This window comes from Labrus mixtus, chromosome 2 (genome assembly GCF_963584025.1).
Source record: "Labrus mixtus chromosome 2, fLabMix1.1, whole genome shotgun sequence".
Lineage (NCBI taxonomy): Eukaryota > Metazoa > Chordata > Actinopteri > Labriformes > Labridae > Labrus > Labrus mixtus.
In genome coordinates, this window is record NC_083613.1 from 6961049 (window position 1) to 7249406 (window position 288358).

At 38.4% G+C, this 288358-nt stretch overlaps 17 protein-coding genes and 1 non-coding gene across 22 annotated transcripts in view; 10 read left to right on the top strand and 8 right to left on the bottom strand.

Moving 5' to 3' along the window:
* Window positions 1–909: 909 nt before the first annotated feature.
* Window positions 910–1899, top strand: mrpl21 (mitochondrial ribosomal protein L21; the record flags this gene model as incomplete). The annotated part of the gene is made up of 1 exon (XM_061026529.1): window positions 910–1899. A coding segment is annotated over one exon (702 nt), but the record flags the coding sequence as incomplete, so codon positions are not given.
* Window positions 1900–3490: 1591 nt separating this feature from the next.
* Window positions 3491–8929, bottom strand: c2h6orf120 (chromosome 2 C6orf120 homolog). Its single transcript, XM_061049159.1, has 2 exons — window positions 8815–8929; window positions 3491–6029 (listed from the first exon to the last, which is right to left on the bottom strand). The coding sequence occupies exon 2, from the start codon at window positions 5983–5985 to the stop codon at window positions 5431–5433; it is 555 nt and encodes a 184-aa protein (XP_060905142.1). The 5' UTR covers window positions 5986–6029; window positions 8815–8929; the 3' UTR covers window positions 3491–5430.
* A 775-nt stretch (window positions 8930–9704) lies between these two features.
* npepps (aminopeptidase puromycin sensitive) lies at window positions 9705–31256 on the bottom strand. The gene is made up of 23 exons (XM_061049160.1): window positions 30905–31256; window positions 27245–27329; window positions 27031–27108; window positions 26771–26892; window positions 24852–24959; window positions 23293–23493; window positions 23101–23197; window positions 22976–23009; window positions 21461–21575; window positions 20686–20850; window positions 20253–20357; window positions 20117–20177; window positions 19922–20031; window positions 19069–19132; window positions 18790–18929; window positions 15648–15782; window positions 14696–14915; window positions 14469–14611; window positions 13722–13778; window positions 13496–13603; window positions 12815–12970; window positions 12158–12205; window positions 9705–11826 (listed from the first exon to the last, which is right to left on the bottom strand). The coding sequence occupies exons 1-23, from the start codon at window positions 31196–31198 to the stop codon at window positions 11680–11682; spliced, it is 2793 nt and encodes a 930-aa protein (XP_060905143.1). The 5' UTR covers window positions 31199–31256; the 3' UTR covers window positions 9705–11679.
* Window positions 31257–35195: 3939 nt separating this feature from the next.
* On the top strand, window positions 35196–42138 carry mrpl45 (mitochondrial ribosomal protein L45). The gene is made up of 8 exons (XM_061049161.1): window positions 35196–35337; window positions 36588–36783; window positions 37819–37936; window positions 38091–38189; window positions 39118–39166; window positions 39302–39451; window positions 39574–39747; window positions 41660–42138. Exons 1-8 carry the CDS (start codon window positions 35275–35277, stop codon window positions 41756–41758), a joined length of 948 nt encoding a protein of 315 aa, XP_060905144.1. The 5' UTR covers window positions 35196–35274; the 3' UTR covers window positions 41759–42138.
* Window positions 42139–43061: 923 nt separating this feature from the next.
* Window positions 43062–69847, bottom strand: gpr179 (G protein-coupled receptor 179). The gene is made up of 11 exons (XM_061049162.1): window positions 67806–69847; window positions 66767–66875; window positions 60016–60112; window positions 58370–58590; window positions 56155–56223; window positions 51954–52063; window positions 51254–51492; window positions 50778–50916; window positions 50538–50640; window positions 48969–49115; window positions 43062–48586 (listed from the first exon to the last, which is right to left on the bottom strand). The coding sequence occupies exons 1-11, from the start codon at window positions 68705–68707 to the stop codon at window positions 45272–45274; spliced, it is 5451 nt and encodes a 1816-aa protein (XP_060905145.1). The 5' UTR covers window positions 68708–69847; the 3' UTR covers window positions 43062–45271.
* A 5654-nt stretch (window positions 69848–75501) lies between these two features.
* Window positions 75502–97848, top strand: socs7 (suppressor of cytokine signaling 7). Of its 2 annotated transcripts, XM_061049163.1 has the most exons (10): window positions 75502–77373; window positions 78645–78724; window positions 82509–82613; window positions 85826–85960; window positions 87057–87202; window positions 88188–88356; window positions 92323–92451; window positions 94896–95031; window positions 96489–96632; window positions 97120–97848. In XM_061049163.1, the coding sequence occupies exons 1-9, from the start codon at window positions 75851–75853 to the stop codon at window positions 96607–96609; spliced, it is 2544 nt and encodes an 847-aa protein (XP_060905146.1). In that variant the 5' UTR covers window positions 75502–75850; the 3' UTR covers window positions 96610–96632; window positions 97120–97848. The 2 variants fall into 2 exon arrangements, with proteins under 2 accessions (XP_060905146.1, XP_060905147.1); XM_061049164.1 differs by lacking the exon at window positions 85826–85960.
* A 4826-nt stretch (window positions 97849–102674) lies between these two features.
* sp2 (sp2 transcription factor) lies at window positions 102675–120064 on the top strand. Its single transcript, XM_061049167.1, has 8 exons — window positions 102675–102782; window positions 109026–109102; window positions 110291–111046; window positions 111708–111926; window positions 112772–113072; window positions 113863–114040; window positions 115609–115802; window positions 116127–120064. Exons 1-8 carry the CDS (start codon window positions 102776–102778, stop codon window positions 116225–116227), a joined length of 1833 nt encoding a protein of 610 aa, XP_060905150.1. The 5' UTR covers window positions 102675–102775; the 3' UTR covers window positions 116228–120064.
* A 1344-nt stretch (window positions 120065–121408) lies between these two features.
* abcc10 (ATP-binding cassette, sub-family C (CFTR/MRP), member 10) lies at window positions 121409–146893 on the top strand. The gene is made up of 22 exons (XM_061049166.1): window positions 121409–121763; window positions 121879–122092; window positions 125518–126889; window positions 127270–127497; window positions 128665–128821; window positions 129362–129519; window positions 129917–129996; window positions 130429–130600; window positions 131611–131709; window positions 132519–132708; window positions 134145–134222; window positions 135166–135354; window positions 135921–136059; window positions 136843–137038; window positions 138678–139021; window positions 139584–139753; window positions 139851–140011; window positions 140406–140659; window positions 141967–142112; window positions 143274–143371; window positions 144712–144824; window positions 144963–146893. Exons 2-22 carry the CDS (start codon window positions 121917–121919, stop codon window positions 145102–145104), a joined length of 4662 nt encoding a protein of 1553 aa, XP_060905149.1. The 5' UTR covers window positions 121409–121763; window positions 121879–121916; the 3' UTR covers window positions 145105–146893.
* Window positions 146894–148814: 1921 nt separating this feature from the next.
* Window positions 148815–159906, top strand: si:ch211-69b7.6 (neuroblast differentiation-associated protein AHNAK). Its single transcript, XM_061049165.1, has 5 exons — window positions 148815–149350; window positions 151168–151221; window positions 151353–151473; window positions 152067–152194; window positions 152479–159906. The coding sequence occupies exons 2-5, from the start codon at window positions 151219–151221 to the stop codon at window positions 159052–159054; spliced, it is 6828 nt and encodes a 2275-aa protein (XP_060905148.1). The 5' UTR covers window positions 148815–149350; window positions 151168–151218; the 3' UTR covers window positions 159055–159906.
* Window positions 159907–161298: 1392 nt separating this feature from the next.
* Window positions 161299–161515, bottom strand: LOC132955130 (small nucleolar RNA U3). The gene has a single exon (XR_009665889.1). It is a non-coding gene; the product is annotated as a small nucleolar RNA U3 (small nucleolar RNA).
* Window positions 161516–162297: 782 nt separating this feature from the next.
* On the top strand, window positions 162298–167855 carry mrpl4 (mitochondrial ribosomal protein L4). The gene is made up of 9 exons (XM_061049170.1): window positions 162298–162497; window positions 163169–163250; window positions 163836–164007; window positions 164340–164391; window positions 164856–164973; window positions 165198–165304; window positions 166290–166399; window positions 166488–166561; window positions 166894–167855. Exons 1-9 carry the CDS (start codon window positions 162450–162452, stop codon window positions 167037–167039), a joined length of 909 nt encoding a protein of 302 aa, XP_060905153.1. The 5' UTR covers window positions 162298–162449; the 3' UTR covers window positions 167040–167855.
* On the bottom strand, window positions 167083–175877 carry hyls1 (HYLS1 centriolar and ciliogenesis associated). Its single transcript, XM_061049169.1, has 12 exons — window positions 175731–175877; window positions 174346–174483; window positions 174044–174166; window positions 173865–173938; window positions 173244–173446; window positions 172697–172752; window positions 169548–169708; window positions 169184–169229; window positions 169044–169098; window positions 168600–168681; window positions 168064–168090; window positions 167083–167323 (listed from the first exon to the last, which is right to left on the bottom strand). The coding sequence occupies exons 2-12, from the start codon at window positions 174449–174451 to the stop codon at window positions 167195–167197; spliced, it is 1062 nt and encodes a 353-aa protein (XP_060905152.1). The 5' UTR covers window positions 174452–174483; window positions 175731–175877; the 3' UTR covers window positions 167083–167194.
* A 1111-nt stretch (window positions 175878–176988) lies between these two features.
* col9a1a (collagen, type IX, alpha 1a) lies at window positions 176989–198381 on the top strand. The gene is made up of 32 exons (XM_061049172.1): window positions 176989–177208; window positions 178117–178191; window positions 179104–179142; window positions 179243–179305; window positions 183396–183449; window positions 183556–183591; window positions 183877–183900; window positions 184873–184926; window positions 185029–185082; window positions 185172–185204; window positions 185988–186044; window positions 186154–186207; window positions 186419–186472; window positions 186607–186660; window positions 187996–188049; window positions 188141–188194; window positions 188384–188437; window positions 189380–189433; window positions 189582–189635; window positions 189716–189760; window positions 189879–189932; window positions 190136–190189; window positions 190538–190591; window positions 192100–192171; window positions 192877–192912; window positions 193020–193064; window positions 194259–194291; window positions 195246–195392; window positions 195859–195913; window positions 196311–196499; window positions 196834–196911; window positions 197600–198381. The coding sequence occupies exons 1-32, from the start codon at window positions 177134–177136 to the stop codon at window positions 197803–197805; spliced, it is 2064 nt and encodes a 687-aa protein (XP_060905155.1). The 5' UTR covers window positions 176989–177133; the 3' UTR covers window positions 197806–198381.
* Window positions 198382–200780: 2399 nt separating this feature from the next.
* On the bottom strand, window positions 200781–209181 carry ptp4a1 (protein tyrosine phosphatase 4A1). Its single transcript, XM_061049173.1, has 6 exons — window positions 209055–209181; window positions 205799–206461; window positions 205575–205667; window positions 204556–204686; window positions 203212–203286; window positions 200781–201997 (listed from the first exon to the last, which is right to left on the bottom strand). The coding sequence occupies exons 2-6, from the start codon at window positions 205901–205903 to the stop codon at window positions 201880–201882; spliced, it is 522 nt and encodes a 173-aa protein (XP_060905156.1). The 5' UTR covers window positions 205904–206461; window positions 209055–209181; the 3' UTR covers window positions 200781–201879.
* Window positions 209182–213899: 4718 nt separating this feature from the next.
* lgsn (lengsin, lens protein with glutamine synthetase domain) lies at window positions 213900–218362 on the top strand. The gene is made up of 4 exons (XM_061026542.1): window positions 213900–214240; window positions 214410–215115; window positions 216435–216601; window positions 216991–218362. Exons 1-4 carry the CDS (start codon window positions 214217–214219, stop codon window positions 218182–218184), a joined length of 2091 nt encoding a protein of 696 aa, XP_060882525.1. The 5' UTR covers window positions 213900–214216; the 3' UTR covers window positions 218185–218362.
* On the bottom strand, window positions 218258–231750 carry LOC132982932 (protein FAM83B-like). Its single transcript, XM_061049174.1, has 5 exons — window positions 231659–231750; window positions 229703–230173; window positions 226455–226619; window positions 223697–223821; window positions 218258–222459 (listed from the first exon to the last, which is right to left on the bottom strand). Exons 2-5 carry the CDS (start codon window positions 230150–230152, stop codon window positions 220329–220331), a joined length of 2871 nt encoding a protein of 956 aa, XP_060905157.1. The 5' UTR covers window positions 230153–230173; window positions 231659–231750; the 3' UTR covers window positions 218258–220328.
* A 1145-nt stretch (window positions 231751–232895) lies between these two features.
* myom2a (myomesin 2a) lies at window positions 232896–266448 on the bottom strand. Of its 4 annotated transcripts, XM_061049178.1 has the most exons (37): window positions 265868–265931; window positions 263428–263556; window positions 260542–260634; window positions 260092–260227; window positions 259423–259577; window positions 259054–259146; window positions 255731–255819; window positions 255599–255637; window positions 254461–254625; window positions 254081–254242; window positions 252561–252702; window positions 250840–251039; window positions 250702–250755; window positions 249279–249406; window positions 248396–248579; window positions 246270–246444; window positions 245150–245271; window positions 244378–244565; window positions 244160–244286; window positions 243617–243795; window positions 242813–242927; window positions 241656–241815; window positions 240633–240739; window positions 240489–240533; window positions 240249–240385; window positions 239765–239909; window positions 239106–239165; window positions 238745–238812; window positions 238531–238644; window positions 237472–237559; window positions 237342–237380; window positions 236835–236940; window positions 235628–235791; window positions 235402–235438; window positions 235285–235307; window positions 234869–234924; window positions 233116–233834 (listed from the first exon to the last, which is right to left on the bottom strand). In XM_061049178.1, the coding sequence occupies exons 2-37, from the start codon at window positions 263532–263534 to the stop codon at window positions 233301–233303; spliced, it is 4536 nt and encodes a 1511-aa protein (XP_060905161.1). In that variant the 5' UTR covers window positions 263535–263556; window positions 265868–265931; the 3' UTR covers window positions 233116–233300. The 4 variants fall into 4 exon arrangements, with proteins under 4 accessions (XP_060905158.1, XP_060905160.1, XP_060905159.1 ...); XM_061049175.1 differs by lacking the exons at window positions 248396–248579; window positions 249279–249406; window positions 250702–250755 and having other exon boundaries at window positions 232896–233834; window positions 250828–251039; XM_061049177.1 differs by lacking the exons at window positions 248396–248579; window positions 249279–249406; window positions 250702–250755; window positions 263428–263556; window positions 265868–265931 and adding an exon at window positions 266340–266448 and having other exon boundaries at window positions 232896–233834; window positions 250828–251039.
* A 5551-nt stretch (window positions 266449–271999) lies between these two features.
* Window positions 272000–288358, top strand: part of LOC132982995 (hexokinase-1) — a 23144-nt gene continuing 6785 nt past the window's right edge. Inside the window, exons 1-13 of the mRNA XM_061049179.1 lie at window positions 272000–272424; window positions 275591–275753; window positions 280182–280330; window positions 281349–281468; window positions 281855–281950; window positions 282148–282247; window positions 282497–282680; window positions 283299–283454; window positions 283951–284184; window positions 285094–285398; window positions 287075–287223; window positions 287425–287544; window positions 288109–288204. Coding sequence (XP_060905162.1) covers window positions 272362–272424; window positions 275591–275753; window positions 280182–280330; window positions 281349–281468; window positions 281855–281950; window positions 282148–282247; window positions 282497–282680; window positions 283299–283454; window positions 283951–284184; window positions 285094–285398; window positions 287075–287223; window positions 287425–287544; window positions 288109–288204 — 1935 coding nt within the window. The 5' untranslated portion in view covers window positions 272000–272361. The remainder of the gene's footprint in view (window positions 272425–275590; window positions 275754–280181; window positions 280331–281348; window positions 281469–281854; window positions 281951–282147; window positions 282248–282496; window positions 282681–283298; window positions 283455–283950; window positions 284185–285093; window positions 285399–287074; window positions 287224–287424; window positions 287545–288108; window positions 288205–288358) is intronic.

The window sequence follows — 288358 nt, forward strand, 5'->3', positions numbered from 1 at the left end:
TAAAAAAAGAGACTTGAGTTAAGAACTTTGGCCTTATTGATGTGATTTTTTTTTGCTATAAAATAAAGTCCATACTCACCATCAAAACTGTGAACATCTATGAATAAATAATAATAATAATAAATAAATATTTGGAACATCTTTCCTACTCTTGACATATTTCTAAGCCAACTTTACTAATACATATGTAGTTTTCTCTGTTGGTCTAAGTTGTGTGGTATTAGCAAATCACTTATCCAGCACATAAATCAAATCTGAAAGATGGAAAATTCCAACTAGCCTACTTGTGTTTTGTTTTTTTTGTCTTTAAAAAATGAAAATATCACCACAGTTGTCTGCTACATCTAACCTGCTGTTACTATGATTCAGGTTTACTTGAGAAAGAAACACCAACTTAACTTGTTTATTCCTTCTTTATTTAAATATTTTGTCAAACAACACTCATCCATTGAAGTATCCAGACCTGGCTATACCTGGACAATCCATTTTTAAAGTTTGGCAATAAATAAATATGTGTAAGCCTATCACAATTACAAGAAGAGAAAAAAACATATAACAAAGAGATTGGGGAGATATGGGTATGTATTTAAAAAAAAAAAGCACAACACAGGTTTTACATTTTTATTAAAAATGTATAAATCCATTCTATTGTTTTAAATTCTAAGTAAAACTAATTATTTTTTAGTAATTCGTTTTTTTATGAATACACATATAATCTACAATAAACTGGTATGGATATGGTAAAGAGTCAGTTCAACGAGATATAAACCTACTAAAATTACATTTTAATTGTTATTTTTACATTCTTTCCAAATAGTAGGCCTTTGTAGCCAACCTACATTACTATGACAACAATCCTTTCCTGCTAAAAAAAAAACGTATGGCTACTACTACTTAATGTAATTTTGACCTGCCTTACTTATTTCCATCCTTTGTAATGTTTTAGAAAATCCGGTGTCCACAGCTACACATGTGTTTTGTAGCTGTCACGCCTGCGCAGTGCAAACTATTGTACTTCCTGTCAAGATGGCGCTGAGCAGAGGAGCAGGACTGTGGAGGACATACAGCAGGTTATTATCCATAAAACCTCTCCTGTCCCCGCCTGCTGTCCGAACACAGAGCACCGTTAGCGGGGACCTGTTGCCCCGGACTTCACTGTCCAGCCCGCCGTGGTCACAGCAGACGGGTTTGGTACCGGAGGAGGAGGAGCGGAGCCGACACGCCGCCGTGGTGAGCACCGTGAACCAGCGGATCCACAGGCAGGACTTCGGCCGGTTATTCGCCGTGGTGTACATCGCGGGTCGTCAGTGGAAGGTCACCGACGAGGACCTGATCCTGCTCGAGAATCACATTGAAGCGGAGTGCGGGGACAAGATTCGGATGGAGAAGGTGCTGCTGGTCGGCGCAGAGGAGTTCACCCTGATCGGAAGGCCTCTGCTGGGGAAAGATCTTGTCAGAGTTGAGGCCACAGTGATCGAAAAGACGGACTCTTGTCCCAGAATCCACATGAAGTTCTGGAAAAGACACCGGTTTCAGCGCAAGAAGATCATCATCCAGCCACAGACTGTGCTGAGGATTAACAGCATCGAGTTGGCCCCCAGACTGACATGATGAAGATTATGATGAAGATGAGGAGGAGGAGGGCTGTGATATTTCACACACAGGATGACAGTTTATTTGAATCAGTTTATTGATTATTAATACATAAACTAACACGTTAATGTCAGGGATTCTGCTCATGACTTCCAGAGTTGCTTAAATGCAGCTAGAAAAACAAGTTGACTCTCTGAACTCTGTTTCATTCTGGAGATAAAGCTTCATCTTTGCAGATGACTGACATTTAATTATTCTGTTTTACCTGAAGTTGTTTATAAATAATAAAAATCCTTAAGAGTAAAAGGCATTCATGGTCTTGAACTTGGATAAACATTGTTTTAAGAAGCGTGGGGGCTTCTGACTCTAGTGACTCTAAGTTATCATTCTGCAAACAACTGGAACACTTCTGTTTTTTATTTAAACCTCTGATTACAGTGGAACGAACTAGTCCCATGTGTCAAAGAAAATAAACATTTGAAACTTTTATTTATGTTATTACAATTGTATATAATATTCAAGTAAATCCAGTAGTCATATAAAACTACATACAAACTATACAGAAGCTACATACAGCTACATCTTTAGAAATGCTGCAGGGCTAAAAAGATACTGTTAAAGTCCTCTTGTTTGCAAATGTGTTGATCATTGTGTGGGAAAAGGCCAGATGAACATTAATTTAGGATTCAAAATACACCAAAGAGGATGGAAGACAAGATCAAATTTCAGATTTAAGCATTTTATATATTTTCCCTGTTTTTTTATGTCTGTAGTGCGTGTGTCAGGGTGGGGGGAATATTTTCCTGTCTTTTTTTCATAATTAGGCCCATTTTTTTGCAATGTTTCCACCTATGACTGGTTTGTGCAGTTCTATATTACTTGTTAAAATTTACTAAACAACTATGAAAAAAAATAATTAACTGTAAGAGAGGAACAAATTGACAAATTACTTACTTCAGAATGTATTCTCAATTATAAATACCCCAAATTGTTTGTAATATTTTGGAAAAAGCTTCCCCTAATTAAAAGTAAAAGTCATTTTCAAAAGTTGGAAGTAAAGACAGAATTTTACAGAGCTCTCTGGAGACATGGGCGAAAATTTTATAATTTGAGTCCACAAAATAATAATTTGTGGCCTCGAAATTAATATTTTGATGTTACGAAATATTATTTTGAGGCTATGAATTATTTCATGGCCACAAGTAACATTTTCATCAATGTCACCAGAGGGGCTCTGTAGAATTGTCCATAAGACAATCTTTACATTTCTCACATTCATCAGCGAGAAATACTGATGCTTCTTTAAGCTTTTCAAACTTTGATTCTGCAACTTTTCTGTTTTTAAAAAAAAATGCATTTTAGACATTGCTTTTGAAATAATTGATGTACTTAGAGATTCATCAGTTAAGCCATTACAGTTGATTCATTTTTATTTAAAGATACTTGCAAGGAAACGTTTACTGTTTTGTGTAGCCCCCATGTTTTCTCAGACCTTGAATTGAAAGATAGAACTACTCTCCAATGAATTGTAGTTTTGAGAAAAAAGCCAACCAAACATATCCTCAAAATATATTTGTAATTGTTGCAGCGTTGTGTAAAAGCTGCCATTAGGTGACATATTTAATCTTCTGCTGAAAAAAAACAAATATAAAAAGAATTAAACAGCCTGAATTATAATTGCAATGTTTATCATAGTATCATAGCCTGTTTTTTTCTTTGACATCATGACACGTTCATTTCTACACTGAATTAGAGCCGGTCTAGATAGGCTTCCCCCAGAGTTACCCCCGTCTTCTCTAAAGACTCAAACTATCGACCATCTATTTTCTTTAGGTCTCTTTTATGCTGCAGGTTACACTTTATCAAATCTGAAAGAAAGATATCCAAGAAGACAAAATATTTGATAAACAGTCTGTATGACAGCTGCTTTATTTAGAAACCTGACTGAATCGTCTCCAGAAAAACAGGACAACAGCAGAGGATTGATCAGAAGGCACTGTTGAACATTTCTGCTTAGCGGTCACGTGTTAACTCTGAACTGAACTCAAACGCAGCATCAGAAGTTTGTCCAACAGGTGAAAAGAAGAAAAAGTTGAGCCTTAAACATTGAGTTAAATGTTCCTAATAATGTTAACAGATTGATAGCAAAGTGTTTTTAATCCACAGGGCTCAGATATAAGTAAACACTGCTGTAAACGGCGAATTAAAACTTTGAACAGCAGACTCTTTGCTTTAACTTCTTAGTAAACTAAACGATCTGCTTTGGTGTAAATCACAGGTTTATCCTTCTTTTTCAGTGCTATCCTTTTCAGGCTTCATGTTTATCTATAAACCTGTCCTGTAGGAGCCTCCTGTCTGTTCAGCTCAAAACAGCTGACAATGACTGTATTGCTAACTTATTTACACCCGGACGTCTTGTCAGGCGTTGATATGCAGAGTTAAGAAAAGCAGCTCCATTCATTTGCAGGTCAAGCTCAACAATGATCCTTCTGATGCTAAATTAGATTTCAAGATTTGAAATAGAGTTAAAGGATTGGTTCAAATTCATCATAATACAACACTCACGAGCCCTTTGTAGACGGAGAGTTATTCGTTTTCTGGTAAACAAATACATTTGCCATCTTCAGGTCTGTCCTCGCACATCTTTTCATCCAGTATGGGGCCAGAGTAAAGTTCCCATGAAAAGCTATTGTATTCCTCATATTTAGGTGTTTCTTTTACAATCAGAAAGCTACAGAGGGAATTATTATTGCTATCCATACAAGGTAGCCAACACTGCCAAATAAGAAACATTCAATTGTTCATGAAATAAAACGGCTAGCATGCTCAGAAGTCCTATGTGTTACAGGAGTGTCTGGGAAGGGAGTCCAAAAATTGAAAGCATTTCATGGAATGCACAAGAAGTTAACACCTTATAGTGCAGAATGAGTTCTAATTATTATTTTGGGTTTACAAGAAATGAACAAACTAAAATTTCATTTAGACATTTTTGATGAAAAACCTGTATTGTTTAAATTAATTGGAACTCTAATCACTTTTGATACATTTTTTGTTAATAGCCAAGATTTCTGCCAATGAGTTCTTTTTTTTTTTTTAAAACAGAGTTTATCCTTTTATTACACTATTGTTGTATTTTATATTATTACTTTTTTCAAACCAGGACCTGAGTACCTAATTCAATTGAACTGTATGTACTAGCATCCTCTTAAATAACATTAAACCCCCTTCATTCGTATGAAACTGAAACATATGGAAAACGTATTCAGGTATTATTACTAAGTATGAACTTCCCAGCAAGCCTTGTACCTCATATGGAAATGAGAAATCAAAACAGTGACCAATAATTCTTGAAGGTTACAATTGATATGTGAGTGTTGTATTAAGATAACCTTGAAAGGATCTGAACATATCCATCACAACTCCAGAAATATTCCTCCCTGTGGTTGAATACGAGTTAATCTAGAAATTTATAACAGTGACCAATTTAAACCACCAATAAACATGTGCCTGCCCTTCACCTTACTAAACTTCCTTTTGCCTAATTAAAGACAAAAAAACCAATCGTGCCATCTGTGATTAATCTGGCTCACGATTCACCCTGCTAAATTAAGCCTAGTGATCTGTCAACATGTTTTAACATGAAACTCCATCATTTATCTGTACTCTTTTAATCAAAGAAGTGTGTTTGATCATAAGTAAGGAGATATTAAAAAGCCTAAATTACAAATGGAGTTTGGTGTGACACTTTTCTTATCCTTAAAAAATGAAAGAAAAATAATCATCAGAGAAAGCCAAATCTCCTCCCTCTGTCACAGCAGCAAGGCAGGAGAACCGTTTTCAAAACAAAATCTCAAGAATAATCTTCAGAAGTCCGATTAGAATTGTCCAAAATATCGACTCCTCTTCCTGAAAGTCGTCCTCTGCTGTTTGAGGGGATTTCTTTTGCTTGTGTCCGTCTTCTGAAGTGTATGAGCTCTTATCAAACGGGTCCTGGGGAACCGTCTTATCGTAAAACACCCGCATTTCAAACTCGCTCTCCTTGTGTGACGGGTGACCATAGATGCCGATGCCCACAGGCCTGGCAAAGTCCCCAGGTACAACAACCACGTCCTGTCCACAGGTTACCGACTGCAGCTTGTAGGTGTCGTAGCTCGGCCGCAGGGTTTTGTCCGACACATAGAGGTCGGCATCTCCCTTGAGGCTTTGCATGTGCAGGATAATTCTGCCATCATGGTTGAGGCGCAGGTAGCTATAGTTTCCGGCTCCAATGTGGCCCTGGACCACATGAAGCAGCACCCACTCCTCGGGGATATGGTCATCCTCTGAAGAGTTAAGGAAGCCTCTGCCCTGTGAGAGCAGGAGGGCAACTAGTAGAGCGCTGCTCAGCATCATGATGAAGGCATCTGTCAGTCACCGCCTGGACGACACCAGACAGCCTGAACGACACCAGACAGCCTGAACACAAGACGAGTGTTATAATGCACCAAAATTACAGATTTAAGATCTGAAAAGCACTGTTTCAATTCCCATCACAAACTAACTTAGATTATTATGTTGTCTTCTTTTTTTTTTTTTTAGACCAATAGGCCACAGACCAAATATAAACAGTTCACAATGATCAGGGTTGGTAGTACATCTTTTTAAAAGTGACGTTGAACCACTTTTCAAGAACTTTCAAGTAACCTAAACCAAAAAGAGATCCACTCTCTCTCAAGCTTTCTAATCACATCTTATTTCTTACTTTAAATACAATTAAAAACCACATTAGTAACATTTACACATACCTATACATTTTCAATTTTAGTCGAGTGTCTCAAAAAAATAACCTCAACTTTTTGATTGTATTTCATCAATATAGGCTACAGTATCTCATATTTTCTATCTTTGATGCTGAGACACTTTTTAATAAAGCTTTCACAAAAATAATAACCGAAACTACTGTAAAAATAAAAAACGCCAGCAACTTTAAACATCTGAAATGTGGAGCCAGCGAATTTCTGGCTCCACAAAAAGCCTCTGCATTTTCTGCATGTTGCTGGCTAAACACTGCAGCTTCCTTGTCCAAGACATCGCAACCCACATTGACTCTAGGAGGAGGAGCCAGGGGAGACAGCAGTACCCATTTTAAATGCTATGTAAGGGATGGGCAATTAATCAAATTTGTACAATGATTTTGGCTTCCCATGATCATGAAAACAAGATAATCAAGATTGAATGATTACTGTGTAGCATGCTGTGTTGCACTCGTTTTGTCAAAAAGTTTTGTCATGTGTACTAAATGTTTCAAAGTGTTTGTTGTGATATTTTGGTCACAAGAGTTCATAACCCCTACCTCAAAAACTAAGTTAATTTGATGGAACTCAGGATTTATTTATTTTAAGGAAGACTGCTGTTTAACTCCAAACTATTTCACTGTATGAACCTCAACTGACTGTGTGGGACCTTTTGGATGTGTATCAGTAAGAATCTAATAATAAACATGTATTAACATTAGATTCTTACTGATCCTGTTGATGTGTCTGGAGAGTTTAATTATAAATGAAGTAACAGCGCTGTGCGTCGTGCTTTAATGGTCATCGCAGCCCTTTTAATGGGGAGAAGCACTGATCGCTGCGATAGATAATGCAGTAGGATCACTGCAGGTTTCTAATAAACTCAAGCATATGCAATCCACACATCACCACTACACACAAACTGTTGCTATTATTAAAGAAAGCACATTAATGCGCATGCAGGTGAACGCACGAAGCAGCCTTCCCCCTAAACTGAATAAATCATTAGGGCCTTGTACAAGAAAACTAACAAAACAATAGAACATTATTTTTTTTTTAAATCAATAAGTATCTCTCTTCTGAATCCTAATGCAGTTAAAGCTTGACTTTGAGTCTAAGTCACGGGTCATGAAAATAAGAGTTAAGAACTCAAGTCTGAGTCCTCTAGGGCTTTCACACTTGCAGAAAACTTCTGAGGAGCTGTATGTCCGAACATAAACAGCCGTGTGCATTAATTGTAATTCCACTTAAGTAATATTTAGTCTAAGTAATGGTATTTTTTTATTTGAGTACAATATTCTTTCAACCCCTGCATAGGGCCCTTGGAACAGGGAAGTCTCCATTTAGCCTGTGTACAATAAAGTACACCTGATAAAGTGTTAAACATTCTACATCCACAAATCTCTGCTGCCATGTCCGCGTTTACACAGTCCAGTGAAAGCTGAGTGCAAAACAAACCAGTTAACGCTGACTGAAAGCCCCACAGCACCGCTAAAAATAACTTGCTCGATGTCATCTCTACCGGTGTTACGGTTCAACACGTGAATTTACTATCTGGTGAATTCTCAGCTGAATACGTCTGTGGTTTGTTGGAACTTAAGAGTCCTCACAAACACCTCTCCGTTAGGATGTTCAATGTGATGGCAAAGACATGATCATTTCTGTGATTAATGAAATCCAAGTAAAAGGTTTGAGTCTTTTCAACTGTAACTACGACAACCGCAGACGCATTCGGCTGAGGGTCACTAGTTAACACGGTAACTTGTTACACCGAAACACCGGTGAGTTTGACCCTTGATACCAAAGCAAAGGTAACTGATTTTTTTTTACTAAAGGATAACGTGGTATATTGTTAAATGTAAAAAAAAATCTCACACTGTCGTGGCTTATTCTTAAATAAAAAAAATAAATTAAAAGAAATGAATATCGACAATTATTACTCGTTAAAATATAATTATTGCAAGTTATTATTGTTACTATTGACGTATTAATTAATATTTTTCATTATTATTATTGTAATAGTTGTTATTATATGCTTTTGCAATATATTTACACATGCCAATAAATCTTTCTGAATAGTAGTGTAGGTAAAAACATGATAACACAATAACTCTTGATAGTTACAAATTGTAACGTTACAACTCAACAATGAAATAAACAAAGAAATGTTAAAATAAACTAACATTTTGAGATGTTGGGTAAAAATAAAAATAGCATTAACAGCAGCTAACATAAAGCTACTTACTTATTAATATACGGTGAGCTAGCTTCTTAGCACACAGTTTGCAGTCATGCAGCTAACGTTGCGGCTAGCTAGCTAATTCAATCTAAGCGCTAAAGTTTCAAGAATAAGTAATTCTTCCGATAAACTGGAAACATAATATTTCGGCAATCGGTTGATCATTAAACGACAATTTATAGAGTTAATAACTCCACTGCGTTTACTTACACAGCTGTCATATCCTCGCCAACATCTTCGGTCCAAACAGCAACCTGCTGGAAACAAAGTTCACTTCTTCACTTCCTTTTTCTTTTACTCGCTCATCACTGGGTCCAGCTCATCAGCGGCACCAACTGGTTGGACATGCGAACTGCACCCACCAGGATCCCATTAACCAATAGGTCGGAAATGCTGAAGAACTGAAAACTTTACAAAATGACTGAAAATTAGGAATTTAAGAAATATTTAGTTTGATTTAATATTATGTTTTGGATTGTATTATTCTTATACTTATTATTAAATTACATAAATAATATATATAGAATCTTTTTTTTTGCTTGCGCATAATACATTTTGGCCTCGTAGACTTTTGACTTAACATCAAGAGCAATCCTTATTGTTCGGTTTTAGTCTGTTTACATGGCCTGCTTGCTTTACTTTCTGTTGTAAAGCACTTTTTTTTTAACCTATATTGTATATTGTATTATTAATAAATAGTTATAATAAAGGAAAACCTGTCAAGAGCTTCCATCTAATGAGAACATGAGTCCATCGATTTCCCTAGATGGGGACAGTTCTGCAGTTTAGGAATATATCTTTGACTTTTCTTATGAGATTTCCTAACAGAAAACATAAGAAAATAATTAGGAAGATAATGGTGAAGGTTGCAGGCTCACTGTGTTTTTGTGCAGTGTATGCTATTTTCAGTAGACTCTTCTCAAGATGCTTAGGCATAGAAACATGGACCACATCAACTTTTCACAAAACTCGGACCTAAACCAGAATTCTAAAACAAATGACACTACAGCCCAACACTGTATTGGCACAGATTGGAAAATACTATTTTAAACATTTGCATGGTTATAAAAGGTTTGAAATATGTTGTATGACAGGTACTGTATCATCAAGTGTTACTTTATTGGACAGCATATTTACGATTGCCTTGGCATCACTGAAGTCAAGCTGTCCTGCTCGACAGCCCATTAAGAAGCACAAAAACATCCAACATGTTGAACTAAATTCAGATTCATTAGAAAAAGACAAGAAAACGTCTCAGCATGGTCGACACAAAAATCAAGCCGCCAAACGCTGCCTGAAGGTTTTCTACAGACACTTTATGAAAGCAAAAAAAGTGTAGACATTTAAACTTTCCTTCTGAAATCATCTTAGTCAATCTGTCACCATTTTTTATTCTCATTAGGTTTAACTCAGCTGTTATATTTATATTTACACATTCATCAGTTTCAGTGCTGCTTTAACCATTTGTAATCCGGTATGATCATTTCCTCGCCTGAGAAATCATACAAAATAAATTACAAATCTGTTTCCAGACATGCACACTCACACCTCAGTCATCAAAATCAACTGGTACTAATTTCACATCATTGTTTTTTTTTTATAATCCTTTATCACTTTAATGAACACCAACTGTAGTTTAAACGAAACGAAACAAAAAAACAGAAAAAGAAAAAAAACAACAACAAATGTTCCAGGACGGGGGGGGGGGGGGGGGGGGGGAGTCTTGACAACAGGTTGGATGACTTGGTCGGTATATTTTCAAAAACCACATCAAATTGTAAATTCTATAATAGATATACTCGTTCAACAAGTCTGCATAATCTGTCACATTAGATACATTTGACGGTATGTGGAAGTCACTATCACCACTTCAGTGTTTAAATATGAACTGCAAACCAGTTGACCGATTTAAGGCTTCCGAGGTTTGACAGCGTTGTCACGTCGATCTGTCATGTCCACAAAAAGTCAACTGGACTGGGCCTCCACCCTAATTGAGAGGCGTTTCCTGATGTAACTTCAGATAAAAAGGCCCCAAAAAGTAGTGTTGATCTTTTTTTTTTTCTTCTTTCCTCAGAATATAAGATTATCTCAACATTTAAATAAATCACTGCATCTGATGTCTTATAAAACACGCTGATATCTTCATTTCAGTGAGAAAGAAAACAGGGGAGTTTAAATATGTTGATTCAACTCTGAACAGAGCTCTGTGTGTGTGTGTGTGTGTGTGGTGGGGCTCTGTGGTGGAAACGGGTAACCATGAACTGTTTTGTTTAATTCGTTTAAAAGAAACATTGTCTGCAAAAAAAATGCTTGCATTTTACAGTTTACAATGTAGTACCATGCTAGCTCTGCTCGCTTCGTCCTATCCGTTTATTAGCAAATGGAGAATCAGTGCTGTTGGAAACTACGACACACACACTACTGTTTTAACCCCATTCTGCCCTGAGGCCTTCTGCTTTCACCCAATCACAACGCCCAAAAGAGAAGAAAAAGGAGGTGTGAACCCTTAATGAGAGCGAGGATGGGAAAATTAATTAAAAAAAAAAAAAAAAAATTGTTTGTACAGAAAACAAACAGAAGTCAACAAAGCAGCAAATGCAGAAAAAAATCCCACTTCATGCATTTTAAATTTGGGCAGCAGGAAAAAAAGGGGAGGATGGAGAAGATACACTTTTTTTCTCAGCAACAGAGCAGAGATGGATGAGGGAGTGCATACAGGGCAGGTGACGAAGAGTGCATTAGCAGAGTTAGCAAGAGACAGGATGTTCTGAGATGAAACATTACTTGAGGGCAGAGTGGGGCTAAAACTACATTCCTGGTCAGACTAAAATGGATCTGCTTGGTTAACATACAAAGAGTCTCTTTGTGTTTCCAACACTTTGTTAAATTCTTGGCTATGCCATCCTTCTTTCTGACAGTTTCTTTAGAGAAATGAAGCCTGCTGTAAAGTACGCTCTGGTCTCCCGCCTTGCTCCTTATTGAGAGGGGTGGCCGAGGCAGCTATGATGCTGGGAGGTCCGCGCTCGAGGGAGGGGGGATGGGGCTGGAGGAGGCGGAGCAGGGGGTGGTGGCGGCTCAGACGGGGGGAGCTTTGCGCTGCAGTAGATACTGGTTGATGTCTTCTGCGTCGCGTTTCAGCCAGGCTGCATTGAGGAGGATGTTCTCACAGCACTGCTGCACCGTACGCTCAGCTGCTGGCGCTGGGTGACTCTCAAAGAAACTCTGCTCAACACAAACACAGGGAGAGGGAACCATAACTGAGAAAGGATGTAACAAGACAATGTCATGTCTCCACTGGTAAATGATAATTTTTGAGTATCAGGCCCTCATTCTCTGAAAGCAAATAAAGGATTTTATGAAAAAGGATGAGATAGAATGTGAAAATAATCTCTCAATTTAAGTTTCCATTCAAACCATTCAAATCATTTTCAAAAGAAAATAAGAATAATCTGAAATGTTGATTAAACCAGAACGAGAAACACAACCCTTCCCTCAAAACAAACTAGTGAAAAAGCAATAATAAAGTGATCATGAGTTCTGTGAAGTATCTCACCTTCACTTCAGCAGCCATTTTATCGATAGCAAATCCGTCAACTGTGAGCTGCAGAGGACAAGAGACAAGTGTGAACAAACAAAAAAACGCACACACTGAGGTAACTCTGTAGACATAAACCACAACCTGCAGCCTTTTTAACAAATGCACTCCTGAAAATCTCGAGGCAAGTCATGATGAGAAAAGGAAAACATGGGCATGGTGGACGAAGCAACAGAATCTGACAGTTTTTAATCTTTATATCAATTCTATAATTTATCGCATGTAGTCACAGAATGAATGAATGAGTGGTTAGGGACATCCTTTCAAGCAGTACAACAGTTTCATTTCTTACATGCCGATCGCACCAGTCCCTAACTGATAGCCTGAAATAAACGCCGGCACCCTCTTCCACTTGCTCGCGGTGAATTTTCTTGAAAATGTCCTTCTGTCTTCAAACATTGGCTCAGCTCAATTTCATGTGAAATTTTTTACCAGGGAGTGGGCAGGAAAAGTCCCGATGAAGTCAGGGCGGAAGGATCGGCCGTTTGCATTCACACATACAGCTCACCCTGAAAATTGTTCTTAAATGTTTTAGGAGCAAAATAAACTGATTCTTTTCTGAGTCACTTGTGTCTATGCTGGGGTAGAGAATTTACTCATACACTGGCAAGTTACCTTGATGAGTCGTGATATGAGGAAGCCACCCTGGTAGCGGTTGTAAAGCTCCTCCCAGTTGTCTTTTACAAACTTCCAGGCGGCTTTCCGGCCTTGTTTACTGCTGCCTGCCACGCCCCCGATTACTGACACCGTGTCCTGGGGACGAACTTCTTCCTGTGGGGGGGATAAAGTCAGAGAGAGGTTAGCTGTACATTCAGTCAAGCTGTAGATGCAGTCACCTGATGCATAGTGGTGTAAATCACCAGTTTCATGAGGATATGACATTAAATCCATTCTTTGGTACTAATGTTTGAAAGTTCAGGATGACAAGCAGCTAGCTGAAAACTGAGAAATAAGCATGTAGTGGGAATTTCAAAATAAAGGACTATCTTAACGATGATGGCGTAGACTGAGGATATGACATCGGATTGATTGGATCATTGTTCAACCAATCGATGGGTCGATACAGATTGATGGATACATGTATCACATCAGCATTTTTTTATGTGGAGAAATCTACCGTAACTATTTTGACATGTAAAAAATAAACCTACTCAGGGTTTAAATAAGAACTTGGTTTGATTTTCTGTAAAAAAAAACAAAAACTGCACAATGAACAGAACTTCTTTCATTTCTGCCGTCATGCGTAAAAACAAATAGGTTAACTGTGTTACATTTAGTAAATGTGACAATGTGTACCGAGAGGGCGAAGGTGAGGACTTTCTGGATGAGATCAGGGGCAGAGATGGCGCCAAGCACTCGCTCGATACGGTTTTTCTCCTCCTGCATGTCGGCCTGTTTGTGGAGCTAAAGGAGGGAAAACGACAGATTAGATATTTAGGTAAGTCATAGTGAGGGAAAAACTATCCCAATTCGTGTAATTGTCCCTGAAGGTATCATTGTCACATTAAAGCTGCATATTTACCTTTAGCATTGTGTCCAATGTGGCACTGTCTCCATGCTTCAGCACTGTTAAGTATACCTTAAAGAAGAAGAAATGCATGGCATGTTAGTCGATGTAGCTGTAAACATGGATAGGGTGACCAGGTGCCAACAGGTCTGGAACAAGGAGTATGTTTGTGTGGGATAATGTGGGACTTGATACCGCAATGCAGAGAGGGTTTTACATATCGACAGAATGTTGGCGAGAACTTGACTTTATGTGTGGGCACCAGGCCATAATGATAGACTTCTCTTGCTTTCTACACAGCAATTAAATAAAAGCCAAGTCTCAATTTGCTGGATGTGGGACAAGTGGTGAAAATGCTGTGCTTCGTTTACTCTGTGTGTGAACCCGAGGACATTCACAAGATTTCCAGTTTTAAGAGTCAGGACTCTGGTTGTTGGTGAATGGATTCTGTTAGTGTGTGCTGTTTTGTACATGCTCTCCACACACTCTAGGAACAAATCTGTTTATCTATGATTATTTGTCGTCATATGTGGGGCCTCTGACATTTTCAAAATCTGTTAAGTTCTCAAACATATTTTAGCGTGTGCTAGGCATCAGACAGGATAAGATGGACCAAGGGAGCAACATCTTCCATGAGGCAGGAAGTGGCAAACAATTCACAGCAGAAAACAAAACAAAAAACTTGTCAAGTCTGCGGGTTGCTCACAATTAATCGCTGTGAAAAACAGTCAGAACTATTGTGTGAGTTTTATGTTCGCTCACCGGGCTCCTGAGGTCTGCAGGCAGGACCTGTTTGCCATCGACATGGTCCCTGAATCTCCTTCTGGCTTCCTCAAGTGTGGGTTTGTGTCCGGCTTTCCCCAACTTCCCCAGAACCAGCCCTCTGAGCAGGGCGTCCAGGTGACCTGCAGGACGAAGAGTTAGTAATCGTCTCAAGAGGACTGTATAGTAAGATTCTAACTCTGTGACAGTCTGTTCGTACTCCTCACCTTCCCCTGGTTTGCTGTCCCAGCCGAGTTCCAAGCCGATAGGGGTGAAGAGGTCTCTGATGAACTCTTGGATCTCCTCGTGGAAGTCGGTGTGGGACAGTAGCGAGGACAAAACTCCCAGGTTGCAGCTGAGGTCGCTCCACACTGTGTAGTTTGGCTCGTTGACAAACGCCTCCATCAGCTTCAGCACCTCCACAGTGCTGATCATACCTGCACGAGACTGAAGCCAAAAACAATACTAAGATGAAAAATGTATCAAGAATACAAGCAAAGTGCTTTAAGTAAGTTAACTTCAGTCCTATCTCTCATATGTCTCAAACTAAAGGTAATAAAGCAACCGAAGAAGTTGCTCAACAAAAAGAAACATGAGAATTTGTAAGAAATATTTCTGTATACCACATAGCAACAAACAAAACGGATGTCTAATGGAAATCCTTCTTCATTTTTACTTCTACATTTTGATTTGGTGATTTTTTTTCACAACTGATGTGAAAATAATCCTCCAGCCAACCGCATGTGCATCACTGAAGTCAGACTCATAAAATAATAAATGTGTTGAAACAGAAAGAAAGCTCAACCTTTTAAAGATATTTTTACTCTTATTTGATTAAATTGCTTTATTGAGGATGTAACATTTCAGAGCTGTGATACACCTATTAAGGCAGCAGCTACAATCCATACAGTCGATATTTCATTATAGAATTTCAATCACATATATTGGTTTCTTGAATTTCTTTTTTCTCCAAGTCACACAAATGCTTTAAAATTACCTTCCAGTTTCATTTGTGCTCAATGCTCACACTTATTAATGATTCAGGGCACCTAAACTCTTGTGGATTATTATATTTGACCCTTAAAGATAAAAAAGGAGATTTATGGTATTGTTTCATTACCAAGCATTAAGGCTGTACATGTGTTTGTTTATGAGTGTGTGTGTTTGTGTGAGTTTTACCAGGGAGAAGAGGTCGTTCTGCAGGCCGAGTCGGTCCACAGGCTGCAGGTTGAGGTCTCTGACGCCCGGCAGCAGACTCTCCAGCATGGACGAGCTGTACTGGATGCGATAGAAACCCACGGTGCCGGGGTTGATCTGTGAACAGCATGGACACAACTAGGTCAGACTGTTAGGGGAAAAAAATGTTGTTTTACCCTTTTTACCTCTCAGACAGAGTGCTTTTTATCCAACATGGCTTAGAGTGAGGGGAACAGTGTTATCCTAATGTTAGCTTCAGGGTTTAGCAAACAATGGGCTTAACGTGATGGAAACATTTCCCCAAGCCAAGCAAACACTGATTATTCGGAGTTGGAGTTAATACATATTATGAACGAAGGAGCTCACACTTGTAAGTTTATTTTTTCCCCCTCAACATCTGTAGCACTTATTTTGAAAAACAAAAAAAGATACTTGTGCCCCAATGAAAGGATGAGTGCTCACTTCTCAGTGAAGAGACCCCTCATCCCAATTATGCCCCTAGGCCCAACTACTGATTAGTTACATAACCGACCTTATGGCCCTTTGTTGCCACCGCAACCCAAAACAGCATTGCCACCGTCAACAGACACAGTACATGCAACGCTGATACTACCTACCCTACCACTTGGCCCCCAGAAACTAAATGCAACTTTTCCTGGTACCAACATTAGCACATTCTACAATTCTACAGTTCACTTAGCAGACGCTTTTACCCAAAGCGACGTACATCAGAGAGTAAGTACAACACAAGCAAGGATCTAGAAAAAAAGGGAACAATGTCAGTCAGAGCAAACGATCAGCTTTGAGTCCGATTGGACACACAGGTGCTGACAGGAAGTGACCAGAGGCAAAGCACAACATTGACGGCAGTTCTTGAGAGCTCTAATAGAGCACATAGAGAAGAATCTGTAGAGAGATCTTAGAAAGAGGACAGGGGGAGTACAGACAGGGTGAGGTGCCCAGATCGCTGGCACTCACCCCCCCTGATAATGCTGTTGCTCTACCTCCCTCCGCTCCATCATTTTTATAAGGGAAGAGAGAAGAACAAACAAGATGAATGGTTTTCTCCTACCTTTATTTTTTGCCCCAAACTGGCCTTATTCTTCCTCATACAAACCATTGACTGGTTTTAACTGCCATTACTGACATCTCCCTTCTTTTGCAAATACTGTCCCAGCTCTCCCAGTAAGAAACAGCTGACCTTGCTCCCATTTCTACTGGACAAGCCCTAACTTTCCACCCTTGCCGTTCAGCTTATGCCCCTAAATCTACATATCTACGTTTCCCTCCTTCTTCCATAGAGTCCTCACAGGGAATCAATCAGTTCTACCATATAAACTATCCACTGACTCGCAGACCATAACACCAGGTCAGCCCTCAGGGGTGAGCAAACTCTTTCCTACGTCACAAGTTTTCCTCCCAAATCTACCTGCGTCTCCCAATCATGAGTGCTCTTTAAATGGCCTGACTGGTGCCTGCTTAGAAATCCTTTGCATGTCTCTACCTCAGGGACAAACTGAACAGCCACAATCTTATCCTGATCACATCCTGTAATCACCTGTTGTCTTTTATTTTCTGCCGCTAAGCTTTTCAACACCTGGTTATGTTGCCATGTATATCAACCTTGAGACAGATTAATCTTACAACCTGAGATATTATGCCTCAAAGTAGCTATCTCTGAACACTTAAATAATGTTGGGAGCCTCATGACAAGAAGAATTTGGAGGCATTTTTTTTATAGCTCAGTCAGTATCATGTGTATGAAGCGTTAATCATTATCAGTTCTTTGTTCATACTCTTCATGTCCTGATGACTGTTGTTCAACAGCTGTGGTAAATTACACCCGAGAGATTGCGAACCAGTCGACATGTGACAACAGCAAAACGTTCACTCCCACATACTGTACCAGGAAAAAGATTGAATAACACAACTCAAACAACTGTCCCCTTTTTAGCATTCTTGAGCCTCTATATACTGTCAACTTTGTCCTGTTGATAGAGGAAGTGTGGGTAAGTCTGTGATTACCACATCCTCCTCCTCTCTTACTCTCTACTACAAAACAAAAACTGTCTCGCCTGTGAACTATTCACTTCTATCTTTGACCCTGTTTAACATGTTTTCTTGATGAATTGACATGTATGGGTTGTCAACATTTACCTTTATTACATTTATTTCAACATTTTCAACACTTCAATACACGATACAACATGTTAAAAAAACAATAAACCTTTAAAAGCTTCATAGCTTTTTTTTAAAGAAGCTTAAAAAAATAAGTTATATTATTTACCAAAGGCTGCCACTACTGAAAGAGAGAAAGAGAGAGAGAGAGAGAGAGAGAGAGAGCAGTGGTGGTCTATTCGTATTCACAGGTCAGTTCAGCTAGATTACGAGTGATATTTGAGATGGATTACTTCATAAAGGGTGTATCCTTTGATTATTACCAGTCTCGTATCACAGTTCAAAATTCTGGTATGGTGACAAACCCAGTTGGTATGTACATGACCTTTTCTCAAATATGGCCACAGCCTCGTGTGAAGACAGACTTAGCATTATGAAAAGATAGTGTTTTCAAAATGTATAAAGCAAATATGTTTTTTGATTAAAAACAAAAAGTACACTTTCAGTTAACAATATTCACTTTACATCTGTACTGGACACCTTAAACATACTGGTTTTAAAAGCTCTGCCTAATTTTTCGTATTAGTGAAAATGTCCAGAATTCAGACAGAAAGGTGTCAGCAGAGGCATGGGGGGCAGAGATGGCTCAGAACTTTAATCTACTGTATTAGAGTAATTTTCTTTTAACTTTTAATTCACTCTAATCTACCTCTCTCTCTGAATTATTGTCTCTCAGGAGGTTATTACAATAATTTCATAGGTCAGTTCTCACACATACTTATGACTCTTACTGCACCCCATTTGGAGTTTTTATTTTATATACCTTTCTAAATCTGCACTTAGTACAAAGAATAAGAGACTGCATGTGTCTGGTACCGCTGCTTAGAAGCTGGTATCAAGAAATAAAACGTAGACTTGTATAATCATCCGAGCTGCCTACTCAGCTAAATTTCCAAGATAAACTCAAATATCAGCTTGTGTTGGAAGAACTGTGACTGGAGCTCACCTTGACCCACTGGTCGGGCCCGATGCCACTGAGGGTGATGGTGGTCTCCAGTCTGTCCAGCAGAACCTTGAGCTTAGTGCATTTTGGGTCATCGCTGGTACAAATGCTAATGGGGACCATCCAGCTGGGGCAATCCTCACCTTAACAACAGACACATCAAAAAGCCAATGAGACATTAGCAAAGCAAATCTACCAAAAGGAATGGGCTACATTATTGGAAAAGGGATAGGCATCTGTAACAACCGTGGAGGACACTAAATGCCGTCTGTAAATCCTCACCGTTGTGCGGTCCACTGGCACAGAACTTCTTCTGAGACATCTTCAGGATGCGATCGTCACCTTGCTATTGAAAAACAAACAAACCTTATAATCAGTGTGAAAAAGAGAATCTTAAAACAGGATACAACATGACAACAAGTAATAAGACATACACATTCACCTCTCAAGGTGAAGAAGTTAGATTCACTTTTTACAAAAACAAAAAGGTAAAGAAGTAATAGATTTCTTTTCTTTTTCATAACGGGTAAAACGTCAATTTTTAATACCAGTTTTTTTTTTCACCTCAAATGACAAAGTTTGTTAAATGCTTCGCAAGATTGCTTCACCTGGCACTGGCTGTAATAGCTGCAATCCTTTGGGAAAAATCAAATTATAGTGCTTGTTTTTGTCACGGACACACTCAGATTGTTATCCTAAGTTTCTGACAACATAACAGAAAGGATCCCTTCAGAGATAGACTTTTTGTTAAAAAACGAATTTAAAGAAAACTAAATAAAACAACCACTACTTTGCTCTTTTAAAAGCCACCAGATTCCATTCAACAAAACAGTATTTTTTGCAGTTTCTTTTCTAAAGGTGCACTCACACTAGTCAATTTTTACCATACCCAAGCATGACTGTTCCCATAAGTCCAGTTTGTTTGACTAATGCAAATGCTCTGTACTGTGCTCAAGCACGCTACACTTCCTTGGCCATGGCACGGTTGGAAGAGGTGTGCTTCGGCAGGGTACGGTTGCACATGCATGTGCATGTAAACAGGAATGCAACGTGTACATAAATCCTTAAAAGACTCTCAAGTAGTCTATTCAACTTCCTGTGACTGATCAAACAGCTCATTTCCAGTGGAGCTCACCTGTTCCTGCTCTACTTCTATTATAGGGAAGCCCATCTGCTTGGTCCACGAGCTCATCACTGCAGCAATGGGTTTCCCACTGGCCTGTTCCAGACAGTCCCATAGGTCCTCTGTGGAAGACAGCCAGGAGTGAGAAGATTAAGAAACTGTGAAACCAATTTACACGACTGTAAATCGTTTCTGGCATGTTTGTACCTGTTGAAGCATTTTTATGTTGGAACTTCAAAAGATAGGCGTTCATTCCTTTCCTGAAATCCTGCAAGGAAAGAGTTAGAAGTCAATCTTAATGAAGGAAATGCTGGGAGAAATTTGACAGTGTTAGATAACCGACCTCGTCTCCTATGTAGTTGTGCAACATGCGGATCACAGATGCTCCTTTGCTGTAAGAGATGGCATCAAAGATTTCATCGACCTCTGATGGATGGCCCACGTTCACCTGGAGCAGAAGAAAATACACCAGAAACCTTGAGTTGAAGAGTCTGAAGGAAACTTTTGAGGTGTTACACTGATTGAATACAACCTTGTTTCCAAAACTGTTGTGATGCTGTGTTCAGAGCAAGGCAAGTTTGTTCATTAAGCACCATTCACAGATAAATATATAGAGCTCATTAAAAGATATATGACTGTGCAAAAGTAGGACAAAAATACAAAATATATTCAAATTGCCAAAATTTATCACGTTGTTGCCATGATGATGAAACATAAATTGTTAAAGACCAATGATTCAGCAGCTTGCACTATAATAAGTCTAAATCCTTCCTCACCTCTATAGGGTGGCTGCTGTCCAGTGCGTCCAGGTCCAGAGCTCGGGTGTAGTCTGCTGAGACGAACTGGGTCCAGATGTCGTACTCTGGGAAGCAGTGATCCACACACAGATACTCGATCCAGGACGCAAATCCCTCATTAAGCCACAGATGGGTCCACCATTCCTATATAAGCACACACACACACACACACACACACACACACACAAATGGAAATTACTGATTGGCAGTTCATATCTTCTCCCGTTACACCTGTCCGCCATGTGAAATGCATGGCGGCAGAAGGGTGGGGTGAGGTCGTTCCTACTATCAAAATGGTATCAAGCTTTCTATTCTGGCAGACTCACTGAACAATCAACTACTTTCTGCTGCTGGAGAGGCAATAGACTTCCACAGAAACAGGGTAATTATTCCCCCAAAAATGTTTAAACCTTTATTCTTTCATTAAGAAGGTGGAATGGCCTTTTGTGTGTGTTGCACACATAGTGCAGTTGCACTCAGATGCCTTCAGTGGGCACCAAAACACACTAAACAGAATCAGGTTCAAGGTTACTATATCTGTACCCGTGCTTTAGGTCTTTTTTTAAACAACTTCTATTTGTTATTTCATAACGTGTTCTAGCCGGTATTGCTATAGTTTTCAATAGTTCTTATTATGACTGTGGCTATCATATAGTTTTTTTTTTTTTTATATCTGCTCACAACATTTACTCATAATTGACAGTCTGAAGTTATTTTAGGTACAAATAACTGATGCAGCATTATGGCAAGTTACCATGGTGACCAAGTTCCCAAACCACTGGTGGGCGAGTTCGTGTCCGACCACCAGTGCCACCCACTGCCTGGAGGACGAGCAGGAGTTCTTGGGGTCGATGAGAAGAGCTGTCTCCCTGAAAAACAAAACAAAGAAAGAACAGAAAGTCGAGGTTAAGACTGAAGGTAGACACTTCATTTGGTGGATGAACGAGTGACTGGTAGCAGCCGGTACTGATAACTAGGGGATAAGTAAAAAGGAGAGCCTTGAAACTATAGGTTGTTTTTTTAATCATTATTATTTGCTATATTTCAACAGTTAAAAACGATTAATCAATAATTGCATGTTCGAAATTCTATTATTTTGCATTTCAAAACAGCAATTATTATGCTTAATTTTGTACTTTTCTAAGCAAAGGGTAATTTACGTCCTGTACGGATAAAAACATATTTTATTGTGAAAGAAAATAAAGAACCTACAGTAGATGAAAAGTAACAACATTGTCTTAAGGATGGAAAATGGAACTTGCTACAGATGGAAAAGTTCAGAGTAAATAAAAATAGCTAAAGGGAAGTAAAAAAGTGAAATGTTTAAAATGTCACAAGGTGTTTGTTACTTATGGCCTGTCAATTGAAATGTCAGAGTTTCTCAAAGTGAAATAAGCCAATCAAACAGGCAGCTGTGATGCTGTTTTCCATCTCTGTGGCTGAGACGCTACGGGGGCTTAACCAAGATGTGAGGAAGCAACCTTTTATAAATCCCTTATTTTACAGATAAACGGCCGCAACTAAAAGATCTTTAATCTAAAATGATGTAAAACCGAGACGAGCAACAAATCTCATGAGTTAGCTTTGAAATGTTTAGATAAAGGCACATAATTGGCAAGAGACAAATGTTTAAAACATTACAAAACTCATCTTTAGCACTTGAAAATACAAATTGATACTTACATGAATCTTTCAATGATTTCACTCAATTTGACAATATTTATTTTTTAGGCTTTTTAAATGTATACAGGACTTAATGGGGGGCAAATGACACATTGGGCTGTATTGGAAATAAACCAGTAATACATGATTATTCATTATGAAATTAAAACTACGATACATTCTTAAACACATAGACTTTGAATCCCCTAAAAGGGACAGTGAGTAACTTTAGAGTACTTAAGTGCTGCAATTAATGGTTATTATAAATGATGATTAACCTGTTGATTCTTTTCTGTGATTAATAAATGAGTCATTTGGTTGATAAATTATAGATATTTCATCATCCGATATCAAATTCAGGAGGAAAAAAAACAGAAAATATTCAAATTCAGAAAGCTAAACTCTGAGATGTTTAACTGTTTTTTTTTAATTAGATGAATTTAACATTTGACAAGTTCTTGATAAATTGTTGCAGCAGTAGAATATTTCTTAAATGTTGCCACAGTAGAGGGCATATGGTTGGTTAATTCAAAATATTATTTTTTCCACTTTTGTTTAAAAATAAAATAGTGTGTAATGGTGAAGATCTAGAGAAAGTTGAGCTAACCTGTAGGTAACAAGGCCCCAGTTTTCCATGGCACCTGAAAGGAGGAAGAAAAACATATTTAGTTTCAACATTTTAAGATGAAATATCTCATATTAGTTGATGTAGGCTGACTGACAGCAACTCACCAGCAGCAAAATCAGCAATAGCTATGAGATCAATTTTAGGCAATGGATAAGGAACATTGAAGTAGTCTTTATAGAAAGGTAAGGTCTTAGTCGCAACCTGCAAAACAGAAAAACTAACTTAATAAAAGGATCCAAACAATGAATGACATTCTAATATTTTTGTTTGATCTATTTTCTACATAACATCCTCACCTCCAGTGCAAATTTCCCTTGTTCTGCCCTCCCGACAGGTGTGTAGACGCGCACTGTTATACCGTCTGATGATTGGCTCTCCACAAAATCATATTCACCGATGACAAAAGCTACAAGGTACGTGGACATGATGGGTGTGGTGGCAAATTTCACTTCCACAAGATTTTCATCCTCTGGATATGGCTTTCGATCAATGACATTCTAGAAAAGTGAATGAGCAAAGAGGAATTCAAAGGAGCAGATTACAGACGACAAAGCATAATATTAGTAATACTGTGCTTATGCAAGACTCTTCATAGTAGATCATTACCAAAGAGTAAACTGTTATTATTTCATATCCTTATAAATCAGTCCCCACAGGATTTTGTAGGCTTTTCTGTAATTTTTGTGGCCTACAAAGACTGATTTCATGGCCACTATTATCTAATCTAATTAAAATTAGATGTTAAATTGAAACCTGAATAAAGCCTAATCTTATTATTTTCTGTCAACAATGGAGCTCTATGGAATCAGAGAGAGAGAGAGCATTTCTCAGAAGGTAGTGCAATTTTTGTTTTTGGAGTTCTAAAGGATTTGTTGAGAAAAGGAGAAAATCAGTATACAAACAGACTCATCCTTTAAATATCAATGCTGACATGTATAGCATATTTCCGCATGTGTGCTGATGTTTACACCCCGCTGTTACAACAGATGAATTAAATGCAGCGTTGTGTTGCAGTGGGCTTTAAAGGTCACACTTTACTTGCTGAGAAAATACATTTCAGCAGGTACGTGATGACAAAAGGTCAAGAGCTGGACCAGCATCGATGTGTGCAGGGCTTGGCCCTGCTGGCCGGACTAATCAAATTCATGCGCTGGATGGTCTGCAATTTGTCTGAAATGATTGATATAACTTCATAACATTATCTCAGGTTATTGAAGTGTAATATTCTGAGGTAATTTAATTGAATTTTGTTGTCCGTCTTGAGGAAAATTAATTTGGATCGGATATCTGACACAACAGGAGCAGAAAATAAAACAAACAACATTCTAAAAATGACAGACTGCATTCATGTCATCAGAATTTTTTGTTAGCTTCATCATCAACCCTCAATTGAACCCTGTTAGCCTGGAGCCTGGTCTGTGTGTGTGTGTGTGTGTGTGTGTGTGGGGGGGGGGGGGGGGGGGGGGGGGGGTTGTCTGAAATAATCTAAACCAGATGATGTTTTCTGATGCAATTAAGCTGAAAACGCCTTCACCTGAAATCACTGAGACAGGACAGAGTCTGATAAACCCAAAAAGATGTTTCTTATGACGAGCATCCTCATTTGAATTGTACAGTAGTAACACTTCACATGGAGTTAAATAGATAAAGTAAGAGAGCAGTATAATACGCAGTGACTGTCTGCCCTCTATTACGTAAGCGTCTAAGAGAAAAGAGAAGGAAGAGAGAGGAGGGGAAACACACACTCACAAACATAAACACAGACACACATTAAAGAAACTCAGCAGCAGAAAGTGACTCAGGCGGTCTTGGGTCTGCCGTTTCTCTTAGGGAGGAGTGAACGCATGACACGTACCATATTTGACAAGGCTACCCGGTCCTTGGGAACTATCAGAGCGATGTCAAAGGTGGCTTTGATAGCTGGCTCATCCCAACAGGGGAAAGCTCTGCGAGCATCTGTGGCCTGGAGGAGAGAGAGAGAGAGAGAGAGAGAGAGAGAGAGAGAGAGAGAGAGAGAGAGAGAGAGAGAGAGCGTTAGATTGAGATCAGATTGTTTAGATGAGGTAAGCTTCTGCATCTTGAAGTTCATTTTGAAATGATTTTCTGCCTGCTGTTATCACATTTCTCTTGTCCTATCGCATGACTTGTCCGATCTAGGAGACAGTGTGGCATGTAAAAAATGGCATCCAGGTACAGAGGAGCATGAAAAAGTGTTTGTTTACATAATGAATGCTACATTAAAAGAAGAAAAAAGTTTGATAACAAATTGATAGGACTCCAGAACAGAGCTGAAGCGCCAAACAACTTTGGTCGAGCAGGAGGAAGCGTGTTCAGCACTGGTGATTGTTTCTGTGTTGATATAGCTACATCATGTATAAGGATGTCAGTGTTTCCCGCGGCGCTTTATAGTTAAGGCGGCAGCTTTAACTACCCCTGTGAAAAACAAACACATTGTCATTTCAGTCTATTAAAATTATATTTACTTTAGTGATTTTAAGTCTTTCACACAGAAACATGTTAAGTGTTGTTTCTAATGCCACTTTTCTCCGTTTCATCTCACCGTGTCTGAGTGCAGGTATGAGCTGGAGGTTACGTGTGACAAGAATCTGAAACTTATCAGTAATGTGACAGCCTGCTGTAGTCTGTAGCTGCAGATTTTTTTTAAATGTTGTTACAGAGCGTTGTGTTCGCTCCGAAATCTGAAAATATAGTCCCTAAACGCATGTGCTTCCTTTGGTCTGACTTCACAGCATGTGCTGAAGCTGCACATACACACACACACATTCGCTAAATGAACGGTGCGTATGTGTTGAACACTGTCAAAGCTTATATGAGACACATAACTTGTTTCTGTTAACCACTGCAAACTTGCTATTCACAGAAACATTTATTTTTTGTTTTATTGTATAGTCGATGTCCCTGATGGAGGATGACAAATACTGTTCTTGAAATGATACAGCTGTTCACATTACAGTCAGTTGTACTTTCTAAATAAATAAGCTACCACCTAAACTGACAAAGTTTCCTGCAGGAATAACTGGATGTTTCTACAACACAAACTGTATTATGTTCTCTACAACAGCAGAAAGCAGAATGCAGACAACTGTTTGGCCATTTGTGTTTACACAAGCACCCAACTCAGACAATGTCAGGACATTTTTTTGGAGGACAGTACATGTTTAAAAGAGGCTTTTCACTGAGCTTTCTCAATCAGCACTGCTGCTACTGTCAGGATTGATGCATGCAAGAAATCCACCTGAGTGGAAAACTTAAAAGCAGTGCCCATATGAAAAAACATTGCCTTTCATTATGATTTGCAACACAACAAAAAAAAAAGTTTTTAAAAAAATAGAATAAAATATGAAAACATTTCTAATCATCTAAGCACAGCCCTAAAGGGAGACCCTCATTTCATAGCTACATTTTTTCCTGTGTGCACATACTGTGTAAACAGCAGGTGTATACCCTGCACGTGAAAAAGACTGAGTCGTTCCAACCCCCACCCCTCCCCTAATTATATACCAGACACAACTGACCTTTATCATGGCTCCACTTACCCAGAATGTTACCAATGCATGGTAAAATGTTCTAATCCAACCATATAAATAAAAGGATATCTGAGTTATTGACTCATAAAAGTTACAGTCACAACATACCAAGAAGAGTCACATGACCGTCACACCCTTCTGTGTTGCAAAACAGGCAAGAAGTGTGTTAAGCAACACACTCAACTTTCCCAAAAGAAAACATCTAATCACTCACTCACTCACTCACCTCAAACTGTGTGACAGCAGCGTAGCGGATCTCTCCAGCAGAGGTTGTATATTTACTTCTATAGAATCCCTTCATTTTGTCGTTCAACTCCCCAACGAAGTCTATCTTCAACGTGCCGGAGCCTGGGGAGGAGAGTTGCAATGTTCATTCATCCGCGATCAGAGGCTGTAAAGTCTGTTACTCTACAACAGCTTGATGATGGAATAGTGTTTTCAAAGCAGGGACTAGAGAGAGAAGAGCAAAGTGAAACCACTTCTTACCTTTCTGTAAAGCACTAGGAAATGACAGGGTGACTTTTTCATCCTCATTTTGATAGTTGAATCCTGTCGCATTAATTTCTAGAGTAAAAGAAAGAGAGGAAGCCATGGTTTAATGCTTACATCGAGATAAGAGATCTATGGGAAAATGTTCATTTTGAAAAAATGTCATTAATACAGTGAAAACGGCAGGAAACAGACACAGAGGGACCCTCACCTTCTCCTCCCTGTGGTGCAAAGGAAGCTGTGATTATGTCGATGTCGGCACAGTTCATCACAATCTGATTTGTGGCTTGTGTCACCTGTAAATATTGACGGAACACAACATTCATTATACTTTGTGCATTCAATTCAAATCCCAATCTACCTGGTTTATATGAATATTTCAAAAATAACCTCAATCACACTATCACCCTGTCTTGACTTTGAGCATGTAAAGAAGAAGAAATGTTTTGGGTGATTTTCAGATAGCAGGGACTCTAATGAATGGACTTATTGCAGGCTAAACCTTAAGAGGCTTAAAGGCAGGACTGCTCACAGATAAAGAAGTAGCTGGGGTATGAAAAAGCAGCGGCGAAAACAAAGAAAGTGATGCAAACAAGGAGAGAAGAAGACAGACTCTGAGGCTTCTGACTTGTGATGTGACAACAGCGGATGTGACTGTGAAACACAGCAGCAAAGTGGGATGCCATGCAGTTTTCAAAGAGGCCAGTAATCGTGACATTCACGGTTTGTGGCACTGCTGGTTGGACGATGTTGTTGTTTGAGAGACTTGGAGGCTGACACAGCAGCAGAGAAGCAGGAATTGTGAAACATGACAAAGATAAATGTAGATGAAATGTTTAGCACAAGAACAGAAAGTCAGATTCCATTCAAAATAGAGTGTGTCAATATTCTCCAAGTCCAGGATTCAATTTTACTTCAACTTAAAGTCAAAACTTTACTCTTGACATAAAAGTTTTTAAAGCAATTACACATACGCCAGTAAAAGACAATTATATTCCACAACTTTTCCACTATAATCATATCTATGACAATATTCCACAAACATTACTGTTAATTGACATATAATGGATGTAAAACTGAGACTAGTTTAAATATAATAACCATGATATAAAGCATGTGCAGTAAGAAAAACAGTTATTCTCAGCACTATTCAGTAGCACTTCTGATCACCAATCACAGAAATATGCCAGTTTAAACAGCTTAACATTGGCAAACTATACTTTTGGATTCTCGATTGTCGTTCGTGCAAATTATAGCTTACTTCATTTTATAGCAGTCTGCTTGGTGTTTGAGATATTACTCATGCTCTTAAATGTGTGTTATCTGAACCATTTGAACTTATCAATATAATTGAATCTGTTCTTGATAGTGAAGCAGTTTCTATACAATTATTGATTGTATAGCTAATCCATAGCTTTACACGACTATATTATATTTTATATTTTCTTCAGACAATTTTAACAGGACTTATGTGTGTCTTGTGATGGAGATGGAGTGTTAGAAACCAGGCAAAGGTGTTGGGAAAGTGAGCTAACAGGTGTCTGTTCCTTCGCAATTGAGCAATTTGTACTTGCAGGGAGCACAAAGTATCTCTCAGATATAAATGCAAAGTGGGCTGGTGTTTGCTATGTGTGATAGTTATACAGTAACTTATATCTACACTGACTTGAGGGAAAACAGCAGCATCAATACCAAATGATTCACTAACCTACTAAGGCAACTGAAGGCTAACTAATGGCAGCTTGTATTCTTCATATTTGACCAAACTACTGTTTTCAGAACAGCTGAACTTTAACGAGAGCTGCTCTGAAAGTAAGCAATTGGAAATGTTGAATCAACTTGAACTAGTTAACATGTAAAAGACAAGAACATTTAAATAATTTACAAGCACAAAATTAAACCATGAAAGTTGGTTTAACATTCTAAAAATACTGTAATGTCTTACAAAGAGGAAACCGTACCAATGTCGCCAAAGCTACCGAGATGTTTTCATTTCTTGTGGCATGAACCTGACAATTAGTTTCATCTCATGCAGACACAAAGATTTCACTTAGCACTATGACATTTAGGTCACTTTAATGATATTACCAAAGAACAATTCTAAGCTACTTTAAATATCTGTAAGCTTACTTTCTCGAATTCTGACCATAGGCATGGATTTGAAATAAAACACAGGATACTTGTGCCCTAAATCAAATTAAATGTCTTATATAGAGATGAAAAACAGACTCCAAGTCTGAACAGAGACATCTCTGCAAACATGGGTGAACGTATGATTGCTTTGGCATTTAAGTTGAAGAAGGACTGTGACAACTCCAGATTCTAATAACATCAACTTGATAAGAAGTCCTCAGCAATTGCCAAAAAATGCATGCAAACTCCTGCAGACTGTCTAAATTATACAAATGTGTGCCCCATTTCTGTACCAAAACATTGCCAATATAGTTAGATATATAGCTATATCATTGTCTCTTGCACCAGCTTTTAGTTAAAAATATGCCTAAAATGTTTTTTTTTTTTTTACTCTTTGCACTTTCCAATACCATCCATTTAATATCATCCATTACTATCATGAAACATAAATTTATTTGAATACAACAAATACATTTTGCCTGGGTTCTTGTGATGGTCGGGTTATACATGTCTGTTGGGTATCGTGCACTTTGGGTTCTTTTCTGTTGAATTGTATTTAATTATTTTTAGTATTTAGCATTTGTTTGTTCTTGCTGTTGTTTATGTTCTTCTGTGTTTGGTTTAGTTTGTTCTTGTTCTTGCTGTTTGTCAAAGCACTTTGTAAACCTGTGTTTTTAAAAGGTGCTATAGAAATAAAGTTATTATTATTATTATTATTGTTAACAATTTTGACAACCTGAATTTGAAGTACGGATATTTCAGTCTACTTTGTTACTGCAAAATGAAGGCATTGCATGTGATATTGTCTTCAACACTGTGGTGCTGCGATAAGCATTACTTGGACTAAGGACATGAAAATAATTTGCATACATTAAATGGTTAACTTAAGTTTTACCAATCATGCACCTAGTCTCAAAGGGTTTCAATAGCTTACAAAGACTATCAGTGTAAAGATTAAAAAGGACAAAATGCGCCCTCGTCTGGCTCCATTACTGACCCCAAATAAGACTATAAACTATTACCCCGTTTACCTGCATATAGTCTGATGGGTGTACCAATGAGATACAATGTTTACAATGTTTTTAAGAACTAGCCTTTGGTTCAATTTATCAAACAACTTCCCCACGAGTGATTTAAGGTCATGTTTATAACACATATCTGAATGAGTGAGTAAAGCAGGGGGTGGGAGGGGGCCACATCATGTTGCCATGATTTAGCAAACACCAGTGAGCGTTAGCGAGCCGCTAGTTTGCTGGTAAACAACTTCGGTAATCAATATCCGATTAATCGATTGTGTCTGGTGGCAATGCACCACTGCTATTAAAAGGGGTTTACCTCTGCTGGCACTCAACAAAATGCTCTTGAAACACGTCAAGAGCTCTGCTGTCAGCATGCTAACGATAATGAGACTAAGCTAAGCTAACATGAGAGTGCAAGTATGTTACTGCTGTGCTAGCTGGCTCGTTTAGCTTTGTGGCTAGCAGCAGAAATACCATGTCGTTATTTCCCCATTCATGTCCAGCCTATGAAACAAATAGCTTGTTAGCAGCAGCCAGCTAACGTTACATTAGCTCAGCTTACTTAGGTCACCACTGCCTGGCTAATGGCTAACAGTTTCCGTTTTCAGTCAACAGAGTAAATTAGCTAGCTGCTGGTTTGACGTTAGCTGGTGAGATTACATAACAAAATCCCCGCCATGCAGACAAATCCATCCAGCTACACGCTCCGGTTCACGTACCTCCACCAGCGCCTCCAGTTTGCCCTCGAAAGTGAAGTCGATGAGGTCGGGCTTCAGACATAAGCCGTAGTTGACGGGGTACACGTCAGTCGGTAACCGTACGAAGGGCCTCCTTTCGGGCATGGTTCCTGTATTTTGGCCGGTTGCGCTAACGAAGACGGTGCTGTGTGTTACTCTAGTTATGAGTTTTATTAGTACAGAGCTGAGCAGAACAGTCGACAGTGAGGATGAACAGCAGGTAGTGAGTCTGTGTACGAATGACAGCGGAACCCTGCGGCCCAGGAGCAACAACATCAACTGAAAGCCTGTCAGCACTGCCAGCTACACTTCTGTCCTCGTAGACCAAACAACTCAAGTTAAGCAGCGTCGAGCTACAGACACTATACGTCATCACGTTTCGGCGTACGTGACAATACGCGTGCAAACAGTCTATGGTGCAAACTAAATAAATAAATAAAAAACACATAAATACATGTAGAAATAAATGAATGTAGAAATAAATAAATGTGGAGATAAATAAATGTGGAAATAAATAAATGTGGAAATAAATAAATGTAGAAATAAATAAATGTGGAAATAAATAAATAAATGTGGAAATAAATAAATGTAGAAATAAATAAATGTGGAAATAAATAAATGTGGAAATAAATAAATAAATAAATATGGAAAAAATAAATAAATGTGGAAATAAATAAATGTAGAAATAAATAAATGTGGAAATAAATAAATAAATGTGGAACTAAATAAATGTGGAAATAAATAAATGTGGAAATAAATAATTGTAGAAATAAATAAATGTAGAAATAAATAAATGTGGAAATAAATAAATAAATGTGGAAATAAATAAATGTAGAAATAAATAAATGTGGAAATAAATAAATGTGGAAATAAATGAATAAATGTGGAAATAAATAAATGTAGAAATAAATAAATGTAGAAATAAATTTAAGACATTTAATTATTTATGTCCCATTTATTTACCAGTTTTTATTTATTTATTCATGCATTTAATTATTTATTTATTCATTATTTTATTTATTTATTCCAGCATTTATTTATACATTTATTTATTTATTTATTTATACTTCTGTCAGATCTCGTCCTCCATAGCAAACAAATACAATTACAATTTGCGTTTCGAGGCCTGGATTAAGACAACATGACAACACTGATGTTGAAACTGTAAATGCAAGTGTTTATTTATTTTTTATTATTTTTTTAAAATGTTTTATTAGCACACATATAAGAATACATCAAAATAGGATTAACAAAAACATAAAAGGTGTGTCAGGAGAGGTCAAGAAGCCAACAAGCTTATACAAGGGACCTCACCTCTTAAGAGACAAATAAATCAACTAAACAAATCGAATTACACAATTTCAAAACAAAATTAAATATAAACACATATACAGTAACCTATACACGTATTCATACACACACACTTAGACACATACATACAATAGAAAGACTGAGAATGTTAACCGTCTATCAGCTAAATGAAACAGGCATTGATCTATTAAAAAGGGAGTGAAATGAGTGAGTTGATGGAAAAAAAATAAAAATGAAAAGAAATATATTTTATATATGCAAAAGTTTGACCTCATGGATTAAATGTGAAGACAGTTATTTTTTATATTTATTTTATTCACATGAAAATAAAACAGGAAGAACAAGAACAATATTACATAAGTATGTGAGGGAGAAGCCCCATCGGGCTCGTAGAATGGCATTTCCCAGGCAGAATAATAAAGAAATAATTATTGCAGTGAATGTACCATTTATCCACAATACCTATACGTCTTGCAATATTTAGGACATATAAAACAAGGATAGTATGCATGATAATAATACAGTACTAGGCAGCAAGGCACCACTAAATATTTATATATTGTACAAATATATGAAATTGTGTACCTGTGCCACACACCCAGACACAACACAAACCTATTTCAATGCATTTACATGCAATCAACAGTGGTGATTACAGTCTAAAAACATACTGATGTATAGCTTAGAGCTTTCCATAAGAACAGGAAAGAAAAACAACATGAAAAATTATCAGCTTATATAGGCAGTTCGAATGGAAATATTGATTAGTGAAAATTATTGATTTCAGAGCTTTTTTAAACTCCTGTGAAGACAAGTTCAAACTATTTGAAGGGAGAGAATTCCATAGATTGGTAAATTATACTTAACTGAGATTGGGAAGTCCTGTATAAGGGGGTCTAAGAAGAGAATAATTACACCTTGAGTAGTTATGGAATTTATATGAAAAGATTTCACAGAAGGCAGGAGGAAGAGTTCTTATTAAGGAGCTATGTACAAATAAGCCAATCTGGAAGTAGTTCACCTGATCCACCCGGAGGATGCCAAGTTGGTGAAGCTTAGCCCAGTTGGTGAAACAAAGGCTGAGAGGAATGTCTCTGATCAACTTTTAACTCTTAGTGCTCGTTTCTGAAGATGGTCTGTTCAAGTTGGTCTGATGAGTAGAGGCCCAGGCTATAATACAATAACTGATATATGAATGTGCCGTTGAGTAACATAAGAAAATGGCTACTTAAGTGTTAATCAAATGACATATAATATCAATACTCTTGTCCATTTTTGTGGTAATCAGAATCAGAATCAGAAATACTTTATTTACAGTTGCTCCAAAATATACAATATAGCAGTAGAAATATAGTAATAGAAATATTACTCAAATAGAATAGGAATGTAATTAAGATATCAATAATAGGTACAAGAAGTATTTACAGGAATAAGAGCCAGATGAAATATATACACAATTTCAAGATTATTGTACTGTTTGTTTCAATATTGCACTTTGTTATCATGAACATATTATTCATTATCATTATATTGCAGTTTTAATAAATAATGAGTTATGGTGGAGGTTACAGTTTTTCAGTTTTTTTTTAATCTTTTTATGTATTTATTTATTTTTTCAGGCTGAAATAGTCCAGGTTCTGACAGAGTCTTTGTCACTCAAAGGGAGGAGTTATAAAGTTTGTTGGCCACAGGCAGGAATGACCTCCTGTGGCGTTCTGTGGTGCAAATATATAAAATATATTTATTTAAGTTTAGTAATAAATTTCCCTTTTTGATTATCAAAAGTAGGGAATTTTTAGTTCCTGATTCACACTCAATAACTGTTGATGGTAATTCACATACATGTTTTGCCAACTGCCATAAAAAACTGAAGAAGCAAATCAAATAAAACAAGAAAAAGGTGTCTGTCAAATCCTGGATCCAGTCTCAGGGAACGCAGGGTTTGGCAATGTGGTTAATCTTCAGATCCGACAGATAGTCTGCATATCGGATAATTTCTCTGTTTTTACTTCTGAACTTTTGGCTATTGTATGGGCCATATGGTGGGTCGGGAGGTTAAACCTCCAAAGACTGTCATCTGTTCTGACTCTGCAGCTGCCTTGTTGGCATTGAAAGAGGGGCCATCAGAATCTTGCCCTGATTTGCTTCAAGAGATCCAGTACTGCTTTCTTCAGGTTGAGAATTTGGGGTGTCATGTTGAGTTTTTATAGGTACCAGATCATTCAGGGATTGAGGGGAATGCAATCTCTGATAAGCTTTCAATGGAGTCTCTCTTTAAACAGTCTATTGAGATGAATGTTCCTTTGGGGAAAGGTGAATGCTACAGTATTTGCAAAGAGAAGTTAGTATTTCTGTGGCAGAGAGAATGGGATGAAGAGAGAAAGGGTATAGCATTATTTCTCTCTGCAACCATCAGTAAAAAAGGAAGAGGCTAAAAATCTTGCAGAAAGGATGATGTGGTTTCAACTAGGCAGAGGTTAGGATATTTCGGTCTGGTCAGTTATTTAAAAGTATTTGGTAAACACCCTGATTGTCTGTGTCAGTGTGGACATGTGCAGTCCAATGTTATTTTTGTGTGAAATAAATATAGGGGTGAAAAGCAATAGTTATTTAAGGAGCTGCCTAACCTGGGACTCTCGTCTTTCTCCATTACAGTAAGTCCATATTTATATTTAAGTCCACATACACACTCCATATATCAGTTACAATCTTTCAATCTGTTAGGGGCGCAGTTATGGGGTGCCGATTGTAAAAACGTTGTTATATATATATTTTAGATATATTTTCAATATTTAGTTAATATCCTTCACAATCTAAATGTAAAATCTAAATGTTAAATCTATATCTAAATGTTAAATCTAAATCTAAATGTTACATCTAAATGTTATACGCAGTACTTACTGTAGACGCTACTCCTCTGTCATATGAAATTAGTTCAGTAGTACTTACCCCTCGACTGTGGAGGGCAGCGTTACACTCTACAGTGTAAAGCCTGCCGGAATATCATTAGAAGAAGAAGAAGAAGAAGAAATCCTGGCAAGATGGCGATGCCCATGGGGAGGACGCTGGTGGCTCTTCGCAGAGCAACATGTAGCAATTTTAAGGTAATACATTATTAAATAAAAAGGACGTTTATACATTCAGAAATAACACATGATTAAGAAACAACACTATTATTTAGACTTTTTGAAACATTATTCTGGACATATCAAATGCCGGGCTAACATAGCTAAGGTTAGCTTACAGTCAGTACACTACCCTCTGCATTGATGCAGCACTGAGGCAGTCAAACAAATTCATACTCCAATGCTTTCTGAACGATAGTATCAAAAAGTAAGCTTCAAAAGAACTTCAGTCATATTTTTAACTTAGAGAGAGAGAGAGAGAGAGAGAGAGAGAGAGAGAGCACTGTCTAAACTGCACAAGAACATTGTGAATGTTTTGTATTTGTTCTGTTTTGTTTGAATTAATGTTTTGTGAAAGAGGGGCAGATATTATAAGGTTAGTCTTCTTTCTGCTCCTTTTCATTCAAAATTTGAGATTTTATGTTTGTTTGTTTTTCTTAACTTTATTGTTTGTTTGAATGAAACAAAATTTACAAAAAAATATTTATATATTTGTGCAATTTTGTATTTACGATTTTAATTTAATACTAGTATTGTAGAAGAGTTTAAAACACTGATATCAATCATTGGACTTGAGCCTATTTACGTAAGAATAACAAATTAAACTGATGACACGTAAATATTAATAAAGTACTTTCTCTCTTCTGCATTACAAGTTTAAATGAACTGAATCACAACATTGTGACTGTAAATAAGCTTCATTCTGACTACTGAATTACTTGAACCTAACAGCCAGATTTTTGACTTCATTTCTCAATATGTTGGCGATGTACTTGGCTCTATGTTGACTTTATGAGTGTCTTATATTTTCTCTACTCTTTTATAATCCACGAGGGGTCAAAATGATCTTCATTATTGTGCTATACCACAACTTAAATAAGATACGATATACCTTTTTAACCCCGAAGGAATTTCTGGTGGCAGGTTGGCAACATTACCGTACCAAAAAGAGTGATACAAAATAGCTTGAAGTGAAATAAAAAAATCATGTTACATAAACTGGTATTATAAAATCTTAAGCGGATATGGGTAAAAGTCAAGGCTGTGTCTAAGTACAATAGCAAAGGCACTGTTGTCTTGGCAGTTCAGACTGAGGCTTATACTACTGTCAGTAACTAACTTTATTGATATTCTCTATCTAAGAAAGTCAAGTCGATTAATTGAACTATTTGATCGAGATATTTTGAAACCATGAAAAATAACAACTCTTTTTGTCCTTCTTCTCTCAGAATGCTGAGGCATCGCTCGATTTGAGGCATCCTGCCCCACTTTTCCTCCAGGTCCGGACCAAGAAGCGGTACTTTATCCCTCCAGCGGTGCGGTCAAAGGGGAAGAGTGAAGAGAACACTGAGGCCAGGGCCCGAGCAGCAGGCATTGTCTCGAGACAGGAGTACTTTGAGAGGCCCATCAATATCGCCTGCTCTGGTAATGATGACTTTGTTTTGTTTCTCTGCCAAAGACTGATTCTGGTGTAATGAAACCTAGAGCCTAGTTTTGCATATTTTGGGGTCTTGTTGACGAAGAGATTCTAAAAGGTTTGTAATTATTATAGTAGATTTCTTCAGACAGCAGCCACAAAACCCCTTACAGTGGCTCAAATGTCTGGGACAAATGCTTCCAATCAAAGTAAGTTCACAAATCAAATGCATTGCTCCCTTCAAGGCTCACCAGATTCCATTGACAAAAACTGTAATATTACTTCATAGAACATGAGAATAGTCTACTTGATTAATTATTTTAGTGTTGTAATGGCTATTTTTTTTGGCTTATTTAATGAAACATCTTACCCTTCAACGATATGGTTGTCACTGTAATTTCTATAATGTTGTCAGACACTTGAACACAAAAATAATCTTGAGCATGTCAGTTGCAAAAACTAGGAATTACTTTGCAGCCATTACAGCCTGCTTCCCTGCTGCTCGCTAAGCAATCCACTGGGGAAATTCAGAAAATTTCTTTGCATATTGGTACTTGAGTACTCATCTTTGAGCTGCATATCTGATTGGAGATGCACAAAGAAGTGCATTCAGCTATTATCTTGATGTAGAAAGTGATTTTTGAGTAATAGAAATACATTTGGCCTCACTACATTCGTCCTCAACTTTTAACAATAGAGCTGTTCTCAAAATCATTGGATTGTAAATATCAAATATAGTATCATAAATATAGTATAGCAAATTGTATATAGCTATATTGTATATATAGAGAGATTATAAGGAACACAGGAACTTAATTTAATTTAATAAATATTAATTATTGAGCTGTGGAAAAGGGGTAGGATGTAATTTGCTTTTTCTTTTTTTTGTGAAATAATTTGAACATTGTTTTTTGTTTATTGTATTTTCATGCTTTTCATTTTGTTTTGTATTTTTGATATGTTTTTTTATTTGATATGTCTGAAATAAATTTAATCAATCAAAGTGTGAAGGTAAATTCTGACCGATCGTTCATGTGTTCTAGCGGGAATCTTTGACCCCTACATCCCCCCAGAGGGCGATGCTCGTCTTTCCAGTCTGTCTAAAGAAGGCCTGAAGCAACGGACTGAGCAGATACGACAGAGTGCTGCTTCACAGCTAGCGTAAGATTGTTTTCTGACTCCTAATGTTGTTCCCTTACTAAAAGAAAAGAGTTTGTTGTTGTGTCATTAAATTAAGGAAACAGCTTCACCTCTTTACTGCTGTTTCTTTGTACCAGGAAAGCTGAGTGTGTTTTTCTTACTGTGTTTGTTTCAGGATTCGAAAAATCAAAGAGCACGACTCAGAGTTCACCACAAAAGGTTTTGCCGTGAAAGCGCAAGAGATCTTCATCGAGGCTCACAACGCCCTGACACAGTAAGAAAGTGAACTCACCTCTCTCTGTCTTCTCTCAGCCAGCTGACACAGCTCAACTTAGCCTCATAGTCAGGAAGGGTTTACACTGAATATCAAAGTGAGACATTTCTTATAGAAGTGAGAGGAGGACTCATACTTCCTTTGGATCTAAGTGGAAAAAATGCTTAACTTGCAGAAAACATCTCAATCGACATTGCAGACACAAACACGGCCTTAATAATGACAACTTCAATTCAAACTTGTAATGTTTCTCAAATACAAACATTTGAATTATTATTTCTCTTTTTTCTGCCAAAGCAAAATGTCTAAAGTGTGCATGAGGGGATTTAAGCATTAAAGTCAAGGTTCATATGTTGCACTAAAAAACATAGCGCTGCTGTGATTATCTTTGGCATGAGGCTGCACGTCTGAATCACAGCAGTGCGGACATTCAGTACATCACTCCCTCTCGTGATATTGCTTTTATAAAAAATGGATATGAGCAGCAAATAGTGGTATAAATGTGTAAAAAGTAAAACTCTTCAACAGATATTTTTTTTAACTTCACTAACTTGCCAAGCAACCCAAACATTGTCCTGCACTCTTGCTCCTGTGTGTGTCCATGGTTACCACAGACCAACTACTTTGAAGTATGAACATTACTTGTAGGCCTTTGTTAAAAAAAAAAATTATGATGAAACCAGTGAAATAAAAGTCTGTTGTGTGATTCTGAGGTAGGAGAAAGAAAAAGATGATCAGTGGTAAATGTAAATTAAAAGTGTTCAGGACTCCTGGCTGAGGTGGAAGTGATGCATATTGTGAAAAGTCCCAGTGATGTTGTTCTCCCATATCGTCGCTCTTGTGATGCTTCTTGTCCAATATTCTCTTGGTTTAGTGTTGTATAATAAGTGTTAGAGGGAAAGATAAACATTTGTTGTTGTTTCTGCAGCTTCAACAAGCAGAACCTTCACTCCCTGGTGACAGAGCGATGTTATCCCGTGAGTTCTTCTTTTGAGCATAGCTGAAGTTGTTACCTATTGGGTTTCATGAGATATATATATTTTTTATATTATTATTATTAATTTTTTTTTAAATCCAATACATTTTATCCTTCCCATTCCTGTGACATTCAGGAGATGACACGGGGTAACCGTTATAAAACTATTCGTTGGAGGTTTGTAGAGTCCCTGGAGCCGCCCAAAGTAGTCCACGCCCGTTGCCCCGACATGGTCACCAAAGGAAACCTGTACGGCCAGGTGACCGTACGGATGCACTCCAAACAGGTACAACTCAAAAGTAAAAAAAATGATGTATGTTTTCAACCTGGACTCTATGGGGTTCTATTAGTGGTGGTTGAGGATTTACATGACTGTATGAAGTTAATTTACATTTACTTGAACTTTAGACACTTGCCATTTATGACCGCTTCGGGAGGCTGATGTTGGGCAGCGAGGAGAACCTGAAGGACGTTTTGGAGTACCTGGTCATTGAACGACATCTCGTCAACCCTTACAGCCGTTGGAGGTTACACGGAAAGATAGTTCCATCTTGGGCTCCCGCCAAAGACCCCATTATTCAGGTGACACGACTCTACACTGTCTCACAACAAAGTTTTTATACATCTTTTCGTGAGATAAAGGCAGAGGTCCAAGCCCCATTTTCTGTCCAAAGGAAATGAAAACACCTTTTATTAAGTGGACAGTTCATACATCACTTGATTAATATTAACATTGATAAGGTATGTTCACAGTTTTATCCATCTCAATCAATCTTTATTTGTATAGCGCCAATTCACAACAATTTTTACCTCAAGACACTTTACAAAAAGCACGTAAAATACCTTACTGTTTGTTGTCTAATATCACAAAAGAGCAGGTAAAAGACCATACTCAATGCTTTATTACAAAGAACCAACGTCTCTTTGTTACTGTGGATGCTTTTACACTCTGCTGTGTGCAACCTTTGCTTTGTCTCCTAAAACAGTTACGGTTTGGTTACAGTCCACTTGTACTGCAGTCGTTCATCATCTAGCTTTATCGACACTAATGGGGTCATGTTCTGGAAAAAAAAAACCTCCTTGAATGATGAACAAGCCAATTTAAATACTGCTAAGGTTCTCTAGTCCTCACAACATCAGATGGAAATAGAGGTTGACTGGCATTATACCAATCAGTGCGAAACACAAAATATAATCCCCTTAAATCTGTGTGTCAGCCCCTGCTGTGTCTCAGACGAACAGGACAGATGGAGCAGTAATGTGGCCTGGAAGGTTTTTCTCACTCTTCTTTAAGAAATCTTACTAAGCATTATCGTCAGTTCTCTGTTTAAGTGTTATCATAATACCTGCTGGTGTCTAATTATTCTTAATTCTTGTCAGTTGTTTAGAAATTGTAGATTGAAAAAATAAGTCGCCACTTTCTCTTTTCCTTTCTTACAATAGCACAGAAGTGAATATCAGAATATGTTTAACAACAACTTGCAGCACCTGCTAGCATAATGTAACGGATGTCTTAAAATCTCTGAGGTGTGACTCATTTTCTGCGCGGCTATTTTAGTCACCGCAACCTGTCCATTACAATCTGTCATGCCAACTGACAGATGAAGGCAGGACACCAGATGCAGTCCATCAGACTAAACAGGATTTAAGATTTCATAAAAAAGAGCTTTTAGGGTTATGGGACAGTAACCAGTAAACTTTGCTCTGTGGCTGCACAATCTATCGCAATGTCATCATTATTGCGAGCATTTGAATAAAAACATTGTTAAAGTCTGAATAAATAAATCTCAATGATTAAAATAAATATATTTGATGTCTCACTTGGCATGCAGACAGTGTACCTGTTGTTTGGTGGCCTGGGTTTTATGGCCATGCTTTTAAACCATTGGGATGCAGTCAGATGATTTCATGCTAGCTTTGGGCTAACCTCAGATTAACTCAGAAATTGTTTTTTGGATTAATTTGGCATTTTGGAGGGACATGTTGCAAACACAGGAATTGAACAGCAGATAAACACAAACTGACTTATAGCTGATATGCACTCAGTTTTCCTGCTTCCAAAGACATGCCAGCAGGGCCTTCAGGTACCAGGATACATTATGTGTGAGCATCCTCAGCCTCCATCTGCTTCATTTCTACAGCTGTAAACTCTGGCTCTAACAAATAAATACATATCAGGGTCTGTCTGCCAAAACACATTTGAAGTGCTCCTTGGTCATAATTTTCTATGCATTCATTATTTAAGTATGCATTATGGCACTAGCAGCATAGTTACAATACTCGTTTGTGGTAATAGTGAAGGCATACACAAGTAATTCCAAGCTGAAACAGAGTTCTTACATACCAAAGACTTTTCCAAATTTCAGAACGTGTTCTTTGTGTCACTAGGGAGAAGGGACAAAGGCTTTTGAATTGACTTGAGAGATTTGTGGTGATTATGTGTTGACTTCTATTTATTTTACTAAACTGTAATCTGCTCCTTTATCGCCTCCAGACTGTCATGATTCCTGGTCCAGAACTGAAGCCAGGAGAAGAGTTTGACGCCCTCAGCTATCAAGTTCCCAAACCTGAGGCTATTCAGTGGAATAAATAGACCACCAGGTGGCGCTGCTGTTTACATCAAACCACAGTAGGACTTGAAGCCGCACAGTTAACATTTTGGTTGGGGCTGGTTAGTTTGTCTTTTTTGGCAGAAAACCATGCTTCCTTTGGAGTCTCTTATTTGGTGTAAAAAGCTGCTGGCTGTGAAAACACTGGAAGCAGCAGGTGAGTTTTAGAACGAACAAACGACTGTCCATAAGCCAGTTAAGCTGTGTCTTTCACTGCAGCAGAATACAGCACATAATGGAATAATAATTACAACCACTCTTTTCATGGCTTCAGCTTATACCTTGTTTTACACATTTTTCTTTTTTCCATGAAGAATAACTTAATATTCATATAATATAAATAAAGTGTACCGATCTCCAGAAATTGTGTGGTTTATTTTCTGATGAATATGTTGCATGTTGACCTCAGGAAATACAAAAATAAATGGTCCCATCTGCTTCTCCTCACAGTAATACATCATCGTCAGTGGATTTGTCTTATCTTCTAACTCTTTTGTAGAAGACATTGCATACTCACTTTAAAATATAGGCTGTATCTTTATGTAAACCAAGAAGATCTTTTACAACAATTTCATTTTCTTTAACATGAAGACATTTTACAATACACTCATTCAAAAACACAAACATGCAACAAAGCCACAATACTAGGTCACTCAACTCACAAAATAATTGGTGCTGTGTTTTAACAGTGACATGAGATCACCTAACGAAGCAACCTAGAGTCACTGTAGCTGAAATACTTAAAGTCAGACACCTGTTTGTATAGACCGATTGCTTGCATAGAAATGTGACTTCATTACACCAATAAAGAAAACTGTTAATACTGCTGGTTAATCACAATTTCAATTAATGACACACAATAATGCTTAAAAAAGTTGCAATCTTCTTTTTCTGGCACTTAGAGTTATGGTAGATAACCTATAATAGTACCAGACACTAAAATTAAGGGGCCACATTATTAGCTTTTTACAAAAAAATATCAACTTATCCATAAATGTATTAAATTAAAAATGTCATCCACTATTTCTCTAGTAATTTGTTTAACTCCAGCCATTTTGCTCTGACATACTCAGGCTGGGAAGTAAAATTATTTTTAAATATAACTTTGCATTAAATAACTTGTACTGCTTGTAACATTAGCTGTTGTCTTATGGTAGCTACTAGGTAATTAAATATGTTGTTTTTAAAATGAAATATGGCCAGACATCCATCTGGAATTGTACTATCAATTGTTTTTTCAGTTGCTAATACAAACCTCTGTTGTGCAACCAAACAATGACACAACTTGAGTTAGAACCTAACTAGTTTCAACATAGGGTTTAATGCAGACTTTACACTGTAAATTAAGACAGAATTTACACTCAGCTGATGTAACTGGGCACAGATGCGCCAAACAGGGTCGCAGGGTGACAGGTCGAATCTGCAGGAAGGCCAGTTTATTACCCGGACTCTTGGGGACCCTGACCCCTACTATGGAGCCATGCTGTTGTAATACATCCAGAATGTGGTTTGGCATGGTCTTGCTGAAATAAGCAAGGCCTTCTCTGGAAAAGAAGTTGTCTATTTGGGAGCATGTGTTGCTCCAAAACCTGAAAATATGGTTCAGCATTAATGGTGCCTTCACATATTTGACTCTTCCGACCTCAGGACAGTTTTGTGCTTCGCCTTGGACAATCTTTAAGGAGCATTGATCCAGAGAAGGCAGCAGTGTTTCTGGATCTGGCTTTCTCTTTGCATGGTACAGTTTCAGCTAGTCTTTGTGAATGCGGAGATGAACTGCTGTCACAGATGATGGTTTTCGAAGTGTTTCTGAGCCCATGTCTGCTTTTACTGTAGGACTGACTGAGGGCCTCAGGCGGACATAGCCATCCAATATTGGTTTGAAGCTTTGTCCCCTGCATTGAGAGATTTTTTCAGATACTCTGGATGTACTTTAGACCATGAAACTCCCAGATCTTCTGATATTTTGTGTTAAAAAATTATTCTTATTATATAAGTGTTGCACTAGTTGCCGGCTCTGTCTTTCCCTCCCACTCTTCACTTCAGAAAGACGTTGTCTCTCTGGGTTGCTCTTTTTATACCCAATCATCTTACTAACCTGTTGTCATTTCACCTTGTAAACCGTGAGATTTTCCACAAGGCATTTTTAAAAAGTGTCATAACTTTTCCAGGCTGCCACTGTCCCAACTTTTTTGAAACGCTTAACATTTGACATGTTGTCTTTGTGCTATTTTCAATTAAAGTGATTCAATGTTTTGCAAATCATCACGTTCTGTTTTTGAGGGGGACCCAATTTTTAAGGAACTAGGTGCTGACTTGATTGAGACTTTATGTATATGACTCATGTCTCATTTTCACGTACGTATGAAACTGGTGTCCAAAGATCTGTAACACAAATGATGCTTCCTAGTGTTTTCTAATTGGACCTAGGGCCTCATCATAATAGCTCTCATTACAGTAAATGGAACATTTAGATAACTAAAGTTTGGGGAGGTCATGTGAGCTGCAACCCAAACAATACATTTTTTGTTATTCTTTGCAATAACCATACATTCAAAATGTTTCCAAATTTTTTTTAAATCCAAATATCCACCTAAGTGAAACTTGTGTTCACATGAAAAGACATAGATATTACTTTAAAAATTCTTAGTTATTGTAGCCTTTACCCAATTATTAGGGGCAGCACTATTAAGCTGCAAGTCAGTATATGGTGATTTCTACATTTTGGCATGTTGACATGTATGTCATTGAATCAAAAGTGAACATTTATCATTGGCCTTAAGTCAGGAAGTCACTTTGAGAGGTATGCATAGTTCAATCAGTCATTTTGGATTTGACTTCCATTGTGGCACCGATAGGACAGCTTCATACTTTCTTCAATACTTTCTTCTACTTTTAAAATATAATTTGCGCATGAGACTAACACTTGATATGTGGAGTATGCTTTTTCTTTTTCTTTTAGAGTTCCACCTCTTAAGTTTTGGGCTGTATTTTCTGATTGTGAGAACCATGGATGTTGAAGTCCAGCTTTTGCAACATGTTCACTCAAGTCAGGTCTAACATAGAGTACCTGCGTAGTGAATTGTCAACTCACATTATAAAAAGACAAACTTTTTTTGAATGAGGGGATGGACACAGGAAGAAAAGGGAGTCCATCTAAATGCCTTAGATGCCCTTCATCAGCCAAGAAATGCCTGTCTGTAGTACATTGCTGGATTAGTGGAGAACATAACCTTTCTGTCATGTGTGCTAATGTCCTCTATCTCTTTGCACAGCTTATTGTCTCCATTCAACACAGCCCGGTTTCTGTCTTTGATTAATTCAAGTAACAACCTTTCCAGCAGCATGACCCTGCACTCTGACACCCATGTGAAGGTAAGGACTCTAAAATAAAGTTTCCCTTGACCATTAACAGGGCACCAAGATAAGGTTTTATAAAATTCATATACCCCCGATTAAGTAGTAGGGCTCAAAAGTAAATGTTGGCTAGATTTATGTCACAGGTCAGGGGGGAATACAAAAGCCTCTGCAGCACATTCTGCATCGTCCTCTTCATCCTCCTCTGGAATATTCTCAGGCTCCCATGTAAAAACGTCCGAAGTATTGTCTGTGAATGAACCAGAACTGCTCCTGACCATCTCCCATGGACACAAAGCATCTCGCCGGCCCAGGGCTAAGTTTTCTTTCGATCCATCTATCTGCTCTGTGCTGGTATCTGCTGGAGTGTCTTCTATACTGAGCCTTTCCTGGTTCTCTGTGACTTTGTCTTCTTCACTAATAGTATTCCCAGCCTTGTTTTCGGTAGACGTTTGAGGATCTTTAGATTCCCAGGGACATACCTCTGCTCCAGAGCTTTCTTGCTTTTTGACCATTCCTGGTTGTTCAGTTTCCCATGGACATACATCTGCCTGAGAGCTGTCTTGCTTTTTGAGAACCTTTGGCTCATCAGTCTCCCATGGACAAACATCTGCTCGAGCGCTATCTTGCTTTTTTAAAACTTTTGGCTCATCAGTCTCCCATGGACAAACATCTGCTCGAGCGCTATCTTGCTTTTTTAAAACTTTTGAATCATCTGTCTCCCATGGACAAACGTCTTCTTGAGCACTATCTTGCTTTCTGAGAACATTTTGGTCATCTGTATCCCACGGACAAACATCTACTCGAGAGCTGTCTTGCTTTTTTAAAACTTTTGGCGCTTCAGTTTCCCATGGACAAACATCTTTGCTTAAACTCTCTTGTTTTTGTGCAACTTTGGTGTCTTCTGTCTCCCACGGACAAACATCTACCCGAGAGCTGTCTTGCTTTCTTAGAACTTTCGGCGCTTCTGTTTCCCATGGGCAAACATCTTCCTGAGAATTCTTTTGTTGCTTCTGTGTCTCTGATGTATTTAATATTTCACTTTTGACTGCCCCAGCTTCCTCTGTATCCCATGGACAAACATTCGCACGAACTGTGTCTTGCCTTACATGACTCTCTGATGATATGGGGGCCTGTGATATACCTGAGTCTGGTTGGCCACTATCCCATGGACAAACATCTGCTAGTCTTTCCTTTCCTTGTGACTGTATCTCTGTTACTGCATTTTTTTCAGGGGCTTCTGTTTCCCATGGACAGATGTTTACTTTTTGGCTGTCTTTATCTTCAGATTGTATGGAAGCAGCTTTCAAAGGCAAGATGACGTTTTGTGAGTCTTCTGGTTTGTCTTGATGTCCAGATTCCCAGGGACAAATGTCTACCTTGATGGTCACTGGTGAAGTACAGTCTGTATTCGCTGGTTCTGTGCTCTCCTCTTCCCACGGACAAATGTTTTCCAATTTAGGGGGTTCAGGGAAATCCCATGGACAACTTTCTGTTGTCTTGATTACCTCTTTACCAACATGTAGTGCAGGTGATTGTGCTTGGTATTGTTGCTCATTACTTAAAATCTCATTCAATGCACCAGGATAGACAGCAGGTTTCATAACTTCTTGTCGCAGGGGCACTACTAAGGATCCCTTGTTCATTAAAGGATTGAGGTTTTCATACACAACCTCAGTCTTGTCCTGAACTTCCCAAGGACAAACATTAGCATATTCATTATCTTGCTGTATGGAAGGTTTTGGAGCTTCAGCTGTCTCCCAGGGACATATGTCTGATGCACCTGTCAAAGACGGTTGTGTCTGTGAATCTTTGGACTTGTTAGTGTAATAAATAACGGGAATATCCTTTGATTCCCAAGGACACACGTCACCAAGACCACTTCCTTGTCTTCTAACATTCCCATGCTCTTGAGATTCCCATGGACATACATTAGAAGGTTCAGATACCTGCGTTTCCCAAGGGCAGACATCTCCTTTGATGCTCTGCTGCTTTTTTGGTCCCTCTCCAGCAGCCTCCCATGGACATACATCAGCATGGGAAACATTACGAACAGGTGTGATCCGATTACTTCCTCTTCTGTGAGTTGAAGGAGTTCTACAGCTGCTGGAAGTTTCCCAAGAACTTACACTACTACGTTTACTGTTCTGCCTTGATAAAAACACATTTTCGTAATTGCCATCTTTTTGCATATCATCCATGTCCCAAGGGTAGACAGCAGATTTCACAATCACAAGCCTTCTTGGACTTCTGTCGGAAGAATCCCCAGATGACAGTCTAATGGCATTTTGCTTGACAAGGCATGGTTTTCCGTCTCCTGTTGTCATACTTCTTTTTTGCAGGGACTTCTTTTCTGTGCTTGGACGTCTACTAGTTGTTCCTGATCTTGGTGTAGTGGAAGTACTTTCCTGGCTTTTTTGTGAGACAGAATCCTCTTTGTGTGGATCTCCATCCTTTCCAGCCTTGCTTCCAGCATCCAAAGATCCCATAATGGATTTCACAGAGAGCCACTTACTGGTGGTGGTGCGGAAAGAGAATACACGTTGATCTTTTGTGACCTTTGGTCTTGGTGAGGCTGGTGCACTTGCAGACACAGAGAGCTGTTTCTTGATGGAATCAGTCACACATTGTAATCCCTTATCCTCTGAAGGGGTCTTTTCTACAGGTGGTACGTGGTCCCAGGGGCAGATAAGTACCTCTGAAGATGCTGGCCCCTTTTCTGCACTATCTTGAGAGTTAGCGTAGGTGACATGCTTCTGGTTCTTGACTTCTGTTTCTTCTTGCTCCACCTCCCAAGGACAGACCTCAGCCTTGTCAAATGACTCTGACTGAAGAGCACTCCTTGTCTGGTCACCAATGGACATGCTCTGCCTGGATCGTGTCAGCACTGTGCTGGCTCTGTTAACCTTGGGTATGTTCTCTATAGAATGGGTTGTAGTGGAGGTTAGACTCCAGGATTTATGAAGCCTGGTGTGATCAGGATGCAGGAGATTGGTGTCAATTGTCAGATTTTGGGCACTGGCTGACTTACAAACCCCCGGGGGAATATCCAGGGAGTCGGTATCGGAACGCCGGGAAAATCTCCTCACAGAATTGTTGTCGAACATGGAGTCTCGCAATGAAGTGTTTCTATCCCTGACATAGTGGTGATCACTTTGGGATTTGTGCAAGGATGGTGATGGTGATTTAATTGAACTTCTGTAACTAATACTAGCAGTTTCTGGGGCCCTCCTGAAAGAGTCAGACTGAGTCACCTTTCTACTGTGGAAGGATCCATCTTTCTCCTCGCGGCTACACTGCCGACTCACAGTTTCTGGGATCTCAGCAATGCGTCTAATAATGGATCTCCCCAATGCACATCGAGAACTCCGCTTCTTTGATAGATGAGGGTTGTTTGCTGTCATCTTCTTGGTCTTGTTGACTTCTAACTGGGCATATAACTTCTTCAGCTCATCCTGGTTCATATGAAGAAGGGAGGGAATTGATGAAAAGATGGAGGAAATGGTAGAAGAGATGGAAAGATGGGGATAATATCAAATCACAGGAAAAGTAAGGCAGGTTTTCATTTAAAGACAGAGTTTAGGAAGAGAAAAGGATAAATGGTGGAGAGAAGATATAAAGAACAACATAATCATTTGACTGATTATTTAATTTCATTTATATTTATGATTTTAAATTATAATATGTTTAAGATTAATTTAATGGAGTCTTCATGTCTTTATTAATATAATTAAGGGACATTTATACTTCCAATTTAAATGTGACCTTTGGGACTTCATCCACCTTTTGTAAATCATGTCCCAATGAAAAGTGATAGCATCGTTCTGAGGAGTTTACCCTAAAGTCATCTGGGTCCACACTGGGTTCACTCCAAGCGGAGTGAAAGCTGCTGTTGAGGTAGGAGCCAGACCGCCGTAAGTCCACTTCATCTTCATAAACCTCTGCTGCAATCTCTGCTCTCCCAGGTTTGGACACATAAAGGAACTGTGGACACACAGGTATACCATTCATGTTATCATTTTACAAAAGGCAAACCCATAGGTAAGATGCACAATATATGATGCTCTGGGCAGTTGGTTCCAAAACTTAAGCCCAACTATTTGACCATTTAACTGCATTACCCTGTCAAATTTTATTTATCCTTCTCCTAGCCCTTTTTCTACACAAAGAAATCAAAAATCATATTTCAATATTAAACACACTGTCATATAATCATCCAAAAAAAGTGAATAAAGACTTGACTTTCCAACACCCCAACACAAGCCCACCCGCAGAAATGTTTAGGCCCCTGAAAGGTCCAAGGACCCTTCCCAAATATGAAACAAACAAAAGCACCCTTCAGGACAGGGAATTAACATTTTGTCAATGTACATACTGCATATTACTGAAGTATTGTACATCAAATATCTACTTTAGTTTTCTATACTGAGCAGAAAACTGAGAATTTGGGTTCAAAATTAAAATTGGTAATATTAAGGGTGAGTTAATTTTTGTGGCCTCCATGGCCCCCAAAAAGATTTCCACCTTACCTCGTCAACATAATAAATGTAAGCATGTTACACAAAAATGTAAACATAAACTTGTTATATGTTTGTTGACCCTTATTTATGTTATAAACGCCTCATAAATAATAAGAACAAAGAATAGAGAAAAAAATCTTTATACATTCTAGTCCACATACAACATTTGAATTCTTAGTAGATGCAAAGAAGAGGCAGTTGTTCTTTGGTAAGTTGACATGTCTGTTAATGTTGTCACCTAGAAAAATAACAAGCATAAGGACGTCTTAAAGAGCCCATATTATGCCCTTTTTGGGGTTTGTATATTTAATCTATGTACCTACTTTTGTACGTTCACAATAGCTAAAGTCTGAAAAAAGTGTCTGTTTTCATGTACTGCTCCTCCTTGCTCCCTCTACGCTCTGAGTCCGTCAGCTACGCTCTGCTGAGCCCACACTGTTAGACCCCACGTGGGCCAAGTCTGCTCTGATTGGTCTGCCGATCCGCTCTGTCGTTATTGGTCAGTTGCTCAGCACGCGTCTCGGAAATTTCAACATGAGCTGCAGGGCTTGCCACAACGAGCCAATGGGCTTAGATCAGTGATCTCACACTGACAATGACGTCGCACTGACAAATTTTTATCGAGGGGGGCTAGAACTGAGCGTTACATGCAGCTAATGCTACAGCTAACAGGAGGACGTAGGAGAAGCTGCGTTTCCGCAGACTTTGAATTTTTGCGAATAGATGTGCCTAAACATGCACAGGACACTTGGAAAACACACTAAAGGGCATATAAAACCAGAAAAAGCATAATATGGGACCTTTAACAGGAGATCAAGGTCACTCATCAGTCTCCGAATTTAACACTTGAATTTTGACTTTTTTTTCCGACTTTGATATTTAGTACCTTGGGAATGAAGAGCAGCGCAAGTGTCACAGTGATGGTCACATGGGTGTGTGTGAAAGAGAGCAGCAACATCCAATCAGGATGGAGAGAGGGAAAGGTGAACCTGAGGGAGCCAGAAAACACAAAGTCATGTCATTGCACTGTGTGTCTGTATAGAGTGTATGGAAACGCTGCTGAGACATATCTGGGTTTTTTAGTTGTCCTGTTTTAGAGATGTACAGACACATACTAGATGTTTACCTGAACAGGTGAAACATGGTGGAGAGAAGCAGCTCGTTGTGGATGGCAATGCCCATGTAGCGAGGCTCGTGGAAAGCTGAGGGGACCGGCCTGACAGCGGTCCACAGGGAGCTGCCCCAGCACAGGAACAGAAGCTCAGCTGAGGATGGGAGGAGATGCTGGTCAGTGATAACCGGTACACATCAACCATCGGTTTTGGTTCATAAATTTAGTAAAGCTATTACTTAATACCTGTTTTATACAACTTTGGCTTTATTTTTGATTGTTTGGCTCTACTGTACTGACATTTCTGGTATTCTCAATTTAATGTTATTGTATGTTATAATCACAAAATAATTAACCTCAAAAACAGTTTAAATTTCTTGTAGGCTAATTAGTTAGGCTCTAAATTAGCTGTGCTGTTTTCTCTTTTCAAGTATCTTCTAATTGTCCCCTCAAAGTGTTCAGACTAATCCTCACCAGGTTACTACACTCACCCACAGCCATCATGTAGTCCCAGCGGTCCAGGTAACACAGGTTAAACCCCTGGCCGTCTGATGTGCTTGTTGTGATGAACACCGGGATGTTCCTGTCTCGGTTCTGCAGGACACCAACTGTCCACGCACACAGGAACCAGCTGACTGCCATCAGCATCACTCCCAGAATCCTCAGTAGGTGGAGGCTGGACATGTAGGGAACTCTCTGGGCCGTGCGGGAGAGGAACACCTTCAGAACCCTGTAAGAGGCAAGAACGTATCCAATATTCGTCTACTGAACAAAAATAGAAAACTGTAACCATTTGAGAGCTTTAGTTTGGAGGTGTTAGGACCTTGAAGAGAGAATAAACATCTTTTGCTCAACATTACACCTGAAATACACGTCATTTTTCTTTTTTCAACAATGGTAGAACTGGTCAACTACAATTAATCTTAATTGAAAAACGTTTATTGATTGGCCACGAAAGAGGTCTTCTCTTTACCAGGTTTCTTTTGAAGAAGACAGAGACTGAGCTGGGACACACCTTCAAACTTAGAGCAGGTCCCCTTCAAATCCTATCAAGTAAATCTGGACAAAATTAATCGAAGATCTAAAAATGACAACATCTGACTCAAGGTTCTGCAGTTTTTCAAATTCCTAAATATTGAGGATATGTTTGTATGTTATCTAAAAATATGAGAAACAAAATCTTTAACCTACCTGTACATTTTCAGAGTGACCGTGCCATAGACGATAGAGAAGCCGAGCATTCGGACCCAGCGGAGCAGGATACACCTGAATGTACTCGGCTTGAAGTACATGATGAAAACCTGCAGGGACACAGATACTCTTACTGTGGGTCAAACCACCTCAGATGATTATATGTAAGCCATGCCACCTCTGTAACTTCAACTAGTACAACAACAGGGCCTGAAAGACATTTTTCCTCCTAGATTGTTTACATAGGGGAGAAGATTTGGAGTGAGCGACATAATTGATTCTTAAAAGTCAACAGGATGTTTGAGAAAACTACTTATGCATGAAACTTCATTACATATTTTTCCTTTCTGCAAATTAGCATAATCTATTCTATATTCTCTAGCCCATGTAACATGTCTCACATGGGCAGGTGACTTTAAGTGGTTTCACCGGTAACTTTTGAGAACTGGCTCAATAGCGTCTTCTTGAAATATAAAAAGGCTTCCCCATGGGCTTTATCCTACATGTGTGAAATTGGATATGCATATTAACCATGCCAAGACTTACATAAAATCCTCCAAAACTCAACAGGGAGTCCACCATTTAGATTTTAAGTTCAAAGGAATGCTTGATTTAAACGTTTTACAGGCTTCGTATTTGAACAAACGTACGTTAGTCGCTAACTTTGGTCAGTGTGTTGTAGACGTCTTGAAGAGCAAAAGATTTTGTGGTCATCAAAAGGGTGTGTCGGGCAGTCAAAGTTTGCTGTGTTTTTTGGTAAACTGCCCAAAAATAAACCACAATAACTCTGATATACAGCCGCCAATTATTTCCAAGTTTCTCATGTGTAACACAAGGACCAGCCTGTGCACATTCATTTTTCTATTTTTTCTTATAGTCACAGCACCACCCTCTGGAAACAGGAAGTCACTGCTCCTGAATGCAATTCTTTGTTGGCTATATCACACTTAAATTTGCTCAGGTACATCTGAACTCAGCCATGCTCCAAGTTGAAAGTCAAAAGTCTACATCGAAAGATGTGGCTATGGTGATGTTTTGTTTGCCATGAAACATGAAGTAGTTTTTTCAGGGCCTTAAAACACCTGTACAGCCATTACATTTGTTAGGAAAAAGCCCTGTGGCAAAAGGAAATGATTGTAATGAATTGTATTGGTGGGAGTGGCTTAATGACTCAGTGGCGCCCCCGATAATTAAGAAAAAAATTCAGATCGCCCAGGATTTTGAACATTGGTAGGAACAACAATAAAGCCTTTTGGACCCATATCGTGAATTCAACAGGAAGACCGTTAATCTTTATTTCCACGTATCTGTTTAGTTCTGTGAAAAGTCCTAGCATTTTTTAGCTAACTACGTTAGTGGAGTTAAGATTAATGTTACGGTTCAATTCATAGTGATGTTCCCTCCCAATTGACTTTATGGTTTTCAATGTATAAGAACACCTGTTAAGCTAACAAACTTGCCTCAGAGATCTGTGAAACTTTTGTTCAGCAGCATTAGGCTTATCTCTCTCCATTTAATGTCACTTTAGATCCACCAATCAGATTACTTCTCCGTCTATAAGCAAGACCCCGATCTGCCCTGAGTGCAGACCATCTCTGCTGATTAAAGCTGCCTGCTCTTAATGTTTACGGCACGTGGTCTCTGACTATGTTTTCACTCTGAGTACTGTAGTTTATCCTTTATGAGTGGTTTGAACACAATTATGTAAATTTGCGTTCACATTTTAGGCTTTAGCTGATGCTCTTATCTAGAGTGACAGAGAGCGACTGTCAGTGCGGACCACGCTTTAATTCCTGGATTACAGTCATCTGCTCTGCTGTAACCCACTACAGACACCAAAGCACAAACTGTTGTTCAGTGTAACAGACTGTAAGTATATACAATATAACCCATATTTAACTCAAAGGTCATGCTTTAGAAAGAGGCAGCTCATATCTTTAAATGCTGATGAGATCTGTTAAGTGTCTGGTGGAATAGAGACGGACTAAGCCATATGCAGCAATGCAGGGTCGGATTCACCATTTTATGACATTTTATGGCAGAGGTCGCATGAAGTTTGCATACACAAACAAAAGAATAAACAACATTTATTTATTTAGCTACTAACACAAAAAGGATCATATAGATGTTATATTTATGTGTATAATTTAATTGATTAACACACCTGCCTCTGACAGAGCAAATAGCCAATCATGGTTTAGGGTTTTTGAAGTGGTTCTGTTGATAAATGTAAGCTATTTGTATATAACCTGCTTTATTTGTACAATCATTGTCACTGTAGACCCAAGGACAGTTGTGGTGGGGTGGATGGGGCTGGTTTTGGGGTCTGTGTTGTGTATGTAGGATATATTATAATATGTATATATAAATTTGAAGGAATTTTTGGGGTGGTGCCAGAGGATGCCAATCAGATTTCAAGGTGGGTCCCTGCTAACCTTTGGGCAACTCAAAGGATCCTTCTCTGGTTAAATGGAAGTAAAGGTAATAACAGCACTAGTTGAAGTGGTTACAAAAGTTGTAATAGTTGGACTATACTTACATTACTTTTTAGTTACTAATACCACATCTTATAAATACTGATGGTTGACTGTTGACTGTTACTGATGGTTGAGTTCGTAAAAAAACAAAAGAATAAAATGAGCAAAGTATTCACAAAGAAATAAAAGCAAGCTGCTAATAACTGGTAACTGAAGTACTTTTCATTAAAGTACCCCAAATTTGAAAGAAAAGTACAGTGGTTGACTTAATGTACTGAGTATTACTTTATCACTATGTATTCAATTTTGACTACTTTATTTTTATACAAAATTTGCTAAAATGAAACGCATCCAAATTAGAGGTCTCTCAAGCCAATATCGTCAAACCCATGCAACATGATCTGTTTGTAGATCAAATAGACAGTCCTGATGAGAGCTATTCTTCTGGGACTTTCAAGACTACAGTCAGGTATGTGGGCTGCAATTTGTATTTTATTATACCAAACAAAGTCGCGTTTCGCCTGTAACTTCCTCAAATTCGCCCAGCATACAGTAAAGTCATTTTCAGTGTGCCACAGATTTTTTATCTATTTTTCATTGCATGTTCCTGCAACTGTACGCACCTGGGAATGTATAGGCTGTGCATGGGGTACACTGTTGGCTATTTAGATTAATGTTTATACATATTTTAGCAGAATAACTACTCAGATTTGAAATATGTTCAAACTAGATAAACAAGTTCTTTTTAATCGTACAAACTCTCTTAACCATCAAAATAGGCAACTGAGTAGACAGACATTCGGGACAGAATTATTACGGAGGGAAGGAGTTTCACAGGCACATCAAATATCACAGAGATTCACATAGAAATGAGTGGACTTCCAGTTGACTTGCCTCTGTACATATATGTAAATGTTTTTACACAGTATGTAATCTATACAATCATGTCTCTATTCCAAAACTTATTTTAGTTTATTCTACAAACGTTAAGAAATTATTTCCTTGGTTCAGGGAAAAAAGAACAAGTTTATATTGAGGAATTCATGTCAATGGAGAATAAATATATGGCTTTACAATATAAATGTTCATTTTTGAAAAATTTCATTTTTCTATCCTGAATGAAGAGATTATTTTACAATCTTTTAAAACCATTTTCTAGGTATTCACAAAATCTCATAAACATGTTCGCACATCACATGTAAAACTTAATCAATGACCTGCAATGCAGTATTAACGCACACACACACACACACACACACACACACACACACACACACACACACACTGAAACATCCAGAGTCAGCAGGAACAGTTTCAGTCGACCAACACTTTCACACAGATTGATAAAGAGTCACGTCAGACTTATGTGAACAGCTCTTTTATTTGGTAAATAATTAATGAATAATTATGTGTCTAAAGATTAATTGACAATTGTTATGAAAACTGCTTGCCCTGATCCCAACACACCCCATCCCAATTCCTCTTGAACACACAAACGCACACACACACACACACACACACAAACGCACGCACACACACACACACACACACACACACACACACACACACACACACACACACACACACACACACACACACACACACACACACACACACACACGCCCTCAACCCACTAACCCTCCCACAAATGGTCCATTATAATATAATCCTTGGCGCTGTGCTGTGCAGTGATCTGTAAAGAGATTAATCTGTCAGACTCTCACCGGGAAGTAGAGGAGCAGAGAGCCGAACAGGATCGTCTCCAGCAGCAAAAGGCCAGACGCTCGGATCCTCTAAGGGAGGGGAAAAAAACAGAATGCTTAGAAAGAAAAGATAAAAAAAATCAATTTGTTGTATTTTCACATCATGACCTGTTTACTTGTTATTCTACACATCCGTTTACTTCTAACCCCAAGACAGCCTTCACATTGCTCTCTACAAACTCACCAAAATCCACCGCAATCATGCCTTGCAGAACACAGGAGTTCCTTACTTTACACTGCCTGCATCAGTTCTTTGTGGTATGGAGTGACTTTGTTTGTTTTACATAGCTTGCTCTAATTCAAAACAATAATTCAAACAAACTATAATCTTCTACAAACACAAGTATACGTACAAGCCTTCAAATATATATATATATATATATATATATATATATATATATATGACTGCAAAGGATACTGAAGTAAGTAATATTAAATAGGTTATTATGTATCTGATGTTAATAACATTTTTCAAAATAAATGTACAGTACTTCCAGCCACTTAGTTATTGTTTTTGTCGCTAACAGTTTGAGAATGTTATTTTAACTAACAATACAGAAAGGAGCCCTACAGAGTATGACCTTTTTGGAAAAAAGTAAGCATTTTAACCAGTAGCAGCTGTTACATTGCTTTCTTCAAAGCGACCAGACAAAAAAATAAATTTAAAAAATGTTGTGTATTTCATGAACGTTTGAAAGATGACAAAGTTGATGCAAGGAATTGGGTATTTTTTCTTCTCTTCTTACCTAAAAGATGACCCAGTGTATCCTATGCTAAATGAGATGCTAAAGGAAACAACAAAGCTCCTTTCATATTAAGTGAATTCAAACAGCTCTTATGATGGCAGGCACTTAAAAACTTCTGGTCCGTTTCAGGCAGTCAGGAACCTTCCTAACCAAAAAGACAACTTAAACAGACCGTGTGCCAACACATTCTTCTTCTTCAGTCATTTAATACATCCAGCACCTGTTTCCTCTTTCTGCATAAGCTTGCTGTATAACATATTCTTTCACTTGATAGTCCAGAAAGGGAACAATTATTGCTCTTGGCAGCGCAATGTTGCCCTCTGGTTTGACAACCAGCAAGTAACAAATCCAACTCATTTTTCTCAGAGCCCTCCAGAATACTATTTATCTTAATATTGTTTCATCTTGACCTTGCTTCAAAGTAGTCGCATTTCACTTCTACTTAGCCTCTTGGTAGAGAAGAAAGGCCACTGTCTGGTCCAACTGCGTCGCTCTGTCTTCCGTCCCTCCCAACTTTTCTTCCATAACTTCTGTGAGCTGCCCTCTCCAGTTCCTTCACCTTATTTTCAAGTCTTGGCAAAGCTTTCTTGTTTTCCTTTACTGCATAAGTGTGCTCTTGTCTAAGCTGGCGCAGCTCTAATTAAAATGATCTAGTCCTGCTCGCTGTCACAGCTGGTAGCTGGTAGCTGGCATCGGCTCTCCTCATCACATCAGGACATGGAACATTCACGCTTTCCTTCTTGTTGGGTTTCCCCCTTTTCTCCAACTATCTTTACACACGTTCTTTACCAAATGTCCTTTAGTTTTGTTTGGCTTCTGCCTTTAGTTGTTCCCAATTGACCTAGTTTTGATTGGATGGTCCATCATTTTTGAGCCAATCAAAAAGGGTAGTTGTGGGAGAACAAAATGCCAGTACATATGTTACGTAATGTCCATGTCAAATAAACAAATAAATAAAAATAGTATAGGACTTCAAACGTTTTCAGATTCCTCTACTGATTACACAACATGACTGATCTACTGTTGTGTGAGGCTAACAATATAAACCATATTTGAGCTGTTTTAGGTGTTTTACGTTGTAGTTGAGGCTCATTTGACACAAACAGGGGAAGAAAAAAACAGGCTTCATTTTTGGACTTTGGGGGAATAATGTTTATGCTTACCTTTTTTGAGGAAATAATTTATGTTATCAGCCTGATGAAGGCTTCAAGAAGAAGTTTGGCTTCAGCTCCATGTGGAAATTAGTTTATTTTCTTGCTTTTATTTTTGTTGCAAGAAATTATTGATAACAATCATTTAGACTGAAGGACAGATCACGAAATGAACCAAAGAACTCTTGGCATGAGGCTCACTGTCTGAATAAGCTCTCTTTATCATCTCTCCATCCCATCTGTATGGTGGCTGTGTTGAGCCAAAGAACTCTGACTCACCCGGTTTCTCCGATGTCTGTAGGCCACCAGCATGCTGACAAAGATGAGGAGCATGAAGACCCCCTGGACGGCCAGCACAGTGGCCCTGAGGAGCCAGGCCTCCTGCACCCGGCAGGGGGTGCCGTCCTGACAGCTCCTGCAGCCCGGCCAGCACGGCAGACAGATGGGCAAGTTTGGGTAACACACACGGCTGTCTTCACTCCCGTTCACAGGGCCGCCATCTGCACGAACACCCACACAAACCCATGTGAGGGCTTCATGAACATGTGACTTAAAACCTCACATAACACATACAGCAGTAAGCTCTGTGAACAGGAAAGTCTTAATTATGCTCGTGTTAAATAATTACACCAACACAAAGAACTGTGGGCTTTTATTACCAGTTTCTTCATACATCAACGTACCTGAAAACACAACTTCCTTTATTTGTATAAGGAAAATCTGTGTGGCCTTTAACCACTTTCTTTCAAAAGGCCAGCAGGGGTTGATTCTACTGGATGCAAGAATAATTTTGATTCAAAAGATTTTTTTGAGAAAACGAGCCTACTTCTTATATCATTATGATACTTCTTCTATCATTATTACCTGAGTAAACATTTCCTAACGGGGTCATGGTCTCAATCTCTAGTTTCAAGTCCTCTTCAGCACAGCACAGGTTCTTTTAAATTATGAAATAGACTATAACACGGGGCACGTTTAAGGGCGAGGCTACCTGTGATTGATATGTTTCTACCACAGTAATGTGACAAATATTTTGACCAGCATTCAGTTTTACTAAAAACATTTTTTTCCATAGATAAGTCTCAAAATTCATGTGACTTAGTCATGCATATTGATAATCACCGGATTCACCCTCTTATCCAAATGTATGCTGTGTGCCAACATGGGGTCTGCAAGTTTTGAAGGACACATTTCAAGGATGATTGACAAATATGTCCTTTCCCAGGACTGTTGCATTGGGTCCATAGTTCGTGGCTGAACCTATCTTGAGATTCATTTGCCTGCTCTTCAGAGGAGATGACTAACTGTCAAGTAGCAATTGTAAACACTTTTAAATGTAAGTATCTGGTTTCAACTAAAACAAACTGAAGGCCAATTCAAGCTTCAAAATTGTTTTTTTAAATTTCAGGTACCAGTATCCAATTGTATTACTATAGGCCTATTATTTTGTGTTTTTAACCTGTACAGCACATTGGTCAACTGAACTTTTCCAGCAGTCAATCACAAATATTTTTTTTTCCTTTGGTCCACATGAGTGCTTTTTTCTATTCAGGTAAATGGCTATCAATAAGGTCTTAGAGGTTTTGAAAGGGGCTTTAACTAAACTCAGTTAATGTGTGTTGGCTGTGAAACCTAAATGTATTTGAAAAATAAAGGAGCTTTGAAGTTTGGTAATTTTGTAAAACAGGGGCATATTGATCAATTATGCCATCAGAGCAAACAGGTAAAGATTATTTTAGGTGAACTTGTATTTCCATCACGACATCCTCATCTCTGTGATTTACAAGAGAGCTAAATTCAGTTAGACAATTATGGGATGAGTTATGAAAAGCATACACACATTTAAAAATAATCTGATTTCTACAACAATTCCTTTATTTGACCATAGGAAATCAAAAATAATTAGAGATTAATAACTGACTTACCCAAGTCTTGAATGAGAATCTCAGGGTTGAAGTAACCTTCTCTACAGCGGCAGCAGTACTGACCCAGTTGAAAACCTCTGCCTGGGACAGGTACACACTGCAAGAGACAGAGGGATTGATCATGCTTGTATTTGTATGTTCTTTGCTGAGTAAGATTGAACGTCCTCTATTAAGTAATGATAAAAGATGATTATACATTAGATTTACTTTTAATACAGGAGAGGTCTTTTCTGTATTGACCTTTTTTTACTCTTGCTCAATGATAATTTAGTCCTATACAACTAAAATCACAAAAAATCCCTTTATAGTAACATCTTCTTTCACATTCATTAAGTTGAAAACTTTTCAGCTGCATCTGATCGTATCAGATCACTCAATAATTTTTATGATTCGTTCCTGAATTGGATCGTATAGCCGTATGGAGATTTGGTATCATCTGAAAAAGAGGTCCACACCCCTATTAATGACTTAGTATACATTTTATTCCCACTGGTTCAATTCCTAAATAAATAAAGGTTAAAACAAGAGATTGTTACTCTCACTCCGATTCTAACTTCAATTCAGCCCATCATGACACACACACAGACACACTTTGTCTGTCTGTTTGTTAATCTAAGTTAAAAGCTAAATGGACACATAATGCCTTGACCGAGAGCATTATCCTTTTCTAGAGAAATCTGGCTCCACCCTCACACACATGCGCGTGCACACACACGCACACACACACACACGCACGCACGCACGCACGCACGCACACACACACACACACACACACACACACACACACACTGTCCTCTCATATGTATACAACACCCCTCCCCCATCATAGCTCTAATGCTACAGGCTGAACATTAATGTGATATGGATTAAATAGAGGGCTCAGTTAATTCTCCTCATGGTCATAAACTATCAAAGTGAAGACGTATTAAATTGTAGTAGATCAAAGGATTCAATCATCAAACATGACAAGAGAATACATCGAAACCTGATTTACTGCTGCAGCATTTAAAGGCACTATGATGCTTGATGTTTAATTACTTAATTACCATTAATCTACCTACAACCAACTTCCAACTAACCATATACCGTATATGACATGAAGAAATTACAGTTTTTTTTTGTGGCTTTGGTAGACTTCAATTTTAACCCAAAAGGTCATTTGAGGTATAATATCTATTCTCAGATTTTACATAAAAATATAGAACACGTTGTCAGGGCCTGGATTTTTGCATTGAAAGTGTAGTTCATTTGTCATCCAACTAGAATTGGCCAATCAGGTATCAGCAGACAATGCTGTATGCAGGAAAAGCTGTCCGTATGGAGAGGAAAAGCAGACGCAAAACAATCCACCCAATTAGTAATCTTACAGGGATTTATTTCTCCCTATAATTAAATATAAGATGCAAGCGAATAATCCGTTCAAGATGAAACATTTCCACTTGAGTGACAAAACAAAACAAAACACACTGTGTCGTGAAGGCCTCAGCATCAGAAATGACCGATTCCACCTCCACCACCTGTTATTTCACCAAAGAGCTTAAATAGCCCATATTATGCCCTTTTTGGGGTTCGTATATTTAATCTATGTTCCTACTTTTGTACGTTCACAATAGCTAAAGTCAGAAAAAAGTGTCTGTTTTCATGTACTGCTCCTCCTTGCTCCCTCTGCGCTCTGAGTCCGTCAGCTACGCTCTGCTGAGCCCACACTGTTAGACCCCACGTGGGCCAAGTCTGCTCTGATTGGTCTGCCGATCCGCTCTGTCGTTATTGGTCAGTTGCTCAGCACGCTTCTCGGAAATTTCAACATGAGCTGCAGGGCTTGCCACAACGAGCCAATGGGCTTAGATCAGTGATCTCACACTGACAATGACGCCGCACTGACAAATTTTTTTCGAGGGGGGATAGAACCGAGCGTTACATGCGGCTAATGCTGCAGCTAACAGGAGGACGTAGGAGAAGCCGCGTTTCCGCGGACTTTGAATTTTTGCACATAGATGTGTCTAAACATGCACAGGACACTTGGAAAACACACTAAAGGGCATATAAAACCAGTAAAAGCATAATATGGGATCTTTAAAGAGCAAAAAGGGGTGTGGCCGGATCCGCTTGAGACAAGAGCCCCAACCATCCGCCCCCAGCAGCACAGACATATTTTGCTTCACTTTAGATCTGATCACTACACAAGTTGCTGATTGGACAGTAGACAAAAGAGTGCACAGAAAAGCCATATTTGGCTGGAAGTTGTTTGTTGCCTAACACTGGCTACACTGGAAAATCTGAAAATTTGATAGTAACCCCAAGAGGATATATGGTCATCAGACGATAGCCGAAGGGTTTTAAGATTGGAGAAAATATAACCAAGTCCTGTTTCCTTCTGGCTTGAACTTCATGATGAAGCTATGCCTTCAAACTTTCAAAATGCTTTCTAATTCTATCTCTTGATCTCTATAACAACAAGTCTCCTCTACATAATGCTGGACGTATTTGATTTTCGTTTTGTACCAAATCTGGTATATTCGAATATATCAAGGTTTCAAGGAGGATTAACTGCTAAAAACCACCAAATGCATGTTCAGTCTGTGTCCGCTCTGCCACAGCAGCTGAGCTGATAGGTTTAACTTTAGTCAATGTGTATGCTTCCACTAGCTCCACTGTGCTCTGTCCCAGCTCTGGCAGTTCTGAGCCCCTCTGCAGCAGATATGCAAGACTTCCATTTGTGCCGGAGCAGGGTGTATAAATTTTCTGCAGAGCCGATCGAGCAGGACAGGAAGTCACATACAGACACAACTTTTAAACATCCGGTTAATTTTCAGAATAAAACACTCAGTTTTGACAGTAGATAGTATTTCACTGTACTACATCAACAAAACATCATAATGCTCACTTACCAATATAGTAGAAGACACAACAATCTAAAAAAAATTGTGTTTATGAGGAAACACTCCACACATTTTCATTGTTATACAGATGATACTCAACTATTGATATTATTGTAGCCTGATGACATCAATCAGTTATGTTAACTAGTAGCATTGCTTAAGGACTTTAGGATTGGATGTCCCGACATTTTTTCCAGGTTAACTCAGACAAGACTGAAGTTAATTGCTTGGCCCGAAACACCTCAGAGAGACTTTTTCTAATGATATAACTGTCCTTAACAGCATCAGCCTGGCATCTAGCACCCTGTTAGGAATCTTGGTTTTGTATATTAGATCACTATATGTCCAACTCCTACATAAAACACTTTTCAAGGACAGCCTATTTTCACCTTTGAAATATATTTGTATTCAAGTATATCTTGTTGCAAAATGATGCAGAAAACAATTTCATGCATTTGTTACCTTCAGGTTGGATTATTGTAATTCTCTTTTATCAGGCTGCCCTGGAAAGACTCTTCAACTAGTCCAAAAAGGTGCAGCTCGTGTAATAACCAGAACTAGGAAAAGGGAACACATTACTCCTGTATTGGCTTCTCTGCACTGGCTCCCTATAAAATCTAGAATATCCTTTAAAATCCCTTTTCTCACTTACAAAGCTCTAAATGGCCAGGTGCCTTATTACCCCTAGAACATTACGCTCCCAGAATGAAGGCCTGCTTGTGGTTCCTCAACTTTTATGGGAGGTATAGCCTTCAGCTATCAGGCCCCTTCCTTTGGAATCATCTACCAGTCAGGGTTTAGAAGGCAGAATCCCTCTCTACTTTAAGAGAAGGCCTAAAACTTTGTTATGCTGCTATAGGCTTATGCTGGTGGGGGACCTGGTACATTGAGCCCTTATCTCTCCCTATCTCTCTCTCTCTCTCTCTCTCTTGCTCTCTCTCTCTCTCTTTGACACTTGCATGTCACAATCTATAAATCTCCATGTACCATGTAAGTTACTAACCATATATCTTCCTGAGAGTTTGTGAACTACCTTTTCTCCTATTTTTCTTCGGACCGCCTCTTAAAGGCAGTTTTTCCTCTTGCTAAATATTGTGTAGTGCTGTGCTCATGATGGATTAATGTTGGTTCTTTGTAGATAATAGAACAAAGAGTAAGATGTTTGACCTGCCCTTTTGTAACATAATATGATAAAGAGTCATGTATTTTACATGTTCTTTTGTAAAGTGTCTTGAGATAACATTTGTTATGAATTGTTGCTAAACAAATACATAATGATTGATTGATTGATTGATTGATTGATTGATTGATTGATTGATTGTTTGATTGATTGACATGAGCTGGGACAAGATCCGAAACAATACCCTCTTAGAAAGGAGAGAGGAATGAACCGAGCAAAACAGCAGGAAATGTGTGACCTGGTATTTGCTCTGCTCAGCCAGGTTTGAATCCTCTAAGCCAGGTAGGACAGGACAATGGGTGCCAGGTGGATTTGGAGATTTTTTAGGACCGTTCTCCTCTTGTGTTTCAGACTCCTGTACGTGAAGGCGAAGTATGTCAGCAGGCCTGGATTATCGTCATAATCCATCAGATCATCCTGCAGCATGCCACCCAGAGAAACCATCTTTAAATAGATGGCTGAGATGAGAGTTAGAGGATTGGGTCAGTACAGACACACTGGCAGGGGAAAGGGAGAAGCAGCAGACAGAAGTGCTTAAGTTTGAATGAGCAAAAGCATGAGCAAAGGATAAAAAAACAGACAACTATTTGTGTGATGTAACTAAAGCCCCTATCACACATGCACTCTTGAAAATGTTTAGAACAGTTCAGGACAGACTGCCCATGAAATCTTCTAGAGCTGCCCTTTCACACACTGGGGGGGGGGGGGGGGGGTCTCATGAGAGAAGACATGATATACAAAGGATGTTGTAAAATATTAAAAACGTATCCAAGGTGGCAAAAAAAAAGCAACAGAGCCTGACACAATGATGACAGTTTTTGTCATTATATCAAAGCTTCCAAATGAGCAGTAAAGAACATATGAAGCAGCTTTATTATGTGCACAAGGATGAATTTTCCTGAATATTTCCTGCCGCATGATCAATGATTAAAATGTTTTAGATCTTTTGAAAGTATTTTAGTGTAGGCATAAAGTGATCTCAGAGGCATTCAGTTTTTTTCTGACAATAATATATGCCCCTGGAAACAGATGCCAACTTCTTGTACTTCCATTCAGAATATTCTACTCTAGCCAGCTGTTAGCGCTAGCCAACTTTCTTTTCTGTGCGCTGCATTCTTTACAGTCCCATATAGAAGTTGAGAAGCGATCATGTGTTCAGATCAAAAGAAAAGAGAAATTCTCCCCTCCAGTTATGTCTTAGTTGAACGCTGTAATTTCCTGGTAAATGACTTCTCCTGAAGAGGGGCCTCTCAATCTGTTTTCTTGTGAGTCTCAGTTTTAATAGTGAATTACTTTTTTAAATTTAAATTTAATTAGAATATTCCCTCTGGTCTACTTCAGCAGAATGACCCACAAAATAAATTGATTTTCTTGTGTTGTATTTTCTGTGTACGGGTCTCAAGTTTGGTGAAATAAAAACATCATAATTTGTAAGAAGCTCTGTTACAGTTAGAACATGCAAGCATTGTCAGGTATGTGTTCAAGAGAGGTTGAGAGGATGTCACTGGATGGTGTCCTGCCTCCATACGGAGAGCATATACCAAAGCTTGCCGATACCTCATTGGTCAAAACTACTCAGACTACACATGTACTACAAATAGAAACCAGAACACCTACCCATGCGCAGATTCTACATTTTTACATAGAATCTGCAGAGATATGCATCATAAAGAAGCTATACTTTAATAGATATTAGGGGTGCAAAAAAAATGGGGTACAGCTGTGTTTATCCTATCCTTGATTGTCCACAGTTTTTGCCCATTTTTCTTTTGCTACGTCTTGTATGCCTTGGGAAAAATCACTTCCATAGAGGTAGACCAATTTGGACGTTGTTAAAAATAAAAACATACGTAAATCTGGTGAGAGTCAAAAAATATTTTTCTTACTTATTATAATTACAACATGAAATTATTTTGCAAGCCGAGAAAGTCGGGGGGATTTTCATTTATTTTATTCACACCAAGACTGTGGCAATGTGCATGTTGTTTAAGACCACTGTGTGTTTAGCTTCAAATCAAGCCCAGCACACATTATTATTCTTTCATCTAAATCATGAGCAAATGAAACTGATAGTGATTTAGTGTTGCACTAAAAGGGTACGTCCTGATGGCTCATTAATCTAAGGTACAGTACAGTATCTATAATATATTGGTTTATCAGCTTGTTTCCAAAACTTTCTGCCATTGTCTCTACTGCTGTGTTGACAGCCCTTCTGCCTCTGCACTGCCCCTACCATCCGTGCACATTCTGCGACTTTCTACAGCGATGCACAGCCAACACTGTGAAACAACACAGGGTATGCAGTCAGCCACTATGTGCACGCATACACATGATTTAAAGCTTGTATTCCTCGGACATTACATTACGCAGTTAAGCAACTTAGAGGTTTGTGGACTATTTTTTATAAAGCCTCAAGCCTTTCGGGTTTTAGTTGTCACCATCTTGCTATTTTTCTGAGTGACCATATTTGGCAAAAGGATATGCATTTCTACACCTCTATCCTCGTTGACAGGTCACATGGTAGCCAGAAACTAGATTAAAGAATGGAGATGCTTCCGAAAAATGGAGAGAGGTTAGAGGTAGTCCCTCCAGCTGGGCAGTTTGATGCTTAATGGACTAAATACAAAGGTGCAGAACAGTTAACTTTTTTTATTCTGAGCTCCAAAACGAATAACTACATCATTTTGTTTACCTCCATGGTGGTGCGATTGCACTGGTGAGTGTCTGCAAACCAGCCATCTCCTGTAGCACACTGGTCCAGGTCAATGTCTTGAATGTTGACGTCCACACGGACCACACCTCTGACACAGAAACGCACACACACACACACACACACACACACACACACACACACACACACACACACACACACACACACACACACACACACACAAAACCACAGGATGGGTTACAGAGGCAGATGTGTTTTAGAGAGGAGAATGAAGAAAGCCCCCCCACTGTCATTCTACTTTTTACAATAATTACTTTTTTTCTTTGCCAGCTCCTCATTTTGCTGCAGAAACCTGTGCAGACCTTGTTCAAATCTCCCTTTAGATGATGGATTTGATCCAACTGTATTGATTTAAACACATTTAATTCAAAAATGCTTTTCAAACTTTTCTCAGAGTGCTGCAGAGAAGGTCACGAAGCCAAACACTGAACTAGAAAAACAGGTAATATACGAACACATCTTTCATCCTCTCAGTGATTAAGAGCTTAAACAATATTTGTTTTTTACTCACATCTATTTTTTTTAAATGGTTCCTGGCAGTAATGCAAGATAATTTACCTTATTAATAACATTTGATCAATGTTTCTTTGATTCCAGACTGAACAAAGTCAAGAGCTTTAATGTTGTACAATCAAGAGTTTGAATGCATCATTATTAGTTAGAGTTGTTGTTTCAGTGACAGATTCAGTCAAATTCTTAGTCTATGTTACATGTAAGGACACATGATGGCTAGCAGATTGTCAAGTTGAGAAACGTTTATTTCTGAAATTCTGCACTCTACGCAAACTTTAAGAAACAGTATAGGAACCTTGCCGACTGACTGAATTAACAGTTTGGACAGTCATTGCTAACCTGCAAGAAGGTCAAGAATCTGCAGAACTTAAGTTTCAACATTTAGGATTATACGATTAAGATCTCTTAAAATTGTGTGTTTTTTTTTTTTTTCATTTCTTAGGGTTTGCATGAACGTGTGAGTTTGTTTCGGTGTGTGTGTCCTAACCTGAACTCTGGTGTGAGGTCAGGCTTTAGGCCGTAGAAGGACGTTGACAGGGTGAGCATCCAGCGGGGCACAAAGCGTCCATCCTTACAGTCCAGAAAGGGGGCGCTGGCCCAGCGGACGCCGCTGCGATTGGTCACGTAGCTGTCGCCCTGTCTCCACTTGGGCGTATCAAGGGTGCTGAGGTCATTAAGGAGCACCCGCTTTGACAGTGTTGCCATCGGCTGATTAGACTCGGGGAATTTAAAGTTTCTGAACCAGCTGTCGTCAGGGGCGGGGGAAGGTGGGTGCAGGCTCTCCCAGGCCTTGGATAAATCCTGAAGGATGATGGTTTGGACTTTAGCTGCGGGGTTTCTGGAGGCGCGGAGCACCAGCTGTGGTACTGCTGCCATCGGGTCAGCGTCAAAAGTGAGCAGGGCCCGCTGGATAAGCAGGTCGGCCTCCAGGAGTGCGCGGACCAGAGCGTGGTACCACTCCATGTCCTCCTGCACTGTGCTCTCTCTTAGGTCACTCGCCTGGAAGATCATGTTCAGGAAGTTTGCTGTGTTTGCCAGCGCGTTCAGAGCCGGTCTGAGGGGGGCGCTGAAGCTGCCGGGCAGGGAACCCGTCTGCCCCGCGGGGCTGTACGGTTTTGAGCAGCGGCCCCCCTCCAGAGTAAGGGGGTCTCCTGTGTACATGAAGGTCTCTGCTGGGGTCCAGTCGTCCTCCTGCTCTGTAGGAGCTTCTGAAGACATCACTGCAGACCCAGAGGGCTGAGGGGTTCTGAAGGAGCTGGGGGAGCTTGTGCTGTTTGTCAAAGAATCAGTGCTGTTGTCTGTAACCAGCGTGACTCCTGATGGGAGGTCTGGAGTGACCTGCGCTCTGAGAAGGGAAGGGAGCAGAAGGAGAAGCCAAACAGGATCCATCGCAAAATCACTCACAAGAGAAGAAGAGGAGGAGAATGGTTTCACACAGTCACAACACCGTCTCTTTTTTGCCAGTTAACCCTTTTGTAGATCCGCTGAGGAGAAAAGAAAGTCACATGTTGGCATAGATTTGGACTTTCTTTATCTTAACGAAGCAGCAGGTGTCCGGGAGGAGCGCGGTTCCTCGCTCAGCGGCGCTCACACTCACACACTGCGCGTAAAGCTCCATCTGTGCGCACCATCAACACGCACACGCGCGCTCCTACATTGGCTCAAAATGTCGCATGAAAATATGATGAATGCTCGGTGTCCTCTGTGGCGTGGGTATAGGTGAGGATCAGTCCCCCCGCATATCTGCGCCTTGTTTAGCCAACCTGCGATGCAAAGGCGCAGAGCCGTGCGCCAAGATCCGAAGCAAATGCGGCTAGTGCAAGAAGAAGAGGAGGCGGGGAAGAGGAGTAGGAGGGGGAAAAGGATAAAACTGGGGGAATCCCGTGCTTGCTGGGAGGAGGAGACAAGGAGGAGGAGGAGGAAAGTCGTGAGTTGCAGAGATGGATGGATGGATGGATGGAGAGAGAGAGGAGTGCAGATGTTTTTTCTCCACTCAGCTCTCTTCGTCTGTCGCTCTACTATCTGTTGCTCCGAACAGCTTCCAGCACGTCTGACGGAGACTTCTGATGCTTGTCCATCATCCTCCTCCCCCTCCTCTGTCCGATAATCATCTCCCTGTTCTCTTCACCTGTCCCTCCCTCCTCATCCTCCTTATCGACAGGAAAGCTCCATTGTTGAAAGGTGATGAGAAAGAGAGAGAGAGAGATTGTGTGTGTGTGTGTGTGTGTGTGTGTGTGTGTGTGTGTGTGTGTGTATGTGTGTGTGTGTGTGTGTGTGTGTGTGTGTGTGTGTGTGTGTGTGCGCGTGTGTGTGTGAGGAGATGATGATGCAGTCAGAGATCAGGGTTAAGTTAAGCCCTGCTGCATTTGGACCCCATCAAGGACCTGCAGGCTGGATGAATAGATTAACCCCTTTTGGACACACACTAACACGCACGCACACACACACACACACACACACACACACACACACACAGGATAAGGATGCTCTTTTACTATGCACACACACACACACACACACACACACACACACACACACACATACACACACTCACAAGATCTGAATGTTTTATTTGTAGATTTCTGCAGCGTCAGGGATTCCCCTGTTTGCATACACGGCATTGTGTGTGTGTGTGTGTGTGTGTGTGTGTGTGTGTGTGTGTGTGTGTGTGTGTGTGTGTGTGTGTGTGTGTGTGTGTGTGTGTGTGTGTGTGTGTGTGTGTGTGTGTACACTTCAAAGTCTGGCTGAGCGAAAGATACTGCATGAGAAGTGTGAGTAGAAAAAAAGGGAAGAAAGAGAGAGAGCATGCTCACAGTGAGGAGTGATGCAGCCAAGAATCCTTGTTTTGGTGACCATGGCAACCAGTTTCTGAGAATCATCCCCACCACCCTCACCTCCCAACTCCCCTTATACACACACAGATGCACACACACATTTATGTGCGCACTCCAACCTCCCACCCTGACTTCACTGCAGAGCATCAAAGGTGCTGCAGTCGAGCCGAAAGAAGACAACAAGGCAGAGAGACGGAGAGAGTGTCACTGTGTTTGTGTGAGCCCGACGCACATGTTGCCTTGTTTCATGTATTTCTCTGGTAAAACATAAAGGGAAAAAAACAAGTTTGTCAACTAGAAGATGCCATCAGTTACACACAACATGAATCATATTTTGCACTTTTTTAACATTTATTTTTTGGGGGGCTTTTTGCACCTGTTTTGAAGAAACAGGCCCGTGAGTAGAGATGGAAACTAGGTAAGTGGTAATGAGTGACATGCGAGAAAGAATCCAAAGGTCGGATTTGAACCCGGGAGAAACTAACCACTCACCCACCGTCGCCCCTACTTTGCACTTTCTAATTTGTCTTTAATCTTACCCTATCTCTTTCTCCCTCTTTCAGTCCGTCTTTGTTCCTCTTTTTGAAGTTAATGTATTGTTCAGGAGCAGAAAAAGGCCTCAATAATACCTGTAACCTGTAAATCCTATTTATACCCATACATACAACATCTTTTTTTATCTATATTCCATTCTTGGTACATTACTGGCTCAGGTGCCTCGACTCCGTAAATCTGCTTTGTCCTGAGCTTCAATAAATGTGCCCCATTCTGAGTAAACTAACAGCTTTCTCTACATTCATTCAAACTTTCAGTTCATTTTAAATTCTTCTTATACGTTGGTTCCTTTATACATTGGTTCCAGCTCCCACATTAAATGTCAAACACTCAATGTATAGTTGCAGTATTTTTTCAGACAAGAACATAACCACATTACAATACAGATTACTTTTGTCTTCAGTCCAACATTATACAATAATTTTGCCACAAAAAACATTTCATTGTTGTTCACTAAAAACTGTTTCCTTGTGACGCCACAATATAACATGGAGGTATTATTTAAGCCAGTACGATGATCGTTCCCTTAGATTCTGCATAAAAAGCAGAATTAATAGTTAAGGAATTTAATTTTTGTATTGAAAGGGTTTGGTTTCAGTTTATAGTCTGAGCATATTGTCCACAAGCATTTAAGCAGTTTGGCTGTGCGCAGAAATCAGGCCATGTGGAAAGGTAAAAAGGACAACACAACCCCCTCATAAACAAATCCTGAAGTCCTTCAATGGTGCGCTAGTGATGATTTTGCTTTGATTTATGACTTTCGCATGTCTATTCTAATTTCTTAAATTATAAATGGGATTGTAAACAGAGCTAATGCATAGAAAAGAAAAGTCTTGGTCAGGAGTACTTTGACGCTAACCGCTTACTACATCAGAAGCCCCAAACAGTCATGGCTAGTAGAGTTGCACATCTTTTCTCAGAAGGGTTGAAAGCCTTTTTTTCTTTTTAAAATTATACCAAGGAGTTTTGGTGTCATGACTTAACCATTTCATAAACAAAATGATGCTGTTGCAGTTAGCTTACAAAATTAATACCAAACCACAGACCCTTTTCAGGAAAGTAGATTTCTGTTGAACATAATCAGGTCAATCCAAAAGTAAGACACATTTTTGCACGCACTTAAATTGTACCAAATTTTCATTATAATCTTACAATGAAAATCTAATCTATGCTCACTGATTTGTGTTGCAAATCAGGACAATGTCAGACAGGATGAGAGATAAAGAACATGCCAGATGATTCATTCTGCGAAACAAAACAAACACAAAATAAAACCCTACAACACAAAACAATAAAACTGTGATGTAATGTTAATGCTGTAAACTGCTGACCCTAACCTACAGGATACAAGATAAATCACATCATCATTCAGCTGTGCAGGCAGGTCGTTAGTTTGATTAGTCTACATAAAGCTCAGGTATGAACAAACACTGACACACACACACACACACACACACACACACACAGGCACACACACACACACACACACACACACACACACACACACACACACACACACACACACACACACACACACACATGCACATACAAGCGCAGACACACACACACACACACACACACAGTTATTGTCACTTAAGAGGACATTACATTGACATTTCCCAAGAACCTTTACTTTCCTTAACATAATCAAATCATTTTGACAATTTAAGTAACTGGGCTTACATATCATCCTCAAATGACTTCTAATCCTCACAATATGAGTGTAAACACACATTTATGTCCCCACAACTATAGAGTAAAACCTTGTCACACACACACACACACACACACACACACACACACACACACACACACACACACACACACACACACACACACACACACACACACACACACAGGAATGATTGATGGCCCTTCATCCACTCACACATCATTATCTGTATTCAGCAGCAGCATCCATCATTGCATGTTGGCCTGCAGCGCCCTCTACCTGCCACACTGCAACAAAGCATCAGTCCAGTTCAGTGTTGTTACTATCAGATCACACTCGACTGGGTGTGTTCACTGGTGTCTGTGATGAAAACATCTGCTGCTTGAGATCATGCAGACGCCAAAATCTAAAGTCAGTTTTTATAGCTTTGTGCAAGAAATATGAATCTTTGTTTATCCTGCACTTTACTTACTGAAACTGAAGATGTTTTGTTTTGAGCCTTCATTTATCGCATGAGTTTTATACAGACATTCATTGCTTCCAGAGGTTGTGTTATTTTATTTTTGAGGTTGGGATTTTTAATCTTTTAAATAATAAAAAAAAACCTTTTAAATAGACAGGGAAATGACACAAAGAAACAAGGAACAAAGTAAAAACAAATGACAAAAATAAAAAAAAGTGTAATTAAAGAAAATGAACCACATGGATACAAGTGTTCAAATGTTTACTATACAAATGTTGAATAAATTGCAAGGAAGATGCAATTAACAGTGCAGAAACAAGGCAGACATTCAAGCTTCAGTTTTGTTTTCTTTGGCAGATAGGCCCCCCTCCTATCCAAATACACCTCCTATCAAGTCACTCATTTTGTTTTCTTTTAAAGGCCATTGAGATATTTTGTAGAAAAAAAAGAAAGAAAGAAAAAAAAGAAAACGTCTTATGTGTGAAGACAATATAAAATGAACAAATTGTTCACAATATGAACAAATAGTACCTAACTTTTAAATCATTTAATTCCAAATGTCACTGTATCATGTTGCAAATGAAGGAATATTAATAAGTACTAGCTACATGCTTGGCAAATGACTTCTATGTTACATGTTTCTTTGCTCTGGTTTGTTAAATCTTTTAGAGGTATTTGGTCTGTGCTCACTGATAACTCCTGACATGGTTTAATAGTCAACACCGATCATTTTCAAGTTTAACTACAGCCAAGACCCTTTAATCTGATGCACTTTATAATGTTCCACATGTGCAGCAGCCATCTTGGTTGATGTTTGCCAGAGCTTGAGCTTGCAGTCACCCTGTTCCTGACAAATGTTTTGTTTTGATTACAACTCATTAGATTCTCTTTGTTTCTTCTCCTTGTGCTATTCACTCCAATTTGTCCAACATTAACTTGAATACTGAGCATTTTAGCAAAAATATGAACGTAGAGCCAAAAGTGAAGTACATCTAAGTTCTATTGATGATGATTTGAGATTTCAAATGAACTGCATTACTGTCAAGTTTTGGAGAGCAAAAGTTTCTTTTTTTCTGACAGCAATATGAATAAAATATATACTGTACGTAAGTCCTATTGTTCAGGTTATAAACAGTTACATTGTGTCAGACAACTTGTGGTTTAAATTTATGTATGAAGTGTTAGATAGGTAAAGGAGAAGGTAGTAAACACAGAAATAATGATGAGTCAGTCAGAATCAGGGACTTTGCAGCCAAAGAAAGAGATCTTTGTGTGGACAGAGTGACAGCGCTGTGGCTGAGGACTTAATAAACTTGTTCTAAGCTCACACAGAATTCTGGGAGAAAGCCAAAGAGAAGCACTTACTCTCCCAACACCTCATTAAATGTGAGCTGTAAAATAGTTAAAGACAATTAAAGTAGTCCATGTCAAGCTGTGGTTGGTGAAGAATGCAGAGCCTTTACTTTAGTAAAGGACTTAAGACCGCACTGAACAAATACTCAACTGCATTCAGATCACCATTTAAGAAAATATATTTTAACATAAGCAAAGTGAACTCAATGTATGGAAATTAAAGTCGTAATAATAGCCTATTTTTAGAAGAAATCCAAGACCTTTTCATCTGGCTTTAAATTAGGACTTTGTTTAAAAAATAAACTTACAATTAAACAAAATGATCTTACTTTGAAGCTTAGTCCAAAGACAACTGGACCTCGAAATGTACCATGACATGGAGGACCACAGACAAAAAGTGTTTAAATCATGTGCTTTCTCTTTTATTCTTAATACAGAGATAGAGAGAGAGTGTCCTCGAAACTGGTTCACAATTTACCAAATTACCATCTCACTTTGAAAGTAGAGATTGAGAATATGAACTCATAGAAAAATGTTAAATGAGTTAATAAACAGAGCAAGAAGTTGGCTACTTTTCTCAAACAACTACTTGTCAGGCTTAATTTTGCAACAGCTCTTGCTGTCAAGAATATAGTTTTAAGGCACTTCCATTTTGACTTCAGTTTTTCAGGTCTACAGGCTGTATTTAGATAGCCTACTTATTTTTTTTTGTCTCAAGCCAAGTCCCTAACATCCCTGAGACATCCCAGTGATGACATCAGGTTAATGTTCTCCTCTTAGACTCATCATTGTTCTCCTCGTGACCTGTCAAAGCTGAAACTCTTTATCCTACTCTTATTAATGGATATCTGCTAGATTACAAATCAAATGATAGTCCTATCCAATCACCTGTAACACGATTTTAACTTTACTTGAAACATGTTCAACAATTGCTCTTGATATATTTTAAGTTGGGCTACAGTAAGAGAAGGTGTTGTTTACAAAAAATACTCGAGAATTGGCATTTAGATTGTTTCTATTGGCTATTAAAGGACTATAGCAGACAAATTAAACCAACAGATGACAACCTGCAAATACGCAGCAGAAACAAGTATATTCCTGCATAGGCTGAATATATTAAGATTATCACAAGAGTGCTTTGTTTCTGATTTATTCTGTGTCTCCTTATAAGGATTGAAAACAGAAAGCAGCTGATCAGAAGTAGAGCGGATTCAGGTATATGATATTAAAATGCCTCAGACTAATTTATAGCTCTCATGATCGGCGCTCATAAAGCGCTGTTATGGGCTGAGCGGAGGAGGAGCGGGTGGGGCCTGGCTGTGAACACAGAGGGAGGCAGACTGTGGTCACTGACCGGAGACTCTGCTGCTTTTATTCCGCTCAAATCAGACCGCATGTCTGACCCAGGGGTCCGCCTGCTGCCGGGAGCAAACTGCATTCATTCCCCCGACATTTGACAGATGGATGCTGTCCTGTGAAGGGAAGAGGATGAAAAAATCGCCTGATGTATTTGTTGGCTCCTTCGCTCATAGCCTATGTATCGGAGGCAGCGACGGCTTGGCCCTTTCTTTATTATAGGAATGAGATCTCCGCGGTTAGCTATGTGAAGAGCAGATCGCCCAATCATTTTCATTTCGCGATCCTGAGGAATAATTATGAACAACGCGCAAGATATGTCGCCCGATTTCGTGTTGATGCGCCTGGTTTCCGCGGCCGAGGATGACCGCTTGGACGCAGAAAACGGGAATCTGCCGCCGGGTGGAGTGGTGGCAGGGTTGGGGAAGGAGGTCCTGGCTCACAGTGGCGTCAAAGCGGGGTTGGATATAAGCCGAGATTCGACGGCGGGCCTCGAGCATCCTAGCACCCACCTGAACAAAGCCCAGCCGAGCGGGGAGGGCACGGCTGCACTTGACACAAGAGGGACGGAAAGCCGAGACCCTCTGTCCGCGACTCCTCCGCCGCAGAGCCCCATGGAGGCCCAGGGCTTTGACTTCGCCCCGAGCCCCGGCCTACGGCCTCAGCTGCTCGTCTTCTCTAACATAATGCGGAACGGAGAGGGGATTTTAGAATTAGATCGTCTGAACCAGAGCAGGGATGCGCTGGGTTTGGAGCAGAGCGCGGGGACCGTCTGCTCCGGCCCGACCGTCAACAACAACACCCTGAGTCCCAGAGACGTCCAGCAGAACCTGCTGGACCGGACATGGGGGGCTCATTCACCAGTGTCTCTAACCGGGGACATGCAGGGAGCAGCGGAGCTGTGCCGACGGCATCGACTCATCACTACCCCGCCCGACTGGCCCTTGTTGTCGGAGAGGTCCAACCCTCTCACCGTGATGGAATCTAAGTGGGGATGCGCGGCCAGGGACCGAGAGGGAGCCGTGTTCGAGCTGGCACGGCGATTCGGGGAACTGGGGGTCGGTGCGGTCCCAAAGATGCTGTTCAAAGCAGGCGAACTCCCGCAGTGCTCGTGTCAGGGGGCACACAGGCCTGGAGCAGGGGGGCAGCCCGGGGATGACCCCACAGAGACCAGCGACGCTCTGTTGGTCCTGGAGGGGCTGGGGAGCGGGGATGTTGCCGGCATGGGCATGGACGAGTGTCCGGAGGCAGAGACAGACGATGACAACGGACGCAGGGAGTTTTTACTAAACAGGAAACGGGAAATAGTTCAGAAAATGTCCGGGACTTTCTCCATCAGCAGCTTCCAGGCGGAGCTGAGGCGGCAGGTGGAGGTGATGGCCCCGGTGGCGGTAGAAGGCGCGCAGGTGTGCAGCCTCCACGGGAACTCATCCAGCCATCTGTCACAGGTAAGTTCCGGGGATGCTGAGGTCGTCAGCCAGGACTCAGCCATGTCACCCGCACCCACACCGGCCCAGAGCACACCTGGGGCAAACACGCCGACGCTGAGCCAAGCGTCGACGCCCAGGAGGCGGCCGGAGCGGTGCGCCAGCGCGCCACGGACTCCCACAGGCAGAGCCTCCTGTGGGGATAAAACTCTTAAAGTTCCAGGAAAGTCCAAAAAGGGTTTAAAGATTCGCTTGAGTAAACTGTTCCGAACTAAAAGCTGCAGCGGCTCCAATCACCTGCTGGACAAGAGGCCCTCAGTGACTTACTCGGTGTCGTCTGCCGGGAGTCTTATGGACATGGCGAGCAGCACGGGAGCTGAGAAGGATGCAGACAGGTGAGCAGCTCGATACGGGGCCCCAAAGATCAGCCGTAGAGTGCTATATTCTTATTTCGTAGCTTTATTTAGAAGATAAAAGAAATGGATGACCCTGATTTTCCACGTCATCCATGGATAACACATGGAATATCATCTGAGGGAGGCAATCAAGGCCAAGATCAGCAGTAAAGTAGGTAGGCTATATCAAATATATGTACAACACCATTTCCTCCAAAAGTTGGGATATTGTATAAAATGTTGGCCTACATGTAAAACAGAGTCTGATGATTTGCAAAATACCAAAACCCCATATTTGATTCAACACAAATTTGTGTAAAGTGTTTGTATTTTCTGGAAAGTTAGAGGTCATTTTGAAAGTTCATTGTTTTACTATTCATGCTTTATGGATTTCAGCTGTCCAACAGTTAAAATACACGAATCGGTTCAACATTTTACATGTTGTCTTTGTGCTATTTTCAATCAAATATGGAGTTTTTGTTTGTTTTCAAATCACAACTTTCTGTTTTTTATTTACATGTTATACATCCTAACTTCTAGGAAATGTGGTTGTAAATATATTGATATCTTTAAACGGGTTTCCTCTTTTGTTAAGGTTTTTTTTGTTATTCCATGAAACTGTATGGAACAACTTGAAAGCTCAAAAAGGGAAAAACCCAGGTCAGGAGGACATGAGGAAGTCAAGCAGAAACCCTCAGACAGACCTGATGGGCAGTACACATTCAATATTTTAAGAGCAGTGACACATTTTGAATCCAGCCACTGTTTACTCTCCTGGTAAGTGATCAATGAGACCAGACATGTTTCTTTCTTTCAATCTCTTTCTTTTCTGCTGAGACTTTAATTTTTTATTAAACCTGACAGATATTATTTCTAATGGCCTGAATTAACTCTTTCAACTGGCAGTTTAAGGCATACAAAAACTTTTTCATTCACAGTGTGAGTAGATGCAGAATTCTTTTTAAACCTTTGTTGCTTGTCACCTTCTATACCACTCACTGTTTAGTTATTATTCACAGCAGCAGGCTGAAGGAAGGCTGATTAAAAAAACATAGCTTTATAAGTCTGGACTGCCAGGACTAAGAGCATCAAACTGAAAAAGTAAAAAAAAAAAAAAAAAACCCTGCAGGACACAGAAGTGCACACGCTCACACTGAAAAGTTAATTTTCTGAACCTCTGCAGCTGCTAACAGCACTCTCACTCTTCTTCTTCTTCTTCTTTTTCTTCTTCTTCTTCTTCTTTTCTGCATGTCTTGATGTGTGTCCTGCAGCCACAGCCAGCCCAGACTGACCAGGGCCCACAGTGCCTTCTCCCCTGCATCCCTCTCTGCCTCCCTTTCTGCTTTCACGGGTAAGAGTTTCTCACTGCTTTTCTGTAACTCTGGTTCCCCTCAGGAATGCTGTCTCTGCTGGGTAAAACACCCTATCTGGCCCACATGCCACTACAGTGCCTCCAGAGGTTTTTTTTTAATTATTTGCAGAATATTCTGCAAAGTCTTAGAAAATGTGAGAAAATTATGGGGGGCTGTTGGGGACATTATTCAGAATAACCATACATAAATAGGTACTTTTCCTTTCACACACTGATATAAATTCAAACTGAAAAAGTATGTGTTGACACAAACATCTTAAAAACATCACGCTCCTGAAACTAATTGCATGTACATTTAAATGTCTATGCACCAATATTCAGTAGGAGAGGACCCTGGCTTAAAGTATTTATTAAACGTTCCCAAACCTCATTACAATATCCCATCCTGTGCGCACATAAGCCAAGCTGTGGTCCATGCACTTAAGTGGAGTACACGAGCGGTGATTGAGCACAAATAACTGCATCACCCACTGTTGCACTAACAACAGATGGATGGACCTCCCATGGCACTTAAAGCTATCTCTCACAGCGATCCCGCACTTCATCATTTGGAAGTGATCATTACGCATGTTTAAGAGGGCCATAATAACCTCCCAGAATCACATGTTTATCATACATTGTTTCTAATGGCACATCTTTTTATTTTGTATTTTATTTTATACTTTTTTTAATTTATATTTTAAAATCAGGAGATGTCATTTATTTCTGTGTTTTTCTTTTTATTTAACATTATTTGTTTTGTTGTTGTTGTTTATTATTTAATAAACTGCAGTCTGTAGCAACTATCACATAGATCTAAATAAGTTCATAACAAACTAGAGAAACCTAGAATTATAAATGCAGGACTTATTGTTCCTGTTTTCCTGTTGTGCCAAACTCATTCCGGACCGTGACCCCAAAACTGAGATACGAACTGAACTGTGAATTCTACTGTTACATCCCTGTATGCATGGTAATTCTGAATATTGTCCCTAATGACCACCCATAAAAAAATACCCAAGGGAATGTCCTCAAATAGCTTTTGTCCCCCAGTGACTCCTCCAATCCAAGCAGCCACATATATTCTTTGTCCATACCCTCTATTATAGAGCAAAGGAGAGTTCCCTCATTTATCTTTATAAGTCACACCTAAAGTCTACATCCATTCCAGACAAACCCGAGGATGGAGATACAGATTCGTAACAGTCGCAGTTTGTTGTTTGATTCCTAACACACAGGAGACCAAAGTCTGGCACCATCTCACATTTTGAAAAAGACTTGGGGCGTCCTAACTGTCAAGTCCAAACCACAGTTGCTGTGGTTTCAGATCGGACCTCTGCCTTTTGGTGCATGTCATTTTCAGCTGTCCTGTCCAATAAAGGCAAACTGGCCCTAATAAAATAGCTTAACAATAATAATACAAATGTTTTTACAAAGACAAAGCATCTTGTAGGGTCATTTGAGAAAAGAAGATAGCTTTTTCAAACATGGCGCAAACTCCTGAAAATGTCCTGTAACTTTGTGAGGTGAACTGATATGTTCAATCTTAGTTCATGTATTAAAGCTGCATTGTTTTCTGCTCCACAGTATGTTCTTTCCACTTCTCCGTTTATACTGTGGACATGTCCAATTACACACAGAAACATCCTTTTTATGTCACGGGCAAGCTGTCTTGAAACTTTTTAGAGATTTTCAGTTGTGCATGTTAAGAAAAGGCCTTTGATTCCCGTCGAGGTTTATTTCCTATCCTACAAGAAGAAAAACAATGTAGAAGCAGCTACTGGCCAAACTATTACAAGCTAGCAGGCTGCTTGGAGGCATTTTCATCCTTCAAACCTTCACTTGAGCTAAGTGCTGCTGTGCTAACACTGTGTCCTAACAGCAACAAATGTTAGGTAGAGCGTTCGTTAGGAGACGGTGAAGGCAGCCCATGCAACCTCTCATGCTTATTATATACCCAGATTGCTGCTTGGTTTAAGTTGTTGACAGTGTTTACATCATTTAAATGACCTTTTTGCTTGAGCCTAGACTCAGTGTTTAAAGTAATATACTACACGTTTGGTTTTATTTTAATGTCCAGAGGAGAAACAGAGAGCTCAGACTGAGTTTTATGACCTTCCAGCAACAAACCATCAAGATAGCTAATGTGTCTCAGCTCCAGCAGACACTCTTGTCTCTTCTGCAAAGTTGTTTGGTGTTTAAAATTTTTTTTTTGCATTGTTGCATTGGTTATTATGTCTCAACATTTGAATCTAAAATTGATAAGTTTTGACATTCAAAGTAAAGCTTTTGTGGAATAGAAGGTGTCACTCTTTTGTGAAGCTGTTTCATTTTGTTGATACTGGTCATAGTGCTCATAAATAAAGACATTTTTTAAAGTCTAAATAAAATACATACTAACAATGAAATTATTGATATTTAGCTTAGAAGATTGTCATCAATGAAATCTCCCTGCATTCACCAATGTTTGGATGATAATGGAAAAGCACTGGAAGAGAGTGATAGCTATTTACCTCGCTTCATAAAAGGGGTTTCACTTATGAAGAGTGCAAACTTAGACATTATTATTTAAGAAGTTGTTAACTTCAAAGTCGGCAGCAACCCACATACTGACAACAAACAGCTAGCTTCACCAGTGATATTATTATTTACTGCTAGCTTTGCACACTCTGCTGGCTGTAAACAAAACTGAGGTCAGTTATGAGCTTGTTAGCTTAAATGAAAATACATTTATTTAAGACAGGCTTAGAAATGAATGCACTCAAATGATTTTAAAAAAAGTTAAGATGTTGACTAACAATGCTTTCAATGTTTGGGCTAGACAAGGATAACATATCCTGGACCACTTTGTTTCATAGTTCTTGGATAGCTGTTTCCCTGTTTTCTTTAATTCCTTTAAAAAAGACTATCAATAGAATATCAGCTCAAAAATAATGAACATTTATTAAACTGCAACCTTTAACTACTTGTACCAGTCACATTAACTGATGCACCAGATACGATAAGACAGACTTTAGCAGCAAAGGCCTATGGGTAAGAAGGGAAGGGAGGTAGCAGGCAAAAATGATTTAGCTGACTTTATGAGAATCAGCCTACAACCTCTGCAGGGCTCAGGATAACATGCTGGTGCCCCACATTGCTCATAGAGCTCTTTTTGTGTGTGATAAATTTGCATCTTCAATATAGTGTTTTTTTGGTTTTTTTTGCAGTTAAATGAATTCTCTACACAGTAACCAATTAAATAGAAACATAAACGTTGGTGACTCCAAAGGCAAGAGGATGATTTGTTAGAAAACCCAGAAGTCCCACGCACAGCATGCTGGTGTGTACCACACTAGCTGGTCTGTGATGTTTCATCACCACAAAAACAAAAAAAGGAGAAGAAGAGATGATAGAAGAAGAGATCTAAAGCGGGAGAGTCCGGCGCTCACTGCTGTTCATGAGACGGTGGGGATTTGGCTCGAATGTTTGGATTTGTTTCTTTCTCTGCCAGTAACAGTCCCCAACTGCAGAATATCACTTTGGTAAACAGTGAATCTGCACAATCTCATTTAGTGGGGCTGGGATGTTCTCCTTTATTGCCTTGATTTAGGCTGATTAGCTGGGTGTAATTTTCCATAAATGTCCTGCCTTGTGCAGTTTTAATGTTTCCTCCTCACTCTGCAAGAACAAAACACAATCACAGATACACAAACCAGGAAGGCTTTCATTTTTCACTTCAATGTTTGGATCTTTATTTGACTTTCTTCTTCTTTCTCTACTCTGTTATCTTTCCGGGCTTCAGGTGAGACTGTTTCCCTGGTGGATGTGGATATTTCACGGAGAGGTGCAAACACGCCACACCCTCCCACGCCTCCCCCTCCTCCACGCCGAAGTCTCAGTTTGTTAGGTACATTTCTATCCTTCCTTTATCCATCTCTGCTTTTTTTCACTTTACATCTTGTTCCTTCTACAGACACACTTCATATCTTCAATATCATATGTTACAAAACATTTTAGTATGATACATTATGATACGTCACTATTAGCAATCTCAGTGTTAAGATTCCAAATGAACGTGTTCATTTTTAATATTGCATTTAACACTTGGTGTTTTGTCCCTTTCGGGGCACCATAGTGAAGCCACCGCAGAATTTTCCTGCAGCCACAGTGATGGATTATTTCATTGTATTTTACCTTCATTTAGCACTGCTAGTCCTGAGCAGACCTGGACAAAAATAGCACCAAAACACAGTTTCAACATTTAAACACTTAAACTCACACTCAATCATCAACTATACTATACCATAAGATATGAAACACCACAATGCAACACATGACTATATTATACAAAGCAATACTATCAGATTGGATAGGATACTAAATAATTGAAAACATGATACAATATGATACAATATATGATATGACATGACATATGATATGATACAAAAGGACACTATAGGATAGAATATGATTACAAACAATACAATAATAAAACACCATACAACATGATACCATACAATATGATAAAACATGAAACAACTTCACACAAAACAATATGATAAGTTAAGAAGCAGAAGGATATGATACAACACAATGCGATACGACACGCTACAATATATGACACGATACGATCCAACATGATAGGTCATTAAAATGATACTACCTGATCATTACAACACGGTACTACAGGAAGCCATAAGAATTAATATGATACAAACAATTTGATAAGGTAGAACTACTTATATTGTCCCCATGGGAAATTTGTCTTGGATTCAAATGGTGCGGAAAAATAAATACCTCCACAATAATATTACTAATAATAATAATAATAACAAACACAATATGTTGTAAATGATAAAGAAAGCAGTTGAATCCCAACGGTCGAGCTTAACAGAGTGCTTTACTCCAGCCTGTCTAAATTGAAATGATACAAAAGCTCTGCCTGTTTCTCTTTATACTTTATATTTCTGTCGAAGTCAAATTCTAATAAATTATGTTTTCTGTTTGAAAACGTACACGGACAAGTTTGTTTGTAATCTTCTGTAATCTGATTGGAGTAGCTTTGAAAGGTCAGCTTAAAACAACAGATTTCGTTTGAGATGACTCAATCGAAGACAAAAATAGTTTTCCTCTCTACCCAGGAAAGCAATCTGTATCTGGGTATATCTTCTGTTGTGTTACTTTTGTGCTTTCATGATGCATCGTGAGTCCTGTTGGCATTTCTTAAAATGTTTTAAAGGTAAACACACATATTTTTAACATTTACCTGAGACCTTTTTAGAAAAATGTCAAATTCAAAAGTTGTATTCCTAAATATCAGAGCATTTCTGATTTCATGCTCATTCTCTGACCTTGATTTTCTTTGCCAATGAGTCTGGTGTTATTTTCTGACCCACTTACACTACAAGCTTAAAAGAACAGATTGGCAACATTACCCACTAACGCAAGCTCTATTCACTTTTACAGACTTCCCAACTTTGTCACTGACTCTCAGCTCCAAGCCCAAAAGCCTTTTCTGATTACTGCAATCTTTAAAACAAGTTAAATGTTTTTCGGTTCCATTCAATTCCCTTAAGTAGCTTTAAAACAAGTTAAATGTTTTTCAGTTCCATTCAATTCCCTTAAGTAGCTGTTCACTGTAGTTTTGTGCAATGTTACTAAAATAAGAGGAATTAGTGTATTTGTTGGGGACTTCTTTTAGTGTCAGATTATTCTTTTTTTCTCTACTTTAATTAAAGTACCCTTACTTTAATACTGTTCAGTATGCCAGAAAACATTCAGAAGGTATGTGGATGTAAAATACCAGGATGTCAAACTACATCCACATACATTTGGCAGTATGCAGGCCAAAATGTTTTTGTGGCAATAACAACCAACCATCCTAAACATACAACACAAAAGATTTGACACATTAACTGGCGAGTTTTGGAAAATGTTGGTACGCAAGCCAAACCTTTTTTTTTTTTGGTTCTTTTTATTCAATTTTCACATTTAAATGTAGACACAAACAACACAAATAAACAAACATAATACAAAAGAACACCTTGTGGTACCTCAGCTTTCAAATAATCCTCATATAAGTCCAAACTCCTTTCATGTCTTAAGACGGCAGCGTCCTCCTCCTTTGCCAAAGTCAGTTCATTTCTCCCTCTACTTTGCGAAGGTTGCTCCTTTAAGTGCTCGATAGAAAATCCTCTTTTTCATTACAAAGATTCATTTAACTTTTCCATCCATTCCTCGAGATTTGGGGGGTTTATGCTCTTACCTTGTAGTTGATTTTTGAAAGCAGTGAACAGCCAAGGCAAACACTTGCAGAAAATACATTTTTTAAGTACTTCTTGATCTGGTCCTTTGCTTTATAGCAGAAATGTTCTTATGTTGAGTTGAGACATCCTGCTACATAAGATCCTCAGCTAAAGCCCCTTTTGGTCTCTTGAAATGAAAACTCAAATGCTAATATGATTGTATTGTAATTAAATTCTATTATTATATGATTGACCATGCATTTTGCATTCGGTGTAGCTTGACTAAAAAAAGAAGACTAAGAGAATCAGTGATCTTTTTCTTAGTAATCTAAAAAATATATTTATCTTATATATCTTACTTTTTTTACTTTATGTTATTCTGTCTTTACCTCCTTTACTGTCCTTATTTTACATCACCAGTCCTCTTTCTACTGTGTTTTTGCATATTTTGTCTTCTTTCATTTACCTTATTTTAACTAAATCTTTGTCATGTGTTTGTGTGGCCACATTGTCCAGCTTCCTGTTGTCATATTGTGCTCCGTGTGTGTTGCTTGTTTTAAAAAAATAGCATTTTTTTTCACTTTGGTCAATCATAAAAAAGTGTAGTCTTTAACCGAAGCTTTTAATCTGATGGTGTTGAGAAATATGTATCCTTCCTTCCTTCCTTCCTTCCTTCCTTCCTTCCTTCCTCGTCTCCTCTGTTGTTCAATCTTCCCTTTTTTCTTTTTCTTTTTCACCTTCTTTCTTTTTCTATGCTGACACTTGCTTTGCTTCCTTTCCTTCCCCCTTGTCTGTGACCAAACTCCTTCCTTCAATCCCTCTTCCCTCATGCTTTTACTTCCTTCCCCTCCTGTCCTTCCTCTCCTTCCTCCAGATGACATAGCCGGGCCTCAGCCTGGGCCTTTCCTAGTGAGTGTTATGGGTGCCTCCCTGCAGTCCCTTCCCCTGCCTCTCCCTCCTCCTCCTCCTCCCTCCCACGCCACCATCCAACACAGTCTCAGCCTCAATGGTAAGACGTGCCAATCATGAAGCAACTCTCCGGTTTAGAGAGTTATTCATCAATACAAAATGTACTTCCAAAATGTGAATCGAGAGGAAAGCACGGTCAGACAAAATTCTTATGTCTATTTAAAAAGGGTTAAAATGAAATGTAAGACGTAAAAATAATAAGAACAAATTTAACAACAGAATAAAGAATCATAAAATATAATAAGGATGTTTGAGGGTTAGGGCTAAATATATACATTTAAGGCAGAGCAGATATATATTGAAGGTATAGTGCACATTATTCAAACATATTGAGCTATATGTAAGCTATAAGATGCTGTCATTCTAACTGATATTAAAACATTTAGTAGGCTTGTTTATTTTTATGTGGGGTAAACTAACTAGAAAACATGACATTGTATTAGTTCTGTCTGCTATAACAGCTCTTAAAATATGAATGCTAAGAGCACCTGTTTATTTTGATGATGTTATAATGTTTTTAAAATGCTACTGGTTATTTTATCAGTGTAGTTCAGTATGTGCTGGCAGACATCCAAAAGAGCTTTGAATTCCTCTTCAAGCAAATTGGCCCGTAGCTGTTGTTGCTAATGTTGGCAAGAAAGTAAGCAAGCAAGCTAGGCTAATAAGCTTCTTCTTTCTATTGTAGAGTTCTTACTTAACTTAACATGAAAAGTCCTTCCAAATGTTGTAAAGACAAAGACTGCTTTATTTTCTTTTATTAAGACAGTTAACACATGGGACAAAAACAATTGTATAAACATCCATTGTACATAAAGTTATTATTTTATAGCCTGTTGTACGCTAGGTAAATTAAGCATCCCACTCTATATCTCAGTGACCCTATAAGGATGGTATGAAAATGTATTCCCTGCTCCTGCACACTCCTCTTACATTGTCTTATATCTCCTGGCTCCAAAAGAAAATGCCACTGCCAAAATGTCTAACAGAGTCCTCTTAACATTAGTACACAAACCAACGGTTGACATCATGGTGCTCTCGTTCACTTATTATTTACAGTCTGTGATTACACCAATTGTAAGTTCAACTTAAAACAATGATACCCCTCTAATTCCATTGGCATTCTTCTCCTTATTTAGACGCCTTCCTTCGGGCCCTCCCACATTCAAGCTCAACAACCGCTGATGCTCCACCCCCTTCCAGACAAGCCCCACCCCCTATGCTGTGTGCACTGAGGCGGTCTGAAGCAAGCAACTTTACGGCCAGTCTGAGAGAGCTGGAGAAGGTAGGAGTGACACTGAAGGGGAAAGATTGTCCAAAGTCTTCCTACATCCAACTTTGTCTTTTGTTAAAGATCAAGTTTCCATGATGTATTCATGCTGAGAACTTCCTGATCGTTCAGGAGCAACTAAACATTATTTTCATTATCCATCCATGCTGATTATTTTTCTCAACCAACTGATTTACTTTCAATAAATGAATCAGGAAAATTCTCAAGATCTCCTAAAAAGATGAATGTCTTAAATTGTATTATTTTTACCACCTGACTGTCAACTATCTCAGACAAACTGAGTAAATGGGTCTGGAGAAAAAAGAAAACAGGCTGTGCAAGCAGCAACATGGTCCCTGCTGATCATTGAACTAACATTTATTGCTTCATTGACAAAGCAGGAATTTTACATTGCAGAAAACAGAGTTGCTGGATAAATGTGGCTTTGACCAGTTTGGTTGTTTGAATTGTTGTTTAAACTTTGTTTGGTAGTTGTTTAACAAACTACAGCAAAAACCAATTACTGGTAGACCAGCAGCTTACCTGTTTTGCAGGTAATTAACTTCTTTTGTCAATAGTCTGCTGGTTTTTAAGAGAATTATGTTAAAAGCTTTTTCTTGTTACATGGAGTTTAACAAAAACCTCCATCTCTTTAGAGCTCTCCCTTATGTTGTCAGACACTTAGAATAACCACGTGAACTTTTTGTGGATGTACTTCACAAAGATTACGTTGCAGTCATCACAGCCTGTTTTGCAGCTATGGAAATCCTCTATTATGCAGCTGAAAAAAGCATCAAGGATGTTAAGTTGCATCCTCTGGGATGAGCATGATTCTGGATAATGCTTTTGTTTCTGGTGTAACTTATGTGTGTCCATGCTTGTAGTGAAGAGCATGTTAGCTCATTTTGGTGAAGGCTCATGAGAAATAGAAATCAATCAGCGAGCAGCAGTGATGTTCGTTCTTGCAGTGTAATGGAGGGTGTTGTTGGTCTCTCTTCAGTGTGGCTGGTACTGGGGTCCAATGAACTGGGAGGACGCAGAGATGAAGCTGAAGGGGAAACCAGATGGATCGTTCCTGGTCAGAGACAGTTCAGACCCCAGATATATCCTGAGCCTCAGCTTCAGGTCACAGGGAGTAACACACCACACACGCATGGAGCATTACAGAGGTGAGACTAATGTCCAGGCAATTTATACATTATCTCTTACTCCATACTTGTGTGTTCTTTCACAGACATTTCAAGTTCATATAGTCTGCAAAACCAATTTTGCCATATTCAAATGGCATTTATGTCATACAGTCTATTCTGGCTAGAGGTGTCATCATAGCTCACAATAAACCATGCCAAGTTGTTGCAAAACCTTTCCTCATAACCTATATTTGACCTGAAATAATGTACAATGTTAACCCTAAAACCTAGGACTCTAGGAATTCACTTTTCTTAACAAGTTGTTCTTAAATATTGCAAGTTTTGCAAAAGTTAAACAGTGTGCTGGGGGAGAAGCAGTTTTAATGATATCATGTTGAAATTTGTTCCTTGTCTGAAAATTGGGGAGGACGGAGGCACCAGAATAGTCGGCAGAGGCAGAGATCTAAGGGCATTTCATGAATTCTCCCTAGCTTATTTAACAAAGCCATAGCTGTGGGTAAAACATCACGCCTTTCAGGGCACATTAAGAACAGGTGGACTGTGTATGGTAGAGACAGATTCATCACTTTAAGCAAAAAGTAAATTTGATTGCAGCCACATGCCTACTGTTAGATTTAACACTTTGGAGTGGCATGTTTATCACAGTCTGATTATATATTAATGCAGAACATTTTTACTTTGTCATGGAAACACTTGAATAAGCTCTTTGCCAAATTCAAAGAAAACTGAAGTTTGTTTCCTTAATGTTACCTGACAGTGCACACTTAAGATGTTCTTTGGATTTGCATGTTTGTACCCGCTGGTCCAGGCGTTGACATTTAAGTTTGCAATCTTGCTTGGATTGTGATGGTGCCCTAAAACTCATAAAAAGGCCCTCACAGCATGGAGCTATAACAGCATAAATACACATTTCTCTTCATACTGTATATGCTTCATATGTGTGCAGATATACAAGCTTAATGCATGCTCAGAGCACACACATCATTCCTATAGGAACATGTGAATCCATACACTGGCCATCCAACTCCTCAGGCATGTAATAAGGACCACCATGAGAAGAGAGACATTTATCTCTATGTAAGTGACCACATACCAACTGCATTTAGAGAAATTGATTTTTTACCCTATTTTGTTCAAACTGTCTTCAGTTAAGTCAATGAACTTGCCTTATTTAGAAAGTTTGAGCCATGTATGGTGAAAAAATATATAATTGAATGGAAAAAAGGTCATTTTGGCTAAGAATTTATTTTAATCCTTGAACATTGTGATGCTTTAGTTTTGATGCTTTTACTGAAGAAAGACTTTGAATACAGTATTGGAATCAATAACATAGTTTTTATTTACCCTGTATTAACATTAATACCTATAATAAACTTTCTTTATATTGCAAGTTCTTTACAAAACTGGAAATGAATGCAAAATAAAATATACTAAAGAAACCTTAAAACCAGGAAAGAGTGCCATAATAACAAGATAGAAGTCAAACCAAATTAATAGAAATCACTTTTGCAAGTTTGGCAAATGATAGTGTAAATAATTATTATTTTATATTGGTAGAAAATAGATAGAATTAGAGTAAATCAAAACCCATTTGATAGAACCAAGTCAATATTTACAAGTGCATGCATAAAAATAGTCATATATTGAATAGATATATGACTATTTTACAAATTGTATATTGAATGGAATTTGTAAAATAAAGTAAAATACAACATATGGTACTGATGTGTTGCTCCTCTGCCAAAGCAAAATATCTTACTTTAGTCTTACATTCCTTTTCAGCAACTGAACAGTATTTTGTTTTGCACTGAAAGCTTGGCAAAAATCTGCTTTGTGTGTAATTATTAAAATCTAATACTTTCAATAACTTTCAAAATAGAACAAGTTTTAAATGCATCTTTATTTAGTTTTTTTTTACATTAAAAATAAGAAGTACAAACGCCACATACATATTCAAACACAACACCACACGTGCGACAACCTGACACTATGACTCATAGAATACAGATAAAAGCAGACACACAAACTCAGACACACGCATACTCAGGCAAACATACATAAACGGGGCTCCACGTTAATGAGTCACCGTTATAAAGCTATAGAGTCATGCTTCAAAACACATTCATTATTCAGACGTGCAGCCCCAAATGACACAACAAATTCACATCAACACGATCATGTGTGCATGAATGCACTGCGGCCTGACGGGAAACCAGGGCACAGAGGACTTCCGATATGAACAACCATGGAGCAGTCAACAAGAAGTCACACACAAACACTCCAGCTATTCACATGTCCATCATGTGTTCAGATAATGGGCTATTTTCAGCCACATTAGCACCATTGCTCTCAAATTTTCACCAACTCTGTACAGGCTCAAATATCTCAACAGCTACTCGATGGCTTGACATTAAATGTAAAACACATATGTTGAGGAACTTTAGATAATACATTTTATGGAGTCAGGTGATTTCCTGACTTTTCCTCTAACTTCGCCATCAGGGTTCTACCAATATCTTCACCAGAATGAACCAAATTCATCGTATTCACACGGAAACCATTTTCTTTTGACTTCTCGTTCAAATGCTGTTATCGGGTTTGTCTCAGTTCAATCCTTCGAAGCAACCTTTGAAGGACCCCGCCTTCATAGCATGCATTACCCTTTCATTTTAAAGCTTAGTCCCTGTCGCTTAGCAACCTCAACAGCTGCACTTGAACTCGCTAATGTCACAGAATTTAAAGGTACAATATGCAACTTCAGAGCAGCTATCCAGTACACATGTCTCTTTTGCACTAGTGTCTCAGACAGACACACAGCTTTTCTTTGGCCTTGCACAAAACTGTTAGCTTGGAATTCACACTTTTTCAAAGTGTATCTTGTAACCTTTAAACAACCTTTATGCTAACGTTAGCTGTTGTCTAATAGTAGATTATAATCCAAAATGTTTTTTTAATATCAATTATTAGACAGCAAAACACAGGCTCAGGTTTAGGTGACTATGCCCATCAATGCATCGCTTGCATGATCATTGCCATCATTTGTTCCCTCAACAGAAAAATCATCATGGTCACCTAAAATCGATTCTTCTTTACCGCTTAATTATATTAGATACTATTTTCAAAAGGTGAGGTGATTCATTTTTAAAATAATGTATCACTTGATGATAGCAAGTGATACATTATTTTATGCAAGTGATACACCGTCTCTATTTTTTAAGCCTGCACGGCTTAAAAAAGTGAATCAGAGTTTCCAAAATTTGAGCGATTTGTCAAAATTGACATGAGAAACCTTTGAAGTGAAATGGAAATATTTACAGAATATGATAATGTTTATTTAAATGGATAATGTTATCAGAAAGGAAAAATGTTGTCTTTACATCTCATTTGTGGTTTAAAATTACACTTTACTTGCCTACGTCCTGACAAAACCTTCAGTAAAGACTTCTTATCCTGCCAGTGACAACACTGTTTAACCCACTTCATGGAAAAAAAGACACAATTTTAAGAAATAAAACAATGTGGAATTCTTGCTGTCTCTTTTTCTTTTTAAAGCTCATTCAACACTTTAAAAGTGTTTGAAATGTTGGTCGAATTATCTACATATGCAGCATGGGCTAAACATTAAAGATGCATAATTTTCCCAGAAGGGATCATCTAGCCAGGCAGTAAAAACCAGGGTATGATGTTAAGACCTACAGCTGCAGAAGATATAGTCCAACCAATTAAGTTGCTTTTTGTGCGGCTCTACTGTTGGGGTTGTTAATGGATGTTTTGGGAACTTTGGGATTTCACTTATAAACAATCCCTTGAAAGGAAATGAAATTTCCATGCATAAACCAGGGACATAATTTAAAACTAAGAGGCTGATGCAGCTTGATAAGTCTTATGTGTATCCTGTACATATATGAATGTTTTATAATTAATGGGGATATGAATTACAGATGATAAAATGCTACATAAAGAAACACATTTCTCTGCCTCCAGGGACGTTCAGCTTGTGGTGTCACCCGAAGTTTGAGGACCGCTGCCACTCGGTGGTGGAGTTCATCGAGCGAGCCATCATGCACTCCAAGAACGGCAAATTCCTTTACTTCCTCCGCTCCCGAGTCCCAGGTAAAATATAGGTCATATACATCTGCACTTAGCCCGGACTGTTCAAAAATTGATGTGACCTGCCACTTAGTAATAAGTGGCTTAGAGACAGAGGAGAATACAAATATATACGTGACTGTCTGGCATTCGACCTATGGATGATTTGTTAATGTGAGAATGCATTAATGTGTTTGGCTTGTCCCATATGTTAGTATTTAGCTATTAGTGTTTCAAATATCTGCCTTATATTTTAAAAATATTTTTCTTCAAATTAGAGGAAGATGTCTATCCTTGTGTTTAAAATGTACACATTGGGGCACTGGTGGCCTAGTGGTTAGTTTAAACACCCCATGTACAGAAGCTGTTGACCTTGAAGTGAGCGGCCCAGGTTCGAAACAGGCCATGTCATTCCCCACGCTTTCTCTGTTTTACGACTCTATCCACAGCCCTGTTTCTTAAAAACAGGAATATAAGCCCAAAAATAAATCTTAAAATGAACGGATTATGCCCCCAAATAATGGAAACACTTTCTATTGGCTCAGTTTTTATAAATCCAGAAACGGCAACATCCAGGAAAACAGGGCACAAATCCAAAAACACTGAGACAAAACATAGGAACATCTGGAACATCTGGAACACTCACTGCTGGATACGTTTTAAATCAGGGTGAACACAATGAGAGTGAATACTTATTGCATAAAAGATAAGGTCCAAAAATGTGTTGTGATACATAATATTGAATGGTTTTCAACACAGTCAGTAATTGAGCTTAAAGTTTATTTTAGAATGTTTTATATGAACCACTTTATCCCATTTGTTTCTTCAATCACCTGGTTGATGTTCGGTAACTTGGCTGCTTACAGTTGACTTTTAAAACATCAGCAGTGAGCTAGAAGCAGTGGTTGGGATTTGGAGCTGTTGATTGTTGCTATACTGACATGTGGAAGTATATCTTCAGTTAATAATAATTTATACTTTATTGACCCCGCGAGGGGAAATTCGTTTTTACACTCTGTCTAGTTAACATGCTACACAAACATAGGCTGAAATACACACACATGCACAAACAGGATCCTATGGACGTGCACTAATGGAGAGGTCTCAGGGTGAGGGTGCTGCCCACAGCGGGCGCTCCTGAGCTGGTGGGGGGGGGGGGGGGGGGGGGGGGGGGGGTTAGGTGCCTTGCTCAAGGGCACCTCGGCAGTGCTCAGGAAGTGGACTGGCACCTCTCCAGCTACCAGACCAATTTCCGGACTTGGTCTGTGTCGGGACTTGAACCAGTGACCCTCCGATTCCCAACCCAAGTCCCTACAGACTGAGTTACTGCCGCCCAAATGTGAAATAAATCTGATTATGTTCATCTTGGATTGTCTGTGAAGGTCAGAATGTCTCCTTTCATACATTGCAGTATACTGCACTGAAATGTAAAATTACTCATATCGTTGAAGCTTAAAATAGCAACAGTAGGTTTAATTTAGTGTTTAATCTGGTGATATTATTAGAATATTATTATTATTACTCAGTCCCAAACATAATGGAAAGCCAAAAACAACAAAACATGTATCATAATCCTTCTTAGTTTTGTTTTTTAAGCCTTACATACTGTATCTTCTTCCTCTGTGCCAATTTGTACAATAACTATTAAAAGCTGTAAAAACATAACCCCGGACGTTTTCAGACTGAAGGGAACTCTTTCTTAAGAAGTAGTTATTGGCATGCTGTTGGAGCACCTTATAAGCTCATTATTATAAAGAAGGTAATCTCTCAGCACAAGTGGAATCTTTAATGTTATAATTGCAAGAGCCAATACATCACCAGTAACTGTCATGTAAAAAAACCACAAGCCTCTAACAGCTCAAAGGAGCAGTTTAGTTATAAAACAGCAAAATAAACACCTGAAAATCTGCTCTGCTGTGGACTGTGCAAACTTGAAAGATGTTTTTATTGGTAACTTGAAATTGTGTTTTGGTTCCCCGGAGGGACTGGTCGTTCCTGTGTCATCTCCAGCAGATCTCTTCTGCCCACACTCTGGCTCCAAATGTGTAATCAGCACCTGTCTCAGGATGGCTTCACTTTTGTACAATGGGAGGAGGCAAAGACATTTATCTTTGTATATACAGTCAATATTCATGACAATGACCAGAGCTGCAGTTTATTTTGTCTCAATTCCACACGTGGGTACACGCTGCCCCAAATACTCACTAGAGCACCAAATGTAGATTAATCCACTGCTGAAAATAGTCCCCAACAAATGCACGTTATCTCCTGTGTTTGATTGAAAATCTAAGGCTTGCAGCTGTGCAAGGAAAATGACAGAGACATGAACAAATTTAGGGACTTTATATCAAAAATAAAGAAATACACAAGACGTATCTTTTTTTTCTTCAAGTTAGGCTAAAAGCGCTAAATGCACTGTATGTGTGTGTGTGTGTGTGTGTGTGTGTGTGTGTGTGTGTGTCTTGCAGGGCTTCCTCCCACCCCGGTTCAGCTGCTCTATCCTGTATCTCGCTTCAGTAATGTGAAGTCTCTACAGCATCTCTGTCGATTCTGCATCCGACAAATAGTCCGCATCGACCACATCCAGGAGCTTCCACTGCCCAGGTACTCGCCTCCTACGGGATCATTTGAACATCTTGCTGGTGAATACAGTGGCTGTGCTATCAAGCATGGCACTATAAACACAAGAAGCTGAACCGTTTGAAAGCGAATGGTAACTCAGGAGTTCCACAGTGACATCTAAAGTTTGTTCAGTCATCATTAGTTTGCTCATCATTTCAGAAGTTGCAGTTTACAAAAAAAAGCTGTGCAGTTCATTTTTTAATAAAGCAAATAAAGATCACAGTTCAATTGTTCCATTATCTGAAGAAAACAAATGTTGTTAGCTGAGGTAAAATATAAATCAAACCTTTATCAAGAGCAGAAAATGGTTTCCTCTTATTACTTAAATTGTTTATTAGAGATGAGGAGTTTTATGTCAGCATGAATAGCTGGGGTCTTGACAACTATAGCCTCAGATTTTAAATATGAATGTCAGATTTATTGACCCTGAAGGATACAATCAGATCTGATCAATTTAGCCAGGCACAGATCTTTTTTAAGTTTCCTTAATTATTCTATTATTCTGTTATATGGAAAAATGGTTGTTATCTTGAGGAATCAGCCTTTAGTTTTACTGTGAGAACAACATCAATTACTCATCAACTTAAATCTGCACACAAAACTATTAACTTTGATTTAAAAAAAACTAAATCTATTGAAAAGAGCAGCAAGCATGATTGATGACGAGGAATAAGTACTTAAAAATGTTATTTTTGGTAAAATAATTGAAAATTGGCAGAGATTGTTTTTTTTTATTTGAAAAAAGAAACAAACCTACAAAGAAAGACACAGAGTGGAGAAAAAGGTCATATTTATTTAAAAAATTTTATCTAATGAAATTTTAATAAACTTAGTACATTAAGTTTACATGTCAAAAAAGGAGTGGGAAGAAGTATTCACATATTAAATCCTAACCCTATGCATTCTCTTAAACGTGTCCAAATATTTAATAATTGTTGCTTATTATCTTTGTCTTACAAGGTATTCATTTATTTATATAAAATAATGTGACTTCTCAAATTATATATTCTTCTTACTTAAAATAAAGTTTATCTCTTTATATATAAAAATATGAATTTATACACAATATTTGATTATAGTTCAAATAAATCAGTGATTAATGATTCCTGTAAAAATCTACTGGTGATTTTCAAAGCCCTTTTCATCCCAGTTCCTCTTGAAAATCCTGTCTTTATTTTTTTTTCCTTTCTCATGACAATTATATATCAAATAATTATTTGGAAAAACATTTTTTTTACCAAAAAAGTATTTTTGTCACTTTTGTCTCTCGTAAGCCTGACAGAAATCTACCTGTGTGCTGTCTCAACAATAATAATCAGTTTCTGTTCAGAGCTTTTCATTTGGCATGTTGATTTAATTGTGCAGGAAAATGACTAATTCAACAAACACAGGCTTATTGTTGATTTTTGTTATAATGGTTATCATCATCTCTTCCCCAGACCACTTATATCCTACCTGAGTAAGTTTTATTACTACGACCCCGAGGAGGAGATGTACTTGTCAATCAAGACCATCAGGAGGGTGATGGGAGCAGATCGTGAGGCAGAGTCACAGACGTAGCAGCAGAGATCTTCTGAGCTCAAGTGAGTGTGGGAATACTTTTTTTTATATGTTGTCCAACTATGTGGGAAAACAGTTCATAGTTTCCAGAAAGGGTGTGTAAAAATCTGCTCTTGATTCCACAGGGAGGGAGTAGAATATGTATACATTACATTATTGTACATATTGTATTTATAATAATATTGCAATACTACAGCATACATGATAAGGATCATTGTGCCTGACAGGCGTTTGTGCTCTAATGCTTCAAACTTTTTAGCTAATACATTTTTGTACTTTAGTTTAGAGAAACCGTAAATGTCCTTTACTGGTACTTTTATAGAGCAGCACCAGTGACACAAAACACATGTTTGGGTATACTGAGTAAGTGAAAAGTTTTATGAGACTTTACCTTTTTATTCATATAAAATGTAGATATAATTTAAATGTAATATAATATAATTTCTAACAAATTTGATATGGTTTGAATGTATTTTCTTTCAACTTTGTGTTAAACCTGTATCTATGCAGGTTTCTGTTATGAGGACTGATCTATTATGGTCTGAAGCATCATCCAATCAGAGTATCTGAAAATCTGATGTGTCAAGAAGGACTTGGATGGACCGGCCTCTCTCTTCAAATGGACTAAACTAAAGGAGGGACAAGTGTTTGCTGTGGGACAGTGAGATACCTGTCATTGCGTTCAGGGGACGTTGCCTTGTCTTCAGAGGGACTGCAGAGATGTTCTCTCGTCTGAAAAACACGTTGGTTCTGAACAAAAAGAGAGCGGCAATTATGAACTAGATTTGCAGATTTTCTGAACCTGCTGAACTGGACTTTTAAAACACAATGCACTGGTCAATTTGTACAACTGTTGTTTGCTGCCGTTTCCTTGTTTTTCCTTAATTCAATTCTGTCAAAATGAGGGTTTTGGATTAAAAGTTTCCCTTTGGCTAGATATACACACAGAGGCAGGGTAACAGAGGCAGGGTAGCAGAGGCACGTCCGCGAGCTTTCAGAGAGAGGTGTTGACAAAACCACAATGTTAGCTGCAGGGCTAAAATAATGCTAATGCTAATCAGACATATCTGACCTAAAATAACTTTGAAATTGAATTTAAAATCCTAGTTTACCGTACGTGTTTGTAATGCAGCCAGACTAATGAGACATGCTCAGCTTTTTCTATATACTTGTTTGGTTACTGAAGCATACCCCTCTTAAGCTGTGAATGTTTTAGCCTTATAAACAAACTCAAATGTGTATTTGGTTTCAATTATTTGGTCTAACATTTTGTTAGCGGATTTGTGTTTTGTAATTTGTTGTACTTCAACCAATCAGCAGTTAGCGATGTATCCTGCCCAATGATCCAGCTGATTTTAAGTTTACATGAAGGTTGCTGTACCAGTTGCTTGTAAGTTTACCTAATTATGGTCTCATGCCAAGAGAGGGAGACTTAATTTATCTATACAATTTAACTAAAGAACAACCTGAACAACTGTGTCAGTCACACAAAGTTTTAATACATTTTTTCTTTTTTATAACTTTTATGGATGTGGGAGACTTTCCTCAACGAGAATAAGGACCACACACACCTGTGTCTAAGATAGGGTTTGTTTTTAAGGGTTTCAAATCATATTCTAGCTGGTCATCAGCTGGCTTGTTTACACTGGGCTGTGTCCATGATGCACATCAGCTGCACCAGATACTTATAGCACAACACTCCCTGAAGCTGCATTGCATTCTGGTCCATTAAGGCTCAGTTGGTGGATTATTTAGAATCAGTTGATCTTAGAGCTATTAGAGAGTATTATGGCAACATATTAAAAGAGAAAGAGACAAGGAAGAGTTTTGGAAGACTAGTTCAAGACTGAAGTCAAACTCTCAGAATAAGCCACGTAAAATAAAAAAAAAGAAACAGTGAAGGACTTTCCCCTCTACATGTTCTAAATAGAAAATAAAAAAATATTACCCCACTGATTGAGATTAAGCTTGGCCCTGTCGGTCTTCTATATGACACAACATATAGCTGCTGTTTACCATTGGAAATGTATACACATTAAAAGGGAAATATACACCAAGGGAAAAATAAATCTTCAGATTGCAATTAACAACACAAACAACATCATGCTTCTTTATTCCACTGCTTCTCTTAGAAGTTAAAATTACATCATTTATTTTTGTGACTTGACAAAATGATTTTGCAGAAGTTTCTTCATCAGGAATGTGGCTCCATGTCTGACCTACTTGTGCTGAGGGCCAGCAAATAGAAATAAAACCTTGAACATTAGAGAGTTTGGACAAAAGTTTTCTAGAGTTTGCATCAGCAACAACATTTTTGTATTCATTTGGTGACTATTCTTTGACAGTTTATGAGCTGGGTTATTATATAATTCCCAGATGCCTAATTTTCCCACAATGCCCTGCCTCAAAGTGCGTATATCTGCCATGACGTCTCTCTACCTGTCCGTTTTATTTGTTGAAATGCCCTGGTGTATTTTGCTCATTCTATTTCTCAGTGCCCTGACGCTGGCTACTGGCTCAACATTTTCAGTAAAAAATAAGAAAAAAATAAACATTTGTGTGGCATCATTTTGTTTTTTATTTTATGGAACTAATTGTCTTTTTTGTCTTTATTTACTCTCAGTGAAAATATCTTACTCTGAGGCTGCTAAATGTTTTGACTGCGCAGACCAAAGTGCCAACCTGACCAAAGTCTATGTTTATGCTATTTTCTTTTGAACTTACCGGGAGCTGAATTTAGTTCTATTTTAAATTATTATTTTTCTTTTCCCAGCCAAGATTAGTTTTCTAAAGCTAGCTTCATTCAGGCCCACTATGGCAGCACCTTCTACAATCATGCCTCACACATCAAAGTAATATAATAATATATAAATTAAAGGGAGATGTTTCCTGCAGAATGAGTACTTTTTACTTTTCAGTTAACCTAACACCTTAAATAATTCTGTACTTTTACTGCAGCAACATTTCATAGGCAGAACTTTCACTTGTACTGGAATATATATTTCAAGACTCCTGGGAGGAACTCTCTGGTTGTGTTGATTATGGCGCCCCCTGTAGACGAAGCATGACAATTCATCTCTTTTCTAAACATTTCCTGTACATGTGTGAGGTGTGATTTCTGATGAAAAAAATCTCACCCTTCTTTATTTCAAATGTATAACATTCAATTTTAAATGAGTAATTATATGGAAATATGAAAAAGGCTGTCTCTGCAGCGTGCTTGTCTAAAAACTACCCTGTGGCAGAGATAATATAAAATAACTACATAATCAATCTTCTCCCTGGTAGTCTCGTTTGCTTTTGAAGCTCATAAAGAGGAATCAATATGAATCTCATTTTATTTCACTACCAGCTAACTCCTCACTGGAGCTTTAATCTCTATCTTTAACAAAAGCATGGCAACTAACTCAAAAAGTTGGAAAATGTTTTTCTTCCACCACAAGATTAATTACATTACGGATTTATTGCATCCCATTACTGCATTTAAAACAGGGACAAAATGTATGCAATTTCAAATGTGAAGCCGAAACAATCACATTTTTATAGTATGACTTAGATTACTTAGCAATTCTAGTAATTGCAGCCAATATTTTGTCAAATTGATGAATTAACTGACAAACACTATAAAGATGCTAATAAGTTTGTGTTGCAAGTTTAGAGTCATTATAAGTGTTCAATTTTCGAATGTCAAATATTCACTTTGGAAAGTTTGAGGCTGAAAAATCCACAGTAAAAACTTTGGCTAGCTCATGGAGCATGTTAAGTGACAGCAAAGTGAGATATCCAAGTTAAATTATACAGCTCTTTTTCTCTGAGGCTCTCCACAGAGGCGCCTGGGGGGAAGGTGATAGACAGCATAGCTGCATCCTCTGCTGCTAACTACAGCACACTCGAGGTGAAGAGGGAGAGGGTGCTTCAGCTAAAAGCAGGACTCTGGTTTCCTAAGCATTTAAAAAAAAACCTTGCAGTGACGCAGGGAGAGGATGCACCAGGGAGAAACCGAGACAACTGCATGTGAATAAGGTCAAGTGCAGTCTTTGGAAAAGCTTACATGAAAAGGGGCTGCATGCATTGTGGATGTGAAAAGAGTCACAGGGGGGGATCCAGTGAGAAAAAGGGACAGTCTACATGCTGGATAAAAGAGCTGGGGGGTAAATCAGAGAATGTTGACAACATATGCAACATACAGTCACGACTGGAACATTTTCTGCAGGGTCAAAGGTCTGCATGGATCATGTTGGCCTTTTTTCCCCTATAGGTTTTAATGGTCAACAGCACACAACATACTCTGTGTCTAGGTTAAAAGTCTTAGTTTAAATAATCTATACTTAAAATACAGCAACACAAAACCCTTTTAATTTGACCTAAATATGTCAAGCTCCATTCTCCGATTATGCTGTGACCAGAATTAAGAAACATACAGTCTAATAAACATGTGGATATGTTGAAAAATGTTTGTTAAAATGTCTTTGAAACAAATAACATGTTAATCAATCAACTCAACCTTAAACCTTGTTTTGTTGTTATGACCAAAATATTTCAAAAACCTGTTGTTATTGAAAATCAGATGATTTTGCAGTGGTAATAAGGTATTTTCTACTGTTTTTGAAAGTGTTTTCTAGGGGAAATTTCACACTTCTTTATACTCTATTTGTACTGAATGATATGTATTTGACATCTTAGGGTAGCAGTTCACAATTTAGCATTTAATAAACCAAATATAAAATGGAAGGACTAAGATTAAACGATAAATGATTGTGAATTCAGATGCCTGGGGGATTCAGCCAGGAAAATGTCCAGACCACAGAGGGTTTAATTTAATGTTATGAAATAAGATATAAAAAGCAAAGATTGGAGACAAGTCCATAAAAATGGATATAAAATGTGTCTTCTCTCATCTCGCATTAAGCATCTCATGACCCCTCAGATTTATCCTATATTCCTTTACAGGGACCTGGCTGCAGGGTTGGGAACCATTGGACTACAAATACCAAAAGCTATTTTTGTCAGGTTATCTCAACCCAGCTATAGAATTAGCTAATGCATTGAAGTAAGGTGTATGTGCCTTTCATTAAATTCTTGGGTCCTTTCATTATGGAACAAATTTTGACTACTTGCACTGTTGTTAATTTACTGCTCTGTGTGCCTTTGAATTGCCCCCTGGGGACAAATAAAGTTTTTTTTGAATTGAATTGAATTGAACTAGCACTTTTACATTTGCTGAATAATGTGCGATTACTTGGTTTGATTGATACAGCTACTTTTGAATATTTTTTTTTTTAATCTACCCCCCCCCCCTTTTTTATTACACAACCTACAGCCAAATACTGGGTCAATGCCTTTGTGTAATTAATTGTGCTTGATGAATTGAAAAACAATATGACTCAGCAGACAACAGCATGCAAGTTATAGGACTACATATTTAAGATAAGATAATCCTTTATTTATCCAACAACGGGGAAATTTACATTGTTACAGCAGCAAAGAGCAAAGATTGCAAACAAAAAGTAAACACAGTAAAATTTAAATAAAAAAAGGAAAATTAAGAATGTACAAAAAAAAAAGATACTAAAAAATAGATTTAATATATATATATATATTATATATAAGTCATTTTTTAACTACACTGTTATTAACTACAAGTCATCACAAGGCAAATAATGAATATTGCAGCATGCAACATTATAATCCGTTTAGAGTGTCCTAATTCTGTCTGTTTTCTCCCACATAACGGTCTGGTCCTTATAATAAAACATGGCACAGTTTAAAGAGGTCACACTGTAGTGACTCAAAGCTCATTGATCAACACGGCTGTCATTCTCGTCCAAACAGAACTGCCCCTCCATGTTCACATTGGTCGTCGGGGACGTCAGTGAAACCTTATTCCTGCCGTAATAGGGCACTAGCGTGTTAGAGGTGTATCCTTGGAAACGCCCCCGTCCGTCACATTCTCGACATCCGATTGGCCAAAACGTCATCCATCGACTAACGTACAGAATTATAGCATCAGGATTGGCTCAGTTGAATTTCAATCACACAGACAGCCGAAGCTGAGTGGTCAGCACTGCCGTCACTCAACGTTCCATTGTCCGTGGATTGGTGCAGCAGTGCGGGCGGATTCCTCCCTGGGCTCGGTCTTCAAGGGTCGCGGAGAGCGAATGTCGTCATGAGCGGTGGGTAGGAATTAAAACATTGGTGTTTATATTACATTCTACTTCGTAAAACGTATATTTGCATTGAACAGAAAAGCACTTGACTTTGAGCCGTACAAATACGTGCGTGTTAGCGGAGCTCGGGCAGTTATGTTAACCAAAATAAGCAAAGCACTTCCGGTAAAGGTTCTGCCTTTTTCTGTATCAAAGAGAGTTTGACTTGCTAGCTAAGCGTCTGCTAGCCAAATATGCCACTGTACGCGTTGTAGTTGGTCATATTACTTTTTGTTCGTCCAACTACCTTTATCTACAGTAACCTAAAGAGTTTATTTTAGATTTCGCAAGTAACGGACCCATTTTGCTTAGTAAAAACTAAGCTGCACACGTAGCAAATCAGCTTAGACTAGCTGCTAGCTGCACAGTCCCGTTTAGTCTGTATTGACCGATAGCTAGCTAGGTTAGCTGGCTGTCCAAACTAGACCCATATTTTGAGGCCGCACTGTTTTTTTTTTCTTTCGTTTTTTTCCTCTTCTGTGTGTGTACCTCGCATATCTGGAGTTGGTGGACAAATAGCTGAGGCAGTGTGATTGTTTAAAGTTACTACAGCAGCTCTGTAATCAGTCCATCATCCACGATATAATATACAAAACACTCATCTCAAGCCAAGAGTGATCACCATCCCCGTGTCAAAGTTTCTGTGTTCACACAGTGTGAAGTTTAGTCACCATGATCCACAGCTGGATTTACAACACTTTCACTTACTGAGACAGGAAGCTCAAACAGTGAATACAGCCCCTGTTCAGCAGTAGTTTATGTTAAAGTAAAGTTCAGCACTGGCAGACGAGTTAGTTAGATAGATAGATAGAATCTTTATTATCGTTGTATACAAGGACACAACGAAACTTTGTTAGCAGCAATCCTAAACAGCAGTGTTTACAAAAACAACAACAAAAATGTATTTGTGGTGATATGAGAGAGAAATATGCAAAAAGTGGCCAGAGCAATTGCTGTTCAGTGAATGAATGATAATAATAATAAATAAATAGACAGTTGTGGTGACTGAAAGAATATATACAGTTATTATTGTGCAGTGACTGATTAATTAAACAAATATATATATATATATAGATATAGTGCAAATAAATGAAGTTATAGTGCAGTGAAAGAGTATATACAGTTATTATTGTGCAGTGAAAGAGTATATACAGTTATTATTGTGCAGTGAAAGTATACAGTTATTGTGCAGTGAAAGAGTATATACAGTTATTATTGTGCAGTGAAAGAGTATATACAGTTATTATTGTGCAGTGAAATAGTATATACAGTTATTATTGTGCAGTGAAAGTATACAGTTATTATTGTGCAGTGAAAGAGTATATACAGTTATTATTGTGCAGTGAAAGTATACAGTTATTATTGTGCAGTGAAAGAGTATACACAGTTATTATTGTGCAGTGAAAGAGTATATACAGTTATTGTGCAGTGAAAGTATACAGTTATTATTGTGCAGTGAAAGAGTATATACAGTTATTATTGTGCAGTGAAAGTATACAGTTATTGTGCAGTGAAAGAGTATATACAGTTATTATTGTGCAGTGAAAGTATACAGTTATTATTGTGCAGTGAAAGAGTATATACAGTTCTTATTGTGCAGTGAAAGTATAGTTATTATTGTGCAGTGAAATAGTATATACAGTTATTATTGTGCAGTGAAAGAGTATATACAGTTATTGTGCAGTGAAAGTATACAGTTATTATTGTGCAGTGAAAGAGTATATACAGTTATTGTGCAGTGAAAGTATACAGTTATTATTGTGCAGTGAAAGAGTATGTACAGTTATTATTGTGCAGTGAAAGAGTACATACAGTTATTATTGTGCAGTGAAAGTATACAGTTATTATTGTACAGTGAAATAGTATATACAGTTATTATTGTGCAGTGGAAGTATACAGTTATTATTGTGCAGTGAAAGTATACAGTTATTATTGTGCAGTGAAAGAGTATATACAGTTATTATTGTGCAGTGAAAGTATACAGTTATTATTGTGCAGTGAAAGAGTATATACAGTTATTATTGTGCAGTGAAAGTATACAGTTATTATTGTGCAGTGAAATAGTATATACAGCTATTATTGTGCAGTGAAAGTATATACAGTTATTATTGTGCAGTGAAAGAGTACATACAGTTATTATTGTGCAGTGAAAGTATACAGTTATTATTGTGCAGTGAAAGAGTATATACAGTTATTATTGTGCAGTGAAATAGTATATACAGTTATTATTGTGCAGTGAAAGAGTATATACAGTTATTATTGTGCAGTGAAATAGTATATACAGTTATTATTGTGCAGTGAAAAAGTATATACAGTTATTATTGTGCAGTGAAAGAGTACATACAGTTATTATTGTGCAGTGAAAGTATACAGTTATTATTGTGCAGTGAAAGAGTATATACAGTTATTATTGTGCAGTGAAATAGTATATACAGTTATTATTGTGCAGTGAAACTATACAGTTATTATTGTGCAGTGAAATAGTATATACAGTTATTATTGTGCAGTGGAAGTATACAGTTATTATTGTGCAGTGAAAGTATACAGTTATTATTGTGCAGTGAAAGAGTATATACAGTTATTATTGTGCAGTGAAAGTATACAGTTATTATTGTGCAGTGAAAGAGTATATACAGTTATTATTGTGCAGTGAAAGTATACAGTTATTATTGTGCAGTGAAATAGTATATACAGCTATTATTGTGCAGTGAAAGTATATACAGTTATTATTGTGCAGTGAAAGAGTACATACAGTTATTATTGTGCAGTGAAAGTATACAGTTATTATTGTGCAGTGAAAGAGTATATACAGTTATTATTGTGCAGTGAAATAGTATATACAGTTATTATTGTGCAGTGAAATAGTATATACAGTTATTATTGTGCAGTGAAATAGTATATACAGTTATTATTGTGCAGTGAAAAAGTATATACAGTTATTATTGTGCAGTGAAAGAGTACATACAGTTATTATTGTGCAGTGAAAGTATACAGTTATTATTGTGCAGTGAAAGAGTATATACAGTTATTATTGTGCAGTGAAAGTATACAGTTATTATTGTGCAGTGAAAGAGTATATACAGTTATTATTGTGCAGTGAAAGAGTATATACAGTTATTATTGTGCAGTGAAAGAGTATATACAGTTATTATTGTACAGTGAAAGTTTACAGTTATTATTGTGCAGTGAAAGTATACAGTTATTATTGTACAGTGAAATAGTATATACAGTTATTATTGTGCAGTGAAAGTATACAGTTATTATTGTGCAGTGAAAGTATACAGTTATTATTGTGCAGTGAAAGAGTACATACAGTTATTATTGTGCAGTGAAAGTATAGTTATTATTGTGCAGTGAAAGAGTATATACAGTTATTATTGTGCAGTGAAAGTATAGTTATTATTGTGCAGTGAAAGAGTATATACAGTTATTGTGCAGTGAAATAGTATATACAGTTATTATTCTGCAGTGACTGAGTGAATAAATAGACAATTATAAAGCAGTGAATTACAAAGTTATTGCACAAGTAATATTGAACAGAGTTGTATGAATTCATCTGTATGTTGAGGAAATGCTTTAGATATTTTTAAAAAAATCAATCAAAACAAGATACTTATATTTGCTGTTGTTTTTTAATAATTCAGTTTTGGTTTCAATGAAGCGTCATGTTGTGCTGTCTGCATTACCATTGCCTGCAGTCACGAGCTGAGCATATGTTTACAGAAAATAAAAACATGGCAATCTATGAGGTATCACATGACACATTGCATCAAATTATTGTTTTTTTTCCCCTAGCTGTACATATTTAATAACCCAAACAAAGATGGTGGTTTGAAGCTGCCTTGAACAGTTGTAGAGATTCAACCAAAATGTGCATCTGTTATCAATAATGTTAATCTATTACGAGGTCATTTCCTTTTTTTAAGTATATGTATAAAACAGAATGTCTTTATAGTTTGAGTGTTTCACAATAAGCAGATAAATTATTTGTGCAGCATGATCCTTTCCCCCTGCATCTAAGAGTATTTTTCTTTAGTACATTTAGAAATTGTTGCTTAACTATGTAAGGGTATTTTTTTATTCAGCTGGTCATCTCTTTTTAAATACAACAACAAAGACTAAGTATTTTGACTCAATGTAATAGTTACACTACAGCAGAGTGGTTATTTTAATAGCCAGTCCTTTTCCTGCAACCTATTTACATTTCAGAAGTGCTGTTGGTACACATAACCTTACTTTATGCCTGTAATGAGGTTCAGTCGACTGCAGAACTCTGCTAATTTACGTGATCACGAATGTTTACAGATGTTCAACTTGAAGCTATGACTATTCCATACAACTTCAAATACATACGTTTCAGGTTGCCAACAGCAAACAGACTGGCATTCTTTCAATGTTTCCTGCACTTGGAATATATTTTGGGTATATATTTTTTGTGTAATGGTGGTTTTTCACAAGCTGGAGTTCTGTGAAATAGGTCACTAAACCTTGAGAGTAGCACCTTACTTGGCAATTTTGTTTGACAATAATAGCCTCAACATATTTTGACCATTAGGAAGCACTGCCTGGTACTCAAGGTTAGGGCCCAGACAGATTTTTTTTGGGGCTGATATTAATTTTGGGGAGGGGAAAAACGGATACTGATAGATATAGATATTCACATTTATTGCGTTGATCCCTCAAATGCAGAATCAAACACTTGTGGAAATAGATACATTATAGCAACACAAGATGGTCACTCAACTGGAAAGTAACTGCATGTATGTGCATCACCGCTTGACACTCTGGAGGGTGATAATGCTTGTAGTATTCCATACAGCACACCCTGCTGGGGACAGCCAGATAGATAACTGCTAGTGTACTACAAAACTTAAATTAAATGTTATTTGACTGGTGAATACATCTAGTAATATTGGCACATATCTGCGATTTAAAGTTAGCCGATACATATAGTCACTGAACATGCTAATATCACCTGATATTAATCTGGTATCTAATCACAGATTTACTGTGCTCTTAACCTATTGGGCAGCTAGCGGTATTAACAGAAACATATTGTGCTCAATATATTTTGTTTTTCTCTCATACAGTGTTGCTGTGTGCATTCATTCAAAAAGTGCATTTCTTACCTGTAGAGCATCTTCATCATTTAAATTTTTGTCAAAGATTTTTGTGATTATAGTTATAAAGGTCAAAATATATTTTTCCTAAGCAGGCCAGTAAACTTGTGGATGCAGGCCTTGTGGATGTTATGTGAGTAGATTGAGCTTTTACAGAACATCCAAATGCTGTTACACATGATCAGAAAATACACTATTTATTTTCTTAAATGTTTAAGAGCGGGGGTATTATCTTAACTGTTATTGCATTGAACAATTTCTATCCAATATCAAGAGTCATAGATGGCACAAATAGCAGTAGGTGGTAGTATTCATGTAGGCCTAATGAAAGAGCATAGAAGATTTGTACCCCTGATATTATGGTCTGAAGTACATCATTTTCTCAAACTGTGGAAGCTATCTTAAAATGTTTGTTCTGTCTAGTGGTACATTGGATCAGAGTTGATCAAAAACTTGTTATCTGAAGAAAGACCTCTGTTTCTTATTTGTAAAGTTGATGTCCATGAACAGAGCTAATAAATACTGTTACTGAAATTATTTGAAACCCTGCTTTTTATTTTAAATACTGCATTTAAAAAAAGAAAAAAAAAGGCAAATGTGTGATAAAACAGCATAAAAAATAAGTACAGCAGTGTCGTGCCGTAGAGATGTCCTGGCCTACAAATGTAAGAAAACAAAAAGTCAAACAAATGCAATATTCATGAGGACAACAACGATCAGCCTCGGTCGTATTTGACCTGAAATTGTACCCTGCAACAACCAACATTCACCTTATAATTAGCAAACTTGTTAGCAGGCAGGTAGAAATAAAATAAGCTAACTTCATAATGTTTTTTTTTTACATTTGAATATTTATAATAATGGGGAAGTCATTTTTTTTATAAATCCTGGCAAATCTAAATGAAAAAAAGTGCAATTTGTAAAAGCTTTAAGAGCATGAATTTTTCTTATAAATTCCAGCAGAATTTGTCTTTTTCACATCCGACGCTATTTTTACAGGAGTTGCCTGTGATGCCCTCAAACAGCCTAAACACTGAAAATAGATCTCACAGGCAGCCTGAATGTGACTTTGCTGTGTCTGTGTTTTCAGAACAACAGGACAGTATGGCCACCACTGTTGCTGTCAGTCCCAGTGAATACCTTCAGCCCTCCACTGCTTCCACACAAGTGAGTAACAGCCAGATGTCGTGCTCCTGCTTTTGCACTGTTTCTTTTGACGTCATCATCTCTGTTGACCCACACTGCTTTCATGTCACTGCACAGTGTAGACTCAATTTGGATGGCACTGAGTGAGTGAAGCGGAAGTTTTGAATGAATTAACTTGTATTAGTGAAAACATTTTATGCAGGAATTTCATATTGTAAAGTTAAGCAACATGATCACAAATTTACTCAGTTAAACATTTTATTACAATAACTGAGATAGAATATTTGAGCATCTAAGTGCAGTTTTCCCATACAGTCATCGGTCCATTCACTGGGGTTGGACATGATTTCCTTTTGAGCCAGTATTTGTACAGAGTTGGGTACTGGTAACCAATGGTACCCTTTTTAATACTTTCTCTGTTATAACAGAAATGTAATTTCTATTGTAAATAGAAAAACCCAAACGTCTCAGTTTCAACATTGTTATTTATCTAGAATAAATAATGATACCCTCTTCTGAAAATCATCATTATTTTTAAACAAAACAAAGTTTATGCTTTTCAGAATATTTTAATAAATGTAGATTTACAAATAATGACTTATAATAGGGCCGTTAGCAGCATTAACAAGTTAAAATAATAAAAAAATGTATGCATATTTTTTTTTACTGCGATTAACGGCGTGTATTTTTGTTCCTTTAGGCACAAAGTGTTTAAGCCTCTGCAGTGTCTCCCTGTAGTCACAGTGATGGAAAGAACGACATTTTTGAATGTCTCATTTCACTCTCAGCTAGCTCATTTAACTTTTTTACCATTTCATTGAACTGGTTTAATTACGTTTTTGAACCGTAAACAGTTCTTTTTTCCATGGTTAAGTTAATGTTGTAACCCTTCTAAACTACCACTTACTTTACTTCAAAGTAAAATCAGGGTTGAGTTCACACGGCAAATAGAGTACTCTCAGCTTAAAACAGTACAAAGTCAAATTTAGAGCCTAACAATTCTTAATTGCGATAAATTAGTTGATGCTGGCAGCCCGGTTTCAGGTACTGAAATTGTGCAGATAGATTCAACATAAATCAGTCGTCAGTAGTAATGAACGTCTTTTGTTCCTCTGTCTTATCTCCCTCTTGGTGCTGGACTTGTCTGCTCAAATTGGTTCTAATGCAGATGGTTCTTTGTAACTAAGTTTGGTTTGTGTCCCCCTACAGGACACCCAGCCCTCTCCTCTGGCCCTCCTGGCTGCCACCTGTAGTAAAATAGGCCCTCCTGCTGCTCAGGCTCCTGTCACTTCTCCTCCACCGCAGCCACAGCCTCGCAGGCTCCTCCCCATAAAGCCAGCTCCAATCGCCCCTGCTCCACCCAAAAACCTGGGGTTCCTGTCAGCGAAGGGCAATGTGATCCAGTTACCTGCTGGCCTGGGCTCCCAGGCCTCTGGTAGTCCCATCGTACTCACTATCCAGCAGAGCCCGGCCCGCAACAACACCACCTCCTCCGCTAACATCCAGTACCAGATGATGCCACAGATCCAGGGTGCCCAGACTATCCAGGTGATGCAACAGGGAGGACAAATCCAGCTCATACCAGGCACCAACCAGGCCATCATAACAACCCCAATGACTGTTCAAGCTCCCAATGCTGCCACCGCTCCGGTCACCCCACAGAAGACTGTAGCCATCAAGCCCTCCCCCAAGCTGCGCAAGCCAAACAACTCTACGACAAACATGGTTCAGCTGCCGAGCGGGCTCACGCTGCCACTTAATGTAGCGACAGGTGAGATGGGAGGGACTCAAATCATCACAGAGACAGCAGCTGCTCTACCGACTCCAGGAAAAGGGCGAAGAGGGAGAAAGAAGAAAGTGATTCTAGCTGCTCAGCCTCCTCCTCTCCCCCCTGCACAGGCTGCCTCCCCTCCCCCCGAGCAGATGGAGACCATCCTGATAGAAGCTGGAGACAACATCATACAGGTAAGTCTAAATGATACAAAAGAATTAAAAGAGACAGAAAGCTCAGTTTTCTATCTCATACTGGCCTATACGTCACCACAAGCACCAAGTGCTGCTTTGAACCTTCTTTACATTTTTGCTGTGGTGACTCCTGACTGATTTTATAGCAGATACAGTAATTCACTGGACTATGGTTATTTTAATACAAGATTCATTCTTGACCTAGGAAAGTATTCAGTATCTGTCAGTAGAAAAATTTCAAATCCTAGGTGCATTTGTCGAATAGTGACATTACCATCAATGCTAAATCATTTGTCGTGTTGTACAGGGATAACTAATAAAGAAGAAGAATTTCAAAGCTTAAAAGCTGTATTATTTCCTCAGGAAATCCCCTAGAGATAAAAGAATGGTGACTGGATAAACAACAAGATGAAGTTACCTGGGCCTGAGTTGATTACAGCATTTGGTTGTTTGAGTGTCTTTTATAAAGGAAACTTACTGATGTATCTAAAACAAGTTAATATTAATTAATTCTGTAGATATGATGAGAAAATTGTTTCCAAAACCAAACTTTAAATTTCTACCCTCTCTGTACGATGCTACCACTGAAGATGTAAGCATTAGGGTTAAAGCCCCATACCTGAACATCACAGGGTAATCTCCCCTGCCTCTCTATCTACAGGCAGGTAACAACCTCCTGATTGTGCAGAGTCCTGGACAGCCAGCTATGGTGCAGCAGGTCCAGCTGGTCCAGTCCAAACCAGAGTCTCAGGTGGTCCAGATACCCCAGCAGGCCTTGAAGGTGGTGCAAGCTGCGTCTGCCACCTTGCCACAGGTCCCACAGAGACAGTCAGTCCCCACAAGCCTGCAGGTCACTCCAACAGAACCATCACCGACACAGGTATCTATTCAAACAAAAAGTGTGTAAATTAACAGTTTTATAAACTTCACCTTTGATGCACTGAGTGCCATTTAGATTTTTAACCCTAATGACTTAAGATATTTCTTGACATTTCCCTCGCCTGACCAGCAGGCTGACAATTTTGGTTTGTGTGTAATCTCTCAATAATTACATTAATGTGTTGCCAAAAAAATGGGTACAAACATTTATATTTCCTGTCAGATATGTTGCTTTCATTTACCCATAAAACAAGGATGGTGAATATGTTTAACATACTACCAGCTCAGCATCAGCACTTTCGGGTTGTATTGTAACTGTTTATGTTCATCTGTTTTATATAAGTTAATTAACGTTAATATTCATCACTCTGATGTGTTTGCTCTCAGAAAGATGACATTATTTAAACATTAGTGTTTCTGTGATAGAAAAGCTCTGAAGTACCTCAAGAAGCATGACAGAGCACATTGTAGACTATTACACATTAATGATAATTAAATGGTAAAAACAGATTATAACCATAAAAATGGCATATATTTCCATACTTTAACTTCAAATATAGTCCTTTTATATTACAAATGTTTCCTTGAGTATAAACATATAATTAATCCCCTTATTGTGAAGAAATCTCTAGTTATATATTTTACATTTAGACATCTTTCATGTCATACGTTTAGTTTTTGCACCAAACAATAAAGAGTAGTATTGATAAGTATCGGTATCGATCAACAGTACCAGTATCGGTAAAATCTTAACGATACCCACCCTAATTACATGTGTGTGCATAACAGTGAAGTTAGACCTGAAGGGGATGCAGGGTCATCAATTTTTTTATTTTCTTCCTTCAGTTCCTCTTCAAAACAGCGTCAGGTGAGTGGCAGTCTGTTCAGCTCCAGGACTCCATCTCCACAACAACGTCACCCACCACTCCGGTCACTCCCACCAACACCACCATCTCTCCACCAACTACCGCCAAGAGGACACTGGCAGGGGGACGGAAGGAACGGACTTTGGCAAAAATTGCACCAGCGGGGGGGATGATATCGCTCAATGCATCCCCGCTATCCTCAGCAGCTCAGGCGGTGCAGACAATTAGCATCAACGGGGTCCAAGTTCAGGGGGTTCCTGTAACCATCACAAATGCAGGGGGTGAGTGTGATGACAACATTTTAACTTCTATGCTTACTTTCAAAGCAATTATCCTGCAAAAACTTAAACACGATGTTAAGAGTTCAGCTATGCTATTTTCTACTTAATACTTAAATATGTCACTGGGGCCTTTTTCTGCCATTTAAAAATATTTCTCATCTCTTTTCCCTCTGCACTTTTATTTTTTAAAATCTTTTTTATTCGGTAAAGTGAAAAGGCAGTGACATGAAAGGCAATAGAAAAGAATTAAAAGCGACCAAGTGAAACAACTGACGGTGGAAACAAAAAGGTTTGCAGTGGTGAATGAATGAAAAGTCTGTTTGTACAGAAAGAAAGGGGGGGAATAACTAAAAAAAAGAAAAAGAAAAAAAATAACTACAAATATGCTTCAGTATAGATGATTGGTAAAAACACAACTGTTTTCTAATGTTAAAAGGCTGAATTAATACATCTATAATTAATAGCTATTCAATTTGTTGAAAATGTGCTAAAGAAGAACATAAGGAATATGACCACATTTAGCTTGAGTTTGTAGTTTATAATTGTGAAATATTCAGTAAAAACAGCAGTTATCGGACTAACAGTAGGCTCTAAAATCTCCCTATTTTAGAACACGTTTAAGTATTTGCCATTTTGTTAACTTAGTTGATGTATTCATTTATCTTTAATTTGAGAGTCTGCCCACTTTGACAGTTGGCAGATAGTTTAAGATAGATTTTAGAGGAACTGTGCTGCTCTGACTGGAGCCCTGCTATGTCTCTAAGACTGAGTCTCTCTCTGTATTTGTCAGGCCAGCAGCACCTCACTGTGCAGACAATGCAGGGCGGAGGACTCCAGCTGGCAACAACGCAGGGCCAGCAGGCCATCCAGGTAGACCAGACCCTCACCTTGGAGCTGCCTAGCCAGCCAGGAGAGAAAAAACGGCGGATGGCTTGCACCTGTCCCAACTGTAAAGATGCAGACAAGAGGTAATTGTGTCAAACAAATACATGCATGTGTTACATTTACACACGGTGGGTATACAGTAAGCGTGCTCATCCGGTCTACATGTTTTCTAGACCTGGAGAAGGCCTATGATCGTGTCCCCCGGGGGTCATGGTAGGGGTTACTGCAGGAGTATGGGGTCCTGGGGCCATTGCTGCGAGCCATTGTGTCCCTGTATGACCGAAGTGAGAGCTGTGTCCGCATTCTTGGCACAGAGGCGGACACGTTCCCTGTGCGCTTTTGCCTCCACCAGGGCTGTCTCTTTTGTTTGGGATTTTCATGGACAGAATCTCAAGGCTTAGCCGGGGGGAGGAGGGTTTCCAGTTTGGGGACCTCAGAGTTTCATCTCTGCTCTTTGCAGATGATGTTGTTGGTTTCTTCAGACTGGGACCTCCAGCAGACATTGGGGCGGTTTGCAACCAAGTGTGCAGCTTTCGGGATGCCGGTCACCACCTCCAAGTCCGAGGCCATGGTTCTCTGCCGGAAAACGGTGGACTGCTCTCTTCGGGTGGGGAGTGAGTCCCTGCCTCAAGTGAAGGAGTTCAAGTTTCTCGGGATCTTGTTCACGAGTGAGGGTAAAATGGATTTCTACTGTGGAGTGGACGCTGTGTTGGACCGTTGTGGTGAAGACAGAGCTGAGCCACAAGGCAAAGCACTCGATTTACCAGTCGATCCAAGTTCAAACCGTCACCTCTGGTCATGAGCTGTGGGAAGTGACTGAAAGAACGAGATTGCGGATACAAGCGGCCAAAATTAATTTCCCCCGGAAGAAGGCTGGGCTCAGCCTTAGAGATAGGGTGAGGAGCTTGGAGTGGAGTTGTGCTCCTTCGAATCGAAAGGAACCAGCTGAGGGGGTTTGGGCATCTGATAAGGATGTCTCATGGTCGATCCCTCAGGAGGTCTTCTGGGCATGTCCAACTGAGAGGAGACCCAGAGGTTGCTGGATGGATTATATATCCCTTCTGGCCTGGGAATGCCTTGGGGTCCCTTAAGACGAGCTTGAAAACTTTGCTCGGGAGAGGGACGTCGGGGGTGACTTGCTTAGCCTGCTGCCACCGCGACCCGGCCCCGGATAAGTGGAAGATAATGGATGGGTTTTACTTTTGGTACTAATAGAATTGAATTTAAGTGTACTTACCACTTACAATTATGTTATCATATTCATTTTTATAAGGCCCATTCCACCCCAAGTACTGTTGAGCCTGTAATTTGTCATTCATTTGTTTTATTCTGCCAGTTCTCCCTTTATTTGTCACTGCAGTTGTGTTGATCAAGTTTGTAAAATATAATGATCTGCAAACAGCGGACTTGTTCATGGTTGTGATAGGTTATACAAAGCTAACACCGCCCTTTGATTGTGAATGTACTCATAGAAAACTTGGGTTGTTGCTATGATAACATTGATTCTGTAGAAGTAATTATCAAGATAATGTCACAAGAATCACAGACAAAACAGGAGTAACTCATGAAAAATTTCTAATTATAAATTATGTGTTGAGGATGTATTATTATTATTTATTTGAATTCATTTGTGTTTGTGTACTCTCTGCAGGCCAGGAGAGATTGGGAAGAGGAAGCACATCTGCCACGTTCCTGGCTGTGAGAAAACGTTTAGGAAAACATCGCTGCTCAGAGCTCATGTCCGGCTACACACCGGTGAAAGACCCTTCGTCTGCAACTGGGTTTTCTGTGGGAAACGTTTCACACGCAGTGACGAGCTGCAGCGGCATGCCAGGACACACACAGGTATGTATATAAACACAAAAAGATATATTGTTTAAAAACAGTGGCATTAGTGCACAGCTCTTCACCACCAGAGATCACTGACAGGTTTATGTTTGGGTGTGTATAATTATAGTTTTCTTCTTCTTAATGTTTCTATTTGGTTTGCAAAGCAGAAGGGATTTAGTTTAGTGAAAAAAAAAGAAAAATTACCTTAATAAAAACTTTAAAAATGACTTTTTTTGCCAGAAAAATTACTTTTTTGTTGTACCAGTCTTCTTTGAAAGAATCGACCTCTTTTGTGTAATACTTTAATCCATTAACCACTCACTTCTTTTTGCCCAACAGGAGACAAGCGCTTTGAATGCAGCCAGTGTCAAAAACGCTTCATGAGGAGTGACCACCTGACGAAGCATTACAAGACTCACATAAACACAAAAAACCTGTGAGCTGCCTGTTTATGGAGTGTATACTCAGACAAACTCTCTAAAACTGAAGACTGAATAAGAGGAAGTATAGACAGAGGAGATGATAACAAGGGAGTGTCTGTGACTTATCCCATTATGGGAAATAACTCTCAAAAAAAGTCCCTTATATCCCCTCTCACTCCACTAGGACACTGTGTAGCGTCGTGTACAAAAATATCCTCTCTGGTGGACTTAAAAATCATTCAGTAAATTAATAAATAATAGTTTATCCTGTTGTTTATTACCCTGGTCTGAGCGGTAACCAGAATCAGCTCCAACTGAACCAGTCAGATGACAAGATGACCAGGCTTCAGACTGGAGGCTCAGCTCTGCTTGCTTATTTATTCTCTGAAGGAACAGTGACACATTTATCCAGATATCAACAACGGGACCGCAGGACTCCAGTCAGTCAAAAGTATTATTTTTTTGTTTGTTTCTTTCCCCAAATGCTGCTTGGTTTTTTATTTGTTTGTTGTGAACATTGGGAGCTCTAACAAATTGGCTCACCAAAAAAAAGAGAAAAAATGATCGCCAAGTTTTGTATTTAAACTTATATTTAAAGGAAATCTGTTTTAAGAAATCACTGCTAACTCAAAATTTGACTTCCCCCAATAATTTGTTACATTACATAAAAACACACCATACAAAATATAATGAATAAACTTAGACGTATTTTGAATACAGTTGTTACACATTGATTTATGTAGTAGGCATGTAGAAAATCTTTACCAAAAAAAAGGAAATGAGAATCACAGTTAATAGCAGCGGGCTATAAGTCTTGCTGCAGAGATACAGAGAATGTAAAAAATTATATTGTCATTTTATCCCTTGCTCGATTACTCTAAGGGTACTGATAAGGCTGGTCTGAGCTCCTCCAGCGGATCGACCCAAGATTTGAAATGCAGCCAAGACCTCAAAGCAAAACAGCAGCACTTCAGGCTGGGCTTGGGCATGAAAGAGGTTTAATGTTCAGTTCAGGAACTGAAAACCCTGTGCCTTAGAAGTTGTCATTTCAATTTTAAATCAACTTCTACTCAAGTGGCTGAAATTTGATAGGTACAATTAAATCTTTGAGAACACACGGATTCCAGCCTTGAAGTTAACACCACTAAGCTAAATGCAAAAAGATGAAAGAATGTACACATTTCAATTGGAGTTTTCTTTGAAATAGGACTTGCTTAAACTGAGAGAAGAAAAACCTTTGATAGATAACACCAAATCAAGGGTACAATTTTTAAACCTTACTCGGGTTAAAGTTATGGTCTTAAGTTGGTTAATTGCAGTTAAGAGCACAGACTGCACTAATAAGACTTGTTTTTCAATATTAAGAACCTTCTGAAAGGCCATTACTGAGGATTTCAAAGAAGCCTAAATCGACCATATAATGGTTTATAAAATACTTAAGCAGACATGTTAAATTGAAAATAAAGAGGATCCAGGATTGATCCCTGTGGAACACCAGACCCTAACACATTTTGTAATTGAGATAGTATTTTTGTGATGATCAGTAATCAGAGGCATACATTGCAAGCATGTAATTGTAAAATTATAGAGGACCCAGGACTGAACTTTAAAAACCCAACTTTCGACTCCATCAAATTCTTTTCTCTAGTTTTCTGTGAAGCAGATTTTTATGGTCAAGCCGTTACAGGGTGTCACCTCTAAATACAAAGTTGCATCTCAGATGAAAGATGTTTTGTAATACCTTATTCAATTTCTTCAAAAATGTTTGTTATAAGCTCTAAGGGAACACTCTTTTTGTAACTTTCAGTACTTTAAAATAATAATTAAAAAGGTAAAATATGGATTTTACAAACATTTCTGTTATCGATGATGGCAGATTCTTAAAGTTAGGACCCTGTGAAAATAAAACAGCATGGGATAGTTAACCCTAACCCATCTTCACAATGTACAACAGTGGTTCCCAACCATTTTTCCTTGGAGCCACCCCCTTGTATCCCAGAAAATCTTAGTCCCCCCAGGACCCATATGATGAAAAGTGATACATTCATTAGATTCTTTACCTTAATAATAGTCTTTTTTTCTAATATAAGCTTGATGTTCTTTTAACATCCCAACAGAATATGTGTTCATAAATACCTATTCATATCTATCCAGTTGGTGTGTTTTCATGATTTTGGTTAACATGTGCAAATCAAATTTTGACAACCTCAGGGAAGACAAAGCCTTGTGCCCCCAAGTCCAAAACGTTCTAATAGTCTGAAGATTGGGCTCAATATGGTCTATAGGTGCTAAGAGTTTAATCAAGTGAAAAATTAGTGATAATGAACCCAGTCACACCTTTCAACCAGGTTGTTACACACAGTAGCTGGTTATCCATCTTGGTTGCCACAACAGGTACGCTCCTAAGGTCTGTGTATGGTTATGATACTGAGTGGTACTAAAATGTGTCCTCAGCACTATTTGTTGAAACTGTCAAGTACTTAAAGTTGGCATTCAATTTTTGACCAGATTCACTTCACTGTTTAATTGTTCTTTTATCACAACGCTCTAGATTTTGAAGTTTTGTGGTTTTCAGCATTTGTTTCAAGTTAAATTCTTGAATTACTGCACATGTTTTAATCTAACTTAAAAACTCTCTCTTCAGTTAACCAAAAGTATTTTTCTTTTTCAATTTAAAGGTTTGACTTTTTATGATGAGACTATTTTCCAAAAAGATTTTTATACTTTTCAAAATGAGGTGTCAAAAAAAGGAATAAATTGGTAACAGTACCAATTTTACAATTTTACCCAGCCCTACTTACACCTTGTGTACTTATAAATATGACCCACTTATTTCCTGGGTAACTCTGTCATTCTGCTTTTGCTAAGGGTATGATTTTGATTGAAAATTTGTAGCCTTTGCATTGCTGTACATATGATCAGATTTTCAATGGCCCGACCTGACAATCACAACCCAAAATGAAAAAAAACCCACATCTTTCTCAGGCCTTTGGTCAGTTTCTTTGTACATTATTATTCCAGCTATGTGATAGCTTTAATTCTGATTTAAAACTTGAAATTTTTAATATACATTCAGGCAAGCATTGGGCCTACTGTACAGTATTCAAGTTACGTAAATATCCTTTGCTTAACAGAATACAATTAGTTGATTATATTGTTTTTCTACAATTTGGATTTTCCTGAACTTTTCCAAGTCTTTAAAAAACTGTCTTTGTCTTGGATTTCGTTTAATTTAAAGAAATACACCAACTCATTTACAAATAAGCTTTTTTGGTGCCATCAAACAGCAGGTAGCTGTGTTGTGTTTTCACTGGGGAAGTTTTGATACAGTGATAAACACATTTGACGGATGGTTCCACCTTGCCTAAGGGCTTTTTTTTTTCTCTTCACAACTGAGAAATTCAACCAATAAGTCCACATTTGATTTGGAAGTACTTTGAAGGTGAAAGTGTTACACAGGGGAGACAAATAATCTTAGGTGGCCAATATTTGGTGTATTATTATTCAAGAATGTGTCTGAGGACATGTAATGCCATTGGGATTGATGGACAGAACCTGCCCATATTTATGTTCGTCATTCATGTTTAAATCTGTAAATACAGCGTGTGTCTGGTAGACACGATAAATGTAGAATATTTGTGAACAAAAGTTAAGCTGCCTATAGTTGTGGTTGGCGTGGCCAGCCATGAAGGAAATGGATTTTGTACAGTGTGTAAGGAATAAAATATAATGTGACATTGTATAGCTTCATTCCTGCTTTGTGTAAGACTTCTAGATCTTTCTTTCTATTGAATTAAAGATGACTCAGACAGATGCACCAAGTATTAAAGGTTTTTATTTTCTAACTCCTGGCAACATTTGTTTTGTTATTATTTCTTTTAACTTATGTTACATACCAATGAAATGTGCACTGATTCCAGTTTCCAAAATTTGTAATTCTGATCTTGATTGTAATTTAATATAACCAAATTTTCCAATCTCATTTTTTGCTTGGTTTGAGTGAGTTAAATGTGTCACCTTTCCCAAGCCTAGATGTCATTAAAAGGGTTCTGCAACCATTTTAATGTGCATAGCCCAGTGAACCAGCAACTTGTAATATAACTTGTTTAAAGGTGCTTAACATAAAATTTGCTCCTTTTATACAGTCACCACTCAATAAAGAACTCTGTTTTTTTTTTTTACTTTTCCTGCTTTATTTGTTCCAACTTGCATCTTAAAATGTATCGTGCACACAAAACACTTACTACGTGACTAAAGTGAATTAGCAGTTCCATAATTTAGCATATTAAAACTAATATATCAGACTGTGGAGTCCTTGAATTATGTAAGTCATTTCCCCTCAAGTTAAAATTATTATCAAACTATCGATTACAGTAGATATTGAAAGGAATTGCATGTCTGACATAACAACTAAATGAATAGTGGAAAGCTGAAAAGAACTGTGAAGTTTTAATCCATGTTTAGAATAGAAAAGAATAGAATTACTTTATTGATCCCAAACTGGGAAATTGTGGCGTTACAGCAGCAGGTTGTCCAAACAATGTTAGCAAATCTAAACATAATATAATATTAAATACAAAGTAAATAAGTTCTAAAAATATCAAAACTAAGAATGTGAATATATACAACCAGGATTTAACTAAGCATTACTAGTCTTAAATAGGAAGATTAAATGTAAATGTGCAAAAACAGAGTTGTAAATGGACAGTATTGACATAAGTTAAAGTGCAAGAGTGTAGACATATTATAAGCAGAAACTATACAATATAACGGCGAGTAGACAGTCAAATGAAGTGAACTTGAGTGCAGGGATAATTTGTAAATTGAACATGTAACATGTTTCAATGAAGAAAAGCATAAACTGCCCATCAAAATCTATCAATATATTATTGATACTGCATATATCAATTTATGAACTCTGTATACAGAGTAAGAGTATTAACAATAACAAAAATGTATGAGCACCAATCACATTTAAACTTTACACTTTATTTGTTTAAGTGAAAATAAAATGTACTTTTCAGGTAGTGAATTTATATAAAATAGTACTTTTAATTAAAAATACATATATTGTAATAGGTAGTTTAATAGTGTATCTGTTTTATAAAGTACTCTATTTCTTGTCAGATTTAAGATAATATCTCTAGTAAAATGATGCATTTATTTTTTAAGAGTTTGCGATGTGCGTCATCAATACGCGACGCAAGTATTTCATGCTAGCTAGTGGAAGCCGGTAATATTTAAAGGTTACTCGTGTGAATTATATGGCAATAGCGGTGTCGTTGAGTTATGTTTCATACTTTTTTTTATTATCTCGTTAGTGTTTATAAATCTAACATTTGTTTTAGCATGCCAGTGCCATTCAACAAACCGAACGGGTTGACATTTTGTTTGCTAAGCTAATGAGCTAGCCTCATTTGTTTACATCCGAGCTGGTAACTTTCAGTCAGGAAGCCCTGGGCTCTCCACGCTTATGTCGTTTTAAATGGTCTCTTTCTGTTGCTACAAAACGTGGTTCAAGGAGGAGTGTGATGGTATAAAATAGCCAACGAATGTAAGTGAAAACCTGTGTAATTAAATATAACATACTATTATATTGTATTAAGATGTTATCTCTCAGTCATGGCTCTTTAAAGACTTACAGTTTGTGTTTTTTATCTGCTCTACAGATATTTTATAGCATGATGGCAGTGAAATAGGAGTAAAGATGAGTGCCTTCAGGCCGTCAGAGCTTCTCGCTGGTATCTGTCAAACAGAGGAGCAGGATCCTTTCCCCCTGTGGCAGAATGGACACATCAGCTCCTGTTTTAACCAACTCGTCCTCGGAGCTCTGCCTCATGCAGGGATGGCTGTGTTCAGTGCCTGCTACCTCGGCATGGCAAGGTCGGTGACAAAGGTTATTTTTATTATGATGTCAATCACAAGAATACATCAGAATATTTCCTCATTATTCTGTGATGCTGTAAATTTAGAGACTAAAATAATGCAGCTACAGTTTAAGAACTCGAATCAAACACATTCAGTCCTTTAAGATCTTTATATGCTCATTATGTAAAGGAAATGATTCACACTGAAAAGACATTCTCAAGTAGGTCCCCCCTCTAAAGCCTAATGTGATTAACAGATCACTACAGATCATGGTTCTACAAAACAAAGACATTTTGTCTTCACACTTTTAGAGCAGTTTCTATTAATATAATTTATGTTATTTGCTGAGCTTGTAGTGGGTGGTTCATGAAAGGTGTCTCTATAATATTCTGCCTCTCCAGGTGTATTAAAATTACTAAATAATAATAATAATAATAATCTATACTTTATTAATCCGGCAAAGGGAAATGCGGTTTTACACTCCGTTTACTGAACATGAACACACACATGAACAAACAGGATCCTATAGACATGCATTAATGGAGAGGTCTCAGAGTTTGGGGCCTGCCCACAGCCAGCGCTCCAGAGCAGTTTTGCTCAAGGGCACCTCGGCAGTGCTCAGGAAGTGGACTTGCACCTCTCCAGCTACCAGACCAATTTCAAGACTTGGCCCGTACGACCCTTCGGTGCCCAACCCAAGTCCCTACAGACGGAGCTACTGCCGCCCCAATAATATAATACAATGTATGAAATATAATACATTTCTTAAGAAAGTGTAATCCATATCATAACCACTGCAAATAACAACCTAATTAATATAGATGTAATTAATCAAATCATTTTAACAAATTAATTGACCACTCATTTTTGTGTTGCATTTACATAAACAGGTCATTATAGTTGAAAGACGTTTGTGCTCTTTAATGCTGCATAGTCTTTTTCAATGCTTCTTATGTGTGTTGGAGCCAGAGACTATATTGATGTATTACTCGTTGATTAAATAGAGAAATTACATTTTTGGTGTTCAGATGATGACATTTTAGATAATATGTTCATTCATACCACAGAGCCATTTACAGCTGGTTATTAATTATTACCACATCTGGAGTCCTTTATGGATGTTTCTTATATTGCTTTGTGATGGCCTTCATAATTAATAAAGAGGTAAAGTTACATAGTCCTTCAAACAAACAATGTTTCAGCTTGTTTTGGCAGATTTTTGATCTGAATCTGTTTTTTCTGAGTTCTCTGAACAATGCTTTATTTGGAAGGAAAATCAAAGGGTCAAAGGTCAAAGGTATCTGTATTGTCCCCACAGGGAAATTTGTTTGCAGCTGGAGACATACAAATACATAAACAACACTAATAAATCATCCAAACCTCAAGTGCATAAGTACATATAACATGAAACATGAAGCCCAGCAGAGATGCTCCAGCATCACGATAAAAATGATAAAAGTGCAATGAGCAAGGAATTAGAATTCAACTGCTATTCAACAGACAAATAGCAGCAGGTACAAATGAGACCCGATGCAGTCTGTAGCGTCTGCCTGAGGGGAGAAGACCAAACTCTGCAAAGAGAGGCTGATCTGGGCTCTGCAGGAGAGAAGTCGCCTTTCTGAAAACCTGTCTGCTGTAGAGGTCGCTCAGCTGGACTTGACTCCTCCCTGCAATCTTGCTCGCCACTTTAACCAGGCTACCAAGTCTGTTTTTATTGGCTAGAGCCAGATTACCATACCAGGCAATAATACAAAACATTAAAACCGATTCAATAAAACTTTTATAAAAGAGGGTCATCATCTCAGAGGATACATTAAAAGAAATACAACCTCTGTTGGACCTTCTTTGTGGTAACAACAGCATGTTGCTCAAAGGACAGTTTGTTGTCCAGCACAGTGCCCAGATATTTGTAGCTGTTCACTATATCAATACCAGCACCCTTTAATATGGTTGGCACAGGACTAGATTGAGTCTTCCTAAAATCAATAATCATGTCCTTTGTTTTCAGTACGTTTAGCTGAAGGAAAGACTCATCACACCAGGATGTGAATTCATCAACCACAGGCCCATGGTGATGCTCCTCCCCTTCAAGAAGACTTAAAATGACTGTGTCATCTGCAAATTTAACTACATGCCTCCTAATGTGATTGCTACAGCAGTCATTTGTGTACAAGATAATAAAGGGGACAGACAACATCCCTGAGGAGAACCAATGGAGGAGTACAGCTGATTGGAAAAAGAGCCATTTACTCTCACACATTGAGACCTCTCAGTTAAAAAGTCTAGTACCCAGCCTACAAGATTAAGATCCAACTTAAAATTGTGAATGAGTTTTTCTGCTAAAAGATGAGGCTGTATGGTATTAAAAGCAGAATAGAAATCTATAAATAACAGCCTAGTATGAGCTTTGATCCCATCAAGGTGACGATACAAAAGATTTAACAGAGAGACAACAGTGTCTTCCACCCCCCTGCCAGACCTATGTGCAAACTGCAGGGGGTCAATAAATGTTTCTGATGAGCTTTTCCAAAGACTTCATCACTAGTGATGTCAAGGCTACCGGTCTAAAGTCATTAAGTGATGCAGGGGTTTGAGTCTTTGCAAGAGGGACAATAATAGGGTGTTTCCATCCTGTTGTTGGATAGACAAAGTAAAAATAAAGTGGAAGATGTAACTCAGCTGCTAAGCACATATTTTAAGCACATTACCACATATGTTGTCAGGCCCAGGAGACTTTCTAGACTTTGTTTGTCTAAAGTGTTGTTCACACTTTTAATATCAATAGACAGAGCTGGGGGGGGGGCTCTGGTGCTTTCCTTAATACATGTAGTTTTTCTGAAAAATCATGCACATCAAATCTGGCATAAAAGCCATTTATCTCATCAGCCAGTTGCTTGTCAGAACTAAACCCAGGAAGACCAATCATCTTACTGCCTTTTTCACGAGTGCCCGCCATGTGTTTCATACCACACCAGGCCTCCCTGAGATTTTGTCTTCATACCGTAATTTAGCTTTTTTAATTTCGGTCCTGATTTCCTTTCTAATTTCTATAACCTCAGTGGTGTTGCCATTATTAAAAGCATTTCTTCTTTTAAGAAACAGACCTCTGAGAGCTGCTGAGGGGAATGACTTGATCACTTTGTTAGGAATAACAGTGTCTTTGCAGAAGGAAATGTAGCTACACACAACATCAATAAAATAACCATTAGTCCAAAAAATCAGCTTTATCTTCTTGACATATTAGCAATTAAAAAAAATAATTTGTAATTTGTAAAAATGATTTTCATTTTGTATTACCTACTTCTCTGCCTTACTGCTGCAACACCCACATTGTCCTCTGGGGATCAATAAAGTATTATCTTATCTTACCTTAAATATGTTTTATCCTGAATCAGAAATATCAACGCAGCTCTGGTGTCATCATTTTTCCTGTTCTACAGATGTGACCTCCTGCAGTCGTCTCTTCCCTGTGGTTGGACGCTCAGGCTTGTAACCGCCATGTTGGCCGCGTTGCTCTTCACTGCAGACGTCGTCCTTGTGAGTCTCCTTCAGCAGGCTGATATGTATCTGGACGTCCTGGCTGACAGCTGTGCCATTGTGGCCTGGCTGGTCCACTTCAGTGCCATCGCAGTGCTCCAGAGGACCGCTTACAAGAGAACCAGAGGACCAACCCTGCTGCTGCTTTTGGTTCTTCTGTCTGTACCAAACCTGGTGTTCACTCTGATCATTTATTGTGACAATCAGGAATATTTGAACCTCAAAGAACCTCTTAAATTTACGCGTTTCGTGCTAGTCTTAGCCCGGACGCTTCCCGTTCTGGTTTATCTTCTGGCCTTTGTGTTCCCCTGCATCAGTGACGCTGGATATACTTTATACATCAACACTGAGGATGGATCTCCGCTCATCACAGACAGCACTCAGCTGGATACGGGTGAGATGGTGGCTGAGGATGGTAGCAGCTGCTTCTCACGGCTATTCTACCTCTGGCTGACTCCTCTGCTCAGACGAGGGCAACGAGGGGAGCTAGACAGACCGGCTGATGTTTATCACCTCCCAAGAAAACTTAGGACTAGTGTGGTATGTCGATACTTCCATCAGTGCTGGGAAGCCTGCAGACGAGGGGAAACAGTCATTGATGGGCAGGATCAGTGGCCCCGGCCGGTCAGCAGGAACCTCCTGAGTGGCACTTGGAGTTCTCACTACCAGGAGGAACCTCTGGAGCTGGAGGGGAATGTAGGACTTTTTAGGGTGCTGCATAAGGCATTTGCTTTGCGGTACTACATCCTTGGTGTGCTGAAGGTGACGGTGAACATGCTGAGCTTTGCAGGACCGCTTCTCCTCAGCAGTCTGGTGAACTTCATGGAGGAGGAGGGAGCTCCAGTAAGCTGGGGTGTCCGGTGCGCTGTGGGCCTCTTTGCTGCCACTCTTCTCTCATCTGTCCTCAGAAATGTGTTCGTCTTCGAGGTGTCCAAAGTGGCGCTGTCAGCACGCACTGCTCTCGTGTCGGCCATCTATGCTAAAGCCCTGCGGGTCAGTGGCAGCAGCCTGGCCGGTTTCACTCTGGGCGAGGTGGTAAACTTAATGAGCACAGACACAGACCGCGTGGTTAACTTCTTCAACAGCTTCCATGAGTTATGGAGCTTGCCCTTCTGCTTTAGCATCACCCTCTACCTGCTGTACCTGCAGGTGGGTGTTGCTTTCCTCGGTGGGCTGTGTGTGGCGCTGCTGCTGGTGCCTTTCAACAAGTTCCTTGCTTCTCGTATACTTAGCAACAACCAACATATGCTCAGGCACAAAGACAGCCGTGTTAAGGTAAGAACTGCTACGGTTCTATAGTAGTGATTAAAAAGAAGTTGTAGACATGACAGTGGTGATGACGTTAATGTTATTATAATAACGAAGAAATTATTTTAGTAGATCAAAAGAAAGGAAAAACAACTTAGAGAAGAAAGAGGTTAAGATATAACAGTCAATCACAAGGCTAATTAAGATTTGCACTTACACAATGGAAAAGGTGAATAATGTCCATAAAGTCCAATTCTGATATCAACCTCAGAAGTCCAGTTTAGCCCATATTCATGTGTGCTTTTTAACAAAGTGACTGCATCTAATAAATCACTTGTGATTGTAGTTATATAAAAAAAGTGGTCTTGATTGTGACGTTTTTTCTTTCTTTCTACCTTCTCTCCAAGTTAATGACAGAAATCCTCTTTGGTATTCGCGTCATCAAGTTCTACAACTGGGAGCCTCATTTCACTCAGAAAGTGGCAGACTGTCGTAAGCTAGAGCTGTCCCACCTCAAAGCCCTCAAGTACTTGGATGCCTTGTGTGTCTACACCTGGGCTGGTCTGCCTGTGGTCATCTCCATACTCACCTTCATCACATATGTCCTACTGGGACACCAGCTGACTGCAGCTAAGGTAAGGAAGTAGTAGTTTTAAATTGAATTGATATTAAATCGGAATATTTTCTAACTCTGCTGATGCCAGTAGTGAGCTGCACAAATATTTGAGATTTATATATATATATATATATATATATATATATATATATATATTTGTTTTGGTTAATATTATATGTATGTATTTTATGGTTTTGTGTTCTGCTGTATTGTTAAATATCCAATATATGTTAAAGTCACTTGGCTAGGTAATCTCCTCTCAGTCGGAGTAAAGTTTTTAATTACTGTTTAATTTTTCTTTTACACAGTTATGGTAATTTAAAAAATCACTATAAACTGTACTGTCCCGTACCTGCGCAAATGGCAGTCAACAGCTATTCTATTCTATTCTATTCTATTCTATTACATTATGATTGGTCTGACCATTATGATCTGTTCTGTTCTATTCTAATATGTTCTTTTCTATTCTACTATTTTGACAGCTTTATTGGCATAAATGTGACCATTTTGCCAAATAATACAAGAAAACAATTATAATAGTAATGATTAATAATTCAATAGTAACATTACTAATGATCAATAATTAGTTATCCCCCTCTAATCTTTTCTGTTGTATTCAGTTCTATTTTTCCTATAACTTTTTTTGGTGTGGACCTGACTACATCATTTTGTTCCCTTTCATGTACGAGCATTCTCTGGAATGACAGCCTCCTTGAATCCTAACTTACGAGTCATTTTTAATAAGCAGTGGGAGTAAAAGTCTTCAAATATTGCTGCACAGCATGGCACTCGAGTTATTATTTATTTTGGCATGAAGGAAATGCATTATTTATAATAGATTTTCTTAGGTGTCATGAGAATCAGGAGGTGCTTATTCTAAAATAAAAGTAGATTTATTTTCATCAATGAATAACTGCACCATTTCTATATAAAGCTATACTTTTACAGTTATTAACACATTGCCTTAACCTAATAATGAAGCCTCTTTTTTTCAAACGTATTATAGCTTTTACTTGTATTGTATGGTAGGTTTTTTTATTTACTATTTATGTTCCTGTAAGTCAAGTACACACTCCTGAAATACAAGCTCCTCAGCCCTCCAGTGAACAAACATAGAGGTAGTTGTTATTTATGTTGTACTATGTTTGATGACTCATTCAAGTTCAGACTCTTTACCCTTCTGTAGGTGTTCACCACGCTGGCTCTGGTGGGAATGTTGATCATCCCGCTCAACTCTTTCCCCTGGGTGCTCAATGGCATCCTGGAGGCCAAAGTGTCTCTGGAGCGAATCCAGCGCTTCTTTAAACTGACCAACCAGGATCTGCAGGCGTACTACGCCCTGGGTATGCTGCTGCTTTCAACTTTGTGTGTTTTGTGTTCAATCAATGAGTCAAAGCAGGTCATGTAGTTTATTTATACCATTTGTTGTTCTCTTTTAAGCTTTTTTAATCAATGAATCAATCTTTATTTATTAAGGGCCAATTCATAATAAATGTTATCTCAAGAGACTTTACAGAAGAGCAGGTAAAAGACCTCTCTCTTTGATATATTATCTACAGAGACCATACATTAATCCACCATTCAAAGTTACAGTGGCAAGAAAAAACTGCCTTTAAGAGGCAGAAACCTTGAGCAGAATCAAACTCACATTGAACAACCATCAGCAGAAACTGTGTTGGGGTGTAAAGTACATGTAATATTAGCAGTGACAGCTAAGTATGAGTATAAATGTGAGGGTAGAAATTAGAAATGAGGACGTGCACCTTACTTTAGTGCATAAAAGAGTGAAAGTCTGCCTTCTGACAAGTTTCTGAATGTGTGTCATGATAATCGATATGATAAACACATTCACACTGTATTAAAACGCACCTCTTTTACCCCAGTGACTCCTGAAGACAGCCAAACATCCATCCTTTTGAGTCAGGGGAAATTTTCCTGGCAGGGGCCCAACAGTTCAAACCAAAACAACGAAGGAGAAAGTGAACGTGGAGCTGCTAGAGGGAGTCTGCTGCTGCATAGTCTCAATCTACACATCACAAAGGTACAAGCCTTCTGTTAACACATAGGATGATATGGGAAGTACTCTCATTGGATCATCCTTACTGCACAATTGGTTCAGTGCATTGGAAAAATGATTAAGCCACACTTTCTTAAAATAAGCTCAAAACAAAATAAATCAAGTTGATAACAAAGGATAGCAGCACTCACTGAACTCAGGGTAGGGTAATTTGAGGTGCTTTTTGGATAGAGATGCAAACCAAATCAAAGGCTTAGTCTCAAAGTATTTTACATGTTTACAGCTGCTTTTATTGCTTTTAGTGTATATAATTATTCTTATTATATTTTTCTCGTTTATGGTTGTTGTGCTGTTTTGTTTTTTTTTTGCTCTGAGTGTTTGGCATGTTAGAGCAGAAACTATGAACTTTTCTTTGTTTCAGGGTTCTCTGGTTGTGGTGGTGGGGAAGGTCGGCTGTGGGAAGAGTTCATTACTGGCTGCCCTCACTGGAGAACTCAGCAGGTACAACCTTTATGTATGTGAGATTATTTCTAAAGAAGACAGAAGGGGCGTTATATTAGTGGGTTTGGTAAGTAAGGAAGTATTGTGCAACATTATAAGCTAAATTACAGATAATACCTGTGTATATATATATATACATATATATATATATATATATGATTGGAGTTTTTGTAGCCATTTATTCAAATGTTTGATACTTTGATCCCGGCGTTGGTCGGAGTTGGACTTTTCTGCTTTTCATTAAAGAGATTTTTATTGATAAGGCAATAATGTATATATATGTTTTAGGAGTAGACAAAAATAATTAAAGGTTTTGCAACATAGTTTTGAGTCAAAATGAATCATCACAACAGTCTTCAGTGTTTCCTTCAGAGGAGATTAAATAACATTTGGAGAAAAGGAGGTTTTATAGTCTTCTTCCTGTCTGTGCAGGCTGAGTGGAGTGGTGTATGTCGCAGACAGAGAGGTGGGTTTTGGTCTAGCCTCTCAGGAGCCATGGATCCAGCATGCATCAGTACGGGACAACATCCTGTTTGGAAAAGTCTATGACCACGCCTTATACCAGTCTGTGATTGAGGCCTGTGCTCTGTCAGACGACCTCAACGTAAGATTACTCCATGCTTATGGTTTATTTATTTTCCTGTCTGTATATTTCTTAGTTACCCTGTATATTCCTGTGATTATGGTTTATTATTTGATTTGTTTTTCATTTAAAGCATATGTAATATGTTACTTTTCCACCTTAAAAAAAGCTTCAAAGGTCAATTAGCATCATAACTTTCAACAGTGAAAATGGCGTCTCTCATTTCCACAGTGGGTCCAGGTCATCTCGCGATAAGTGCTTAGACTTTATGGCACTCGTTCACACACAAGCCTTCAGTTATAAAAAGAAACCAGCTACCCCGTCTCTACTGTTTGATGCACTGGCTGAGGCTAAGAGGAAGAGGAGGACTGTTTCAGATGAAACTAAGAAGAGAGTTAGAGAGCGTGACGGAGTAAGAATCCGGACATACAGCAACAATTGATGGCAGAGTGTTCATGCCTGCAGATATTATTCATAACAGATTGTGAGGTAGAATTAGTCTGTATTGTTATCTGTGACATCGCAGCAGCTTTACCAGGTGCAGAAAGTCATCTAATCCAAGTTTTGTTTCTGATTTGGATATAAATAAATAAATCCATCTTACACCAAAACGTTTTATCTTTCGTAGTCCATCTTCAAGTAAGCTTTATAAGTTTGGAAGTGGAACCTTACAAACTTATCTCATCTAGTATGATGAATTACCCTCTTCAATGACACCATTTAGCCACAGACAATAGACATCAACTATGAAAACACATCCAAAAAGTTTGTAAAACAATGGGGCTGAAGACGCTTGCTGTCTTGTTGGTCGACGTGGATATTTAGCTTCTCAGAATGTCTTCTCTGGCTTCACACCAACTGCTTGTAAATAAATGCACAGAAGCACTGTGTCTTGCAGTGCAGTTGCACTCAGAGAGGGGGCGCTAAAGCACACCAAACGAGGATCTTTAAGATGAATAAACGGTCTTTGCATACACTTTAAATGCTTATTAAACATTTTTAAATATCCTTGTTGTATAATGTGTCTTCAGGTTTTGCCAAATGGTGATAAGACAGAAGTGGGGGAGAATGGAGTGACACTGAGCGGAGGACAGAAGGCTCGTCTGGCCCTCGCCAGAGCTGTTTATATGGTCAGTCCTCTGCACAAACCTTCCATCTGCACTGAACACATAGAGACACCTCAGATATTTTAATGAGTAAACAAGTGTCAGGCTGCAGGAAACAAGGATACATCATTTCAGAATTTGATACTTTGTATTAATATTCTATTTCCTGAATTGCATCTTTTTTGTTAAATGTCATGTAACTCTCTGAAGCAGGTAGTGTGTCTTACCTGCTCTTTGTGCCAGCAGAAAGACACAAAAGACTCTTTTGAAACTAGGTTTGCACACCTGCTTCATCTTTATCCTGTTTCCTGGCATGCTTACTACAAGTTAAAAATAATATAACAATCTTTGTTACATCTTATATACTTGTAACCCTTTCAAAGTTCTATTTCAATCTCTTAAAAACAACCAAATCCAGTCAACAGTCAAAACATCAACATATCTCATGAAGCCTAAGATATGAATAGATAGGAATAACCTCACAAAATGTACAGAGTTAAAGTTAGGCAAAATTGCGGTTCACTGAAAAATATTCATTCATTCAGCACAAGAATTCCTTGACACTCTATTGATGAAGTAGATCTTGACCTTAAAAAAAAACATGGGAAAAAAACATTTGAAACAGTTTACAAGTAATAACAAATATTAGGGCGATAGGGCATCATTATGAGTATAACTGCTTCATCCTCCAGAGTTTGTATGTTCTCTGATGTGTAAATCTTCAATAGAGCAATTCTAAGAAAGAAAACAGAAGAAACACCCGTTTATCAGCAGATGCATCATGTAATGAGATTTTTTTCAAATAATTTATTTTCCTGGATTCTTCACCTCAGGACAAAGACATCTACCTCCTTGACGACCCCTTGGCGGCAGTCGATTCTGACGTGGCTGAACACCTAATGAAGAAATGCATCATGGAGCTCCTCAGGAAAAAGACCAGAATCCTTTGCACACACCGCCTCGAGTTTGTGGACAAAGCAGACATGGTTGTCCTCATGGAGAACGGAACAATCATCAAAACAGGTAGAAACAAAAGACAGAACCTAATCTTGATGGTAATAAAAAAAATGACATGGTTGTTGTCAAGTTCTTTTAAATTTCTCTTGTGTTAGTTTATGTATTTTCAACTGTATAAAGTACGTAATTGTTAGGGGTTATCAGCAAAATTAGGACATTTTTAGGGCCCGAGTACCTACCAACGAGTGAGGACCCCAGATTTTTCAGATTTCAAAGCATCCCTATTTGAACGCACTTGTCCGAGGGCTTTCATCTGATCAATTCAAGTTTGGTATAAAATGAAAGTAGACAAGTTCAAGATTCAAAGTTGTGCGAATCAGGATTCACCATAGGACGTGGCGGGCCCTCAAAGTTTGATAAGGTTTTTGGCATGCCGCCAACGAAATAAATTGTTATAACTCTGACATGCAGTGTTCTATCATCACCAAATTTGTCATGCAGGATACGGGGCCCACCCTGAATAGATCCACAGTTTAAATTATTTTTTTGTCACAGAGCCACCTGTTGACAACAGGAAGTATTTGCTTCTGAATTAGCACAAGCCATTCCTACACAGTTGCTCATATCTCCCACCAAATTGGTGTGGACCATCCTAAGACATTAGACATACTACCTTTCCGAGCTCGAAGGCCTGCGTCAAACGCTAGTTAGTTACTTGATGGGCTTAACATAGTTGTATACACACGGAACTTCAGACACATCATCCCGGTGGGAAAATAAAACTTTTCATGTGGGTTTAATAAGTGGGCGTGGCTTAATGGCTCAGTGGCGCCCCCATGACATTTTCGAAAAGGCCTCCCAATAGATGTTTTTTTGAACTACATACATGCATGACAATTTTTATACACGTGTACAATGTCAAAATCTACATAAAATCCATTGGCACCCATATTCAGAACCAAACAGGAAGTCCGCCATAATTTTTTGATGTAATTAAAATGGCAAAATTTCGCAATTCACCTATTTGAACGAACTTGGCCAAGGCCCTGTTTATTACTTACATAAAATCCTCTTACACCCATTGTCGGCACATGAGTCGACCAGATCATTTCATGTGCCACTCGTGCCAATAATGTGTCGCGGCATATGCCACTCATATGCGGCATATGCAGTGGCACATGTGTGGACCAGACCGGCATGTGCCAGCCTGACACAGTGGACCAGACCGGCATATGCCACTCATATGCAGCATATGCCACGGCACATGTGTGGACCAGACCGGCATGTGCCATTCTTATGCAGAATATGCTGTGGCACATGCCACTCATATGCGGCATATGCCGCGGCACATGTGTGGACCAGACCGGTGTGTATGTCACTCATGTGCCAAGTTTAGAGACATTTTGTATTGAGGCAGGCAGGGAAACTCAAATAAAAAGCAATACTTTTTTGGGAACCAAGATCATTTCATTATCTGACTGCACTTATTTTCTATTAAACAGGCACACCAGCTGAAATCCTTCCTTTGGTAGAGGCAGTGCCGAAAAAACGGAAGAATGACCACAACATGAAAGAGAAAGGTACGTATGTTCACCTGAAGTGCCTACTTCTTCACTATGAATGATGCTCCCAAACTCTGAGGATTTCCAACACTTCGGTTCAATTGACTGTCTTTAAAATGAAAGAAAGGCCGATATTAAGAAGAGAAATGTGAAACCATCAATGGATTCAGCTGATTAAATTAGAAAATGTTGATTGTTCCAGGATTTACCCCTAAAGCACACCATAAATCAAAGTACCTGGAACACACTGAACCATAAGGACCAAAACGTTTATTATAAATGATATTAAAGGCTCAATTGTTAAATAGTGTCAAAGAAAGGAACTGGTTAAACATTAAACCAGTTAATTAGTTAGTTAAAAATGCCAGTGTGTAAGTTAACTGGCAAATTATTAAATGTGATCAAAGGTAGTTAAGAATTAGTAAAGTTGTTCAAAAAGACCTTTAACAAACCAATTTCAATGACGTGTTTACTGTTTTTATTTTGGGGAAGCCAAATTCAAATGTGAACTTTTTTTTATATTGTGTAGACATCGGAACATGTGCGAAATATGACGTCAGTGGTTGTCATTGGTATGTGCCTCTCTGTATTCATGTGGATTGTTTAGATTATTGATTGTATAGTATTGTATTGTTTCTTGTAGGGTTGTGTCATATCACAGCGTATATCACAGTAATATTCCTTCAACCTCAAAAACTTTGAAGTATTTGTGAAATTAAATTAATTTAAGTTTCAAAACCTGAACCTTAATGTACAAAAAATGCATCCTATCATGCTAATTTGCTAAACTTAGATTTTTGAAAGTGGTACACAATCTCGCAGAGTACAACTTGTTAAAGGCTTAACACCAACAGTGGATCCATCTTTTTTTTTTTTTTTATAAATACCGGGGACCTTTTATACAGGCTGTTATTGCTGTAGAAGTCTAAATATGTTTACAGTCTTTCTTGTTTTTAACCAGATGGTGTGGAGCAGGAGGAAGAGGAGCTGGGTTCCTCCCCTGAGCTTTGTCTAGATGATGACCCTGACCTGTCGTGGGCAGAGCAGAAGCAAGTGGGTGGTCTGGCGTGGAGCGTTTACAGGACCTACTGGGCTGCTGCTGGCAGAGTGTTAGCTACTTCCATCCTGATGTGTCTGCTCCTCATGCAAGGTTTGGATCGACCACATGAAGATGTTATGTTGTTTTTTTATCCCTTATTTAGCCAGAAAGGAACCACTGTGAAACAATATCTCCTCAGAATTAAATGCTAAAAAATGATAAAGTTCAAGGACATATAAAATCACAAAAAATATAAAACATACAAAAATGTTAGTTAAGGATTCCTTGCAGCTAGTGAAGAGCGAAAGGAAATGCCACAACTTATCAGCACACAATACATACAAATATATATATATTTTTTTATTATTTAATGTAACACAAAAACTGTATCTAGACTTTGGTCCCTGCAGTAGAAAAGGCACTTAGTTTCTGCAAAATGTTTTTGGGGTTCTTGGGAAATTTTCACTAGTAAAAACACAGCTATAAATAAATAAAATTGATAAGATCTAATTTGGGGAATGTTGCAGTTAATTCAAAGGCTCTGATCACCCCGTAAAGGTTTGCTGTAGAATGCTTAAGTTGTGAATTTTTTAAACACATTTTTACAGTATTTTATTATGTATTTATTTATTATTTATCAACATTCTGCTGTTTGTATTTTTGTTTCTATCTTTCAGCCTCTAAGAACGTCTCTGACTGGTGGTTGTCCCACTGGATATCAAAGCTGAAGAACAACGGTTCTGCTACAATAAATGGTTCTTCATCAGGTGCCTTCAGCTCACCTCACCTGCTGCTCTTCTCTCCTGGAGGGTTAACGTGAGTCATCCAATCATCCTGCTTTTTGACTTTCAGGAGACGAAAATTATTTTTATGCTGAGGGTTGGTTGGTTGACCACCCAATGAGACCGACATTTAAATAAAATGACTTTAATACTCCAAAAAATTATGGATTGGAAACTGATGTATGATGACTAAACCTATATGTGATTCTAAAGTTTATGATATGATAATGCATCATTATGTTTTCAAATGAACTTTGTTCAACTCATTTTACTCTGTATCAACAATTGTTTTCACACAGTCCTTAGATAAGCAGTTTTTTTTCATTTTGAATAAACATGACTTTTTGTTCTCTGCCAGTTTAGATTTAGCCTAAAAATAATTTAATATGATTACAAGCACGGTCATCACACTGACCATTTCTTAGCTTAAAACAGATACAACAGATCATGACATTATATGATTGTATGTCAAACAATTAATCAGTCTTTATTTGTATAGCTTCAATTCATACCAAATATAAATTAAACTAAATAATTCTAGGTTAAACCAGACTTTTTTTAAAATATCAGTTTGGGCCTATTTAGCTTTTATTTGATACGACAGCTTCAGAGAGAGAGAGAGAGAGAGAGAGAGTCAGGAATGTCATGCATCAAACAGCCCCAGGACCAACAGTCGAACCTGCGACCACTACAATGAGGACTATAGCCTCTGCTCTACCAACTGAGCTAAACCCACTGGTTTCCCAAAGTTTTTCTCTGTTTTTGCACTGTTTTCTCTTAATGTTTTAAATAAAAATATGTACCTCTGCACATCTAGGTCCTCCCCATCCTCCTCTGTTCAAACGTTCCCTCCAAGCAACCTGAGCTCTGATGTCAAGTTTTACCTGGTGGTGTATGGCTCCATTGCGGGGGCTAACACCGTCTTCACTGCACTCCGAGCTTTTCTCTTTGCATATGGAGCGATCTGCGCTGCCAAAACCATCCACAACAGACTGCTGGACCGGGTCCTTAAGGTGCGTCAACTTTGCTCAAAGTAACTATCCAGCTTCTCGGGCCGAAAGTTCGAGCTGAGCCAAACATTAAATTGAGTATTTGGCAGGTTTGGCAGCAGGAGATGATGGTCAGAGAAGCCATTTAATGTACTTTTTTTCAGAATACCCCTGTAACAGGCACTGACTTAACGCTAGGGATCTAATTTGGAGCCAAGACATGCGCCGAAGAGAGCTGGCTTGTTTTTAAAGCATTTAACTTACCGATACAACGCCAGAGATCCTTCAGGTTGGTACAGTCTACAGCAGAATTGCTGTATTGTGTTGGTTTAAAGCAGACACTCACAGTTATGGAAAGTTAAAGTGACAGTTTTTTAAGTTTTCCTCTCACGGTTCCTCCTCTGCTCTTGCTAATCAGGGTAGGAATGCTGGACAGAGACGCATTTGTCAACAGAGCTGTTGATCAAGAAGTTATATCCACAATTAACTAATTAAAAAAAAACTACTCAGAAAAATGAAAACGTTGACAAATACAAATATTAGCACAAATTCCTAAGGACAGAATACCGGTTTGACATTCATTTTTACTTCCCAGTTTGACTCATGTTTCTCTGTTAAAATGGAAGAAGTGGTGGTTATGACCATGACCTGTGCTGCAGCCAGCTTTTAATATTTTGGCTTCACTCCTAGGGGGAGTGTTGCTCCTCTTAATACGCTGGAAACAGGTAAAACAGCTCACCTTGTTTTTAATGCAGAATCCACTGTGTTTCCTTGTTAAGTTACTACATTTTTTTACATCACTTCTGAATGCTCCACATTTTTACCAGCTGTGCTTTAATGTGATCTCTCAGCTGTTTAGTTTGTGAGGTAGTGTGAAGTCGTTTTCTCTGGTTGAAGATGATGCACTGTGATTGGTTATGCTGATCTGCACTGGGAGACTCATATATCAGATTACTTGTTTTGGGGGATTTTGAGCAGCACTGGCCAAGTATATAAGCTTGTAATGTGTGCCATTTTAATAAACTGTCAGCAAGCCATTCTTATTAAATAGTGAGTCAGTGATAGTGATAAGTAGTCAGCATGCTGCAATACAGAACAATAAAATCAAGTTTTCAGTTTTCATAAATGCACAATTTGGTGCACGCTGGCTGACTTTGACCCTAAAACCATGCATCAGTTAAAAAATATATGCTGTTGTGTCCTAATCATTACTAGCTGATCACCATGCTAATGGAAGGTATACAAGATATCAACTTGTTTGTGTGTGAGATAAGAAATAACTTTATTCATTGTATATTGTGTTTTTTGTGCATTTATTTGCTTTAATTTGTCTTTGTCATTTTTCTCTTGTTGTGGGATAACAATCGAACTAAACATATCTACTACAGGAAGAAGGCGATATAAAAAAACATGACTTTAAATGACTGGGTTGTGTTATTTCTTATTAAATCGTTAAAGCAACAGACAGTTTGACTGAAACAATGAGCTAAAAGACGCTTCAAAGCTATGTAAAGCTAAGGGGAAGGAACAAGTGATATGACAGATATTTTACATTCAAATAATACTCAAGCATATTTCTCAGCTTTACACACAAATGTTAAGTGAAAATATAAAAAAAACAAACAATAGCAATCTTAACCTGCTGTTTTCAACCCCCTTCTAGGCCACAGTGACTTTCTTCGACACCACCCCGATGGGCCGCATTCTAAACCGTTTCTCCTCAGATCTGTACAGCGTGGACGATAGCCTACCTTTTATCCTGAACATCCTCCTGGCCAACGTCTTCGGCCTGCTCGGCATGCTGGTGGTGATAAGTTATGGCCTCCCCTGGGTCCTGGTTCCCCTGCTGCCCCTTGCTCTGCTCTACTACTGCACCCAGCACTATTATAGACACACCTCCCGCGAGCTGAAGCGCCTGTGCAGCCTCACTCTGTCGCCTGTCTATTCACACTTCTCTGAGACGCTGACGGGGCTGGGGACCATCAGGGCAAGCGGCAGCTCTGCCAGGTGAGAAATGTACTTTTTAGGATACTGGATACTGGATATTATACTGAAATTATTGCTTTAGGATAAAAAAATATGATAACCATGAACGAGATGATGATCAACATAATTTTATAAAATCTGCTTATTGAAGGATTCTGATGAAAATGCAAACTTAGTAAGATATTTTACTGTTGGAATGTAGACATGCAAGTGCTCTTTAATGAACATACAAATGTTGACATCTTTTTTGAACTTCTACTTATTGGATTTTTGTCCTGAATTTGTGTTATTTAGTGGTTGAAATATACGGAGTAGGATGACTTTTTTCTCTGGAGGAGAATATGTTTTGAAAGGGAAAATTGACACATTGAAATTGGGGAAGACTGGGAAGCCTGACTTTATAACTGCTTCAATTATCTGATAGGCAACATGTCTACCTATATACCTCTTAAAATGTTAACCTTCTCACGCATGCTGTTTCACCCTGAAATACATCACATAGAATAAGCTGTAAATGCCCTATCTAACATGTCTTAGTGGCTCTACTGTATATACTGTACATGACTCAGTGTTGTTGTTCCAGGTTTGAGGAGGAGAACGCCAGGCGTCTGGAGCAGAACCAGCGCTGCCTCTTCCTCAGCAACGCCGCCATGCAGTGGCTGGACATCCGCCTGCAGCTGATTGGTGTTGCAGTGGTGACATGCCTCGGTGTTATCGCTGTCGTGCAGCACCAGTATAACAAAGTGGATCCAGGTGAGCACACAGCTGACTTTAGTGACTGTGCACCAGTTTACACGTACGTATAACAGATGCTCAGTTTCTCAGAGGGTGTGTATGTTGTCTCCATCAGGTCTGGTGGGTCTGTCCCTGTCCTACGCTCTGTCCATCACAACGCTGCTGTCTGGCCTCATATTCAGCTTTACACAAACTGAGATGCAGCTGGTGAGTGTGGAGAGGACTGAGGAGTACTCCACTGAACTTCCCACCGAGCCACAGCAGCAAAACGCACAGGTCAGACCGGCTGTTAAACTGCCACTATTATACTGTATGCTGATTTATTTTATAGCAACAATTAGATTAAGGGTGTTATGGATAGTATGACTATATCAAGCAGTCAAACCCTGTTTGTCAACACACATATAAATGTTATTGTAAGTGCTGATATCTTAATGCTTATTTCATTTTTATTCTCCCATACTATTGAAAAAATGTGATTCCTCTTGGATTCTATTTCACCACATTAACATAAAAAACAAGTAGGGGTTTTAAATAGGGATTTAAAGCTGACATAAACATTTATTTAAAAAATTAAAGAAAATTATTCAGGGGGAATCTTGCAGATATATTTTTCGTGTCAATTTTGTCACTGCACTTTTCTCACTTTACCCTCTGTTTCAAACATCAGCTGCCGCCTTCATGGCCTGAGCAGGGCTGGTTGGAGTTCAGGGATGTCGTTCTAGCTTACAGAGAAGGTTTCCCTAATGCTCTGGACCGGGTGAGTCTGGTGGTGAGGCCTGGGGAGAAGGTGGGCATCATGGGACGGACAGGCTCTGGAAAGTCTACCCTGTTCCTTGCCCTGTTCAGGATGGTGGAGCTGAACCAGGGTCAGATTCTCCTGGACGGGCTGGACATCACCACTGTGGGTCTCGCTCAGCTCAGGTAGGTCTGAGGTGGCAAACATGGAGAAACCAACACAATATAGGAGTTGCCTGGTGTCTGCAGTGAAAAATGTTTCCTTATGAAGTATTGCTTTGGGGTTGATTTGACTGGTTTCAGTCAAAAAGATTCCCCTTTCACTTTATTTATTTTTTCACAATACCATTTGACACTGGTATTTTGATTAAACATTGACCCCACTATTCATAGAATGAAAATAATTCTGCATCAGGACCCAGAAGTGAAAAAACAGTCACAGACAATAACTGGAAATGTGCCAGTTTGCTCTTGATAGAGGGCAGTAGTTCCTGAGAAGATGGTAAAAGAGAATCAAAAGGTACCAACACTAAGTAATGGTTAGAACATTAAAAAAAAACCTGAGATGTCATGCATCTGACACAAACAGGGTAAAGAAATACCTTTCTAGTCTAACGTTTGGATCATCAGTCATTTCAGCTGGTGTAATATAAAATGTAATTAAAGAATTTTGCCCAGACGAATTGTTTAATGTAGTTTTTTAGTTTTTATTGCAGTTCAAAGATCCACATAAGTTTCATTTGTATAGCACATCAAATAAAAACAAACAATAAAAACAATAAGAAAATGAATTCACAAAACATATCTCGTTCTGTGAAACCCATAGAGTAGCTGTGCATGATTTGCAGATTTTGCTATGTATCAGGTTTCAGTGGCTGACGTAGAGGCTTGAAGCCTTGTCAGGACATTCTTTGTTTCATATCGGGGAACTATTGCGTGATATGCAGAACCAGCAGTTTAGCGCACTCTGCAGACTTATCCTGGTATTACTCCAACAGAAAGTGTTTTTCAACGATAATTACTCCAACGTAAGGAGTAATCCAAGGATAAGTCTGCAGAGTGGGTTAAACAACCTTGTGAGCTGAAACTATGTATGCCCATGGATGTAGGTATTCAGCATTGTAACACTGAATGTGAGTTTTGAAATTGGGATCAGCATAATAGGTTATCTTTGAATCCAAAACACATGTATAAAATGATCTACAGCACTCACACTCATATACTAATGTACAGGTCTTAAGGTGTACCTGTTCCTACTAGGTGAAAACGCTCTTCTATATACATTCACATACGCATAGACTAACTGTCAAAGACATAAACAATTTTCTAAGACTACTTTAAAAGAACTTACTGTTTCCACGGACCTCAGGTCAGCAGGCAGTTTGTTCCATAGAACAGCACTATAGTGAATAAATGCCCCTTTACCACATTTAGGTAGTATTGGGTAGATCTAGATTTTAGACACCTTTTTGTTCTTTTGGCGCCCTCTGCAGGTCCAGGTTGGCCATTATTCCTCAGGACCCCTTTCTGTTCAGCGGGACCATCAGGGAGAATCTGGACCCGTGTGGGAGACACTTAGACCAGCAGCTGATGGAGGTCCTGGACCAGTGTCACCTGAGCTCGGTGGTCCAGAGGATAGGTGAGAGACTGAGACAGATAGGGGATTAAAAAAAAGATGTACAAAATGAGATGACCTAGTGAAATATGAGCAGAGTGATGCTCATTAAGCCGAGGTGTGTCTGTTTTGGGTTAAACCACCTGACTGACTATTTTCAATTCACTCCACCCTTCCTCGTTCCTCTGTAGTCACATCATCAGTGTTTGCCTTGAAGACGATTACATATTTTTTCTTTTCACTTTGTGCATTTCCATTGTTGCTGCTGTAATGGGTAGCACCTTTCCCAGCACGCCTTATGTAAGAGGCATGTTACAAACCGAGCAGGTCACAGGATGCTTAGATGAGTATGGTACATAACAAGAAGTTAAAACTAATATCTTATCTGAACTTCTTTATTTTTTAATGTTCCTTCTGCTTTCACTGGTTTTATTTTCTAGTAACATGTACACCCATCCATCCCAATCAAAGATCAGTGTAACTTTACTATTTTTTTACCATTACTTATGTATTTGGTAATTATGACAAGATACAACACAAATACCTACTAGGAATAAATGATAAAGCAAAGACATGTAATACACTAGGGTTGTTATACCAGACGTTTAAACTTCCGTTAGATTCTTGTAAAAATCAACAGGCAAAATCTATAGCTATTTGTTATTTAACCTTTCAGGTGTCTTCTCACATGGGGGTCCTGTATACGTCCCTGTGGATACTGATCTTGATTACTAAGTTCTGTGCTGCTGGGTTGAAGATGTTTGTAAAGCTTCTATGTGTTAAAATCTGTAGTTTGAACATCAATATTTGAAGCATCCTCTCATTGTCATGTATACAACTTTGCTGTTACAGAATCAGTTGTTTGTCCACGCATGCAAACACATACTGTAGCAGAACTTTGTTTTTTTTCATCTGCATTAACTTACACGATTGCAGCGTGGAGGCATACAAGACTACCTGTCTAATGTATATGTGTGTGTGTGTGTGTGTGTGTGTGTGTGTGTGTGTGTGTGTGTGTGTGTGTGTGTGTGTGTGTGTGTGTGTGTGTGTGTGTGTGTGTGTGTGTGTGTGTGTGTGTGTGTGTGTGTGTGTGTGTGTGTGTGTGTGTGTGTGTGTGTGTGTGTGTGTGTGTGTGTGTGTGTGTGTGTGTGTGTGTGTGTGTGTGTGTGTGTGTGTGTGTGTAAGGTGGTCTGGATGCTGAGATTGGTGAAAGAGGGAAATCCTTCTCTGTGGGGCAGAGACAGCTGCTGTGTTTGGCTAGAGCTCTGCTGACTCAGGCTAAGGTGAGACATCTAACCTGTATCATTAAACCTTCACTCCAACACAGATCCACTTCAAAGTTCAACGGATGCTCTTTAATTTATTAACTATCAATTAAAAATTTATTTGCACATACCAGCTTCTGCTTGCATTTTTTAATGTTAATGTCCTCCCAGATATGTTCTCAGGACTGTTCATGTATAATTTAATTGAGTCCTTAATTTTATCTTTAATATCAAGACTTAAAACCAACAAAGTATTGAGGGGAGACGGGTTTCCAAAAGAATGGTACACAAAGAAAATATCACCGAAACATTATTAATAAACACTTTGTGGGGCATTTGAGCAAGTATGCAGGCATAACTTCTTCTCCCTGTGGTTTTTTGTATTGCCCTATACTTACGTGATGTGCACATAACTCTTTCAGAGTTAACAGCAACCATACAATCAGTACTGGGTTTTGAGATTGAGGGTAGTTTTGCAACAATATATCTAGGGAATATACCAGCTGCATTTAATGCCAGGACAAAAACCTTCTGAACTACCAAGAAGTGGTGAGACCATAAACAGCCAACAAAAAGGGAATAGATAGAAATTCTGTAGTTTGTATTGGTCCAAATGTTTAAACTATATGAAGAAGGAAATGATATAGAAAATACTTGGTGCATTATTACATTTTCTCACTTCCCCATTTAGTTTCTTTTCTTGTTTTCTGTGATTTAATCAAGGTGTTTGTATTGGTTAGTATGTAAATGTACTATGTAAAGGCCCAATATAAGGTCATCATTTTGAGTTCTCCATGAAGAGGAGATGAACTGACACTGACATGAACCTGAGGTAATCTGATGTGATGCCAGGGTTTTATCCCCAGCCTCTCCTCCTGCTGTGGACTATTGAGATAGTAACCCATATCTGAAAGTTACATACAAATACCACATAAGCTGCATTTTACTTGAAGACCTGTTTATTCTGTTCTACAATTTATATTATAAAATGATACTACAAATAAAGTTAAACAAATTACTCTATTTTATTGTGTCTTTCTATCCAGCACTCACAACACTTAATGCATCTATTCATACTGGAAGAGAGATTCTGTTCCAGCTCATCATTTTGGGTTGAGTTGTTAATTAAGGGTATTTTTATTTATTTGTAACTTATCCAAATCAAGGCTGTACAGAGAGTGTGTTTTGTGCCACACAGATTCTAAACCCTTTGAGTCAAATCTTTGATGTTTTGTTATATAATCAAAATTGACCAAGAAATGTTCCTTTTCTATAAACACACTCCAAAACAAAATCACTTCAGAAAAAAATCACAACGTTGTATATAACAATGTGTTTTTTTTATCCTGGTCATGCAGGTTCTGTGTATTGATGAAGCCACAGCCAGCGTGGATCAGAAGACCGACAAACTGCTGCAACAGACGATAAGAGAGACATTTAAGGACAAAACTGTCCTCACTATTGCACACAGGTAAAGGGTTTCTAAATGCCTCCAAAAAATAAACGCTAAATCTTTTCTTATTCTTTTTATATCACATGCCAACTGTTTATTAAAAATCTTGAAATTAATTAAATGATTTTTATTGCCTATCTGTGTTTGTGTCACTAGGATCAACACTATCATGGACTGTGACAGGGTGCTGGTGATGCATGCTGGGAAGGTGATGGAGTTCGACACGCCGGCTGCTCTCTGCCAAACTGACCACTCGATCTTCCAGGGGTTGGTTGGTCAGAGAAGAGAAAGCAGATGACTGTAATGATTCTGAAGAGAAAAAGAGACCTCATTTAATAATTTTGATTTGATATTTTTATGTTGGAGGGTTTGCAGAGAACCTGCTACTTTTTTTGTACTTTCCTGCTGCATTTTTACAGAAAAACTAAAAACTTATTTAAAGAACTGTTCTACTGTTGAAGTGTAGAGGCTGTGAATGCTTTTCTCCGGGGTATTTTCTTTATAAGAAGAAGATTGAGCTGAGAAATGATGATATGTAATTTTCTACATTTATTTTCTTTAAAGTGATCTTTTAAATAATTGATCAGCATTCTTTAATGTTTTTCTTTGTAGTTTCTGCCTTCCTGATTGCATTTTGGTTGTTTTTTAAAAGCCATACAGTTGTGTTGCCTGTTGGTAAAATGATATACTTACCCAGTCTTTTATCATGTGACCTATTTATTGTTTTTACTGATTCACTTTTCTTGGAGGGGTCCAGTAGTTACATCAGCGTTTGTGCATTTTGGAAATGACTAAAAATGTTAAAATGAAGAAATATAAAATTGCACTCTTTGGTTAGCTGCTACTAAACACTAAATATACGTTCTCAGTCTTCTAAAATTTTAACCCTAATTCATCCAGTTTACAAATACAAAGGAAACCACAAAATAAGGTCAACTAAAGAAGAACTATAATTGTACGCAGAGCAGCAATAAGTTGTGTACAAGTAACAACAGTAACTAACTAATTTTATTTTAAACCTGTTTTGAAAATATGGAAGTCCATATTTATGTACAACAACTATCAAGAAGTAGAAAAAACAAAGTGCATATTGCTCTGTGTTAAAGTTCTACAAAGATATCAGCAATATTTACTAATGAAGGTTGAACTGATGTTACCTTTAACTATCAAAGTTCATCAGTTGAATGGCTGAGGATATTAAGAAATTTATATCTGTTGGTTTTTGCCAGGGCGGTATTTTCAGTGAACAACCAAACACAAGGTCTAAAACTGTGAGTGCTGTCAGACGGGTCAAACAGACCTTGATCACCTCTTTTTTACACTTGTCTGTTTAGATCGAGAGAAGCATTCTAAAAGGTAAAAAAAAAAGGCAAATTTAAACATGAAATCATCTTTTTCTCCCTACCTAAGTCAGTAAAAGATATATTTTATTGAATAGGCAGTTATCAAAGATCATCTTTGTATTACTGCTTCATTATAAATGAATGAGTCAGTACTTGTTAACAAAACAGTCTTGTGTGAATGATTCTTCTTTATGTTAGCCATTTTTAAAATAAAACTAGCTGTACTTTTTTATATTCTAAGATTTTCTATTTGAAATAAGACTTAATTGAAGGTCTGTCATTGGTGAAGGTTTACAATTTACACTATTGAAGGTTAGAAGCTAATAGCCTTTAAAAACTGACACGGATCATATAGAAGCGAGTTTAATCAGTAACAGCACAGAGATTGCTACAATAAACCACTACTGATGAACCCTCACGCCAGCTTCGTGTTGATCTAAGTACAATTTCTTTCAACATTTTCATAAATTATCTAATTATTTCAATTGGTTTAATGTACATCATATTAATCACTACTTACTGAATGATTTGGTATTCCTCAGGGAAGCGGTTTTGGTCCCCTGTTTTTTTGTTGTTGTTTTTTTGCTACATGTGCATTTCTTGGGTGGTAATGTTGATTGTTATGGCTGTATGCTGATGATGAACAATTTTGTATTTCTGTTGCTACAAACAATGCAAAAACATACCCTGTCTACTTTTCTGTTGAAGGTAAAACATAAATAAATTAGTTATAGTTCAATAATATCAAGTTTTTGAGGGATTCAGTGATACAGAAATATTTTGTTGGCCCTAAGGATAATTATTATTATTTTTTTTATTATTTTCAACCATTTTGAGCCCATTGCGCCCATTGTGTTCAGAAGCAGCAAAGGTAGATTTTTCAGCAGGTACCAGTTAGACCACCTTAAGAGCAGTAATGATTGGGAGATGGTAGATATGCAGAACAATTGGGATTCCACTAGTTTGAGACCTGACATGTTGTGTGGTCTCCAAGCTAATTTATTTTATAGATATGTTAGAGCTCTGGTATAGGAGTATGTTGAGGAAGCATATGAAAGGGGGAAAATGTGATAAGCAGATTTGGCAGCAGAAGCTAAACAGCAAAGATAGAAAGTTAGGTTTTGTCCAGTAGAGGAGGGATATATGGGTTTAGCATAATCAACTATCTCTTTACTGGGAGAACTGTAATGAGATAACTGATGTAATGAGACAGAGGGACCAAAACAAGGGTAAGGAAAAAACCTGTCATCTCCTTTTTAATCTCTTTCTTCTCTCCTCTCTACCCTCATAAAAACAGCAGGGCTGAGCTCTAGCTTCTCGCTCTGGCACTGCCTATGTGTCCTCTTTCTAACGTCTCTCCACAGATGTGAGTATGATGGGACGTGAGAGCTAGCATAAATGGGGATGTCTCTGGGACACCAGGGCTTACAGTTAAGACTCCCTGAGGTGTCTTGGGCCTAGCTTAACAAAACATCAGTGAAGGGAGACGCCTGCATGATAACCCCAGTGATGTTGTGGCTCTTACTGCCCAACGGTGTACACCTTTGAGTTGTGAGGGCCATTAGGCACTAGGTTATGTGACAGATCAGCAGGGCATTAGTGCATAAGAGGGAGGGATTGCTCCACTGAGCGCTTATCCTAGGGCACAAGTATATTGTGTTTTATTTAAAATCCAACAGCTATTGATTATTTTTGGCATTGATAAATCTTTTGATTATACTGTTGGTACATTTGTTAAGGTCTATTTCATTTTGTTAAATTTGATTAACTAGTGTGATACCAGGGAAAGGCTCATTTTAATATCAAATTCAAACATATTTTCTTGTAAAAGTATTACTGGCTTATTGTAATAGTTTTAGAATAATTTTCAATTGTTTACATAATCTATTAATTGAGTCATCATAGCAGCTCTTATGTCAGCTTTTAATCCAATATTATCTTGTACAGTTTAGTCTTCCAGAGCAAACTGTCCTCTGTACAGCTGGTGTTGCTGGTATATGCAACAATTCCACTGAGACCATTGGCTTTGACCTTTTTTGTGATCAAGTTGATTAAATGTGATTTATTAAACACATTTTTCTTACTAATTTTGTGAGAATTTCTTTGCTTTTCATTTTTTGGGGGGTTTGTCAAAAAATAACTTTATAATAAAAATATCCTATGGTTTTCAGACAGACTAATAAACAATAAATCATTCTTTTGTAATGAACATTGTTCTCACACATTTTTCAAAATATAATTTTATTGTCACTGGGTCTGCCTGAGAGTCATTCTTACATAACAGAGTCCTTTTGCCGCCTCAGCCTTACCTGGCCATGTAAATTACATAATAACTGAGTTTGGCTCAGTTGGCTCTAAACTGTCTCTCCTTTTCTTTCCACCCAGATTCCCACAGACAGCAGTCTTTGTGACCAACAGGTGACTGTAATCAGAGTGACTCATACAGTGAACGCCTGCCGCTCCCTTGGCACAGGTAGGCATTTCTTCTCATGATGGCAAACTTAGCATGTTTTCAAGGGGGGAGTGTCTGGGTTGTGTTGTTCTTTTTTGCTTGTTCCTAAGAGTCTAGGTTTTGACTATGGATGTTATTTATGTGTGAGTGTGTGTGCATTTGCATTTATGTGGGAACAGATTTGTTGACATATCTAACTTACCTTTATTTTTAAGATTTTTTTAAAAATTCAAATAAAAATAACTTTATATTGGCAGAGAATAAAACAGACAAGTAATTGAATCTGGAGGTTGAGAAAAATAGATCTCAATACAGTTGAGGCAAAAATAGAAAATTAAATACATTTTACAGAAATAAATCACAGTTGAAAGAACATTATGAAGAAATCAGGAATCAGTGTTTTTGTAAGAAGGAAGGCGGGTCAGAGCCAAAAGTTGTGCTGTTGTTTGTGTTTTTATGCATATGAGCCGCAGGCAGGTGGTAGTTAGGGTGTGTTTGCATGAGGGTGTGTGAGGTGAACATGTGTCTGTGTGTCCTTTGACAGTTAAGGGACGCAATACTTTAAAGTTAGAACCTGTTTGTCTGCTTTGAGACCAGTATTCGTCCAACTGTCTGGCGCTCCTTTCCTCAGTCACAGCCTGCAGATCAAACAGCATGGGCTGATAGCTCTGTGATCAAACTCTGGGACATATCTTTCACAACACAGAAGCCCGGACAGCTTCGAAAACATCTGCCTGATGGACCCTGAGGTCAGTTTTCTTTATGTGTACCTTTTGAGCTTTGAGCTTCAATGCTTGTGGTGCTTTGTCTTTCAGGTAGCAGGTTTTGGGTGCTGTCATCCAGGTAGTTTCTGTTGAGTTTCAGTCATCATGCTGTTCAGCTTGACTCCTTGCGAAACTGTTATACAGGCCTTTTTCTTTATTTTTTAATCTTCTTGCATCATGTTCAAGCTGCAGAACATTTTCAGTTTTATTACTTTCAGCATGTGCACATTGGCATATCTATAAAATGATTAATGTTTAACTTTTTAAGCAGTGAATCAGCGGCTTTATTTGCACTGATGTCATTATTAGCGGTGTGAAATATGAGCTAAATGCCAAAGTCTGATTGATGGAAAAGTCTGGTTTAAAAAAAATGTTGAGATGCATATTTAAATGTAAAAAAAAGGCTGAATTAGAAGAATTTGAGATAGATCAAATTGAAAATAAAAAATTACAAGTTTCTTCATTGTACAATATAATGTTATTTTTTTTTTACAACAATACAGTATTTTGTGATGGTGCAAACTCAGCCACAATAGGACATTGATTCAAATCAGTTAAGGGGCCTTTAAGAGATAAGAGATATTATTGACCCATTCAAAACAGTTACATTTATAAGCACTCAAAGAAAAAATGATAAAAAATACAATTTTTACATTTTTCATGTTCTAACTCATAATCTTTCTTGTTTGCATGCATGCTCAAAATGCACTTATTTTATTTTTAGGCTTTCAAAATATGTATGGCATTTTGCCATTTATGTATTGGGGAAGTCGTAATTAGGTTTATATAGTTAATGTCCATCATTTCTAAACTACGCAGTATACAAGACCATTTCACTGAATCATATTTAGGTATTTGAATCATTACATTTTGGCATTGTTGTGTCTTTTGATTGTCAAATGTATTGTGACAAGATGTTGTCATATCTGAATAAATGATTTTAAAAAAGATTTATGTTCTTCCAGTTTAACATGTCAAAAAACTCACAACAGCTATTCATAAAAATTTTCTCTGTGTTTGACTATAAGTTCAGTGCAAAGGGATGTACACAATATAGTTCAATCACCGCATTATTTAGTTACATTCATGATGACACGATTTAGTCTATCACAATATTGAAATAATCCCACAACTATTAGTAAGAATTTAATTTAGTTCTTAATGCCTGGAGAAATTCTGAATTTGATACTTTTTCAAATGGCATAAACTCAAGTTTATTGGGTCTCCAAAATGTATTTTAATCTGTGGAGTACTGAAATTCACTGAAGTAATTCACCTGAGTCAAGTTTCAGTCATGCATATTATTTCACACTCTTAATAGAACATATTGTTTCTGGATTCACTGGAGGTTTGCCAGGGCTCTGCAAGGATTTCTCTGCTGGAAAGGGGTGGGTGTGGTTACGTTTCACTTAGTGTGCTTAAAAAGGAAACACCCAACAAGAGCACTTGTTTGCAGTTCTCTTGATAAACCTGTTACTGGTTTTTCCTCAGTTATGGCCCAAAAGCACAAAGAACATAACTGGGATACCTGAGATGCACCTGAATTTCACTTTTATTTACAGTACAGTACAGTCACACTGCCTTGTTTTCGACTGCTAAGTTTGCTTTGTAAATTGTGAATAGTAAATATACGTTACACCAGTCCCCTTGCATCTGTTGATTCCTGCAGCTGTAGTAAACAAACCAATAGAATAGTTTCCTTGACAATACTGAGTTGGCAGAATAAATGTGCCACACCCAGAGGTTTAGGTTTAGGTTTAATAAATTCATTTGTTAACTGTCCATTTTGTTTCCTTCTAAAGGTTTAGTCAAAGAGGATTTTTCAATGCAACTGTGACAAAGACACCGCGATCATGGTACGTGAAAAGGGTTCTGTATTGAAATTTCCTATAACAGTTTAATTTTCTTTTGTATGTTGCAGGTAAATATTATTTTGTTGAGGAGTGCCTCTGTTTTATTGCATCCCTGAAATGTCCTATCTGTTTAGCCCACACACCGCAGGGGGAGGAGCCTCTCTGAGGGTTTGACCCTGGAGCGATCAGAGGATGGTGGAGTGGTGATATCCAGCATTAATGACGGTGCCTGGTCCAATCAGGGAATAATGGAAGGTATGACCCCGACTTGCTACTGCCCCTTCCTTTCTGTACTGCTTTTAACAGTTTTTTAAAGCAGGCCATATAAAGTCTTAGCTTATAGCATATAAACACTTGTTCCTCACAAGAACACGTGAGCCAATTGAAGGAAATCATTTCACACTAGACACATACTCAAGGTTGTGTAAGCCCAGCCACTTTCGTTAAGTTTACAATCTACATATTTTATGTAGAACCTTTCAATATTCAGTCCAATGCAATACAAACCCAGTCAACAGTTGTGCCAAGTCAATTGTAAATATTCTATTAATACAGTCTGGCCTTGCAGTGAAATTGAATGTTAAACAGATAGTCTTAATTAAAATACAGCACAGTAGTTTTTTTCTAGAAATCCTTTTTCAGCAGAAGAACATTGAGACTATTTTGAAATGTACTTTGCTGAATAGTTTTGTTGTGTTTCCTTAACATAAAAACCCATATTTTATATTATTGCCAGGTTTAGCATATGGATTCTAACGCTATCCTTCAAATAGAAAAGTATGATGTGGTCCTTAATTGTAGTTGAATTTGATAATGTTTAATGCAAATACTTGATTTTTCTGTTTCAGGGGACGGACTGTTAGGAGCAACAATCAATTCTGATCAACTGCCATATGATGACAAGATAAAAGTCCTCAAAAGGAACAAAAGCAGGAGCGTCGGAAATCTGTTTGAGGGTACCAAGAGTCCCGAGACGGTAAGTTGGCTGCAAAAAATAAACTGAATTAGTTAATGGGTTTATTAATCATCTTCCACAAGACAAAAGGTCAAATATGATCATCTGTACTTTGAAGAGCATTAATTCTATTAGCTCATTTAATATGTCCCACTAGAAGCTGTTTTTGTGCTACATTGTGCATTGCATTGACTTGTCATCAAATGATACTAAACTTGATCCCTACTCAGACTGATAGACTTTAGAAAAAAGAAGTCTTGCTAACATTTCATTCAAGTAACCAAGCCTATGTTTATATTTTTTAGATACTGAATGATTCCTACAGCAAACTCTACAATGCCAAAATCAAGAAGTTTATGAAAGGTGACTTTCCTAGTGCTGATGATGTTGATGTGACTGGGGAGCCGACTACTATTCCAACTGTACAAAGCTCATCCAAGGCCGACCTAAAGCAGGATTCCGGGTTGCCTCGTCTTGGAGTCGACTTTGGACTTCTGAAAACCAAGAAATTTAGCACAGATATTCATGGGGATTCTTATTATGGTGATGCAGTAGAACTATCAAATGGTAGCAATCTGAATCTTCCACCAATGGGTCTTGGTATGAATAGAACTTCTCCAGAAATAGGTCAGGACTTAAAAGGTTCAGGTGTTGGGCCCCCTGAACTGGGAATAGTCCAAAATGGGGGAAATATCACAGGCAAAAGGGAAGCTGGTGTTGAAACCCCTGAACTAAGGCTCAAAACACCACAGGTAAAAGAAAGGATTTGTGCACCTGATTTACCAAAAGTTGACCTTAAAGGGCCAAATTTAGTCTCTGACTCTTCATCGGTTGGCATCAAGAGCCCATCTGGGAAATACCAGGCTCCTAAGTTTTCAATGCCCAAATTTGATTTACCAGACATGCAAGTTCCAGATTATGCCTTTAAAACTCCAGACATGGATGTATCTGGACAGAAGTTTAAAGAAGGTGTACCAAACATAAATCTTAAAGCTCCAAATTTAGACCTTCATTCATCAGGTGGTCTTGATGTAGATTTGCCAAAGCCAGAGTTTGACATTGATGCACCTTCCCTTGCTCTCAAAGGCCCAAAATCAGAGCTGAAAATGCCAGATCTAGATGTTAAACATCCAAAGATGAAGATGCCTAAATTTGGTCTTCCAAGCTTCAAAGGACCTGAAATTGATGGGGAATTAGATGGCCCAAAGTTGGCTATCAATACACCCAAAGTCAATCTCAAAGCTCCCAAAGGTGATTTAGAAATACCAGATTTTGATATGTCTGGTCCATCAGGAAAATTCAAAAAGCCAAACTTGAACCTGCCTGATTTTGGCCTTTCTGGACCAAAGTTAGATGGCCCAAACTTGAACCTCAAATCACCTAACCTAGATCTCTCTAGTCCAAATCTCAGTGGTGGAATAAATGCACCAGACATAAATATGCCCACAGTTGATCTCAAAAGCCCTAAACTGGATCGAAACACTCCAAAGCTAAACTTGGACATGCCATCAGGTAAACTGAAAATGCCAGAGCTAAATGCTCCAGACTGGGATGTTAACGCTCCCTCAGGGAAATTTAAAATGCCTAAATTCAAGAAGCCAAAATTTGGTCTTCCGAGCCTGAAAGGACCTGAGATTGATGGGGACTTAAATGTTCCAGTGGTTGATGTAAATGCTCCCAAAGTCAATCTCAAAGGTCCTAAAGGTGATTTAGAAATGCCAGATTTTGATATTGCTGGTCCATCAGGAAAATTCAAAAAGCCAAACTTGAACCTGCCTGATTTTGGCCTTTCTGGACCCAAATTAGATGCCCCGAACTTGAACCTCAAATCACCTAACCTAGATCTCTCTAGTCCAAATCTCAGTGGTGGAATAAATGCACCAGACATAAATATGCCCACAGTTGATCTCAAAAGCCCTAAACTGGATCTAAACACTCCAAAGCTAAACTTGGACATGCCATCAGGTAAACTGAAAATGCCAGAGCTAAATGCTCCAGACTGGGATGTTAACGCTCCCTCAGGGAAATTTAAAATGCCTAAATTCAAGAAGCCAAAATTTGGTCTTCCGAGCCTGAAAGGACCTGAGATTGATGGGGACTTAAATGTTCCAGTGGTTGATGTAAATGCTCCCAAAGTCAATCTCAAAGGTCCTAAAGGTGATTTAGAAATGCCAGATTTTGATATTGCTGGTCCATCAGGAAAATTCAAAAAGCCAAACTTGAACCTGCCTGATTTTGGCCTTTCTGGACCCAAATTAGATGCCCCGAACTTGAACCTCAAATCACCTAACCTAGATCTCTCTGGTCCAAATCTCAGTGGTGGAATAAATGCACCAGACATAAACATGCCCACAGTTGATCTCAAAAGCCCTAAACTGGATCTAAACACTCCAAAGCTAAACTTGGACATGCCATCAGGTAAACTGAAAATGCCAGAACTAAATGCTCCAGACTGGGATGTAAACGCTCCATCAGGCAAATTGAAAATGCCTAAATTCAATCTTACAGGTTCATTACCAAAAGGACCAAATTTGGACCTAAATGCAGATCTAAAGTCACCAGATTTTAGTTTAAAAGCTCCAAAGATTAAGGGTGGACTTAATGCCCCCGATGTGAACCTACCAAACATGGACCTTAATGCTCCAAAATTTGACATGAATACTCCAGATGTCAACATTGGTTCACCCAAAGGGAAATTTAAAATGCCCAAAATGAAGATGCCAAAATTTGGTTTTCCGAGCCTGAAAGGACCTGAGATTGATGGGGACTTAGATGTTCCAGTGGTTGATGTAAATGCTCCCAAAGTCAATCTCAAAGGTCCTAAAGGTGATTTAGAAATGCCAGATTTTGATATTGCTGGTCCATCAGGAAAATTCAAAAAGCCAAACTTGAACCTGCCTGATTTTGGCCTTTCTGGACCAAAGTTAGATGGCCCGAACTTGAACCTCAAATCACCTAACCTAGATCTCTCTGGTCCAAATCTCAGTGGTGGAATAAATGCACCAGACATAAACATGCCCACAGTTGATCTCAAAAGCCCTAAACTGGATCTAAACACTCCAAAGCTAAACTTGGACATGCCATCAGGTAAACTGAAAATGCCAGAACTAAATGCTCCAGACTGGGATGTTAACGCTCCCTCTGGGAAATTGAAAATGCCTAAATTCAATCTTAAGGGTACATTACCAAAAGGACCAAATTTGGACCTAAATGCAGATCTAAAGTCACCAGATTTTAGTTTAAAAGCTCCAAAGATTAAGGGTGGACTTAATGCCCCCAATGTTAACTTACCAAACATGGACTTGAAGGGTCCAAAATTTGACATGAATACTCCAGATGTCAACATTGGTTCACCCAAAGGGAAATTTAAAATGCCCAAAATGAAAATGCCAAAATTTGGTTTTCCGAGCCTGAAAGGACCTGAGATTGATGGGGACTTAGATGTTCCAGTGGTTGATGTAAATGCTCCCAAAGTCAATCTCAAAGTTCCTAAAGGTGATTTAGAAATGCCAGATTTTGATATTGCTGGTCCATCAGGAAAATTCAAAAAGCCAAACTTGAACCTGCCTGATTTTGGCCTTTCTGGACCAAAGTTAGATGGCCCGAACTTGAACCTCAAATCACCTAACCTAGATCTCTCTGGTCCAAATCTCAGTGGTGGAATAAATGCACCAGACATAAACATGCCCACAGTTGATCTCAAAAGCCCTAAACTGGATCTAAACACTCCAAAGCTAAACTTGGACATGCCATCAGGTAAACTGAAAATGCCAGAACTAAATGCTCCAGACTGGGATGTAAATGCTCCATCAGGCAAATTGAAAATGCCTAAATTCAATCTTACAGGTTCATTACCAAAAGGACCAAATTTGGACCTAAATGCAGATCTAAAGTCACCAGATTTTAGTTTAAAAGCTCCAAAGATTAAGGGTGGACTTAATGCCCCCGATGTGAACTTACCAAACATGGACCTTAATGCTCCAAAATTTGACATGAATACTCCAGATGTCAACATTGGTTCACCCAAAGGGAAATTTAAAATGCCCAAAATGAAGATGCCAAAATTTGGTCTTCCGAGCCTGAAAGGACCTGAGATTGATGGGGACTTAAATGTTCCAGTGGTTGATGTAAATGCTCCCAAAGTCAATCTCAAAGGTCCTAAAGGTGATTTAGAAATGCCAGATTTTGATATTGCTGGTCCATCAGGAAAATTCAAAAAGCCAAACTTGAACCTGCCTGATTTTGGCCTTTCTGGACCAAAGTTAGATGGCCCGAACTTGAACCTCAAATCACCTAACCTAGATCTCTCTAGTCCAAATCTCAGTGGTGGAATAAATGCACCAGACATAAACATGCCCACAGTTGATCTCAAAAGCCCTAAACTGGATCTAAACACTCCAAAGCTAAACTTGGACATGCCATCAGGTAAACTGAAAATGCCAGAACTAAATGCTCCAGACTGGGATGTTAACGCTCCATCAGGCAAATTGAAAATGCCTAAATTCAATCTTAAGGGTACATTACCAAAAGGACCAAATTTGGACCTAAATGCAGATCTAAAGTCACCCGATTTTGGTTTAAAAGCTCCAAATATTGAGGGGGGACTTAATGCCCCCAATGTGAACCTACCAAACATGGACTTGAAGGGTCCAAAATTTGACATGAATACTCCAGATGTCAACATTGGTTCACCCAAAGGGAAATTTAAAATGCCTAAATTCAAGATGCCAAAATTTAGTTTTCCGAGCCTGAAACGACCTGAGATTCATGGTCCTAAAGGTGATTTAGAAATGCCAGATTTTGATATTGCTGGTCCATCAGGAAAATTCAAAAAGCCAAACTTGAACCTGCCTGATTTTGGTCTTTCTGGACCAAAATTAGATGGCCCGAACTTGAACCTCAAATCACCTAACCTAGATCTCTCTGGACCAAATCTCAGTGGTGGAATAAATGCACCAGACATAAATATGCCCAAACTGGATCTCAAAAGCCCTAAACTGGATCTAAATACTCCAAAGCTCAACTTGGACATGCCATCAGGTAAACTGAAAATGCCAAAACTAAATGCAGATCTAACGTCACCAGATTTGAGTCTCAAAGCCCCAAAGATTAAGGGTGGGCTTGATGCCCCTGACTTGAACTTGCCAAACGTGGATCTCAAAGTTCCAAAGTTAGACATGAATACTCCAGATCTTAACATTGGTTCACCGAATTCTAAGCTAAAAATGCCCAAATTAAAAATGCCTGAAGTTAATCTACCAAACCTTAAAGGACCTGGTGGAAATTTTGATGGCCCAGATATGGACATCAATTCACCTAACATCAACCTCAAAGGATCCAAGCCTAGGTTTGAAGTCCCAGATGTTGATTTCGGAAGCCCATCGGCCACACTTAAAAAGCCACATTTGAAAATGCCTGACATAGGGTTTTCTGGTCCGAAGTTAGATAACCCCAATTTTCACATCAAGTCACCAGATCTTAATGCCAAATTACCGAAAGGACCAAATTTAGATTTTAATCCAGACCTGAAAACTCCAGATTTTAATCTCAAAACCCCAAAGTTTAAAGGGGGAATGAATGCACCCAAGTTAGACTTACCAAACATGGATCTTAAAGCTCCAAAGTTAGATATGAGCACGCCAGAAGTCACCTTGGGTCTTCCTGATTCAAAGTTCAAAAAGCCTAAAATCAAGATGCCAAAAGGCCCCAACTTTGACATAAATGGTGACCTTGAGGTGCCCGACCTGCATATGCCGAAGGTCAATCTTAACAGTCCAAGAGGAAAAGTAAAAATGCCAAATTTAAATGTGCCAGACCTCAATTTATCTGGGCCTAATGCAGGAATACCAGATATGAATCTTTCAGGGCCTAGAGTAAAGGGTCCTGGTATAAGTGTGCCAGACTTAGATATGCCTGAGGCAAGGTTTAAAGGTCCCAAACTAGCCTTAAATACAAAAAATCCTAATCTAGGAATAAATGGCAAAATAGGCCAACCAGACATGAATTTTGGTGCCCCTCAAGTCAGAGGAGTAAGAGGAATAAGAGGCCCAGACTTTGGTAGGGGGTCTGCTATTGACTTTGATGCTGCACTGAGATCTAAAAATCTGGATATTACTCCTCCAAATACAAAACTGAACATGAAACCCAGACAGCTGCAAGGAAAGGTTAGTTCTCCTAACATGGACCTCAACATGCCTATGCGAAATCCACAAATGCATCTCAGATCACCAAATTTTAACATTGATGATTCCTCACGAAATTTCAGAGGATCTTTGTATGAGAATCGCAGATCACATATCCCAGGGGTAAACATGAAAATGCCTGACCTGGATGTTGATGGAGATGCCAGATTTGGGTACAGTGATGCAAGGTCACCAAGGGCAAAAGCAAGGTCCAGCTACCCCATGGTGGATCCTCGTTTTGGCACCCATATTGATTTCAACCGTTCAGATCTCAATATTGATGATTTTACAGGAAAGGATCATGTGCTTAGGGCTAGAGGTTCAACACTAAACCACCAGGGATCACATAACCATGGGCAGGTCATGTTACCACCAGGTGTCAATGTTGGCATGAGGGACCCCAGACATACCAGAAGAATTCCCTCTGGTGATTTTGACATGTATGCAAAACCTCAGAGAGCAATGCAGTCAATGCCTCGCCAACGTACGCCTCACTTTATTCATGAGTCAAGAATAACTGTACCTGACAGTTCAGATGGATACTATGTCACAGTTTTTCCAAACCAATCACAAAATCCAAGGAGGCAGAACCGCAACACTTTTGGGGGGCGTGACTTTTATCCAAGAAACTTTGATCTTGAAGTTCCAGTGCGAAATGATCAAAAAGGATCAACGTTCTTTTTCTCAAACCTCATGTAGGTTTCAAACTATTGATGTTTAAATAGTCAGGTTTATTTATTACAACTTAGTTGTTACATGTTCTTGCATGATTCATGCTTGTGTTTTTTGAATGCATCATTTGCTGACACTGTTTTTTGTAACTAAAGCCAATTCTGTCGTCCCTTAAATATTCTTACCTAGAATATAAATCAGCATTCTTGCCCTTGTTTATATATGTAAATTCACACATTTTGTTTTTTTTGTAGTATTATCCACACAGTACTTGTTTGAAAAGTATTAAAACATTTAAGTTGTGTTATAGCACCAAAAACTTCCCAAATCCCTTAATTTCCTGTCAAGTTTACTAAATAAGGAAAATCCCTGTAGGGAATTAAAGTTGAGGATTTTAGGGAACCTGACAAATCAATCAAAGCATGCATTTTGTTTACTTGTATTTTATCAAGTGGTTGTTATAATATCCCCAGTTGTACATATGTTAATATTGTACTACATGTCTATACTTTGAAGTACTGACTATATATTATATTCTTAGGGGATGTAAATAGCTTTCTTGCTTTGACATATTTGCAGTCTGAAGTACATGATAAATGATGTAAAATTAATTCATAAACTAAAGTATATAAACTGACCAAGACCGTTTTAAGAGGGGGCCAGTAGGCTTTATAAATTGGTTGAAATGAACACACCATGTATAATTGTGTTATTATGTTGTATGAAAAAAAGAAACGTAAAAATATATCCAGTTATTGCTTTCTAAATCTTCACTTATAAGAGAAGGTACAAGCTGTTTCATCATGTGCAAATCCAAAATAGTTAACTCAGAGAATTCAAAAAAATGATATTCATTATACAAATAAAGTTGATTCATAACGCTTTCTGGTTGTTGATTAGTTTCGAGATAGAAAATTAAAAGATTAAACATTTTGTTTAGTAAACAGACACCAGTTCAGCTTTCAAAGGCAGATGAAAGGTTCACATGAAAAGTCCTTTGCATCTTTGTTTTACTTTTTGAAAATGTTGGTTGGACTATTGACATTGACACAAGTTCACATCTTTTTTTATTTATTTATTTTTTTTACATTTTTTTTAAAGCTTCCATGATCATGACCTTTATTTTTTTTTACTCCATCAACCACAATAGAACTACTACGCTGTGTAGAAAAACTCTGTTTACATTTTGTTTACTTACATGCTACAGATTTCCAGATTTGCAAATAAAATGAACAGTAAAAGTTACAACCAAAAATACCTGATGACCAGGGAAATCGCAGCCAAGCTCTACACATTCAGATAACTTATTGTTTTTAAATAGATGCAAAGCATTTTGAATTACGCAATTGTGCAACATATTCTTATAACTGGTGCTTTTTTGATTACTCTGTAGCGGTGTTAGCAACAACCATAGATATACTAAAACATATAAAAGAGAAGGGCCCCTTTGACAACTTCATCATTCAACTGGTGGATCTAAGTGACATTTGCTCTGCGTTCAACCATGGAGACGCACAACGTACAGGTGAGGCAACACCAAGAGAAAACACACACAGAACTACACAACACAGTTTAATGTCTTTCAGATCAGATTTTAGGAAAAAAAATAAAAAAATAAATTAGAGCAAAACTAGCGAGTAACGACAAATTAGATGGGTCAGCTCTTCACACACGTGTTCTTACGTCCAAACCCTCAAATTAGATAGATAGATAGATAGATAGATAGATAGATAGATAGATAGATAGATAGATAGATACTTTGTAACAGGTTACAAAGACGTACATGACATGAAACATTTGTTACAAATTAACCACAAAACTGACCCCCCCCCCCCCATACATATATATTAACCTGAAAAAAGATTTAAAGATTAAAGTGTCCAACTAGAGGCTGACTCTTGGGACAGCTGTGCAGATGGGAAATGGAAAAAGGAAGATTTAGTCCAAGTGTGGGCTTTCCCCCTGCCATAACCGTGAGGTGTTGTACAGACGTATGGCCAGGGGGACAAAAGAGTTTATGAATTATTATTATTAAGATAAATAAACTGAAAAAAAGAAGAAATAGAAAGCAGGAAACCTAACATTTGTGGTTGCATGAAAAATCTAGCGGACTAGTCACTATATCTTCTTGTTATTCTCAAATTAAGCAATTTTGAAGTAACAAAGTTTATTACATGAGTTGCGAAATCATGTTGCGCGATTCTGCCTATACAATTACTGTATCCGATATCTGTGAAAGATACGACTTAATTTGATTTGACCTGTATGAAAACCACTCTGATCATATTCTCTTCCTCAAAGCTCCACAAAGGAAGCCATGAACGATCATCAATGACAGAGAACATATGAAGTGAATCATTATTCTGTGTCCGCTTCACGCTCAGAAAAGAATATCACGACTCATCATCGTGGTTAGCGAGACCAAACACTTTAGAAACACAATTCTCAAGTCAGAAACTATAGAAATGATCCCTGAAAGTATAGTCTTAATGTGATGCTGGGAAGAGAGCAGCAAGTCATGTGCGGGGAGATCACTCTCACTCACGGTTCATCGTTATTGTCGCAAATAAGTGAATGACCGGTGAGCTTTAACTAAACAGAGATATCACCATGTTTTAAATGTTTATACAACATGTCGTAATGATGAATAATATTTAAAGTATGGAAGAGATGTGATAACAAATGAACAGTTAGGCTGTGAGGAGTGTTTCATGATTAGACTGAAGTTTCCTCCGACTTTAAGACCGGTCGACAAATAATATCCACTTAACCTTTTATTATGAATATTTAAAAATACAGAAAACAGCGTGGTTCTTTCCGTTTTTTCAGAGACCCCTTGACTCTACTCTAATTTAACCTGAGGGATTAAATTAAACATGTTATTGCTGCTGAGGGGTTTGAAGAGACTTTGCCTGCTGAATCGTAACACAATAATGAGGAAATAAATTATCAAAACATTCTCAACCACTCTGATAACCGTGTTTTATTCCTGTTCTCAGATACAGTAATTATCAAGTAAAAAGCTTATTACCAGAGTGACGTAATTCTACTGCACAAAGCTGCTTGTTGATTTATTATCCAAAACCTTTTAAATTTAAGTTAACACTTAATATTTACAGTCTAACAGCCCCTAAGAAGGCCTAGGTACGATTAAATTCAAGCATAGCCTATTATATTAATAGCCTACATATAATATCTACAGTAATATTTACAGTCTACGCTACAGGCCATGGAGCTTCCGCTTTCGACAGCTAGAAACGCAGCCGCTACGTCATCAACCAGCGCCAACACTCCACACGGAGAAGTACCCACGACCTTTCATGCTGCAAGCTGTACAGCATTCAGCTTATAATGTGTTCTTCAGATGTTTTTTATTAGACTTTAAGTGTGTGTGAGACTGCAGAAGGAAAACCGGGAGCGACATGTTTCGTTGCACTTTAGTGATTCATGGTAGAGGAGCAGCTAAAAGGGTGAGTAACGTTTGAATATATTTCAACCTTTCAACGCTGATTGTGTTTTCCTTAATTGATTCATTTTACTACATTCATTAAGTCACTTTGTATCGATATTAAAGTGACATTTTACTCTTTATTGCTAAACAATTGAAACTCATTTAAAACATTAAGATGAGGTGAGAAAAAAATCGTGATTTTTCTAGAGCAAAGGATGAACAATAAATACATTAGTAATTTATGAAACAAGGAAAGGGAGAATATTATATATATATTTTAGAGTTGACTGCTTTATGCTATATATTAACGAAGTAAAATAAAAAAATCGGGGCTAAATGTTTTTAAATGATTCATAAAATACTGAATATTTTGCGGATTTGATTGTTAGAAAATAATAAACGCAACATTTCTCAAAGACCACCGTCTGAGTGTGTATAAGAAGTGTAATTTACCATTATTCAACGGCTTGATAAAACTGTATGAATATAAACTTGTTTGATTGAATTTTTAACATGAAAATAATCATATCTGAACAACAGTGATTCAGAATGCTGTAGGACATGAGGTCAGATCATAACATGATCTTCTCTTGTAGAACCTTCTGTGTGTAAACCTTTACATTTCTGTCCTGAGGTTGTTATTGGGTGTTCTCCTTCTGCTCCACTTACTCAAAGTTTTCTTCTCTTCAGTTCGCCTCGTCATTCACTGGAGATAGTGCGTTGCCTCCAAATCTACTGCTGCCCACAAACCTTGTAGATCCTACAAGATTAAGTGAGTAAAGACGTGCGGTTTGAAGGCTTTTGAAGTTTTCATCCTGCTAATTTATAACAATATTATCAAGTCTATTAAAATTCCAAGCCTACAATTCTACAATTCACTTAGCAGACGCTTTTATCCAAAGCGACGTACATCAGAGAGTAAGTACAACACAAGCAAGGATCTAGAAAAAAGGGAACAATGTCAGTAAGAGCAAACGATCATCTTTGAGTCTGATTGGACACACAGGTGCTGACAGGAAGTGACCAGAGGCAAAGCACAACATTGAGGGCAGTTCTTGAGAGCTCTAATCAGTATAGAAACCATCTTATAAGTCGTCATTTATCAAACAAAAACCATCGTCACAACCATCATCATCATCAATAATATGGAGACCATCATCATTAAGTTAGTAGGTATTCATGAAAGAGCTGGGTCTTTAGCTTTTTCTTAAAGGTGCAGAGGGACTCTGCAGATCACATGGAGTTTGGAAGTTCATTCCACCACCGGGGGGAATCTCACTACAATTTTAGCTCTGCTGTGATTTCTCATTTTCAAAACAACAACTGACTCTGACTGGTGTTGTGTGTCCTCCTGCAGAGCGTCCTCCTCCTCCTGCTGACTGCTCTCTGCCTCTCTTGAGGAGGTGTGATGCTGTCGTTCCAGCTCACCTGAGTCCAGTCCCGACGTGGGTGGAGACTCTGGAGAGTCGGGACAGTGAACCGTTGGGTTTGGCTCAGCTACACCCGGATGTGTTCGCAGTGCCTCCAAGGTATAGTTTTTTTTAGTTTTTTTTTTTAGGTTTGTTGTCCAAAAATGTAATATTTTTATTCAGGAGAGTTTTATATCTTCTGCACTCATTTCAAAACATCTGTCATCATCTGCCGTTATCTATGGGGAGGTTCAGACTCTGTCTTTCAAGAGCTTCATATAATGTTTTGAACAAACAATCTGTGGCTAATTGTAATCTCTCTGTTATATTGATGTAGTGTAGAGTTGATACTGATGAAATATCTGAAACTCAAATCTTGAATAAGGCCACAAAAACAGTGTGTATCTGTATAAATCCTGGATTAATCAGTGGTTTATTTTCTCTCCTCTCAGACTCGACATTCTGCATCAGGTTGAAATATGGCAGAAAAATTTTAAAAGAATTGTAAGTTATAAATCAAGTAATGTATCCAATGTTTCTCTTGAATGTTGTCAGACTGCTTCATGCTTTGACACAGAAACATACATGTGGTGTTTCAATGTTATGAACTGCCTTATTGTAAAATATATTTTAAAGGTATTCACCTCTAGTATGAGACAAGATTACTTCTCTCAAACCCCTTTTGAAAGAATTAATCTGAATATTTTTTTTACGTGTGTTGTGCAGTGCATGTCACTATTAAATCATTTGCTAGAAAATTAGTAGGAAATTAGCTTGAATTGTTTTCTGTTTGATTTCTGATGAACATTTAAAAATAATTTCCTTAAAGTCCAATGTTTGGGGTTAAGAGTTTTATTAAGTTAAATTGAATTAATGTGATACAATAATATTTAATTCTACTGTTTGTAACACCTTCAAATTAAACTCATAATCGAATCATTTAACTAACAGTTGTTTCAATCTGTCAGAGCCACGCCCACACAAAGGTCAGGTCAGAAGTCAGAGGTGGAGGCAAGAAACCATGGCGACAGAAAGGAAGCGGACGAGCACGACACGGAAGCATCCGCTCACCGATATGGAGAGGAGGTAAATGTGTCCAGTTCTGTGTTAACGTGCTCTTTTAAAGTCAATATTTGCATGTTACATGTATTTTAATGTTTTATTTTTATGTAAATGAATCTCAGGTCTCACGTCGATCTCTGCTCTTCCCTCAGCAGAGACAAACCTTTTCTTCCTTCATTACTTGATGTTGACTGACTCTCAGGTTGTACATCAGAGTCTGACAGCTTGTGTGTGTGTGTTTCTCTCAGGTGGGGTGGCTCATGGACCCAGAGGGCCGACCAGTTATTACTACATGTTACCCATGAAGGTCCGAGTGCAGGGACTTAAAGTGGCTCTGAGCTCCAAGATGGCTCAGGTAACCGAAAGGAATGAATGAAAACAAATGAATCTGAAGTCCAATTTAAATGAGTTCACACATTATTGAGAAGACTCTCTTGTGTTTCTATCATCTTTAAGTGCCTGAAATAGCATAAACATGTCAACAGGGATGCTGCACACTTTTTAAGGCCCAATAGTATTAAAATAAACACAATTTCTGTAAATATGTATGTATGGTGCTTTTTGGATTTCATGTGGGACTCATTTCCATTTTCCCCAGATCAATTATTTTTTTTGTTTTACTTATCTTATCCCTGTATTTTTAATCTTTAAGCAATATTTCCATCAACTTTTTGTCAATCTCTATTCCTTTGTTTTTGTGAAATGTAACATGAACAAGCAAATCCCAAAAAAAAAGAATGATAAAGAAATCACACAGCACTAACCAGACAGTGTCGATTTTTTAAAACTATTCAGACATGGTTCAAAGTGCCATCTTAAATATAAAAGCTTTTACAAGAAAAATAAGACTTTTATGACCTTGAGTTTAAAAATCCTAATATTAGACTTTTTCAGGAACCTTGATAAAACCAGTGGTTTGTTTTTTTATTTAATTCATGCTAATGTAAAAATAAAAAACATATCCTTAGGGTAATTTAGAGAGTTCTATTTCTTAGTTTTTATAAGAGTGTTATAGAATTTTACATTTTCTAATATAATCATTAAAATAAAATAAATGCGTTATGGTTAAACCCTTACAATTGCCCTTTTATACCTGTACAGAAAAGTTTGAATCTAGGGATCTTTTAGCACGATAACCAGTTTTTCCAAGTCCTGAAGAATAATTAAATTCCAATCAGATGTCACAAGCAAAGCAGTGAATCGTCGCAATTCAGAAGCAGAAACGAGTGAATATTCAGCATTTCTTACTCTATCATTAAAACTGTAGATTGATTTGAGTTTGTGCTTTAAAATGTTGAAACTCCATTTTGAGCTGAATATTATTATTTTTTTTTTTACAGGATTATCTTTACATTGTGGACTCTCTGAACATCCCCACCCCTGACCCTCAGTACCTGCTGGATCTGATCAGACACAGACACTGGGGAGAGTCCGTGTTAATAGTGGATGTGTGAGTATCATCAGCTATACAAGTTAAAAAACAAACAAGAAACTTCATTGGCTCCCTGTTGTATTGATATTTGTCTCGTTGCTTTCAGAGGTGAAGAGATTCCTGAGAACATCCTTCAGGCAACAGAAAGTCTGAAGACAGTGAATATTATTCCTGCCGTTGGTGAGTTTAAACAATCATGTCTATAATATAAAACAGACTGTGAGCTGGAAGCCTCAGGTGTGCATGTAAATAACATTAACGATTATTTATGAGCTACATCAATCTAATGATCATAAATAAGATAATCCGTTATTGATCCCCAGTGGGGAAATTGAAGTGTTGCAGCAGTAAAAAGACAAGAAGAGCATGAGTGTAAATAAAATAAGAATATAAAAATGAAGTAATGAGTTATCAACATGTTTCATGTTAAGCTAAGGAACCTTTTGAATATCTTGAAAAAGGGAGTATGGTTTTACTGCTCTAGAAGGTGATTTGTGTGTTTTCTCTGTCAGGTCTGAACGTCCACAGCATGCTGAAACATGAAGCACTCATCCTCACTCTGAACACCATCAAGTTTCTGGAAGACAAACTGCTGTGGCACGACCAGCGATATTCACCTCTTTACCCATTCAAACTGCCGTACTCTGATTTCCCATAAAGACATGAAATGACCTGTAATATATACACACTGCAGTGACAAATGTTTTCTTTGTGTTTATTACATTCAAAAAAACAAAAGAATAAATATCACAATGATAAAAAACAGTAAAAAGTGTTATAAAAAGTTTCTTAAAGGCAGGTGGACATAAAGGCCTAAAATCGATAACTGTGTGGCAAGAGACCGTTGGCCAAGTCGTTCCTGATTTCCCAGCGCAGCGCTGAGCGCTTCTTCTCTGTTGGCACGATGTAGGTGTTCGGCACGTAAACTCTGCGAGGTTTAGGCTGCAACAAAACAAAAGGAAACGGTTGTGTTACTGCATCACTAATGTGGATTCATTTGAAAAAAACTATCTCTGTATGAAAGAATTTATTATACAACATAAAAGTTCAGAGATTTTCGCCAAACAAGTTCTGTCCAAAGTAAAAAGTCTAGTTTCTTCTCCACTATTGTTTGGAAAGAGGTTGAAATGTTTTATAAACTCTCTAATGTTCAATAATAAACAAGATGCTAGATGTTTGTAATGTACTAAAGAAGAAACTATAACTCATTGGTGCTTAGGATCGACTCAGTATAAATGATTTAGAACTTTAAATGGACCTACAGCAACATCTGCTGTTGTGGAGGATAACTTACATCAGTACAATCATGGCAGGAGAGAGTTCCAAAAGTCATATCTTTATTTGGTCTTGAACATTTTTTGTACTTCAAAGACATGTTGTTTTTGTATAAATGTCTTCATTAATTCTTAAGGTGTAAACGTTTTGTTTTTGCAAACCATGCTGTGTTTGTTAATGAATTTTAGGGGATTCTAAAGTTTGGTTTGTCTGATTTTTGCAGAAAATATTTTCCTTCCTTCTGTTTATTGGAGACATAACTCTGACACAATAATTACTGTTGGGACAAAAAAAAAAAGCTATACATACATATACAAGCTGCTTTTATCATAACAAACAAACTGATATGGAGAGAAAACATGTTAAATAAATGCAGCTTTACAGAGAAGTTATTTGGAAATACTTACAGGTGGAGGCTGGTATGCAAGCTGTTCCTGAACAAGAAGAAAAACATGAATCATTTTCAGGGTATGTTAGTTTCACTGTGGTTTCTCACTTGACTGAAATGGCAAATAATAACTAAAAACAGGTGTAACATCAGTTACAACATTCAGAGAAGCAGAAGATTTTACTGTGTTTGCACATACATTTTCACGATGAACTTGAATTTTCCACTAATATTCATGTTTCTGCAGCAGTACAAAATACTATTAACCCCTTCAAACATTGGGCTAATAGGACTGTAATGCACATAGCAGGACGTAAAAAGGCAGGAGGCAGTGTGTCAAAGAGTAAACCAAACCACGGTGCAGAACAGAAGATGCTGTTTTCAAGACATGTATTAAATCTGAAATATCATCACGTTGGCAAAAACACTGGTAATCTATTGTGCACATTATATTATTAGATGATTGCATGAATGATTTTAGTATGACTGCAACTCCCATTCTGAGAGGAGTTTGAAAGAAATTGTTTTTAAACTTGTTAAGATATCTTGTCATACCTTTATCTCCCGGCGGAGAACCCTCCTGTCCGTCTCACCCGGAAGTTTAAACATTTCCCAGAGCTGCTTATAATGGAAATACCTGCAGTTATAAGAATATGAAGAGTGAACTCTTAAGCCTTAATCCAAAGAAAATTCTGTTTACTTCAGCCACATATTTTGTACATCTTACTCCACTTATGTTCTAGATAGAAGGACAGTCTCTGACTTGTTTTACCTTCATTGTGCAGAAATGTGAAAACAAAAGTGCTAAACAATATAAAACATGGTTTTGGAGGACAGTAAAGACAGTTGCTAAATAATTGGACATAAAGAAAATTAACAAATACAGCCAACTAAAAAGAAAGAAAGAAAAAACAAGACGGGAACAAGTTTTGTTAGATGGCATTGACGGGGAGAAGAGAGACTAGAGAGAGGGAGTCTTATTTGTGATTTTTAACTTACTTGGCTACTGGGTCTGTCTTCTTTACGGTTTGCGGATTCATCACTGGTCTGATGACTGAAACAAAAAACAAATGAATTGAAACAGTTTAGTGTGTAAAAAAAGGTTAAATAAATACATTAATTATTTTCTGTTAGCTTACAGGATTTTGGTTTTGGTCTGATGTCCCCATCGCTGTGAGATCGAGTCTGTCAGAATGAATCAGTGAAAGGGTTTTTAGTGACATTGCAAGAAATTAAAACATTTATCATTTGCTAAATGTTGCTTAGTGCTGTGCTCATAGTGGATTAATGTTGGGTCTTAGTAGAGAATAACAATAATATATAATATATCAAAGAGTCAGGTCTTGATCTGCTCTTTTTGTAAAGTGTCTTAAAAAACATTTGTTATGAATTGGCACTTTACAAATAAAGATTGATGGATTATTTCTTAATGCAGATAAGCTCCCCTTCACTTTGTACAGTAACACACATTGAAATCAAATTCTGGAGGACTACATTACCCACCATGCCTCTAAAGTAGGATTCGAAGGCGCTCATAGAAATTCCCTCTGCCTCTGAGCTCAGTGTTTCACTTGGACTGCTGACGTCTTCATTCTCGCTTTCAAACTCACGCTGAGCTGACGGGGATAAATGAAGCTCCGCCAGCCGATCCTCCAGACAGCTCGCTGCATTTGGAAACAAAGTGAAATCCACAGTTAAAGAAATTATCATGATTAAAAATACATTAAACCCACACAATAACCCCATAACTGTTAATAATTAAATAAACATACAAATTCACCTCCCATTTCTCTCTCACTACTTCACCATCAAAGCGTCAATTCTATTTTTGCCTAAGATTTATTTTTGGTCTTTCGTTATTGGGGAGATAGTGGATAGAGCCGAAAATCAGGGAGAGAGAGAGAGAGTGGGGAATGACATGAGGTAAAGAAGCCGCAGGACAGTTTTGATCCCGGGCCGCCCGCTTCGAGGACTACATCCTCTGTACATGGGGTGCACAAACTATCACGCGTCCATCAGCAAGCATCATTTAGTTCAAATCAATTGTATATCCTTGGTGACATTCCTGACCACGTCCTGATTATTTTTCTTTGTGCCATGGAAAAAATAATCATTTTTTGATTGTTTTCTAAGACTTCTTTTGTATTGAAGTTTAAAACTCTGGTTTTCAAGCAACCCAAGTTATTTTAATAGAAAAACTGAGAGGAAATGTACCCTTTTTCTGTCTGAGATTTCCTTCCCACTCCTCATACATCTTGTTGTACGTCATCCAGCTGACATCAGCTTTGGAGTCAATAAACTTAATATCTTTGTTGCTTGAAGACTCGTCTGACTCGGCTCTGTCCTCAGCTTCTCTCCCGACATTACACTCTTCGTTATCTTTGTGCCTCTCTTTTTCTGATGCTTGAACGTCAACATTTCCACCTTCCAAACGCCTTTCGTTGTCTCTTTCTACTTTAAAGAGATGTTCAGATGTTGTCACTTTATTGTTGGATGCTGCATACAGATCTTCAAATTTCTCCTCTGTCTGCTCTTTGTTTTCCTCTGGCTTCATGTCCTTGATGCCCACCTCCTTTTCATCTCTACAAAACTCAGAATAAGCTTCAAACGTGCTGTTTGCTAACAGGTTGAGTGGTTGGGTCTGGCTGTAGTCTCTGTGTGTTTGTTCGGTGTCGAGCCCTCCGAAGCTGCAGATGGAACGATCGTCCTCTTCGTCCCTCACCTCAGAAAGATCTCCTCGGCTGTCTTGATCAAACTCAGTTATGGTGTGGTCATCTCTGTAGTCCCCCCCTTCATGCTCCTCTGGTCTGTACGTGCCGTAGCCGGAGGTCATTAGACTTGGAGCGGGACTGTCAGAACTGCTGCAACAGCTTTTTTCTTCTTCTTCTTCTTCTTCTTCTTCTTCACTTCTACCTTTCAAATAGTCCAAGCTTAAGTCGTCCTGGTTGTTGAGCTCAGGTGTGTCCTTCTCTGAAGCATCATATGGAGATTCCTCTTTATCACTGACCGGTTTGAGATCTTCCTCGTCCATCAGTTGTTCATCTTCCTCCTCTTCACTTTCAACTTTCATACCATCCCTGCTTGTGTTTTCCTGGTTTAACTCTGGATTTTCCTCCTCTGAAGCCTCCTTGAGAGAATCCTCTGCCTCCCTGACATGTTTGTAGTCTTCCTCGCCAATACCTTCACCCTCCTCCTCTCGTTCCTCCTCACCCCTTCCACCTTCTGAATTCTCCCTGCTTATGTTTTCTGGGTTTTTAAAGTCAGCCTCCCTGGGGTCTTCCTCACTGATATATTTATCCTCTTCCTCCTTTCCTCCTTCACTTCCAACTTCTGAACTGTCCGCGCTCATGTTTTCCTGGTTGGTTAACTCAAGTTTCTCCTCTTCTGAAGCCTCCTGGAGAGAATCCGCTGCATTACTTGTATCATCCTCCTCTTCATCTTCACTTTCTAAACTGTCCCCACTTGTGTTGTCCCTAATGTTTAGTTCAGTTTTCTCATCTTCCTCTGAATCTTCCTGGAGAGAATCCTCTGTATTGTCAACAGCTTCAGAGTCTTCCTCTGCCTCTTCTTCACTTCCACCTTCTGAACTGTCCCCACTTAAGTCTTCATCGTTTGACTTTTCCTCTTCTGAATCCTCCTGAAGAGACTCATCAGTCTCGCTGATAGGTTTGGGGTCTATGTTTCCTACCAGAAGCCCAGTCTTTACGTTCTCCTCTTTTTCCTCCTCCCGTTCATCTTCATTATTTCCGCTTTCTGAATTTTCCCAACTCATTTTTTCCTGGTTTTTCAGCTCACACTTTTCTTCATCTGAACCCTCCTGGAGATCGTGCCGTACATCTTTGACAGGTTTGAAATCTTTCTCTCGGATCCCTCGCCCAATCTCCACCTTTTCCTCCTCTTCCTTTGCATCATCTTCCTGCCTCTCACCATCCGACCAAAAAGAGGAGTAAAGACAGTTCTCATCGTCCTCGTCGCTCTGAGTGTTATACATTTTGTACATGTTGGTGACTTGCCTTTCTGCTAAGGTGTGTTTCGAGTGTGAGCTCTGTGGAGGCAGAAGGCTTTAGAAAAGAGGATTAAGCTGATATCCAGGAGCTTCAACTTCCTGTCCTGCTGGGCATGTTCTCAAAGCAGAAACAGCTCCAACTGCAGGTGACCAATGGGATTACATCTGTGTTCTTCTGTATTTACTTCTTCCAAATGATTCTATATTTTCCAATTCCCCAACGGGAGTAAATTTGAAAATGACCGGTAAGTGACAAGAGGAAGGAGTCACTAAGCCAGAGTGTTTGTGCTTTCTCTGTTTCAATCATCCTCTTCATGTTTTGTTGCTGCCCGATTGTTCAAAATAAATGGAATAGATCCTTGTTGTCTAAGTCCTATTGCTCCTTAATGTTTTGGAAGCTCTTGAGTGAGGATTTTCCGAAAAGATCCAAATAAATCTTCAAACCTTGCACCTGCTTTTTTTTTTTATTATTTACATCTTGCCTATTTGGAGTAAAATCTTCATCATGGGCCATCCAGCGACCGGTAGATAAGGCTCAGTGGGGCCAAAAGACTTCACAACTTTGAACCAGGTTCTGAGTGAACTGATTATATTATTACAGAACAAACTGTCCATTATGATCAGAAAATGAGTCAGTGTACATTACCTGAGTCTTCACTGTAGACTGATTCATCACACACAAGAGTCTGCCCTTTATGTTTCCTGTATAGGAAGAAAACACTGATTATTGTTGTTGTATTTCAGCAAAGACAAATTCTAAAAAAAAAAAAAAAAAAGCACAAACTGCTAGATTGAAAAGTTACATCTGTCCTGCTTTAGTGATTTTGATAATATATTTTTCAAATCTGTGACTTCATTTACTTTTAAATTAAATGTTCAAATCAGAGCACAGAGAAAAAGAAAAAAATGTGATCATTTAAAAACTGACATGAGTTTGGGCTCTCATTGTGATTTTGTCATTATTATTGTCATTTTAAGAAAAAGTATAAAGATTCTACTTAATGTATAGCCAAGTTGTAGACCAAAAAGCATCTTTATGGACACAGTATAATACATTTAGTGTGTTTCTGATATTTTGATGTTTTATCTACTTGAGTTCTGAATAAAACTAAATTTGGTTCACCTCTGTTTAATCAATTACACTAAGAAATAAAAATCAATATCAGACAAATGTATTTAATAACAATATTGACCTGAGGACTTTTCTCTTGATGAAGCTTCTCCCATGGGTGTCAGGACTGGATGTGTAGCTATCAGTGAGCGGGTGGAGGGTGTCGTCAGGATCTGGCTCCACCTGCAGCCTGCTGGGAGCACCTGGAGGCAGCTGGACCTTTGAAGCCACTGAGTGCTGGGCGTACGAGTCACTAAGTCCCCACTGCCATCTGTAGTCTCTGTTCTGACAAGTGGTAAATTATACATAGGGTTACTCAATAACATGGACCTGATGCTATTGCATCTCATATATTTACATGTTGAACTACAGCAATTAAGTGATATATTCTCAACTAACATCAAAATCTATTTTGTAAATTAATCAGTTTGAGAATTTAATCTCGGATTCCAAAAGTGAAAGTTTTCTGTTTTCTGTCCTCTCTTATGACATTAAATTTAACATTTCTAGCTTGTAGAAAAACAAGAAATTTGATGATTTAAAGAGGGGCTTGGTCGGCATAAAATAAATACATTTTTGAAATGTTAACTGAACAACTAAATGATTATGTGAGAAAACAATCCACAGATGAATCAGTAAACGTAATCATTAGTTGCAGCACCTCTTCAGAAGCAGTGTGGTGTAACTGGTGAATATCCCTTACCTGTCTGTCATGGTAAGCCTGTCCAGCATTTATGAAAAATCCTTCACTACATTCTTCAAAGTGGCTCTGGCTAACTGTAAAGAAAAACATTTTTAAAGGAAGATCAAAATATTTTACCCTTGAAAAAAGTGTTAAGAAATACTGATACTTGTTTCTAATAGTTAGATGAGCTTCCTGACCTTTCTCTTTGGTGTAGGCAGGAGGACTCGGTCGACATGTGTCTGTGTGCATTTTTGTGGAGTTAATCTGAGTGGGTGAGGTCAGGCTTTTCCATTCTTCTTGTTGAATCAGTTCATCAAGATCTGAAATTAAACAAAAAGAGTGATTTCTTTAAGAGGAGTCTAAACATGGGCAGTACCTGTGTTTTACAGAAGTCCCATCTCCTTTATCTTTTCTTGAGATGTATTTATTAAACTGCTTTTTAAAAACTGACAACAATACAATACTATCAACATTAAGAAAATATATTATAGAGTCTAACCATGTTTGAATTCACGTAGCCTGTGTTTTGGTATGTTTTTGTATCCCAGGAGTTCCAGTTGTTCCTGAATTTCCTCTTCTGTGAAATCCAGGTTGTCCTTGCTCATTTTTTCTTCAGGGCAAGGAGGTACCACAAAATCTAAAGGAAAAACAGAAACATCACATTCATTTCTTCAAAAAATATTAAGAAATGAAAAATAGCTAGTATTATACCAACCCATTAAATCAAATCCACTTAATCATGTATCAATTTTATTGATATAGAACATTTTTAAAAACATTGACGTTTACCGAAGAGTTGCACAGTGACTTATATGCGGAAATAAAAACACAGCAGATATAAATACGCCATAAAAAACATGAAACCTGACAGCACATTAAAGCACATAGGCAGTGTGTAAATTATTGTAAAAGACACAGAAAAACAGACACCACACAACCTTCATGCTGAGATAAAAGCCAAAGAATCAAAAATAAGACAGCCTCTGCTAACAGCATCCCTGAGTGGGCAGGTCCGTAGGATATATTCAATATCTGCTATAGTAATGATTAAAGTGTCTTTAAAGGCTGGTAAGGTGGGGAATTCATATTTATAGAGATATCTTTGGGCAACTATTGAAAAAAAAACCCAATCACCCTTTTATTTCAGCCGGGTCTTCAGGACAACAAGGAGACGCTGATCAATAGACCAGAAGGGAAATTTAGATTTGTAAGAGAAATGTGCTTATCCATTTTAAGATATAAAAGCAAAAAGAAAAGTAATTGTAAAATCAACAGGGAGCCAGTGGAGGTAAACCAGGATGAAGGTTATGTAACAGCAGCCTGGTTAACTCTGACATAAAGTGCATTACAGTGGTTACTGGTTTTATTGAATCTGTCAATTTGATTTATTAATACTTCAACCTTTATTAGAAATTACAATTTATCTGCATACAATGAGATAATATCATAGAAAATATGAACAGGAATTAATGTACACAGCTATAGATGCATAATTTAATTGTTCACATATTGTTTTTAAAACAGAAAAATGGTAAAAAAAAAAAATGTTACCATAAGAAATCACAAAATATTTAAGAAATAAACAAAGTAAAATACATTATTGATCCATCACAAACACACATGTAGTTTATAAAATAATAAAAGCTTTGTCAACTCTTAATGAGCTGCTATTTTTACTGACTAAAGTTAGACAGAAGTTTTATGCATGCCGACATTAGTAGACTATTACGAGTTGAAACAGCCCAGATGTTTGCCTTTCTGAAATTAGTTTTTTACACAAAAGCAAAGATGAACACAGAAGTAAGCTAGGCTAACAGTTAGCATTCAAAAAGACAATAAATAAATGTAAACCAGAGGGAGACGTTAAACGGATTTGTTTTTCACCTGTGCCGCTTCGCTGTAATGCTGCCTTCGTCACGGCGACATTTCCGTGTGAGTTTATCAACACGAAGTTGTTTTGTTTACAGATTCAGAAAACACAGCTCCAAGACAACAGCCGTTAACGAGCTTTGAAAACGACGCCTTGCTCAAAGTTTTATAAACTTCCGGTTTTTTCTTCTTCGTGGTTTTTATTAGCGACAATCGTGTGTTGTAGCGCCGCCCCCCATCCAGCCAGGAAACATTTAGCAGCATACTTTAGAACCAGAAGAAGTATTCAAATTATTTATGTAAGCTAAATAAACAACAAAGTTCTCAATTATTTCTAGTCACGATAAAGAGTTCACGTAAGTTGACATACAGTAATATGAGCAAAAAAATGTTCTTACATTACTAAAACTACAAATATTCACAGACTAGCTTACTGTCAGTCCTAGTTTGGCTATTATTTGTTCATCAATTTTGATGTATTGAAAGTAGAGATTTTATTAAAGGATTGCGTGTTCTTTTGTGGATTTGGAAAATTTTCTTACTTCTTTGGACTGAATAAAAAATGAAACTCCACTTGGATTAGCCATAAAATCCTTTGTCACAAAGCTGAAAACAAAGCTGTGTTTCTGAGCTCATGAGAAGTGGACTGTTTAGAGCCATGTGGTTCTCACAGGACAGGAACACTTACATCTTGTAGAGTATAATGCATAGTTGTTGATTAAAATAGCCACCAAAGTAGTTAAAAGTAGCTATACCTTAAACATCTACAGTGGCATAACACAACACACCAATTACAGCAGTGATATGAATCCAAAAACATCAGATATAGGAAAACACAGAGAGATCATTTTACTACACTGTGACTACTTTTTTGTCTTGCTCATACATACTTCTATTTAAGTAAGATTTAAATGCACTTGTTGTGTTTCTAAATGTCAATATATTTCAAATCTCTTCTTAAAGTTAAACTAAACTTAATAATTCAAGATATTGTTATTTATATTTCCTTAAAGTTTCCCATAACCCCTTTTTCTCTTATAAAATGTTTTTAAAAAAAAACATATACAGAGCATCTTTTGTTTGTTTGTTTTTTCCACAAAAACCAAGGTATACCCTGAAAACAGATTAGGGACAATAATAAGCAATTTTCTGTCATGGTCAATTCCATCTTAAAACGATGTAATTTCCAATGAACTGCCCTTTTCTGACTGTGCAGGGACGCCCTCCTCCTCCACCATCTCCTCCTCCTCCTGCAGAGCCCCAGTGTCTCATGAATAATCAGGACTTACTAACATCCTTCCCTTCTAGCAGCCGCTGGGGTTTCAGTCAGGGGGAGGCTGAGAAGTGAACCGTCTGTGAGCCCCGTTTAATCTGGGAACAAGGGACTTTTCAGCATCTTCGTCGGCCCTGGGAAGACCATGGCTCTCTCCAGGATCCGTCGAGAGTCTCTGCTGGTGATTTTACTGCAAATCGTGCTGATTTGCTCGGCTCAGGTGAGACATAGGTGCTCCTTCTTTCTCTTCTTCATCCCATACAGGAGAGGAAAGCCATGCACTGTATGTATATTGATGTATTTCTTCTATAGGTGCTTATAACACGTCTAAGGCTCAGTGAGGGATTTATAGAGAGATTATTTATTTTAATTTACTATATATCGTATTTATATTATAAATAACTACATTTTGAGTCTCCTATGGCATCATATTTTATATTGCTCAGTAATGAATCGACTCTTTTGTAGTTTTTGGTAGTTCATTTCTTATTTATGTTACATAAAACGTCCATATTATCCCTGGTAAAAACTAATGGAGTTTGGCTAGTGAGTTCTTACAAGATTTTCCCACGTATATGCCATTTCTTTACATTTCCTAGATTTCACAGAATATTCTGAAGTATGTTTATTTAAGGTACTTAATTGTAATTTATATATCTGTGGTTTTAATATTGAATATTCTTATTCAGCTATATATGCTGTACCTTTTTTGTATGATACATTCATATAATGACTTAATGGAGGACCTGATTACTCAAATGTGTTGTTTTTAGGTGTAACTCAGATATAATTGGCCCTTAAAACAGCATTATTTGCCAAATATTTTTAACATTTTGGTATTTTAATCTGTTCCAAACTGTCATCCATTCATGTCCGTGTGCACACCTGGCACCAATAAGGTTCTTGCATTACCAGTAATCATAGCACATGCGGTTACTTAGGTGGTATAATGGGACTAAAATGGGACACCAGGTTTAGTTTCATGACCTTTCCCCTTACATTCAAGCAAACAAAGAGACTCTGTGTTAGCCGCCCTTCACTCCAGCAACAGCAGCAGTAATGGATGATATTAAGAGATGAATTTAAGGGGGAAAAACCAACAAACTGATTTTTGTGTTTGCTTTGCAGAGGGGCCCAGTTGGTCCCAGAGGGCCCGCAGGGCCGCCTGGAGCATCCGGCGTGCCCGGAGTGGACGGCATCGACGTGAGTCAAGTTTTTCAGTCAAAAATTTCAGGTTTCCCATGTTGGTCAGTGCAGTGACTGGTTCACTTCTAATCAGCAGTTAATCAGCTCAACAGTAATGTGGATATAACACAAGAAAGAGATAAAGCTGCAGCTATTTCAACAATAAGGTATACATAAATAAAAAGGTCTTTATATGACTGAATCCTGACTTAGTTCCCCTTAATTATAAAAAGTGATGTGGCACTTAAAAAAACCTTTCCAAGTCACATAAATTGCTTAAACAAGTTTTAATGTGTAAGCAGCATTTATATGGTCATTTTTTTCTTTGGTTAAACTGCAAAATTAAATGCTGCAATATGGGCTGAAAAATATTGACCTTGACATTCACCTTGATTCCATAAAATCAAACCACAGGACCATAACCTGGATTTGAGCCCTCATCCATCTGTTCTCATACCTATGCATAGTACTGTCTCTTCTGCCACTTTAGTTGTTAATAATACTGTCACAAGCAGGAGAGACATTGTGCTTCTGTTTTTCTTGACTTTCTTGACCAGAAGCTTTGATACAGTTGATCATGGTCATCTCATTTAGAGCATGTAACATTGGGTTTGACTCCAGCACTTACAAATGGTTCCAGAATTACCTTTCTGATAAATGACAGTGTGCAAAGACTGGCAATATTTAGAGTTTCTGTTTTTAACAAAAGGTGTTCCACAAAGATCTGTTTTGGGCCCTCTTCTATTTGCTATCTTTATCAATAACAATATTATTCAACAATGTATGGCTGACTCTATACAACTTGTTTTAGTTAAACTGCAACTTGCATTTAATTCAAGGGTCTGAAAAAAAACGATTTTCCAATGATACATTTTGGGCTTAAAGTGGATTAATTATCATCAACTGAACATGCTTTTTATGTATCTTCAGGGCGACAGAGGAGAAGACTCAACAGTGAACGGCGGACCAGTGAGTGGACTTTTTATCCCGTCAACTATAAAAGATATAATCAAGAATGTTGCCTTTGCACCTAACTTAACATTTTTAACATGAGTTGTTCTGCTTCCAGGGTGCTGATGGTGATAACGGCAAAGACGGAGCTCCAGGAGCTGCAGGACTTCCAGGCGCAGATGTAAGTGAAACAACATGTTAAAACACTGGTGTGGAACATCAGCCACAGTGTGAAAGGTCTTTGTTGTGTCTGGTCTCTCTACAAGACTTTTTTTTTTTTACAGCTTGCTTGTTGGCTTGTCTCTAAAAAACTGCAGAAATAACATGAGATTCTGCTTTAATCTATTAGATGAGAGTCTTTCTGTCCTGGAGGTCAAAACCCAATAAGAGGATGTATTAAATGTCCATAAGATCAAAGCTGGAGGACTTGAGACATTCAGATCTGCTGCTGTGTGAGCAGTTTGTCTTGGCTTCCTCTGAGTAAAAAAAATGTTGCTTGGATGAATCAATCTGGTTATTTAGGGGAAAGTCTCGAGTGGCTTCCTGACAGAAACAGGGGTCTTTTGTGTGAGATGGAGGAGTTAGTGTGGGGGGATCGGCTGCTCAGAGATGGCTGACAGGAGAGAGCGTGTGCTAGTAAAGGTGGTGCAGAAAGGACTCAGTGTGTTTGCTGTCTGCTGTGGTGACCGTGCTTAGGACAGACCAGGAGATTCAAAGCTTCATGTAGGCTGAAAGAGAGAATAATTTACACAGAGTGTATACAGTTATAAGAGGAGGAGGAGGAAAGAGACATGTTTTACAGTAGTAGACAGTATTTTTGGGGTGACGTGTGTCTTCTTTTTTCATCATTGCTCAATTGTCAGTTTGTTTTTTGAAGTTATTTTTTAGGCCTGTTTGCCTTTATTGCCTTTATTGAATAGGACAGCTGAAGAGAGGGATTGGGAAATGACATGCAGCAAAGGGCTGAGGTCGGATTCGAACCCACAGCCGCTGCAATGAGGACTATTGCCTCTGGACACCGAGTGTGCAACATAGCCGCTAGGTTATCAGCGCCCCTCAATTATCTGGTTTGAGGTGTCTTTGGTTTCCATCGTTTGGTGATGTCCTTTGACCAGGTGAATATTGTTATTTATGGAGGAGACAAAAAAGGGGAGGGGTTTAAGGATGTAAGGAAGACCACACCCTTTTTAACTCAAAAAAAGTAAAAAGGGCATATAGACTTGATACAACCAACGTTTGAATCAATGATATCTTGATTTTAGAGCTTCATCTTTAGCCGTGGTCTGGGTGAATAATGATTCTAATTTTATGCAATCCAGTCCAGTAGATAATGAATAATGCCCGAAAAGGTCCCCTTATCAGGAATTAACAGATGGCAGTGGACTTGTCATTGACTACTGAATTGCTTAGTAGACTAATAAGATAATGTTTTACACAATTACTTGTTTTTATCTAGCTGTCAGCTTTTAAATCCAACATTACTCTTTCAAACTTAAAATATGCCATTACAAATCTGAATTCAAGCCATATTTTTTTCTTTTTTGGTAGATCAAGTTTACGACATCAACTTAACCCCGGAAAAAGAAACTTGTTAAGAATAAAAACTGAATGAACATGGCCAAAAGGAACGGTAAAAAAGTGAAATATCTGATGTCATTAGGTGGATAATACTTCAGCTTCGCCGTCTAGACGTTTTTTAAAGTGAAATGAGACATTCAAAGATGCAGCAATGTCCTTATTTTCCATCGCTGTGACCGCAGAGAGACACAGCGGAGGCTTATCCACCGTGTGCCTTAAGAAACAAAAAAGCATGCGATTAATTGGGATGAAATAAAGTTGATGCATTCATTTGAGACCTTAATCAATCGTGCTTAACTTGTTAATGCTGACAGCCCTGTTTTAAACATAACTAGTGTTGTGATACTTTTTTTCAACGTGAAGCCTGGTAATGATAGCAATATGGTAAAAAGAAAAGAGAAGGAGAAAAAAAGATGAAGTGTTTTAGGGGAAAGGTTTAAAGCTTACCTGAAAATGTAAGTGGCAGAAAACTGTGTGGCAGTAACTTTGGACTATCAAGTTGAATGTGAAAGATGATTTTCAAAAGAGAGACATCCAATGTGCCTTCTCTTTAAATACTTGCTTGTCATGGGACCATGTCTGTAATAGACATGGTCCCATGACAAGCAAGCGCCGCTTTACAAATCTCGCTGGCAATCCTTTTGTTAGGCTATATTAGTAGTGTACTTCTGTTTGTGAATAACTGAATGCGTAAGTGAAGGTGGTAGAGCAAGTGATAAGAGAAACCAGGGGTTTGAGAGTGTGTGTGTATAGGGGTTATGTTGTCATCATGACAAGGCCGCAGAGAAAATGTGATTGGTAGCTGCAAGAAATATCAGGATTCATTTTTTCCGTTTAAGCTGCATGTGTGCAACAATAATCACCAAACTTCTCAAGGCTCCTGGGCCTTAGTGATCGTGTAAGCACCAAAGTAAGCGACACCCTGGGCCCTGAAGGTTAAACCTTTATTTTCAGCATCAAGGGTGAATTGTTCCCAGAGTTTGGAAATTTTAGGAAGCAATAGTGTTGCATTGGTTGCCGCCAATGTGTTGTGTTTTGTGTACTTGTTGCTTCAAGGTTGTTGTTTTGCATAAGGTAGGATGCAAGATAGACCAACTCAGCTCTCGAAAACGATACACAGAAGTAAACCATGCCCAATGACATAACCAACACGTGATCAACAATTACATTTGTAATGTCTGTAAACATTGAGATGAAAATATGAGCATTCCAACATTGTACTATATGCAGATTGGCTTGCTATTGGAGCCAGCCTCAAAAGGTTTATTTGTTGAACTGCAAACTTTTTCTGATGTTAGTTTTGGCTATATTTGTCAGCCCTGCAAGTTGCATAGCTGCACAGAAACATCTCAGATACAGAAGGCAGAGTATATGTACTGAGACAGCTGCCACACACTTTGAGTGGGTCATGAGTGATGATTGAGATGGGTTCAGTAAAAATTGCATTTTGTTTGTCTTCCTTATCCTGTCTTAAATACCCAACCCATTTGATCTCCACTGGTGAGGCCACATGCAAAGTCAAATTGCTTTATTTCATTAATTACTTAGGCTGTTTGCAAGGCTAATGCATCCACAGAGTGTATATAAAAAGTGGAAGTATCAATTGTGACATCACCAATAAGCTTTGGAACTACTGTTTTGATCCTTTGACTTTGACCCCTGTCCTTTAATGTCTTCTTATTTAATTAGTGAGAAGTGACAATGTACCAGCCAGCTGATTACTCAGCAAGGTGTATCTGTACACACTGGGATGCTAATTATTACAAACAGTTGGCTTGTTTGTATCCCTAAAGTCCAGGTCAACTAGAAGACAAAATAGGCATATAAATAAGAAGTTAAGGTTATCTGTCGTTGTGTTTCCAACCATCTGATTGTTTAAAGCGAGTGTTTCTTACTTCCAATCTCTTCAATATAGTGCTAAATTCTCTCTTAAAGCAACAATATGTAACTTTTCCACCTTAAAATGTATTAGCACAATAACTTCCAACAGTGAAAATGGCGTCTCTCTCATGTCCACAGCACGGCCTGATGACCTTGCATGATGTTTATTGCACTATATAACTTTGGCTGCCACAGCCCATAGACATTATGGTAACAGATAGAAAACACATCCACAAACTCGACATGCAAACAGTTTGTAAACAACAGGCGGAAGATGCTTGCAGAGTCACATTTGCCAAACTTGGGTAAAATTTTGGCTTATCAAAACGTCTTGTACAGAAATGCATGTATTAAGGGTTAGGTGTAACAGCACCTTGTTTCTTGTGACAGTGCAGTTGAAGTTATAAGATGCATAGTTCCATTTATTGATGACAATAAGAGAGAAATGAACAGTTTCAGTATTTGGACGTGTTAATTGGTTTCGATCATTCAAAAGACTCTTTTTTAAATAGGTGGTACTAACTGTCTGAAATCATATTGACTTAAAACTTTTTTTATCATCAAGGGTGTCCCCGAAATGCATTAAGTGTGATAAGAAAGAATTTAGAACTTATTTGCTTGTTTTTCTAGATTTTCTATAGTTTAACGTATAAAAGCAAAATTCTTTGATGGGGATCCCTGATTTAAGTTGTATCGGTTTAGGTGCCTTGACAATGAAAAAATGTTGAACCAAAGCTACCAAAATAATAATAATTTTTTTTAAATAAACATTTTTTGTAAGCTTTTTTAATTTTTGTGTGTCATATTTGTAGGGACCTGTTGGACCGCCTGGAGATCCAGGCCCAGTGGGCAAACAGGGGACTAAAGTAAGATTATTATTAACATATTTCAGTAGATATGTTCTTTTGTCAAAACAACATAGTAACTATTCTTAACACCCTTTGGAACATGTCTGTTCTCTTCTTTTTTCAGGGAGATTCTGGCCCTAGTGGACCTGCTGGGGAGCCTGTAAGTACATTAATCTTGAATTTTTTTTCATTAACTATCACATAAACATTAAGGTTTTAATAAAACACAGATTTAATTGTTAACAAGTTTACATTCTTCATTATTAGTTAGTATTAGAAGCAACAGCAACATTGTGTTAAAATTCATCTTGACTGATACTTGCTGTTTACAAAAAATAATACAGTCAAAGAGAAATGCTGCCATTAAATCCTTCCAGTTTTCTTTATTTGCTTCTGTTAACCAGTTTCAGTCTGACACTGTCCATCTATGATTTCTCTCTGACAGGGTGTAGGACCTGATGGGCTCGATGTGAGTATCACACTTAATAGGCTACTGTATACTTCAAAGGTTGGTAACTAGCTCACAGTTAAACACGTCAGCAGGTCAATAGAGTAGGCTGCAGATTTTCATACTGTAAACGCTTAAGGTAAAACACTACAGTAACACAAAGCTTCACAGTAACATTTAAAAGGGAACTTGTTCACCAGCATACGATATAAGTACTGTATATATTTAATCTAAAAACATATGTAACATAATGCAAATGGAAAGTATTAAGTAGCAAGTTGTGTTGCTTGAGAATGGAAAAATGTATTTTGGGATAATTTTTTTCTATTTTTTTGTATTATAAAATGGTTCATGGAGTACAATAGCTTTATTTATATAGCACCTACAAATCACTTTTCTGGTCTTTTGACCACTCAAAGCCCTTTAACACTACATGTTACACGCTGTTGGCAAAGGATGCTATGTAAAATGCCCGTCAGTATTATTAACCAGTCCCATTCATACACATTCATTCACACGATGCTGGATATGCCATAGAGAGCAATTTGGGGTCAGTGTCTTGCCCTAGAACCTTTCAACTTGTGGACTGCAGGAGCTGGGATTGAACATCTAACCTACAGATTCAAAGAAGACTAACTCTACCACTGATCCACAGCTGCCCCATCATACTAACACATTCTTTTGTTTTTTGGCTCAATCAAAGACCAAGTGATGTCACAGTGCCCTGACCGAACCCACAGTACACTCTGACATCACTGCAGCAATATGATACCTTTAACCACCAGAGGGAAGAAAATAAACAGGAATACTTGAAGTGATAAGTTTCTCTTTAACATGGTTGGATTAAAATGTCATAACATGTAGATCAGTTTTATTTTCTTAATGCAAAGTCATTTATAACAGTCCATGCCTACATAATAAGAGTATAATAATATTAGAAGTTTAATTACAAAAGAGAGATTGTCAGATAATGTCTTTGTTGTTTGTTAACAGGGTATTCCTGGAACAGATGGACTACCAGGTGAACTAGGAAAAGTTGGACCCCCTGTGAGTGGAGTTTTGATGTTATTTATTCAAAGTAAACATTAAAAATGTAATATAATAGAAGATAGGAATACAAGTTTATTGATAAAAGTCTGTCTCTCACAGGGAGCGAGAGGAAAGAGAGGTCCAGTCGGGCTTCCTGGTGTTGCTGGGCCAAGAGTAAATATCACTGTTTTCATCTGTACTGCTTTTAAACACAATCAGAGGAAACATTATTATGTCAACTAAATGTTGTTATTTGTATCTAGGGTCTACCAGGTGTATATCAAGGCGAGGACCTGGTAAGTTTGATCCAAAAGTATCCAATTTCCATTTTCAAATTTTTTCCTAAAAGGTTATAATGGGGTTGGTATTCGGCCACTGCCATGTTAGTTTTCTGGAGCCAGTACTGACTACATTCAAGCCCAGATTTATGCCAAAAATCTTAGACAAATGATTTGTCAATTTTTTGAATGATAATACCAAACACGCAGCCTGAAATGTCTGTGTAGATGTCTAGTGGTAAGTAGATTCTACCCTGCACAGTTGCCATAAAAAGAGAAATGAGAGATTGAGACCTTCCTTTTTCCTGTTTTTATCTCTGCTTTGTGAGGTGATCTTGAGTCCTTTAAATAAAATGTATTATTATTATTATTATTATTATTATTAATAAACGTATTATTGTACCAGGGCGTTAGCATGTTTACTACTGGTGTTAAGTTGGACATTTCAACATGGGACCTAATGGAGACCTTTTGTAGCCAGCCTCAAATGCACACTTTAGGAACTGCCATTTTTCCCCTCATCTGCATTTGCTTTATTTTCAACATCACTTGGTGGTTATGCAACTTAAAGACAGATTGGTGTTTTCAAGTGCTCGGTAAGCTCCAATTTCTCGAACTTAAAAAAACTGCCACCAACCAAGAACCCCTTTAACTCTGGATTCTCTGTAAAATCATTTCATGGCATTAAAAATGACAACCGTAATGTACTTGTTTGTATGCTGGGTCAATGGTTCACTGTCAGTGGAGCCCCCTAGTGGCAGGGCTCTTCCATGACCTCAAATAGGCTGATGTGTTTTTCAGTGTCCCAACGCCTGCCCCTCTGGTCTACATGGACACTCTGGTCTCCCCGGCATGAAGGTGAGTAAAATATAATGATCCTGATAAGACTTTTTGGATTCACATCACGTTAGATCTAGCATTAGCATTGTCCTGTTGTATTCATTTGCCTTGTTACTCTTTCCTTTAGGGCCACAAAGGAGTTAAGGGTGAATCTGGTGAGCCTGGAAGACAAGGACACAAGGTACAGTCCTCTCCTCTCCCACTGTGCAGAATTATTGATCTATACCCACAACAAAGGATATGCAAAGGATGTTTTACTAAATGAGAATGGTGTGTGCTGAAAATTAACAAATCATATGCTTTGCAGGCCCTTGACAGTCAAGAATAACCCTAGTATCTTACTTGCTGCTTTGAAATGTACACACTAAAACTACATCTATGTTCTCTATCAGGGAGAAGAGGGCGATCAAGGACTGCCTGGGGAAGTTGGAGCACAAGGACTACCAGTAAAATATTTCACCTTTCTCTCTTTGACATCTCTCTATATAAGGCCTGTTTTAAATGTGATGACTCCTCCACAGTCAAACATGTTAACATGGGACATTTCTGTGTCTTTTCTCTATCCGCTGAGTAATTTTAGGGACCAGGTGGATCAAGAGGCCTCCCAGGAATATTGGGCTCCAAAGGGGACAGGGTAAGAAATCACAAAGTCATGAACTGCTGCGATGTTTCATGAATTCAACGTATGTTTCATATAAACGTTTGTTTATAACATTGTATAAACAAAAAAAAGAATACTATGTAGTCATTCAAGCTGCCTTCAAAAGTAACTTGTTCACTGGTGGTTACAGAACTGGAAATCAAGTGCATGATATGCTCTGTGTGAAGTGGTTTAATCAGAGAACACTATTGCTTGGCAAAAACATGGATGCCTAAAGGGTATGGAAGGCTTGCTTACAAGTATCGCAGTTTAGAAAAAGCAAAGGCATAATGTCCAGGGCTGGGTATTGCAGGGTCCCCTTGCGGTACAATACGATACACAATACATTGACACACACTCAGAACAATGGATTCACAAGCAAGACTGGACAGGGGGGAAGTAAAACCGGTCTAGATTCAATTCGGTGTGGTACACAAAAGTCCAATAATCAGCAAACAAATCATAAAGAGCAGGCAAAGGCGGGGTCAAAATTCAAGCAGAGATCATACACAAGAAGTAACTCACAAAAACCCACTAGGACAAGGTAAAAGAGGAATACACATTGGCATCTTGCAGGAGGACACACAGAGATTAAATACACAGACAATGAGATGCAGGTGAGTTCAATCAGGGCGGGGCTGACACATTAGGTGGGAACAAGGGAATGTGTATTATATGTATATCCTTTATTTTGTCTGGAAATGTCAGCATTACGTCACAGCTTGTTTTTTCCAAAGTTTCCATTTGTGAGGCTTTTGAATACAACAACAGAAGGGGTTTAAGACTGGCACTTCTTATGAACATGGTAAACATGCGGAAAATTAAAGAAACTAAATATACAGATTTATTTAGAGATTGTGATTCTGCAAAAGTGCTGTAACAAATTTCCCTCCATCATTACGCCTTTGTTTTTACAAATTGCAATTGAATTGTGTTACGACATTTCGGAAAGATGAGAGGCATAGTGTGGAAAAAACAACAGGAGCTTCACACACACAAACACACAAACCCAGGCATGCACACACACACAGTGCTGTTCTGCCCCGCCGATTTTACACATTGCCACTGTCTCGCCTGTTACGCCTCTGTTAAACGTCTGATAGCTGCTCAGGGGCAAAATGACTTCGCCCCAATGCTTCTGTGCGTTACACTTTCCAAGCGAGGTGTATCAGGGTTGTAAATATATCCCGCCTCGGACTGTCAATGTGAAAGAAACAACAAGCTTAATATTTAATGCTTTAAAACTTTAAACCAGCCATTAATCTGCTTCAAAAGGCATCTTCAATAAACATTTTTTTGACTTTAACTGTTATATTTCTGTACAAACAGGGACCTCGGGGAAAACCTGGTGATTTAGGTCCTCAGGGAATTCAGGGAGGTCCAGTGAGTACTAATTTTATAACCTCTCTGTTAAACTACTTATATTTATTTTGACAAAACTTGGATAAAAACAGCAACAACTATTTTTTTCCAGGGTGATCGAGGCCAAAGAGGAGCCATCGGTGAGCCAGGCCCAGCAGGAGTTCATGTAAGATCTTAAACACAAATAAACCCAACGACAACAGCTTTGAGAGAATGAAGCGCAACAATTCACACTGATAGAGTTAACAATCATTTCTTCACCTGTGATGAAAAAAGTCCTTAAATCCTGTTTCCACTGGATATTTATCAACAGCATTGGTATTGATTTGTTGGTTACTTCTTTGTCTCGTCATAGGGGGATCCTGGTCCACCTGGAATCAGAGGAGTACCTGGGCCAAAAGGAGAGCCTGTGAGATGTTATCCTATAAATCAAGATATTTCCTTTTCTCTTTACTAATGGCCCTCTACATTCAAATTTACGCTAGTTGATGGAGTTACAGCTCTTAAACAGGAGTATTATATTGTTACTTTGTTTCTTCCCATGAACCATCTTATCTTTCTCTCCGTAGGGTTTGGGAGTTATCTAATCTAAGTCTTATCTAAATTAGTATAACATTATTGTCAAATTTGTATCAGATTAACTTTTAGCGGGAATTACCTGCATGCAGAAAACAGTCTGTGTGGAGAAGGGGAGAGCAGAAGAGGGGGAACTCACAGGTCAAAATGAAAACCCAGAAACCATCAGCAGTCATCTCACCACCAATGATCCACCCTAAGGCTTTGTTTCTCACACATGACACACAGAAAGAGAAGTGTCGGCTTCAAGTCTTTTATCACTAACTGCTGGCTCAGCCTGAAGCCCTCAAAAATTGTGCCCATCGCTCCCAGAGGCTATTACTTCATCCAAGAATGTTCCATACCGAATATCAATGATCTAAAAAGGAAAACATTGCACTCAGTGATGAATAGCTTTTCTCTTTTTACAAAACGCTACTACATCTTGTCAATGGAAAATGCTCACTATAGATGTCAGCAGAGGAGGATCATCTCTCCTTTTCTTGTGTTTATTAGCAGTATAGGCAAACCATCTAAGTCAAGAGATCTATTACAGTCTAACACTGGAACAATCTGAGTGGATTAAGCACAGGCTGTAACAATTAAAACAAGTTTAAATAAGGTCTTACATCCTTACTACAGTATTTCACAAATTGGCATGAAAATCCATGTATGCATCATATTTGTTCAATAGCTTGATACTTTTTACCACTTTTATTCTGAGTGCTCTCTTTATTTAAACGGAGGCTCATTTGTATAATCAGTTATGTAAACGTCTGATTTATTTTGTTGACAGGGCCTCCATGGTCCAGATGGACGTGAGGGAATACCTGGGCTGCCAGCGTCGAAGGTAACAAATATTTGTTATTCTTAATTAACATTTCACAGTAGTTTGTGTGTACAGTGACAGTCTTTGAGAGTTAAAGAAGATTGCTTTAGGATTGTGATGTGGCAGTTTGCATTCATAAAATGTCCCATTCTGTTTCTGTTGTTTTTAGGGTCTTCCAGGGAAAAGTGGGGCTCCAGGTGATGCAGGCCCTCTAGGACTTCCTGTAAGTGTAACGGCTGACCCCTGATGCTTTAATATCAGTGATGTTTGAGTTTAGGTGTTGATCCTACTTTCTGACTGCAGGGTTTGCCAGGCGCTTATGGACAAAAAGGTCATGCTGGTGTAGAGGTATGATCAAAATGTATACAATACAAAGAAACTCCATCATTTACAGCTTTTTCTACAACAAAAATAGGCCAAATGTAGAAATCTCCTCAAACCATGCTGTCTCTTTTTTTGTCCCAAGGGTGTCACAGGTGATCCAGGAGTTGTTGGTCTGATGGGCTCACCAGGAAAACAAGTATGCGTTTAACACATTTATTGTTTTACAAAAAAGTTCATCATTTAGGAGCTTTACATTAAAAAGCAGGAAACACTTCTTTAAAACAGTGATTTAACATTAATAATTACATTTTTTATTTTATTAATAGAATTGGGGAAATTACCTCAACTTTTATTCTGTTTCTCTGCTCTGATAATGATTGGATGATTGCTTGTTATAAGGGCGAGCGTGGTGAGCAGGGAGAAGTCGGACCTGTGGGACCCCGAGGAGGACCAGTAAGTCAACTTCATTTCACAAAATAAACTGTAAGATAGGGATCCATCTCTGAGATAGGGAATATATTTGTGTGTCCCTCTAAACAAAAAAGATTTGGACGAGGCCACTATTTAAATATGACTGATAATGGTTTAATGGTTTCCACTGGGAAAGTAAAGTAAGTAATGATGATCAAACTATTTACTTTGGAATAATACACAACTTTATTAGCTTCCTCATAAATGAACAAAAAGTCAAGACATCACCTGATAACAAACCAAACCTTCTGTTGCCTCAGCGAACAAATATTACACAATCTATTTGTGTTTCTACCCAGATTTTACTTCTCTCTCTCTATTTTCTTTTAGGGAGATCGAGGAGAAAGAGGACACCAGGGACCTGCCGGGTTACCAGGAGCCAGGGTAAGACCTTACTAGTCTAAATTTTAAAGGATAAAGTATAAACAACACTTCAAATACAATTCACACCAATGACTGACACACTCTTTTATCAGTGCTTTACAAGTTTAAGTCCCACTAGTTTGATCAAGGCAAGATCAACTCCAGATAACCCCATGTTTTTACAAATTTGATTACAGTAAAATGTATTTCATTAATGTACACAGTTTCATCAGATCAACTTAATAATGATCTGAATGCTTTTTATATATGAACAAAGAGCAAAATGTTTAGATGAAGACAGAAAGTGGGACCAAAAGTTTGTTCAATGAAAGCCTCAAGAAGTTCTCATAAAGCATGTGGCTCTATCACAGAATCCTGTGGCACTCCAAACACAAGTAAGAGATACAGCTCTCTGTTGAATTACAGTTTATGTTATATTATACAAAAAGTTTTAAAGAAGATGCTTGTGATACTTCAAGCGTTCTCACTTACTTTTACCATCAACGATAAAATGTTTGGTTTATGTATCACACCCATGTTTTATATTCAGAAATTCATGTTTTATATTCAGAAATTCAGACTGTGTCATTTGTCCACATTGTTCCTCTGATGGTTTTATAAATAAAGATGTAGTAAATAATACATTTCACACAGCCAAAAAAGGGGACAAAACTTTGAAGAAGGAGTCATTTTAAGTAAGACCTTCACTATGACTTTGTCAAATCAATTCTTTCTGTAAGCTTTTTGGAGCTTCTGAGATCTCCGTCTGGCCTGCTGACAAACATCAAGGGTTTAGACCGATTAAACCTCAGAGGAAAACAACAAGATTATTGTAATACTGTTACGGGAAGTGGTATCCATGAAAATCAGGACAAGGCTGAACCTCTTGCTCTGTGCTTTTGCAGAGTTTAGCTCAATCCGACCTTGAGATTGGAACCCTGAAATACAAAGCAAGCAATCAATGTCCACAAATACTTTCTATTATCCTGAAATGTATTATTCAACATGAGGATCATTCACCAAGATACACTTTGTACAGTATCTGGGAAGTGAAGCCTTATACTATGCTTTTATGAAAGAGTGGCAGCTCTTTTATGAACTCCTGTCCCTGCTGTTAAGTCTCTAATCCAACGGTGAGCGGGCATGAATAGCCCCTTGTTACAGAAATCTGAAAGCCCAAGGGGGGTTTATTGCAGATCAGGGGGGAATTGGGGGCAGGAAAAGAAGCTGAGAACCCCTGAAAGAGCTCTCTGTTCCCCAGGAATGCCTGAAACCTGTTGGCCCACAGTTCACCACAATCAGGACCCGCACACACCCAGAAACATGTGAGGGAGGGTGGACAGGTTGAGGCTCGCCGTTCAGATGATGTGACGCTCAAAATGTTTTCTTTTTTTCTGTGGTTGGGTCAAGTTTTCTGAGCTTCACACACTTGGTCTTGTGTTATGACTTAATGTGTGGGCATGTGCATTCTGTCTATTTAACTAGTACTCTAAGGGCTCTTTACTATTTTGTACTTGTGTGTTTTACAGGGAAGCAGAGGGGATCCAGGACTCCCAGGACTTCCAGGTCCAGCTGGTTATCGTGGCCAGAAGGGTGAAAGAGTAAGAAACTCAAAAAATTACAGCATGATAAATACAGTTTAGAAGTGAGTCCAAAAATCAAGATTAAGAAGTTGTAGATCTACATCTAATTTTCTTTTTTTCTTTTTTTAAGTACCCTGGCTTACATCACAAAAATGCAATATAAGTGAACACACTGATTTCATTCACTGCAGCCATTTACCCCTGACGCCACACTCAGTCTGGGTTGCTGAATGTTGTCCTCCGAAGGACCCAGCCTTTGTAGTCTGTCTTAACCGCACAGGCCGAACTGAAATGACACTGTCTGGTCAACAAAGGATTTCCTGTTTGTGTCATTAACTGTCCCCATCATACTCGTTTTCTCGTTTATCGTTTCTAAGCTCCTCCAGGGAAAAATAGGACACATTTGTTGGCTGCATTTGAAGCAGCCAAGTAGTCAAATACTGCTGTTTTAAATGAGTTCATTTTTAAAATGCTGATTATTGAAACAAAATATGGGCCATTGTCAAGTTCAATGTGAGGACCACAAAAAGGAAAGATTAAAGTAAGCAAAACCTGAGTCTCTATGTAAAGGTATGAATTAAATGTCAAATCCGACCAAACAAGGAACAAACAATTCTTGTGTATGTAAAGTTCTTAATTGATTATAGATTTTACAGTTTTAGTTGCTCAGAATAATTCAACAGCTTTGATTGTTAAGTATTCTTTATGTTCTGTTTTTCTCAGGGTGCAGTTGGTCTTGACGGTCCACAGGGAGAACAGGTATGTTTTATTAGTCGTAATATTAAACCTGCAGATTGTTTCAGATCAAAGAGCGCTGAGATGGAGCACACAAAATGCCAAAAATCTATCATGCATCTTCATTTCAGGGACCTTCAGGTGCTGAAGGAACAGCAGGAGAGAGCGGAGAACTGGTGAGTGATCGAGTACTGAAACACCTGCATGTTAATTTATTTTCTTCATGCAGACATCAGTGTGTCTCCGGGAATATGTAACGACTGGAAATTGGAAAGGAATAACAGGGCTCAAATGCTCCATGCAGCGAACAAGACTAGTATAGTGATATAAAACAGTCTTTACTGGCACAACAAGATTCATTGCACAACCGTCAGACAACAAGAAAACAAAACTGTCAGACAGAAGGCAAAATGCAAGAACATAAGTAATAGAAAACCAATGCTGGGAATCCTTACAAACACAGAAATGAACACGATGAAGTCGCCTGAGACCAATCTTGCATTGACATTATCCTCATATGGTCCCATGACGTGATTAAGAAGGAGTGCTTCCAACTTTGGTTTGTTCACTAGCTTCAAGTTGTATGGTGAAAATATTATATGGGTGCTTTTTCCGATTTAATGTAGGTCATGTTTTATGTACAAGAACCAGTAGCTGGTAACTTATACTTATTATAAATTACATGTAGGCAAAAAGATATTTTCAATTGGCCGCCACGTTTCTGTGACGGAAAATTGTGAATCAAATTTTTTACCAGGTCTATGTGGAAATGTTCCGATTTAAGAAGGCTTTTTCATTAATGTCTGACAGTTAAAAACTCAATTTCTTCATTAGTCTTACACCACTTAATAAAGGGCAAGTTCAATACGGCTCATGAAGACACAGGAAGTAAATTGATTATGTGGGAGGACTGTGCTTTCTGTGTTAGTTCTGTCCTGACAAAACACAACAAAATGTTACTTCATATGGAAATGTGTTGCATCACACAAGCACCCTGCCTTTTAAATATGGTGATTAGCTCTATTAAACAAGCAACATAAAAATCCAAATACAGTACCACTGGGAAAGTAAAAACAAAATAAACCAGGAAATAATGCTGATACACTTGAGGTGACCTGATGGAAACACACAAAAGGAGTCCTGAAAAGTCTGAAGTTTCAAATATTATTTTTGTAACAGAATTAAAAAGCATGCTAGATCATCAAATCCTGACAGTTGTTAAGATATAAAACGATTCTGGTACTATGACATGAACATTTTTTTTAAACATGTATTTTACTTCAGCTCTGTAGCATCGCTGTAGCTCCAAATTCTGAATGGATCTTTCTACAGACAAATAAACAGTGACATACTTTTTTTGTATCTTTCAGGGGGATCAAGGAGAACCAGGAGAGAAAGGAGCGGTATGTTGACCTACATCGTTTTTACTGACTGAATGATTCTTGTAGGGTCCTTGTTAGTTGTCTGATATCAATCTCATTGCATTATGTCCTTGGATGACATTACTTAGACTGAGACCATGTTTTGTATAGTTTATGGCTTTCACTGTGGAGCAACAAAAGGACATTGGACAGTCAATGCTTTTTGGTACATTATTGTCTGGATTTGGTCTTTTTGGCAGCAAACCACAAATGACATTGTTTCCTTCTTGTTTAAAATTAAACTCCTACATTTCACCTATAAGATACATTTTTTATTGAAACAAATACCAACATGTGACCTGTTAAAGGTTACCATGTGTAGATATTTAGATGTGTTTGCTAATTGATCTCTTAAAGGGGACATATTATGAAAAATCCACTTTTACAGTGTTTTTGAACATATATTTGGGTAACCTGAGTGTCTACTGACCCACAACATGTGAAATAAACCCATCCAACCCATTTGTTTGTTGTCTGCATAAGTCTTACAACACAAAGAAAAATGCTCCGTTTCAAATTTGCTCAGCTTGTGATGTCACAAGTTGGATTCTGGTAAAATAATCCCCTCCCCTCCCCTGATATCTCCACCCATGGACTCCACCCCCAGCCTAGAACAAAACTTTTGCGCAGGTCCGCCATTTTTATTCTCGCTACAGAGGATTGATGTCTACTGGGAAAACTCGGGGGGGGGGCTCATTTCATTTAAAGAGACACACACACCAAAACGGAGTGTTCTGAGAGAGCTGGTTCATACAGGGTCACAAACCTCCTCTGGTGCTTGATTCATGTTATATTTTGACCAAAGCACAGCACAGGTGTTTTATTTAGACCACAGGGGACTGTTTGAAAAGGTAGAAAAGGGGGATAATATGTCCTCTTTAAAGTACTAGTGTCTGCTGTCATCACGTCATCTTATACTGCTGCTGTTGATTTCAGACAGGTCCACCAGGAGAGACAGGAAATAAAGGACCGGAGGGTGGCCGAGGACAGCAGGGTAAAGAAGGCAAATTGGGCCAGCTGGGACCTCGCGGCATGCAGGGAGACATGGGGGTACCAGGCCTGCCTGGGGGTCAGGGCCCAGCGGTGAGACATTTTATCTCTGGACTATTGTGTGACAGCTTTCTGCTGTATCAGAGATGCTTGGCACTGAACGAAAGTTCTGGTTGTCGTAAATCAGGGACTAAATTCCCTGTTCTGTTTAAGATAAAAAATAAGCTAGCCAATGTTCAGAATCATAATCCTACTAAAAAGTTTTGATAATACTTCATAGAAAACTTACCTAATGTTTCAGGAGAGTTTTTCATAATGGGTTAAGTTTGATGGAATTAAATATATTTGCTTTACTGAGGCAATTGTATGTTTCCATACAATATTTGCCAAGTTTTATAATGAACATTGTTTTTAAAGCGCATTTAATATAAGAAATGCAGCTCACAGTACAGAAAAAAAAATTATAGTAAGAAAAACATCATGCACATCATTAGCTAAAAACTGAACAATATGAATAAAAAATGTCTCATCTCTATCTTTTGTTTCCTTATATTTTAAGGGAAAAACCCCAACAGACACACATATCAAACAAGTCTGCATGAGGGTAATGCAAGGTAAGTGTTTGTTATCACCCAGTTTGTTATCTTTACTTTCTTCTTTTTTTAATTGATTGTTAATTCTACATTTTTGTGGTTTTCAATTTCTCCACACTAACTCTTAACTTGGATCAGAAGCAAAAGAAAATGGCATTTAGGTTTAAGCCTTGGCGTATCAAAGCTATTTAACATATTATGTAAGGAAACTTTCATGTAGTTGATCCATTAAATGTTCATTTATATCAAACTAAGCAGTCTTGGTTTTAAACATGTTTTTGATACTGGCAAGATTAAGATAGATCACTCTCTCCTTTATAATGAAGAGAACACAACTTCTAAATCTTCAGATATTCATGATTGTTTTTGTTTGTCATGTTATAAATCTAAATGTCTAAATTGTCCTCATGTGTCACAGAGCAGCTGGCCCAGCTAGCAGCCAGCCTCAGTAGACCTGAGTCAGGTATCGCAGGGCTTCCCGGTCCCCCTGGCCCTCCTGGACCTCCAGGAGTCACCGGAGAGAACGGTTTCCCTGGCCACACCGGATCAAGAGGACTGCCCGGTCTGAAGGGTCCAGCTGGGGTGATGGGTCGCAAAGGAATCAAAGGTAAGGTTTAGATCTTTTACAGCAGACAGCAGATAGTATACTGTGTAGTAATGCAGAAGTTTACAGCTGTATAGTATGAAGAATACTAGATTAAGGTTAAACATGTTATCCAAATACTTTTTAAACTAGTTTAACTTTTCTACCCTTTTCTTTTACACCATCCTACACATATTTGAACTTTACATCATTCCCCCTCAGAGACCAATCAGGTTCATCTTCATGTTAATGAAGGAACAGATGAGGTGTGAAGTCTGAGCTTGAACTTCTGCTTAATGTGGTCAATTCAATTAAATGTTATCCTCTTGGTGTTAATTATCATGCTTCCTCTCTGCAGGTGATCAGGGTGACAAAGGGGATAGAGGACCTACAGAGAGAGGAGCCAAAGGAGCTCCAGGTGCCCCTGGTCTACCAGGTAAATGACAAGCATGACATTAACACATCTCATTTTAAATGTTAAACTTTTAAATGTAGAAAATGGGATGCATTAGCAAAGTTTTAATGATTTGGCCCATGACTGTAATTAATGACTTGAACGGCTTGATTCCACAGTAACTTGAAAATTGCTTCGATTTGAAGGTTAAGACTTAACATTGTCACATATGTGACTTAGTTTTAAAGGCTTTATATGCGATTTTTTGATCCAGCAGATGTTGCCCTTGAGCACCAGCATGAAACCAAAACAACTCGTGGTGCATTGTTGTGTTAGCATGCTAATGCTAGCTATCTTTATTATGCTCGTATCTTCACACTGCATGTAAATTTACCTGAAATGAGCGTGATCTAGAAACACAGTTAAGCAGTGAGTACAGTATGTTATTCTTCTTTTCTCTAGTCCCTCAATTAAACAACTTTTATACACGAGGGGAGGAGTCAGCCGGCCGTCCTGGCGATGTAAACAAACTGAAGATAGGACTCTGAAAACTCTGAAAACATCACAGACAGTGGGACTCGGGTGTTACACCCATTGTAGACAGTCATGACTCACAGAGTTATTTTCAGAGGATATACTTGATTTATATTACATTTAAGTGTGAAAAAAGGCATATAAAGCCTTTAGGTCATTGTTTCACCTGGGTTCTTATTTGTTTCTATTTTTTCAGGTAATGCCGGTCGGGCAGCTTATGGCACAAATGGCCGTGATGGAGAGCGAGGACCCCGTGGTGTTCATGGAGCAGTGGGCGTTCCTGGGCCTCCTGGTACTCCAGGTCTGAACGGATACTGTGAGTCGTCACAGTGCATCTTGCCCATGGTGGCATCGCCAGTTTCTGCAAAGGACTCCGGCATGAAAGGCCCAAATGAAATGTGAGGAGGAGTCAGAGTAGAAATCTGAGAGACTGGAGGAGAACCATTTGGTTTTGTCACTTGGTTTGTATGTTTCTTCTTTTCATTTGGTCCTCTCGTCTTGAAGTTATTTTTATCTCTTGAAGCCATCTTTGTGGTTATAAAGGTGGACAATGAACAGCACACCTCGCATTTTGAAGCTCCTTTGCATAAAAAAATTACCTCAATTTTTCCATCTCTGTACAGTAAAAGCTGAAAAATTAAGAGCTCACTGTTTTTGTATAAAACTACCAGTCCCATTTCTTTCTGAGCAACAACAAGACAAGTCCAAAAGTTTTCTGTATGTTTATGTAAATGTGTCAATACAAAAATTACACTGCTGGATGACATACATTTTGTTGTATCTTTGTTGTTTATCCACTTAAATCACTTTTTTCCCCTAAATGTTGAATATGTTTAATGATATCTCTGTCATGACGACTGTTGTTTTTGTGACTGGACGGCGGTTAGCAGTTTTCTATGACTTCTTATTTATTATATCAAAGTTCAAAGTGACATCTTCAAGTTGTACAAAGGAGGAAATAAACACATTTTGATAACCTTTTGCATGTTTTCTATAGCCAAGCCTGGCCAAAAACTACCAAGACTACACTTATAAACATTTAGTTTGATCATGTTCAACAGCTTTAAGTCGCTTCTTCCTACAAGGTAAACCTGAAGTGGGAGGTTAAACATTTTATTATTTACACAATTTATTAAAACAGTTATTGGAGTATTGTATGTCAGAAGATTCAGTGTATCATAAAATATACATTCCGGAGTTAAATTTTTTGAATACTTAGTTGATTCAGGTTGTGATAATTGCACACGTTTATTCAAGGCCTTAAAGTTGAGGAGCAGAATCTTGAAGTCTATACTATATTTGACTGGGAGCCAATGGAGCTGCTGAAGAACAGGAGTGATGCGATTAATGGAGGGCGTTCTGGAAATGATGCGCGCGGCATCAGAGTTAAGTTTGTGGATGGACTTGCCAGGAAGACCAAAGAGAAGGGAGTTTCAGTAATCAATGCGAGATGTAACCAGGGTGTGAACCAGAATGGCGGTACGGTACTGTTGAGTGTGAGGGAAGGGCGGGGGGGATTAATGTTATGTAGATGGAAATATGCGGACAGAGTAAAAACATTTTTATGTGAGGTTGGAATGATAGTGCGCTGTCGAGGATGACATCCAGACTCTTAACCTGAGGGGAGGGAGAAACTGAGTAGTGATCAATAGAGAGATAAAAACTGTCAAGGTTTTAAATTGTGCATTTGGTGCCAATGTGAAGAACCTCGGTTGTGACACTGTTTCATTTGAGGAACTTGCAGGAGAACCAGGATTGGATTTCCTGTCGTCAATCAGACAGGGAAGAAGTCAGGAGGGAGGAGGTAGGTTTGATGGACAGGTAGAGCTGGGTGTCATCCGCGTAGCAAAATAACTTGATTAGATTCACGGAAGATATGACCAAGAGGAAGTATATAGATAATGAACCGAAAGGGGCCAAGGACAGAACCCTAAGGAACACCGGTAGTGACTGGAAATGGGTGGGAATTTAAGGTTTTGAGTTGCTGAGTGCGGCCAGAGAGATAGGATGTAAACCAGAGCAAGGGTGTGTCAGCGATTCCAATAGAAGCTAGTCTGTCACGGAGTATGTTGTGAGATAAGGTGTCAAAGGCCGCACTCTAATCAAGGAGGATGAGGGTAAAAATCACAAATGAGCTACTCATGGCAGCTGACTCCAGACTTTTAACAGTGCTGTCTCTGTTGGGGGACTATTGCTATGGAGGGGGGAAAAACAGACTGGAATTGGTCATAGAGGTTATTGTCTGACAAGTTAGTATGAACTGGAGATGCAACTGTTTTAGGTAGGAAAAGTTAGGTTGGAGATAGGACGAAAGGGAGGACAGAGGGTAAGCTGGCTTTTATCAGGACAGTAGGGAGACATTCTAACAGACAGGTAGATGGCTTTGATTTGTGGATCTTGTTAGATATTTCAGCAACAGAGGAACGTTTGAAACGTATAAGTGAGTGAGAGCTGGGCTACTACTGGTAGCGTAGTGGTTAGTGTGCGTGCCCCATATACAGAGGCTATGGTCCTCCAGGTGAGCGGCTCGGGATTCGAGTCCAGACTGTGGCTTTTTGCCGACATGTCATTCCCCACTCTCTCTCTCTCTCTCCCTGATTTCTGACCTCTGTCCACTGTCCTATCTCTACAATAAAGTTAAAATCTTGAAAAAATTAAAATAAAAAAAGAGAGTGGGAGAAAGTGGGTGAGAACACTGGGAGAGGCTGGATGTTTGGAGTCAGTTGCTGGTTAAGCGTTTGGGTTCTGATGACCATGTTGAACAGGGTCCTTGTGTGTTGTCTTCACCTGAGCTGATTATACCTGCGTAGTGAGTTGATTTTGATTACTGAATGTTTATTTTACAACTTATCATTGATAGAGATGATGCTGTCATGTCAAGATAAATAAAAAGTACTTAGGTTCTATATCATCTAATGGATTTTAATAAGAGAACAAGAAATCATTTTAACATGCACATAACTATGTTTTAATCGAGGGTTTATAAAGGATCGGATTTTAATGCTCAAGGGTGCATTGTTAGCAATAACCACAAGGTGGCACCCCATCATCCAAAACAATTGAGTTTAAATCTTAATGCAAATTGATAACACTTTGACCACATTCTGCTGCTTATTTTCGTTTAATTTTACAAGACACTTGACCTTTGAGCTGTTTATTTCAAAAGAAGCACACTTTTTCAATAAACTAAATTGTTTTCCCAACCTCATGAACTTCAGCCTGGATCACACATCTCACACAGGATGCCTGCTGTTCATAGCTGCAACTGGATGTCAGGAAACTTAAGGGTTGTGTTGCAATATTTCAATGAAGTTACTGATAAACACAAAACAAAGAAAGCTGATAAGAGGTTAAAGTTAGGACAAGTCAAGAAACTCTTCATTCAAGTCTTGTCTTTTATTTACAAAGTGTTGAAATAAAGAGATGTGATAGATGTGATTTAATAATAACCACTCATCCACTCTTGTTTCTCAGTGTATCATTTAATGTACTCTCACAAGTTGGTGAACAGTTACAACTGTCGCTCACGGTACTAAATCACACATCCATTGATAGTATAAATAGCCAACCTAATAATAATAGTACACATTTTCAAATACATAAAATCATCAAGTATCCAAGTCTTAAGTTACGGACATCAAATAAAAAGGCATACAAAATATCGCAGACGTTGGAAGTCCAGTTTGAAGCAAAAAAAGAAGAAAAAAAAAAATCACATTTTCTGACATGGCAGTTAATAAGTAAACAGAAGATTTGATAGAGAAAATAAACAAGGTCCTAGACTTTCAATTGACAAATAAATATTGCAACAATTAAGCGTTTTATATTTAAAAATAGTTACTGAAAGGGCATAAGTGAGTGTAAGACTTCCTGCACAAGACAAAGGCAACGTTTTTTTTTGTTCCGAGTAGAAAAATGAAACACCTTTACCAAATGCCAGAGGGGGTTGACTCCCGCCTCGATTGCCTTTGTTCCACTTCGATTGTAAGGCATTAATGGATGAACCATCTGATCTTAAGGAAGGCATACCTCTGTCTCGTCAGTCTGGAAACGGATCCCATAAATTGTACAGGGATTATAATAATTTGTAACATGAAAGTAAAGTCTGTTGTCTATTTAAGTACATTCTCAGGTGATGTAAACTGACCAATCAGAATCTTTGGGATGCAGAGAATTAATCCCACTTTACAACGATACACAACTCTGCACTAACCTCTTTTTCTTTTCTTTTTTTGGGCACATGAAGAGAAAATACGGTGACTCCGTTACACACAAATCATTTATTTTCTTTTTTATGACACTTGATTTTGAACCAGGGGCAGGAAAGGGTATTGTTGAAAAACAAAAACAAAAAAAACGTCAACACAATAACTCAGAAAACAAGACTGCCAGGTGATAAGCCAGTGAAGTTGAATTTAACTTTTCTGATGTTGGGGGTGGATGGTTTGGGGGGTTGGCGTGGCTCGGGGTTTGGCTTTACTGGATGCAGCAGTTGTTTCGATGGCCGTTGGAATCTTTGAAGCGCAGGCGCATCTTTGGACGATATTTCTCCAGGTAGAACAGCTGCTTGCTGTTGAATGCTCCCCGACGCTTCCTGTAGAAAACAAAAGGACACAGATAAAGATCAGTTCAGCAGATTTGGATCATTCTATAGTTTTTATCACAAGAAGAGTAAACAGAATATCTGGAAGCTCTTAGTATATATATAGTATATAACACTGAAAACAGCAGCTATATAAAAAGGCAGACAATAGTTATTTGTGTTCTTTTAGAGATATATATCCTATATAACCCTAAATGTTCATCTTTCACAATGATGTAACACCAGTGCAATTATCAGTCAAGTTCTCCTTCCCAAAAGAAATTGAGTTGGAGATGAAAACCATTAAATATACCGAATAAAGCTCTTCAGTAAGGCTTTGGTGGCTTAGTATATATATAGTTTTGACAATAACACTAAATTGTTCTTTGGGGAAATAGTTGTCAGATTGAGTGAAAATGAAAATAATTGGGAGAAGCAGCTCATTATTATTAATCTGAAAAGATTAAATCCTAAACCAATTGGCATGACATACAAATCAACGGCCAAAATATGTTTCATGTTGAACATTATTCTTTTAACTTTGTCTAAAAATCCAAACCATCATTTCAAAGTAAACACGTGAGACCTGGAAACATTACAAGGGATGACACATCACACTATGAAGCACTCTCCACTCCTCCCACTGAATCACTCTTATCTCACCATCTGATACCTCAACTATTTACAGTTCTGACTCATGGCTGCTTGCTTTAACACAAACACTCAGATTCTGTGAAAATATGACTTACAGAAAGGCAGGACAATCTCAAAACTGGCCTATATATATGGCCTATATAACTGAACTATATAGTGATATAACTATAGTGAGCATATGGCAGGAGGTTCATACAAAGTATCTGTTGTGTATAGAGGACACAGATCAAAGATACTGCATGTTTGAGGGATCGTCGGGTCTCTATTACATGTTTGCACAACAGAGAGCTCCAATTAATATAGTATTGAACTGTAAAATGTACTGCCCCTGCATATCCTGCACTCAAGAACCAAATATGAAGAATCTTTAAAAGTGTTTTTAGTTAATACCAAAAAAAGGCATATATGAAGACATAACTATAAACAAAACATTCCTCTAAATATGAAAACAGTATAACCCTGAAAAATACAGTTTCACTTAGACTTAGTGGTAAATATCATCAAACAAAACTTGAAATTCTTCTTGTAGTTCAGTCTAACATTTTCAAGATCAAAAAGTCACGTGTTCTTACTGTCGAATGAACTGGACAGCGTCTTCATATTTCATCCCACATTCTATCAAGGCCAGTGCCACCAGAACAGGAGCTCTGCAGAGGAACAAAACAGACCAAGTATGTTGGTTAAAAAGATGTTTTTGGTTTTGTTTTTTTAAATGGATTTAATTCAAAACTAGTCTTATGTCTAGTTTCATTTATCAGCAGAAACACATTTATTCAGGGTTTTTCATAGTAATTCAAGATCAAAAATGTTAATCTGTAGCGGAGCTGAAATGGGAATTCAGCTGTTTTAACCTGAGCTCCATTTAAAAAAAACATTATGACCAACAGTTACACATGTTTTGAGTTTGTTGTAACTGCTGCATCTTCATCCATGATGACATCTTATCAGATCACAATACGTCAATTGAAGGTTCTGTTTTTGTTTCTTATTCTTAGAGTCTGACAACATTAAGAGATCATCTTTAAAGAGAAAGATGATTTGAAAAAAGAAGAAGAAAAGAAACATCTCTCAAATTGCTTTGAATGAAAAAACAATATCCCCGTTTGTGGTCGACTGTAGCTTTGATTTGAGTTTGTTTGTTGGTTAATATGGTTAATAATGCACCAGCTTTGGTCTTTTGTCTGTTATGTATGAAAACACCAAATTTAAAATGTAGGGAGTTGACGTTTAGCTTTTTCTGAATCTTGGATCAGTTTATAGCAAACTAGATGAAAACAGTTTGGCAGGTTGTCAAAGCTGAGCAAACACACAAGTGGGACAAATGTGAGTGATTTTATGAGTCATGAACAGAAACATGAGAGAAATACATGTGACTGTTAACTCTCCTGCTTTTTATAAAACCACAACAGATGATACACTGTCATATTTGCTTTATGTAATTTCTAAACTCAATACCATACCACTGTATGAAACTTTAAATATCAAGATCTTTTAAAATTTCACCAGTTACAGATTTTAAAACAAGTCCATATTGAGATTTTCATATGAGTAAAAGCTTCTAATGCCGGCATGTAAGACACTTTTCGTTTTTGACAGAGTGCTGAAGCTCCATATATATATACAGTATATTACCTATATTACAATAATATATAACAAATTATCTAAACACACTCTTAATAAGATAGGACCAGACATTTTTGATTGAATAAGCCTTAAATGATGGAAAATCAAAACTGCCGTTAACTCATTTTCTATCCATCAATAACAACCATTTTGATATTCTTCAGAGAAGTACAAACAGAGGAAAATGCCACACTTTTATTTGCCAAACCCTAAGCATCAGAAATCACGTGTAAAATATGATCCTGTGTGATAAGAACATAATACTTTAATCCTCCTCCACAGCGAGCACTCACCTCCCCAGCCCTGCCACACAGTGGACGGCGATGCAGCAACCGGGCTCCTCCCTGAACTTCAGCTTCAGCAGGTTCAACCAATCGTCCACGATCTGGTTGGAGGGAGGAGCTCCATCGTCAAACGGCCAATCCTAGACGAGAAGAAGGGGGAAGAAAGAGGGAAATGATGTCATCTGCCCAGTTTCTCGGAAACCATAACAAAAGAAGTGTGAAAGCTGAAACCATCTACAGGGAAACAAAAATGTTGTTGTAGAAGGAGGGACTGTGTCTTTCAGTATCTGAGTCTATTTTTTCAGTTGTTACACATAAAGTGTTAATCAAAATTACACTGTTGTGTCAGAAAGAATCTGTTAGAGTTAAAGAGTTTAGAGTCACAAAGCTGTTTTATGTCTTTAACTGAACCAAAGAGAGCGGTTCTGTTTTATTTTGTGCTGCAACAAAAAGGGTCAGTGATCGATACTTTAATCAACAGATATTTTCTTTTCTACCTTTTAATGGTTTTAACTTCTTATGTATGAGACGTAGATATTATATATCATAAAGATATATTTGAATTAAAGGAGGCAATGTGAAGATACAAACTCAGGCTTTTGGAAACTGTATTGATCTTTTTCAAATTAATTTCTGACTTCCTGTTATACTGCCCTGGCCAAATCAGAAAATAGAGGATAGAAAATAATCCTTACCTAAGTATTTGAATTCCTAAATATAAGTCTGACGCATCCTTAAAGAGAGGCGGACTGTTTGTATAGTCATAGAAAACCCAGATAAGTGTAGGTTTGTTTGGATTCAATTGATGGATTTATTCAACATGTGGACAACTGAAAAGCAGGCCAAGATGTGAACACAATATTATCATTTTTAGTTTAATTATTGGAAGACTTTCAGCAACATTGTGCACTAAACATTGTGTTCTAGTCTAGAACTGACCACGTACGTTGTTCATGTAAGTCAAAGCTGGAAAAATGTGAAAAAGTAAAATGAGTATGCTTATATGTATGGATATCACCAGAACTTACCAGAACTTGGATTCCCTCTTTCACGACCAGGGTGGCATCATAGGTGGCCTCGCAAACTCTCACGACGGTGGTCACTCCATATTTCTTCAGCTCCTGTACGAACACGAATCAATACTTATTAGAGACATCAAGGAGAAAGTCAACTCTGATATCTGTAAAGTCGAAAGTCTCTCGTTATCGGACTATATAAATGTAAACTTGAGAAGAATGACACTTTGGCTCACCTCAATGAATTTGTTCAGGGTGGCGTTGGTGGGATTGTGGGTAATGAGGAACCTCATGTTTTTGTAGGTGATCTCCACAGGGGCAGGTCTGTTCATACGAGCCATTGTGACAACTTAAAAATAACAAAAGTCTTCCACAGAGTAATAACACTGATGTAAGCACGGAGTTAAAACTCGGAGGGAATGTCAAACAAAAATCTGCTCCTAGAAACCTAGAAACATAAATCCTCCGCTCTTCTTTCCTTCGAGGTTGGCTAGGCTAAAAATACGAAGGCTGCAATGGGCAAAAACGGGGAAATTTTTGTAGTTCTCGGCCAACAAAAAGAGAAAACAACTCAAAACCCTCTCCTTTGGAATAAACAAAAGAAAAAGAAGGGGGGGGGGAAACCAAGGCTGGTTCCACCTTGGTTCTGGCCAGGCAGAAGCCAACAAGGGCAGTGTGCAGCGGGTGAAGTTACCCCATCCAGGCCGAGTTGTCGCTGGTTCTGGGAGGCTTCCCGGTCCTGCCAACTCTCCGGGGTCCCTCCTTTGGCTCAAGTGCGTCGGATCGATGGCGAGTTTGGCTGTTCACTCGTCTGCATAGGCAGCGTGCTGAGCCTGGCAGTAGTCCCCACTGCCCTTCAGAAACTCCATAAATGTGTGACCCAGAACACCACAGAACTGCTGCAGGACACACAGGGGGACAAGGAGGGAGGAGATGGGTTTAAAACAGGTTCAAAATACAGAGGTGGTGGGTTTTGGTTGTTTTGGTGATGTCATTTTAGTTAAAAGGCTTTTTTCCAAAGTTTGTTTCCCTTGTTACTTTGGGTATTGGCTTAGATTCTATGGGAGTTAATGTTTAAACCATCTTTAGGAATCTCCAAGAACCAACACTTACCATTGTTTCTGAACAAGTCCAATACGTTTATCTACGAATCAATCAAGTCTAGAAAGCACAAGAATCTTTTGTGATGAATAATTATTAACTGACAGTAAAATTATATTTAAATTGAACCTACAACCATCACTTCTCTTCCTTAACATTTCTGAATCAATTGTAATGTCTTTACGCGACAGTAAATTGTGGAAAATACACAACATCTGCTCCCAAAAGTCAAGGATACATTTTTAAATATATTTTAAAGACGTCAAGTGATTATTATTTTTGAATTAAGAATTTTTGTGATTAACATTACAATTTGTGGAAAAAATGCTCTTCAAAACTTCCCAGATGATGTGTGTTAATAAAAACATTATATTTGTACTTTGTTTAGGGTACTGTACTGCTTTGATTCTATGCAATATTAACATTTAAAGGCACTATTAACTGCCCCACAAGAGTACAGCTTTGATTCCCATTCTGAGCAGGTTAAGGTAGAAAAGAGACATTTTTCCAACAAGCCTTAAAAAGAGATCTAATGCTTCACAGAGGACCAGGGGAAAATATGGGATATTAACAATAAAATATACCTCTGACTTTGTTATATAAAGCCACACTGCAGTGCTGTGCTACATCCTACCTAATGGCCGCTGATGTACAATAGGAGGGATGTGTCATTTCTGACATCTAGGTCATATTAGTGAGAGCTGAGCTCACCACGAGGCCTTTAGCAGGGGCTTTAAACACACACACACACACACACACACACAGTGTAATTATCATCCTCATAAATCTGACTCACAAATGCGTCCACTGCCATTTAGTTCTTAATGTTCTTGCTTTTTACTCCCATGAAAACAAGAACGAGGAGTAGAAAGGTGTTAATATCTGAAGGCCCCATTTACCTCCAGCTTAAATACTATAAGTGGACAGTAGTGTTTATAACGTCCTGCTGAAACACACTATTTGCAAGAATCGTTTTCCTTAGTAAAAGAAAAAAGTGAAATCATTTGGTTATATTGGAGGTGGATTAAGCTCCTTTGTTTGTTTTACTACTTAGTACACCATCCTCTTTGAAACATTTTTTACAAATAAACACCTATTTATAAAAATACATTTTAGAAGATACAATCCTTTTGATTTAGCCATTTCCAGAAGATGTCTAATTCTCCAGTAATCCAGCGTATAGTATAATTATATACCATGTATTACAGCCTAAGTAAGGAGGCTGGGATTAGAAAAATACTGAGCTCAATTATGGCAACACAAAGTCCCCTTAAACTCCTCTAACAAAACAAAGAGCACAGCTCCAATTTGATCTAATCATTACAGACCATATTTGCTCTTCCTACTTGACAAAGACCAAAATTGTAAATCAATACTCTGTGCTGATATTTCAAAGTCTTTAGATTTGTTTTCATCTACGACAGAAGCTTAAAATTAAAGACACGATAAAAACATAAACATGCATACATATACAAAGCATTACTATTACATCACACAGCATGTACGGACCTGCAATGTTTCTTTGTTATCAGAATAAGGTCTGTATTTGATTTTTAGGATTGGCTGGTGTATAATTTATAAATATTAGCTGCTCAGAACATGGTTGGAGTCAGAGACAATGATGTTTTCCAACCAAGAGGCTTGGATGAAATTTCGTAGAAACGATTAGGGCAGGATAGTTTGGCAGTCGGGAGAGTCAAAACGAAATGATATATATATATGTATTGATGCTTACTATTTGGCGCAACATGCAAAAATAATATTCCGACACAGGGAATGTAAATAGCCGTCTTATTGGCAACGTATGCTGCAGACTGCTTCTTGTTAAAAACGCAGGCCTGCTGTAAAGTGTCCTTTGTGTGAGGGGAGACTGGGCGCCATCATATCACGTTGGAGGCCCTGTCAAGAGCCGAGAGGTGGACAAACACACGTTTCTTTAAGGTGACAAACACGACGCCTCGTCAAAGCTGCAGGAGGGCAGTCTGTTTCGCATAGTTTGTGCAAAATGTCTGCAATGTTTTTAAGTTATTTCGCGTAAAAAATGCCTCAGTTTTAACACACAGGAACTTCGGGTGACTAGTCTTGAGCTGCAGATCCGACAGTCGCTTCCTTTCCATGATGAAGAACATACATTAGTTAACCTTAAATAAACCGGTGCAAACATGCATTTTAAAGATGTTTCCGTCATATAGGATATTTAACACCAAACGTCCAGGTCACAGAGATATTAGAGCAGGTTTGTGTCGAAGAGGCCGTGATTTCACCGGAGAAACGTGAAGGCCAGCTGGTGAACCATAACGTACTGATTTAAAGAACACAAGACAAAGAAATAACAGACATGAAACAAAATGGCAGCCACATGAAACATATTACTTACTGGGATATGCTTACTCATTGAAGATTGTAGCTTAATCATACAGCCGGTTTCCAGAAAAAAGGTAAAAAGGTAAAACGGTTCTCCACCATACAGTGCAGCGCTGTTCCTCCGAGCGGAGCCGAAGTCTCCTGAAGCTGTCGAGAAGCAGCCTCGACAGAAAGCCGAAGCCATTTCCTGTGTGGACCTTCAAAATAAAACACAAATATAGTACCACTGCTCTCCACCAGCATGTAATATGTACAGTCTATGCTCCCCACACGTCGAAGGAGTTTGATTGACATCTTCTCAAATTAGATAATTGTTCTGTTGAATTCATTAGATGTAGCCTGTTTATTTTTCCACATTTATTCTTTCTTTGCTGTACAGAGTTGGAGCAGTTCAATATTGGTCTTGTTCAACAAAAGTTGTCTTCCTGTCAATGGAAAGCTTTTGCTTAATTGTTTTTTTTTACAAATAAAAATATATTGATATTGACATATTCTTATTGGACAAAACTTGCAGTTTACACCACCAAGGCCACTGCACTGCACCCGACCCCCATGCCCATCCCACAGTGTGGCAGCTCCATGTTGTGTCTTTGGGTTGAACCCGACCGGGCCCCATGGAGGAAATCCGGGCCACCAGACGCTCGCCGTCTCTAGCCTTCCACTTCTGGGCAAGGTGTCTTTGTTCCCCTTCTGCGGCTTCATGGAGGTTTGTAAATCGCTTTTTGTCTGAACCCTCAAGTTGTCTTGGGAGACCCTACCAGGGTGCCCCCTGCAACACAGCTCTCAGGTTCATTGGGACACACAAACCCCTCCACCACGATAGGGTGGCAATACATGGAGGCCTCCTGGTCGCCTCTATCGGGAGGTCTTCTGGGCACGTCCAAGTGGGAGAAGACCCAGGGGTAGACCCAGAGCTTGCTGGAGGGATTAGGCTACACCTTCTGGCCTGGGGCAACTTGTTTAGCCTGCTGCCACCACGACCCAGCTAAGCTGATATGCGAAAGATAATGAAGGAAAACAAGCAATTTGAAGGCAGAAGCATTTAAAGATGTGATTAACGTCTCTTCTTTGCCATTTTTTTTTGTCATCTAAAAGTTAAGCAATTACAAAAATATATTAACTTGTGCACAAAGATATTAACTTGTGCTCACAAGATTGTTTTATTATCTACTTCTATCTTCTTGTAAACTGTTGAACAGTGAACTAAGTATTTCTATCAGAATTTAACCAGAGATTTTGCTATTGGTCCACACTCCAACCATCTGGGACAATATTTGGCTTAACAAATACTACAACTAAAATAGCCTATGTGAATCACTTAAACCCTGTAATTATCAACCAAAAGATACAGTCTTGTTCTTAGTTTGAACTTCAGTCATGCATGTCAAACCAGTTTCACCACCCTGCAGGTGAATTAATTAAAACCAAAGAGGTGCATGTGATCTTTCAAGTTAAGTTCAAACACATACTAATATATTTAATATTATTATTTTATATATTTTAAAATATATTTTCTTTACAGGGAGATTACACAGGATTATTATAAGACTTTGACATATTATAGTCTATATTTTCTATTAAATTTTTCCCCATGTTTTTAACAAGGATTTTCTTTTACCCGTTACAACTGGAGATATTTTTTATCTAATGAATGACACACCCTAAGCTTTATTATGAAGAAAAAGCACAGGAAGTTCATGAATCCTCCTATATATAACTGTATGCAGCTTGATGAAGCTCTTTAAAAACCCCACCCTGAAAAATGTGAGGTGTTCTGTCCAGACATCTCTCTCCCTCCATGCTGCACTGGTCAGGTGGTGTCGGCCTACTTGGGCAGGACTGCCCCCTCACCTCCTGGGACCACTGTGGACAGAAGACACCGCAAATCATCCTATAAACAAACACCTTTTAAAAAACATGCTTGATTACTTTCATATTCAAAAATGAAGAGCTATTTTATGAGGGAAACAATCAACATTCTAACAACTAAGTCTTCTTTGAGTACAATATTTTCCTTTTCCTTTTACATCATTTCCATGAGTGTCTCTGCAGCATTGGTGTGCACTCCTGTCTTTTAACCTTGGATGGTTATATTTGTAGAATTTTAATGAAAAAATTCACTGTTGTTATTAACAACATATTTTACTCTCTATATGGGAAATAAAGAAATGGGACTTGGATGTTTTCATAGTAAGGGAGACCATGGTTTGGTTGTAACACAGTTTGCTTCAGCAGCTGTAACTCGCAGAAATCTTTATCTAGAGTTCTCAAAATTTGGAACAAACAAAAAAACAAATGGAACAAATTCAAACCTCTGCAAGAACATCATAGACCTCGTAAACTAATGTCAAATACACAGTGTTCCTTTGTTACAACCTACTCCACTATCTGGATTTGGGATAGGTTGAAACACATGCTGGGTTGTGGTAAGTAGAGAAAATTCCACACTATGCTATACTTTAAATACTTTTTTACATTTTAATCCCATATAATCCTGCATATGCACTTGTTAAATTTTCCAGATCTGGTTGTTCACACATGAACTTCACAGCATGAGACTATCACTGTCAAACGGGAGGGGGGACAGGGGTCTCCAAAGGCAAGACATGACGTAAAAAGAATGATGCAGAAGTGGCAGACAAAGCATCAGACTTGCTATATGATGATGCATGTAGTTCAACAGAATCACAGCATTCACAAACTGGGGAACAGAAAACATAATGCAGCAGTTCAATTACATTTACGTGGATTGCACCGGTCGTGTACATACAATCTATGGTTGTGCACTGATTTCAGGGAATAAATATCATTAACCCTCCTACTCTGCTCGGGGCTAATTCTCCTGATTACATCCTTCTCCGTTCACACGCAGAAAAAATACTAGGGTGCCTGCAGGAGAAAAACTGGATAAAGACAGAGTGAAAAATTCAGCTGTTTGTGTTCACACATGAAGCTCCTATAAGTCTATAAGTCAAATGATTTTATCTGCAATAGTACGAAACAAAATAATGTCTCGGTCAAAAAATTTACTTTGCTACTTCGGAATCAATTTTCAGTAGAATAGTAGTATATGAATTGAATGAATTGAAAAATATTTATAATATAGTTTTATATGGACAATGTCTCATTTCTGTGTTTTATGGTTACGCTGCAAGGTATTCAGACGGACCATATATCAACGTTGGTGTTGCGGCTATTTGGCCCACTCCCACCAGCTCTAAGCTGGTTCAGATAATTATGGGATTCACTAATTATTATAGACATTTCATCCATTACTTTAGCCATATAGCTGCCCCCCTTTATGATCTAACCAAACCCCATGTCAAGATTCAGTGGACTTGAAGCCGACACAGCCTTTAAGAAGCTCAAGGAGAGCTTCTCCTCAGCCCCCATCCTCACCCTACCAGACCCCTGCCTTCAGTTTGTTTTGGAGGTTGACCCCTTTGACTCTGGGATAGGGGCAGTTCTGTCTCAACGCTCCAAAGACAACAAGCTCCATCCCTGCGCCTTCCTCTCCAAAAAGCTGTCCTGCCTAAATAAATTATGACGTGAGTAACAAAGAGCTTCTGGCTGTCAAGATGCCGTTGGAAGAGTGGTGGCACTTGCTGGAAGAGCCGAAGATCCTTTCCTTGTTTCAACAGACCACAAGAACCTTGAGTACATCAGATCAGCCAAAAGTCTGAACTTAGGCAAGCCAGGTGGGCCCTGTTCTAGCTCTAACTTTGTTTTCACCTATCGTCCAGGATGTAGAAATATTAAGCTTGATGCCCTCTCTCGTCTCTTTGACTCTCCAGGCTGCCCCTGGTTGGCCCCAAACTGTTGTGCCTTTCAGTATCTGCTCTCCGGTCATCCACTGTGCCTACACTGCTCGCATCGCCTATCACCCTTGAGTTCGCCTAAGGCTGTTCATCGCTCAGCAACATTTCTGGTGGATGGCTATGAAAGATTATGTAGCTGCCTACAGTGTATGTGCCTGATGCAAGTCCTCATGCCAGCCAGCCTCCAGTGTCCAGCTTCCATTAACTGTTCCCCAGCACCACTGGTCAGATATCTCCCTGTACACCACCAAAATGGTTCACTTCAGACCTCTGACCAAGTTTGGCCGAGGTCATGTTCTCTCACGTGTTGTGTCTCCAAGGATTCCCCAGAGATTTGGTGTCTGACTGGGCCCCAGTTTGTCTCCAAATTTTGGAAGGAGTTCTGCACATTGCTCGGGGTCAGTCTGTCTTGCATCAGAAAAACATTTAATTTATAAGATTGAAAAAATATTACTGACTATAACCTCACTATAGCTGATCATGATTGAAGTATTTATGATTTATTTATGATCATTAATCAACAGCAATACAAACTGACTTTGACCAATCAATCCCTCTTTGAGTAGTTGTCCCAAAGCTTTCAGCTTTATCACGTCATCCATAATTATGTTTTACTTTGTATAAAATGTTATGATGTTAAAAGACATTTTTTTACTGATGTATGAATGTACTGTGGTATTTTGTTGTATCAGAGCACTGTGAATATCCTTTTAGAACATATGAATATTAACGTTATCAATCAACTAATCGCATTTTATTTGTATGGCACTTTTCTTACAATAATGTAGCACAAAGTGCTTCATATAAAAACAAATTCAATTTTTTAAGGAATATTATAGACTGACTGCAGCCTATAGAAACCGAATTTTAGCCGAAAGTTAAAAAGCTTGAGCTTTTTTTTTTTTTTGGAAAATGCTCATTTATTTGCTTTGTTCCATATTGATTACATTATTATTTGCAGATGGATTTTATTCAGACTGCAGTTCTTTAACGAACACATCACTCATGCATAGCCATTGTCTGCTCCTCATAGTTTTGTGTTTTTATCTCTCTGGAATAAATACTTTTGCTCAACATATTATTCTGGAAGCACAAACAGCTGCTGAGCACTGCACTTTCCCTCTACAGCATAACAATAGCAGCTCTGAATTGTCCTCGATGAGCAGCCAATGAGCTTGAAGCAGCAGCAGTGGCTCAGAGTCTAGCAGCACCTGGTCCCTGCCAGTTTCCAGCTGGACTCCCGTGGCTGCTGGAGAATTTTCTAATCCATCACCATTGTACCAATTGTCTATAAAAATTAATGTGCGTGTGAAGCGTTGCTTTCACATGAGAGCAACAAATCAAAGTTTATGAAAGAGTGCAAACAAAAGAATGAATGACTCTGAAGATTTTAAGGTAACAACTTGTCATCTAACCTTTCTAATTGTTTCCAGTTCCTGCTTTTAATATATATCTTTATTTTCTTTGTTGACCTGTTTGCTTCTTGATTTCTTGCAGTCTTTTATGAATATTAACATGACCATATCTTACCATACTTGTGATAGACTTATTGTGTGTTTTCCAGGAGGGGGTTCCTAGCAGGAGCAAAGACCAAATAGATGGCACAGGAATGAGTCTGAACAACAAAAAAGGAGTAAGGGTGACAGGGAAATATGCTCCTCCTGTGGACTGGGGCAGTAGAGCAGGAGGTCCATGCATCATCCACTCCCCACCCAACACCGCTTTACCTCCAGACACCCCAACCGTGATCTCCATCGGCCACCTTCCTCACAAGCCAACAGAGAGGGTGGATGATCTAAGGATGGATGTACCTACAGTTACAGAGGATTGGACCACAGAGACGGCATCTAAAAACAGGGTGTCTTACGGCGAGACTGGCCGAGTCCCTCGTCAGACCATGGAGGAGCTGAAGACCATCCTGAGGGAGAGTCCTCTGCTCAGCATCCGAGGTAGAGAAAATGGGAAGCCTGGCAGTCCATACACGTACCTCCATGGAAACAGCAGCAGCAGTGGAGTCGGAGGTGGAAGACCCAATGGACGCAAGGATGATGGAAACCCCAACAGGGCGTTTAGCACCTTCAAACCCAACTATGAAGCTTCCGGAAAAGGGGGGCAAAGGTCCAGTGATAGCACATCTATTCTGCAACCTCCCAACATGGATTCATCCAGCTCGTTCAGGTTTGAGGCCAACACAAATAGACAGCCACGAGATACAACAAACACATATGCAGCTGGCAGCTCCTGGGGAGAGAGTGGAGCTTCTCACAAAGGTTAGTAAAGCTTTGGTTTGATCACAACTTTATACTTGATATAATTAATTAAATGCTTGAGTTCTTTAAGAACAAATCACTGGAGGATTTTGGGGTTTAAGACTCTGTCACTTAAGTCCTGCCTCTATCTTTCTTGTTTAAAAAATGTGGCTTCATTGTCAAACTTTCAATCAATGTTCTAAATGGAATTTGACTAAATGTTTGACTTAATGGACTTTAAAATTTAGCGGTTTTAATTTGTGATAATCTCTGAAAGGATTGGTTGGTATTAACTTGGCGTTGATATCCAGGAGAAGGATCTATAACTCTTTTCGATCATTTGTTTTAACAACAATGGGTTGCTTCCTGTTTGGAGCTTTTCAATGGGTTGTGTCTGCCCACAGTTTTGATATTTGAAGTAGATCTTAAGTTATTTGGAAGGTTAAAAATCTATAAGAAAATCTGGGCCATAATCTTTTTAACAATTTCAAAACATACATTTGTATCTAATTATGACCAGGTTTTTTTAAGGCGAGTAATTTACAGTTGAAAAACCTTGTGTCGGTGCTCTCTCAACATAGTTTTTCTCAGTAGCCTACCTTACACCAAGTTTGGCATTCCTGTAATGCCATTTCACCTACATGTACACATATCTGAGGATTATATCAGTCCAGCTTTACTCAGTGTTAACTTGAAATCAAAAAGAACTTGTCTGGAATATAACTGTGGTGTGACTAAAATGGTTTTGTATTCAATGGGGCTTTATTTTGAAATATGCTGCAGGGAAACCTGGGTTTAGGTTTTGTTAATTTTTTCGTAAATGGAACACTTTCTCCACTTGGCCATATTACTTGTGCATTGTGCACACTCCTGAAAAGGTCTGGTCATGTTGTTTCTGTGAAAATTTCCAGATAGTTGTCCGATCTGAGGCAATTAGCCCCTTTTACATTGGCAATTCAAGGTGGGACTTTTACACCCCTGTTATGTCCCATTATCAGTGTTAATGTCATATGAGGCGTATTGATGGGGCAAAGTCATTCCGTTGTTGAGCTGGCATCAAAAATTTGTGGAATTTCAATGTAAAAAATTCCAAACTTCCAAACCTTTTCAAAAAATCCCAATAAACTTTAAAAGTAGCTAAAATATCTGAGTTTAGAAATTGTAAAATTGTCCATCACATAAAATGATTGTCCCATTTCACAGATAAGTATTTAAACCCCTTTTAGCTCTACTCGAACAGGCTACAACCCAGTTTAAGTATGGCATTATGGATTGAATGTGCAATTGGGACTGGACTTTAGTGTTTTAAGTAGTTCATTATTTCCCTCTCTTTCCAACAGATAACGAAACCGAGACTGTTGAGATCTTTGGGAATCAGAGTTTCATTTCAGCCATGGAGCAGATCAAGCAGCAGATTGCAAGAGAAAATATCAACTTCGTCAGGTTCGAGGCCACCGACCTCCACGGGGTGTCCAGGTCCAAGACAGTACCTGTCCGCTTCTTCCATGTAATCACCCTTTCTATCTATCTATCTATCTATCTATCTATCTATGCTCCAAACCATGAATGTGTAGATAGCTACCAATATTTTTGAAACAATTACTCCAACTGAACTGTAGCTGATGGTTACATTATGTTTCAAGAAATACATAACACCACAAAACATCCTTTAAACATAAAATGGTTATATTTGCCTTTCTGTTTATGGATGATGAGAAAATATGATGTTATTTGATAATGACCTACCTTTAAGGTAGGTTTTTGAACTTTGCATTGAGCAGGAATAACTGATTACGCCCACACTCTAGCTATTCTAGGCTAAGGAAATCGCCATTATTTCCCAGTTTTTAAGACATAACTGTAATATCTTATCTAAATAAAATGTTGCATCCACAGGAGAAAGCGGTTTATGGGATACCAATGCCAAGAAGTTACTTGGAGCTGACCCTGAGCCCTAAGAGCAATGAAGTGGACCATGCAAACACTGCAAACTTCAGCAGTGATGTCCTCCTGATCCCTGATCTAACAACCTTCAGGGTCTTACCCTGGGCAGAGCAAACAGCTCGAGTCATCTGCGACCCCTGCACAGTGACAGGAAGCCCTCTTCGCACTTCCCCTCGCCTCATTGCTAAGCAACTCCTTGGTCAGCTACAAAGCATGGGATTCTCACTGCACTCATCCTTTACATATGAATGCTGCGTCCTTGGGGCGCCGGATCGGATTGGACCAAAGACTCTCATGTTCCCAGCCACCACCCTTCTTAGCAACCATGACTTGCCGTTCTTCCAGCAGCTGGTGGACAGCATGTACTGCATGGGAGCAGACATAGACAGCATTGCCTCTGCAAGTGGTCCAGGCCAGATGGAGATCAACCTTAGGCCAGAGTTTGGGATTGCGGCTGCAGATAGCGCCTTCACCTTCCGCACTGGCATCAAAGAAATGGCTCGTAAACACAGTTACATTGCTAGCTTCTTTACTGATGATGGCCTGTACAATGCCGGCGTAATGTCTCACAGCTTGTGGGATGCCAACGGGCGACGCAGCCTCTTCCAGAGTGGAGAAAAAGCGGGCGAGCTGTCTGAGATTGGCAGAAAATGGCTGGCTGGGCTCCTCACCCACTCTGCTGCCCTGAGCTGCCTGATGTCACCTGGCCTGGGTTGCCGGAGCCACATTGCCAAGGCCATGAAAGACCCCAAACGCGTGCTGTGTGCAACATGCGGATGCAATGATAACAGCAGCTCCTTCAACATCAAGTGTCACGGCGGAAGGGAGACGCACATTGACAACAAGCTGGGCTCAGCCATGGCCAACCCTTACATTGTGCTGGCTGCTACTGTCGCCGCCGGACTGGATGGAATCAGACGAAACTTGTACGTGGACAGCAGTCCAAACAAAGCCCCCAGTCAGCAGAGGGAGTTCGCCATTCCCGTAAAGCTCGAGGATGCTCTAGAGGCATTGGGGGACGATCATGTTATCCGCAGCGCACTTGGAGAGCCGTTTGTTCAGTATTTTATTGCCATGAAAAAGTTTGAGATTGAGACACAAGAACTAGATGATGAGAGGAACAAGTGCCTCGAGTATTTCATTTAGAAGTTATCTCTTTTTGCATCACGAGAAACACACCTCCTCCTGCCCAACACATTAAATCATGATAAGAGACAGCTTCATAAAAAACGTTTTATTTTATACATCATGTTGATCTTATTATTATTATACAAATTGTAGATATTTTCAATTATTTCAAATAAAGAAATTAGTACACCCTGAATGTGCAAAGCAGTGAGATGCAATTTTCTTGTGTTTCTGTATATTTCTTTCATTTCTTTCAAGAACAAACAGTAGCTGTTGTTATTAGTTATCAATTATTTATTAATGTAATAAAAAGAGGTTGACTTAGGCACTGAGCAAGGTTGGCCCAGAAGAAAACAAAATCCAAATAATAATCAATCATGTGACTCTCTTAAGTAAAGGAATAGTTTCCGACCCTTTAACTTCTTTTTCTGACGTGTAGTGAATCTTACAACCTCTTGGGGCTGCTAGTGTCACTTCTGACATATTATCTTGCAGTCCAAAATACATCTTTCCTATCTTCTCTGACTTCTCATCTGTACCTTTCTTCTCTTCACAAAAAAAGGTAAAGGTGAAATCATAAATTTAATATCACGGCATGTGTGCTCTATGAAAAGAAGTTGGTTCATTTAATAAGAGTTGTTTTGATATTGAATGCTTATTTTAACAGTATACATTCAAAAAGTGAACATTGTAGTTTTTTTAGGTTCACTTTTCCAACAATATATGGTTGCAAATATAGACTCAGTTGCAGTTTATATTTATTGGTAACTTTTGATAATTAACAGTCTTTACTGTGATTATTTTGAGAATGGACTAAGACTTCGATGGTTTGACTATCTATGCTGTAAACTTAGTAATAATAAATGTTTCCCATTAGTTCAGCAAATTTTGCCTCAAACATGACTGTCTTCAACGAGTCAAGACGATATAGGAAACATACCTAACAGTACATTAAAATTAACGATAAAAAAATAATTAAAGCTCTGTACAGATAACAAAAGAAAAAAATCATTAGAGAATGAGTTATTTTATCTTTTTTTTTACTTACAAGCGTCCTTGGGTTTCTTGAATTTCTTGAAAATCTTTCATTTAAGACAAAAATCAACAATCCATCTGTCAATGCATGAGCCCATTAGTTCCTAGTTAAGGTACACATTTTTAAAAGCAGGTCGGTTTAAATTTTCTAAAGGGCCAGGTATTTTCCAAATGCAGGTCAAAGCCAACGTGTTTGGCAACTTAAAGAAACAGTGCATTTGTTGGGGACTATTTTCAGTGGGGTATAAATCCACTTAGCATGTGGTGACAATGGAGCTATATGGAATAGAGGAACATTATGGATGATTAATGAAAACAGATTACAAACAGATATGCTGGTAGGTTTCATGTACTGTTGGTTTTAGTCTTTCTATTGGATTTTGATGAGTGGACTAAATACAACTTTAACCTAATTCCAAAAAGAACAAACACATGTAAGTTATGCAAACATGTATTTTTGCCAACCATAATTATAATAAAATGAACTATGTTTTCATTCATATCTGCAAGTGCTCTTTGCAACGTAGACTCTGATTTAAATGTACAATATGTAAGATTTGATTAGAATTCTACACTAAAATATCTGAATTAGTTAAAAAAGGACTAAACCTATGTTATATATTTTTTGTTGTATATTTACATTAGCTCAAATATTTCCAAAATCTATCAAATCCAGATAAATCCGTAATTTTACAGTTGTAACGGGACGTGTCATGACAGACATGACAGTTTATCATTGCCGTGGAAACACTGGATGTTACTTCAACTGTTACTAAAAGCTGCTGTACTGTTGCTGTATCTGCTGCTGTGATACATTTTTAAAATATAAATTATACTTGGATACATCATCGGTAAACATATTCTCTTCCTAGCGGAGTAGCCTTGACAACATCTTTTGTTATTGTTTTGATTGACAACAAGCTGGCAGCTGAATTTACATACTGCCTGTTTAACTTCATTCAACGTGACTTACTGGTATTTTTACATCAAAACATTGTGTTTTGGCATTACTGATGAATGTCATCCCAAATAAAAAAAGCCCCAATATTAAACCAATCAAAAGAAGTACTACATATTAAAATTGACTTAATTCTTGATCTCAGTGACGATTGTTTCTTCTTGCAACTCTACTTGTTCTTGTTTATCAGATTTCCGACTCGCTGCATGAATTTTCCCAGTTTGTTTTCAGAGCCACTTTGTGTCTGATACCCTGAGAAGTTAGAGTCAGGTCTGTTCATGGAGGAGCCTTTGTCTTTCTCTGAGGAGTGCATGGATTTATCCCGAGGAATACTTTCAGTGCTGAGCAAATATTCAAATCGACTGTAGACTTTCTCTCTCCGATAGACAGTCGTTCCCTCCTTGTCCAGAGTGCTACTCCCGCCACGGTCCTGGTCTGCTGCATGGCTTGTCTTTCTCTTGCTTGAACGGTGAGGAGATAACCTCGGAAATGGAGATTTAGGCTTCTCCACTTCACCACTGTCGGAGCTCTGAGACCTTAAGGGGCTCGGCGATTGACCCTTCTTTGTAGATTTCTCTTCTGAAGATGCCTGCAAATGGTCAGATCTAACTGACTGGTTCGACCCTGAGGGATTCTGTGATCTCAATGACGCCTTTCTTTGGAGTGATTTCTCCTCTTTTTTGGAGACTTTCTTATCGTCTGGTGTAAGCAGTGATTGTACTTTCTTTCTCAAGGAATTCTTCCTATGAAGGCTGTGTTCCTCGTGTTTTGTTTGAGTAGTGGGACTACTCTTACCGTCTATTGTAAGCTGAGATCCTGAAGAAGTGCTTGAGTTCTTTCTGACAGTTTTTGCCTCACTGGATATTGATTTGTTTGCTTCTTTAGGAGTAACTGATTCTGAGCTTTTTCGCACCTTACCTATAGAACCAAGACTTCCTCCAGGCAGATCTTGATGCTGTGGATCTGAAGGTAAGCTTGATTTCACTGAGTTCTCCTTTGGAACAGCTTTGTCCTCAATGGGAATCTCCTCATTTCCTTCTTTGAATGCAGAGTCTGAACTGTTGACACGGGAATTCGAACCCTCTTTCTCTTCAGGGATTTCAGTCAAAGACTCCATAGCTCTTGGGTGCTGGAGGCCGAGACCACTAGGCTGCAAATGAGAAAGCTTAAGAGATGGATCATTTTGTTTCACCTCTATATTCGCAGCCGAGGTTGTCCTTGAAAGAGGCTCACGCCAATCATATGTCTGCATTGTCCTTCGATCTGTAACCATTTTGACATCATTGTGAGAGGCAGAGCGGTGGCCATCAGTGAGAATTTGCTCCCTTTTGTCGCCTTCTGCCTTTGGCTCACTGTCTTTGTGGTTGGGTGGTTCAAGGCTCCAACCGTTTTGTGGATTTGGCTCTAATTCTGACATACTCTGCCTCATGTCCAGACCTCTTAACGGAGTCATCAGTTTAGGCCTGTCCAGAGTCGGATACATAGACCTCAATGACTCTTGACTCTGCCTGAGATTGGTGTATTCCTGCAAGCTAAGTCTTTTATTTCTCATTTCCTCCATCCTGGACTTGATGTCCCTGGACCTGCTGTGAATCATTTGTGACTGATAATCGTTCAAGCCTGTGTGACTGCTATATGGAGATGTCATTGGGGATATCGCATCACATGATGCATCTAGAGGCATATCACTGTTGTTGAGGTATGTGTCCATCTTCCACCTGTTGAGGGATGTTTCAGAGTTGAATGGTAGCAGATTCTGGTCTGCTCCATAATGAGTCCGGTGCCTAAGATGCTGCTGAGATAGCCTGTTAGTTAGCAGCGGGTCACCACCCACCCTCAGATTAGATCCAGTCCTCTCTGTAGGAAGAGGGACTCCAAAGTCTTTGGTCCCCATCCTCAGCCGAGTCATGGAGTGTAGATTCTGAAGTTCTCCTCCATAACTGTGTCCTCGTACCAGATTCCCCATTTCAGCACAATGAGATTGATGCAGTCTGTCCTGCATGCTCAGTCCCCTGGTCAGCATGACGGCATTGTTAAACCTGTCATCCTGAGCACCTCTCATACCGTGCATCACTCTGGATCTCATGTGAATCTGGTTGAGGGACAGTTGACTGCAGTTTGAAGTTTTCATTGCCACAATATCTCTCAGGTACTGGATGGATAACTTGTTGCTGGACTCCGTTACAGGAACTGCGGAGCGAGCGTAAAGCCTTCGAAACTCCTCGTCGTAAGTACAAACCAGCTGACCTGTGACAACCATGACCATGCTAAGGTTGATCTTCTCAAACGTCCATGTGTAGCTGAAAAATAAATTAAAAGAAGTACATTCAGATGGGATGATTATTATTATTATTATGATGGATAGATTTTTAGAGTAACAAATAAAATTAAGCAAATCTTACATGTCTAAAATCTTTTGAGACTTTATCTGGATTAAGACCTCTGATTTCTGATCTGATTTACACTGCTCTAGGTCCCTTCATCTTTCTTAAGCTTTTCAGCCATATTGCACTTAGGTACAGTTGTCCTCTGACTTTACCCATTAACCCTTTTTACCTTTGTCTTATTCCCTTTCAGTTCGAATATACCAGCCCCTTTGCCATGGTTAGTTGCCAAATTGTCAATGTGGCTTTGTGCCTTTGATTTCCAGCGAACTGGCCTCAACTTGAATCTTTACCCACATATTAATTTCCCTTTTTTTATAGCTCTGGCCCTGACCTCTGGATTTTATTTTGCATTTGCGAACTTTCTCATATAGCCTACTGTATATCTATCTATATACAGTATATATATATATATATATATACAGTATATATATATATATATATATATATACTGTATATATTTTTTCAACCACAAATCTCTGAACAGTTCCTGTGTCCTAGTTATCTGCATTTTGGTTCTTTTCCTCGTTGTCTTGATCATTTAATTGCTCACAACTAAATAAGTACCTGATCAGGCCAGAAAGGTGGACTTGGAAACAAAGGTACAATTAGCTTCTGTTAAACTTGTACCAAACCGCATTCACCGCATTCATCACATTCACACCTTGGATTTGCCCCTGGCTGATATTTCATTATGGTGCTTCCCTTTAGATGTGGTTTGGCTTATATTACCATATTTTGATGACATTATGTTCTGCATGCAAGCATTCTCTTGACTTGTTTATTTTTTATCTCATTGCCCTTATGTTTAAGCAGTATCATTATTTGTTTGAAATCACTTTACTTTTTCAAATTGCATAGTTGTCTGTATTTGGGTCCCTTTACCAGCTTTATAAATCATAGGCCTGTCTATCATACCCAGTACATCTTGATACTGATTGTACATGAATGACAGGTGTCATTTGGGTTCAGTATGACAACAGTTTCCTGGATGTTGGATTTTCTTCTGTTTACTATTTTTAACTATTGAAACATTGCAGGACAAGAAATAAAAGTAACCATTCAGTTAAAAAAAATCTTCCTCAAATCTTGGCCCGTTTTAGTTTAATTGTTGGGTTAAAGGTGTGATTGGGAAAAGGTAAAACCGACTCACCTGAACGTTCCATACACCACTGTTCTACAGTCCACTAGCAAAAACTTTTGCTCCAAACCTCCATGGAACTTCACTCCAGACTGACACTGATACTGCTGCCCCTGAACCGTTCGAACACGAATGTTCTGATGGAGAAACCAGCAAAAGGATTCACAAAGTTGAAGTTAGAAAAGGAAGCCAATGAAAAGGGAGGGGAAAGTAATGTCTTTGAATTGTGTTGATATTCCCATTCAAAACAGTAAATGTATATCAATCAAACAAGAAAAACCCTATTTTGACCATTGGGGCCGCTGCAAACAAGTTGTTAACACAACACTGACATACAATAAGGGGCTATTTGAATTAAAACAATCTAATTACACATCAAACAGATGAGGTTCTACATGGTTATTCATTTTAAGTGGAAACAACATGTGCACCAGTTTAGAGACATGATAGAATATTAAGAGTTTGATAACTGTAACAGGGCTATTACAACTGGACTACAGGAGGTTGCCCGCTGTTGACCATAAGAAGGAATGCAATTTTAAAGCAATTCTACATTAGCTTCACTTTTTAAACCAGGTGTTTAATCAATGGTTTGCAATCTTGAGTTGAAGGTGAAAAATAAAAATCCATTTCATTTTTACTTATTTTTTCATTTGTCCCTGTTTGTAAATTTCCAGACTGCTTGTCTTTGTTACTGCAGGACAGAACATTTACCTTTAGGAGTAAGCAACATTAGGAAAGGGAAGTAGGGATTTAAGACAGTATAACTAGTGTTTTCTATTTCCATGATAATAGAAGCTTCAATGCACACAAATGCGCTTACCCTTTGTGATACCCAACAAGATCAAACCTGTATGTCTCTATTTCTGGGGCATGTTTTTTGATGTGGCTACTGGCTAAGCAATTCAAACAGACATCACACAGCCGTCAGAGTGTGCTCTGACTACTTGTTGTTTGAACTGACAAAACGTCGTCCTGATGTTGTTCAACAGGAAAATCCAGACACGCCAACAGGTCTGTCCTACGGCTGCAGCAGTTGCCTCATATCATTGTAATGACAGGTAGAAACTCAGCAGGGGAATGCTGATAAATGACAGCGAGCTCAAGAGGGTGTGGAGCAAATGTCAGGCTTAATCCACTAAATGCTTCTGCCAATAGAAGAAAGGTCATGCCACAGGCAAAGCATCCTCAGGCAGAATACAAACTACAAAAATCCCCCCCCCCCCAAAAAAGTCAGAAAACATCTTATGTGGATCATAGTTCACTAGTCCAAGTGTGTAAATTGTTGTACTTTTTTTTTGATATATTATGGCTCTTATATTTTCATGTGAACTAGTCAAAAAGCAACCTTTTTTATCCTACCATGACCAGTGATTTATTAATCTTAACATACTATTAAACTTGTTTTTTTATGCACAAATTGAAATGAACAAGAGGAAAAATGTAATCATAAGTTGACAGAAATATTTCTCAGTCTGTTCACACTTTGATGACTCGGGTAATGTAATGAACGAGGAGTGTAGTCAGGCACATTGTACGTTTGACATGTATGTATTTAAGAGCCAAATTAACATTGAGAGATGAAGTGTTCACTTAAAATGTCCATTACATTTAGTGCTTCTCGTAAAAACACATCATGTACATCCATATGAAAAAACATGAATTTGCATTGTTTACACTTTTTTACTATCTAGCAGTCTGTTTCTTTTCCCTGGTCTTTGTTGGTGCATTGCAGCACCTGTTGTGATAATCATCGGTGGATTACCACACACAAAAGACGGATGTCCTTAAAACAGACAAAAAGTCCTTTAAGTATACCTTTAAGAGGGAGGATTTGTTTATAACAGGGGTTGTTGGTGCACTTTACGGGAAGCTTAAGGTGTTTTAAGGCTTTTTAATCAATGTGTTATTAAATTATTATACTTACCTGTTTGGTCCAACATAAACTTAAGATACTGATTTGTTTTTACTTTTCTGGCGCATACTGTAACCAAGCATTACCAGGCTGCTTCAATAATAAAAATCAGTCAGGAAACTGATGGTTAATTTTTTCATAATCCAGAGAGAGTAGTGATGGGTGCAGACCAACATGCATCTATATGCTTACTAATCAGAGCAATAAAGATTTCTTGTAGAGGCTTGCTGGTAAGCTAGGTCGCTAGTTCATTAGCATAGCATGATTCAGTAACAGTATTTTGAATGTATTTGTAACAAACACTACTCCTTGGTTTAATTTAATACTCATTGTGTCACCACATTGCTCCAAAGTGTCACAATAAGCTACACTTTTAATGGATTTTTCCAAGGCTATGAAAAGCAATAAAATCTCCCCAAAAAATCATGAATGGTATATAGCTTCACTTTTCTGCTTGCTCTTAAAATGCTTTTAACTTCTTGGAAATATAATGGCTATTAAACGGCATTGCGCCTATGACCTTGTGGCACTGCTGATATTCAGTAGGCATCACGCACTCTTGTGATATTGATTCAAATTAGACAAGACTTGAGGCTTCTTGTCCTGTCATCCCAATTGCATTTAAAGAGACACACACCAAAACGGAGCGTTCTGAGAGAGCTGGTTTATACAGGGTCACAAACCTCCTCTGGTGCTTGATTCATGTTATATTTTGACCGAAACACAGCATTCATTCAAATTAAAAAGAGAAAAGTAGTGTTCTGGTTTTCCGAACATTTGGTGATACGACCTTTTCGCCCTACAATTTACAGATCTCATGTTTTAGGTCTTTTTGTCAGAGAGTGTTCGCCTCACCTTGAAGTCCTGGAGGTTGACGCCCACTCTGAGGGACATGGTGAGGAAGCTCTTGAATTGTGAATCATCCAGAAGGATGTAGACTGCCACTCCCCTCAATGTGGCTGTGATTATCTCTTTGAATATATCCACGTCAGTGAAGACATCCATCGCTATGGCAATAACCTGGAGGCATATTCAACATTTAGAAAGAATTTGAATACAATAAAAAAACAACATTTACTCAGCATCACCAAAGGATTTCCTGAGGATGTATAAGAATAAAGAGTAAGAACAACAGCTGTTTAAACGGCATGTAACTGTATTCTATAAAGGTTCCTTAAAGTATCAGATCAAAGCATTGATAAACCAACAACTACCATATTCTTTGAGGAAAAATCCCTTTAAAATAAAATAGTTGCTAATATTCCAACATTGTGAATGGATGAATGAATACGTCCTGATTTATGGGGATCTTTCCATGCACAAAATATACAAATATCCCTGAAGTTTACCCTCTTTAATAGCTAGATTTAAAGTCACATTTTCTGGCCTGATAAAAAAATCTTTGATAGAAAACATCTAAGCACATCAGAGCATATTGTATTTGATGTAGGATCTGTAACTTGTGATCAAAGTGGCTCTCTTAGGTAATAAAGCTCGACTGCTATCATGCTTAGAGGCATTGAGGATTTATAGCTTTCATCTGAGTAGTGATCAGTGGGAGTTTTTATGTTCCAGGTACATTAATACAACAGGTTTAATAGCTGGTGAGTACATTGAACATTGCATATGAAACAGATATAGTTTGTACAGTTCTTCAGTCATTTTTAGATCTGTAGAACAAACGTCCAGTTCCTACATATTTAGAAAACAGAAACACACCCTGCTGTAATTTGTGAATTATTAGTTACAGGAGACGGTAAATCCTGGAGCTGAACACGAAGAAGATTCAGGCTGAGACATGTTGGCTGTTTAATGTCATGATCTAACAGTGAAACACGACCTTCATGCTCTCCTTTCCACAGAACTAATTTAATACTCAGCAAACTTACTCTTTGTCTCTGTGAAGCTGAGCACAGTGTGTGTGTGTGTTTGTAGAGTAATATTTTGTTTTTATATAGTGTTGCATATTGATCATACTGTGGCCATATTTATTCTTGTTCATTGAGTAATGAGTAATGGTTTGCCTCAGGTGCTCAGTTTTCTCAGAAAAGTAAAGTAGCTGAACAGTTGTGTGTGTTTCATTGTTCAAAGATCACTTTATCTTAACGTTTACATTGTTTATGAATAAATGGCATCTGATATAATAATATAAGGATGAATATATTCCTGCAAAATCCTGCTGTCTGAAAAAGATTTATAAAAATGTAATACTTGGCTTGTTTTTATTAATGAAGCATAAAACTGCTTTGTCAGCATTGTCTCTCTTTTTTTTTTTACTACAGCTGTTCTCTAACTTTTTATTTTGTGCTAAGTTTGTCGCCTATCTTGTCACACATTGGCTATTGTCTGATGGCGTATATATAGATAAATAAATGACTCCCAGCTGAGACTTCCTTTTCCATATGCTGCATTGTCCAATTAGCAGCTTGAGAAGAAACCATGTCTTCAGATCAAAATTGACGCAAAATGTGCCCCTCCAGATATATCTGCAAAATAAACCATTTCTTAATGTGATGATTGTGTTGCGAATACAACTTCTAAGCTACACAATAGTCTCACTGTTGTTATTTTTAACTTAAGTTGTTTTATCAAACACTGTTCACTCACTTTCAGAAATGTGTCCATCAACATTAGGCAAAGACAAACTCTTTCAACTTCCAAAGTTGTTTGATTTGTTTTTTTTTCAGGTTTGACAGTTTTAAACCTAAACAGAATTATCAAAATAAGGGATTATCTTTTTATTCCCATGGATGAGCTACAGTGACACATCTGTGTCTGCTGATGGCTGCACATGCACTCACATGAGGACTGAGTCAGAAGAAATGCATCTGTTCAACTTTTGTGATTTGTTTCTGCAAGTTTTACTTGAATGAAGCAGCCTCAATAACCACATTATCTACTTCTTTTTCAAGAACTTTCTGGTCACTAAGTTGCAACAAGTTCCACAAAAACTCTTAACATTTGATTTCTCATCATGACAGACTTAACTAAATGTATTATTAAAACTAGAGACGAACTCGTTAATGTTAATAAGTAGTGCAAAGTGGAAAATTCTGCCGAAATGGTCTGAGATGTTCATGTAAGGGTTTAGGCACCTTTTACAAATTTCAAGAACAATTGAAGCTTGAAAAATATAGAAAAGGCTTCATTACATGCACAAATATTTTAATATTTCCTGAATATTTCCTGGTAAATGGACTTGAGCTTGTCAATTTACCATTTTACTTTTCTAGCCTTCTGACTACTGAAAGCGACTTCACACCACAGGTCACACCTACCCATTCACACCCATTCACACCCATTCACACCCATTCACACCCACTCACACACTGATGGCAGTGGTTTCTATGTGAAAGTGACCATCGGAAGTACCTGGCTGCATTATGACCCATTCATACACGTTCATACGCTGCCGCCGAAGCAGCGGGAGCAACTTGGGGTTCAGAGTCTCGAGGACAAGTCGGACATGTAGCTGCAGGAGCTGGGGATCAAATCCCCGACCTTTTGGTTAGAAGATGACCGACTCTACCAACTGAAACATATTCACATTCACAAATCAGCCTTTTAGCCAGAATTTTACTGGGAGCCTGCAGGAAACTTTCCAGATAAAGTGGGGGGTGAATGTATTATTCCATTTGCATTCACAACTGCAAATGGCCAAATTTCTGAAAAACTCTACATTATTTGAATCCTTTGCAACAGAAGTGAATTGAATTGAATCTTTCTGCAGCAAAAAAAACTATGTCAAGCTAAAAATCCTGTCAAAAGGTTTTGTAGTCTGTCCCCTTAAAAGACAGAACCACTTGTAAACCACAAGTACTTACCAGTACTTCACCAGAAAAGTTCTGTGATTAACACCTTGAGGGGATTAATTGATAGTTTCCTGTAATAGATACTGACTGCATGAAACATTGTGTGCTTTGTGTGCAGAGAAATATGTGGAGTGATTTGTGTTTTCCTTTGTGCAAAGCAACGCCTATCATTGTGTGATTGACTGCTATTGTTCTTCAGTATTGAACATGTGTGTGGCAAATACAGGGTGATGAGTCGTTGTACATGAATTCTCGAGACAGAGGTGTTTCATTCATGTTTATGTTCCTCACCTGCCTCGCCTCCTGGATCTGTTTGCGCACCACTTCTTTAATGCTCGGCGTGTTGTCGCGGGGTGGGTGGAACAGCAGGCTGATGCTGGTGTCCACACCCTCCAGTGACACCTCCGGCCAGCCCAGGTCCAGGTCGGGCACCTCTTCATCTGACTCTGTTGGGAAGTACGTCGAGGTCCCGGCCTCACACCCGTCTGTGAGCCGTTTTTCTTCAGAGTCCTCCTCCTTGTCCTCAACGGCACAAAGTTCTCCATTTTGCAGTATGAATAAGATCTCCTCGTCTGACAGAAAGTGGCTGATCTGCTCTGCCCTGAGGAACTCCTCGTAGGCCTCTTTACCCCCGCAGATCAGTGCGTAAATTGCCAGCCGGTAAGTCTCTTTATAATGTGGCTGCACATAAACAGTACTGTCCTCTTCTTTGAGAGAAGACAGGCAGGACAGATTGGACATGATGTCTGACCTCTGCTTCACCTTTGGAGGGAAAAAGACTGTTAACTTAAATAAACACTAAAAAGAAGCACTTGTTTATACATGATAACTGACAAAAACCTGCCCATCAGGTGTGATGCACAGTGTTCGAGACAGGCGAGCTTCACTTTGAACAGCTTGTTGATACACAAAAATCAATCAATTATGTTTTAGTTGTAAAGCCCCAAATGACATAAAACAGTTATCTTATGACACCTTACACAAAGGTATGTCTCTGCCATTCTCTCTTTTTATTTTATTGACTGAGACACAATGATCCACCTCGAGCAACAATGGCAACAGTCAGAGGCGATGAAAAAAACGTTCCTGAAAAAGGCAGAAACTGCGAGCAGAACCAAACTCATTTGTGGACAGCCATCTGCCTTTGCAGTTAAGTAGAGTATTACATTTGATTTGACACTCTTAGGTCTAACTTGTAAAGTTCAATTAGTAAAATTACAAACACCTTGGCCTTTAGAGAAAATCCAAAGAGATTAGGTCGAATGTTTCCTTTGCTGTTTTAGTTGTAGTTAAATAAGACATTTTCAAGGTTTCCTGCAAAAATATGCAGCAGGGGCATTATACCCACATTAAGTAGATGCAGGGAAATAAAAAATCAGCAGCAAGAAAAAGAAGACAAGTCCTCACACTAATGCCACAAAATTCGCAATGAATGATAAAAAATAATCTTTGTCAGTTTATCATTTTATGCTTTTTTTGTGTGAAAAAAATGATCACCTGACAAAGACCATTTGATTGCACCGTTGTCATTATTAAACGTGGCAATATGTTGAGTTTTCTTCCTACTGCCAAACATATACACAATTTCCTGCAGTTCTGGCGTGAAGCGCTGATTGGATTATTTTGTTTGGGACAGGTTAAAGTCTCAATAAGATAAGTCAATTAGTCAAAGGTCAAAGGTATTGATTTTTGCCCATAAGCAACACATGCTCAGAGGAGTTCTATATTTCTCGGGGAGTTTTCTGGCTGTAATTTAGGTGCAATTCCTCCACATGGACCTTTGGTTTATGTAGGCAGGTGGCTTAACCAAAGCTCATATTCTTTGCACTTTCCAATGTGTGGTTATGTACTTTACTTTTTGTGTTATGTATGATTTTAAGACCACTATTTATAAGTGGGCAAGTCGTATTAGAACTCACATTTGTATTTGTTTGATCTTTACAGTGCTTTGTTGTGCAGTACATCAAGTTCACCTTTGTAGGAATTATACTGTAAAATAATAAATGAAATGTATTGTACAAGACTATGCTAGGTTCTAATTGGCTGTAGTTATTGAAACACAGACTTTTCTCTCAGGTGGCTGTTGTTCAAAGTGTTAACAGTGTGCAGTCATTGCTGGGTGTAACAGCTGTGCTTTTTAAGGTAACTTCCCCAACACTTGTGATCCATCACAATCAAAACTAAACGCTACAACACAAGTGTTGCCCTCTTTCACAAATAACAGTAAAAGATCTTAAACAGACTTACCTCATGACGTTTTCCTCTGAAACCACAACAACAAAGTGGAGCCCTGCAGTCTGTCTCAGTAAACCAGCAGCACTAAGGTGTGGATTTGAAACTGCCCTGCCTGTGCAAACTAATATCTTGTCGTACCTGCCCTGTCGGCTCCACTTACAGTAACAAGCCCCGCCCACCTCAGCTCACAGGTGTTTCAGGCCAGGAGCAGGTTTTGTTTTTCCTGTTTGAGCCTGGATACAACCAACTATACACACATTCCTTATTGAAGTAATGTAATGGACTATTACTACTATTACTTACTAATGTAAGGACATGTATACACTTTTTTTTAATCAAGAAAAAGGAAAGTAGAGGTATTGTAAACAAGAACATGCTCTGGATTTATTTAGAGTATAAAAGGTAAAAAGTAGCCTATGGAGGACATTTTTTATTAGCTGCTCTTTTGGGGGAAACTATATTTCAAAACAGTTTTCCAAACTGAACTTCAATGTTTAAATCATCTGGATGGGGAATGCTTTTCTGCTTTGAATCTTTGCTATCGTAGATTTCTTGTTTGCCTCTTGCGTCTGTTACATCTTGAATCTTTGTCTGTTATATGTAATGATATGTTGTCATTTCTGCCGCAGGAGTTATTTATTGATGGGGTGATGAAGATGATGAAGCAGTGATAACTCTCAAAAGACAACAGGAGGAGGTTGATACAGTTTATTGCCATCTCAAAGCATTTGGGTACACAAACAGAGAGACAGAACAGGCATAGAGACCAGGGTAGAAGTGATTTGTTTTCAATCTTCAGATGTTGAAAGCCACCCCAGACAAAATGAAGCTGTTCATTAAAGGAGAACTAAACCAACCTAGAGAGAAAACAAAAGTAATCTGATATCATGTGTTATCCTGGTGTTGATGACTTAAACCCAAGCTCTGTGCCTCACAGCTCCCCGGTCATCCAGCTTAAGAAGGATCATTCTGGTTTATAAGAGTTTTGGTCTACATTATATCGGTTTTTGGTTGCCACTTTCACTGGTTCACTTTATAATCAATCAAATCTGAGAGAGTAGTAACATCTCTTGAAGAAATAAAGAATCACAACCATGTTTTTAAGCAACCCCAATCCTGACAACTTTATTTGAGGTAAAACTAAAAATAACAACGGGTGGTAAGATAATGATCACACCTCACAGTCAATAAAATCCTTGGTTATAGAGGAAACTGTGCATATGTAAAAGCTTCATGAAATAAAGCAGTATAATCTGGAGGTTTTTATTATGGCTCTTATTTTTCTCTTTCAGTAAAGCCACTTCTCGTTGTAAACCAGTATCATCCTCTAACATCCAAAAGTAATGTATACAGGCATTCCACCTTAAGGTGGAAGGTGCAGCGCTTCAAACATTTAACATAAACATCTACCCTGGTCTTTTATACTTCTCTGTTTCTGCTTTTTCCCCTCATAGAGACCAGTTGAATGATTTAACCATACAGGACATCTACTGAATGTTTGCAGCTGCTGTAAAAGTCCCTCTAATGTTTTTTTTTTATTTCCTGCAGCTAGCTCACATAGAGGGACTTTACAGCAGCTACCTCTACAGAAACTTCAAATGAACAGCTCTCGGTTTCACACTCATGCTAACAGAAAACCCCTGGCAACCACCATTTACTTTCTGGGTGGGGTCGGGGACTTCATGAATCTGGGTGGGGTTGGCGACTTGACACCGCGAGATGGAGTCGGGGTTGGAGACTTGGGGGTCGGGGTTGGAGATTTTGGGACGGGAGTAGAAGCAGGGGTGGAGGCTGGAGTTGGGCTCTTCATGGACATCGGGGTCTGGGACTTGGAGGGGGTGGGAGTGGGGGTCTTGGAGGGGGGAGCTGGGGACTTGGGCGGCACAGGCGTGGATGCAGGCGTGGCAGCAGGTGTTTTGGGTTGTCCTACTTTGGCCACTGGGATCTGCTCGCCGTGCCGGTACACGCTGACGGTGATCTCGACGAACTCGCCGCCGTACTTGTTCCGCACGTTGATGCTGTACTTGCCCGAGTCGTCGGGAGTGACTTTGTTGATGACAAGGCTGGCAAACTTGCCACCGTCGAACGTGACCCTGGTGTGCTCGTTGGAGGCGACCTCCTGCTCATTCTTGAACCAGGTGACCTCAGGTGTCGGCTCGCCCCACACGGTACAGGTCAGGCTCAGAGACTGGAGAGGACAAGAGTCAACTAAAGTCAACATTTGTTCCTATTTTGCTTAAATGTGGAACAAAAATAAGGAACATTTTGAAAAGCATTACATTCTAACTACATCTACATTCCCATTCAGAATAAAGAAGTGAATTTCTCTCCAGGAAAAACTTCTCAGCAGAATTATCTTTGCAATCACAATAAATGTGTGCTGACATCAACATCAGCAAAATGCCATGGACTAAAGATTAGGGATGTCCTCGGTTAGCCCATTAAATGATTAAATACAGCACCAGGATTAATAGTTGGTTAAATGATTAATATTTTGATCAATTCAGGTCCGCAATGTCGGTGCTTGTCTACTTGTATGTGTGCTGTGTCAGGTTAAACTTCATAGAACCATTAAAGTGAAGTAATGCTTAACCAGCGCAGGCATGTGGACATCAGGCATGGGAGGAGGACCAAAGGCTGACGGTGCTAGTACTGCTATTGTTAGCAACACTCTGAAAATCAATCTGACATTGTTTACCTGCAGATACTGTGATCCCTTGTTTAGATGTGTAAGATACATTTTGCTGGATTGTTTTCTTACCTTTAGACTTGTCAACTAGTCTGGATTGAAATAGTCTTAAAACAGATTTTGAAATAAGTTGTAGGAATGTCCCTAATAAAAATAAGTAAGCCATAAATTGCAATACTCTTAATGCTCAAAGCTTTTTCTTTTGACATTTTGTTCTGGTTCAAAGGAATGCTGTCAGGGCTGTACAGCTCCTCCAAACCTTTTGACTACTTCTTACTTATAACAACTTAAAAAACACCTTTTACGCCTTCCCTCTAATTAAAGTGGCATTGTGCATTGTGTTACAATAATGTAAATATGTTTATTTTCATGTGCATTTATTTGAGTTGTTTTGAGCCTTCAAGCTTTATTCCTTGTATAAAATGTGCTTTCCAAAGAAAGGGTAACATTATAATTGTTATTGTTTTGTTTAAAGTATTAAAAGTGACATAATGTTGATACAGTTTAAGGTGAACAGTGTGACACCTCCTCACCTTCGCTTCCATTATAGTGACGACGTCAGGCAGACCACCGACAACTCTGCCGCGGTCTGAGGAAAGAAAAGAAAACCTTAAGTTACTTCTGTTCTCATTACATAGAAAGAAAATCAGTTTCTCTACTTTACTGAAGAATATCACGTTGTTTGCACTGTGAGATGATGTAAGACATTTTACAGGGTTGAGATATTCAGAAGGAGATTGAGGAGGAATGTGAAGCTTTAAGTCTTTGAACTTTCCGACGAGAACTTTGATGTACACTTTGCCTTGAGAGCAAACTTGCCTTTGAATGTTCAGAATGTCGCCAGAGAGGTCTCTGAAAACATCTTTGTGACTTCACACAACACTACGACCTGACTGCTACAGATAAACAGAGTTTCCTCTCACTAACTCTGTTGTTTAAACAGACTTACTTTTCTCAGCGAATGCAGCTGCCCTGAAAGAAGGAAACAAATAAAAGGCAGAATTAAAATCATTTTGATATTATCTAAACGTATGCTCCAAAACTACTGTACAACCAAACAACTTACTTAAGTCTCAGGTACTCCTCATAGGCATCAGTGTATGCTGCAAAAAGATAAGATAAGATCAGGAAGATAAGGACTGTCACAACAGGCTTTACATAAACTGATAACAAAAAACACACATAATTGCACAAATAACCCAGAAAACAACCATAGAATTAAACTTCTGATTATCATTATTTGTTCAACTACTTTGGAATAAATAAGCATCTTGTCTTTTTTTGTTAATAACCTTGTCCAGAGAGATCAAAGGTCCTGGTGTGAGTCTTCTCGCCGTCTGAGATCTCGATGGAGTAGTGACCCTTCTCCTTGTCGGATGGATCACAGATCTGCATCCAGGCCATCTCAGCTGTTCCACCGATCCTCATCTTCTCAGAGGAGGCAATCTTACTCTCCCTGACAACACACGACACAGAGTTGAGTTCTCAGTTTGTACTGAAAATTGAAGACATCAGGAAAACTCAAATCTGGCCTCTGATATCTCTCAGGAGAGTTACAGCTTCTTATGTACTGTGTTTAGAGGAATAACCCTAACCCTAACCCAGGAAGCAGATTTTACTGCAGGCTAATGAGGAAGCCTAACATATTCTAAACATAACCATTACATAATAAATCAGTGGAAGTATTTTCCTTTGACAAATGATAGACTTCTGCTCTGATGTAAAGGATTGGCGAGAGGCCAGAATGAAGACGAACATTAACATGGTTGGCTTTCTGTAATTCAGTTTTCATTAGTGCTGGTTGAAATGTTACATCATTTTCACAGAACATTACTGTACCTTTTAGCACAGCAGACGCAGGTATTAGTGAAGTACAGATACTTTGTGGATGTACATACGTTTTCAGATGGATGTTCTTTAGTTCAGAGTTAAATTCTTTGAAAACGTTATTCTCACCTAAACACGTGTTAGTTACTTTAACTTTGACACAAACATATGAGGGGCCTTATGCATCTACATTTGGCATCACCCTTAAAAAATAAAAAAAGAGACTGAGTGTTTGCTGTTTGCGCTCCTTAGTTTAAGATCAGCCTGCCTGAGGAACTCTGACTTGCTCTGAGTCAGAGTATTAAGAGAGCCTGTGGTCTTAACGGCTGTGTGTCTTTTCATGTAGTGCAGTAGTGCCAACTCCTTCTTTGGGAGGAGGATTGATTCTTCAAGGCCTTAGAGTTTATACAATATTCTAGTTTTAGTTTAGTGTGTTTAGATTCACTTCAGATATATCGGCGTTCCTGTTGTTATTGTATTTACAGTGGCTTGTTTTGAGTTTTTAAGTCGTTTGTTAAACCCTTTAATCTTGCTAATACTTTGGTCCTTCCTTCTTTTGCCTTGTTTTTTTTATATTGTTCCTCCCCTCATCCCAAAACCATTTCCGGGAACATAACACCCGTACACCTAAACATTCAGAAGCTGGAGTCAGATAAAACAGTTTAGGCGTACTTGTGTTTCCAGATGGTCTTCATCTCCTCTGTGTAGTAGTTCATGTAGCACTGCAGCCTGATGCCCTCTGGAGTACACTGCAGCACCAGATCAGAGGCAGATGAACCTGAAGGCAACACATACAAAACACAGTCAGAGGGAAAGAATTAAAGGAAAAATGTTCTCAACTTTTCTACATCAGTTTTTGAGTACATTTTACAGTAGGTTCTGTCTTTCCCTCTCTAGTAAGAGAGCACCTCTAGCACCAGAGTGCCCGGGGCTGCATTTTCCCCTTCTTCAGCTCTTTTAAAGGTGAAATCACATTTTTTGGGATACACTCAGGCTAAAACAAGTTCCAGCTGCATGAAGCAAAGAAGTCGTACTGGATTCACTGAGAACATAGTTTTAAGGAAATGTTGTCAGGATCATACGTCCATTCTTTAGTCGGTCAACACATTCACAACATCCACTGAATGACACGAGGAGTCACAGACTGAGAAAAAGCAGAAGTCAGCTGCTCAAACTTACCAGCGATCTTAGCAATGGCGTTAATGATGTCATCAAACACTGCAAAGAGAAGAAAGAAAGGCATATTTTAGAACATGTTTAGAATAAAAGTAAAAACTTGGTTATGTCAGGGAAGAGAATAAAAAAGCACCTTGTCCTGAAATATCAAACACAGACGTGTCCTTTCCTCTGTCGTCACTGAGTGTGGCCTTGAAGATGCCCTGATCTTTCCTGGAGAACTGAAAAACAAACAGAACATTTTTGTTTAAATGAGAAGCTTCCACGCAGAAATATCAGTTTTTTCACACATACAAATAATTAAAATAAATATTTAAATCTTTAAAAAATGAAAAATAAAGATACATGATGTGTAGGAATGTTATAGGGACATTGCTATCATAAAAATGATTTTACTCATATTTGAAGCATTATCTAGTGAACTAACATGCATCACCTTTTAAGAAACAACTTAAGCTTCAACACAGGAAAACAATCCCTGCGAGGTCAAAACATTTTTGATTTAAAGAAACAGTTTTGCCAGGATCTCAGTTTTGTTGTCTTGAGCACCACTGGTGGTGAAAAGCAGTAATTGCAGCTGTACTTTTAGACTCCAGCCTAACAAAAATCTAAACAGCATCCTCAATTATGGTTCTGACTGTAATTTTCATCCAAAGGTTTGCTTCTTTTCTTTGGATTGGCATTAAATTGCAATGGTCTGCAGTCATGAAAGTTTCCTTTTTGTGTGTGATAGTAAGTCTGCTCTTCTCAACAACTAAAATTGAAAACTGCACACAGCTTTTGCTTCTCTCTCTGTCGGACCACCCAGTGCCAGGTGATGGATGCTACTTATAATGTCTTTCTGTCCATGTCATTTTTACTTAACACCCAGTTTGATATACAAAAAAGAAATTAATATTCGTGTTCCCTCATTCTGCAGAAGATGGTAATTTCAAAACGAATCACGTGGATGAAAATATTGAATGTTTACATTTTTAATTTCCATCGTTTAATTTTGAGAAAATGATCCCTGCTAGATTTCAGAGATAAGTCTCACATTTCAACTGTACACATTTATTTTTCCGTTTTAAATCTATAAACATAAAACAACTACGACTTGACTAAACGTTTACTAAGTATTTGATGTATGTTATAATGAAAGTGTTTATATATGATATATATGTTTGGAGTTAACAGATTGTGATGTAATCACCAGAGGGATGGGGAGAGCACAGGCTCCAGACATGACATTTGGAGGAGTTTCTGGAACGATCTCATCGTCCTCTCTGTACCAGTGGAAAGTCGTCTCCTTCTTCACGTTAGCCACCTACAGCACAAAGAAAACAAACACACGGGTCAGTTTTATTGAGAAGAATGAAAGTAAAGTAAATAAAATAGTGCTGAAGACGGAGTCCGTTTGACATCACCTTGCAGGCGAGCATGACAGTGCAGTCCTCAGTGACAGTGAAATACAGATACTCAGAGAAATGTGGACCTGAAATGTGGAATCAAAAAATGTAACCATGCAAGTTAAGACATCATAAATCTAAGACATATTTCTACAGAGATACAATGAAAGGTGTTTAAAAAGGGAAATCATCTTAATACTTAGTCATCTTTGATTCAATTCTGGATATGGATAGGACACTCGATATTATTAAACATTTCAATGAGGATATTTCAAAGGAAAAAAGTTGAAGTGATTCTTTGAAGAGTTCAGAATATTCTGTAATAAAAGGTCACAGCTGAGACTCAAGGTGTCTCAGATCATTATATGTGTCATGTTACCTTGCTTCCTGATGTGCTCTTTCCTCTGGAACTCAGCCTCCTTCAGAGCAACTTTGAACACTGAAACAGAATCAGAGTCATGATGAATAATTATTGGGTTTGGTCAGCATTAAGTGTTACATTCTGATTCTGCAAAAATCATAAAAAAAAAAAAATTAAACATGTCAGAAGAAGACTCACAGCTGATGTTGTGATTTACAACGAAGGTGAATATTAAATATCTTGAAATTTTAAAATTCTTTCCAGTAATAATTTTCTCTCTAAAGTAAAGATGACACCTCTAATACTGAAAGTAAACAGGTAACAATAACACATAGATGTAGTTTAAGTTTAGTGATGTAGAAGGAAAACCAGAGGAAACATGCAGCTCACTTTATACACTTTCTCTAAACATTCTTTAAAAGTCATAGAGTAATTATCACACAACAAGTGGACAAATAAATGTTACAGATTTTCTAAAGCATCAAAATGACATCAACATATCTTCATTTTACTTTACATTTAAATTATTTTTTAACCCGTATAACACTGTTGATCTTTTCTCACATTGTAATACATGATCATTTCAATCTAATGAGTTCAAACTAAACAAGTTTAAAATAATGTTCAGGTCATTAGTCCGCCACCTGATGACGTCTTGGTGTTTTATAGCAACTCACCGTCTCCAACCAGCACCAGGGAGCTCTGAGTTTTGGCCTTGCCATCGGTGATCTGGACGGTGTACGTGCCCTCGTTGGCTCTGGTAAAAAGATCGACCGTCATCTGGATGATTCCTGAGGCCACGTCGTGACTGATCTTATGTCCCTGCGGAGAAAAGTGGAAATCCATTTAAATCTACAATAATAAGTTTACAGTTTTCTTTCAACATTTAACAAACATTTTATATTTACTTCTGGCTAGCTTTAGCAATAAGGAAGGTCATCTTTTTTTTTAAGTTGTTGAAATTCTTTAAAACATGACAGTAATCAGTTTATCAAAAGCTTCTACTTCAGAGGGAAACAGTTTTTAATGCTGGGTACAAATTGTTCATTTGGATCTTTTGCTTCTATTTGTAGATAATCATCGCAGAAAAAAGGGAAGAAAAAATACAGTGTAGCGAAACATTCAAAAACTCAGTCAGTATTGGTCTTTAAGAAGCATTACCTCCCCGCTGGTGACCTCCTTGTCATTAACTATGAACCTGTAGGACACAGATGGCGACAGTTTGACGGCCTGCAGCCAGAAACGCACGTGACCCTTCTCCAAGATCTCGTAGTTCAGACCATGTTTCAGAGGAACAACTACAAGGGACCAAGAGACACACAAAGGTTACACAATGTTAGAAATAAAACTTCATTCATTTAACTGAGGCAGCGAGTCTGCTGCAAACACACGAGCACTCACCTGGATGTCTGATGGCGTAGCTGAGCTCCAGCATGGTGTTCAGAGCTGCAGAAAGAATAAACAAAAACACATTAAAGTCAGACACATCTAAAATCTGTTCAGTGTTTATGTAGATTGTAGATATGTAGAAGTATCAGGACCTACCGTCCTCAGTCAGAGTGTGGCTAGAAGAGACTCCGTCTGTGTCGGTGACCACCACAGAGTATTTTCCCAAATCGTCTTTATCAGGGTTGGTGAAAGTCAGTCTGGAACTGAGAAGCAAACACAGCAATAAAACTTCCATTGAGGTCATCAGAGCTTTACACGAGTAGAGATGTTTCACTAACAAAAAACTTGAAACTGTGCTTCTTTAATGCAAGTCAGTTCAATTATCTGGAGTTAGTTAGTTTGCCTTTGATAGTTTCTACAAATGTATGACTTTGTTGAAAGTTGGACAAGTACAACTAAATACTGCATGCAACTGTATTTGACCTGATTTAATTCATTCTTTCTTTTATTCTTTTTTATTATTCTGTCCATATTAAACTTTTGTTTTGTTCTTATTGCTCATTGAATTAACAGAGATTCTAATACTTCACCAGCCTTTGTTAAGCGCTCTGAACTTCTCCTGTGTTTGAAATGTGTTTTATAAATAAGGCTGCGTCACCTCTGACCTTTTATAGTGTTAAGTATTCAAAACCGTTTTTACAAATATATTACCAGTTTCCCTACAGGACAGCACAAAGTTAAATTCATATCAAGAACAAGGTTTCCAATAATAAAAATAACAAAAGTAAAGAACTGCTTTTAAGCTCAAGACAACTACCTGGCCATCTGGACCAATCAGAATCAAAGTCTCAGGCTTTTGTTTAATGTTTACTCTGTATTAAGAACTAGATTCAATATATATTTCCCTGGAACATTTATAGAAAGCTGAATGTTGCATAACGTGCTCATCTTGTGAAGATATGTCTGAAAAAAGAGAATCTGGGGTTTGAGTGTTACAACGTGCCATGTCTTTAAGACATCTTATCTCACACAGTCAGCACAGGAAAAAGTCAACATTGCTTATGTGATCCTGCTCAGCAGCAGGTTATTATCATCGGATCAGGGAAACAAACTTTGACATTATTTTCAAAGAAGTTCAATGAACACTGAGATGTTTGGAGGATCACAGTCATTTCTTACGTTCTGCCCTTGTTTGTCACAGCGACCCTGGGGCAGTCTCCGATGGGTTTGTAGTTCTTGGACCAGACAAACTTGGACGTGTCACAGATCTCACAGGCCTCCAGAGACAGGAAGACATCTCCGGTCTCCTCATCCACTCCAGCTACGATCTCCTGGGTGCCTGGGAACATAAAGAACATATAAACATTATCAACGAGATATAATAAAGGAAACTGTCTTTGATATCTTTGATGTTACACTGAGGTTGAGATTCAACAGAGTTTGAGTTAATTTGGGTATCTCTTTAAATCTCAGGATTGTCATATTATCATACATTTAGAAACACAATGTCTGCTCATGAAGAGGAAGCAGAAATAAGAGTTCAGTGGATGGAAACATCCTGATTTATCAACTATTTCAAAGATTTATAGATAAATGATAAATGTCTATATTTTCATTTAGGTAAATCTGTCTTTAGGGTAGATGTCATTCATTTTTGTGTGTCATCTATAATTGTATGTTGTTGTTGTTTTAACCTTCAATAATGTGGGGCCAAATAATTTGGAAAGTTGGTGTTTCAAAAGGTTTCAAAAAATATATTTCCTTACTAATCTGAACCTGATTATTTGACTTAAAGAACACAAACCTGTACAAAATTAGAGATGTTTTTTTACTTTCAGATTTGAATTACTAATAATGTTCTAACGTGATCTTATATTGTGATATCTTATTATTTAAATGTATTTTACAGGGTTTGTGATACAGAAGTAATCAAAACTTCATCAACACTTATGGCTTTAATAAGTGGCTTCAAATGAAGATTTTATTATATTTTATTTTATTTGAGTGTTTCATACATTTAATCCATTCAGGAAAGTGTTTTTTTTTTATTTGCATTAAACCTTTTAAAATATTTAACTTGATTTTTCTTTTAGCACAATGTGGTATTCATAAGAATAAAGTTTAAAGTCATGTTATCATTCAGTGCCAGCTTTATGTATATCTGTTAAATAACTTTATTTTGAATGCAGCTAGTGTTACTGGAGCTGAAACAATGTCTACATAAGAATACCTGACAGCATAATAAAAATGATCATCATACTGGCAAAATTATTTCATGCATTTTTCAACAAAAGGGGTGGCCAAAGTAAATATAAAAGTTGTTTATTTGTTGTTACCTGGCAGAGCTTTGGCACAGACCGGCTCGGACACCTGAGAAGGTTTTCCCACACCCTTTGCATTAACAGCACGAACTCTGAACACGTAGCTTTCACCTTCCTCCAGACCTGACACCTGCAGGAAACAATGGACCGTCTTCAGAGAGTGACAGAGTGACTGAAACTTTAACTCATGCCCCTAAAACAAACTTTGAATATACCGTAGGACACAGTTTTATTAGCATCCTTATCTAGTTGTCCACTATGAGAGGAGAGGAGAGGAGAGGAGAGGAGAGGAGAGGAGAGGAGAGGAGAGGAGAGGAGATATTATCCAGAACCTTGCATCCACTTTTCCTTCTGATGCTCCATACTGGTCCAGTTAAAAACTTCAGAACTTTTCAGGAAGCTGCTGGCCGCTTCCTGTCTTTTTTTAATGCAATCAATCATCAGAAAATGGATAAGGAAGCTTGTTCTGCCTGTTTGTCTGTCCTGAATTTTATGATTAAAAAGGGTATACAAATAGTACAAAAAGGGCCTGAAACCAAGCTCCTGCTCCATGCACTCACACAGTCCTCCACATCTGTTAAATTGAGAGGCAGCAGCGGGTCACCATTCACGTCATTCATGTAAATTGTCTGGAGTGTAATATGCAGAGGTGTAATCCTAGTCTTTATATAATGGGGGCTGTCAAATGTATTCTAGCTCCAGTGTTTACTGTGTTTATCCACCAGGAAAAAAAGCCACATAGACATACTGTATGGTCAAACATGAATAGGATTTTTGCTCAAACATGTACAGCTATTATTCTAGCGGTTGGTCTCCTACCTTCAGATAACGGTGGCTCACAGCTTCCTGGTTCAGAGTGACAAACTCAGATGACCCCTTCTTGGCCATGTCCACAAGATATCCAGTGACTGCACCAGCTCCGGTGTAGATGGGAGCTTTCCACAGGAGGACCAGGGAGTGACTTCTGACCTCACTGAAGCTCAGGTCGTAGGCGGGGCCTGGAGGTGAGGTCAAATAAAAACCGTGAGCTGAACTGAAGGGAGAAGGGGTATGCCTCTGAGGTCTGTCTGTGGTTTGGCTGCAGAAACAGGTTATTCATACATACATACATACAAAGAAACTCATGTGATTAGAAATGAACCTTGCATGAAAGGTGCTATATAAATAAAGTTATTATTGTTATTATAATCCTCAAGGTTTTTCTTTAGTTCTAGGTTGGTTAATTTCTTCGTTCTAAGTAAGATTTCAAATATCAGGTCATCTTAGAACAAAAAGAATATCTGACTTAGAGTTACCTGAAAATTGCATTTCAGAGATAGATATTTCTCATCAACTTTCATCTCATATAGATCATTCTCTTACCCGGCTCTTCCATGGTCCAAGCTTCACATTTCATTGCGGCGCTGGGAGCTGAGGGCACGCCCACACCGGCCATGTTAGCGGCCTGGACCTTAAACTCGTAGAAGGTTCCCTCTGTCAGACTGTCAATCTGTAGAGACAAAAAGAAAGAGATTTCATGAATATGTAACGGGATAGTTTCTCTACAGTTTCATTTTGAATATCTGATAGATGTCACTCACAGTGCAGATCCTCTCAGTGACAGCCTGCAGGTTGACCTCCTTCCACACCAAAGTGTCTGCGTTTCTCTTGTCAACGTAGAAAGCATTGACCTTAGAGCCGCCGCAGTGTTTGGGACTCTTCCAGGCGATAGTCATGGAGGAGCCGTCGCTGTTCAGCAAGGTGATGCCGTATGGAGCACTGGGAGTGGCTGAAATGTTTAATATTCATGTTAGAAACTTCATTATCATAGTTTTACAGAGTGAAGCAAAGTTTTGGCATAGCAAACTATTTTGGGACTTTATGCTTTTTTTTTAGAGCGTGTATGAAATCTGACAACAGTATGATGATAAAAGAAGAGTTTGAACCCTTGTGATGAAAAACTGCTGAAGTAGTTTCATGTGAGAAGACAATATTTTGTGACCTTTCTGGAACAAATCAGTGCATTGTGTTACCACTGTGCAGGTGACATTACCAGTATGCAGTTCTGTGATCAAACATATAACGCAATGGAAGTGGACACAGTGGGAGCAGTGGGTAAGTCAGGTGGGGAAACACTAACACACCTTTTTGTACGTACCATACTCCACCCCTTTTCCTGGATAGGATAATGAAAGTAACCAAACTGAACATCAAACTGTTTATTGATTATGTTTCTGTTATTATCACCTTTAGTTTTCAGCTACATATTTCCTCAAGTTTGATTTGCAGAAAATATCCTAGCCTGCAGGCTTTATAAGCAGTTTAAAGCATTTTAAAATGATAAAATGTAAAATGAGGTCTGTTTGTTGTTACCGAGGGCCGACTCCACAGCGATGGGAGAGGACTCCTGAGACTCATCACTGAGACCAAAGACGTTGACAGCTTGGACACGGAAAGCATAGGTCTCTCCAGGGATCAGGCCGTGGACCACAAACCTGAGGTGCACACACATATTGAAATTGTAACATTTAAAAAAAAAAGAATTTGAAATATAGAACAAATAAAGTAGTTCCTCTGCCTTTTTTTTGTTTTTTAGTTATGATGATTCATGATCTTTGGCTATGTTGTCAACATTAGCTGAAAAGACCAAAGCTGTGTTTTGTACAAGGATCAGACCTGTTTATTTCTGCTGTCTAGTTGGGTATTTTGACACAAGGCTCCACCATAGACTGTATAAAACATGGACTTAGTCTCAGTGACCTCACCCACTGATTTCTGAAGAGGGGGTATGTAGCCTGATGACGGCGGTTAACATATTGGAAATGCTATCGTAACCTAATGTTCCATCAATCTAAAAACAGACAGAGGTAGACTTGAGGGGGTCTTTAGCTTCCTGTCAAACAGCTACAATGCATCCACCTGTCAGTCAAAACAGTCACATCCCTTAATTTGTGAATAATTCTTCATATAATCAAAGCAGATGTTTTAGTTTTTAAAGAATAAACCCTGAATAACTTCAACAGATATATAAATTAGCTCTTCACTCTAAATTAGCTTTCTGTACGAGGCTGAAAATGTATTTTTTTTATTTCTGCAGTAAAAAGGACATTTCATATTGGACATAAAGAGGGTTTCTATGACTTTTGCAGCCAGCAGCAAGACTTTTTTTGCACTTAGATTTGCTGCCATCCTCTAGTGGCCACTCAAAGAACTGCAGATTTTGACAATTCCTTGACGGCAAAATGTCTTCAACGAGAGCAAATTTTGAGTTTGGAAAAAAAGTATCTGTTACTTGACATTACCAAATATCTCCTAGGGAATAAATAAAGTATTTCTGATTCTAATTCTGACCCGAGCTGTCATTTGTACTTTACTACAAACCAAATTTGCAAAAATGTTACAAAGTACTCCCATTGTTATTACAAAGCAAATATAGTGAGTCTTAATGTGCTTGATGTTTGGTCTTTATACACCTTGAGTTCCAGATAATTACCTGGTGTGCTTGAAAGGTTTGTGATTACAGGGGAACCAGTCCTTGGCTCCGACAACGCGGCCATCGATGTAATATCCCATCAGGTTTTTCAGAGCTTTGGGAGCTTCCCACTGCACAAACACGGACGACTTGGTGTTTCTGGTGGCAACGACCTTACCGGGAGCGGAGGGGACACCTGAGGAGGAAAAGATGCTTTCATTTACACACTACTCATGTTACTATATTATATGACAATCAAAATAATGGTTTCATCAAGGACTTCCTTCAAATCATGGGTGGATCAACATTTCACTTTTGATTTAATAAGAAGAAATAAAAGAAACAAACTGATTTCAACTTGTAATAACTTCATAATAACATCATAAGTTATCAAAGATCATATACAGTATAAACTGCATGTTTCAAACAAGGACAATGAGAGCTTGATTTACCTAATCAGGACAATACAGTCAGATCTGCTGTTACTCACAGGTCTTTATTTCCTGACTTTTGGACTCTTGTCATTCTACACTTTCTCAATAGACTGATTCTTACATGTTTACTCTTATTAGAACAGAAACCTGTAAATATTACTCACTGTTGGTTTTATATGAGCTTTTCTTTTTACTGTGGATTACAAAATTAATCCCTTCTATCAAACATGCATTAGTAAAAGGTGTCTCCCTGTAGTGTTTGCCATGATTCATGAGCTTTCAATGTGTATAACGTGCACAAACACACCGAGGCCTGTGAAATAGGGTTTGGTGTCTGGGAAAAATGCAACATGTGAGTTTGTTTTCAAGCTCCAGTGAAACAACAAAACAATAGTGAAGTAGGAGGGGACTGGATTTGAGCACATTAACACTTTTTGATACTTCATGAATTGTATATCTATGAACGTGAGATACTTCAGTGATTTTTGAAAAAAGGATAATTGTTCTATGCATTTTTCAATACACTGTTTTTGCTTGGAATAAAAGGTATCCAATTCACCTGGAGATATCAGATCAAAACATCAGACCTATACTCAAAGAAAACATCCCTCATGTGTCAAGTCAGAAGAACTTCAAGAAACAACTTTTTCTGAACTGACTGAACATAACCATCGTTTGCACAGTATAAATCGAACACTGCAAAAATCATTTGACAAATTCCAGTGATCCTTCCTGCATGCTCTACCTTTGGCTCATAGATAAGTCAATCACACAGAAAGAAGAATGAATTACTTTGTGATATTAAAGCAGAGTGAAACAGTGCTCTTAAAGGTGTTCAACTGTACATACCAACCGGCACCTCTGTACCTGCAACAAACAGTGATTCACTTTGAACAAAGGACAGATTTAGTGTGTCACGTTGTGGAACAGTACTTGAACTTACATTTGTGTGTTTTGAGCTCAAAGGTTTGATAAAACTGTTGTGGTATTTCTACAAAAACATACTTTGAGGCCTTTCAGTGTTGACAAGAATGACATTCTAATCAAAGTGAGACTCATATCTTATTTGGGAGGAGACTAAAAATGGACAACTTTGTGAAACTAAAAGAGAAATGAATGTTGTCGTTTCATAGTGAAAGTGTATTGTGATGTGAAAAGATGTTTAAGCACAAACAAGAGCTCACACAATATGAGCAATACATTTTTATTGTTCTAATGACTTCAATAAAATCAAAAGTCATTTCTGAAAATCATCAGAATCAAGTTTGTTGAAATATTCTTTTAATTTCTCTTTCAATTACATTCTTTAAATGTTTGATTATGTTAATAATACAATAATACAAGTTAAACAGCTCTGATGGACTTTTTCATTTTAATTCAGTCTTTGTTTGATGACTTCATCAAGTTACCCCAACAATTTTTTAACCATTTTTATTCAACTGTTGACACAAGAGGAGGGACATAATAATGCTTTCCTTCTCTTAAAGACTTTTTTAAACGTGTTTTTGACTGTTATCACAGTTCAACATTAAGATGAATCAAGAGTTTGATTTGATATATATATATATATTTTTTTAATTTTAAATCAGTAAAAGACCAGTAGAGATACTAAATGACAAAAAAGAGTCGATAGTAGATAACTAATAGGTTAGTTATAAATAGAAGATGTTTATGTACATGTAATGTGCTTTACGTAAACACGGCAGCCCTTACCATCTTTATCCACCTTTTGGACAGGCTCGGAGGGCGCTGAGGCCTCGCTGCAGCCGTACATGTTGACCGAATACACTCGGAACTGGTACATTTGCTCATCTTGCAAATCATAAACCGGGTAACGGGGGGAGCAAAGTTTGACTGCTGTGTTGAGCCGCTGCCATGCTCCAGTGCCTGCTAAGCACTGTGGGAGAATGGGGGGGGGGGGGGGGGGGGGGGGGGGGAGGAGGGGAGGCGTGAGAAGGTACAGCCATCTATGACAACCTCATCAATGTGCTTCAAATACAAAGAGACACACATAGGCAGACTATGTGTGTTTGCAAAATTAGGGCTTAGGGTTTCATTTTGGCCAGACCAAAGTAAATGACTGATATGAAAATCTAAAATATACACAACGATGATATGTGTCTTTATTATACAGGGTTGTGTATCAAAGCCCTTTCTGAACATCAGTCAGAAAACATTCTGTGTATCGACATAAATAACAGAGATAATGTTGTGTAAGATAGTTGTAATATTCCTGTTTCATCTACAGTAGAGTTGAAGCTAATAAAAAGAGCATGTCATTTGAAAGTTTCACTGAAATTATTTAAAGAGCTTTTTTGTTTTAGTAGGAATAAACTTTTGGAGGACATTTAAAGGGAAAATTCAGGGCCAGGTTGTTCCAAAGGTTTCATCCTGAAAAAAATCATTGAGATTTGGTGATCATGTAATCCAGCTCACTTTTATTCCTCTGTTAAGAGTTTTACCGTGTTGGATTACTTTTGAACAACCGGGCCCAGAGTTTAAGAGGTTCAAATCTTCTTTATGCTTTCATAATTATACGTTGATTATCACTGGACTACACTGATGGTAAAGGACGGCTTGAGAGGAAGCAACACACCTTCTCGATGATGTACCACAGTGGAGCTCGTCCACGGGGGCTGGGAGGCTTCCAGCTCAGGACGAGGTACGATTTGAAAACCTCAGACGCGTGTACGTCGGTGGGCTCCCCCGGTAGAGTTACATAGCCTAGATCAGGAGTGAACGGGGATAAAGCCTAAAGTACAAACAGCAGCTCCTGATGCAGAAGTCCCCTTTCTTTTACCGCAATGTTTTGAAGAGGTGAAGTAAAGAGTGCATCCCAGATGGATTGACCTACAGATTGATCTGTTGCATCATCTACACACATTCTCTCTCTCCAGTTAGGCTGCAAAGTCTGAACCATACATTTAAATGAGCTGACTTTGATAGTTTGAATGAGCCTAGTTCATGTTTTCTTTCATAAGAATAAACAATAAATAAACGCTCTTTAGCAAAGAACTTAAAGACTGTACGTTTTGCAGTATTTGAGAAGCTGCAGTGGTACATTGGGACTTCTACAACAGGTCTTACGTTCAATCATTAACGTGTTGAAAACTTTTAGTGTGTAAATCAGGGTTTCTGTTAAAGGTTTGCCAAAGAGAAGGGAGGGAGATACTCGACACACTTTTTAGTAGGAAAGAAACTCTTCAAGTGGTTGAACTCTTGTGAACATTTCAGTTGATTTTAGCTTGAAAGGAGGAACAGGAGTTAGATCCAAGATGGCACCACAACTTTTAGAAAGGGAGGGAGATAAAAAAATATTGTTTTTTCTTTGATGCATTCGGTTAACAAATAAGAGGATAGAAATGTTAATTTTGATATAATGTTGCAGCTGTTATGATGTAACCCTGCAAATGTTGATGGCTATTTTAAACCTACCTTCAAATGTGAGAGAAACAAAACTAAGGATACTTACTCATGATTATATGGATGCTCATTATGTCAAGATAGTACGTCTTTTTTTGAATTAAGTTTCTTGAGAAAGTTTAAAACAGAACCTTTTTTTCTGACTATATTCCTGGAAATAGACCACAGACACCAGGTTTTTCTGAATGCAGCTTTTTCTCTTCACTCCGTGTTTGTGTAACAATGTAAACAAGATTAAGAAAAAATGACATGATTCATAAAAATCTATTTAATTTTCTTATATCAGTCTTTGAATTCTCACTTAGTGAGAAGCTGAAGGTGTTGAGTAGGAGATTGAGATGGTCTTCATGTGTTGATCTACAAATAGCCTCTTTGATGTAAATGAGGATAACATTTATTTTGCCCCTCTTCTTAAAATGAAACTGCAGTTTTTACATTCAAACGTTCCTTTCAGATGTTACGTTTAGTTCAGTTATGTACTGAGAGGTTTTTAAAGAGGGACAGATGTTAGGGTTTGGTTTTGTGAGGTTACAAAAAAGAGTCTTAAAGATTAAAGTGAATCACTGAACCCAGATCAGTCTTGTAGACTACCCTACCTTCCAGGTCATCATCCTTGATGACTATGTCGTATCTTCCTTCGATTTTAATCACTGTTTCAGGAAACGACAACAACACACCTGTTAGGGAACAGTCACATCCGGCCATCTGTATTTTGGATTTACCTTCCTCGGTACCTTGCAGCCTTTCGCTCTCGGCAGCATCAAGGGCGGTCACTTTGTCCGACATACGTGATGGTCTGCTGGTGCCGGCGCTGTTCACGGCTCTGACCCGGAAGTGGTAGGAGTGTCCCACGCTCAGGCCGTGCACCGGGTATTTACAAACCTTCACAGGGGAGTCGTTGCACTGGACCCAGGTGTCTTTTCCTGCTTCACACCTGCACATCGGAGAGGGAAGATGAACGTTTTTAACATTTTTAACACAAAGTGAAGCCCTTTTATTCAACTAGCCCTCAGTACACAGAAAACTTTGATGAAGTGCATATTCTTACTCAATTATAAAAATCGTTGCAGAACTTTCCCCAAAAAGTGTTAAAACGTGATTCACAACGTGCAATTCAATAAAAACTAAAAAAACGAGTGGAAACGTGTTTGTACATCAATGACATTGAACTTGTTATGTTTGTCTCTTAACTGCATTACTTGTATCTTTTTTATTTGTATTTTATTTACACCAACTTCAACAGACCCTCAAGAATGTGTGCTTTGATTAGAAAATCGTCATTGTTGAGGGTTTCAGCTCAAAAAAAAAATCCCCCCAAAACAATTTGATTCCAAGGATGAAAATGCTTAAAAACAGAAGAAGAAATGAACAACATGTTTTCTTTATTTGCACCAGAGCTGGTTGAATATAAACATTAATAAAAAAAACACCTTCGGTTTGGAAACATTCCTACAAGTTGTCTTATCATGAGAACTGAAATGATTCTGACTTAAGCTCTCACTTATTCAAGGTTGGCAGAGTGGATATAAAGATGATTATCCCTCATCTGTCATGTTGAGACACATCCTTGGATCAAGTAGGGCAGGAATGGAGCAAACTACATGTGAGTTCATGAGCCTGTTACATGCTGCATATTATTGTCTTGACATTTGTTAGAGGTTGAGGTTTGGCTTCACTCCAAAAACATCGACTGTTGAAGAAAAGATTATTACTGAGATCAATGACATCATACTGTAGTTTAGTTGACACCGTCCTCCAGGTAACAGTTCCTGCACTAAACAACAGCTGAATGCCAATGCTATGAACAGCGCCAGCAAGAAATGATTCTGGTATTTTAGAACTGGCCTCTTTTTAACAAATTACAGAGTGTGGATAACTAAAACATATAAAATGTTTTTAAAACTGATTCATCCTTCAGTTGTGAGTCAGGCTTTCATGTATGTAACTGAATCATTGCAGGTAGCTGCCTCTAATCAAAGTTCTTCCTCTTAAAGATCTTTTTTTTTTGCAACTGACAGGCTCAAGGTGAACAATATTAAAGGAATAATCTTTGCAGGAATGGGACTTTTTTTTAAAGAGTCAGATCCTTTTTTAAAATCCAGATACAGAATCTTGTTATAGGAAAAATCCAGCTCAAATTTCAAAGTGTTAGTTCAGTTGGTCCAGTAAGACGTTGGTGGAACAAGAGTTGAGTTGGCGAGAGGAATAAGGGATTCCCTCCAAGATTTTAATAAACTATTAGAACAACATTCTGAGCCTGGCAAAAACAAACACTTCTATAGGATGAACTTTGATCAGTCCATCAACATAAGTCTGAAATATCTAAAAATATGCACGTTTTGAATTATTCAGGAATTCCCCTTCAGGTGCAGTGTAATTTGACTGTTTTTGTTTTCGTGTGCCAGTTCTGTGCTATAAAAAGAAAGGCTGAAGAGTTTGCCTGGTGCAGACTGACCTATCCACAAAGTATCCGGTGATTGCTGCCTCATTGACGGTGTTTGGGGGTTTCCAGGCAACCAAGACGTAGTCTGAGTTGATGTCATATGCCTTCACGCTCATTGGTGCACCAGGGGCACCGGGCTTAGAGGGGACGGCATCTAGGGAGCAAGGAAACAAGAACATATGGTACCAGGAGAGGCAGGAGGGGTGATACACGGACAGGGGGCTACAGATAGAAACGGATTAAGACCACTATTCAAATTGAAATTATGAAAAAATAATAATTTACAACTATGAAATGCATCAAAAATATTTTTTTTCAATATGCCAATGGCAATACACCAACTTCAACAGACCCTCAAGAATGTGTGCTTTGATTAGAAAATCGTCATTGTTGAGGATTTCAGCTCAAAAAAAAAAAAAAATCCCCCCAAAAAAATGTGATTCCAAGGATGAAAATGCTTAAAAACAGAAGAAGAAATGAACAACATGTTTTCTTTATTTGCACCAGAGCTGGTTGAATATAAACATTAATAAAAAAAACACCTTCGGTTTGGAAACATTCCTACAAGTTGTCTTATCATGAGAACTGAAATGATTCTGACTTAAGCTCTCACTTATTCAAGGTTGGCAGAGTGGATATAAAGATGATTATCCCTCATCTGTCATGTTGAGACACATCCTTGGATCAAGTAGGGCAGGAATGGAGCAAACTACATGTGAGTTCATGAGCCTGTTACATGCTGCATATTATTGTCTTGACATTTGTTAGAGGTTGAGGTTTGGCTTCACTCCAAAAACATCGACTGTTGAAGAAAAGATTATTACTGAGATCAGCCGGTTAACATCCAGGTTGTTGTCTAAGACTATAGAGAACAGCATCAACAGGGCTCGCACGATATAAGAAAAATACAAGATATGTGCAACTACATTGATTGATTAATGTTGCGTTTAACAGCCACATTTTGCACTCGGACTATATCCAGAGTTTCTCCTCTCTGGTTGGGGTGTAGTGACGTTTTTTCCCTACAAGTGTTCCACGACCACAGACTGTCTGCATGTGACCGGTGAGATCACTGTGCATGCTGCGGTATCGTTTCTGCTTGCTTATGTTCTTCTCCGCTCTTTATTTGATATTGTGATTCTGTCAGACTACACACAGAATTGATTCATATAAAAGCAAATAATCTTATCATAACGTCATTTAGCAGACTGTTGCTTTGTCTAAAACTTACACGTAGTTGATTTATGCTTTTATGTAATAATTTTAAAGACTAAAATATCATGATTGAAGATGATGGGAATTGTACAATGAGTGCAAATTCCAAGAAACAGAATCCAACTGGCTGTCAGAAGAAGACAAACACTACAGACTGTCAGTGAAGGTAAACCATGATAACCTGCAGTTACTACTTAGTGCCACGAGGCCACCAAAGACCAAACTGAGATCTTCAGAATTGCTTTCTTTCTCCTTGGATTTCCAAGGTAAAGTCAACAAACACACCTCTTACTCTACTTGATGAAGAGAGTTCATACCTGAGACAAACAGGTAGGCACTGTGCTCAGCGGTGCCGTCCTTTGTAAAGATGCGGAGGGTGTAGAGGCCTTCATCGTCCTTGGCCAGCTGAGGTAGAGTCAGACGGGCGACACCACCACCCACAGACATCTGTACCAGGCTGCTGGGCTTCAGCAGTTTATCTGTTTTGGGGAACCAAAGCACCGTTAGCAATAAGAATAGTTAATTCTGAGGAAGCTGCAGAAATAAACTTGATCACAAATTGATGCAAATTAAAATCATGACTCAAAGGGCTAAAAGAGAGAGGAAAGCCGAGTTTACCTAAATCAAAATAAAAGAAAAACAATGCGAAAAGTAAAAAGTCACTACACTTGAAGGAACCGATGAACATGTGTCTCACCATCTCTGTACCACTGGGCGAGGGGGGGGACGTTAGGCAGGTCGGGTACCACCACCATGGTACACACCAGACTGATGGAGCCATCCTCCACACCAAAGGACACTGAGAAACGATCGAGCAGGGTCACCTCCAGCTTACTGGCATGGATCTCAGTCAGATGGGGCACTGGGTGTGAGGTAAGACATCACTGTTAATCATCATGATCAATTGAATTGACATAAAGGATAATATAAATGATGATGATGTAGAGGTCAATTTAGCATTTTAACTTTTTTGTTTATGTTTTTTTTGGGAGATACAAGGAATACCAGAAATGATCAATACCATTGTGACATCATTTTGCGGTCTTTGAGTCTTTCAATTTCACGGTTTAGAACTGATCCTAAAATGCTGAATATTTGTGATTTCTATTCCAAAAACTTGTCAAAACAGATTTAGCCCCCCTTCCACTTACTTCCTTATGGCATTGTTGGTAAAACTAAATATTTTAATCGGAAACCTGAATTGCACTGAGCTTAAAGAAGCTGTCCAATTCAGATGAAACAAATTATTATTATAATCAGTGTTCAGCACATCTTGTTATTTTGATTTAATGTAGGGAAGCGCAAATGCAGCACACTGTCAGAATTTGTATTCACTTTAACATCATATTGGTGGTTCCGTCATCTTCATATGTCTTAACTGAAATAAAATATATCCAGTCCTTATTTGTTTTCCTGTTATGCCAAGAGGTCACAAGTAAGGACTGGAGTGTTGTTATCAAAACGAGCCTAAGTTAATATCAGTGTGCAAAATTCCACCCTGACACCTGAATCTCATGGTTTTCAAAAATATAACTTTAAAGCAAATTAAAAGAAATTCAGTGTTGAATCAACTTGTTCTGGATGTAATTGAATTCTGATTGATATGGAATAGTTATTTTATTTCCCAAACACCACTGTTGTTCTGACTTTGTGTTAGGGCAGATGAGGACAACAGCTCCTTACAATAGTTTCCACGTCTTATCAGACCTCTCACATGCTCTGCTATTTGTAGCTGACTGATCCCATGTGGACAAACTTGTTTGTGTCTGGGCCAGAATCCAACAAAAAATGTAACACATCCTAATCCTCTGCTACTGCTCCCTCTCTCTCCTCACCCAGTCCAAGATGGCAGAGCTCCCCGGCTCCTGCTGGTCCTGTAAAGAAAAAAAAAATCACAATTAAAGAGAGCAATAGGAAAAGTGAGTTTTATGTGAATAGAAAAGAATCCGAATAAGAAAAGAACTTACTCTTCACAGCAACCATTGCCTTGCTGCTAGCTGTGCCATGAGGGTTGGTGGCCACAGCGCTGTACTCAGCAGTATCACTCACAACACACCTACAGGGCAAGACCAGCATTTAAACATAATGCAGTTTTTATAGGGCACTTCAAAACGTGAAAAAGAACGAGCTCAACCTCGAGAAGAGCATTTGGTTGGAGGAGATTTTATTTCTGCTGCTGGAAGAACTCCCAGTAAGCAAACCACAGTACTACCACTTGTGTTAGGTCTATAGTACATACCAGGCACCTGTTCTACACATGACTGCTATGAAATCTTTAGAAAGGAACTCGTTTGAGGGATTCTGGGGGAAGTGGGAATCAAATTTCCCTGAGATGCCCTCCTTCTATTTACATCATTTTGTGAAAGTTATAAACTCATGTGTATACATGTGTGTATGCATGTGTGTAAACGTGTGTACCTCAGTGTGCTCTTTTATGAATGAAAAAAAACCCACCTTTCTTTGTTTTGTTGTTGTGTTTTTTGTCATTAAGAAATGAAAAGATGGATCACTGGAAGTTGTCTTACTAAGCACTACTACTTATCTACATTTACAATTTCCGATCATACACTGAAGTAAATGAAATCTAACCTGATAAAAAGGGTAAACCTGTGGGTAAAAACTGTTTTCATGAAAGTTTTTGACTTCTTTGTTTACATTTTCCTGAGCCAAGTGTTAGAGTCAGTTGTGAGTTAGAAACGTGGAAAGAACTATGAAGAGATGCTTGGTTTGACATTTCAGCTCATACATGTACAGGATGCCCTTTTACAGTATTTTTAAGAGCTGTTGATTGATCCCTAATGGACATGTTGAGGGGTTATATTAAAGTTGAACTTGTTAGACAAAGACTATTTCAACATTCAGCACATCTTAAAGTCTTGGCAGAAATATACAGATTCAAAGACGAGTACACAGAGGTCTGTTGTACGCTCCTCAAGTCAAAGCTCGATAAAGACTCTTTTGATAAAATAATCTCACGTGTATGAAGGTTTGAAAACAAGTTGTGTGCAGGCAGTGGCGCCCTTGTGACAGCCACTGAAGAGGAGACTGAGGGTGAGAATAGATTAAATGTGACCTTCACCCGGGACTGAACTATTTTAAAAGACCAGAGACATTTTCCATGTGGTGGGGGACATAAACTGAGTCTGTGCTCTTCATATTATAGAGCTGTTCACTTTGAGTCTGACTGAGGGAATGAAGTTAGGGACACAAAAACGGGTTCCTCAATAATCCTGTAATGCAATGACCGAGGAACCGAGAAATCCAATGCCTCAGATGGAAAGAGAGAGAGAGAGAGAGAGAGAGAGAGAGAGAGAGAGCCAACAGTGGGAGGAATTCTAGGCTCGAATGACACAAAGGTCAGCACTTCTACGCCAACAGCTGAGGAGTCTTGAAGATGACGAATCGGCCAGCCGGCAAACCTCAATCTGACAACACTACCTTTCCCTCTCTGCAAGATAGAGTGAATTAAAACGTATAAAGATAAATAAACTGGGGATTATCACCTCTCCCAAAGGAGTTTATTTTAGTGCTGCTTTTTGTTTGTCATGAAAATAATTGCTTGCTATTGGCTTTTATATTTTACATTTATTAAGAGGTATGGCTTCTAATTTAAGGCCCAACAGAACTCCAGCCTGTACTCAAGTCTTCTTACACCTGACTTTGAACAGGTTTATTTATTGCATACAGCCAGTCATTACAGTTGGAACACTTATTTTCCTCAATGGTTTAATTTGATGTGAGCCGAAACCTTCTCTTCGAGGCGATCACTGCTCACTTGTTTTGTTCCTTGTCTGAGTGCGACTGCTTAGACTCATAATGCTTCCAGCTTGTACCCAAAAATGTAGCCACGTAGGGCCTGATTAACTAAGCTCCCAAGTAAAGAGAACTAAATTGCGTGTTCATTCCAAAAAAATTGCACGTTTGGTTGGTGGGCGTTTTGCGGGTGATCTACTAAGAACATTTGTGTGAATGACACCAGACGCAAACCTTGTGGAGGCGGTACTATTTAAGTTAGGTCTTTGCTCTACTGGTTTACGTCATGGAGAGTTTGGACGGAAAGCAGGAGGACTGCAAGCGCAAAATAGGTATCAGAGGAAGAGGCAAATAAATGTACAGTATTTTCGAGTTATAGCAGATGAAACTGAATATTACAAAAAGAAAATTTGGCTTATAAGAAAACCTCAGCATTAAACAGGGCCTCTCTTTTCTTCCCTCCACCTTTTGCATGAATTGTCATACATTGCGCAGAAGGTGCGAGCTGTCTCCTCTGTGGCGCTCAGGCGCGACACCCGGCACATTGTTGCGCACACGACAGGTGGCCAGTGCTGTGTCTGATCGGACATAAATGCTCTGGAAAGAGGTATCAAAGATGGGGGTACAAGCAGTGGTGAGGTCCCCCCATCCAAGCGTAGCAGCAGCGGGCTGTAGAGGGAGGAGACGAGCGCACTATGTAGAGGAGCGCACCAGAGGGCACGAGCTGGGGGAGAGATGCGCAACCCGAGAAAAAGGAAGTCCCCAATTTAAAATATAATGATGGCGAAATGAGGGAAATAGGAAGATATAAATGTCAATGTTGAAATTCTTTAGAATGCAGAGGCTGTGAATGTTCAGTTTTGTTGGCTATAAATAGGCAACAATATAGTTTAATCATGGTGTTTCCTGCTGTCATATTAACATGTGTAGGGAATAACGCCATCTGTATGCCTTCTTTGATTGTGCCTATGTCTCCTCCTAACTTCAATAACAGCAGTCTGTTGTGTGTAACACTGGTCTCCTGGGTTAGCACGTTCTTTTCAAAGGTGTTAAATACAGACACCGTCACAATCACGGCAGTTTTTGCCAGGCTTGGTAAATCACAATGCGTGTACTAACTTCAGTTCTTTGCATTTTCTCCTCCCAGTATTTTGCACGCTAGAAACGCCCCATAGTGCATATTCATTAAGGCAAATGTACTAAATGGACAATGTGTGTTCTTTTGCTCATATGAAAGACGCAATCCTCACTGCGCGTCGTTAGTAGATCAGATAGCAGCTTTTTTTGCTGGTGGTATCAAGTTTGCACATGTTTTAAGACACGCAAACCTTTAGTAAATCAGGTCCATAGAGGTTAATTATCCAGGGTTATCAAATGATCCTTACAGAGCTTAATCTGTTATCAATACAACAAAATAATGGTCAATAATAATATTTTTTAGTGAACGTTTATGTTAATGAAGCAACTATTGACCCTTGAAAACTGTTCAAATTAAACAATTGTTGTTTGAAATGTTTAAAGAAGTTGTGTGTCGTACCTGCTAATGATCAAACTGTGGACTCCATACTTGTTTTCAATCTTGTACTTTCCTGGAGCGCTCAAGGGGTCGACTGGCACACCGCCTTTATACCTGTAAAAAGACAGCAGTCAGTGAACTTCTAACACCTTCATGCTCTGAGTGAAAACTTCTAAATGCAAAACCATTGGAGAATCCATCACATCTTTGAAAATCTAAAATTCTTATGGGAATTCATGACTTTTTAATTTTTTTGAATCATGTCACTTCATTATAGCCGATCTCAGGTTAGGTAAACCTAAATACTAAATCAGCCGATATCATCTGCTTTTCAGATTATAACTGCGGTTTAATCTCTGATCAGTTTTTATGAGATGTTAAGATTCTGACCATTTGACAATGGGCCTCGGGTTTCCCTGCACAGTGCAGAACAGTTTGACAGGGGTCTTCTCCCACACTGTGTGGGGCCGCAGGGCAATCAGGAAGTCCGGCATCTTGGGGATATCATCCAAAATATCCAGCCTCTTCACCATCATGTTCTTAACCTGCAAAAAGAAAACCACATGAACTGAATGGAGAAACTTTTTTATATATTTGTTTCTATGCATGTGCATGGTAACTACACAGACCAAAAATGTGATAGGCCTGCTTTGAAGGGGGTTCCCGAGTTTGGGATCTACTATTAGTCTGTTTTAAAGCCTGTTACATCTTCATAATACTAACATTTTTTAGCCCTGGAAAAATAGTTTTTCACAATTTTGTACTTTTAAAACTGGATAAAATTCCAAATAGTTCACCTTGTCAGAGCAATGTTTCAGTGCACATGGTGGTTAGGTTAAATGTAATGTCAAGTGGGATCTGCATATGATGAGATATTAAATGCACTGACATCCAGCTGATTGTTGCAGTTAATCTGGTGAATGGAAATTGTGGCATTGGAAATTAAGTTTATGAGCCAATTTGCAGGTAACATTAATTTATAAAAAATATACAATGAAAAACAAAAAATAACTCAACATCACGATATTATCATTAAAGTAGTACATATGTTCTCCTCACCTCTCTCTGGATAGCCAGACTATCCACTTTGGCCTTGGTAGCAACCCTCATCCTGTGCAGCTCCTCCTGAATAACGGTCAATCCTTTCCCAACATTCGTGCTCACTCTCTGGTACTCCTCTGTCCCCTCAGCAGTCCTACCAAAACATGGAAACTTCAATTGATCCACTTCTTATACAGGAACCGTTTACATTCGTATAAGTGATGATTTAAGTGTCACTGTGTTTCTCATGGCAAACAGCTTTGAGATAAATGAGTTTATGAGCTCAAAAAAAAAGACAAATGCAAAAACGTCCTCATGAACACCTTACAAAACAATATTCATTAAAAATAACTAGTAACACAGAAGAAATGTGCTGCCTTGACTGGAGTCAGCTTGTAGGGACTGCAGTTCTGTATTACCTTACACTTTAAATAGACTGACATATGACGGCAGCCAATGGGAACTCACCTCTGCCGGAACGCCGGTATGGTGTACGCTGGTTCCGCCATAGCCTCTGTGGCTTGGGCCTGCACCTGGCTCAACGATTTAGAGCTTGATTTCCTGTTGAGGGAAAGTTCTTCATTATTGAACACACATTCAAAAGAAAATTCATCCATAATGGACTACATGGGTTTTTTTAGTTTTGCAGAAGCAGTTGTGTTAAAATCTGCAAAACTAAGAGCGTTTTTGTCTTGAGTTCAGAGTGTAGCACAAAAAGGATGAATGATGATGACATCTTGAGATAAATAAATAAATAATACCATCTTTTATCATCTAATAAAGATGAACAAATATAATACCGATCCATAGAAAAAGGAGTTTTCGTTGTAACTCCTCTGTAGCTGTTGAAGAACCATCTCTCCATCTATCTTTGAATTGTAAACCACCAATAGAGAATCCTAAGCAATCCATTCTTAGTCTGTCAATTTATTTTCCTAGCAAAGAACAAATACTTCAGCAAATCTCATCCAATACCCCCCCCCCCCCCACACACACAATTTGTTTTAGCAAAAAACAAACTCAAAACCCCCAGATAAAAAATACATTTCCATTTAACAATCAAATTGAAAGAAAAAAAGTTCTGCATCAAAGACACTCGGCCCTCAATGTTTTTCTTTTCCAATCACTCTAATGGAAATCTTCATGACAAACTTGGTCAGTACTGATATCAGTATCTACAGTTGGCCTCAAAGGTAGGTCAGGTTCAAAGGGTTGGCATGCGGCCTCTGACATAAGACAGGAGCCTCATGACCACACATAAGGTCTGTACAGGAGGATCCAATGATCAGAACTGATCGGCGACTTGAAGCAGCATTGAGGCTGTTTTACTGCCATGATCACTGGTGCAACAAAGCTAATGCAGCCTCCAATTTCTGCATCAGGTTCAGCAAAACTACTGCGCATAGCAGAGCCAGGTCTGCTTTTTAAAAGCATGCTACAGCAATCCAGTAAAATACAAACATATCTCTCATGAACTGCGGAACAAAACAAGCCAAAAACATTTGGCAGAAGCTGCAGAGCATCAGCAGCACAGCCTTCTCTGTACAACAGTCCAGGGTTGTACCTCCACAGCTTTCAGACCCCCCCCCCCTCCAGAGAAAATCAGCCAAAGACTCAGTAACATTTCCAACACACTCCACAAGTTTTTTATAACTGCGGTACTTTGTCAGTTGTTGGGTATCGATAGGTCTGTTATCTTCTCAAAGCTTTATGCCTTTGTTATTGAACAAGCAATAATTTCAGGTACCTTCCTAAGTACTTACGGCCTATGGTTACTAACTCAATGATTCACCAAACAAATCACATCGAACAGGTTAATGAAGTTAGGTTTTCCAACTATTTACCACCATAAGTATAATATGGTAATAAACTTTTTATTTAAAATGCATGAACCAAGCTCTCTCTAACGTTCTCCTTTTAATGAGGATTTTGCTTACTCATACACTGTGAGTTATCACCTTCACTGTTTAAATTTGCTTTGCTCATGAGTCATAAAATAATATTTGGTCTGACATAATAGCCTAAGGAAACTTGAGACAGCTGACTCCAGTAGTTAGTAAGAGGTAAATGTAATTTTATTAGAGGCTCAGGTACGTACTACTATCAGGTCTACTTTACAAAAGTAGAAGAGGCCATATTTGAACGCCATGGTTAATACACATTACTATACCTTTGTCCTTGTTTTAGGTTTCACCATGACAGCATACTATGCTTGATGTATTTTCAAATACCCAATGAACATCATGCTGAAAAGGAGAGGACTTAGGGAGAAAGAGAAAGTAGGGATCAAGACCATAAATTAGGAAACGTTTTACAATGATAATAAACCTTGGGGGAAAAGGGGGTTTACTTTTCTCATTGACTTAATACAGTTTGACTTCTTACTGAATCCAGTGAACTTGTTATTATCCTGTTAGCCAGAATGCAGGTTTAAGGCACTTCAGCATTGGCTTCAATTCAGAAACTAGGCGCCTCATTTCCTTCTTATATACAGTCTATGGTCCGATAGTTTCCTGTATGGAGGGCTTGCTGTTTGGGAGACTGTCTTTACAGGCTGCTCAGAGATTGCAGACTGAGCGCTAATGAGTTCATAATTAGCCTTTGAAACGGTGATATCACTTTGACCGGGCTGTGTTGGAGAGTATCCTCATGTATAGGATGACAGCATGGTACATAATCTCTCTGCACAGTTACAAACCAAGCTAGCTGGTGTAGTGCAGACTGGTTAGAGATGGTTATAAGGAGGACTGAAAACCTCTCCATCCAGTCAACATATGAGCAATCCGTTCTCAGGCGAGCTCAGAGAGAATAGTCTCACCAATCGCACATCCTCCACCCTAAATATGAGCTCTCACCATCTGGCACACGATACAAAGTCCCCCATTGTGTGCCAGCCCCGATCAAAATGTTAAATGTTTCTGGAGAGTGTACAGGACGGGTTGTGCAATAGTGTCATGGTGTTATTATTTTTCTTATATATTTTGTTATTTTTATGCAGATCTTGCAATATGGGTAATGTACAATGTATGTTGTTTGTGTATATGCTTTTATGTTTACATGTGGATTTTGTTTCTATTGTTTTTAATGATTGATTCTACTCTAGAGCCAGCTAAGGGTGCGCAGCACTGGTCCAAAACAAATTCCCCAAGTGGACAATAAAGTGTAGGGTATGGGCTGATTTGGCTATTAATATCAGACCCCCCAATGCTTTAAATCTAGACAGCCAGCAGGAAGCGTGTGCAGCAGGAGTATACTAGCCTCCTTCAAACCCGCCCCCAGCAGCTCGACGCTCTACCTGTTGCTACACCTGGCAAAGCAGCTTCTCAAAGCAGCAGCTGAACACCACCTTCATACCTTTCTGTCTGATGCTTCACAACGCTTTGTGTGTGATGATAAGCATAATCAGTTTTGACTTGGCTCACATGCTTCTTCTTATACCAAGGTATGACTTTGGAAGCCATGACTGGAACTCTTGAAGGAGACCTGGCCAAGAGCACCAGGAGGGGGAGGGGAAACACATGTTAGCCATGGAAACAATCTCATTACAAGTCTGTCCTGTCCTGTTTACTGGAACATGTGCCGTCATCTTTTAAAAGTAAAGTATGCAGCATTGACAGGTACTGAAAGCACGATTGCAACAGAGGTGGAAAATAATAAAGTAAATTATCTTTATTTCTATACTCAAGCTAAAGTTTCAGGTATCTACTAAACTGTAGTTTTTTAAATTTGTTTTCCGACAAGTTAACTTTGACATCTGTACGTTCTACTCCTTCGTATTTCAGAGCTGGGTTGTTACTTTGGCTTTGATAATTTTTACGCAAACTTTATTTTCCAATATTAGGTGCCCCCTTCCCAACATCAAGTCAGATTTAAGCCTACATATATCATAAAATAACACATAATAAAGACAATACTGAATGTATCTGTCCGTGTATCTCAAAGAGAAAGACTAAACTTCAATTTAAAATCTACTTTAAAATTGTCTTCATGCTTGAATAGTCTGTTTCCAATGCACACTGTCTAGAATTTTTACTCTAAGTTTTTGCACTTCACCATCATCCTGTATTTTCGTGCAAAACTCTCCCTTTCCTTTTCACACACATTTCACACAGCTTTTCACTTTTTTAAAATCTCTTTGTTCATTGTGCTGCACCAAAAACACATGAGACAAATTGGTGGTTTATGTAAACCTACGTACATGGGAATAACCCTGATTTGGATTTTGTTTCTGAACAGATAAAAACAGACAAGAGAGGAACACATTATTGTGGAGGACCAGCTAATCAGGCGACGTCATCTGAGCAGACTCTGAACAGCAAGGGAGTCCTTGAACAGCTGACATGGACATCGGAGCATATTTAAAGTTGAATATTTAAAATGTTATTTCTTATTTCGATTGAAGTCAAAATTATTTATTTTTAAAAGGTTCCTGATATGACACGAGGTTGAGCTTTCTTCTTGCAGAAACAGTTGGTAGAAATGTCCTCCAGAGGGAAACTTTGTACTTACACAATGTGAGAACATTTTAGAACCTGAACTTTTTTACTTGAATTGGTCAAAGAGTTTTTAAAAATACAAAATATATTTCATTACTTAAGAGTTTCCAACTATGCTTGATGACCACCAACTATTTAACTCAATATTTGTACTTTCCTCTCATTTCTACAACAGGTGCATTACTTATCACTACTTGACTATTTTATTTTGCAGCATCGAGTGCCGCCTTCAAAACCAAAAAACTAATTTAACTTCTAAAGATACGGCAATAAGATACGGGAAACACAATAAATGGCTAATCTGATAAATTAAATGACACGGCTGATATTGATCAAGCCAACAGTGCTGACGATGTCATAGTGAGTTCACAGCAAGACGTTCATCATGAAGCCGACTTTCATTAGACTTGCACTAAAACAGCAGGTAGTAATATCCTTTTGAGCTACTTTTTTCTCTCAAGAAGTTGAATCAGTACTTTTACATTTAGAAAAAAGAGCCATTCCTCCACAAGTGTCAGTATGTTTACTATGGTAAAGAATATGCATTCCCATTCCACCTCTGTATTACAATCATATTTTAGTGCAATGCTCGTTGTGTCTGTGAAAATATACACATCATACATTACAAAGCACTTTGGTTATAACTCTGCATTTTTAAAGAATTACATAAATATCACGAGGGCACATTTATCTCTGGGGTAAAACATGTAGAAGTCCAGTATTTAAAAGGCATCGCGATTGTTTCTACATATATCAGAGCTCAGCACTTGAAATGTTTCACCTTACAACCTCTCACAGCCCAGCTATGAATAGCTTGTAGAACTCTGCCTATTCCAAGATTAGGGAAATTAAGAAAAGAGCGATTACCAGCCGCGCCCGGACCTCACTCTATTTGATTAAAACCATCACGCTGGAAATGAGACTGATCTTTTAAATCAAACAATATGAACTTCTAACCCAGCTGTCAAGCCTAAAAAAAACTGCCTCTTGCTTGTTATGTTTCCATACAGTATAATCAATGTTTCAACACAAAATAAATTCTACCATAGTTTTCCAGCTGGCACAAATTGGGGAAAAAAAAGAGGGTCATCAACCCCCTAATGCCCTGGTATGTACAGAAGCACAGCTCAGGGAGATTACAACACACAGGGGAGGCAGATTATCCAAAGCCATTCATTTCATTAACACATTTCACTTCTCACACCTTCACTTCTCTCCTTTTTTTTATCTCCTGCAAAAGTTAATTCTCCAGTTAAATTGGCCTTCTGGTGAGTAAATATTAGGAAAAGGTGACTTACCCCGAGAGATTAAAACAGCGCAAAGCGGTGGCAGACCAGCCTGATGCCGCTTGGGAAGCACTTGCTGATGGTAACAAAAATATTACCCTGTCACTGGAGGAATGCTGTTCCCCTTCCACCCCATGTATGGACGCACTTAAGACTATATATAGCATTTACCCCAATTTTGTCCCCTCATTCTGCGTTTTGGAGATGAAGAGTGTGCATCTGTAACTACTGTTTTATTGAATTAAAAACTGGTGTGTTTTTTTTCTAGTGCATTTATCAAATTTAAGGATATTTTAAAACTTCTTTTAGAAGTTTACAATGAAAGAAACACTAATGATGGCTGGTTTTCTTAAAGGGATATACTATTTCCAAATGACAGAAACTCCTTTAAGAAGTCCTTTAAATCAATCTTAGAATGGCTTAGAGCTACCCTTCGTTTTAGAGGCAGGACATCTTCATATTAGATTAACAAGAGGTACCTTACCTTCAGAGTTCACAAATATTCACTCAGTCGAGAGTCAGAAAGATAATTTTGAAATTATTTTCTGGCAAATCCAAACACTGATAGCCTTGTGAGACCTTTTTAGGTTTTTTAAAGACAGCCTGTCCTCCTTGGCTCAACACTTGTGGGCAGCAGTCTGGCTATTTTTAACAGCCAGTCCTCACAGTGATACCCCCAATTCTTACTGTACAAGACTCCTTGGCAGCAGCAGCTATTTTTACTCACACAAGTCAATTCAATATATTAAATGACTGAAGATATAAAGATTATCTGCTAGTAGGTAAAACGCTTACGATTGAAACATTACAGTGTACTCTAAAGAAGCCTCAAGCCTCGAGTTTCTTGCCCTGCAGTTATTCTCGTGTGGCTTCACTTGAAAGGCCGTTTCTGCTTCTCTTGTCAGAGGCCATTGGCCTGCAGCTTCTCTCACATTTACAGGATATTATCAAGCAGCAGGGAAACTCTCAAAACTTAAACCCTTAAAATGTAATGAATCTTGTTTATGAAAAAGTATTTTTAGCTATTAAAAACTTTTTTTTGGTGCCTTCTAGTGGTAGTATTGAGAAAGACATCATGGTAAATTGTTAATGGACTTGAGCTTGTATAGTGTTTTTCTAGTCTTCTGACACCTCAAAGTGCTTTTACACACGTTTCTATGTAAAGTAACCATCAGAAGTAACTCCTCCCATTCATATACATTCATATGCCGCTATCGCCGAAGCAGGGTGTTGGGTTAAGTGTCTTGGACCCAAGGACACATCGGACATGTTGCAGGAGCTGGGTATTGAACCCTCAACCTTCTGGTTTAGAGACAACAACTCTACCAACTGAGCCACAGCTGCCCCATCACATCACATTTACATATTGGCAGATTGGTTGAAGGCGGTTAAATTTAGCTAAAGAAAAATGACTACTACTTTGAACTTGACCATATACAATAGAGTTCTTTCAGGCCTCCAGCAGCTGCTTTGGTTGTGTTTGCACTTCACAACACTACACTCGTCCATACGTTGCATACATGTCTTAAATCATTTAGATTTTTTGGACTTAAGTTTATAAAAAAACCACTTTGTTTAAACCTTGTTCATGTGTCATTTATTTTCTTGTCACTTCTGAACAAAGCAAAAAGTAACAAGAAAAGAAAGATTTTTCAAAATCAAAAATAGATGGAAGGGACACTTAAGATAGTGAATGTCTGTTGGACTGGGACTTACTGTAAGTGTCCAGATGAAATGTCTGCAAAGGATCAATCCACCTCCAATCTTGAGGCTGCACCTATGAGACAAAACAGAGATATTTACTATCAATTCATTCGTACATTCAAAATGATTGCAATTGCATTTGCATTTTAAAAAGTCTCTAACTTTTCAGTTATTGGAACTGAAGACATGCAACTTACACTCATGAGTCCCCTCATTAGGTCAAAGTCATTAAACTGGTAAACTGAACTTCAGTGGACTGTTCCTTTAACTCAGCATTCAGTTTGCTGTTTTTTTCTACTGGTAAATGCTGCCACCTGGTGTCTATTTATTTGAAGTTGCAGTGATTAGGCAGAAAAATGGTTTCAGGGTCAATTTGAGGCAGAGATACTAAACAAAGCATGACGAAGACTTTTTTATATATATATGCAATATTTTAACTGCTCCGCTCAAAAAACATTACAAGATGCATTGAAGTAGCTCATCACCAGTATTAAAACATTTCAGTTAAAACAATTTATTAAACAAAACTATATGAAGTTGAAGTAAAACAGTAAAAATTAGCTAAATACAGTTTAAATACAAATGATCCAAGAATGTAGGACTTTTAGGATTTTTACCTGATGTTTTGATGAAGGAAGAAATATCTTCCTACATTTTTATTTCCAGCTACGTTACCTGAAACTCAATTCACACTCTGATTTTTTCACCCTAAATTATGAACATTATAATAGAAATATTTGTTTTCAAGTTTTTATTGAATTCATTTTTCCTTTATTTGAGCACCACAAATACAGACGATAGTCGTGCATATTAAATATGGAGGCAGACAATGAATGGTCCAGTTAGCTTTGATCAACTCCATCCATTCATTACAAATCAGTAGAGATCATAATTTACAGTAACAGAAAAAATGGGATATTCACTTATCCTCATTCTCAGTGCCTTCAAAAATAAAAAGCTGAATCATCAAGTCTGCACTCTAAAAACTAAATCATTTGAGTTTTGACTAATGAGGATTGTTTGCAGTGCTGCTATTAAGTTAGACTCTTATTAATTTATTCTCCCCAAGTAACTAACAACAAGTATTTGTGTGTGTGTTTGAGAGTGTGTGTGTGTTTGAGTGTGTGTGTGTGTGTGTGTGTGTGTGTGTGTGTGTGTGTGTGTGTGTGTGTGTGTGTGTGTGTGTGTGTGTGTGTTAGTGCTGCTGGATTTTAGCCTCCGTCCTCTCTCTGGCCCCATGCAGCACGCAGCATGTTTGGAGGGGGATTAAAAGAAATTATTGGAGCATGATAATATGAGGAGCAGGAAGTTTAAGGGGCCTCAACATTTACCTCCAAATAGTCTCACTTCTAGACAAGCATGGCTCAAATTGTTTGCAATAACATGCATGATTAGGTATGTTTATCTGTTTTGTTTCTGTTGGGTAATTCAAATATATATTGCCTTTTGGTCAATCGAGCACTGGATATGCATTGCCCACCCCACCCCCACCACAAAAAAAAGAATGATTGCAAATAACTTGAGTGACCATTTGACCTTTTCATTGACACACTGGCATGCAAGTATGTCTCTCTAACAACACTTTTGACAGGAGAATCATTGTGAAAATGATTGGCCTGATTTCCACAAAAGAAAAGTTCCATAAAAAAAAGTAACCCTCTCTGCTTGTATTCCCAACAAAGGTGCTATGCTCTTTTTCTGTGACACAATCAATTGAGAGGGTTACAATGAAATGTTCCTTGGCATGTTCAGGCACTCAAGAGGATAAACTTAACTCAACCTTAATTTTCTTGATATTTGATGTTCCTAAAGATCAAATGGAATTGGGAAAAACCTTTTGGGTATTTTGAACCAACATTTTTTTTTTAACAATCTACAAATTGCAAATGTATTTAGCATGATAGTTTTCACATCTTGTAAAAGACATCTCTGATCTCATTGAAGAAAATAGACGAACAAAACTTTTTCTGAAGTGACATCCTCTGGAAAAAATGAAACCTTTTAAAAGTACCATTATCAAACTTTACTGAACTTTACCTACAAATTCATTCTTTCAAGGGTATTAAACTTGTAACTCTAATGACATTTTCAGTCTTCTTTTAACACAACATATTTCTCTGCAAGTTGGACACATCCCTTCTGATTTATTATCTAATATATTTTTTGCCTTTTTGGTTAAATGAATGAAAAAAGACAGAGGAGAATATAACAGAATTGAGCTTTACTGAATAATAAGATGTCAAAGTGTCAAAATGGAAAGAATATAACAAAGTGGCACTTGTACCATTTAAAATGTTGCACTTTTAAATAGTAATATAGGTTGCAGATGTATTAATGTCCCCACATTTTTCTCCCTTTATTTAACTGATGTATATGTTGATTTTTAACTTCTTGTTATTTTTAATAATTATATTCCGTTTTCCTGTTTTCTTGAGCTGTTGTAATGAAAAAATGTCCCCCATGGGGGATCAATAAAGTTTATCTTTATCTTTATATACTTTCTATGGGGCCATAACATATGTACTGTTGTGTATGTACTATGTACTAAAATGGGTCCTTGCAGCTAGAGCTTAAAACTAACACTTCTACAATGAACGTATTTCTTTTTTAAGGAAAGTACTGAAAACGTCCCGTCACTTTCTCAGAGACCAGGAAACATTTATCAACCACTGCATTCTATTAAAACAATACTGTGTTAGCTAAAGATACTTTAACTCAATGCTAACAGAGAAAAGTAGGTAATGTTACACATAAACGAACATGTTTAGTAAAAAGCTTTATAGAAAGTTTATTAGGTTTGTGTGTCAGCAGGGACACTGAATAAACTGCTCATGTGAAGGTCACTGCAGAAGGTGACCCTGAAGCAGCCATAACACCAAGTAGGATATTCTGCGTGAGAAGCGAGTGAATGAATGCTTAGCCCCCCTCCCCTCTCTTCCTCTCTTTGGAGCAGCTCTTTTCAGTCATGTACTCACTAACTTGGGGTTTCAGCCAGCAGAAGATAGGACAGAGGAGGGGGCAGGATAGAAGCGGATAATGGAGGGAGGTCCTAAATCATAGCAAGTCAGGGGCTTTGCACGTCATTGAGTCAGCAGACACGAGTCGTTTTACGCAGAGCGTGGTGACCTAACCATCCTGTGGGGGTGGGGGGTATATTGCTGTGTATAGCAATGACAATATTTGTTGCATCAGACTTCATCAGCAATTCAGAAAGGGATCCCAGTGAATGTGGTGTATTATTTTAACATATTAAAGAATGTCACAGAAAACTGAAAATTATTTTAATTTCTCAAAGCACATTCAATTAATTTGAAATGACAGCATGTTGGAGAGGATTGAGGGTTAGATGTTGTTGATCTGACTAAAAGCTGTCGCCTTCTTCGAGGATCAAACAGTGGTGCTGCCCACTTAGCCAAAAGTTCCTGCAGACAAATGGCTTTACTACATGCTTTTTAAAAAATTAAAGTCATTAAGCAGAAAAAAACATTTCAATTCCTAAGTTTGTTCACAACTAACATTAATGTCTAGGCTTTGAATTTTTATTTAAAATATATATTTTTTATTGTCAACCTATTGATGTCAAAACAAAAAGTCACTTAAATAATGTGAGAAGGGGAGAATGTTAAGAAATCCTAAATGACTTGCTAAAGAATACAGTACGTCCACTAAGCAGAGCACATTTAGTCTATGCATCAGGAAAGCAGGAATCCTTGTGCTCCTGTTATCTTTACTGCTCCTTTTCTTACTTTTTAAAATCTTAATCTAAGTGTGAACCATTAATAATCTTGTAGAAGTTTTGTGTTCATAATTTCTTTTGGTTTATCATAAATATATTATATTTATTTTTTTCTTTTGGAAAAACTTCCATTTTTCAATCCTCGTTGAAGGTTTGTGGATATTTTAGTTATAAGGCCATTTATTGCTGGCATGCAAGGTCCCAAACTTGTCTTTGTGTCTTGTTGATGTGAAGATGACTCTCCTGTGCGTGTTGCAGGAGATAAGAAAACCGTCAGCTACAAGCCTGTTTCATTACGCTGCAGTATGTGTGAAGCTGTTAGGAGATGTTTGGATGCTGCAGCTTGTATCTGATGCCCTTTAGCCTGTAGCTGATGCTGATTATGATGCAGCAGGAAGCAGGATGATGACATCATCATGTAGTGGTCCTGCCCCTCTGCACGTACACCTCTGGGTGCCGTGGCAACGTGTAAGACGTGCCGGCCGGCTATGGGGAAGTCTGTGTGCTGATGGGAGGAGAGTGGCAGGTTATCATGCAGATGCAGCCTCTCTCTCCTGCTGCTGTAGGAGAAGCCCCCTCATCTCATCTACCCCTCCCCTTCTTCCTCTCCTTCAGGTCCTCAGCCCAGCCAATGAGAGTCCTCTGTGGGGGCAGGGCATAACAGAAACTACCATTCCAGTGCGGAGCTGCTGCATCTCCCCAGAGCGAACAGGGAGCTAGCAGCACAGAGGGAGGAGACACGCTCAGACCCAGCCTCTCTGTGTGTGTATGTGTTAGTGTGTTAAACTGCGTGTGTGTGTATGTGTGTGAGGCTGTGAGTGTGTGCCTGTCGCAGACTAGCAGGCAGGAACACTGCTGCACTCTTGTTTCAGCACACTTTTTCCCTTTAACCTTGCCTTGCCTCGGTTGCTGAGCTCAGGCTTTGTTTGCTCCTTCACTTCAGGACAAAGGGGGATCACCGTGGGGGAATAGGAGACAACACACGGCAGCTTTTCACTCCTTTCCTTCCTCCTTACTCTCTCGTAGTCGCTGCTGACAGCTCCCGGCGGGCGGACGTGCAGGCAGGATGATAGCGGCTCAGCTTCTGGCCTACTACTTCACTGAGTTGAAGGATGATCAACTCAAGAAGGTGGGTGAAAGCAGCTTTAACCCGGGTCTTCTCTGTGCTGAACAGGAGAGTTGTGTAATGTGACAGCAGCCATGGATAGCAGGTAACAATAACTAGCCTGTTTCAGGCTGTGAGAGTAGGATGCAGCATTTGGGAAATAGAGGAAGAGGAGGCCATTATGAAATGTAATTTCTATTTTAGTTTGTTAATGGGTTAGCCATGTTTTACATGGATGTCCTTGAGAGGGGCTGTGGTCATGGTGGTGGTGGGGATGGGCCGCAGACAGACAGACCCTCGTTAGAGAGTGTTTCCGGAGCGTCTGAAGCAGACAGGTGGCTGTGAGGAGCAGTTGGGAAAAGTCGTGAGCTTCACAATCTCCTCCCTCTGTGGCAGCTTTCTCCACTCACAGATTCTTGCTCTTTATCACTATTATTCTCTCATATTTCTCCTGTCTACTCATTTATTCTCATATTTCTTCTGACAGAGGCAACATAAACTTATAGGCAGAACACAAATGTCCCCACCAGTAAAATCTGACCTCTGGTAATGCACAGAAAATGACTCAAGGTCCAATACAAATAAGCGACTGGAAGGGATGTCAGACCGGCAAGATATCTCTGGGGAGGTTAAGTGAGATGTAAGGGGAATTGGATATTCGTGATTCATGTGTGATGTCACAGCACGTAGATGCACGTGCCTGAACTGAAGTAGGTTAGTGGAATTTACAACCGTCGTCGTCCATAATGAGGGAGAAATCCTTGAATGGACAGAAGTTATCCAGCCATGTGTGTTTTGAATATAAATGATTCAGCCCATATTAGTAGAGATGTTACCATTTGACAAAACGGCCTCCCCTCTGTTAAAGAACAGTGACAAAAGGAAAAAGGAACAATTATCATCATGTTTGAGACTTTTTCGCGACAATGTTCTCTTTATAAAATCATGTTAAACAGCTAACAATTGTTCAAATGAAACTTACTTTCTTTAAATGCCAGGAGGACTTAAAGATTTTCTGAAGAAGCGGGATATGCAGTATAGTTAATTGATGGCTATTCAACCCATTATGCCAATATTATTGGGAACAAACTTGAAATTGCATACTTGGCTTGGGAACTGAAGTTTGACTGGTTCAAATACAGAATGAATCAGTTAGTGCAAAGAGTACACTGCTATCTGGACAGGATGCCCTTCTCTTCCAGGTGTCCTTATGCAGTGGTTTGTTCCCCAGCTCCTGCATTCACACGTCGGTGTGTCCTTGGGCAATACACTTAACTCCAAGTTCCTCCCACTGCTTCGTCGGCCGTGTGCCACATGAATATTAGTTAATGTGTGAAACATTACTTGTGGGTGTTCCACAAGGTTCAATCTCAGGCCCAGCCCTTTTTACCATTTTTATTAATAAAATTATTCCATTATCCCAATACCTGACCGTAACTGTTTTATTTGATTTGAATTACTGACTTATCACTGTTTTTATCAGCTTTATCTCATTTCTCGTTGTTTATCATTTATGTATGTTTTCTCGGCATTATTGTAAATGAGGGTCGCCCTCATTGATCTCTCCGAGAACTTAAATAAAGGTTGATGATGATGATGATGATAATACTGATGGACACTTTACATAGCAGCCTCTGCTATCGGTGTGTGAATGTGTAGGTGTGACCTGCTGTGTAAAATCACCCATGGCAGCCCCCCATATTTAGACAATTAGACACAGTACTTCACATTGTTTTCCTCTGATTGAAAGGCTAAGAATAGTAATGGCTCACAGAGCAACATGATGAGACACAAATGTGAGGAACGTGTTTCGTGGCACAGAATAGCTTAGTGAGTGTGATGTTCCTCATTGCATGCACTGTGTGATTATGTAACAATAACGATGAGAGTCCTGGGTCAATCGACCTCACACAAGATTCCATTCATGAGATTCATTAAAGTATTATTGGGAAATGTTTGAACATGTTACCCTATTTGAATTAGTTTTACCTCTTAATGATTATTAGGTAGAAAAAGTTCAGAAGTTGCTTCTTTAGATCGCCTCAGTAAAACTACTATCCGCCACCAAACTCCATTGACAAAAACAGTCATTTTTACCTTGCAGAATAAAGGAGGTAATTGTTTTTTACTCTCTCCGTCTCTCACTTTGATTATGTTATTGTGTGACTTTTGTATTTTAAATCATTGGTTTGGAACCTTAATAACATTAATCTAATACACAAAACACAAAGGAACTAACCTATCTAAGCATCACACATACAGTATGTGTTCTGTGAGGTAGAATTATTGTTTTTATCAATGGAGGCTGGTTGCTTTGAAGAATGCAACGTAACACCGGTACTCTTAAACCCCAGGGTACATCTGTAGGACTTCTTTCAAAATGTTGTCAGATATTTAGTATAAAACTCAGAGTCTGTCAGTGGAAAACATTTTAAGTGGCTGCACGATAAAATTAAGCTGTAGCAAGGGCTTTTGTTGCAGCCCTTTTTACTGCTGCTGAAACAATGCCTTGGAGAATTTACAAAACATTTTGTTCCCGTTTGTCATTTGCACCCCTTGAATATTTAAAAATAGGTCCATGGATTAAAACAATAATTTGCTGTAACTGTAATTCAACAGATCCTGTTACTCAATGTAGGTATTCTTATCCAATGAATTACTTTAAAATCAGACAACAGTCTTTTGATTTACAGGGTTGAGTTGTCCTGGTTCAGGCGGCAGCTCTCTCAATATGTGTGTCTTTGTGTTAGGTGAATCAATCTATTGACTTTTTAACTACCACTCCATCTCGGTGCCCAATCTCACAACATGCCTCTCATTAATCAGTTCAAGGAGCGGTCACACAGTCTGAGGTGACCTTGCATTGGAATATAATGAAGGAGGTGAAAGGAAACAGGGCACGGCCTACTTTTTCCTTTAGATAATCATACTTTTATTGGCGTGTCTTCTTGGAGTTCTTTGACTTGTCTGTTTTATTTTGCTGCCTTTGTGAACCGCTTTGCTACTCTTTTCTTTTCATTTCATTTCAAATGTGTTTCACATCTGTAGGTCATCTTTAAATGCCCTAACTGTCTGAACCCATGATAAAATCTGCAGTGGCTCTACATAAAACAATTCATAACTTTTGTTTTTAATAATATGGTCTGTTTCATACACTGACTGTGTTTCTTTCTTGTGTCTGCTTCTTTAGATTGATAAGTACCTGTACTCCATGCGCTTCTCCGACGAGACGCTGAAAGATGTCATGAACCGTTTCCGCAGGGAGATAGAGAACGGGCTCGGCCGAGACACCAACCCCACCGCCACTCTCAAGATGCTGCCCACCTTTGTCAGGTCCATCCCTGACGGATCAGGTACAGAACAAGAAATCACAAGACAAGACAAGAAATCATATTTTTTTTAAAACGGATTATTGTAAGAATCAAACAATTCCAAAGCATCTTTCATTGGTTCCTGCTGCCAAAAAGAATCCAAACACTGAGATAAGCCGAAATCATGAATTTATGAAGGAAACAGCCGCCATTTATTTATGACAAAGATGTTATTCCTCAAGTTATCTCAGGTTGTAACAATACTCACAGCAAGACTATTATGACTATTACAACAAAGAAAAATAACAACTTAACTCAGCAAATGGACACTTTTCTTAACCCCAAACCCTCTCCTTCCCTACTGTATGCGTTGTATGCTTAGTAGCCAATATTGGGTAATTTCTTGTTCCTAATTACCAAAACTTAGAGACAAACACTGTGTCAACTGCACTGTTCTCTCTCTCTCTCTCTCTCTCTCTCTCTCTCTCTCTCTCTCACTTTTTTACCTGAGGTTTGGGTTTATACACGCCTTAGACCAAAATCCACCCAGTGTCTGTGCATCCATCTAAAATAACAGGAAACACAGAGGACACAGTGTTAGAGAGTACTGTTGCAAGAATAAACATTTAAATGATTTATTGGCTCATAAGAAGACATTAAAAAGAGAGTAAATGTATCTTTAACTTCAGACCACATTTACCACATTTTGTTTTAAAATCAAATGTGAAAAATGTCCAGCATGTTGAAAGCCTATTATGAACCTTTAATTCACGTGACAAACTGAACTTCATTGTAATTATTCTGATGTCAAAGACAACAAAACACAAAATACCTATACCTATAAATATCAGAATAAATTATAAAGATAACTGAAGACATAAAAATGATCGAAACATTAAAACAGATCAGTAGATGCATTAATGAAACCAATGAACACAACAGTTCCTGGGAGCTGCTGCGCCCATGCATGCCGCCATTATTTTTTCACCAATCACAAATAAGGAAAGCCACCATTTTCTGAAAAGAATCAACATCAGGAAAATGACAAATATATTCATATGAAAGGGAAGTGATCCCATTCACACACTCAAAAACAAAGAGTACAGCTTCTTTATGGAAGTATATCGATGAAGCCATACTTTTAGTGTGTTAAAACCCCACCTGATGTTTCCTGTTTGTATCTGGCTATAAACAATGTGCTGATGCAGTCAAATTGTCCCGCCTGCTCTGTGACATAAGCCTCTTTGTGCTCTCGATTTGGCCTCAGTATTGTTTTAGCTCCGGGGCCAAACGGCTCAACAGGACCGATCACTGGCTGCATACACCTCATAACCAACACTGTCAGATAAAAACATACTGTCAGTTCTATGGATCTGAGACATCATTTAATGAGCAACACTTTCACTCAAACTTTTGCACATTAAATATTCATTATCGCCAGTTGGAGGAACTCTCCTGTTACTGCCAAGCAGTAATAAAACAATAACTGCTTTACATTATGAATGTGCCAAGAGATGGATGGGAATGAAATAAGAGTCCTCGATAACATACTAAATAATATAAAGTATGGACTTCCGTAATTAAGGCAATGTAAGGCAATTATACACAGAATGTAACACAATGACAAATGATATAGCGAAAGCAAAACAAGAGAAATTAATGAATTACATTTTTTTTTAGTAGAACAGGATTAAATACTAAATGTTGGACAGCAGAACCAACATGCAGCTTTAAATGAGCTTAATGTACTCAAAGATATCACCCTTCAGACCACTGTCGTTACTCACATCGGGCAAAGTCAAACTGGGCCTGTTTTCTCCAGAGCACGGCTTGTCCTTGTTAGTAAACAGAAATAACATCAAGTGCCCGTCAGACATACTGCTGCCCCAAACAGGCCACGCTGCCCCTCTTCTCACTTCTCTCACGTTATAAATAGCCTCAGGTTGTGACAAATACAGGAGGTCAGAGGGGTCAGAAAAGGGCAGAGTTGAGGCCGACAGTAAAAACTGATAAACATGGCGGGAAGAATGTCTCAAGCAATGAGAATAAAATGTGTTCTTTGTGTTTTTCTTGATAGATAATAGATATGATGATGTATTTTTCTTGCCGCGATGCTTAAGATTTGCACATATTACCTAAAGTAATGAAAACAAACTTACTGGACAGTTTTATACAAAGTGTGTACTAAGAACAAGTGTGTGTTGGCCCTTTCCTATTGGGATTTTATCAATGAAAATGACTTCTGGGGTTGTATGAGTGGTTGGACTTCTAAAAGGATGCATTCAGTTTTACCAACAAATTATATGAAGCTGTTTAGTTGTACAAGCAAATTCAACCTGTTACCCACAAGAAATGACTGTATAAATGCTTGATCTTTTTCTTTATTTGACACAGAAAATAGTTTGATGGGTTAGGGCAAATAAACTCACAAGCCAGAAACTGTTGGAGTTGCACATGTAGAAAGTAAGACATGGATACTTTTGGGATCTAATTGTATAAAAATTAAAGAAATCTAACATGTAAAACTGATTTCTATTAAACCAAGGTGTAGCCTGGAGATCAGACAGTGGCAGTGAGGTTATAGTGGGACAGGAAAAATATAAAGGACACACACTCTGCAGCACATCACTAACACGTCTATATGTCAGGCACGGTCACTTCTCATTCCGCACAGGTCAAGGGGATAAAAAAGAGCAATGCAGCAAACACTGCATCATGGTGGCACTACATGAAGAACATTGTTCTGTTGGGAGGCTGGATGTTGGAGCTGTTTGTCTGTAACTTAAAGCTCACCGGTCTGATTGCAGCCACAGTAAATGCACATCCACAAAGTATCATGTGTTCTGGTGGAGAGTCTGTTTGCAAGAAACTTGATCCCTTTCTTTTTTTTAATTAGTACTAACTTAGGATCAGTGTCAGATTAATGTCATAAATTAAATATAACTTTGAAACCACAGTTACAACTTCTTTCACTTCCTTTCACTTACAATTATTAAACAGTTCAGAGCAGGTAAATGACCTTTAGGTTCAAAACAATTACAAAATATATAAAATATAACACGTTTGTATCCCTGTAAGAGAATTAGAAATAAACTCTGAGGATATATTTACAGTTTGGCTTCTTGCCATGAGAGACATGTTACCTTTGTTCCTGATTACTGTCTCTATTCACCACAGCCCTTTTGGTAGTTGCAACTAAAGTGCATCTTAAAATAAGGTTGTGTTGTTTGATTACATAAGAATAAATATGATATTAATCCAGAAGGAAATGTAAGTGCACAATCTCAATAAATCTGGAGTATAACAATAAGAGTAAAACAACTGAGCATCAACTAATGGAATATAAAGTGTATCAGGCTTAATGCAAAGCATTATGTCCTCATAAAAGAGAAAAAACAAATGTACACTAAGCATCGACACATTTACTCTTCTGTCGTTCAGCTTCTAAAGAGTTATGGTTGTATTTGTCTCTTACCTACATTAATCATCATTAATTTTGTTTTATTGCGTCACAGATCTGTATTCTGCATATGCCCTGCAACTTAAAGCTGACCGAGCATTGAGTGAAGTGTGTTGCTCATGCCAAGATGAATAAAATAGACTTGACCATGCACTTGAGCTGAGAGTGAAGACACAACTGCAACTATTTATTCACTTTCTTCCTTTTGGCATTACACATGATCTTTTCTAACCTTTATCTAACCAGAAAAAGATAATGGAGATTAAAATGATCCTTTAATAAAAGATAAATGATAATAGTATGCATTACATTGAGTATCTTACATTATTATTCTTGCAGATAACCATGATAAGTGCTCTATGGCCTATAATCGGCAAAGCTCTTTTACTAGTGATGCCTCCACTGAACATTGATAGAGACAGAAAGTGATAAAATCCTCATTTTAGAATGGATTAAAGCATTTTTGGGACCCAAAGGAGACTTGTCTTTGTAGATTAAATAATGTAGAACCTAACATGTGTTAAGTAAGAAAATCTTATTCTCAGTGGTTTGCAATTTTATGATAAACCCATTCACCCATTCTCAAAAGTCACTTATACTGTACACTTGTAAAATGGCACCATGATTAAGTTGATCTTTTACATTTTGATATAAAAATATTTTACATGAATAAATAGAGTTTTACTTTAACTACAGACTGATGAGCTGATGGTATTTTTTATCACTGTACATGTAATACTGTAATGGGTCCTCAAACACCACCGCTAACTCCAGCGACTGAAATAAAAAAGAAATGACACTTTACTTCTATTTATAGATTGGCCTCAAAGTAGTGACATCAGAAGCAAACTGATCAAGCTATTTGTCCCAACTGATAAAGAAGTCCTCAGATATATTAAACAGTGTTCGGTTGATGACTGCTGTAGCTGAAATATTTGTTGTTTTATTTGTACACAATAAAAAAAACATTTTAAAATCTGTAACAATTATTTGTACTCTGATTTTGACAGAAAAAGGAGACTTCATCGCTCTGGATCTTGGGGGATCAAATTTCAGGATCCTGCGTGTTAAAGTGACACGAGACAAGAAGCAGCCGGTTCAAATGGAGAGCCAGGTTTATGACACACCTGATGACATCATCCATGGTAGCGGCTCACGGGTAAACAGACATATTTACTCACTATGTTTCAAATATCATTCACGTTTCAGTTTTGAAAATCAGGGTCAAAGATCGTATTTTATTGTCCCAAACTATCTGGATGAGACACTCAAACTGTTTCCATGCAGATATCCTTTGTTTTTGTCTTCCCTCATAACAAAGCGCAGTTGTATATGAAAGGTCAGCTTGAGGGTCAACAGTGTGTAAAACAACCTTCTCAATAACACTGTGAATAAAGAGTGAAGTGGAGTCAGAAGCCACGGCGACCTTCAGTCAACTTGTAGAGAACAGCCGGCAGTTGTATGGTAACATGATAACCCAAACATGAGGGACTGTCTGAGGCCGTGTGATTGGATCAGAGCGTGACTTACACAGACAGAGCACAGACAGATGCTGTTTAATGAAATGTCAACGGGACAGCTGGCCAGACATGTAACATGTTATACACGTATACTGTTAATAAGGACGTTTGCTCTAAGGGGGGGGGGGGGGGGGGGGGGGATTTAGTGAGACAAACAGTGTAAATATGATTCACTTCATTGAAACTTTTGTTTCATGGTTCAAGGACAAAGAACAATATGATAAACTTAAACGGCAAAAGCTTTACTTGATAAACTCCAACAGAAAATATCAACCATTCTATCTTGAGAACCTTTGGACACTGTTGGATGGTCCGTTTGGATCACATCCCACAGTTCAGGCAGCACGTGATGCGCAGAAACTTTACTTTTCGCTGCTTCACAGTGTCTGTATCGATCATAGAGGTATCAGCTGGTAGTTACAGGTGAAAACAATCAGATTGTATCATCAGTAATGCTTTAATCTGTAGCTGCTTTGCTTCTATAAATAACACAGAAAGATGTATTTTTCTCATTCTTTCTCGCATCACAGTCCGTTGCACTTTCTAATTAAAAAGGGAGTTCAGGTTTATCTGACTGCTTGTATTGTTATTTTTGTAATGATTATTTTGTGTTACTCGTGTAAGTACACATACACAAAGTCTCTTTCCTGTCTGCAGCTCTTCGACCATGTCGCAGATTGCCTGGGAGATTTCATGGAGAAGCAACAGATCAAGGATAAAAAGCTTCCAGTAGGATTTACGTTCTCCTTCCCCTGTGCCCAGACTAAACTAGACGAGGTAAACACTTCATGTGTTGTAGACTAACAAGCTAAAGGGATGACTGTTTCACAATAAACTTTTACATTATTATAATCAATATCGCAGTTAGTTATTTCTTTCATTTGTCAAGTTTCGAGGTTAAAATGTGGGATGGGGGATATTTTTGGATTAAATTGAATTTGATCTTATCCAGGCAAAGCATGAAAAAATATGGAGGATGTTCAAGAAAAACTTCCATTGTAAATATTTGCTTTTGTAAAAAGCTAAATATTGTATAATTTGACCTTCAGTACTGTTAGAAGCAGGCGCTGTGGTTGGAATATCAATGGGAAGACTCTCTGGTTTTGCCAAGTCTGTCTAACTGGTGCTTAAAGTTTGGCCTCATAAAGATGTTTGTTTTATAGGCCGTCTTAGTGACATGGACAAAAAAGTTTAAAGCCAGCGGTGTAGAAGGCATGGATGTTGTGAAACTGCTGAACAAGGCAATCAAGAAACGAGGGGTAAGTTTGTTTTCTCTTGAACATGAAACATTTGCATGTGGTTGGCTATATGGTCAATATAATTATTGATTGGAAAAAAAACATATAAAACATTCATTGATAATGGTTTACTTTTAAAAAGCCCTTTGAGACCAAAGCCATGACAGCCTGATTCTTTTTTAATTTGTTTTGAGTGAAATATAATCCTGTCTTTTCAGGATTATGAGGCAGACATCATGGCCGTGGTGAATGACACAGTTGGCACCATGATGACCTGCGGATTTGACGATCAGCGCTGTGAAGTCGGCATCATTATTGGTAAAGACAGACTTCATATTCTTTGGAAACAAACGACTTGCTCATCAATTATTTGTTAGTCTGCTTTAAATTTATATCAGTTCAAAATGTAAACTCAATAGACACATAAATAAAGCAACTCAAAGAACAATGAGCACATTTCTACACGAGAGGGCGCCAAAGGTAAAACAAATATAACCCTGCAATAATAAGGCACTCTGCCTCCTGAACTCCTAGAGCAAAAAATCATTCAGCGCTGAATCCTTTTAGGTACAGGGACAAATGCGTGCTACATGGAGGAGCTGCGTCACATCGACCTGGTGGAAGGAGATGAAGGCCGAATGTGCATCAACACCGAGTGGGGGGCCTTCGGGGATAACGGCTCCCTGGAAGACATTCGAACAGAGTTTGACCGTGAGATCGACAGAGGCTCTATGAACCCAGGGAAGCAGCTGTAAGATGTTTTTTCTTTAATCTTTGTGTTCTGAGCAGGTTTTGGCTTAAAACATACTTTAATAGAGTTAAAGTTAGGGAGTTTAGTGATTTCATCTCTTAACTCGAGAGCATCTCCATACTAAAAGATTACTGTTCCAAAAGGGGATATACCTGCTATATAAAAATGGTTACAAAGAGACCTGAAATGCTGTAATTTTAATGCAAAACACACCCACCATTTAGAACATTTTGTGGACCCATTTTTGCAGAAAAAACCGAGCACTTAAGAGTTCATTGAGGGTTGCATAAATTTGCAGCTGTGCCAGTTAAGACGTTTAATCTTGTGAAATAAAGCAGTGTCTTTGATTTCACTTTTTTGTTTAATTTACTATGAAATATGAGCATGTTCTGTTTCAGGTGTCATTGTTTGTACAATTTTCTAAAAAGATTGGTTCTTGTTCCTTAAGTTCATCTGTGACATTTATTTAAGAAATAGAGAAATATGATGCAGGACTTCAAACATTGTGTCTCCTAGAGCGACAATTCTACTAAACCTAAGCGGTCAAACGCAAAGCGCATCCATGATACTTCATCTGTGATACTTCATCTAAAATGCTGCTGTGTTTCTTCTTCTCAGTTTTGAAAAGATGGCCAGTGGGATGTATATGGGAGAGCTAGTTCGACTCATTCTGGTCAAGATGGCCAAAGAGGGACTGCTGTTTGAGGGACGGATAACTCCTGAGCTCCTGACGAAAGGAAAGATTGAGACAAAACATGTTTCTGCCATTGAAAAGTGAGTGGGAAGAATATAATGCAGTGCAATGCCAGTGTTTCCCCTACGTTTACAGCATTGGGGGGGACACGCCGACATGCCGACACAAACACTTGACTTGTTTCCCTGATTTCCAACTCAATCCACTATCCTATCCCTACAATAAAGGCACAAAAAAGTATTATTTTTTTTATTTTACTTGACCTTTCAAGGGGGGGGGGCGCCCCCCTAATATAATGGTAGGGGAAACACTGAATGCACAAGAGAGACAGAATCGGGTTTTATAGGGGAGATGTGCTTGCCGAAAGCTTTTACATAAATAATAATAAAAATCAACCCTTCTTATTGCCTTTAAGGGCATCAATGTATGAAATGTTTTGTTTGAATGATAAAGTTCAACTGATTTAAAAATATTCAAATCAAACATGATTGTCTGGACTTCAAAAAAGTAGTGTGTTGCTTTTTTTTCAGCAGCATGGATGAGATGTTCAATAACAAGAAATGTTTGTCAATTCAGGACTAAAGAAGGGCTGAAGAAATGTATGGAAATCCTGACAAGGCTCGGAGTGGAGCCTTCAAATGAAGACTGTCTGGCTGTGCAGCATGTGTGCACCATTGTGTCCTTTCGCTCAGCAAACCTCGTCGCTGCAACGCTAGGAGGAATCCTCTCCCGCCTAAAGGAAAACAAAGGAGTCGCACGCCTCCGTACCACTGTGGGCATCGACGGGTCTCTGTACAAGATGCACCCTCAGTGAGTATTCTCTGAGAGAGGGTCGGAAAGGAGAGTTGTGTGGAGATGAAAGTGCAGTGATGCTGCATACTAGAAGTTGTAGTTTGCATAAAAACCAACTCCATACTCCAAAAACATACATCAAACTGATTAGATGAACATTTTGGAGGATCAAAGGCGGCACTGCAAGCACTATGATCTAAAGAATCCTAAGGGATGCAAACCAGGTTGTTCATTAATGCTGTTTTCAGCGATCACAATATGATCTCTATTTTAGTCCTTATATATAGAAGAATTAACAATTTCAGGATGATTTGGCCGTGAATGTACAAACCCTGCTGCTATAAGTCTATCAATCGTTTTATATTATTTCTACTTGTTTTATACTATTTTAGGACATTTTACATTTGTACTTTTTTGCTGTCTTGGGTTAGGTGCCCCTGGACTCCTTTAAAAATAGAGTTCATATTTCAATGGGGATATATCTTTTAATATAATGACTAAATGTAACAAAAACAAGAAAAAAACAACACTTTTAATTTCAGTTTATGTTATTAAACATTTTTGACAGACGAGTCTGTGATCATGCCAGCATCCCCATATTGTGATGAATATGCAGATTCATTTTATGATAATGATTTCAACACTATCACTCAATCCTATGTACTCGTGAGCTGATACTAGCAGTGAATTATGATAACAATACGTAATAACTCAAGTAAAGAGATTCAATTTAATGACATAGTTCAGTCTGTAGGGTAAAAAGTCGGCCTGTGTAAAATACCGCCTAAGACTATCATAAAGAATCTTCAGTTTTTTACATTCTTAGAGGATCTGACGTCAAGACATTATTTTAGTTTTAGAATTTTAAGACTATTTGGATTTTGTCTCACTGAGCACATCTGTATAATGAGTCAATCTTTTGAACAGATACGCACGCCGTCTGCACAAGACAGTGCGTCGCCTGGTCCCAGACTCAGATGTCCGCTTCCTGCTGTCCGAGAGTGGGAGTGCCAAAGGGGCAGCCATGGTGACAGCAGTGGCGTACCGTTTGACGGAGCAGGCGCGCCAGATTCAGCAGACTATGGCGGAATTCAGGCTGAGCAAAGCGCAGCTTTTAGAAGTGAAGAAACGCATGAGGGTGGAGATCGAGAAAGGCCTGAAGAAGGACACCCACAAGGAAGCTACAGTCAAAATGCTGCCTACCTTTGTGAGGAGTACACCAGATGGAACAGGTGAATACAAATAAGAAACACGCAGTAAGGAATGAAGGGGAGGACATTCTGCCCTAACTTCAAAAGTGCTATCTTTTCTCTCTTAGTTGGAAAATCAGGAATGTGGCTTACTCTGACTCGATTTCCAGATTTTAATTTCATATATCAGTATGTCTACTCTTTCTAGTGTCAGAGGATATGTTTTACCTTTTTATAAACGTTTACATGAAGGGAACAAACACAAACGTTTCAAGCTTCAAAATTAAAGTAAATACAGTGTATACAGTGTGCCATCATCAGGTCAGTAAGATGAATCATGAGAACAAAAATACATAACAAGGTGAGTGAGGATTTGTTTCTATATGCATGTGAAAACATATTAATCATCATTTGTATTTACTTTACAGTGTTAATCAGAGCAGCCCAGAATGCCTGCTGGAGAAAAAAGTGCTCTCATTCCTTTCAAGAGGGAAAAAGAGTTTCAAACTGCTCGATCTATTCAAGTTCAATTTATTTTAGTTTGATGTCATTTATTTCTTTTAAGAATCAGTTTATTCTGTATGAGAAACTTTTCTGTGATGACGTCTTCATCAGAAATTCTCCTGCTAAATCACAGTAATGGTTAAATATAGTTAAGGGAAAAATGAAATTTGATTATGAGCCAAGCTGCCAATCAGCAGGCTGAAGTAAATATAATAAACACCTATTCAAGCTGTTTTAATTTCATCTCTATTTTAATTTGAAGTTGGTTAAGAGCAGTTAGATAATTGTCTAGATGTGGATTTTATCAATAACTTTAATCAGACAGTTTTTTTCACCATTGATTTACTAAATCATATGTTATACAGAGACAAGAAACCCCGGCTCAAGCTGGCTTTATATTTTTATCTACACACACAGCACCATTGTATTTCTGGCCAAGTGTGTGATTTTACATTCATTCTGTTAAGATACTACCTCTGCTGGCCTGCCTCCTTTTCACTCTGTACCTTTTTGAATCAAAACTTCTTGTTTTAAGGTCAGGTTTAAAGACATGACATCATCAAAGAGGTTATACAACTCTAAATTACCCCGGCATGTTTCAAAGCAGTGTTCACTGTTTAGTACAAACTCAACAGTTCAGTTGAGGATTCCCAGTTCAATTAAAAGCAAGGTTTGTCTAGTTGGCAACTTCCCAACATCTTAGCCGCAGAGATAATGAGCACACATGAATCAGGCTGCCCTGCATTGTTTAAAGATCCATAAAGATTATCTACCTCAAACTGTCATCACTCAAAAAGATTAACATCACCAGCCCTAGACAGCTTAGACAAGAAAATAACAGCCAAGAGGAGAGCCAACTATTTCATTTGTAAATTACAGTATGTCAGTAAACTGAGAAACTTGTTATTGGAAATGTTGTGAATCCTGGAATTTCCAAGTCAAAGTCAAATTCAATGCTTTTGTAGCAGAATTATTTAAGCATCAAAAAGCTGTAATCTTGTAAAATAAGAGAATTGATTTAAGTCATGGTAGATTAAAGCCCTATTGATAACGCAAGTAGCCGTTATCCAAACTTTTTCCTGCATGCACATAGGCTAAATTTAGATGTGAAGTCAGGGTGAACCAATGTGGGAATGCAGCAGGACATATTAAGGAAAAGGTCTATTTTTTCGTAATGTCTTTGATCCTAATCTTGAAACTCCTTTGTATTACAGAGAATGGAGACTTCCTTGCTCTGGACCTCGGGGGAACAAACTTCCGCGTGCTTCTGGTAAAGATCCGCAGTGGCAAAAGGCGAACAGTTGAGATGCATAACAAAATCTATGCCATTCCCATCGAAGTCATGCAGGGCACTGGAGAAGAGGTGAGAATTTTCTTTTTGATGCCTCTGAGTATTTCATTTATTTAGAAATAAATGAAGAGTTACAGATTTGCACCTGTACTTTGCCTATTTTCAAATAAGATATATTTCTACTGTATATCTGCTTCATGATCTAATAGAAACAAAACCAACATACCCAAATATCCCAGTGCACAAACCCACTGAAAGCATGTCTCTTTCCAGCTTTTCGACCACATCGTGTACTGCATCTCTGACTTCCTGGACTACATGGGAATGAAAAGTGCTCGACTGCCGCTGGGTTTCACCTTCTCCTTCCCATGCCATCAGACCAGCTTGGACGCAGTATGTTCTGTACAAATTATTTCAAAATAAGGCACAACAAAGAGGAAATGACTGAAACTATACTGACTTTTTGGCCTATTTTGAGTAGTTTTGGTCAGATACCCTCTAATACTCAAGATTTCTCAATTATGCAAGGCAATGATCTTCTAACTGTGGCAGGGCAAGGAATTGTATCAAGCTTGAGCAGGGTACGGAGGACTCAAACTCGTTAAACAAACTGGACTTTGAGGATCAAACGTGCTTGTATGAATTGTTTAGTGTGAGCATGACCTTACAGTAAGATATGAAGCTACAACAATCATACCCTTCCATACAATTACAAAAACGCTGACCAAAAGGGTTGGAAAAAAGTGGCTAAAGTTTTTTAAAGATAACACTAAACTGGTTTAAGGATACGTTCAAATAGCTTTTTTTTGTTGTTTCACCCCATTGTTGTCCCCTGTGTAGGATGTTTAAGGGTTAACCTTTTTAATCAACTGCTGTAACCTCTTCAACCTTTTGACAACTGTTGTATTATTTATTCAGGAATTGTGAGAAACGTTACCAGTGTAATGTGTTCTGCAGGGTATCCTAGTAACCTGGACCAAAGGCTTTAAGGCCACAGACTGTGAGGGCGAGGATGTGGTCGAGCTTCTCCGGGACGCCATCAAGAGGAAAGAGGTAATTTCAAATAAGAAGCACAACTGATCTTCTTTTGCTATAATGTTACGACTGTGGAAGTTCAGCAACACAAACCTCAACACAAACACAAAGGGTTCTCTATCATTTTCAACACAAAACATTTCATGTGAGGAATGACTGCTTCTGTGGCATT

Coding starts and splice junctions, on each gene's coding strand:
- c2h6orf120 (XM_061049159.1), bottom strand. CDS start 5,985: ATGATGCTGAGCAGCGCTCTACTAGTTGCCCTCCTGCTCTCACAGGGC.
- npepps (XM_061049160.1), bottom strand. CDS start 31,198: ATGTTGTTGCTCCTGGGCCGCAGGGTTCCGCTGTCATTCGTACACAGA. Junction 23,494..24,851: donor GGGTAGCCTTGTCAAATATG/GTACGTGTCATG, acceptor TCACTTTTCTAG/AATGTCATTGATCGAAAGCC. Junction 14,916..15,647: donor AGAACGACCTCTTCTCCCTG/GTAAAACTCACA, acceptor TTTTGGCTTCAG/TCTCGTGCAGGTATGATCAG.
- mrpl45 (XM_061049161.1), top strand. CDS start 35,275: ATGGCGATGCCCATGGGGAGGACGCTGGTGGCTCTTCGCAGAGCAACA. Junction 36,784..37,818: donor CATCAATATCGCCTGCTCTG/GTAATGATGACT, acceptor CATGTGTTCTAG/CGGGAATCTTTGACCCCTAC. Junction 37,937..38,090: donor AGTGCTGCTTCACAGCTAGC/GTAAGATTGTTT, acceptor TGTTTGTTTCAG/GATTCGAAAAATCAAAGAGC.
- gpr179 (XM_061049162.1), bottom strand. CDS start 68,707: ATGGATCCTGTTTGGCTTCTCCTTCTGCTCCCTTCCCTTCTCAGAGCG. Junction 50,641..50,777: donor ACCATGTTTCACCTGTTCAG/GTAAACATCTAG, acceptor TGGCTCCCTCAG/GTTCACCTTTCCCTCTCTCC. Junction 49,116..50,537: donor CGCTGCTCTTCATTCCCAAG/GTACTAAATATC, acceptor GTGTGTCCACAG/TTCCTTTATGTGTCCAAACC.
- socs7 (XM_061049163.1), top strand. CDS start 75,851: ATGAACAACGCGCAAGATATGTCGCCCGATTTCGTGTTGATGCGCCTG. Junction 78,725..82,508: donor CTCCCTTTCTGCTTTCACGG/GTAAGAGTTTCT, acceptor TCCGGGCTTCAG/GTGAGACTGTTTCCCTGGTG. Junction 87,203..88,187: donor GTCTGAGAGAGCTGGAGAAG/GTAGGAGTGACA, acceptor GTCTCTCTTCAG/TGTGGCTGGTACTGGGGTCC.
- sp2 (XM_061049167.1), top strand. Junction 109,103..110,290: donor CCTCCACTGCTTCCACACAA/GTGAGTAACAGC, acceptor GTCCCCCTACAG/GACACCCAGCCCTCTCCTCT. Junction 111,927..112,771: donor CAGAACCATCACCGACACAG/GTATCTATTCAA, acceptor TTCTTCCTTCAG/TTCCTCTTCAAAACAGCGTC.
- abcc10 (XM_061049166.1), top strand. CDS start 121,917: ATGAGTGCCTTCAGGCCGTCAGAGCTTCTCGCTGGTATCTGTCAAACA. Junction 126,890..127,269: donor ACAAAGACAGCCGTGTTAAG/GTAAGAACTGCT, acceptor CTTCTCTCCAAG/TTAATGACAGAAATCCTCTT. Junction 129,520..129,916: donor TCAATCTACACATCACAAAG/GTACAAGCCTTC, acceptor TCTTTGTTTCAG/GGTTCTCTGGTTGTGGTGGT.
- si:ch211-69b7.6 (XM_061049165.1), top strand. Junction 151,474..152,066: donor CAATCAGGGAATAATGGAAG/GTATGACCCCGA, acceptor TTTCTGTTTCAG/GGGACGGACTGTTAGGAGCA. Junction 152,195..152,478: donor GTACCAAGAGTCCCGAGACG/GTAAGTTGGCTG, acceptor TATATTTTTTAG/ATACTGAATGATTCCTACAG.
- mrpl4 (XM_061049170.1), top strand. CDS start 162,450: ATGTTTCGTTGCACTTTAGTGATTCATGGTAGAGGAGCAGCTAAAAGG. Junction 164,974..165,197: donor CTCACCGATATGGAGAGGAG/GTAAATGTGTCC, acceptor TGTTTCTCTCAG/GTGGGGTGGCTCATGGACCC. Junction 166,562..166,893: donor GAATATTATTCCTGCCGTTG/GTGAGTTTAAAC, acceptor TTTCTCTGTCAG/GTCTGAACGTCCACAGCATG.
- hyls1 (XM_061049169.1), bottom strand. CDS start 174,451: ATGAGCAAGGACAACCTGGATTTCACAGAAGAGGAAATTCAGGAACAA. Junction 169,230..169,547: donor AATCCTACTTTAGAGGCATG/GTGGGTAATGTA, acceptor TCATTCTGACAG/ACTCGATCTCACAGCGATGG. Junction 169,099..169,183: donor CAGACCAAAACCAAAATCCT/GTAAGCTAACAG, acceptor TTTTTGTTTCAG/TCATCAGACCAGTGATGAAT.
- col9a1a (XM_061049172.1), top strand. CDS start 177,134: ATGGCTCTCTCCAGGATCCGTCGAGAGTCTCTGCTGGTGATTTTACTG. Junction 190,592..192,099: donor CCGGGTTACCAGGAGCCAGG/GTAAGACCTTAC, acceptor TGTGTTTTACAG/GGAAGCAGAGGGGATCCAGG. Junction 196,500..196,833: donor GGGTCGCAAAGGAATCAAAG/GTAAGGTTTAGA, acceptor TCCTCTCTGCAG/GTGATCAGGGTGACAAAGGG.
- ptp4a1 (XM_061049173.1), bottom strand. CDS start 205,903: ATGGCTCGTATGAACAGACCTGCCCCTGTGGAGATCACCTACAAAAAC. Junction 203,287..204,555: donor TGTGTGGCAGGGCTGGGGAG/GTGAGTGCTCGC, acceptor GTTCCTCTGCAG/AGCTCCTGTTCTGGTGGCAC. Junction 201,998..203,211: donor GCTGTCCAGTTCATTCGACA/GTAAGAACACGT, acceptor TGTTTTCTACAG/GAAGCGTCGGGGAGCATTCA.
- lgsn (XM_061026542.1), top strand. CDS start 214,217: ATGAATGACTCTGAAGATTTTAAG. Junction 214,241..214,409: donor ATGACTCTGAAGATTTTAAG/GTAACAACTTGT, acceptor TGTGTTTTCCAG/GAGGGGGTTCCTAGCAGGAG. Junction 216,602..216,990: donor TACCTGTCCGCTTCTTCCAT/GTAATCACCCTT, acceptor TTGCATCCACAG/GAGAAAGCGGTTTATGGGAT.
- LOC132982932 (XM_061049174.1), bottom strand. CDS start 230,152: ATGTCCAATCTGTCCTGCCTGTCTTCTCTCAAAGAAGAGGACAGTACT. Junction 226,620..229,702: donor AGATCCAGGAGGCGAGGCAG/GTGAGGAACATA, acceptor ATATGCCTCCAG/GTTATTGCCATAGCGATGGA. Junction 223,822..226,454: donor TCAACCTCCAGGACTTCAAG/GTGAGGCGAACA, acceptor TTTCTCCATCAG/AACATTCGTGTTCGAACGGT.
- myom2a (XM_061049178.1), bottom strand. CDS start 263,534: ATGGCTTCCAAAGTCATACCTTGGTATAAGAAGAAGCATGTGAGCCAA. Junction 254,243..254,460: donor CGCCCAGTGGTACAGAGATG/GTGAGACACATG, acceptor TCCCCAAAACAG/ATAAACTGCTGAAGCCCAGC. Junction 239,166..239,764: donor CCTGGTGCTGGTTGGAGACG/GTGAGTTGCTAT, acceptor ATTCTGTTTCAG/TGTTCAAAGTTGCTCTGAAG.